Genomic DNA, 268,277 nt, shown 5'->3' on the forward strand with positions numbered 1-268,277 from the left:
TGAGGTGGGCTCTGAGGATGGGCTGACCCTGCCCTGCAGCTCACTTGGGGTGCTGGTCAAACATGATGGGCAGGAACTCATCCACAGGCAGCATTCGGCGCAGCGGCTGGGAGGCCAGCAGCTTGCGGGCACCCGCCAGGCTCAGGACGTATGCCAGTGTCCAGTAGGAGTAGCCGGCCACCACCAGGTGCGGCAGCCCCTCCACAACTGCCTCCTCCTCGGGGTTCACCTGCTTCCGGCCGAGGTAGCTGCAGGTGACACCAGGGGTCCCAGGGATCACTGTTGATGTCCCAGGGTCCTCCCTGTCCCCAACTCCATCTACAGAGCCAAGCCCAGGGCGGGGCGAGGGCTGGCCAGGGCTTCCTGCAGGAGAAGGCAGACCCCGGGAGGCCCACCCTTCTCCCTGGCCCCTGGGGCCCCGGGCTGCCTACATCAAGTCCCAAGGAAGTTTCTCCGCCTCCACCTCCTCCATCAGCTGCTCCAGCCGCCCCTTGAAATTGCTCTCAAAGCGTACATCGTCCTCAAATACCACGACCTGGGCCAGGCCCCGGGTGACGACCTGAGGCACAAGGTGGGGGTGGGAGGGTGGCTCTTTATACCTGGGCTGTCGTCCCCTCCCACCTGGCTGACACTGACAGACACTCCTGGCTTCAGTTACAGGCCAAGTGCTCAGCCCTGGCTACGTCGCTCAGCTGCTCCAAAGCCTGCTGGGGCTTCCCATGGCCTGGGGATTGAAACCCCAACACCTGGCTCTAGTATTCAAGGGCCTTCAGGCTCCCAGTCTTGCCCTCCAAGCAGATCAGGAGAGAAATCAGAACCCTTGCTGCAGTCCTGAGCACAGCCTCATCTCAGGGGCCACAGGGCTTGTCTCCAGGGACCCTCAGGAGGCAGGAGAGAGACGGAGACACCGGGAAGTGACCCCATGATAGTCCAAGGACACCCAGCCCGGACGTGGCCGAGCTGGGATCTGAGCCTGCATCTGATGTGTTACAGAGCCGGGCTCTTCATTTCCGCCTCCTGAGCCTCACTTCCACCTCCTCAAAGAAGTGAGGCTGGGCTGGGGTTGGGGAGAGACCCTAGCCCTCCAGGACCCTGAGAAAAAAATGCTTTCTGTAATTTTTGGAGGTATGAGAAGAGCATGAAATCAGCTCAATAAATGGTGACCCTTCGATCCATTCAGAGGCAGCATTCAGTTCAGAAAAATAGAAATAGCAACTCACACGCAACGTATTTCAGCAGCAGTAGAAAATGAAAACAAGGAAGGTGTCTGTGCTTCACTTTCTGGAGGGGGCGCCCCTCGGAGGTCCTGTCCCTGGTCCTCTCGGGCCAAGTCCAAGCAGTGACCTCTCCTGGGCACTCCCACCCCAGCCTCAGGCCGAGGCTGCCTGGCCAAGGGGTTTGGGCCTGCACTGCCTTCCTCTGCTGAGAAGGCTCCTCTCCCTGCCCGTTAACAGTGAGGCCCACGCCGACCCCACCGGAGGCCGGGAGGCCAGGCCTGTCCACACCCTCACACAGCCGGTACCTCCCCGGACCAGGGTAAACAGCTCTTTCTCCATTTGTGCGCCCTGCTCTGGTCCCTCTGCCTCAGGAGGGCGCGGCTGCATTCTTCGCGTTCGCCTCTGTGTTCCTGGAGCAGAGGCCGTCCCAGCACACAGCCGGCGCTCAGTGCATACCGCGGGCTCAGCACGGTAAGGCTCGTGCCCACAGGAGGCTGACAGCTGCCGCCCGGGTCTTCATGAGTATGCTCCGCCACCCACCAGTTACATGAGTGCTGGCATGGAGCCATGAGTGGGAGGGGGTGCCCTGCTTTCCCCAAGGGTGTAGGCCGAGGGGGCAGGGTCCTCACCTCCTCCCAGATGGAGTAGTGGCTGAGGAAGCAGCCCACCTCGCCCTTGGTCAGCGTGCGGCCCGAGTAGGGGTCCTGGTAGCCGGGAAGCAGGTCCACGCCGAGGGTCCTCATGACACTGCTATTGAGCATCCTGAGGGAGACGGTGTCACAGGATCAGGGGTGCCCGCCAGAGACCCACCCAGGGCCGCCTGCACTGGGCAAGTTGGGGACCGTCACACTGGAGTCTGGTTTGAAGGAGGTGGCGGTGGTGGTGGCTTAGTTGCTAAGTTATGTCCCACTCTTGGCGACCCCCTGGACTGTAGCTTGCCCAGGCTCCTCTGTCCATGGGATTTCCCAGGCAAGAATATGGAGTGGGTTGCCACTTCCTTCTCCAGGGGATCTTCCTGACCCAGGGATCGAACCCAAGACTCATGTACTGCAAGCGGTCTCCTGTATTGCAGGCGGATTCTTTATTGCTGAACTACCAGAGATTCCCAGTTGGGAGGGAGGAGGCCTGATTACTACCTCATGTGGTCTGAAGTCATCATGACTGGACCAGGGGGCTGGAGCTGCCTTGGGTGGGGTGGGTCATCCTAAGGGGAGCCGGGCAGTCTGAGGAGGAGACACCCAGGATGAAGGGCAGACACTTCTCAGGCAGGGGCCCAAGCAAAGGCTGGACATCCCGTGGTCCAGCAGACGAGCACATGCAGCCAGCAGCGGTGGACATGGAGGGCCGTGAGCGGCCTGCTCCCACACCCCACCCATCAGAGATCTAGGTTCAGGAGGGAAAGGAAGAGCCCTGATAATCAGAATGAAGACCCCATTAACCTCTGGGATACTTACAGTGTGTCAGGGCCTGGAGAAATCTTCACTAAACCCTTATAAGCCCCTAAGAGGAAGGCAGCTCCTCGCCATTTCCGCAGCAGGGCTGACAGATGGGAGGACTTGCCGGAGGCCACACAGCTGGTGACCAGGCCCAGGAGCTCCAGACCCCGGGCCTTAACCACTGCACCCTCCTCCCTCAGGTGGGCTGAGGAAAGGCCCCTGTCCTGTTCTGTCTGCCCTGGGCTCCCCGAGACACAATGACTCAGGCTCTCTTTGAATACTCCTTGGAACAGGAAACTCAACCCATCATCTGCTTTTCCCACCCCCAGGGAGCCCCGACGGGCCACCCTGGGCCCCCTGCACTGCACAGGGCCCTGTCCCCGTCCCGGAAGCCTCACCGGCCATCCACAGCGTCCACCACCCGCCCAGAGATCTCCATCTCCCAGAGTGAAGTCAGCATGCGCTCTCGGCGGTCGGGCCGGCGGGCCAGGCTGATGACAAACACCTGGAGGAGGCAGGGGGGCAGGAGGAGGCTGAGGGTGGAGGGGAGAGCCCGCCTCCTGACCCCAGTCCTGCAGGCCGGGAGGACTCACCTCATCAAACCCCATCTTGCTGGGCCTCTTTGGGGGCCGGGACACATGAGCCGAGGCCCACATCGGGGGCCCATCCACTGCAGAGGAAAGCCCACTGTCACGAGTCCCCACTGGCTAGAGTCAGTGGCACCCTGGCGTCCCAGGCCCCCCTCATTCCCGCCCCCTTGGCAGGATGCCCAGCAGATTACAGACTCCACCTGCCTCTGCTGTTCGGAGGGGCAGACTGAAGCTCAGCGGGGAAGGTGACTTGCCCGGAGTCAGGGAATGATTTGAAGGGGAAGTTGTGACACCAGCCCTGCCCGCTGCCCAGCCAGGTCCGGGGCCAAGGAGAAGGGGCCCGTGGGAGGGGCGGGGAGTGATGGGGAGGAGGGACAACACTGGCTGGCAGCCTCACCCAGCGCTTCCAGGATCAGGTGGATGAAGTTGACTCTCTCGTCCTCCAGCCCCTGGTGGGATTTCACGGGCACATTCAGGTACCCGTAACGCTGCTCGTTGCACACGTGGACTGCGACCCCTGCGGAGAGAGGCCGAGCGAGTGCTGGGCTGCAGGGCGGGGCTCTCGGAACCCAGACGGCAGGTGTGGGCCCCAGTCCTACCGGTACCCACCACAGGAGTCCTCTCTGGGACCCTGTGTCCCCATCTGTGGGGTTGGAGGGAGATAGGGCTTGGCTCAAACAACATCTTAGGGACCTTTCTGCCGGGATGGTATATGTTCATCCAACAGATGTCTCCAGGGCGCCAGCTGGGGGCAGGGGCGATGGTGGTGAGCAAGACAGACCATCCCTGCCCTCAGAGGATTAAAGTGAGGAAGAAGCAGGTCAAACTCCCATCTGGCTATGGGCACCCGATGCCATGGGGCCTTGCTCCACCCTCTAAATCTCGCCCGCCTCTACCCATCCCACTCACCCAATCCAGCACCATCACCTCTGGCCCAGATCCCTACACTTAACCCCTCCCCCTCTCCGGCCCCTGCCACGCTGTCCTGCACCTGGCAACCAGAGTGGTCTTTTTTTTAATTCCTTCAGTGTTTGTAATCTTTATTATAATCATTTATTTAGCCTTTGTGTTCTACAGACTGTGAATCCTCCGGGGCAGGTCAGTCGGTCAGTCAGTCTGTTCAGTTCAGTCGCTCAGTCGTGTCCAGCTCTTTGCAACCCCGTGGACTGCAGCACGCCAGGCCTCCCTGTCCATCCCGGAGCTTGCTCATAACACGGTGTCTGTTGAAAAGTCAACTCCAGGCCCAGCACTGAGTACACAGCCCGGCAGAGTGTAGGGGCTGGAAGCACGAATGATGGAGACAAAATCCCCGTTCGCAGGACTTCCTCGGTTGTCCAGTGGTTGGGAATCCACCCTCCGGTGCAGGGGATGCAGGTTTGATCCCTGGTTGGGGAACTAGATCCCAAATGCCGTGAGGCAACTAAGCCCATACGCTGCAACAAAAGATCCCGCAAGCCAAAACTAAGACCCAATGCAGCCAAAAAATAAATAAACATATGATGCTAAAAAAAAAAAAAAATTTGCATATCTGCATATAAATAAAAAACTTTACAAAATCATTCACTAAATTCCTTTGAACCACTGACAAGTACACAGCGGCTGACACTCAAGTAGAGGTGAACAAACAAAGTTGCTCAGTCGTGTCCAACTCTTTGCCACTCCAAGAGTCCATGGAATTCTGGAGTGAGCAGCCTTTCCCTTCTCCAGGGGATCTTCCCAACCCAGGGCTCGAACCCAGGTCTCCCACACTGCAGGCAGATTCTTTACCAGCTGAGCCCCAAGTAGAGGCAGGAATGAAGAAATAAGGAAACAGGGAGTTCCCTGGCGGCCTAGTGGTGAGGGTTCTGTGCTTTCACTGTCGTGGCCTGGGTTCAGTCCCTGGTTGAGGAAGTAAGATCTCACAAGAGCCGTCCAGTGTGGCAAGAAAAAGGAAAAAAAGAAAACATCCGTGCTGCTTCTCATTTTTCGTCCATGTATTTGTTTCACCTTCACTCACGTTTTGCACTTGGTAAGATCTTTTTTCTTCCTGCACGTTTGCACTGTAGACGTCACCTCTTGGTGCACAAAATGATGATGACACGCTTCTCCCTGGCCAGTCCTCACACACTGCTTGCCCAGGTGCAGCATTTCCTGACTGAATCGTCACTTCTGATTCACCTTGACCCTGAGCAAAGTTCCCCACCCACTGGACAGCCTTCATGTTCTCGCCACCCATGAGCGCACACCGTGAGCCACCTTCTCTGCCGCCTTCTCCAGGTTCTTATGCCAACAGCAGCATCTCCGTCTTGCTCTCAACTTCAGTTCTTCCCAGGACTGTGGTTTATCCGATCCAAACCCAAACATCCAAACATTTCTTTTCTTTTTTTTTTTTGGCCATGCTGCGTGGCTTGCGGGATCTTAATTCCCTGACCAGAGCCTGAACCTGTGCCCTCGACAGTGAAAGCATAGAGTCCTAACCACTGGACCACCAGGGAATTCCCCAAACCCAAACACTTCCTTGTAACTTTCATCTTAAAAATAACACCCACAGCAGAAGGATTCTTTTTTCAGTGTTCAAGTCCAATTGGATGATTCTCTGATGGCTGCCTGACACTCACAGGCTGATGGCCAGATGCTTGCCCATCAAGTCCCCACAAGCTGGCCCCTGCCCACCTTTCCTGCCTCAGCCTGCACTATGCCCCCTCTTTGTGCTCTAGCTGCCTGCCTTTTTATGTCCCGGGCCACCACAGGGCCTTTGCATCTGCTGGTCCCGTTGCTTGAAATGCTCCATCTTGCTCTGTTTGCCTTGTTAACGCCCGCCCATACTTCAGATCTCAGTCCCAGTGATTACATCCTCCAGGAAGCCTTCCTTGGAGACCAAGTCAACTCCAGTCTAAGCTCCCAGAATGCCTATGATCAAGAAGCTCTTCTTCCTGTCATTGTGATTGACACTGATTTGTGTGATCCTTTGGTTGACTGGACTGGAGGATCCAGGAAATCCAGGACCACCTGATTTTATCACCACTGTCTCCCTGGTGCCTGGCACCTGGTGCATGCGTGTTAAGTTGCTCAGTCGTGTCCGACTCTTTACACCCCTATGGAGTTTAGCCCACCAGGCTCTTCTGTCCTTGGGATTCTCCAGGCAAGAATATTGGAATGGGTGGCCATGCCCTCCTCCAGGGGATCTTCCCGACTCAGGGATCGAATCTGTGTCTCTTACGTCTCCTGCATTGGCAGGCGGGTTCTTTACCACTAGTGCCACCTGGGAAGCCCTTGGCACTGGTTGCTGCTGTTGCTAAGTCGCTTCAGTCGTGTCCGACTCTGTGCGAACCAACAGACGGCAGCCCACCAGGCTCCCCCGTCCCTGGGATTCTCCAGGCAAGAACACTGGAGTGGGTTGCCATTTCCTTCTCCAATGCATGTAAGTGAAAAGTGAAAGTGAAGTCGTTCAGTCGTGTCCGACCCTCCGCGATTCCATGGACTGCAGCCTTCTAGGCTCCTCCGTCCATGGGACTTTCCAGGCAAGAGTACTGGAGTGGGGTGCCATTGCCTTCTCCTGGCACTGGTAGGTGTCCCATGAATATTTGCCTAATGAAGGAATACATGCAAGTGCCATGGTGGGCACAGCCAGAAGGACATCTAACCTACTGGGGCAGTGGGCCCGAGAAAGCCTACGACCCGAAGGACAATTAGGAATTAGCAAGATGAACTGTGGAGTGGGGAAGGGCGTGCAGAGCAGAGGGAACAGCATGTGCAAAGGCCCAGAGACCTCGAAAAAAGGCTCAACAAAAGCTGACCTTACCAGCAGCCTGACAGGCGTAGGCAAAGACGATGATGTCGTCGAAGGGCCAGGTATAGTTGGGGTGAGGTGGGTAGAAGGCCAGCTGGGCCGTCCCCTCAGCCCGCAGGGATACCAGGAAGGTGGAGTGGACCATGGGGACGCGGAAGCAGCCCCGGCGCTGGCGGTTCTTGGTGGGAAAGTAGTCGGCAGTGCGGCGGTAGTAGCCCTGGGGAAGGCGTGGCCCCGCGCGGTGAGAGGGCATCCCCTCCATCCCCAGCACACCGCTCCCCAGCTGGGGCTTGCTACCCTCCACGTCCCTCCTCCCAGACCTCAAGCCTCCTGAGGCCTGGGTCCCCGGCCATACCTGGGGGGTGATTCCACACCAGAAATTGGAGTAGTAGGTCTGAGAGTCCAGCATCGGGGCCACCACGGGCAGCCCCGGCTCGATCAGAAGCCGCAGCGTCTGGTTGTTGGTCAGAATGTTGTCTGTGTCTGCAAACTGTGGGGAGGCGGATGTCACAGGCCTCATTCTTGTCTGGGCAGCAGCATCCCAAGGATTCACTGAGTGGGATCCCTCCAGATATCCAGGGACCCAGGATAACTCCCACAATCCAATGGGGTTCCCTCAGAGAGATCTAACCTATAAACCAAAAGATCTGTTTCTGGACCAAGGATCTAGTCTGGAGCACTGGCTCAGGGACTGGCTCCAGAGATTTTATGCCTGAGTTGCTGATCTAAGAACTTTATCTGAAGCCTTAGGAAGGAAATTCAAAGACCTACTCAGATCTCCTCTGAATAGGGGAAGCCTGGCGTGCTGCAGTCCATGGGGTCGCAAAGAGTCAGACATGACTTAGCCTTAGCAGACTGAACAACAACAACCCTGATCTTTGGTCCAGGGAACTAGGCTCAGATAATACTCTGGGCTCTACACTCTGAGACTGAGTTATACTCTATACTCTGGGATTGAGTCTCAGTGTACACCTTGAGCTCTGTCTGTCTCAGGGATCCAGGCTTAGTACAGAGTCTGAGCTCAAGCAAAGGGATCCCAGTTCAATACTTGATCTGGATTTTGATCCAGGTTGCTAGCTGAAGGGTCCAGGCTACAGATGGTTAAATTCTACCCAGATTTCTGTCAAAGACAGGTGCCACCACCTGTGGGGAGCCCGATTGTAGGCCAGGCTTTCTTACCAGGATATAGTCTGCCCCCCAGTCCCTGGCAAAGGTCAGGGCTTCCTGTTTCAGCTCCATCAGGAATTGATGCCTTTCTTTGGTCCAGTGCTTAGGGCCCTCTTCATCTGGGTAGGACCTGAGGTGGTAAAGAGATGAGATGTTCCATGGGGGAGGCGCGTGTAGTCAGAGCCCTGGCTTGGAGGCTGTGACTCGGAACTGTCCCTTTCCCTCTCTGGGCTGCACCTGTTGCCCATCTTCCCCAGAACCTTTGCCCTCAGGCCACACCTGGGCTCCCCCTCGGGCCTCCAGACCACAGCTGCATAGTCATCGCCCACAGCAGCCAGCCACTCCCGTAGCATCGCTGTAGTGTTGTCCACATTGTGGTCCATGGCACACCTGGGGACACAGAGGAAGAAGCGTGGGGGAGGGATAGCACAGCCACCAAAGGACCAAACCCTGAGGCAACCTTGACCCCGGAGCACCAACCCCTGCAGGACTGGCCTCTCCTGGAAGTGGAGGAGGTAGGTGTGCTACAGAGGAAGGTGGGCAGCCAGGTCCCAATCATAGGTCTGTGTTCCACTGTGTGACCCCAGGCAGGTCCAGACCCTCTCTGGGCTCACGTTCGCCCTCTGTAACTAAAAGCCATCCTGGCAAGCTCAGGGGCTGAGGTGACAGAACTCAAATGCATTTATTTTTTTGTACAGGCAACTAGGATTTATTGGTGGGCATGAGTAAGGAGGGGACAGTGCCAAGGCTCTCATGAGTGCAAGACCTGCCATTTGTCCAGAAGGAAGGATGTCTTTGACCCCAGAGCCATCGGGATGAGCTGTTTTTCTGCCACCATGTTTCCAAGTTCACCAGCCTTAAACTTAGTAAATCCCCACTTCTTGGAGATGTGGATCGACTGGCGGCCAGGAAACTTGAACTTGGCCCTACGGAGGGCCTCAGTCACATGTTCCTTGTTCAGAAGCTTGGTATGGACAGGCATTACGACTTGGCCAGTGTGGACCCTGGCCACTGTGTCCTGGGGCTTTTGGCCACACTTACCAGTCTGAAGCCTAGATTTGGGGACAGCTTGCCAGTCATGAATGTCCACTGGAAAGGGCTGTCTCCAGGGTTCCTTAAGGCAACCTGGATAGGCAACAGGCTGCACATGCTCCCCAGGAGGCTGTCTGCAGCCACTCAAATACATTTTGAAAGATGAGAAGAACCTCAACTTTGAGGAACACACCTGCCATATTCCCTGGTTTTCTTCCTTCCCTGCTGTGTGACCTCAGGTTAGTCCTCTCCCCTCTCTGAGTCAGGACTGGACAGAGGAGCTGCTGCTTCCCTCCACCAGGAAGTTGTAATAAGGACCAAACCACACTCTGAGCATCCCTGAGAAGACCTGATGGGCCTGAGCTCCAAGGTCACCTAGCACAGCCTCTCTGAAGGAGCTCTCATGACAGAGCTGGGCGAGGGGGCCTTAGCCAAGAGCCCAGGTTTTCGGTGATGCTGCCCCTTTAAGCCAAGTCTCCAGAACTGAAGACTAACTACGTGTCAAGTCTTTTGGGGGTGGGAACTGACTAAACTCCTGGACTGGCAATTGTGGGCGGCCTCCCCAGGCCACAACTCCACCCCCAGCCCAATTCTGGTGAGTTGGGGAGGGTAGTTTGGTCACTTCTCTCAGTTTATCCCCAGCCTCAGCTTGGGACTCCTCCCTGTTCTGGCTTCCACAGACTGTGGCCTCTAATTCCAGGGCCCTGTGGGGACACCTAGGGGGAGAGATGGCAGGAAGGGGCTTTGCCCTTGGCCAGCAGGACTCAGCCCCTCTTCTGAGAGAGGCTGGAACCAGCCTGGGGAAGGGGAAGCGGGTGTGACACTATCCCCCCAAAGAGCAGCATGGAGCCCAGGGCTGAGAGCACCCCTACGGGCTCCCCAGGAACTCCCAGGCCTGCTGAACTCTGCTACATAGGGCCCCAGGGGACGCCAGCTGCTCCTGTTGGCTCCACTCTGTCAGGCCAACCCCAGGTCCCAAGGCTTAAGTTTCAGCTCTGGTGGGCTGGAGCAAGAGGGGCTGGGCCCAACTTACACCTAGAGGAGGTCCTGAAGGAGGAGCAGAGGCCAGAATGAGGGATGGGGGTCCCTGTGCCAACCCAAGGCCTCCAAGGTCAGTCTGCAGGGCCAAGGGGACAAGGGGACCCGCCAGGGGGCTCGGGTTGCTGGAGGGCCTGTCTGCGAGGGGAGGGGCCTGTCTGGGTGGTGTCTGGGCAGGGAGCAGATGGGGCCAGCTGGAGCCCAGGCTGTCGGTGGTGGGGTTGGGGGGGTAGATGCCCAGTGGGTGCCAACGCCAGGGTCTATCTCACCAGAGGGCCAGCCTGGCCCTGGGGTAGTCCAGCCGCTCCAGCGCACCCAGGTAGTGAGGCAGTGAGTGCTCGGCATTGCGGGCCAAGATGGCAAGGACCACAGTGGGCAGCGGCGGCTCCGCGACTCCCGCAGCCTCGGGCCGCGGCCCCAGCAGGAGCAGCAGCTGGAGCAGCGGGGCGGCGGGGGCAGCGCGCATGGCGGGCGCTCGGGCGGCGGCGGCGGCGGCCCCCGGGGCTCCCGGCCGCGCCGAGGGGAGTGGGCGGTGCCGCTGGGCCCGGGGCGGGGCCCGGGGCGGGGCCTGGGCCCAGGGCGGGGCCGAGGCGGGCTAGGAGTGGCGTGGGGGGATGTACTACCCCCTCCCAAGAATGGGCTCCCACTCCCCTCCCCATCCCTATCCATAGATTCTCAGATGTCCTCTTCTCGGCCCGGGGCATCGCAGGACCAGGGCCCGGACACCCGCCCCAGACGCGATCCGGGAGCAGCCTCTTCCCAGCTGGAGAGTCGTGGGGCGACGGCTTCCGAGCCCTCCGTGGCGTCTCAGAATACTCGACTACGACTCCCCTCTGAGGCGTGCAATCCCCGGAATCCGGCTTCACGGATTCCTTCAACGCCCCTGAATCCGTACTGCCTGGCCATCCGTCCGACCCTCGGACCTGAGCTGCGTGCGGACCCGGCGACACCGCCACGGCCCTTTCCCGGGTTCCCGGGCTCCCGGCCCCTCGGCCGCCCCGCCCCCGGGCGCCCTCTAGCGGGTCCAGACAGAACTTCGCAGAGCCAGACCCGCGAAGGGGTGAGGGGAGGTGGGGTGGTCCCCCTGACCTGGGCGTGCCATCCTGCCGCGGTCCGAGCCTGGCGTCTCCCGCTCGTCATCGTCCTCGCCTCCGTCGCCAGCACCAGCACCGCTCCGGGCCTTTAGGAGAGCAAAGCCTGCTCTTAGACTGAGTGTAGAACAAGGGGCACCACACGGCCCCCTCACGGTGTCCCAGACCCCCCCTCCAAAGCAGGGTGACTCCGGTGTCTGGTCAGAGTCGGGGTCCTGAGGCCCCTGCTGAGTCTCCAGCCTCTCTTAGGGAAAAGGAGGGCCCTGGAGGCACCAGTGGTGGGGTCTAGCTCCTTTGCCACCGACCTCAGGCAGGTAGGTCACTTTTCTCCTGAGCCTCAGGGCCTCCTGCGTAGAATTGGGCTGTAATAGCGCCCATCTAGCAAGGATTCCTTGAGTGCGTGAATGCACTTTAATTCTATGCATGGAGCCTGGCAGGGGAGAAGAATTCCTGGGGCTGGAAGACAGGCTCTCCTTCCATTCAGCCCCTCACCCGGGTGGCCCCACGATGGAAGGCCTGTGGTCCCTTCCCCAAAACATCATGGGTAAATGAGTCCCTCCCCTTGCATGGTTGCTTCTTTCTATCCCCACCTGCAACTTGAGTGACTTCGAGGTGGCTTAGAAGTGAAGTGAAGTGGAAGTTGCTCAGTCGTGTCCGACTCTGCGACCCCATGGACTATACAGTCCATGGAATTCTGCAGGCCAGAATACTGGATGATGGAGGAGCTTGGTAGGCTGCAGTCCGTGGGGTTGCTAAGAGTTGGATACAACTGAGTGACTTCACTTTCACTTTTCACTTTCATGCATTGGAAAAGGAAATGGCAACCCACTCCAGTGTTCTTGCCTGGAGAATCCCAGAGACGGGGGAGCCTGGTGGGCTGCCGTCTATGGGGTCGCACAGAGTCAGACACGACTGAAGCGACTTAGCAGCAGCAGCAGCAGGCTTTCCCTTCTCCAGGGGAGCTTCCCAACCCAGGGGTCGAACCCAGGTCTCCCGCATTACCAGTAGATTCTTTACCAGCTGAGCCACAAGGGAAGCCCACTGCCAAACCGCGCTGCAAAGCGTGTGGAATCTTAGTTCCTCAGCCAGGGACTGAAACCATACCACCCCCTGCATTGGAAGCAAGTAGCCAACCACTGGACTGCCAGGGGAAGTCCCTAAGATACTCTCTTCTAAAGCAAAGCAGCGTCCCCTGCTTCACCCACCCCAGGGTTATCCCAGAGCTTCTGCCTATGCTATTAGTCACAGGGGCTTCCTGATTCTTCCCTCACCTCAAGTCGTCCTTCTTCTCCCAGTGCACTGACCCCTCCAAACTTCACCTCTCTTCCCAGTTTCCACAGTGGTCCAGCCAGTCACTAACTCCCTTGCCCCAGGTACCCCCCATCACTCCTCCCTGGAAAAACCCTATAGCCATCTTCCTTTGGGGGCACACTCCCGATCTCCACTCCCCACTGGCCTTGCACTGAGCCCAACAATTCAGTTTCCCTGGGCTCCTGCCCACCCTCCCCCTGCCGCACCAGTGGTATTTCACCAGCTTGATCTTCTGACGCCCTCACTCTCCTCTCCCTACCCCAGTGAAAATCTCCCTGCCCTTCTTGGAGAAAAGAGAAGCCATCACCTTGGACTTCATGGTGGTCCAGAGTTACCAGTCTGCCTTCCAATGCAGGGGACCTGGGCTTGATTCCTGGTGGGAGTCTAGGATCCCACGTGCCTCCAGGCAAAACTAGGTCTACAAAGAAAACTAGCCACAACAAAGAGCCTGCGTGTCTGTCGCAGCTAAGGCCCCAGGCAGCCAAATAAATATCTTTCAGAGAGTGAGGGGGGCCTCCCTGGTGGCTCAGTGGTAAAGAATCCTCCTGCCTATGCAGGAGACACAGGTTCGATCCCTGATCTGGGAAGATCCCACGTGCCACAGACCAACTAAGCCCTTGCGCCACAACTGTGGAGTCTGTGCTCCAGAGCCTGGGAGCAACAACTGCGGAGCCCACAAGCTGCAACTACCAAAGCCCACACGCGCTAGAGCCCGTGCTCCGCAACTAGAGAAGCCACTGCAATGAGAAGCCCGTACACCGCAACTAGAGAGGAGCCCCTGCTCACTGCAACGAGAGAAAAAGCCCACGTGGCAACAATGATCCAAAAAAAATAATAATAATAATAATTCTTTTTAAGTAAAAGAGAGAGAGAGAAACCATCACCTGTGAACTCTCATTTCCAGTTTCCAAACCTTCCACCCCCTGCCGCCAAACCAGTCTCTTCTCTCACCACCTGTTATCACGGAAGAGCACCCCTGTCTCAGAACCATCCTTGGACTCCAAAAAAAAGCCATCCCTTTGCCCTTCCTAGATTACCAACACTCCTCTCTTCTGGATCCTTCCTTCAACGTTCCAAAGGACTTAAAGCTCCCCCAACTTAAAATATGAATACAGTCAGCTGCCTGCTGGCCCCCAGTGGCAGCCCTATCTCTCTCCTTTCCTCCAAACCTCTGGAAAAGGGGGTGTGACCCATGCTTTGCTTCTGGTCTCACTTCTCCACCTTCATTCCCTGCTTGACACACACCAAGTCTTCTCCAGCCAAACTGCTGCTGCCAAGACCTGCATCCTCCTGGCCCCTCCCCCAGTGGAATTCCTCCTCATCCAAGAAGGCTCCCTCTGACGCCTGACCTCATACACCACTCCTTCTTTCTGCAAAACTGACATGTATCTCCCCTTCCTGCTGCTGCTGCTGCTGCTGCTGCTAAGTCGCTTCAGTCATGTCCGACTCTGTGTGACCCCATAGATGGCAGCCCACCAGGCTCCTCCATCCCTGGGATTCTCCAGGCAAGAACACTGGAGTGGGTTGCCATTTCCTTCTCCAATGCATGAAAGTGAAAAGTGAAAGTGAAGTCGCTCAGTCGTATCCAACTCTTAGCGACCCCACGGACTGCAGCCTACCAGGCTCCCACGTCCATGGGATTCTCCAGGCAAGAGTACTGGAGTCGGTTGCCATTGCCTTCTCCACTTCCTACCAGGACCCATCTGTCTAAAATAGAACTCCAGTCTTTCCTCCAAACCAGCTCCCACTCCAGTGGCCTCCCTCCAGCTTGGGGACATGATGATAAGTGCCTCTCTCTCCGCCCACTCCACACTCATCATGGCCAGACCACCTCAGTGTCTCCTGCACGCGGTCACTCCTGTGGCTCAGAGCATCAGCACCACTCCCCCAGGCCACTGCACCTCCCACTACTCACACCCCTACCCTAGGCCTTCTCCCTGGAAACCGTTCTGCACTGAGTGGTCCTTTCTTTTTCTTTTTTTTTAATTTGGCCACACCGCACAGCATGAGAGGCTTCCCTGGTGGCTTAGACAGTAAAGAATCTGCCTGCAATGCAGGAGAGCCAGGTTCAATCCCTGGGTCGGGAAGATCCCCTGGAGAAGGGAATGGCAACCCACTCCAGTATAATTGTCCAGTATAATCCCATAGACAGAGGAGCCTAGTGGGCACAGTCCATGGGGTCAAAAAGAGTCAGACACGACTGAGTGGCTTCACATGAGGGATCTTTGTTCCCCAACCAAGGATGGAACCTGGGCCCCTCGCTCTGCAGTGAAAGAGCCAAGTCCTAACCACTGGACCACCAGGGAATTCCCTCAGTGGTCCTTTCTAAACGGCATGATGTTACACCCACTGGGGGCGGCCAATGCCCTCAGCATAGAGCTCAGATTCCTCCAGGAACAAGGAGACCCTTCGTGGACTGCCTGATGCTTCTCCATCTTCCCTGACTTCCTTTCCCCTATCTCCTGCCCCAGCCAAACTGGACTATGTACAGGTTCCAGAACACTCCGTGCTTTAAGACCTTCCCATATTCTCTCTGCCTCTTTTTTAATTCCTCTGCTTGAACTGGTCTTTCTCTTTCTGGTCAACTCTTCCAAGCCCTCTGGAAAGCCTTTCCGGATGTCATGTTGGGGACCTACCGCTGCATTGCATCCTATATAGTCCCGTTTGCTCAGCAAATATTTACCGAGCACAAGTCATATGCAGGTAGAATTCTAGGTACTGGGGATACAGAGGTTCGGTCTCTGTTCCTAGGGTGCTCACATTCCAATGAGGGAAGACAGACAGGAAACAAGCAAACTGACAAATGAATAAATAACTTCAGAGAACAGTAAATGCTACGAACGAAGTAAAACAAGTTAACGAGAACAGACAGTATCCGAGGGTGGAGGCAACACTGAATAGACAGGTCAGTGAAGACGTGCTGGAGCATAAGGGGAGCCAGCCACGAGGAGATCTGGGAGAAGTTGTTGCATATGGACATGGGGCCAAGGCCCTGTGGTGGGAACAAGCCAGGAGGCCAGGGCAGTCGGTGCAAGGTGAGCAAGGGGAGTGTGGTAAGAGGTGAGGACCACTTAGGGTCTTAAAGCTATGGTGGGATTTTGGATTTTTTTTTTTAAGTGCAATAGGAAGACACTGGAGAGTGTAAGCAGAGGAGTAACATGGTTTGTCTTGAAAAGATCGCTTTGGCTGCAGCTCAGAGGGTGGACTCTGGGGGCAAAGATGGAAGCCCGGGAAAGCATGTTACCAGGAGAGCTGATGATGGGCAGGGCTGAGATGTATAAGTGATTAGATGTGAGAAATGGAGGGAGGAGTCAGGTGACTCACAGGGTGTGATGTGGGCTGGGACTGAATGAGGAAGATCTACGCAGGGGCAGTAGAATGTGAAACCAGGTTCTGCTCTGGACCTTGTTGTGAGCTGCCTTTTATCAGACCTGCAGGTGGAAAGATCACACGCCAGACCTGCCTGGCTGTGAGTGCTGAGGCAAGGACCCGTCTGCCTTCCTCACTACTTATCCCAGCCCTACAGCAGGGCTAGCCCAGCATTGGGTAGGCTCTCCATAGAAATATGATGTTACTGACTAGGGTGGGCTGATCAAGCGCCTGTACCCCTACTGACACTCATATATATATATATATATATTTTTTTTTTTTTTTGCCTTATAAAAATAGGATATACTCTGCAAAGGTAATATGACATCAAACTCAGAAACTCTAAAGCAGTGATTCTCCAAGCATGGTCCTTGGACCAGCCAGCATCAGCCTCGCCTGGAAACTGTTAGAAATGCAAATTTCTAGTTCCCTCCCCATACCTGTGGAGAAGGAAATGGCAACCCACTCCAGTACTCTTGCCTGGAAAATCCCATGGGCAGAGGAGCCGTGTAGGCTACAGTCCATGGGGTCGCAAAGAGTTGGACATGACTGAGCGACTTCACTTCACTTACTTCATACTTTATCACTGGAGAAGGAAATGGCAACCCACTCCAGTATTCTTGCCTGGAGAATCCCATGGACAGAGGAGCCTGGCGGGCCATGGTCCATGGGGTCACAGAGAGTCAGACACGACTGAAGTGACTGAACATGCATGCACGCCCCATACCTGGGCTTCCCTGGTAGCTCAGCAGTAAAGAATGCAGGAGACGCGGGAGATGCCAGTTCCATCCCTGGGTCGGGAAGAACCCCTTGAGGAGGAAATGGCAACCCAATCCAGTATTCTTGCAGGGAAAATCCCATGGACAGAGGAGCCTGGCGGGCTACTACAGTCCAAGGGGTCTCAGAGTTGGACATGACTGAGCAACTGAGCAGCAGCCGCACCTCTCCATACCCGCTGAATCAGAACCTCTGGGAGTTCAAGTTAAACAAACCAACAAGCCTTTCAGGTGATTTTGGTACCGACTCAAGACTGAAGCTGCTATTCTATGGGGCCTAAGGTCTCACTCTTGGAGTAATGCCTAGAAAAAAATGTTTGGGTCCATCTGGCTGAATAGGATCCAGACCACCCTGGACCAACATCTAGCTGGGCTCTAGATTCCTCCCCCCACCAGCACCTTCACCCCCATCCCTCAGTCATGGTAGTTCTGGCCAAAGCCAGGCGGTGGCGCCAGTGCCTCAGGCTCCGCTCTGGCTTCCAGAAATAGAGACCCTGGAAGGACTATCCCCCTCCCCAGCACCCTCTTCTTCCCTCTGGGAGCCTCAGCTCCAAGGTCTGCCCACTGGCAAAGGCTCTGCAGAGTGGCCTTCATCAGAGAGGGGGCTCTGAGGTTGGCACACCCAAGGTGAGGGCCAACCCCCTCTTCCTGGAGGTTAAGAGGGTGGGCAAGAGGAGACCCTTAGGTCAGAGAGAAATTAGGGGTCTCTGGCCTATGGGACTTGGGGGTCAGGAACCCTGGCAGGTGGCTGTGGTCTGGTGGACCCTGGCCACACCCCCATTAACCCTCTGCCTTCCTTGCCCAACCTACCGTGAGGTCTCAGGTGCCGTTTCCCTTCCAATGGGTGGGGACAGTCTAGAGGTACCCCAAGACCTTGACAGAGCCCCAGGGCTGGGGGTCTACACAGCCTGGCAGCCAAGTAGATGGGGAGGGGAAGCCCACGGCAGAGGGGGTGCACGGACGGAGCTCTTACCAGCTGCTAGCTTCACGTCTCCTGGGTTGGGGGCTCTCTGGGCCCCTGTCCTGCTTTGTGGCCAAGGGAGCCCAGGTTCCAAGCCGGAGGAGGGGCCCACACATGGCTCCTCGTCCTGGGATGCCGCTCGGCAGGTGGGGGTCCAGGAGCCCCCACCGGGCTCCCTCCCACCTCCGGTTCCAAGCTGGGTTCCAAGATGACCCAAGGCCGAGCGCAGTCTTGCCCCCATCTGCTCTGCTGCCCCTCATCCTTCCTATTTGAGGGGAGACTGAGACCCCCCTCAAATCCCAGCTGGAGTCACCACTCTGCTTAGACCTAGAATAGCTCCAGCCTTCGCTCTGGGAATCTGCCCTTCATCTCCAAGTGTCCCACCCAACGCCCACCCCACCCCAAAGGACCACCCTCTTGCTCTTGGCCAGGCCCTTGTCTCCCAGGAGCCCAGATGTGGAGCTGTCCTCTGAGGCTCTGCTCCGGTCTTCAGGAGGCTGGGGCCCAGCCAGCTGTTTTCCCCGGGCAGCCAGCTGTTTTGCCCATCATGAAGCCGCCCTGGCTCCTCTGCTAAGATCGTTGCCTGCTGCGTTGCTGTGGCTGGACTGCAGCGTGGCAGCCCCGCTGGGCCAGGGCCTGGGAGCTGTTAACTCCTCTGGGCCCAGGCAGCCCCTGCCCCTCCCAGCCTGATCCCTCTGGCCTTCTTCCGACCTGCAACCTGCAGCACTAGCCTGCTGCCACACTTCTAGAGACCCCTAAGCAGGCCAAGCATTACTGTCCCCACCCCGACTCAACAACTGGGAACCCATCCCGCAGCCCCTCCCATCAACAGTGCCTTGTCCTCAGGTGACCCCAGGTGAGAGGAGGGTTCAAAAGGATAAAAACGTTACCCCATTCAGAATAATAAGGGGAATAGCTCTCATTAACTGTGTGCTGTGTGTGCCAGGCATTGTGCTAAGTGCTCGAAATGCATCATCAAACTGAATTTTCACAACAACCCTATAAAGCAGGGAATACCTTCATTTTATAGATGAGAACACCAGGGCACGGCGAAGCCAAGTTACTAGCTCAAGCCCACACAGAACCGGGCTTTGAAACTCCAACCAGGCTGACTGCCTCTCTGGCTGGCCCTGGTGGGTTGCTGTTTAAGCTTCCCTGAGCGTCTCACCCAGGCTTTCTTTCTCTGGTCTAAACCTCAGTAGTGCCATCTGTGAAATGGGAAGCTGACGGGTGGAATCACACCACCACCGGCTCCGTGGGCTGAGTCGGGAGCCATGCCAGGCTCTGTGCTCAGCACCTTCCAAGTATTATTAGCGGATCATTCCTCTCGGTGGCAGCGGTCAGCCTGGGCTGAGATCCCAGCTTTCCTGCTTCCCGGCAGCCTGGGTTTGGGCAAGGGAGTTTACCTCTCAGAATCTCCGTATCCAAAGCTGGAAAATAAGAACAGTATCTACTGTTGATTTTTTGTGAAAAGGATGAGATAAAGCAGGTAAAGTGGTTTACAGACACAGAGTGGGTGGGAAATGTTACTCCTTCCTATTATGACTATAAACCACAACCCGGGGACTTGCCTGGCGGTTCAGTGGCTAAGGTTCCACTGTCTCAATGCAGGGGGCACAGGTTTGATCCCTGGGCAGAGGACTAGATCCCACATGCCGCAGCTAAGACCCAGAGCAGCCAAATAAACAAGTAAATAAGGGCTTTCCTGGTGGCTCAGTGGTAAAGGATCTGCCCTGCCAATACAGGAGACATGGGTTCAATCTCTGATCCGGGAAGACCCCACATGCCTTGGAGCAAGCAACAAAGCCCGTGCACCACAACTGCTGAGCCTGTGCGCCCTGGAGCCCGAGCGCCACGATAAGAAAAGCCACTGCGATGGGAAGTCCGCGCACCACAGCTAGACAGTAGCCCCTGCTTTCTGCAACTAGTCAAAAGTCTGCACAGCAACGAAGACCCAGCACAGCCAAAAGTAGATTAATTTTTTAAAAGTCAATAAATAAATACTAAAAAAAAAGAAGATAGGGAACTTCCCTGATGGTCCAGTGGCTAAGACTCCATGCTCCCAATGCAGGGGACCCAGGTTCGATCCCTGGTCAGGGAACTAGATCCCACATGCTGCTGCTGCTGCTGCTGCTGCTGCTAAGTCGCTTCAGTCGTGTCCGACTCTGTGCGACCCCATAGACAGCAGCCCACTATGGGATTCTCACATACTGCAACTAAAACCCAGCACAGTCAAATAAATAAATAAAAATAAATATTAAAAATAAATAAATAAACACAATCTGGAAGGATCTGAATGGTCCACCCACCATAGTGCACCCCCATGCCCAGCACGGAGCTGCCATGTTTGAGGGCTCTGTCGTTTCTTGTGAATGCGTGCACCCTGGTCCAGTGATACTCATACCCACCCGGGGAACAGCAGGCTTTGAGAGGGTGCACTGTTGTCCCCATTGCATAGATACGGGGGTAGATCAGTGGGAATCCCCAGGTGCCCGGCTCTGAACTCATCCTGAGGCCGGAACCTGGCCTGTCGGGAAGGGCAGGAGAGACCAGGGAACAGGGACAATCCCAGGGCCGAGACAGCCCAGAAGGTGACTGGGCCGTGGCTGGGTGGGATCCCAGGGTCTGGGAACGACCCCTCAGGATGCAGTGACCCGTGCTCTTCCCCTTTGTCCCCTCCCCCCTGCCCACCATGGGTCAGCTCCCTGGTCCCAGCCTAGACATCTGGAACTGGGACAGACAAAGGGCCGCAAGGAGGGACAATAACCTTCTGTCCATTTTCAGATGCCGGGCCGGGCCTGGCCAGGGCTGGGGGCCGGAGCCCCGGCAAGGCGGTGCCAGGCCCCCCGCGGGCAGCGGACAATGTTGGCAGTGATGGAGAGGAGGCATTTCAAAGCGTTTTGTTCCCGGTGACCCCCTCCCCCCAACATCTCGCCCCAGCTCAGGGTGAGGCCCCAGCCCCACCCCCAGCCACCCAGGCCCCTGCTCCGGGCGGCTTGGGGACCGGCCACATTCTTGACCTCAGGGGAAAAGTTTAGACTCTCTGCGCCCTGGGCAACAATAACAGTGTCACAGACCTGATTTAGGAGCAGCGCTTACCATCACAAAGCGGCAGACAAAGAGCCTGGTCTGAGAACGCGCCGGGCCTCTGCGCCTACTCCTCCAACCTCTGTTCACTCCTCTCCAAGGCTCTGCCTGGGCAGGACTGGGTACCAGGGCCTGACCCTGAGCATAGAAAGCCAGAGCAGGACTCAGGAGTGAAGGAAAAGGGATGGAGGATCCAACTGGGAATGAGGGAGCCTGAGAGCTTTCCTGAGAGTACCTCTCCTCTCTGGGCCTCAGTTTCTCTCTCTGTAACCAGGTGGCTAAACTATAAGGCTCAAAGTAAGAGGCTCTAATCCTGCAGACAGGGGAGGTCTCTTTGATGATGATCATGAAAAGGATTTCTCACTTCATTCTGGGCACTTCACAGAAGTCAGGCACTGAGATCACTGACTGACCCCTTGCTACCTTAAGCCACCACTTCTTTTTCTTTTTTAAATGATGGAGACCACGCAGCAGCATCCTCTGCCTCTTACTCTCCCAGAGGAAGAGGAGAATTATCAACAGCCAGTGGCAGTTGCAGAAACAACCCTCAGAGCAGGTTGCACACTCAGAGAGAATGGAGAGCCTCTTCCTTGGGGTTTCTGGTGTTCGACAGGGTCAGAGAAACTTCTCCAGTAATGAACTATAGTCAGGATTCCTGAAAGAATTTTTCATCCCCTTTGATCATTTAATCCTCACCAACCTCACAAAGCGGGTGTACCGTTAACCCTAGTTTGCAGTTGATAACTGAGGCTCAGAGAAGCTGAGTTGTTTGTCCCAGGCCACACAGCTTGGAGGTTACGGAGCCGAGATACAAGGCAAGGCTGGTTCCCCTCTGATTATAGATTCTACTGTGGAGGGAAGGAGAGAAGGACAACGAGAGGCAGCTGGACCCTGCTGAGTCCTGGGTGGGAGGGCCTCTCCTCCCAGCCAGAAGGCTATGAATAAATAAATGTCTGATTACCCCCAGGGGGAATTCCACCCTTGGAGCAGGTGCCTTTAAAAACTAGATTGATTCTTGTCTGTGAGCATAGGTTGGCTTGGCCAAACACCCAGATGCAGGGGATTGGACACAATGACCTCTAGTGGAGACCTCCTAGTAATTAGAGGCAGGATAGGGGGACATTTAAAGGCTTAGGATGCTGGAGCCAGCCTGTGAGTTCGAATCCCAGCTCCTAGCAGTGTGTGCACAGACAAGTGACTTCCACTTTCTGCGCCTTGGTTTTCCAGTCTGCAAAACTGCATCCACCTTCTAGGAGACCATTCAGCGAAGTACACGCAAGGCCTTGGAATGGCACCTGACTCAGTGAGGGCTGTCTGCTACACAGGGCAGGACACCTCAAGGTGGGCACTTTGGGGACCCTGTGGCAGGCAGGCAGCTGTTGGCCTCGCTTTCCAGGGAGTGGTTAGGCTTTGATTACAGCATGAGGCACTGTGGTTACACCCTGAGCCCTACGGAGGCCCTGTATTCTGGGCTCTGAAAAGCCGAGGCCAATCATGGCTTCCGAGGGGCCATCAGAAGAGACTGACTTCTCTGATGCCTGGGCAGGGGCTCTTGGGCCTGGGCACGGTGCCTGGAGAGAGGACAGAAAGCTAAGGGTGCCCTGGGAGGTGCTGTCTGCAGTCTGCCCTCCCACTGCTGTCCCTGAAAAATCCAGAGGGACCAAACCGTATGTGGAGGGGGACGGCCAGGGACCTGTGCATGGCCGGCATCCGCAGCACAAACGGTACGGCCCCTGGCGTCCTCAGGGGGCCTGGTGGGCTTGAGTTCCAACTCCACCACCAGGATGAGTTGCTACCCCTCTCTGAGCTCATCCCAAAGGTCATTTAGGATCCAGAGTGTTTAGAGGAGACCATCCCAGGAGCCTCTGTGATTCCACAGGTCTAATCAAAAAGTTGGCTTGGAATCCAAGAGTCCTGCTTGCCAGAGTCCAGCCCCTTCTGCCTCCCTTCATCTGCAAACTTCAGCTCCAGCTCCTCTAATCACCCTGTGGCTCCTCTCACCAAACCACCAGCGCCACGCGCACCGCAGACAGAGGGCGAGACAGCCCGACAGAAACTGGCGCGATTTCTGGGGATGCGTGGGGCTCCTGGGAGCCCCAACGAGGACAGCCTCCCACTCCCTCCCTGCCTGCTTGGGGGCGGGAGGAACACTCACCTGTGGGGCAGAGCGTCTGTCTTGGGGTCCCCTCGGCCCTGGAGGCGGGCGGCACTGCTGGAGCCGCCGTCTCTGGCACAAGGTGATTTCCCTACCCAGTTCCTGCTGCTGAGGAGGGCCGGTCAGGCAGGCCTTCAGGTGCCAGCCCGCCCTTCCTGGGCACAGATTTTCCTGGCATCTGCCGGGCAGGGAGGGCACTGGTTGAGGGGCTGGGCCATGGGGCTGGGCAGGACTGGGGCAAAGGTGTCTCCTAGGGGGCTTGTCTGCGGTCCCTGAACCCACTCCTTCTCTGGACACTGTGGGCCGGGGGTCCAGGAAGCCATGGGCCCTTGGGAACCCAGAGAGGGTGGATGGAGCAAGGCTGAGAGGAGCCCCAGGCCCTGCCCCATCTGCCCCCCACACCCCTCCATGCCCCCGCCCCAGCGGGCCAGCACGGGCTCAGGCTGAGGTGTTTGTTTTTCCTGTCTTCACACTGACTCCATTCAGAGCGGCCTTTCTCCACCCCCGGCCAGTGGCCAGGGAGCCAGGGCACCAGGGCACCAGGGAGAGAGATCACTGCCCCCACCCTCCTCTGTTTGCAACCCCCTCCTGCCATCTTCCCCTCGGGAATGCCAGCCTCCTCGAGGGCTTCCTGGTTTGGGGGGTACTGCAGAATTTGGGGGGGACTGGGGCAGGGGGGCCCACCCCAGAGAAGAGTAAAAGAGGGGAACCAAATGGAGCTGAGGCGGTGGGGAAGAGGGGTGTGACGTGAGGTCAGGAAAGAAGAGAAGAGGGACAGGGCTGTATGAGGGCCTGGCAGGGAGCAGGGCTCCTCACACAGGAGGCCGGGGCAGAGGTGGGTGGGGCGGGGAGGGCGCACAGAGCCAGAGCGATGGAGCAGGGGATGGGCACTGGAGGCGGGGAGCACCTTCACAGGCTGACGCAGGGCCGCACGCCTGGCCCTGGGCCCTCAAGGCTTGGGAGCTCCTGACTCCCACCTGAAGAGTAGCCTCTTCCTCATCCCTGGGCCCAGGGCCCCAGGCGGGGGGGCTGTGACCTGGTCTGGGGCCCCAGGGGAGGGAGAAGGGTGAAAAGTTTCCCCAAGTCAGAAGGCCACGGGGGAGGCTTCTCAGGGGGGGTCCCGCTCTTTGCTCCCTCTGACTGTCACGTTGGTACATAAAGGGGGTAGAAAGGTCAGATGCGGCCTTTCAGGCCCGTGGGAAAAACTCTGCCCATTTCCCTAATCCATATTTATTGGTGTGAGACACTGGGGTGGGAGGAAGCCCCCCGCCCCCACCCGCCGCCCCGGCCAGGCCAGGTTAGCACTAAGAACAGGCTCCATGTCACCCAAATCCTACTCTTTGTCTCCAGATTGGCTCCAGAGTCCTCCCCCTTCCCTCCTCCCCTTTGCTCCCCCCCACCCCCTTTGGGGTTGCCAAGCAACCGTGGAAGGGTAGCTGAGATATTTTCTTTATTACAAGCAAAGGCAAGACAGCATCATGGCCCCAGGAGGGGAGTAGGCTGGGGGCTGTGCTCTAGGGGGACCTCGCTACCTCAGTCTGCTCCTGGGTGTGGGCAGTGGGGAGACAGAGCCTCAGAGCCCAAGAGAAAGGGGAAGGCGGAAGCGAGTTGCGGTGACTAGGTGGACGGGGACACAAATGGGGACCCAGTCCACAGAATGCTGGAGAAGCGGTGGAGCCCGGTGGCCCAGGCCTGAGCCCTCGCCTGTAACCCACCGGCTCTGCGTCCTGGGCCAGGTCACTTCCCTTCTCTGGCCTAATTCTACCCCTTGATAAAATGAGAATAATAACGTGTATTATCTCATTTAATGCTCACATTAACCCCATAAGACCTTCATTCCCCTCCACCTTTTAACGGCTTAGGAACCTGAGGCTCAGAGAGAATGTGATGTGTTTCCCAGGGAAGTGGCAGAAAGTGAAGATTCCTGAGCCCCAACCGTTTTCTTAACACCAGCTTTATTGTGATGTAACCCACATACCATACAATTTGCCCATTTAAAAATGTACAACTTGGGGACTTCCCTGGTGGTCCAGGGATTAAGAATCCATCTTCCAATGCAGGGGATGTAGGTTCAATCCCTGGTCGGGGAACTAAGATCCCGCATGTCATGGGGCAACTGAGCCTGCACCCCAACTAGAGAGAAGCCCACACACCCCAACTAAAGAAGGCTGGGCGTGCTCTGATGAAAGATGCCGCATGCCACAACTAAGACCTGATACAGCCAAATAAATAAATAGTTTGAAAACACGAAATGTACAGTTTAATGGCTTTTAGTGTATTCAGAGTTGTGTGACCATCACCACAATCAACTTTCAAACCTTTACATCACCCCAAGAAAGAAACCCTGTACCCATTACTTTTCACTCCCTATTCCCCCCAACTTCTCTTCTCTCCATCCCTAGGTGACCACTTTTTGCTTTCTGTCTCTATGGATCTGCCTATTCTGAATATTTCCTTAAATGGAATCAGACAATACGTCTGAGTCCCAACTTTTAACTTCAGTGGCTCCAACATCACCGGGTGCTGGGGAAACAGGGGTGTCAGATGGTGGCCTGGCTAAGAACATGGCCTATGCTGACAGGCAGACTTGGTTCTAAAGCTGGGCTCTGCACCTGGGCGCAGCCACTTCCTTTGTCCGGTCCTTGGGTTCCTGGTGTGTACAATGGGAACACTAACAGTGTTCCTCACAAAGCCGGGAGCCTTGAGAAGTGCTTGGCCCAGGGGACTTCCCTGGTGGGCCAGTGGCTAAGAGTGCACTCCCACTGCAGGGCGCCTAGGTTCTATCCTTGGTCAGGGAACTAGATCCCGCAGGTGGCGACTAAGACCTGGTGCACCCAAATAAATAAATAAAAATAAATATTATTAAGAAGTGTTTAGCCCAGCACCTGGAACTTAATATATGGTTGTTTTGAACTAGATTACAATAACCTATACATCCGCCCCCCCCCCCATTAATATTTATCTCTTTACCCTGGCAATTAATATAAGCACCTTCTAAGAGTCAGGCATTCTTCTAGGAGTTGGAGACAGAGCAATGAACAGGACATGATCCCTGTCCACATAGGGTTTACTTTCTAGGGGAGAGACAAATTCGACAGTGGGTAAATAGCAGGCTTTCAGGGAAGGCTACATGTAATAAAGGGCTTCCCTGGTGGCTCAGTGGTAAAGAATCCACCTGCCAATGCAGGAGATGTGGGTTCGATCCCTGATCTGGGAAGGTCCCTTGGAGAAGGAACTGGCAAGCCACTCGAGTATTCTTGCCTGGGAAATCCCATGGGCAGAGGAGCCTGGCAGGCTGCAGTCCATGGGGTCGCATGGACTGCGTGACTGAAGGGCAACGACAACGTGTAATAAAGACAACAGCACAGCATGAGGGGATGAAGCAGGTTGGGGAGGTCGCTACTTCAGTGTGGAAGGTTTCTCTCTCCTGCCTCTGCTCGTTTCATGGAGAAGAATGTCTTTCATAAACTGCAATCTATTGCACAGGGTGGAGGGGCCCTGAGGGTGCCCTCTGAGTGGGGCCAGTGGCCGGGCTGTGTCATCTTCTGAGACTGGGGATGTGTCAGGTTGTCCATTCATTTCCAGTGCAGGCCACTCAGCCTGTCGCCATGTAAGAACACTGGCTGCTCTTAGAGAACTCTGCACGGATGGGGCAGTAGGAGCCCCGAGCCGGCAAGGGCCTGGGCTGGGGGGACTCACTGAGTCACCGCTGGGCTCTTTCCTCTCTCCCAGGCCACAGTGAAACCTGGACTGACAGGAGCATTCGGGGACAGGACTCCGGGGGTGGACATATCTGGAACAGGGATGCAGCCTGACTGACCTGTGGCCACAGCTGCTTCCTATGCACCTGTCGCCAAGCTCTGGTCCTGAGCCTGCCTCTGAAGCACAGAATCACAGCTGCAGTGTGAAGGAAGCCCCCTTGAATGAGCCCCCCGTGGCAGTGCCTCCAGCCCCACACTTAGAACCTCAGCTGAGTGGCTATATTATGCACCCACAGTGAATTCCTTATTCACTTTATCTTCCATTAACTGTCCCAATGTCTGTTTTCTCATCCATCTATCTGTCCGTCCATCCACCCATTCACTGAAGTACGACTCCTATAAAGCATGCACCCATTCATTCAACAATTCGATTACTTGAGCATATCCTTTGTGCCGGGCACAGTGTCTGGTCTAGTCTTTGGTCAGATGCCAGTCCTGGTAGGAAGGGCATGCCTAGCTGGCAGTGTGGGTGACTCTGCCACCTTCTTCCTGAGAGTTGGTCTTTCTTAATAAGGGAGAAGGGAGAGAGCAGAGACAGAAGATTTGCATGCACACTTGAGCCTGAATGTGAATGTGCACGTGTGTGTGTGTGTTGGAAGATAACGATAAAACCTGACTGCAAGCAAATGTAAGGTGTATACGGACTTTCTCAACACCATGACCATCTAACCATCTCTAGGGAAGCAGAACAGGCATGATGGCCCCATTTCACAGAGGCAGCAACTAAGGTTCGGGCTGTAGGAACTCACTTGCCTGGAGGCACAAGGCGATGCTGCCTCTCCCAAACACGGGCTCACCTCCTTCCTACTGGGAGAATGTTAGTCCTGTACGGTCGCAAAGGATTTTGCTAAAACTTCAGTTAAAGGGTTTTCCTGTGGCCCTCATCCTTTCACTGGGGCTGGTTCCTTTCTGTGTGCCTGTCTGTCTGTCCACTGGATGGAGATACTTCTGGACAGGTAATGTCAAACTCTGTTCATCTTCCCCTTCCCCCTCCTCCCAGGTACCGGCATACACATGGTACAGGTGCTCCCTAAATGTGACTCATTGCCAAGTAACCTGAGGTCACCCAGACTGCTGTTAAGAACTGCGGGTGGGGGGCGCAGGTGCTCTGCTTTGCCATCACCTAAGCCCAGCCCCCTCACCAGCTCTCACCTGCAAATCATCAGTAGCCTAACTGGTCTCCGTTGTAGGCCAGCTTGCCTCTATATTCCGCCCCCCTCCCCCTTACTTGCTACACTCCAGCGCCAGCAAACCTTTAAATATGTAAATCTGAACTTCTCAGACCTTCCAGGATCCCCACTGCGTTTAGGGTAAAATCACAGATCCTCCCAGCATCCTTCGGGGCCCTGTGGGGGTCAATCCTGGCTCTAACGCCACTTTCCCTTCGTGCTCCAGCCATGCCAGAGCTCTTTCCCTCCCAGAACTCCCCAAGTTCTTTTTTTGCCTGTTGGCTTTGGAGGTGCCCTTTCCTCCTCCTCAGCGCCCACCCGCCTTCACCTCGCCAGCCCCTCCTCTCCTCCGGACGGCTCTCCTTTCCTGGTGCTCTCCTCTGCTGGGCATCTCCTCCGGGGACGTCTGCCCACGGCTGAGTCCCCGCCTAGCACACAGTAGGCAGGCTATAAATATCTCTTCAGTGACTGGCGGGAGGACCCTTCAAGCCGCCTTCGTTTCCCTGAGGGTGACGGGAGCTGACCCTCCTCTGTCCGGGACTGACAGCTTTAAGTAGCTCTGACAGACACCCGTGTAGAGACTCCTCGCGCTCTCTCTGTCAAGGTTGTGTTTCTGCCAGGCTGGTCTGGGGCTGGGCCTGGATTATAATTTATAAACAGACACAGGGTGCCTCCTGGGTTTCACTTCTGAGTGTGCACTTACGCAAGTCCTCTCCGTATCTTCTGGGTATCCATATTTCACATCGAGGATGGGAATCTAGGGTGGGAGTTGGCTTCCAGCTCTGGCTCTGTCACCTGCCACTGGGGACTAGGGACTTAGCTAGCCACCAACCTCAGTTTCTTCATCTGTAATATGGGGCTGACAACAGTGCCTACTTCCCAGGGTCGCTGTGAGGAGTTAACAGGCTCCTACCTTTAAGGCGCTTAGTGCTCGGTACTTAAGGCACTTGTCACAGTTATTATTATCAGATGGAGCATTCCCAGGGAGTGAGTGAGGACATGGTGAGCAGGGCTCCCTCTCTATAAAACCTCAACTTCGAGTATTACTCATCAGAAGCCTTTTTTCTCAACTTCCGTAAGAAATTCCACGAAGTTCATGGGGTTCGTGTTGAAGTCAGCGATGGCTATTCAGTGATTGTCTGGGGACAGGGCACTGTCCTAGGCTCTCAACGCAAAAAGACAGGAAGACCTACTTCCTGATCCAGTGAAGAACACAGACGGACGGAGACTTGCAGTTGAGTGGTGGCCCACGGAGTGTGGGCAGAGGGGAGGATTTCAGCAGCGGGGGCGAGGCTGCTTTGGTGCCTGGGGAACCCTGGAGTACATGGAGAGCGGAAAGGGAAGAATGGCCAGGCGTGAGCTCTGCGGGTCAGGAACTGGGTCTATGTCCCCCTGTAGACTGAGAGCCTTCTCTGCATCAGACCTGGCTGGTCTGGGCTGGGGTGGGCGCATATCAGACCTAGACGGAGCCCCTGCCCTCCTGGACCAGAGTGGCTGTCCAGTGGAAAAGACAATGACCAGACAAGAATGAATAGATTCCACGCCCCTCTCACGCCCTTCTGCTCCCCCACCCCACCCCCACGTCCCTGGCAGAGCTGAGATATCCAGGAGCCCGCCAGGAGGTATCCTGGGAGTAAGCCCTTGTCCTTGGCTGGGGAGAGGGCAGTCTCCAGACCCCTAGTGGGGGTGTGGTCTCTGGAGATGGTATCTTCAGCGGGGGGTCTTGGGACTGCATCTCCCCTCCCTTATCCGACAGCACAGCCTTTTAAGGGGGTGACCCTCTGACCTCTATACTGTTTCCCCTCACCCTCCAGCTCCAAGCCCCTGGGGCAGGAGCTTAAGGCAGGAGGGGTCCTGAGGCCTCAGGTTTAATGCAGATGTGTTTGTGTGTGTGTGGTGGGGGTGTGGCGCAGGATTGAGCCTTCAAAGATTCTGGGGTCCCCTGGGCACTCTTGGGGATCTCAGTCAAGGTCAGGGGCCTAAGTTAGGTCCATGGGAGTGCAGGGCCGAGATGCGGGTGCCCGGCCCAGGAGGAGGGAGGGGGCGATGGGCAAAGGGTTCAGTCGAGGGAGCAGGCGGGGCACTGGGAGTCCAGGATGCAGGATGGGGGTGGGAGGGCGAGGGGTCCTGCCGGTGCGGGGAGGGGGGCGGCCCCCGGGGAGGGGCACGCTATGTCTTTAAGAGCTGCCTGAGCGCAGGTTGCAGCTGCCTGGCCAGCCCGAGAGACAGCGGAGATTCATTACCCGCCGACACAATGACCATTGATGGCCCCGTGGCGTTATTCAAATCCAGTACCAATTGCAGCCGAGCCCCTTTCTCCGCGCCAGGCCCGTATTGTTGGAGCGGCCCACTAAAAGCCCGCCCCGGCCCCGAGCCGCCAGAGGCGCCCGCTCGGGCTCAGCCCTGCGCCTCGCCAGCCCGCCGGCTCCCAGCCCGGCTCCCCGGGCGCTGCAGGTGACCCGGCGGCGCATTCCAGCGCTCCCCGCCGTCCCAGCCACTGCCGCCGCTGCCACCGCCGGCGCCCCGGCCGCGACTCAGCCACAGGGAGGGAGAGCGCCCGAGCCGGTGCGTGCGCGGGGCTGGGCGGGGGCGGGAGACCCACCGGTGCAGCAGCCCGGACCCCGGGTTCGGAAACGCGACCCCGCCTCGGGCCCCCGTTTTCCGGATTCCTAGCGAACCTGGGGAGCCCAGGCTGGGGGCGGGGAGAGGGGAGTCGGGGTTCCCCAGGCCTGACACAGGAGGCTCCCCCGACCTGGGGCGGCGCAGAGACCCAGCGCGGGCTACTCTAGGGACCCCGGGCCGCGATCGAAGGAGACGCACGCCGGGGGCGACGGGTATCCCCACGCAGGGTCGGGATCCGCGTGCTTGCTCGTCCACCTTACCGCGGGATGGGCCGCGACCGCCGAGCGTCTGCGAGGTCCGCGCAGCTCCGGAGATCTGGTCCGGTGCTTTACAGGAGCGAAGCGGAACCCCGCAGGAGACCGGGGCCCTGAACTCAGGAGCTTCGCCACTGATTGTCCAAACGCAATTCTTGTACGAGTCTGCGGCCAACCGAGAATTGTGGCTGGACATCTGTGGCTGAGCTCTGGAAGCGACAGGGGCGGGAGCCGCAGGGAACCGAGCTCTGCGCAGGCAAGACCCTTCGGGTGGCGGCTGGCTGGCCCCAGCGCGAGCATCGCGGCCCCGGCCGGGAGCGCAAAGGAGGGACGCCGGTCCCTGTCACCAGCGCCGCCATCCTCCTCTCTTCGTCGTCGTCGTCGTCCTCCTCCTCCTCTGCGGGTGACCAGTCCTGGCTGGCGGGGTCCTCCAGCCGATAGCGTCGTTTCCCCCCTTTTTCAAATTTCGGCCGGGAACGAAGCTGGCATGCCACGGCGGGGCCCAATTGTGGTCCGGAGAGCTCGTCCTCGGCCGGAGCCGCAGGAAGTCGGGGGCGAAAGGAGATGCCGGCGGACTGCGCTTGCTAACTCGTTTTGAATTGATTATAACCTAACCTCCCCTGCCAATACCTCCAAAACAAACCTAAATCGACCCCTAAATCTCCAATAAACCGACCCCTCCCGCCAGCTCCTCCAGACCGACCGATGGGCTGAGCTTCCTCCGGCTGCTGCTGGAGTCGGAGAAGCGTCCAGAACGATGCGCTCCAGCCGGGTAATTGCCTCGGCTTGGGAAACAACTTGGAAAACGAATCCTTTTCATTAAAGACAAATCTTCTGAGATAGTGGGGTTTATTTGTTTATTTCCTCAAAAGTGGGTTCAGGAGTTGCCTTGGCAGGGGGGCAGCTGGGTGGTGTTGGGTCTGAGCCCGGGTCATCCATCCCTGACCCTTAATGTGCTCAAGCTGGAAAATGACCCCAAATGCTGTGGAGTGTGGCCCTGGCGAGTTTCAGGGCACCTCTCCTAGCGTGGAGAACCTGCTTTCCCCAGCAGCGTGTCTTCCTGCCCTACTCCTCAGCAGTAATGCATTAATTGGGGTACTGGGGAGGAAGGGCTAGCCCGTTTCTACCCCTCCTCTCCCCAGTGCAAGCAGGAAAGGAATCCTCTTACCCAGTTTCCAGGACTTGGAATGCTGTGGGGGGTGGGGTAGGGAGTGGATAATGGGGGCACCGTAAAGCCCAGCGGGGCTGAAGTCCTCCCTTCCAGGTTACAAGAAGCCGGACAGGCTGATCCTTAAAGCGAGGCTGTCCCTTGCCCTGCTGCCTAACATGGAGACCCTGACCTCAGCACCTAGAACGGCTGGTCACGAAGCCTCTCTCTTGACAGGCACCTGCACCCACGCTGGCCTTCCCTTGCACCCATAACCTCAACATGGCTACCCCTACCCACCCACACACACACCTGGAGGGCCTTCCTCCACCTGCAGCAGCGCCGGCGAGAAGCTCACCAGCCAGGGGGGCATCTGTCCCCAAGGCCTTGAGAATGAGCACAGCCCTCAGCACTGCTAGGACAACTGTTCAGCACTTCCGTCTCACTGCAGAGTGGGAGCAGTTCCACCTTAAATTATTAACATTTAATGAAAAACAATGTTTGGGGCGGGATGATGTTAATGCCCTATTTTTTTTTTTTTTTTTTTTTGAGGTCTCCCTCCAGCAAACAAAGCTTTTTCTCCAGGTCTTGGGAAGTGGGGCTCAGCAGTCTTAACTATGCTTCCTCCATTCCGAGGCTGCTGGCTGCGGCTTGTGGGACAAAGCCTGGCCTCGGACATACGGGTAGGGAAGTGTCCTGGGACCCAGACTGGTCAGCACAGACTGGCCCTGCCACCCCTTCTCCAGATGGCCCAACCATATCATCCCTTCTCAGTGTCTGGATAGTCTGGGTTTCAACTCCTGCTCTTTTTTGGGTGAAGGGCAGTTCTGAAAGCCCTGGGGTGAGGACAGGGAGGGTGGGACCAGCGAAGTGACTGCCAGCTGGGGGAATGTGGGGTCCCACCGGTTTCGGTTTCTAAGGATGAAGTTCCAGGCAAGGCCAGTAAACAACTTAGTTTTTTATTTGCCCAAGGCCAGCTGTTGCAGGCATTGAGGCCCCTAGACTTCCAGAAGGGATGGGGGTGGGGGAGTCACCCTGCCTCCCAGGTGCTGCCTGCCCCATCCTGCTTCCTGCAGGAGATGGGAGAGTAGAGAAAGTGTGCCCTTGCACCATCAAATATCTCAATTGTGTGTGTGTGTGTCAGTCGCTCAGTCGTATCCGACTATTGCGACCCCATGGACTGTAGCTCACCAGGCTCCTCTGTCCAAGGGATTCTCCAGGCAAGAGTACTGGAGAGGGTTGCCATTTCCTTCTCCAGGGGATCTTCCAGACCCAGGGATCGAACCCACATTTCCTGCATTGCAGGTGGATTCTTTACTGTCTGAGCCACCAGGAAAGTCCCCTCAGTTTTCAGATATTATAAAAATTCCATTGTCGTTAGGGAGGAAACTGAGACACATTGACCCCCCACCCCAGGCCTCTATTTGCCAGTCCAAGGTCTAGCATACACCCTCCCGCTCTCCATCCCCAGTGGAATGAGCTGCACACAGGCAGCCTTTTGCCGTGTGTGGGGGGGAGGGTCTCAGGAGCCCATCTGGTGGCCTATGTTGGGGGAGGCTGGCCAGGGTCAAGGGCTGTGGGTGGGGAAGCAGGAGGAGGGGTGTGGTTGGAGGAGCAGCTGCTGTGTGTGTGCGTGGGGGGCAGTCGGCGCTGAATAGGGGACCCCAGCTGGGGTTTCCATAATGATATCAATGGGGGACAGGCAGAGCCCTCTGCTGTCCACATGGGGAAACTGAGGCGAAGGCTCCTCCTGTCTTTGAGAGGGGAGGGGTCTGCCATCAGCTAGTGAGGTTCATTCCTCTTCCCCAGGAAGGCACCGCAGCCCAGGAGCGGCAGTGCCTTGTCAGCAGTCACTCAGGGAGACACAGGAGGGACAGCAGCTGGGTCACCTGGCCGCACAGACCCCCTCCACTCCGGCCACGCGGAGGGGTACCCTCCCCCACCTCAGCTGCTGGGAGGAGGAGTGCCCGGCTCGGGCGGCTGCCTTCCCCTGCTCACGTGCCCGAGAAAGGCTCATTTTTAGCACCTGGCCTCTTTTCCCTGCCTGGAGGGAGCTCAAGGGACAGAGGAGGGAAGAAAGCAGCCAAGGGGGACAGGAAGATCTGGAAGTAGGGCCCCAGGGGATTGTCTGATTCTTCTGTTCTCCTGACCCCAAGGGGGTCCAGGCACGGAGAGGGGCCCTTAGCCGCCGTGCAGCGTGGAGATGAAGAGAACGCTGTCTTGGTCCTGAAGCTGGTAGTCCAGCTCACCCTGGTCCAGAAGAGAAATAAGAAGACCGTCAAGGGCACTTTTCCAGTTTCTCCCCAGGGTGTTGAGAGGGGAAGTGGGGCATGGGGGCTAGCTGCTTTGAGAGGGGGAGACAGAATCTACCAGAAAGAAGTGGGTACCCTATCCGCTAACTAGCAAACCTCCAGGATGGAGGGCAGCTCGCCACTTCCCCAGCAACCCACGCCTTCCTCACTCAGGGTGGGAAGCTTGAGGAGCCGCCGTCTGGACACCAGGTTTGGACAGAGGGTGACCCCGCCACTCTGGGCCTGATGCAAGGTCCAAGGCTTTCCTACCACAGCGGTGGGTTGGGGAGGGGTCGAGGGAGGGCTGCTCCCCGAGGTACTGACCAGCAGTTCCCAGTCGGCATTGTTAACCAGCACCAGAATCCCTGGCCGCCTGTGGGAAAGATGGTGGTGAGTAGCGGGGTGTGAATGGCAGGAGCTGGCAAGAGCAGGGGCAGAAGCTTAGATGTTTGGGCTGCAGAGTCTAAGGGGTGGAGGGGCGCCTTTGCTCTGGGGGGTTCCATCAGAGAACGCCCAGGGAGAGGAGGTGACAGGCCAGTCTGAGGGCCAGATGGAACACACGTGAGAACTCCACTGCCACCTCCCAGATCTGGGGCATTGCTTCGCTGAGCATCAGTTTCTTCATCTGAAAATAGGGTAAATCCTAAGTGTCTTCCTCACAAGCTCCCCGGGGAAGATGAAGTGGGATGTCACGTGGGAGCTGCCAGGGAACCACTGGCAGCAGCCTATCCTTCCAGGGGTCTAAGTTCACTGTCCCAGGCCTCCCGCATGTGCATCCTGGGGAGGAGGCCGTCTTGGCTGCTCTGAATCAGGGAAGTCTGCCAGTGGCCCCCGAGCCCCTGACAGCCTGAGAGCCACCCTCCCTGGAGTAAGGCAGGGTAGGCCGACATCTGGACAGGCACCTTACTTAACCTGGTTCCTGCTGGCAAGGACCCAAAGAGCACTGCTGTCCTTGGGGGTGGCCGCCACAGCTGCTGGACCACGACCTGGGCTCCAGGCCGGATGGCAGCCTGAGCCCTCAGGGCCTGCTGGTGAACCTATGCTTCCGCAGAGGAACAAGTGCCACAGGTGCCCTGCCCACTTCTGTGACGTATGAGGATGGCCCTGTTGTAAGGGTAAAGTGACTTCTTGGCACACGGAACCTGGATCCTTTCCCAGGAGGCTGAGCTGGGCCTGAGACAGACACAGAAGCTTTGGGCCAGGCGAGGGGTGTCCTCAAGTGAGCACAAACGTGCATGCGCGTGCACATGCGTGCAGTGACCCCTGTAACCCGAGACCTGTGTTGTACGGCCCGGAATCTATGAGGCACACTTCAGTTTAAATTACATTCAAGTAAACAGAACACTTGGTTCCTCAGTCACACTACCAACGTTTCGAGGTTTCAATATCCTCAACGCCTAGCAGCCACCACACTGGATAGCACAGAGAGAGAACATTTCCATCACTGGGAGGGCACTGTCTGTCCCAGGCTGTCAGAGGATGAGAGAGACCTTGGGGATCATCTTTTCTCAGTGCTGCCTGTACAGAGAGAACAGTTGAGCCCAGAGAAGGGAAGTCACTTGAGCAAGGTTCTTTGGCAAGTTTGTGGTATCCAGAAGGCAGGATCTAAGTTTTTGTGTGTTTTTTTTTGGTAAATTTACCAATCTCCTGACCTGGACTTTTGGGGGAAAAAAAAAACCCAACAGTCCAATGTAGTAACAAGAAACTGAAATAAACTTCCACAGAGTTGGGCAGCAGCAGCCCTTCCTTGGAGGGCTAAGAAGAGGATCAAGGGGAGAAGGCCTGGAGGAGGCGGAGTCTGAACCAGGGCTTCAGACCTCCTTCCCTCAGCCCGCCCTCCTTGGGGAAGGGGAGAAAGGGACTCACACACTGTCTCCTTGGATGAACAGCTCTGGCCGCTCTTTTAGCAAATTCTTCTTGATCCAGACAAGGAGGCTGCGGATATCCCCTGCAGAGGAAGGCACAGAACAAAACTAACGTCAAATTCAAGTGCTTCTGGCCCTGAGGGCCCTGCCCGGAGCAGGAGGACATGTACTTGGGGCTCAGAGGGCCTCTTTTAGACCTGGCTGCCATGGCGCCTGGACTTGTGGTTTCCAAGGTGAGGAAATGGACTTGGAGAGACCAGAGAGGTCTTCTCAGAGGCAGTGGCACCTGGCCTTGCTGAAAGCTGTAAGAAGAGGTAACGGGGACTCAAGGTGGATAGTGGTCGGAAGAGTCACGTCTGAAAGGGCAGACACAGACGTCCACTCACGAGGCCTAGGAGATTGTCTGACACTGCCAGGGGCAGGCTTCTCAGAGAGCCCCTCCACCTCTATCTCCCCAGCCAGTCCCAGATGGGGAGCATTCAGCTTTGCTCTGGGAAGGTCTGCATATATTTCCCTTTGTGAGGGAAGAAAAACAACTGCTGAGCCGATAACATCAGTTAATTTCCTCTGGCAGAAGGAGAAGGACCCTTCACCAGCCAGAGATGCTGACAAGTCACAGTCCCTCTGCTCCCCACTTTGCAGAGCCCTCTAGGCCAGGGGCGGCTACCAGGAGGAAGCGAGAGGCTAAGGGTCACCACAGCCTCTCCTGCTCGGCTGGACACTGAGACCTGCCTCTGTGTGATTCTGGGGCAGCCACCAAGCTCTGCACCTCATCTGGAGGCTAGAGGCCACATGTCCCCAGGGCCACCTCTCCTTTTCCGGGGGTCAGGTCCCACGTCACGCACACTATCACCCCTTCGAAGGCTATGGCTCTCAATGATCCACTCCTCAAGCAGAGCATCCCCGAGGCTGCAGGACTCTTCTCTCCCTGAGAGGACAACTAGTCTCTGGGAAGCCAGCAGGGGGCTGGAGGTTAGCCATGCCCCTCCTGAGTCAAAGTCTCAGAGGGGACTGCTGTCCTGGGCCCATGCCAAGACAAAGCTCAGGGGCTAAGCTGGAGAAGGGCCCACGAACTGCCTTGGTTTCCCTGACTGGAGGCAGACTCCTAGCATGCAGGCCAGGAAAAGGCTTCGGGTCAGGAAGGGGCCCGGCTCTCCCCAGGGTAGGCCCAGCGCGTGTCACCCACAGCACCAGCCTTGGGCAGGGTTTTAAGGCACTCTTACGGGCCTGCCTGCCACCCCCTCAGGAGGCAGGCAGGCTACACCCTGGATGGCCTGGCTCACTCTGCTCTGTGCCAGCTCCCCTGGATCGTCTGCCAGCAGAGCACAGGGCCATGGGCAGTGGCCACGGGCTAAGACTGCGCCTTTCCATTTTAATTCCTGCTTTTAAACAAAGCCGACTGGAATCCTCAGGGTCCCTGGAGCGGGCAGGGACGGGGTGTGTTGCCTCCAAGTAGCTGTAGTCCATTTCGACTCCTGGCTGGGTTCCTCCCCGAGGCCTGGGTTTCAGAGGTTTCCCCATGGCCTCCATCTTGGCACTGTCTGGTAGGCCGCCAGCCCATACATCTTGTGGCCGCTCGATAGAGCTGCCGGGGTCTGACACATCCGTCAGCCAGCCCCCGCGGGTGGGGCTCTGACTGTGTGCGTGGTGCTCAGAGGGCCTGGGCAGGGCCTGGCCTGAGGGCCACCAGCTGCACCTCCACAGCCCCCGCTGGCCTGTTCTGAACCAGGACTCCCTGGGTCACCGCCCTGGCTCCCTCTAAGGAAGGACCTGTGCTCTGCTCTCGTAGGCTGGGGGCGGCGGGGAGGACTAATGGTCATGTCGGGGTCATCCCAGTGACGGCAGCGTCATGGTGTCCCTGAGGGCTGGGCCGGGGGGCGTCTGCTGCGGGTGCTGGCTCATTTATCATGACGCTCCTCTTTGCTGAGGTCATCCCCTCCCTCCTCTGCACCCCCCAGGCCGGCTCACATTCTTGATAGCCTGTTACCATGGTGAGGCCACGGCATCACCATCCGTATTGTTCCCCCATGCCTGGATTTGGGGGTGGGGAGAGGTGGAACTCCCGACTCCCTTCGCAGGCAGCAAGGGCCACTTGGCCTGGCCTGAAACACACCCCCAGGGACATCTTGCTAGGCTTGCTGAGGCCCAGACAATATGCAAATAGCCTCCAAGCCAGATGGTCGGCTTCCAAAGGCGCCCAGGGGAGGAGGAAGGGTTAAGCAGAGTCAGGGGCTGGTGGTGGCTTGGGGATGGCTCTGGGAACCTCACTGTCACCTTCCCTCTCTGTGTCCTCCTGCCTTCCGTGGCTTCCCATGTTGGCTGCTCTCCGGCGATCTCAGGAAATCGCTCGGGAGACAAATATTTACTGAGCAGCTACTATGTGCCAGGTGCCACGGAGATGGCGGAGAACAAGCGGACACAGAGCCTGCCCGTGTGGAGCCACAGTCTGGCAGGGGAGGTGGACGGTACTTCATTAGTCGTGACAAATGCGCTCTCCTTTGTGTGGGAGCAGAACGAGTTTTTCTGAGGGTGTTCACATTGAAGCTGCGGCCCCAAGGATGAGTTGGGTGGGATGGGGGGAGCAAGCTAGGCAGAAGGAAGAACATATGGGAAGACCTGAGGCAGGCTGGAATTGGCAGGTTCAAGGTGATAGAACTGAGAAGGCCGGAAGGTCAGCACGAGATGCAGCCAGGGAGGCAGCCTTGGCTGGACTGCGCAGGGCATGCAGGGGCCTTGAAGAGGGGCTGCTGGGGAAGAGGGCCCCCTCCTTGGGAGCCTGAGCCCTAGCACACAGCACAGAACCTCACACACAAAACGCCCTGGACACGTTTACTGAGCACGTGGGTCTGAGTTTGACTGTGTCATTTCCTAGTTAAACGACCTTGGGTAAGGAGCTCTCTTCAGCTTCCTTCTTTGTAAAATGGCAATGGTAAAAATGCCGCTGAGGGGTGTTTTGAGGCTCAAATAAGATGATCCATGGAAAGCTCTTGGCACTATGCCTGGCATGGCCATGCTGTAATTCTTCCGTCAGCCAGAGGAAGAACCCTTCAGTTTCCCTTGCTGCCCCCTTTAGATGTTTAGACTCCTCAGAGGCTCCCTGGACAGCCCCAGTGGAAGGACTCATACGCTGAGGGCACGCGGCACCAGGGCAGGGAGATGAGCACAACCCCATGTCGGGTTTCCTGTGCAGGAGGCCTCGGGACCTGGCCTGCTCACTGCAGGAAGAGCAAGCGATGGGACGGGGCTGCTGCTCTCATGGCGGAGTGCTTATGAGTCTGGGTTCTGGAGCTGGAAGGCCCTGGGGTGTGTGCTAGGCGGCCCTGGGTAGAAGTCACTTCGCCTAAGTCTCAGCGCCATCCTTGGACAAGGGAGGGATAATAACCCAGGTCTTGATGCCAGCGGCAGGCCTAGCATGGTGTCAAACAGACAAGACGAATGTCAGTGATTCAGGATTCCTTATCCCGGGGGCTGCCAGAACCTTCCCCTAAAGGCCGCTGGGAAAGGGCACCATGCACACCCCTCTTAGACCTACAGAGGCTCCCACCAGAATCCCATGCCCCAGTGGATTTGTCCTTGTCTGGGGACAACGACCACCCACTGTGGCGCCCCCCACTCCCAGTGGTGTCAATAGAACTTCCGGTCTCATCTGATGTCTCACAGCCGACCCTCATCCAACCTCTTCTTGCAGGCATCCAAGGGGAGATTTTCTCCCAGCCCGAAATCCGGCTTCCGGTCCCTCCCACCCACAGAGCCTAGCTGGGCCCGGGGACCACCACGCCAACGGTGCAGACTCGGGAGAGCCGGTCCCCTATGTCTTCTCTCCCCCAGGTTAAGCTGCTCTGGTCCCCACCAAGTCCACCAGGCTCCAGGACAGGACTCTGGGAGTCCACCCCAGGCCTCAGCTGAAAGGGGAGTAGAAAGAGCTGGGATGGGGGGAGAAGAGAAGAGAGGGTAGAGGGAACATCAGAGGGTCTATTTACAAGTGAATGGAGGTAAGAATGGAGCAGTTTGTGGGCTAAACTGGCCTCAGAAGGAGGTTTACAGATGTGCGAGGGGACGCTCCTCATTGTTTAATTAAGCAGAAAGTGGATCTTTTCAAAAGCAATTTTGCACAGGGACTGGGAGGGGTGAGGGGGAGAGGAGGGTGGTGGGGAGGGGATCAGCAAACAGGCCCCAGAGCGGAGAAAGGAACAGCTGGCCCCAGAGAGGCTGTGAAATGCATGCTAAGCAGTTTAAAGCGCCTGGGAGCTCCCAAGCCACCCCTGCCTCCCGCGCCAGCCTCCCTTTAATACAAAGGCAGGGCTGAGAAGCAGGGAAAGGTGAGGCGGAGTCTCCTCCTGGGACCAGGGCAGGTAAGGCCCATGCTGGGACCATCAAGGTTCGGGATTTGCCCCAGGCCCCTGACCAAGCCTGGTCTTCGAGCCTTGAGTTGAAAGAATCCTTGATGCATTAAAAACCAGCTCCCAGTTGCCAGGCCCCAAAGCCAGTGGGTGCCTCCTAAACTCAGCCACTCAAGGCCTGTTCTGTGGAGCTGGCTGTTAAGAATCCTCACCTCCCTGCACAGGCAGCCGCTCACTGGATCAATGCACCCTGCTTCGCAGAACCATGTGCTTAGATCTGGAAGCAACTTTTCCAAACTGCAGGTGTCAAACTGATAACCGACTCGTGCGCGCTCGCACTCAGTTGTGTCCGACTCTGTGACCCTGTGGACGGCAGCCTGCCAGCCTCCTCTGTCCACGGGATTTCCCGGTAAGAATACTGGAGTAGGGTGCCATTTCCTTCTCCAGGGGATCTTCCCAAGCCAGGGACTGAACCCACGTCTCCTGCACTGGCGGGCAGATTTTTTATCAATGAGCCACCTGGGAAGCCCAATAATGAGCTCAAGACAGACTAAATCGAGTCCAACCTCCCGCTTTACAGGTGGGATAAGAGGCCTGCAGAAATAACTAATTTGCCAGCGCATGCTGCCAGGGTGCCTGTCTCGCCATCTCACCCTCTTTGGCCTTTCCCAGCCTCTCATTCCAAGTTGGCCGGGTTGGAAGCTCTCCACTGGCCCAGGACCCAGGGCCCTGGAGTCCCCTTGTTTGTGAGACTTGTCACAATCCATAATCTTATGGCCGCTGTTTTCTCTGCTGGAGTCTCCAAGACCTGCTTGGCCAAGTGGCAGCCCCTGGGCTGGGAAGGCTGCCAGAAGGCAGATCTGGGCATGGGCTCGGGGAGGAGTGAGGCTCTCCCCGTGGCACCAGGCCCCTGCCCTCCTGTTGGGCTCTGTGTGCCAGGGTGAGGCCTGGCAGCTGCCAACCAGCTCTGCCGCTGTGATGTGACCCACGCCTCTGCGCACAGCAGGGCCCAAGTGGGAGCCAGAGGTAGAGACCCATGGCCAAGGGCCCAGAACTAAGCACATGGGCCACTTCCGCTAGCCTCCCCTGCTTCCTTTATTTCATCCCAGAGAGGGGAGGAGAGCCCCTACCTGCCCCCGAGGCAGTGGATGAGGGACCCAAAACCTGGGTCTTAGGGACTTCCCTGGTGGTCCGCTGGTTTAAGACTCCATGTTTCCAATGGAGGGGCCTTGGGTTTGACCCTCGGTTGAGGAACTAGGATTCCACATGCCATGCAGTATGGCCAAAACATAAAAATAAAAACAAACCTGGGCCTCAGCCAGCTTCCCTGCTTGAGTAACTCTGGACAGGTCACTCTCTCTCTATGAAGTTTGGTTTCCTTGTCGATAGATAATATCTACCAGGGTCATTATGAAAACTGAGATCAGTAGCTGTTGGAGGCATCAAAGTGTGAAAACTGGAGAATATCCTGCAGGTCTGAGATGTGATGTGATTCGGGGAAGCTCTTGGGATAAATGGTGATGGGATAGTGGCACCCTGCAGGATGGGGTGACCCTAGCATCGGCTTCAACCCCAGCTCTGCCAATGACATAAGCACATGGTCGAGGGTAAGACCTTGGACATCTCTGAGTTTGGGTTTCCACTTTTTTTGGGGGGGAGGTTCCACTTTTTAAAGTGGAAGTAATGATAGTTACCACCTAAGAATCTGTGACAACCACTTGTACCACACACTGGGGTTCTGCCTACCCTGTCAAACTCAGCCTGTGCCGAGGACACTGGCCTTCCCTCAGGTCCTTGACCACCACAAGGCCTTCTGCCTGGGGGCTTCACAAGTGCCGTCCTCTCTACTTGGAATGGGCCCCACGCACCTCTGCTCTCCCTCCAATTTGTTAGGTTGGCTTCCTCCGGTTCCTCAGGGCTTTTGCCTCAAAGTCTTCTCTCCCTCTCTCTCTTTTAGTGCCGTGCAGCATGCGGGATCTCAGTTCCTGGACCAGGGACTGAACCTGGGCCGTGGCACTGAATGTTCCGATTCCTAACCACTAGGGCACCAGGGAATCCCCTCAAAGACACTGCTCTAAAGAGGCCTCCCTTGCCACCCTGGTGTCTCACTCAAAGCACCCTTTTGTTCTGATGCCAGTGATGACCACTCGTGCTGTTATACATCTGTGCCTTTACTTCTTCACTGCCTGGCTCCATTTCCGTTCCTCTGTTAGCTCCATTAGCGTAAGAACCATATCAGTTCTGCTTAAGATCAAGTTGGCACAAAGGAAAACACGTGTATGTGTGTGTGTGTGTGCGCGCACGCGCGTGTGAGAGAGTGTATGCGTGCGCTTAGTTGTGTCCAACTCTTTGTGAACCCCTGGACTGTCCAGGCTCCTCTGTCTACAAAATTTTCCGGGCAAGAATACTGGAGTGGGTTGTCATTTCCTACTCCAGGGCATCCCTGACCCAGGGATTGAACCCACATACCTTGCATCTCCTGCACTGGCAGGCAGATTCTTTACCACCACGCCAGCTGGGAAGCCTGGCACAAAGGAAAACGTGTGTGCATGTTCAAAAACACGGGTGCCAACCTCAGGAAAGAATAAAGTACTTTCTTCCACGACCGACACTTGGTGAGCGTTCAGTCAATGAATGAATGAAAAGGACTGGAATTATTAAACGTGGGCACCTTCATGCGGAGCAAAAGCAGGGGGAAACAAACCCTAACTTGTGATGTTTTAATAAGGTCCTGGATAAGTCTTTAAGGCTGCATCTTTGAGAGGCTTCTGACAGCCCCTTGTTTCCTCCCAAGGTTGCAGAGCCATCTGTCAAACTAAGAAACCATCACCTACATCATCTTGGATCTTCCCCCATCAGGGACACAATTCCACAGTCCTGACGTTTAACCTCAGCCTCATGCCCACACCCAGCTCCAGGGGGTAGCGCCCTGTACCCTAGCCTCTGAAGGTGGCAGAGAGACCCGCCCTATGCCACTGCCCTTCAACCCCAAGGGAGGGTCAGAGACAGCCTTGGTAGTGGGTGAATCTGGGCAATAACTGATACCTGGCAGATGCATGTCCAGTTCCAGAAGAATCCTGTCAAACCTCACTTGACTTTCTCTACTGCCCACCTCCAGGAACCTCATTCCCCTCGCTCCCCATACAACAGACTTCCTCTTCTTCCCAGAAGTATCTCAGCCCAAGGTGAGATGGGCTCCCACTCCTGAATGTTCTGCTCTTGCTAAGATCCATTGCTAGGGCTGCAAAGCCCCTCCACAGTGGCAGTGTCCAGCCCCTGCCTCTGGGCTATGCTGCTATTTAGCCAGCTGGACCTCTGGAAATCCTCCTCCCCCCTTTCCCCAGTCTGAAGGCAGGGTCTGTCTGCCAGTGCCTGGTACATAGTCTGCGGCATGGGAGGTGCTCAGGGTGTGTTTGCTAAAGAAAAGACAAACAGGTATCTGAATGAACCAATGGAAAAAACCCTCTGTCTCCCTTAGTTAACCTCTCCCCTCCAACCTCCTTGGCTAGACACTTTTCTCCTCATTGAAATTCATTTAAGTCCATCTGCATTGTTCCATTCTTGACAAAGGTTATCTCCTTTGTGAGGACATCCCTCTGCAGCCATCCAGTGATGGCAGAGATGCCTGGTACGGCTGGCTGACACCTTTTAGCAACCCTGACTGGGTTACCTGGATTACCATCTCCCCCTTTCACAGATAAGAACGCGGAAGCTCAGAAAGGTGAGGTGACCAGCCGAAGGTGCTAAGGGGATTCAAACTCAAGCCTGAATACAGAACCTGTGCTTGGAAGGACGCAGCGATGCCATCTCTTCCCTACAAAGCTGGCTGACTCTGGAAAGTATGGAGGAGACAACCAGTGATCTCTCTCCCTTCCTCCCCACGGCCCGGGAAATCCTACCCACTCTCACTTGACCAGGCTGAGTGACCTGTGGAGCAGCTGCTGCTCAATGGTGCTCAGAGAACCCGTACTCACAGGGTTCCTCCTGTCCAGGCAAGGTGACTTGATGCTTCTTCACACCATCGAACAGGAGCTCCGCACCGCCTCTGCAAAGGAGGGCCAGAGAAAGAGCCTCAGAGACCGAAAACTGAGGAGGCTGGCACCAGATGCCCAGGAAATTCAGAGACCAACGTTCAGGAACACCTTGGGTATCAGCCATCAATTCTCAAATGTGGCTTCTTGATGTGGTAAAGCAGGACAGAAATAATGTTTATTAACATTTAAGTACCCAAATTTTCAGACTCTGCTTTGACTTCTCTGAATCAAGAGGTAGCTTAGTATACAGGGGCAGAGCACAGGCCCTGAGGTGGAGACCAGGCCCCACCCGGGCCTGACTGGCGAGACCCTAGGCACGGGATGGCATCTTCTCAAGCCTCAATCTTTCCATCTGCAAACATGTTGAGGAGCTACCTCACAGCACACTGGAGACCCTGCGTATTTTCCTAGGGCCAGGTGACACTTTGAAATTCCCCTGCCTGTGCCTTGTCCCCACCCCTGCTGCTGGCCTGGTGGGCAAACCAAAGTGCTAGAGAGTGAGAGACCCCCACTGGACTTAGCAATAAGCTTGCCCTTTACAAAAACATTCGTCGTCTCATTTCACCTTCATGGAATCCTGGGGAAGGAAGGAGGGAGGCAGATATTATTAACTCTGACCAACAGAGAAGCAAGTTGGGGCCAGGAGAAGTTAAGTGACTTGTCCAAGGCCAGATAGGCAGTGGCTGAACTAGGATTTGAATTCTAACTGGTTTTTGGCAGGAACAACTGACTCCCCAGAAGGTCAGGAAGCCCCTTGAGGGCAGAATCTGGCTCACTTCTGGGTCCCAACACCTGGCAAAGGGAAGCCTGGGCCAGCAGAGAGGCTCCGCCAAGTGCAGGTGCCAGACTCCTGGTGCGGACACTCGGGCTCTCCCAGCGCCACGCTGCTCCTCCCCCAGCGTCTGGTCTCAGACCTCACGTGGACCTTAACTGGGAAGCCTTAACAGACTTGAGACGGGTGCGATGACTCCCACCCCACCACCCTTCCCCAGTGCCGGAGAACAGAGGTGTCCTGAGACGGTCCACTGGGAGGCAAAGGCAAGGCACGCATTGTCATGGGGGAAACATGGGGCGACTGTCATCCAAACAAGGTCACGCTTTGTTGATGCAGAAATGTGGAGGGGGAGAGGAGGCCCATCTGTGGCTGCGCGCAGGGCCATTTCAGCTGCAAGCCCATACAGAGCCTCCATTTATCCCCTTCCAAGAGCCCCACTCTCTCTTGGGTAGGGGCTGGCACATGCAGCAGCTGGGGTGGGGGAGGGCGACAAGCAAGGGGAGACAGGAGTTGGGGGGTCAGAGGAGTGGGAACTGGAAGCGCTGGCACCCAAGCAAACAACCCAGATTGGCCAAACCTGGTGGTGCCAGGCGCAAAGGCCAGTGCTGTTTTCCCTTCACAAGAGGATAAAGAACCAGTCTGGCTCAGCGACTGACCTGTCACTGCTGGGTTTGCCAGAGCCCAAGGGAGGGGCTGGCATTTCTGTGGTCAGAACACTTGGAGGGTAGGAAGGTGCACTCCCAGCCTCTGAAGTGACTCAGGGAGGCAAGAAGGGGACCAATTTGGTCCCAGAAGAAAACCAAAGCCAAACTCTCGTAGGTCCTACAGGATTTGCGACTCAAACGCAATTAAGGCATCACAACCCAAGATACCTCATCTTTCCTCCACTTCCCAGCTCTTGGTGGGAGGTGTCTGTTGGTACCAGTGAGTGGTACAGACACTCTTCAAATGGTCTTCACTTTTTGAAGTTTACCTTCATCTTTTTATCTGATATATTTTACTTTTGTTCATTTCTCCTCTACCTATGGGGATGCAAGTTCTGCCTAAAACAGGGCCTGGTACACAGCGAACACTCAAGAAATATTTGCTGAAATGAGTGAACATGCCCATTTCCCCACTTCTTCTCTCACCCTAATGGCATTCCCTTCCTTTGCCAATACCTCCTGGACTCAAGGAGGAGAAAAAGGGAAAAGGAAGTGGGACTCTCCTATGTGGGCTGCAGTGACACCACACACATCTGTACCACCTACACTGCATCCTCTGTGACCTGAGAAATGGCTCTGGCAGGACGAGGATGGCAGACCCGGTCAGTGATAGGCGGGAGAAAGGAAAGCGGCCTTCCAGGGTGTCTACGAGAACCAGTGGGGCTGCGGGGCCACGGCGGCTCACAGGAAAGAGGCAAAGGCCCAACCCTTTGGAATCTTCAAGGATCAGGGTGGCACTCAGGGACAAAAGGGAGAGCCTGATGGGCAAACCAGTTTCTCTGCAAATCTACTTAAGTTCAGGGTAAAGGGTGAAGGAAGTGGGCTAAGAGACAGAAAGTTAAAGAAAGGCCAAGGGGAGAAACAGGCACTGACAGAGACAAAGAGAGAAGGACTCTGGGTTTAGTCTATATGTTGGGCATTACTGCTTCCCAAGAAGCTGCAGTTCTCATGGGACCCTGTGGCAGTGGGTGGTGGGAACACGTCTTGCCTTGCTGGTGTTCACTATTGCTCTTGGGGTAAGGGAGACCGAGATGGTGGAGCCAGAAAACAGGAACTCCAGCAAGTCTGTAAGCCCTGGAGGGCAAGGACCGTGTCTTCCTCATATGACTTCCCCACTGCTGCCAGCACAGGACCTGGCAGACAGAAGGCATTTCTGAAGACAAATGCCACATCTGACTCAGTGAACATGAAAGGTAAATCGGCAGTGGGTGGTGGTGGTGGGTTAGTCACTAAGTCGTGTCTGACACTTTCCGACCCCATAGACCATAGCCCGCCAGGCTCCTATGTCCATGGGATTTCCCAGGCAAGAAATTCTGGAGTGGGTTGCCATTTCCTTCTCCAAGGGATCTTCCTGACCCAGGGATCGAAACTTCACAGGCGGATTCTTTACCACTGAGCCACCTGGAAAGCCCAAGCCAACTGTAGATAAGCCTCAACACTGGTAATCTGTAGCTTCTCTGCCTTCAGCTCTGCTGAGGCCTGTCAAAACAGCAGGGACCTCCTGGAACCTGCAGGCTATGGGGGATATAGCTGGGCAAAGGGTCAATAAAGTAAAATAGTCAGGTGGCCAGACTAGCACAGTTCTAATTGGATCCATGGTGCCAGACAATATCATCAATTAAAATGCAGTTAACATTCATGAGACTACCCCTTGTAAGGAACAGCAACGCTGAACACTGGAGGGCATGGACAAAGTTCTATTTATCTTTGTACCCTCTGTGCCTGGCTCGATGCCTGGCACATGGTAAGCACTCAATAAATGACTGGTGAATGGACTATGCAATGAAGGGAATCCATGAAAGAAACTGGGGGCATCCAATAGAAGGAAAGGCATTTATAGGCAGAGGTTTCCGATTTCCATCCCAGACTTTCCCTTTCACATAAGCCTTGGGTTGTTTATCTTCACACACAGACAAATCTAGTCCCAGCTTTTCCACCTGAGTCTAGAAATTATACCGTCCATCTCTTAAGATCTGTTTCTCTGCCTTCTCTCTAAGCTTTGCACTTTTTTTTCCCCCCCAGCTCTGAAATCACATGAAAAAACTTCTGTAAGAGGTAGAAGAGAATGCCTTGAGATTTCCTCCTTGGTCTGTGTTTCTTTGGTAATTAAGCGTGTGTTCCCCCATCCTGCACTTTTTATCTGGAGCATTCTGTAGTGGCAGAGAGGTAAAGAATCTACCTGCCAATGCAGGAGACCCAAGAGTCAGGTTCGATCCCTGGGTCAGGAAGATCGCCTTGAGAAGGACGTGGCAACCCAGTCCAGTATTCTTGCCTGGAAAATCCCATGGACAGACGAGTCTGGCGGGCTGCAGTCTATGTGGTCCCAAAGGGTCGGACACGATTGAGTGAGTAAGTACACGCACATGTACACGCACTAACCCTGTACTGTCAGGGTTAGTCTCCACTACTGTGCTACCTAGCCCCATATCCCCACCTGACTTAAGACCTGCAGAAGGCACTCAGTAAGTTTACTAAATGTACCGGAAAGGGTTCAGGTTTAACACCCTCAAATCTTCGGAAAGGTTGGTCTGTCTCGGTCCTAGGAGCTCAAATGCCAGACACACGGGCCCGCTCCAAAATGGAGCTGGCAAACAAGGCCGGAAGGCCTGCTAACAAGTCACACCTTTTGAGTCCCGTAGGGCGCAGGCATGGAGGAGTGCCAGAAGCATACCTACAACCCCCGGGTATGCGCATCTATTCCCGGACATACGGCCTCGTCGCCCAGGGAGACCGAACCTCAAGCTCTCCCAGGCGGATGGCGTAGCTCAGGGAAGTTGCCGGGGGCCTCGGCGATTCGGTGGTGACAGGCCCCAAGGCAGAGGGAGGGGAGTTCCGGGCCCGACGACTTCAATCCATCCCCACGGCGCCCCAGCTCTGTGACTCACCCGAATTCCACCTCCACTGACAAGGGCGCTGCCATGTTGAGGAAGCCGAGCTCACAGGAAACTCCCCTGAACTTCCGGCTCTACTGCCCCCTCCCCCCGTTTCCGGTTGCCGCGGACGGAAGAGGCGGGGCCGAGGAAACTCTCCTTCTCAGCTATTGGAGGAAGATTTGGAGCCGGAAGCTGAGGCCGGAGGACCGTAGGCCCTGTTAAGGGGCGTTTTGGTTGGTCATCCTGTTTCTTTTCGGGACGGCGCTTAAACAGCTAGGGCCGGAAGCGACTGACATCAGCCACAACTCGGCGGAGGAGAGACCTGGCATCTTTGCGCTGTGACCGTGAGCTACGTTCCGGTTTATCTTGCATTAGTTACCAAATTACCTTCTGTCAGCACACCGCTTGGACGAACCCGTCCACTTGTCTTGAATTATCAGTGGCATCCAAATAAGCTCTCTCTTGAGCCATCGACTCGCTATCCAACCCCCCTTTCGCCGTCGATTTAGATTTCATTCATTCAGCAGATGTTTTTTGCACGTCCTCCGTGTACCTGACATTTTGGTCGGTGCTAAAAGATGCCGGTGGTGAAAAGGATCGGCAAGGTTCCTGTCTTTAGGGCACTCACAGTCTCGTAGGGGAAACGAATCAAATAAACATACTAATAAGCGTAAAATCTCAAACTGAACAATGATCCGGCATCATAAGAACTTCAGAAAGAAAATGGGCTGCACTGGACTTGGGCTGAGCTCTAAAGCCTGAGTCGAGCTAAGTAGGTGGATATGCGGAGAGAAAATCTGCTAGGAGCATTCCAGCGAGAACGGAAAGTGCAAAGACTCTGGGTAGTAGGACATGCTGGAGCACCAAGAGAAGGTAGAAATTGGGGAGCAGAGGGCCTGATAGGACATGAGGCTAGACATGTAGGCAGGGGCCAAATCATGACTGTGAGCCAGGTAAGAATTTCAGTCTCTTATCCTAAGCAGTGGTAGGCCTTGGAAGGATTTTGGGGTGTGTGTGTGTGTGTGTGTGTGTGTGTGTGTGTGTGATTATTAGAACTGTGTTTTACAATATCCTTCCTGGGACTTCCCTGGCGGTCCAGTGGTTAAGATTCTGTGCTACCACTGCAGGGGGGCGCAGGAGTGGGCACAGGTTTCATCCTTGTTCAGAGAACAAAGATCCCCCATACTACGTGGGGTAGCCTAAATAAATAAATAAGTAAAACATTCTGCCTGGCTGCAGTGAGAACTGGAAGGAATAGGGAAGGAGATAGGGAGACTACTGGAACCTGTTACAAAAGCCCAGGGCAGCTAAACCACACTTCCAAAATTGAACTCATAGTTGGTAGCTTAAGGTAGTGTACCCTGGTGGTTAAGAGTGGATGTAAGGATGTGGTCACCGCTAAGGGCTCAGAGTTCAACTGCCAGCTTTACATCCATGTCCCACCACTTCCCATGTGCGTCTTTGGTTAAATCCTTTAACATCTGTGCCTCAGTTTCCTTGTCTGTGCAAATTAAGATAGTAGCAGCCCCATAGGGTTGTCGTCAGAACTAAACGAGTTCTTGGCACAGTGCCTCGTTTCCTAAAATAGGCTCCCCTGTGTTCCCCATATCAAGGATACCACTGCCATCCATGGAAACAGCTAAGCAAGAAACCTTGGGCATTGTTTTTAATTCTCTCCCATATCCAGGCAGTTACCACGTTTGGGTTCGTCTCCATGCTAAGCTGAGTTTGCAGCCACGTGTTCTTCTACCACCACCATCACCTCTCACCTGCACCTGCTTCTCTGGCCTGCCTGCCTCCCACCTCCCTGCTTCTGATCTGACTTCCTTACACAGTTCAACTCCACAGACAGCTGCGAGTGCCTTCAGTGTATCAGGCACTGTTCCAAAGCACTGGCAAAATGAGGAAAGCATCAGAAAAAGAAAACCCTGTGGCCAATGGGAAGAACCCACCTTCACTGTGCTGTGTGAAACTCAAGTTTCCTGTCTGTAAAGAAGGCTTTGGGACCAAACGATCTCTTAAAGGCCCTTTAAGTAAAAATGTTCTAGGAAATTCACTGATGATCCAGCGGTTAGGACTCAGTACTTTTGCTGCCAAGGGCCTGGGATTCAATTCCTGGTTGGGGAACTAAGGTCATACAAATATATATATGTATAGTAAGTGTTAGTAGCTCAGCTGTGTCTCAGTTGTGACCCCATGGAATGTAGCCCACCAAGCTCCTCTGTCCATGGAATTCTCCAGGCAAGAATACTGGAGTGGGTTGCCATTCCCTTTTCCAGGGGATCTTCCCTACTCAGGGATTGAACCCTGGTCTCCTGCATTGCAGGCAGATTCTTTACCACTGAGCCACTTCACACACACATACACACACACACATACACATATATATTCTAAGATATTTCATTGGCTCCTCCAAGGGCTGAGGTCTAGAAACCTTGCCTGATTCACCTTAGAGCCTTAGCTCATAGTAAGGAGCTTTATACATTGTAGGGGTTTGGTAAGTGCTTGCTGAATTAATGAATGAAGGAATAAGAGAACACATATCAATTCCCTTCTCAGTCTTTCACTGGCTTCTCTTTCCCAACAAGGTAAAGACCTCTGATTTGATGCCACCTTTAGTTAGGCCTTGTAGAGTTGAGTATTTTCTAACTCTGCAGACTGCTGCCTGCTGAGCTGGCATGGGAGAGCTAAGGAGCTTTTGAAAAGCTTCATTCATTTGACAAACATTCATTGAGCACGTATTAAGTGCCAGGCCCAGGGCTGGTGCTGGGAACACAAGAGCGGACTTTTTTAAAAAAACCAAGGGGTCCCTGCTTTCCTGGGGCTGATATTTTGGAAAAGACACATGTGAAAATGGACCACACAGTGCAATCAGTTGTTATGAAGGGGGAACGTGGGACCTGTGGGAGATGAAAGAAGATCCAGTCCAACCCCAGGGTCAGGCAAAGTTTCCCAAAGGAAGTCACATCTAAGCCCGAGTCCCAGGAAATTATGGGAGGTGGAGGTGGCAGGAGAGGACAGGACAGGGAGGGAGGCCAGAGGTGTTCCTTTTTCCCAGAGAAGTGGAAACCCTTCCCATATCACTTCTAGGTAAGTCAGCCCACTCTGAATGCCTGGCTCTCATACTTAGCAAGTGCTTCCTCCGACTCCAGCCTACCTAACTCAACCTCCTGTTGTGTGCACTCTTTGGGACCCTATAGACCCCTGCCAGGCTCCTCTATCCATGGGATTTCCTAGGCAAGAATACTGGAGTGGGTTGCCATTTCCTCCTTCAGGGGATCTTCCCAACCCAGAGAGCGAATCCCCATCTCTTGGGTGTCCTAAATTGGCAGGGGGGATTCTTCACCACCTGGAGGTAAATTCTTGTGCCGCCTGGGAAGCCCTCAGCCTCTTGTGCTCCTGTGACCTTAGTCCTGTCCTATGCTTTCTGACCCTGTGGACAGTAGCCTGCTAGGCTCCTCTGTCCATGGGATTTTACTGGAGTGGGGTGCCATTTCCTTCTTCAGGGGATCTTCCCAACCCAGGGCTCGAACCTGCATCTCCCACTTTGCAGGTGATTCTTTTTTTTTTTTTTTGGCAGGTGATTCTTTACTGCTGAGCTACTGGGGAAGCCTCAACCTCCTGAAGAGAAGTGAAGTGAAAGTTGCTCAGTCGTGTCTTTGCAACCCCATGGATTGTAGCCCGCCAGGCTCCTCCTCTGTCCCTGGGGATTCTCCAGGTAAGAATACTGGAGAATTCGTCTGCAGAGGGTCTTCCCGACCCAGGAATCGAACCGGGGTCTCCTGCACTGCAGGCGGATTCTTCACCAGCTGAGGTACCAGGGAAGCCCCTCTCAACCGCCTAAGCAATAGCAAAAACCATTTTTTAACGTATTCTTTCAATGAGTAATGACCCCCGACTCTGCACCTGCCAGGTGCTTCACACGCATGACCTGCTTGATTCCTCGCAGGGGCTGTTAGCCTCCATTTTCAAATGTAAAAACTGAGGCTCAGAACCGATGACTCGTTCATGGACCCCCACGTCAGCCCTTAACCCCAGGCTGTCGTGCCTTCGGGACCCCTGACCCTCACCGCGTCCTGTTGGGCTCAGCTCACCCAAATGCCTTCCTCTGGGACCCAGGCAGAAGAGGGGCGTGGACCCAACTCCTGTCCCTCCAGCAGGCCAGCCAGCCGGGCATTGGGCTGCATCCCTTCCGAAGCTCCGAAGGGAGACAAAGGCGGGGTCTGCGGGGGAGACAAGGGCGCGGGCGCCCCCCTGCCCGCTGCCCTTTGTCTCCCCGCCTGCTCCCCTCGTGCGCCCCGGAGGCTGGGAGGCGCCTCTCACAGGCTTCCTCCTCCCATTCTTGTGCTAATTGGGTGTCAAGCTGAGATCAGTGAGAAAGGAATCCGCCCTGGCTCGGGTTAAACTGCCGCCAAAGACGAGGGCTGAGCCCAGAATATCATTAGGCTGGGAGGAAGCGAGGGCCCCCCTCCTCCAGCAGAGGGGTTGGCCACGCATTCAGGCTCCTTTGAAAGTCGCTTGGTCGCCCCTTCCCTTACCGCCAGCGCCTCAATAGGCCCCTCGGCGGTATTTAACCTTCTTCCCAGGAATTGAAAGTGATATGCCAGCACTGGCCTAGGCAGCCACTTGCCTGTCCAAGGGCGGTAGGACCTCCGGGGATGCTCAAGGCAGGCCTCTGGCAGCCTCCCTGGGCTCAGATTGCAGATGGGAATACTGAGACTGGGCAGGGCGATGCCTCCCAGCGCTGTTATTCACAGGCCCTGTGGTCTGGAGAGATGGAGCTTCTCTGAGCCTCAGATTCCTCATCTGTGGAATGGGGATAAAATAGCTGCTTTGTGTTACGGATTTAATGATGATGATCAAGTGCCTGGTGTCGCATCCAGCACATAGGAAGCGCTCCATTCCTGGTGGCTGTTAGCAGGTCAAAGGAGTGTGTTTGGGCTTACAGAAGGATTTCCTAGCAGAGCTCGCAGTCCTCCAGGTGTGCAAGGAGTGCCTGCAGTGGATTCACTTTGCATACCCTGCCTGGAATCTTCCCCAGCCCCACCCCTGCAGCCCCACAGGCCTTCTTTCACCTGCGCTGCTCGCCCTTCACCTCCAGACCTTTCGCTGCCCCTTCTGCCTGGGCCGTTCTTCCCCCTCCTCTTCTTGAATGACTCTTCCTTGAAAAGCCTGTGGCCATGAAACACAACTTCCTCACCTCCTACCGCGGCCAAGACATGGGGTTAGGGTGCAGCTTAGCACATGCCCTTGGCTTCCTGACTGGCTGCCCCCTCTCCCCAGCCCCCAGACAGTGGGCTCCCCGAGGACAGATCTCACTGTGTACCCCCAACCCCGCCCCTGGCACAGAGGCCTTTTGAATCTGCTCCGCAGATGTGTGGACACAGTACTTTGTAAACTGTGTAGACCGCCAGGCTCCTTTGTCCATGGGAGTCTCCAGGAAAGAAGACTGGAGTGGGTTGCCATTTCCTTCTCCAGGGGATCTTCCTGACCCAGGGATTGAGCCTGTGTCTCGGGTGTCTCCTGCACGAGCAAGTGGATTCTTTACCAACTGTCACCAACTGGGAAGTCGAAGCGCCGTGTAAAGGTCAGGAAATGCCCAGTAAACAATAACTCTTGTGAATTAACCTCACAAACATGTATCCAGGCACCTGCTGCCGGCACGGGCGATGACTCAGCCACGGTCTGGAAGGCAGCCGGGCTCACCACTCTACTACCATGTGGTCCAGCCTTGGTTTGGGGTGAGCAGAGGCAGACGGGGGAGCTGCGAGGCCCAGGGGCCCCCCAGCCCCACCCCTTCTTGGAGGGGCTCGGGAAAGGGGGCTGGTGTGGAAGTGGGAAACTTAGGCCTAGGCTGGGATCTTAACACGGGAAACACATCCTCTTTTCCTTATCACTACCGTGTACCTCAAAGATAACAGCACCAGTTCCTGGGCTAGATCTGCAAGCACAATCTCATTACATGTCCACAGCTGTCCTGGGGCAGGGATTCCTGTTGTGTTTAGTCGCTCAGTCTTGTCCAACTGTTTGCAGCTTCATGGACTGTAGCCCACCAGGCTCCTCCATCCATGGGATTTCCCAGGCAAGAATACTGGAGTGGGTTGCCATTTCTTTTTCCAGGGGCTCTTCCTGACCCACGGATCTCACCCATGTCTCCTGCATTGGCAGGTGGGTTCTTAAACCATTGAGCCACCGGGGAAGCCCACCTAGACCATCATTTATAGGGGAGGACACTGAGGCTCAGCCTGGCAAATGGACTTGAGAGCAGGCCTGAGCAGGAGCTTTTGACCACCATTCCTCTATATTGGGTCTTGGTGACTGTGCTCAACCAAAGGGAAGGAACAGGCACCCCTGGGGGCTCCTTCCCATTGGAGAGCCCTCCCATTGGTGAAGGTTAAAGACACAGAGCTTCACCATCAGTCAAATCCAGCCCCTTGGAAGCCCAATCAAAGGCCCAACATGGAGTCCTCTGGGCTGGGTCCCTTGCCTGGGGGTCAAGTGGGGACTCTGTCCCTCCTTCCCGCTTTCCTTGCCTGAGCGCGAAGGGCTGGATCCGATTCTGCAGCACCCACGTGCCCTCTGCTGGTCTACTTGGGCACTGCACCCTTGCCTGCCACTCCCAAATCCCACCAGGTATCACCGCCCAAGGGCCAACTCCAGCTCTGCCGCCCCCTCACTTCCCCCAAGAGTGGCACCAGAACTCCACTGTCTTTCAAAGGTCACCCTCCAACCCCAGGAGGTACCCCAGACTTATCTTGGCCACCTATCACCCAGTCAGCTGCTGGCCTGGGGTGTGGCTCACTGTTGGCTCTACAAGCATGCATGGCATGGAAGCTGCTTTCTGCACCAAGGAGACAGCGGTAAGAGCATGGGGCTGGCATTGCAGTCCCCAGTACTCACTCTGTGACCCCAGTCAAGTGACGGATGGTGCTAAGGGTTAAATAGTGAAGATGAAGCCCTGGGGTGCGTGCCCTGTCTGCAGCCCTGGCTTGGGGTGAACGGTTTCCCCCTCCCCACCCCCCACCCCCACTTCCCACTGGGCTGAGCACTTCTAGCCTGGGTGTGACTCCAGGGATGGGCTCCAGGGGACAGCTGACCCTCCAGCGGCACTGCAGACTCACCAGCTCTGGGAAGATGGCTCCAGGAAGCCTTCCCAGACTCCACCCGGCTGGCCAGGCCACCCTGCTCTGTCCCCCTGAGAGCCCCCAACCCCTTGGGAAAGTGCAGCCCTGGCAGAAGAAACACCATGAGCAGGAGTGTGGATCTGGGACCCTGTGCTGGCCTAGGGCTTCCTCCTTCTGTGGCTCTGAATGGCCCGTTCCTCAGCCTGCCTCCCTTTGGCTCTCTGAACCCTCCTGATTCACAGAGGAGACATTTACTTGCCCAAGGCCACAAGCTCCTAAGTGACACCTTGCAGGGCTCAGGGGGGAACTGCCCCTCACCTGAGACGTGGGGACCATGGCATCTTACCTGCCATATCCCTTGGTCTAAATGAACGAAGGAATAGGGGAAGGATGAATGGGGCACGAGCTGGGGTCCCAGCAGGCTGGGGTGAGTGTGCACACAGGCTCGGGGAGGCAAGGTGGAGTTTATTCGCCCCTGAGTGCCCCACACCCCTTCTCCCCTCACAGCCAGGCCAAGAGGAGATGTGGACAGACTGGCAAAGACAGGCTGCCTGAGGGACAGCCAGGCAGCCACCCAGAGGGTGAGAGGGGTGCCCTGTCTAGGCTGCCTGCTGCAGGATGGTCCCGTTCTGCCTGGCAGGGCTGAGGGACACTCGCGTGGGCCCAGGGCCTGGATCCTCTTCAAACGCCCGATCACCGGCCCTCCCTGCCCACTGTGCTGGCTTCCTGAGTCTGGGGGCTTCTGCCCTGGTCCCATTTACAAGCTGCCTGTTCTCTGCAAAGTGCTTGGAGACCCTCTTATTTCCCCTTGTCCTGACCTGAGACATCACCCCTTGGGCCCAGTCTCAGTCTCAGCCTGAGGCCCAGAGACCCCTACTTGGCCTCGAAGACATAAAGTGGATCTCAAGCTTTCACAGAAAGCCTCAGGGCAGAGCAGGGAGGTGGCAGTGAGTCCCCTGGCAGTTTTGAGGGGTGGGGGTTGGCACCTCAGGGTGGGTGGTGCCAGACTCTGCTTGCTTTGGTCTGGCTTCGCCCAGGACCCCTCCGGGGTGGGAGCTGGGGCTCTAGATCCAGTATCCACTGGCCCTCAGAGGGACTTGGGGCCAGTCACAGCTTCTCCTGGCCCGCCTGGATGCGAGTGTAGGCCTCTTGGTCCAGTGGGACGTAGCGGCCCTTCCGGGCATCCAGGTAGAACAGCTGGTCTTTTACAACTGTTGGGTCAAAGCCCTCCTTCTGCAGTTCTGTCTTCTGTAGCTTGAATGTCCCTGAGGGAGGGAGAAGACAAGTGGGAGAGGGGTCAGAGGGTGTGGGGCAGGGGTCCGAGCTCCAGGAACCCACCCACCTGGGTTGAGGAGGGGCAGGGAGGAGGGCTGGAGGGAACACAGGTGAGGGGAATCGTGGGAGGAGGGACACAGCCCTTTACGGTCTGCAAAGGCTTCATCCTTTACAGTACGCACCGCTCCTCAGCAGCCCTGGCAAAGGGGAGGGGGCAGAGTTACCCACCCCTCTTTGCAAACAGGAAACTGAGGCCCAAAGAAGGGAAGCTATTTGTCCAGGGCCACGTGCTTGAGTGACAGCGGACTGAGGGCAGGACACAGGCCTTCCCTGAAGGCTCGTTTTAACCTGAGCACCCCCAAGGTACAGAAGTAATCTCAGGTAATCTGCACCTCAACCCCAGGGGCCAGGCATAACCATATCCTATGGATTCTGAGATGCACAAGATTTCAGCATGTCTGAAATAGTTCAATTACCATTTTCCCCCTTAATAAATTCTGTATCTTTCACTCAACGGTATTAGCCCCACTAGACAGACGAGAAGATTGAGGCTCAGAGAGGCACAGCTCTGGGCCAACGTTACACAGCTAGTAAGAATTTGAACTCAGGTATGATGGATACCAGAAATGCCTACAGCTTCCTGCCCTGGCTTCTCCTCTGTCATGTCCATCAGCCAATTCTCCCAGCAAGGGCTGGAGTCTTTCTCAACGCCTACTTGAATTTAGACTAGTTTTACAACTTACTCTGACTCAGAGAATGTGGCAGAAGCCACACTGTGGGCGGTCTGGGTGAGTCAAGGGGTGTTGAAGCTTCCATCCTTACCCGCTTGGGGGCGCCTGAGACCAGACTGACCTCTGAAGGATGGAAAGCCATGTGGAACAAAGGGGAACCATCCCAGCAAAGGCCACTTAGACAAGGTCTGTCTAGTCAAAGCTATGGTTTTTCCAGTAGTCATGTATGGATGTGAGAGTTGGACTATACAGAAAGCTGAGCACCGAAAAACTAATGCTTTTGAACTGTGATGTTGGAGAAGACTCTTGAGAGTCCCTTGGACTGCAAGGAGATTGAACTAGTCCATCCTAAAGGAAATCAGTCCTGAATATTCATTGGAAGGACTGATGCTGAAGCTGAAACTCCAATAAAAAGTTTGGCCACCTGATGTGAAGAACTGACTCCTTAGAAAAGACCCTGATGCTGGGAAAGATTGAACGTGGGAGGAGAAGGGGATGACAGAGGATGAGACGGTTGGATGGCATCACCGACTCAAAGGACATGAGTTTGAATAAACTCTGGGAGTTGGTGATGCACAGGGAGGCCTGGCGTGCTGCAGTCCATGGGGCTATAGAGAATTGGACACTACTGAGCGACTGAACTGAACTGAAGTGGGTAAGCACTGGCCACGTGTGGCTATGTAAATTTAAACAAAATTTAACATTCAGTTTCCCCATCACACTAGTTGCACTTCAAGTGCTCAATAGGTATTGGGGGCTGATGGCTGCCGTGTTGGAGAGCGTGGTCAGAGAATGCCACCATCACCGCAGACAGGTATGTGGACACCACTGCAGGGCCAACCAGCTGGGAGCCCCACATGAGGGAGGCCACCTCACACCCAATGGCACTATTTCTTTAAAAACTTTTAAAAAATTAGTTTTTTGGCCACACCCCAAGGCATGTGGGGCCTTAGTTCCCTGATCAGGGATCTAATCCTGTGTATGTGAACCCACACATCCCCTGCACTGCAAGATGGAGTCTTAACCACTGGATAGCTGGGGAAGCTGTCGATGGCACTATTTGATGCTAGGTGGGGCCAACAGAAGAACGCTCAGCTGAACATCACCCCAAATTGCCGACCCACAAATTGTGAGCAACTAAGACACCTGTCTGGACCCCTAAGTAAGCTTGGGGGCTGGCTGTTCTGCAGCAAAGCCTGTCTGAGGCCTAAGGTCCGACAGCCTCCCTGTCCCTCCGGGATGCAGAAGTCACAGCGGCCATCTGGTCCTTGGGGTGCTTGCTGTCTGTCTGGACCCACCGCTTACGCTGCTCTTCTCTCATCTCCCCGTCCCCCGGGGCCATCTGCAGCCCCTCGGACATTGGCGGGCTTTGCAGGACATGAGTCTGACTGGGTCACTACCCTGCTCCAACCCTCCTGTGGCTCCCTCGTGCCCTCCCATCCCACCACACGTTGCTGCCCACCCCTCACTGGCCCCAGCTTCGGGGGCCTCCTTTCAGTCCCCTAGCACTCAAGCACCTCCCTGCCTCAGGGACTCAGCACGGGCTGTTCCCACAGCCCAGGGGGCCTCCCGTCCCCACAGAGTTCTCTCTCTCACTAGGTCTCCCGCTGAACTGGAGCATCCTCAAGGGAGCCTTCCAGTCATCCCCAAGTCACGTTCCCTTTCCTATCAGTTTGACCTGCATTCCACTCTTTTATCTTAGCAATTGCTTATCCTGTGGCTGCCTCCTGCTCTGGAAACTCCCAGGAAGCACACAGGTCCTGCTGGAATTTGTCGCCTCTATCCCCAGGGCCCAAGCACAGTGCCTGGAGCAGACTACCACACTCAGTCAGTATTGGTTCCACTAGCAATGGACACACCATCTCTGGAGGCAGTGTCAGCTCACAGCTAGGTCATGTTGCCGACCACCCAGAGAGGCTACGGGGAAGGGCGAACAACAGCCAGCTGATCTCCCTAGAAGGACCCGGGAAGGGGCCTCGGCCGGCACCCACCCATGATTTGGAGCTGGGGGTCGGGGGACAGACCTGTCTTGTGCAGCTCAGGCAGGAAGCGCAGGAAGATGGGGCGGGCGTACAGCGGCAGCTCCTTCTGCAGGAGCTGGGCTAAGTGCTCCAGGTCACAGCTGCCGGAGGAGCTGGCCACAGCGGCCATGCCGGCCCGGCCCTCGGTCCCTGGGGAGGCGGCAGAGTGGACAGTGAGTGGCTGGCTGGCCACGGCCCTGCTGGCTGCTCCGCACACACGCCCGGCCCCTCCCACCTCTCGGGATACCTGGCACCTCGACGCCGTACACGGCCACGTCGGCCATGTCCAGCAGGCGGCTGAGCGTGCCCTCCACCTCGGTGGTGGACACGTTCTCGCCTTTCCAGCGGAACGTGTCCCCCGTGCGGTCGCGGAAATACACGTAGCCCAGCTCGTCCATCACTAGCACATCACCTAGAGAAAGGAGTTGTGTGAGGCGGGGGGTGGGGGGGCCCAGGGGCTTGGTTGGGGGGAGGTGTTGTCTGAGTGTGGGGCCCTGCAATCCCTTCCCCCCTCCCCAAGGGGCCGCAAAGGCCTCCGGAGGGGTGCCCACCCACCGCTGAGGTAGGCCTGGTCCCCCTTCTTGAAGACATCCCCGGCAATCTTCTTGTCGTTGGTGCCCTGGTTCAGGTAGCCATCGAAGCGCCGCAGGGGGTCTTCCTGGATGATGACGCCCACCAGCTGGCCCGGCTCACCTGCGGCCAGGGGAGGCGTGGTCAGGTCCTCCTGGGGTCTCCATACTAAAATACCCCCAGCAATGCCCCCTTTCTCCCCCAGCCCAGGAGCCCCGAGGGCTGGGAGCTTCTCAGTAACACTTGGTCACTGAACAAATGAAAAGGTGGTCAAGCTCAACGTGGACGGCCTAACTAAAGCCAGCACTCCCCAGGTCCCGCTCTGTTCAGAGGTCTGCATCCTGTACCACACCACCTCCTCAGGACAACCTGCAGGAGGGGACTCAGGCAGAGCTGGGGAGCTGTGGCGGGCGGGGCCCAGGGTCCACAGCACCAATATGCACGAATGGGCTGATGGGTGGATGGGATGGTGACTGAGTGGATGGATGGATCAAGAAATAAATGCCATGCAGCCCTAAGAGAAGAGCTGACATCTGGCCGCTGATCAGGACGGGGCTCCTCACTCACCCAGCCATCCCCGCCCTGTCACCTTCCTAAGCCAGCCCCTCCCACTCTGACCCCGAGTTGCAACCCTCGGGCAGACCTGGCTTGCAGGGAATGCAAAGGCCGTCAGGGCCCCGGATCAGCTCCATGGTGTCCTCGTTGACGCGAACCAGCCGGATGGGGTACACGAAGGACAGGATGCGGCTGTTGAAGCCACAGGCCCCCACCTGCGAAGGCCAAGCCTTGGGCCCGGGCTCTCCCACTACGGGCCTCAAACTGGACAGCCTGGGGGGCTGCGAGCGGGGCTCTGGCTCCTGCAACCGCACTCCATGCCGGAAGCCCGCCCTCCCCTCCACCTCCGTGTCTCCCGTGGGCCCGCTGGGTCCGCACTCTGGGCCGCACCTGGCCGTCGAAGTTGCCCAGGCTGCAGTTGCACTCCGTGGCCCCGTAGAACTCGGCCACCTGGGGGATGTGGAAGCGGCTACAGAAGTCGGTCCAGATGCACTGCCGGAGGCCATTGCCGAGTGCCATGCGCACCCGGTGCTGGCCCTCCGCCTCCCGGGGTGGCTGGTTCAGGAGGTAGCGGCACAGTTCGCCGATGTACTGCACGATCTGGGGGTGGGCCTGGCATGAGTCTGGGCCCTGGAGGCTGCCCTGCCTTCGATGCCCTCCCAAGCCCCCACCCCTCCTATCCCTGGGGCCAGCTGCGCGATCCCTTCCCTCTCTGGGCCTCAGTCTCCCCATCTGAGCAATGGGAGTGCTGCCCCAAGTAAACGGCTGGCTGCCTTCAGCTCAAAGACGGGCATCCCTGAATAGAGCTGGTGGGGGGCACGGGATGCTCCACTATTTCCCTTTTCACTCACCGTGCAATTGTACTTGATACAGTCGTCCCAGAAGCGGGAAGCCGAGAACTTCTTCCGGATCACCACAGTCATGCCGTGGATCAGGCACTGCCCTATCCCCACGATGTTTCCTGAAGGCAGAGGGGGGACCCGGGGGTCAGGGGGACAGAAGCCCTTTCTTTCTAGAGTTTCGTCTTTTTGTTTATTTTGGCCACCAAAGATGTCATTTTATTTTTTTAACTATTTATTTTGCACTGGGGTATAGCTGATTAACCAACAATGTTATGGTTTCAGGTGAAGAGTGAAGGGACTCAGCCATACATATATATGTAACCATTCTCCCCCAGACTCCCCTCCCATCCAGGCTGCCACGTAACACTGAGCAGAGTTCCCTGGGGCTATACAGTACTGAGTGAAGTACGTCAGACAAAGGAGAGATATCGTATACTCCAGAGCCTCCTCTTATATAGTCCAATCCCCTCAAAGACTCTCCCTTTCCCCTGTCCTGCCCTCCAACTCTAACTGGTCACATCTCTCCCCAGTCAGACACCTTCCATGGCTCCCCAGTGCCTATGGGTTCAAGTGCACATTATTCAGACAGTCCCCTGAAGCCTCTGGAGCTGGCCCCAAGCTCCTTTTCCCAAAGCTGTAACACTGCCATTCAGCCAGCTGGAACTGAGCTAGCCTGCCTGGCTTCACATCTGCCTGTATTGGGGGGTGCTTCCTCCAGGAAGCCTTCCTGGAGTTGGGCTCTTCCTTGAGTTGAACTCCTTGCTCCCTGCCCCTCTCCACACTCAATGCCCTTTCTTGCCTGAGAGTTCAGGGTAGGGTTCTCATCATTCAGCCTGCCCCCAACACACACTTAAACTCTAAGCACCTTTAAGGGCAGGAACTATATTTAGTCCATCTGTCTTTCTAGAAAGCCCCCAGACCAAGCAGCCAGGCTGTCCACACCCATGGAAATGGACTGAATGGTCAGACCAGCCCAGGTGCCCTGTGGGGCACCACCACACCCACCAATTATGCTGGTGTGCCCACTCTCATCAAGGTCAATGCCCACATCTGGATTTGAACCCAGATTTGACTCCAAAGCTTGTTCTGTTTCTACTGCAACATATAGCCTGCCAGGAAGGGTAGGGCTCTGAAGGCTCAGGGGTGGCTGGGTACCAAGGGGGCGGGCCCAGGCTACCTGCAGAGTGGTAGAGGGGGAGGCAGTCATAGACGATGTCGTCGGGCCGCATGCGGAAGCCGTAGTACACCAGGGCAGCCATCCGGTAATACCTGGGAAGGCAGAGGGCTGAGGGCTCCGTGGGCCCTTGGAAAGGCAGGAGAGGAGCCCCAGGCCCCACCTCCCCAGGTCTCCCCACCAGGGCACCGTCCCCTTACCTGCTGTGCACCACAATGGCAGCTTTGGGCAGCCCGGTGGTGCCTGACGTGTAGATGTAGAAGAGCTTATCTGAGGAAAACAGGTAGGAGCGGGTGTGAGAGGGGCCAGTGCAAGGCTGGGCACAGAGTCAGACATTGGTAGGTGTGTATCACTTAACACCCACTCCCGGCACACCTACTCCCCAGACATCACTACCTGCTCTAATACCTGCGCTGGCTCCTTCAACACACTCTTCTGAGCCCTCATTCTGTGCCAGGGCCAGGGTGACATCAGTGACTAATATGAGCACAGGCCTTGCCTAGAAGGGAGGGGCCCACCCAGTGGGACAGGAAGATGAGGCTATTGGAAATGCGAGCACTGCGTGTTGCAAGCACAGGGCCTGCCAAAGCCTGACGGCGGCACTGGACCCAGGCTCCAGGAAGGGGAGGTAGTTCCAGGGAGGGCTTTCTCAGAGGAGCTGATGCCTGCTATGTGGGAGGTATCAGCTGCAGACAGCGGGGCTCAGAGGCAGCTTCTGCACCAGCAACCCTGTCTTTATCCCCCGAGATCTGAGGACCAGGGACAGTCACGTCATGGTCTCTGTGTGAGGCTCAGTCCCACCAGGCTGGAGGTTCCAGGAGGTCAGGCATGCCACAGGGTGACGCCACGTGTTATGCAATAACTCGTGTTACAGGGTGACCACGGCATGTCAGCCCAAGGCTGGGCACTAGACTCAACCAGCCAGAGGCCCTGACCTCAAGGAGCTTACAAAAGCACCCAGCACACAAGAGCCACAGATGGCAGAGGTCAAATGGTAATGACCCCAGCTCTCCATGGGACCTTTTCCAGCCTTCAAGCGTAGGTTCAGTTGCCATCCCCAATTTCACGGCTCTGGGAACCAAGGCTCAGAGAGCAGCTCAGGTGTTCAGGGTCACACAAGGGAAGCAGTAGAGCTGGGACATGAACTTGGCCCAGGCTCTGAACCTCCTGGCCCCAGGCCATGCGCCAAGCAGTGAGGTCCACAAGGCAGGCTTGTGGAGCGGAGAAGAAGAGAGGCAAGAGGGTCCAGAAGGCTGCCTGGAGGAGGGGGCAGGGGGCAAGTAGCCCAGAGCAGGGGGAGGATCACAACAGGGGCCTGCCCTGGACGGGCGCTGGGTGACTATGAAAGGGGCTCGCCTAGGGCCTGAGCCCAGCCCACACTCGGACAAGGCAGGCTCCTGGGCTTCATGTGCTCCTGCATGCATCGGCCATCAGTGAAGGCTGTTCAAGAACTGCATGTTCAAGAAGTGCCTGCCACTTTCACACACGCCAGCTCACCCAGTCTTCGCAATAAAAGCTGGGGACTGTGGCTCATTTTCCCCGAATGGAAAAGGGATGTGACATGACTCATTCCAGGTCACGTGGCAAGTTTACAGAAGAATCCAGGCCCCGAGGCCCCCGCTCTGTCTCTTGGCCATCTTTGAACCCTTGTGTGGGGGTGAGGGGCTCACCTACAAAGCCCTTGTTGGGACGGCTGGGCTGGTGCTTGGGGGCATCTTCCAGGAGCGGGTCCAGGTGCTTCGTGCCGGCGGGCACCGTGCTGGGCTCCCAGGGACCGGAGCAGAAGAAGTTGAGCGAGGGGTTCAGGTTGGCATGGATCTCAAGGACAGCTGCAGGGGAAACAAGACAGATCTACAGGCAGGCCAGGGCACTCCTTCCTCCCCCGGCCCTGTATTCCGGGGACCTCTACTCGTGTCGGGGCTGAGCATGGTGTCAGGGGATGCTGGCTGGGTGTGGCAGAGAGGTGGGTGAAGCGCTTGGGACTTGTTATAAGGAGGATGCTGAGAGAAGCAAGGGCTCCCGCGAGCTGCTGGCTGATCATGTGGCAGGCTCTTTACATGTAGGCTCCTGCTCACACAACTCAGGAAACAGGTACCAGTAACAGCCCATCTTACAGATGGGAACACTGAGGCCCCAAGCACAGCAGGGAGTCACAGCTAGAATGTGCCAGATCTGGGGCTCAAAGCCAGCTCTACCTCACCTCAAGGTTTACACTTCTATCCACTGAATGATGCTAGTCTATGGGGGACTGGTTAGGAGGGAGGAGTCGGGGGGCGATCAGAGGCTGGCAGCCCTCCAGCCTCTTCAGAGGGTGGTGGCCTTCTCTCAGGCTCCCCTGTGCACTACAGATGTCCAGACACTCAGCGACCGGAGCACAGGCCGATCCTGGCCCACTCAGCCATACTTTCTCTTAACTTCTTCCAACCCTCTCACTCTCTCTCTGCTGCCTCCTTCCTCTCCTCGTTTCAGCATCTCCGTAACCTCTTCTGCCCATCAGCCCACAACATTAGCCCATTAGTTACAACAGCGTGGGGAGAGAGAATAGGCACACTGGGGTCAAGCCCAAGGTCAAATCTCGGTTCTGTCACCCACTTAACAGCTGTGTGGCTCTGGGTGAGTGCTTCGCGCCACTCTGAACCTCGGTCTCGTTCTCTGTAAAGCCAAGATGACACTCTCTGCTTTCACCAGGCTTTGTGAAGATTAGAGCTGCTTCTGTGAAGCACCGAGCTCAGCACATGGTCAGTGCCAGTGCGGAGGCCAATAAACATAAGCTCTGAGGCACAGCAAGGAGAGGCTTCTTGCTCCCATTTTACAGGGCAGGTAGATGAGGCCATGTATGGGTGTGAGAGCTGGACTATAAAGAAAGCTGAGCACCAAAGAACTGATGTTTTTGAACTGTGGTGTTAGAGAAGATTCTTGAGAGTCCCTTGGACTGCAAGGAGATCCAACCAGTCCATCCTAAAGGAAATCAATACTGAATAGTCATTGGAAGGACTGAAGCTGAAGCTGAAGCTCCAATACTTTGGCTACCTGATGCGAAGAACTGACTCACTGGAAAAGACCCTGATGCTGAGAAAGATGGAAGGCGGGAGGAGAAGGGGATGACAGAGGATGAGATGGTTGGATGGCATCACTGACTCGATGGACATGAGTTTGAGTAAGCTCTGGGACTTGGTGATGGACAGGGAGGCCTGGCATGCTGCAGTCCATGGGGTCACAAAGAGTCAGACAAGACTGACTGAGTGACTGAACTGATTGAGATGAAGCCAAGTGAGTCACAAGAATGGTTACCATCGTGTCTGAGGGCTCACCTAGCATCAGCTGCTTTGTTAATGCTTCACTCTATTAAGCACCTCCCTGAAAACGGTGCTGTGGTGAGGAGACTGCGGCAGAGGACTGCCATCTCCCTGGGTTTCCCGGCTCCCGGGTGTTGTGGGGGAAAAGCCCACACCGTCTGACTCTAGGGCTCATGCCCTTAACCTCTGAGCCACACAGCCTCCCCCAGGGGCTGGAGGTGGGTTGTGACAGTCCCGTGGGACTCCCTGCCTGTCCCTTGCCACTTTAGGGCTCACCTGGGGCCATCTCGCTGCCGAAGACGAGGGCCCGGGCCTGGGAGGAGGTCAGGCAGTGGAGCAATGCGTCCCGCCGGAGGTTGGTGTTGATGAGCGCTGCCTCCACGCCCAGCTTGGCCATGCCCAGCCACAGACCCACAAACTCATTGCGGTTCTCCATGAAGAGGGCGACCACATCGCCCGAGGCCAGGCCCTGCGCCTGCAGGAAGTTGGCCATGCTGTTTGAGTAGTTGTCCAGCTGCCGGAAGGTCCAGTGCGTGTCTGTGCCCTCGAAGATCAGGGCTGTCTTGTCCGGGTGGCGCTGGACTGTGGCGGCGAACAGGATGGGCACTGTGCGTCGCTCCCGTAGGTACCGTCGGACCTTGGCCTTCACCCTCAGGAGCACGGTGCCGCCGCTGGGGGAGGGGAGGAGGAGCAAGGGAGCCGTGACTGCCGGACTTAGGAGTAGGGGGTCCCAAGACCCTGGTTTGATCGCTTGCGACACCCCTTTCCCAGCACCCGTGTGCGGGGCAGCGTTACCTGAAGTGGCTCACTGATGATGCATGATAACACCGGGCACCCAGGTGATGATTTCCTCCCCACCCGGTACAGAGGAAGACACCAGTGCCCAGCACCTGCCCTGGGCTTCAAGGTGGGATGACGTGGCAGTGCTGACATTTGAACTTTAGTCCCCTCTGACTCCAGAGTTCAACCCCTATTGCCCTCTAAGCTCTGCTCGGAGTCTGCGGCTCTGTCATGGCCTTCCACGACTCCAGGGACCAAGCCAAAGTCCAAACTCCTCGTCTTGGACCTGGCACACCCCCGGATCATCCCTCTCCCCTCACCACTCTGGTAAAAAAGGACAAGCTTGCAATTTGTCCGGTCTCCCTCCCTGTGGGCCCGGCAAGGGTGGGGCTCTGTCCTGCCTCACCATCTTGCTCCTGGGCCCCGGTCGGTGCCAGGCAGGGCATTGATGTTCAACAAATGTTTGTGCAACAAGCTTTTGGCAACATCCCCCTACCTTGCCCTGCCACCTCGGACCCCTGAACTCTCCTGGCTCCCCAGCCTCTCCGCCTTTGCTGCTGCCATGCCCTCCGACTGGCATCCCCTGCTTCCACCTCCTGGATGTGACTCTCAAGCATACCTGCTTCTCCTCTCGGAGGCCTCCTCTGATTTCCCAGGGCCCAGGCCTGAAGCCGTCTCTCTGCTTCACGCCCCCACACCTCTGGGCTGCTACCATCCTTCCTGCGGTGGCCACTCAACACGTCCTTTTGCAATCAGCTCAGATTGACAAACACCGAGCTGCCTGTTCTGGGTGCGGGTCACACTGCTGGGACACTACCATGAGCAAGACAAGACTGCCAGGGGCTCTGCTCACAGGGTCCTGCTAGCCTTCGGGTTTTCTGTGTTCCCTGCCAGTCTTCCTGACCAGTCTGAGCCTGTCCCAGGTCCAGGACTGCCCTGTCCACTCAACCCCACACCCAGAGTCAGCCCAAGGTCTGGCGCAGAGCAGGTGGCAGGCAGGGTTTCTGGTACAGAATATCCTCCTTGTGGACCACACCTGCCCTTCTTTGTGGAGCAGGTTCTTTGTGGGCATGATTCAGGGTCTGCTCCAGAACCCGTGCCAGCTGGAGGACAGGGACTTCCCCATAGGATTCCTCTTCACCCTCTCACAAGCTACAGCATCTTCTCGGGACCCCTTACCAAGGTCTCCTCAACATGCCTGGTGTTCAGTGTATGGACCAGGACCTCAAGTCTGCTCCAGGCCAAGGGGCACCAGGTTAGGGATATTCCCTGGGAAGAGACTTTGACCGTAGCAATGGAGATACCACGTACTATTGCGAGGGGAAGGATGCGGAGCGAAGACTGCTCCTTTGGGGCCCAGGTGCTCTGTGCTGGTAAAGGCCATGTGGTCTGGTTTGGGGAAATTAAACCCAGAAGAGTGTAGGAGACCCAGGAAGGGCTGTTCCAAGTACTCACAAGATATCACGCCTGACAGTCTTGATAAAGATTCGGATGAAGCGCCAGCCGCCAGACCCCAGGTAGAGGAAGAACAGGGAGAGCCCCACTTGGGTCCAGGGCAGTTTCAGCACCAGCCAGGAGAACAGCAGCACCCCCAACAGAGACGCCCCAAGCAGCATCGTGGCCTGTGGGCACAAGGCGGTCAGTGGACCCAAGTGGCTGGGTCCCCTACCTCCTGGCCCGGGCAGCCAGGCCACTGTTGTCTCAGATGGTCACGTGTAGTGAGGTCAGATGGAGTAGGGTAGCTGAGGACTGGGTCCCATCCCAGGACAGTCTGGAAGGGTCAGGCTAGAGGCCTGGACTTGAGGTGAGGAGCTGGGTTGCGGGTCAGAGGCTGGTTCTAGCCTCCCAGTCCCACCTCTGCCTAGGACTCTCTGAATGATCTTGGACAAGTCCCTTTCCCACTTTAGTCCTTAGTCTTCCCCTCTGTGCAATGGGTGTAATGACCATTGGTCTCAGAGGACAGTCTACTAGCCTGACATCTAGGATCCCAACCAAAATGGCTTGGTATTGACTTAAGTACCTCTGGCTTGACTTCCCACTCGAAGACCTAGAGAGTTTCTGTGGATGATAAGGCCAAGCCACAACACCCAGAGAGGCAGCTTCTTGGGAAGGGGCCTTCCTCAGTCCCTGCCCTTAGGCCTGGGAGCACTATGCCTCTGCTGGCCCACAGGGGGCGATGGAGAAAACAGGTAAGAGCCTGGAGGTGCCAGAGAGGGGATCGCCCAGAGGAGAAAGGTATTGAGAGAAAGGAGGCCTTGAAGGCACCCCCACAAACATACTCAGCAAGCCACTCTGATGACTCTTCGGGACCTGGGGCTTAAGGGAAGAGGAACAGCTGGCAGGGCTGAGATTAGGGCTCTCGGACTCTATTCCTAGCACTTTTCAGACCTGCTCAAGGGACAGCAGACTGGGCTGTTTGCCTACAAGCTCACCTAATCCTGGTGAGGGGCTGAAGGTCACGGCAATGAGGTAGCCTGAGATTCTCCAAGCCAGGATGAAGACATGGTCTGGACCCTTAGACCATCTCCCCTCTCCTCCACACGAAAAGCAAAAACCAGGAGGAGGACTGCACCTGCGCCTCCAACTCCAATGCCAAAGGTTTCCAAGGTCCCCAGAACTGTGGTCTCCCAGAGTCCGTCAGGGCAGAAGGCAAGAACCCGTCCCGAAAGGCTGAGGGTTGTGGACGAGGAAGGAATGGGATGCCCAGATCGCCCGGGGCCGCGATCCCGGGTCACTACGGATCGCACCGGCCCCTAAAAAGCCGGGGTAACAGAGCGCCCGGCAAGGAGACAGAGCAGTAGGGCGCGCCCCGTTTCCCCTTCCCCCCCGTCCCCAGCCCAAGCCGGTACTGCCACCCCCCTCCCCCGGACTCGACCGGGCGCATTCTCTCGCCCGGAGACCCATTGTTCTGGCCCGTGCTTACCTGGCGTCAGCCCCCGCCGCGGGGCACCCTGTCCAGATGCGGCCCGCCGGCTGTAGCAGAGTAGGGAACGCGGCGCGCATCAGCCGCCCCTGGGTGCGCGGAGCAGGTTCTCAGCAGCGCTTTGCCGGCTTTGCGCCTCGGCTGGCCCGGGCCATTCGGCCGGCTCCGCCCGCCGCCCGGCCCCGCCCGCCCGCGGCGCTCCTCCCCCGCCCGCCTCCCGCCATCCAAACCGGCTGTGCCGGCCGGCAACACCTCCTCCGGCGCCTTGCCCACGAGCGAGCGAGCCGCAGAACCGGCCGGTGCCGCGCAGCCTCTGAGAGCCCGGCTCCGCCGGATTCAGCCCGCCCCCTACGCGCGCGACGGCCTCGGGCAGGGTGCCGCGCCGCACGCTGGGGATTGTAGTTCGCGCGCCGCGCGCCCCCGCCAGGCCGGGAGGAGACAGAAGGGCTCTTCTGGACCCCAACTCCCCCCAACTCGTGGGCGCCCGGACGAGCGGGGGGAAACACCCCCCACCCCCCCCCCCCCGCGCAACGCACCACTGGCGGAGATTCCGGGAATCCGCACCCAGACACTGACAAAGAGTTCGGCAAAGGCCCGGCGCCACACCTCGCAGGGCGCTAAAAGGGCGGGTTTTCAGGCAGAGGTATGCCGGCGCGGGGGAGGGCGAGCAACCGGCTCTGTGGCGCAATGGATAGCGCATTGGACTTCTAGCTGGCCTGGGTGTGGTTATTCAAAGGTTGTGGGTTCGAGTCCCACCAGAGTCGAATTTTGACGGCTCTTTCCTCACTTCCATTAGGATATTTTGTGGCCTCCAGTGCCATAAGAAGGAAGGACTGATGCTGAAGCTGAAAAACTCCAATACTTTGGCCATCTGATGCGAAGAAATGACTCATTTGAAAAGACCCTGATCCTGGGAAAGATTGAAGGCGGGAGGAGAAGGGGATGACAGAGGATGAGATTGTTGGATGGCATCACCAACTCGATGGACATGAGTTTCAGTAAACTCCGAGAGGTAGTGATGGCCAGGGAGGCCTGGCGTGCTGCCGTCCATGGGGTCGCAAAGAGTCGGACACGACTGAGCGATTGAAGTGGACTAAACTGAGTGCCATAAGGTTCAGAAAACCCCCCACGCTTCTGCAGACCTCAGGCTAGCGCCAGTGCTTCTGGGACGGTAATAAACTTGGCGCCCGGAGTGCTGTGTAGGAACCCTTTGCTGTCCTTGCTACCTGAAGCACTCAATATGCCAGCAAATTTGGAAAACTCAGCAGTGCCCGCAGAACTGGAGTTTTCATTCCAATCCCAAAGAAAGGTAATGCCAAAGAATGCTCAACTACTGCACAATTGCACCCATCTCACACGCTAGTAAAGTAATGCTCAAAATTCTCCAAGCCAGACTTCAGCAATGTGTACCGTGAACTTCCAGATGTTCAAGCTGGTTTTAGAAAAGGCAGAGGAACCAGAGATCAAATTGCCAACATCCGCTAGATCATGGAAAAAGGAAGAGAGTTCCAGAAAAACATCTATTTCTGCTTTATTGACTATGCCAAAGCCTTTGACTGTGTGGATCACAATAAACTGTGGAACATTCTGAAAGAGATGGGAATACAAGAGCACCTGACCTGCCTCTTGAGAAACTTGTATGCAGGTCAGGAAGCAACAGTTAGAACTGGATATGGAACAACAGACTGGTTCCAAATAGGAAAAGGAGTATGTCAAGGCTGTATATTGTCACCCTGCTTATTTAACTTCTATGCAGAGTATATCATGAGAAATGCTGGGCTGGAAGAAGCACAAGCTGGAATCAAGATTGCTGGGAGAAATATCAATAACCTCAGATATGCAGATGACACCACCCTTATGGCAGAAAGTGAAGAGGAACTCAAAAGCCTCTTGATGAAAATGAAAGAGGAAAGTGAAAAAGTTGGCTTAAAGCTCAACATTCAGAAAACTAAGATCATGGCATCTGGTCCCATCATTTCATGGGAAATAGATGGGGAAACAGTGTCAGACTTTACTTTTTTGGGTTCCAAAATCACTGCAGATGGTGACTGCAGCCATGAAATTAAAAGACGCTTACTCTTTGGAAGAAAAGTTATGACCAACCTAGATAGCATATTCAAAAGCAGAGACATTACTTTGCCAACAAAGGTCCGCCTAGTCAAGGCTATGGTTTTTCCAGTGGTCACGTATGGATGTGAGAGTTGGACTGTGAAGAAAGCTGAGCGCCAAAGAATTGATTCTTTTGAACTGTGGTGTTGGAGAAGACTCTTGAGAGTCCCTTGGACTGCAAGGAGATCCAACCAGTCCATTCTGAAGGAGATCAGCCCTGGGATTTCTTTGGAAGGAATGATGCTAAAGCTGAAACTCCAGTACTTTGGCCACCTCATGTGAAGAGTTGACTCATTGGAAAAGACTCTGATGCTGGGAGGGATTGTGGGCAGGAGGAGAAGGGGACGACAGAGGATGAGATGGCTGGATGCCATCACTGACTCGATGGACGTGAGTCTGCGTGGACTCCGGGAGTTGGTGATGGACAGGGAGGCCTGGTGTGCTGAGATTCATGGGGTCACAAAGAGTTGGACACGACTGAGTGACTGAACTGACTGAACTAACTACCTTGAAAGCAACCTGGCATACTTGGTAGTAAGTACAAAGGGCACGGACCTGGAGACCTCTATAAATCTTTGGCCCCTGAAGAGTATGACCACATTTGTCGTGGCACCTGCCCAGCCCTGGGCCCCCTGCCAACTTCCCTGCCCTGTGTCACTCTGGACCTCTCAAAACTGGGCTCCTTGATAATGAAACATGTTGGGCATCCACAATTGCCACTTGTCGTTAAATAGATCCCTTAATCCAGAGCGAGGTTCCAGAGGAAGGGGACACATGTATACCTATGGCTGATTCATGGTGATGTTTGTCAGAAATCAACACAATACTGTAAAGCAATTATCCTTCAATTAAAAATAACTAAAGTTTTTTTTTTTTAACTTAAAAAAGATAGATCCCTCCTTAATCCCTTAATTCAGTCCAAGTCCTTAAAAGTGAGGAGGGACAATTTTCAGAGCCTGTTTATAGAAACTAGAAATGAAATTTGGAAATGCAGTACTTGGATGCAATCTCAAAAATAACAGAATGATCTCTGTTCGTTTCTAAGGCAAACCATTCAATATCACAGTAATCCAAGTCTATGCCCCAATCAGTAAAGCTGAAGAAGCTGAAGTTGAACGGTTCTATGAAGACCTACAAGACCTTTTAGAACTAACACCCAAAAAAGATGTCCTTTTCATTATAGGGGACTGGAATGCAAAAGTAGGAAGTCAAGAAACACTTGGAGTAACAGGCAAATTTGGCCTTGGAATATGGAATGAAGCAGGGCAAAGACTAATAGAGTTTTGCCAAGAAAATGCACTGGTCATAACAAACACCCTCTTCCAACAACCCAAGAGAAGACTCTACACATGGACATCACCAGATGGTCAACACCGACATCAGATTGATTATATTCTTTGCAGCCAAAGATGGAGAAGCTCTTATACAGTTAGCAAAAATAAGACCAGGAGCTGACTGTGGCTCAGATCATGAACTCCTTATTGCCAAATTCAGGCTTAAATTGAAGAAAGTAGGGAAAACCACTAGACCATTCAGGAATGACCTAAATCAAATCCCTTATGATTATACAGTGGAAGTGAGAAATAGATTTAAGGGCCTAGATCTGATAGATAGAGTGCCTGATGAACTATGGACAGAGGTTGGTGACATTGTACAGGAGAGGGATCAAGACCATTCCCATGGAAAAGAAATGCAAAAATACAAAATGGCTGTCTGGGGAGGCCTGACAAATAGCTGTGAAAATAAAAGTCAAAAGCAAAGGAGAAAAGGAAAGATAAAAGCATCTGAATGCAGAGTTCCAAAGAATAGCAAGGAGAGATAAGACAGCCTTCTTTAGCGATCAATGCAAAGAAATAGAGGAAAACAACAGAATGGGAAAGACTAGAGATCTCTTCAAGAAAATTAGAGATACCAAGGGAACATTTCATGCAAAGTTGGGCTCGATAAAGGACAGAAATGGTATGGACCTAACAGAAGCAGAAGATATTAAGAAGAGGTGGCAAGAATACACAGAAGAACTGTACAAAAAAGATCTTCACGACCCAGGTAATCACGATGGTGTGATCACTGACCTAGAGCCAGACATCCTGGAATGTGAAGTCAAGTGGGCCTTAGAAAGCATCACTACGAACAAAGCTAGTGGAGGTGATGGAATTCCAGTTGAGCTATTCCAAATCCTGAAAGATGATGCTGTGAAAGTGCTGCACTCAATATACCAGCAAATTTGGAAAACTCAGCAGTGGCTACAGGACTGGAAAAGGTGAGTTTTCATTCCAATCCCAAAGAAAGGTAATGCCAAAGAATGCTCAAACTACTGCACAATTGCACTCATCTCACACGCTAGTAAAGTAATGCTCAAAATTCTACAAGCCAGGCTTCAGCAATATGTGAACTGTGAACTTCCTGATGTTCAAGCTGGTTTTAGAAAAGCCAGAGGAACCAGAGATCAAATTGCCAACATCCGCTGGATCATGGAAAAAGCAAGTGAGTTCCAGAAAAACATCTATTTCTGCTTTATTGACTATACCAAAGCCTTTGACTGTGTGGATCACAATAAACTGTGGAAAATTCTGAAAGAGATGGGAATACCAGACCACCTGATCTGCCTCTTGAAAAATTTGTATGCAGGTCAGGAAGCAACAATTAGAACTGGACATGGAACAACAGACTGGTTCCAAATAGGAAAAGGAGTATGTCAAGGCTGTATATTGTCACCCTGCTTATTTAACTTCTATGCAGAGTACATCATGAGAAACGCTGGACTGGAAGAAACACAAGCTGGAATCAAGATTGCTGGGAAAAATATCAATAACCTCAGATATGCAGATGACACCACCCTTATGGCAGAAAGTGAAGAGGAACTCAAAAGCCTCTTGATGAAAATGAAAGAGGAAAGTGAAGAAGTTGTCTTAAAGCTCAACATTCAGAAAAAGAAGATCATGGCATCTGGTCCCATCACTTCATGGGAAATAGATGCGGAAATAGTGGAAACAGTGTCACACTTTATTTTTTGGGGCTCCAAAATCACTGCAGATGGTGACTGCAGCCATGAAATTAAAAGACACTTACTCCTTGGAAGAAAAGTTATGACCAACCTACATAGCATATTAAAAAGCAGAGACATTACTTTGCCAACAAAGGTCCGCCTAGTCAAGGCTATGGTTTTTCCTGTGGTCATGTATGGATGTGAGAGTTGGACTGTGAAGAAGGCTAAGTGCCGAAGAATTGATGCTTTTGAACTGTGGTGTTGGAGAAGACTCTTGAAAGTCCCTTGGACTGCAAGGAGATCCAACCAGTCCATTCTGAAGGAGATCAGCCCTGGGATTTCTTTGGGAGGAATGATGCTAAAGCTGAAACTCCAGTACTTTGGCCACCTCATGCGAAGAGTTGACTCACTGGAAAAGACTCTGATGCTGGGAGGGATTGTGGGCAGGAGGAGAAGGGGACGACAGAGGATGAGATGCTGGATGGCATCACTGACGCGATGGACGTGAGTCTGCGTGGACTCCGGGAGTTGGTGATGGACAGGGAGGCCTGGTGTGCTGCGATTTATGGGGTCGCAAAGAGTTGGACACGACTGAGTGACTGAACTGAACTGAACTTCCTGGTAGGTTAGTGGCTAAGACTCCAAGCGCCTGATGTAGAGGGCCTGAGTTGGATTACTTGTCAGGGAACTAAAACCTGCATGCTAAAAGATCTTGCATGTTGCAAGGAATATCCTGCATGCTGTAACTGAGACCCAGCATAGCCAAGGTTTTTTTTTTTTTTAATGAAATTTTGGTCTGATAAGTACTTGGATCTATTTCTTTCAGAGTATAGGGTGCATCCTTTTGGGGGACCAAGGTATATAAAAGCACCACTTCCCCCTTGCGTATGACATTCGGGAGGCAGTGTGGTGCAGTGGTTATGGCCCTAGGCTTTGGCATCCAGCAGACCCGGGTCAGCTTCTCAGTTGAACGTTCAAAGTTTCCTTTTCTTATATGTAAAAATCAAGACATGCTAATAGTGTTCACTGCAGAGGGTTGGTTTGGAGCGTCACGGGGGGCATCTGAATTAGCAGTTGACATTTTTATTATTGTAACTTACAGGCTTGTTGACCACAAAGCACATACAAAACCTATACCTGAAGATTACCTCTAATTGTATCCACAGGTCTTAGCGAATAACAGAAGCTCAAATAAATGCTTCTTGAATGAATGACACAGAGAGTGAATTGGAGGCCCTGGCCCAGGGGCACTAGTGGTAAAGAACCAGCCTCCCAGCGCAGGTAGGCATGAGACAAGGCTGTCCCTCACCATGTGCTCACTGCACTTCAGTCAACACCCACCACACACACGTTACTGTGATGTAGCTTCTTTGCTTTCTGGTCAGACACACCTGAGTTGCCCTCCGGACCAGCTATTCCGCACGTGGTGAGGGACAACCTATTCAGAGAAGAAATAATCTCCGCGTACCCACCTCGGTGTGTCCAGCTAGGCTATAAGCCACTTTAGGGCAGACTGTCTTGTTCCTCTAGGTCCCCTGGCATCACCCCCCTCAGGCCAGGTACGGCTCTGGCTTCACCAATGTGTCCAGGGTGGAGGAGAGCAGGGGTGTTGGTCACCACCACCACCTCTTCCTCCAAATTCTCACTCGCCCACTTTGCATAGGACCTCAGGGGTTCATGTGGCAGTGATCATGTTTACACTTGTGGATCTGGGTGTGGATAAGGTTGTGGATAAGTCGTCTCTCCCCCTGGAGCCTCCCGTGTGTCCTTGTCAGTAGGATGGCACTAGAGTCCTCACGGTCTCTACCTATTTCCTGCCTCGGGCTGAGTGTGGATCCTGTGAGATGATGCATGCCAAACTCTCAGAACAGGCCTGGCATGTCCAAGGCCCTCAGCTGCCACCGCTGCTCAATTCCATGAGGCTGGAGTGTGGCTGTCTCAGTGACTAGGGAGCCCTGGTGTTAGGGGAGTGTAATTTCCTCGGTTCTGTCTTGTCACAACAAAAATTTGAAGCGACAGACGTTAAAGCCCTCGGCGCGTCACAGCTCTCGGACAGTGTTACAGCGCAGTTTTATTTAGAAAATGAAAATATATCCTTGAGGCATGAGGGCATGCTGACCCAAAAGACCCAAAGAGAAGAGAGAGAGAGCGTGTGCTGGAGAGAGACCCTCGGCCCTTTGGCTCCTCTTTTTATATGTTTTTTCCTCTCCCTGGTCCTGCCCTATGTAAATTGGCGAGCCAGAAGTGCTGTTTATTCTACTTGAGGTCCTCACCCTGGTCCTCAAACCTTCCTTAGTTCAATTTTCGCGGGCTCTTCCCTTTCTTGTCTTTTAGCCACCGCCATTCTGGACTCCTTTTTCCTAGTCTATCTACCTAATGCTGGCATTTGGCAAACACTTAGAAGGCCTTGATGACATGATTGAAGACTAGTGGGATTGTACACCAGGCTACATGAGGAGAAGAGGGCCACGTAGTGGGAGAAGTAACTGGAAAAACCCTGGTGTGCTAGGCTGAGGTGGTTACACTGGGGGCAGTGAAGAGCCACTCATGGTTTTTATTTTTTTAATATTTATTTATCTATTTAGACTGTGCCAGGACTTAGTGGCGACACACAGGATCTTTAGTTGTGGCACGTGGGATCTCGTTCCCTGACTGGGAATCGAATCCAGGTCCCCTGCATTTGGAGCACAGAGTCTTAACCAATGGACCACCAGGGAAGTTCTGGGGGGTTCTTAAGAAGGGCAAGCTGGATGCTGCGGTTTGAAAGACCTGCTGAACTGAGGCTGATCTCACAGCGGGCTCCTTTTCACTGACATGGCCCCCCATCTGCCCTGCGCTGGGGAACTAACATCAGCACTTAAATCTCCAGACTTAACAGAGATGGACGTCAGAACTCATGTGAAGGAATTAAACCTCCCATGGGGGCTGGAGTCCGAGGTCAGGAGCGGTGCCGAGACGAGCAACCCCATGTCGAAGGAGCAGCGGGTGCACGGGCGCAGGAGGGCCAAGAGGAGCTACTCCATGTTGAAGGTCAGGAGGGGTGGCCGTGAGGAGATACCCCTCATCCAAGGTAAGGAGCAGCGGCTGCACATTGCTGGAGCAGCCGTGAAGAGATACCCCATGTCCAAGGTAAGAGAAACCCAAGTAAGATGGTAGGTGTTGCGAGAGGGCATCAGAGGGCAGACACACTGAAACCATAATCACAGAAAACTAGTTAATCTGATCACATGGACCACAGTCTTGTCTAACTCAATGAAACTAAGCCATGCCCTGTGGGGCCACCCAAGACGGGCGGGTCATGGTGGAGAGGTCTGACAGAATGTCGTCCACTGGAGAAGGGAATGGCAAACCACTTCAGTATTCTTGCCTTGAGAACCCCATGAAGAGTATGAAAAGGCAAAATGATAGGACACTGGGAGAGGAACTCCTCGGGTCAGTAGGTGCCCAATATACTACAGATCAGTGGAGAAATAACTCCAGAAAGAATGAAGGGATGGAGCCAAAGCAAAAACAATACTGGCTTGTGGATGTGACTGGTGATAGAAGCAAGGTCCGATGCTGTGAAGAGCAATATTGCATAGGAACCTGGAATGTCAGGTCCGTGAATCAAGGCAAATTGGAAGTGGTCAAACAGGAGATGGCAAGAGTGAATGTCGACATTCTAGGAATCAGCAAACTAAAATGGACTGGAATGGGTGAATTTAACTCACATGATCATTATATTTACGACTGTGGGCAGGAATCCCTTAGAAGAAATGGAGTAGCCATCATGGTCAACAGAAGAGTCTGAAATGCAGTTCAGTTCAGTTCAGTCACTCAGTCGTGTCCGACTCTTTGTGACCCCATGAATCGCAGCACGCCAGGCCTCCCTGTCCATCACCAACTCCTGGAGTTCACTCAAACTCATGTCCAACGAGTCGGTGATGCCATCCAGCCATCTCACCCTCTGTCGTCCCCTTCTCCTCCTGCCCCCAATCCCTCCCAGCATCAGAGTCTTTTCCAATGAGTCAACTCTTCACATGAGGTGGCCAAAGTACTGGAGTTTCAGCTTTAGCATCATTCCTTCCAAAGAACACCCAGGGCTGATCTCCTTTAGAATGAACTGGTTGGATCTCCTTGCAGTCCAAGGGACTCTCAAGAGTCTTCTCCAACACCACAGTTCAAAAGCATCAATTCTTTGGCACTCAGCTTTCTTCACAGTCCAACTCTCACATCCATACATGACTACTGGAAAAACCATAGCCTTGACTAGACGGACCTTTGCTGGCAAAGTAATGTCTCTGCTTTTCAATATGCTATCTAGGTTGGTCATAACTTTTCTTCCAAGGAGTAAGCGTCTTTTAATTTCATGGCTGCAGTCACCATCTGCAGTGATTTTGGAGCCCCAAAATATAAAGTGTGACACTGTTTCCACTGTTTCTCCATCTATTTCCTATAAAGTAATGGGACCAGATGCCATGATCTTAGTTTTCTGAATGTTGAGCGTTAAGCCAACTTTTTCACTCTCCTCTTTCACTTGGATGCAATCTCAAAAACGACAGAATGATCTCTGTTTGTTTCCAAGGCAAACCATTCAATATCACGGTAATCCAAGCTTATGCCCCAACCAGTAATGCTGAAGAAGCTGAAGTTGAATGGTTCTATGAAGACCTACAGGACCTTTTAGAACTAACACCCCCAAAAGATGTCCTTTTCATTATAGGGGACTGGTAGGCAAAAGTAGGAAGTCAAAAAACACCTGGGGTAACAGGCAAATTTGGCCTTGGAATACGGAATGAAGCAGGGCAAAGGCTAATAGATTTTTACCAAGAAAACGCACTGGTCATAGCAAACACCCTCTTCCAACAACACAAGAGAAGACTCTACACATGGATATCACCAGATGGTCAACACCGAAATCAGATTGATTATATTCTTTGCAGCCAAAGATGGAGAAGCTCTATACAGTCAGCAAAACAAGACCGGAAGCTGATTGTGGCTCAAATCACGAACTCCTTATTGCCAAATTCAGACTTAAATTGTAGAAACAAATTTGGAAAACTCAGCAGTGGCCACAGGACTGGAAAAGGTCAGTTTTCATTCCAATCCCAAAGAAAGGCAATGCCAAAGAATGCTCAAACTACCGCACAATTGCACTCATCTCACACGCTAGTAAAGTAATGCTCAAAATTCTCCAAGCCACGCTTCAGCAATACGTGAACCGTCAACTTCCTGATGTTCAAGCTGGTTTTAGAAAAGGCAGAGGAACCAGAGATCAAATTGCCAACATCTGCTGGATCATGGAAAAAGCAAGTGAGTTCCAGAAAAACATCTATTTCTGCTTTATTGACTATGCCAAAGCCTTTGACTGTATGCATCACAATAAACTGTGGAAAATTCTGAAAGAGATGGGAATACCAGACCACCTGATTTGCCTCTTGAGAAATTTGTATGCAGGTCCAGAAGCAACAGTTAGAACTGGACATGGAACAACAGAATGGTTCCAAATAGGAAAAAGAGTATGTCAAGGCTGCATATTGTCACCCTGCTTATTTAACTTATATGCAGAGTATATCATGAGAAACGCTGAGCTGGAAGAAGCACAAGCTGGAATCAAGATAGCCGGGAGAAATATCAACAACCTCAGATATGCAGATGACACCACCCTTATGGCAGAAAGTGAAGAGGAACTCAAAAGCCTCTTGATGAAAATGAAAGTGGAGAGTGAAAAAGTTGTCTTAAAGCTCAACATTCAGAAAATGAAGATCATGGCATCTGGTCCCATCACTTCATGGGAAATAGATGGGGAAACAGTGGAAACAGTGTCAGACTTTATTTTTGGGGGCTCCAAAATCACTGCAGATGGTGACTGCAGCCATGAAATTAAACGACGCTTACTCCTTGGAAGAAAAGTTATGACCAACCTACATAGCATATTCAAAAGCAGAGACATTACTTTGCCAACAATAGTCCGTCTAGTCAAGGCTATGGTTTTTCCTGTGGTCATGTATGGATGTGAGAGTTGGACTGTGAAGAAGGCTGAGCGCCAAATAATTGATGCTTTTGAACTGTGGTATTGGAGAAGACCCTTCAGAGTCCCTTGGACTGCAAGGAGATCCAACCAGTCCATTCTGAAGGAGATCAGCCCTGGGTGTTCTTTGGAAGGAATGATGCTAAAGCTGAAACTCCAATACTTTGGCCACCTCATGGGAAGAGTTCACTCGTTGGAAAAGACTCTGATGCTCAAGTGATTGGGGGCAGGAGGAGAAGGGGACGACAGAGGATGAGGTGGCTGCATGGTATCACCGACTTGATGGACATGAGTTTCAGTGACCTCCGGGAGTTGGTGATGGCCATGGAGGCCTGGCGTGCTACGATTCATGGGGTCACAAAGAGTCGGATACGACTCAGCGATTGAACTGAACTGAACTGGGGACTGGAGTAGTTTGGCCTCTGCACAGCAGAGGTGCTTACCCCATAGATGTTCAGCTCTATTGGCATTAGGACCTTGTAGCTGTGTTAAGTCCTTCTACTCGGAGTGTGTGCAAAATACCTGTGGCTGGACTGTGGACACAGTGACTTTAGAGGAGGCATCGAAGAGCCTTCATGGGAAATAACAGCTTCCACATGGTAAATTCTTACTCTGTGCTAAAGCATTACCCTTGCACGATGGTCCTGTTGTGGGATAAGTCTGTATTCTCCCCATTTTACAGATGAGATAAACAGAGGCTCGAAGGGTGATGTGATTACTACAAGGGTGCAGGGCTGGTTGGTGACAGGGCCAGATCTGTCTTAAGAGCCTGTGCCCCCCAAACACAGATGGAGGGAAAGGGAGCTTCCCCCTTGGCTATTGGGAGAGGACGCAGGGCCTGCGCATCCCAGGACAGGCTCCATCACACCCCAGCTGTGTGACCCTAGTGCTCAGTTGCGTCCAGCTCTGTAGCCTGCCAGGCTCCTATGTCCATGGGATTTTCCAGGCAAGAATAGTGGAGTGGGTTGCCATTTCTTCCTCTAGGAGATCTTCCCAAGCCAGGGAGCAAACCTGGGTTTCTTAAGTCTCCTGCATTGGCAAGTGGATTCTTTACCACTGAGCCACCTGGGAAGCTTCAAATTTGAGAACAGTAAAACGTATATTTCTGCTTCATTTACTAACAAGGCTGTATATTGTCCTCCTGTTTATTTAACTTATATGCAGAGTACATCATTCAAAATGCTGGGCTGGATGAATCAGAAGCTGGAATCAAGATTGCTGGAAGAAATATAAACAACCTCAGATATGCAGATAACACCATCCTTATGGCAGAAAACGAAGAGGAACTAGAGCTTGTTGATGAGGGTCAAAGAGAAGAGCGAAAAAAGCTGGCTTAAAACTCAACATTCAAAAAACTAGGATCATGGCATCTGGTCCCATCACTTCTTAGCAAACAGTTGGGGGAAAAGTGGAAGCAATGAGATTTTATTTTCTGGGACTCACAAACCACTGTGGACAGTGACTAGAGCCATGAAATTAAAAGACACTTGCTCCTTGGAAGGAAAGGTTTGTCTATGACAAACCTAGACAGCATATTAAAAAGCAAAGATATCACTCTGCCAACAGAAGTCCTTATAGTCAAAACTATGGTTTTTCCAGTAGTCATGTATGGATGTGAGAGTTGGACCATAAAGAAGGCTGAGCGCCGAAGAGTGGATGCTTTTGAATTATGGTGCTGGCAAAGACTGTTGAGAGTCCCTTGGACAGAAAGGAGATCAAACCGGTCAATCCTAAGGGAAATCAACCCTGAATATTCATTGGAAGGACTGGTGCTAAAGCTGAAGCTCTAATACTTTGGCCACCTGATGCAAAGAGCCGACTCATTAGAAAAAGACCCTGATGCTGGGAAAGACTAATGGCAAAAGGAGAAGGGGGAAGTGGAGGATGAAACAGTTAGATAGCATCACTGACTCAATAGACATGAATTTGAGCAAACTCCTGGCCACAGTGAAGGACAGGGAAGCCTGGTGTTCTGCAGTCCATGGGGTCCCAAAGTGCTGGACACAACTTAGCAACTGAACAAGAGGTAAAATCCCATTGGCAAGTTATATCATTTCAAAAGCTTTACACACTCAAAATTTTGATAGTTACTGCCAAACTGCTGCTCAAAAAGATAACACTGATTATACTTCTAAGAAATTTCCATTATTTTACATTATAGGCAACTGAGAACATTTTTCACATTGGTTACTAATAAAAACATACAAATGAACCTCTTAGAAAATCTTCAAATCTCTCAGAAAAATAAAACACTCATAATCATGGAAAGTCTGTTGTGTGTGACCTTAGGGTACTCCCCAGACCTGAGACCCTCACTGCAAAATGCGGTTGTTGTGGGGACTGAATGAGATCTTGCCAGCGGGGTGCTCAGCACCATTACTCCAACCATGAAGCAGCAAGCCCCAACTGCCAGCCAGGCAGTGGTTCCCAACAGTGAAGAGAAAGGTCACTGCTCTCTGGGAGCACCCAGCTCTAACAAACGAGGTTATCCCCGGGTGTGGTGAGCACCATAAAGAAAATCCTTGATGAGAGGGCATGAGGACGAAGAGACGGTTTCAGACAAGGTGGTCTGGGAAGCCCCCTTGGAGGTGACGTTTGAGTACTGGTGTGAATGACAAGGAGCTGACCACATTACGACCTAGGACGTGGTGTTCTCAAAGGTAGGAAGACCACCACCGTGGTTTATTTGGACGAAGGAGGGAAGATTCCGGGTCTCCAGGGCTGCGGGAAGAGCTTAGGATGTTGCAGCTATTCCACTGTCATTTTCTTCCCACCGTGAGCTGGAGACCAGGCCCCCTCGCCAGCTCACCCTGGTGCCTGGGGGCCCAATCTCTTGAGGGTCGTGAAGGCCCGGGGTCACCAGGCACCAAGTGGCCGGAGCAGGTGAGCTCGCTAGCTGGGCAGAGACCATCTGAGGGTCTGCCCTTCCCCCACAACCATCAACTTTTCCAGACCTCAGGGTGGAGGTGCTCGGGGCCCGGGGAAGCAGCTGGCAGGTCTGGAAAGGTGGCCTGTACTGCGAAGATGGATGAGGTACAGGGAGCTCGCCCCGACCTGCTCCTCTGTGGATATTCAAAGCGCTCAGGACAAGGCTTCCCTCTTGAAAAGGCCATGGTTTCAATGTAGGCCTCCAGCCTCCCAAACCCTCCCTCCACCTCTGGGAGCGCTGGACTGGGTACATGATGGGTGTGAGGAAGGCTGAGGCACTGGGGTGGCTGTGCCAGCCAGGTCTCCGGACAGTCCCTGACTCCAGCCCTATCTCCACTCCTACTGCCTCGAAATACAGGTGATGGTACCACCTCTGTCCTTGCGTTGCTGGAGGTGTCGATGTGGTAACGCACTGAGGTACGGCCGTAAACCGCAGTCCTTATTATCCACAGGGAGGCTGCAGCACGGAACCAGCCAGGCTGTGTGGCCTGTGTTCTGCTTTCTCCGGACACCTCCTTGCTTACATCTGGGCCTTCCATCGCCCTACCCACACAATGAGGAGCTGGCCTCCAAAACTTCTAAAGACTCTGGGAGTCCTTCTGGCTGTAAATCCCAAGACAGGGCCGCCTACCCTTTTGACAATGCTCTTCACCCTGCCTGTCCACATTTCTTGGCTCTGACTTGAGGAAAATGCCTGGCTGCCTACTCCAAAGGGAGCCTGCAGTCTCACAGCTGCCTCCTCCCACTGCGAACACAGCAAGAACAGCTCCTGCTTGGGCCCCTTCTCTGGGCATCACCTCATGAACCCCCAGAGCAGCCCTGGGAGGTGAGGGCCACTTCAATCCCTTCTACTGATGATGCAACAGGTCCACAGAGCGGAAGGGATCGGCCCTAAGTCCCTCTGCTAGAAGGTGGAGGAGGAGTGGGGAATTTGAATCCCAGAGGAGCAGAGAAAAGCAGCAGAAGCTCTGGCTGGAGGGAGTGTCTGCCCTCAGTGCTCAAAGGTCCAAGCCTGCCAGGGTCATGGGCAGCACCAGGAAGAGATGGTAGAAGCAGACACGGGACCTGATGGGAGCCTTTATTCAGACAGCAGAGACCCGCCTCCCCCTCTGCCTCCCTCTTCCTCAGGCCTTGGGAATAAAAGGTAGCCCTTCCCCCTGTGAAGACTCCCCCAGGCTGGCACCCAGAGAATGCTGGCAGGCAGGGAGGGGTCGGGCACATGGGTTGTGGACTTGAGCAATCCCTGAGCACTCGAGGTTCACTTCTGGCTCCCCAGGAGCTCCACTGGCTGCTCCCTCTGATAAATTATGATGAGTGACGTCCAAGGGTCAGAGTTCACAGGGGAACCTGGGTGCTGGCACAGATGTGCTCCACCCCCGGAGGAAGCGGGGGGTGGGGCGGGGCCTCAGGCGCTCAGGGTCTACACCAGGCCCTCCACACACAGGGGTGGCTCCGTGATGCCCAGCTCCTGCCGCAGAGCCTGCAGGGGCTGTTCCCAGCGCCGCTCGTAGTACACGTTGAGGACACACGGGGCTCTGCGGCCATTCTCAACTGCCCATGGGATCAGCTCCGAGATCAGCAATTGTAGGCTCCTGTGGGGCCGCAGAGGAGAGAGAAGACAGAGGACCCGGGGTCCTGAGCGCGGGGCACGCCACCTGCCCTGAGCTGACGGACGTGTCCTCAGTTAATCCGCACAGACAAGAGGAGGCAATTCCCAGCCCCACTTTTCAGATGAGGAAGCAGAAGCTCAGTGAGGTAAAAGCCCTGTGCTCAAAGCCACACATTTTGAACACACCAAAGCCCAGCTTTAAATCGAGGGCTCCCCCACCTCCAGAAACTAATGCCAGACTGCATCCCCAGGAACCCACACCCCCCACGCACCGCCCCCCACCCCCGGCCCCAGGTTTCCTGACCCGGCTGTTCTCACTTGATAACTGGGGCCTGGCCTGAGAAACGACCTCAAGTTCTATGAAGCGTCCAAGCTTCACGAAGCCTCATCCTGGAGCCCCTGCACTGGGCCACGTTCACACTCTGCCCCAGCCCTCCCATCCTGGCTTCCTGAGATCCACTGGGGCTGCTCAGAAAGGCTGTGGGCTCTTCCCATTTCCTGGAGCCCTGCACCTTCCCCCGACCCCTCAGCACTTGAGAACTTACTGGGCGCTGAGTCGGATCGGTCCAAAGAGTGCACTCAGGACGCACATGGGCAGGCCGGTCTGGACAGCCTCAAACCATTTCACCACGATCTCCCCTGGCAGGCAGGGTGGGGAAGTGAGTGAGAAGTGAGGACGGGCCGGGGGAGGAGAGGCCAGTGATGCTCAGGACATGGTGAGGCGTCTGCTCCACTCCGATCTCTACCGAGGGGGTCAGCAGTGCCCAGTCCCGGCCTGTGCTGGTCCTTGGGGCACTTGGCTTGGGGTAGGGGGAAGAGGGTACAAGAAAGAGCAGGAGGAGGCAAGGGCTGGAAAGGAAGCTTGGGGTCAGGGTGCGGGACTCCAAAAGCCAGGCTGAGGAGTCCAGGCCTCCGGGAATAGCTGAGGGTTTCAGAGCGTGGGGAGCCCAGGTGTCTGGACACTGCCACGTCAGTGTAGGAGCTGTCAGAGGCACTGGGGCAGAGGATGGGGATGTGTGGCCCAGATACACCATGATGTTTGGGTAAAGTGAAAAATGAGGCACCAGGTCAGCTAACTGGTGAGCAGCTGAAACAGGTGTGCCCTGACCTGGCCTTGCAGATAGACTGGGAGACAGGCTGAATGGAGGGCCCGGCCCCACCCAGGCCCCTCACTGGGTATGCTCCGCCCCACCCCCACTCTGGAAGCATCCAGGGGCTGCCGGTTGGCCAGCACTCACCCAGGATGTTGGTGGGCATGCCCAGCAGGGTGTGGAGCATGTCATGGATCTCCCGGTACCGCTGGATCACGTATGCTAGCTCCTCATCGTCCACGAAGCGGGTGGGTGCGCGGGTGTCTGGGGAGACCCTCTGATGATCATGAAAGTGAAATTGCTCAGTCGTGTCCGACTCTTTACGACCCCATGGCCTGTAGCCTGCCAGGCTTCTTCATCCATGGGATTTTCCAGGCCAAGAATACTGGAGTGGGTTGCCATTTCCTTCTCCAGGGGAATCTTTCAGACCTAGGGATCGAACCCGGGTCTCCTGCATTGCAGGCAGATTCTTTACATTCTGAGCCACTGGGGAAGCCCCCTGACAACCATGAGCCCTCCCTAGACCCCTTCCTCGTGGTTCCCGGGGTCCAATTTTCCAGCCTCTCCTCGACTCTCAACCACGCCACCAAATTCACACCCCACCAGAACTATCTCCGGAGTTGAGGTCTGTCTGCACCTGCTGACAGGGGAGTCTGCAGGCAGGGAATATAGGGGGTGCCCCCTTGGTCTACCTCAACTCACACAGAATGTACAGCCCCTGCTGATCTCAGAAACCCCTGGTGGGGAGAGGGAAGCAGGAGGTGTTTTCTGATATACAGAGTTTCAGTTTTTACAAGATGAAAAAGCTCCGGTGATTGGTTTCACAACAGTGTGACTATACTTAACACACTACTGAACTGCCCATTGAGAGATGATTAAGGTAGTAAATCTTATGGTGGTGGTGTTTTTTTTGAACCACAACTGGAAATAAAATGAAGGGGGGAAGCAAAGAAGCACCCAAGGCCCCCACTTCTTCAGATGAGCTGCTCCCAGCCTAGGGTGCTCTTTCACCTTGACAATTCCTACCTGTCCTTTACAACCTGGCTTAAGTGTCCCTTCTGCAGGAGGCTACCCCTGACCTTCAGACAGATCAGGTCCACGTTATGGTCTCTTAGAGCGCCCGGTCCTTTTTTGTGGCGTCTGACATGACTGTGTCGTGCTGTTTGGTGTACGTGATCGTTAATGTCTCTCGTTCACACCAGCACTGTCGGGTACAGCAGCCAATCATGGCAGCCACCAAGGCTTAAGGTGACAAGTGCCAACTGAGATGCGCTGCATGTGTGAAATACACACTGGAGCTCCAAGACTCGGCATGACAAGAATAATGTGAAATTTCATAATTTTATAGTATCGATTACATACAGAAATGGTATTTTAGCACACGAAAACAAGATATGTTATTAAAAGTAATTCTACCTGTTTCTATTTTGTTTATCTGATGGCAGCAGATTCTAAATTCCCTTTATAGTGTGCATGCTATCTCCGTAAACAGTGCTGCAGCAGCTGGTCATCAGCCCAGGACAGGGCTCTCTTGTTCTGTCTCCAAGGCCTGGGAATCAACCTCCTGTAAATGCAGGAGTAAAAGGCCAGCCCCAGGCACTTTCTGACCCCAGGCAGGGATACCAGCTGTCCTTCTGTTTCCGCCCACTGCCTCTTCGAGTTCTCAGCCGCACCATGCAGAGTAGGTATTCCTAGTTTCAGAGCATGAGCTCAGCCTGTCCAGAGGTCAAGGGATTTGGTGTCTTTATTTTGGGGGCTACTAGCCCAATGCCACGGTCTGTGTTTGTGACTTCATTGGGTCCCTGGTTCTAATTTCTTCTATAGAGTTCTGTCTGCTGTGTGAAGCTGAAGCTGGTCAGTGACGGCTGACACCTACTATGTTTCAGCACTGTATGAAGTCCTCTGTACATACCGTCATGCCACGTCCTGAGGCCACCTGGGAGGAGATATTGCTATCAGCCTCAGATACAGATAAGAAAAAAAGGAGAGATAAAGTAACTTTGTCAGAGATCACACAGCTAATCAAGTGGCTGAGTCAGGATTCCGAACACAGCCTGCTGGATTCTAAAGCCTTAACAGCCATTATTAATCAGCCATATAAGTGCCCTGGAAGTTAAACATGAGGTTTCCTCACCTCAGATAAAAGAGTCTGAGGCTCAGAGGTCAAGTGATTTGCCCAGAGCTTTAAAGATGGAAAGAAAGGCTAGCAGTCAGTCTCAGGGAAGGTGGCCTGACCTTGACCTTTGATCTAAACCTCCACTGAGACAAAGGTGTTCCCTTACATTTTGTGGGCTGCCAGGTGTCTATACTCTAGAAGTGTCACAATCTCCAGGGCTGTTACTTAAGGCTGTGGCTGAGCAAGCTGCCCAGGGAGGCCTTGGCAGTCCCATCCCCTCTACAACAACAGGACAAAAGGCTCTGGGGGACTTCAGAAGGAGAATATCCTTTTCTAGGTGGTACCTGGAGCAGGTCACCCTGGTGGAGTTCCCACTGATGAAATAAACTTGCATCTTGGTGAAATTTCTGGGCGATGGTATAATATGGGGCGTGGGCAACAGGGAGCAGTACAGCAGAGGATAGGAAGATGATTATTTTCTCAGGGACAAAATCTAAAGCAGACTTCTCAACCATCTACCCGGGGATAGCTGCAGTGCCTGGAGCCATTTAAGGCTGTCACAACTTAGTGGGGCCAGTGCTACTGGAATCTAGCACGTAGAGGCCAGGGATGTTTCCTACAATGCACAGCGCTGCCCTACAACAAACAATTCTCCAGCCCCAAAGTCAACAATGGCAAGGTTGAGAAACCCAGCTCGAGAGCAATCTTTGCTCACTCTTTCACCTCCTCCAGCCTGGTTGGCTCCTGCAGCTGGACTGGATGGCGACCTGACAGAGGTACTGTGATGGGAAGTGGATGTGCTGGGGGCAGGGAAGGGTAGGAACGGGGACTCTGCCCTGCTGTATCCTAAGGTCCTTTTATAAAGCAGATCATGTTACTACCTGGCTCGAAACTTCAATGGCTTCCTATTGCTTCTATTACAAAATACAGACTTTGTCTCTAAGCAGATAGGGTAAGGGGCCCATGGAGAAAGAGAACCAGGCATGACATTCTTGACTTAAAGAGAACTAGGCATGACATACTTCTCACTAGAGAAGCCATTTTGGCCTAAGTCAACTTGGGATCTAAGCCTGGACACAATGCTTGCCCTTCAAAATGTCTCAGTAATTAATGATCTTAAAGGAATAAAGGGATGCAGGAACAGAGGAAAAGCAGTCAAGAAACAATGAAAGAGAAGTGAAAGTGTTAGTTGCTCAGTCATGTCTGACCCTTTTGACCCCACGGACTGTAGCTCCCTAGGCTGGGGAGGCCTTACAAATAGCTGTGAAAAGAAGAGAAGCGAAAAGCAAATAAGAAAAGGAAAGATATAAACATCTGAATGCAGAGTTCCAAAGAATAGCAAGAAGAGATAAGAAAGCCTTCTTCAGCAACTAATGCAAAGAAATAGAGGAAAACAACAGAATGGGAAAGACTAGAGATCTCTTCAAGAAAATCAGAGATACCAAAGGAACATTTCATGCAAAGATGGGCTTGATAAAGGACAGAAATGGTATGGACCTAACAGAAGCAGAAGATATTAAGAAGAGATGGCAAGAATACACAGAAGAACTGTACAAAAGAGATCTTCACGACCAAGACAATCACGATGGTGTGATCACTCACCTAGAGCCACACATCCTGGAATGTGAAGTCAAGTGGGCCTTAGAAAGCATCACTACGAACAAAGCCAGTGGAGGTGACAGAATTCCAGTTGAGCTATTCCAAATCCTGAAAGATGATGCTGTGAAAGTGCTGCACTCAACATACCAGCAAATTTGGAAAACTCAGCAGTGGCCACAGGACTGGAAAAGGTGAGTTTTCATTCCAATCCCAAAGAAAGACAATGCCAAAGAATGCTCAAACTACCGCACAGTTGCACTGATCTCACACGCTAGTAAAGTAATGCTCAAAATTCTGCAAGCCAGGCTTCAGCAATATGTGAACTGTGAACTTCCTGATGTTCAAGCTGGTTTTAGAAAAGGCAGAGGAACCAGAGATCAAATTGCCAACATCTGCTGGATCATGGAAAAACCAAGAGAGTTCCAGAAAAACATCTATTTCTGCTTAATTGACTATGCCAAAGCTTTTGACTGTGGATCACAATAAACTGTGGAAAATTCTGAAAGAGATGGGAATACCAGACCACCTGATCTGCCTCTTGAGAAATTTGTATGCAGGTCAGGAAGCAACAGTTAGAACTGGACATGGAACAACAGACTGGTTCCAAATAGGAAAAGGAGTATGTCAAGGCTGTATATTGTCACCCTGCTTATTTAACTTCTATGCAGAGTACATCATGAGAAACGCTGGACTGGAAGAAACACAAGCTGGAATCAAGATTGCCGGGAGAAATATCAATAACCTCAGATATGCAGATGACACCACCCTTATGGTAGAAAGTGAAGAGGAACTAAAAAGCCTCTTGATGAAAGTGAAAGAGGAGAGTGAAAAAGTTGGCTTAAAGCTCAACATTCAGAAAATGAAGATCATGGCATCTGGTCCCATCACTTCATGGGAAATAGATGGGGAAATAGTGGAAACAGTGACAGAGTTTATTTTTGGGGGTTCCAAAATCACTGCAGATGGTGACTGCAGCCATGAAATTAAGACACTTACTCTTTGGAAGAAAAGTTATGACCAACCTAGACAGCATATTAAAAAGCAGAGACATTACTTTGCTAACAAAGGTTCGTCTAGTCAAGGCTATGGTTTTTCCTGTGGTCATGTATGGATGTGAGAGTTGGACTGTGAAGAAAGCTGAGCGCCGAAGGATTGATGCTTTTGAACTGTGGTGTTGGAGAAGACTCTTGAGAGTCCCTTGGACTGCAAGGAGATCCAACCAGTCCATTCTGAAGGAGATCAGCCCTGGGTGTTCTTTGGAAGGAATGATGCTAAAGCTGAAACTCCAGTACTTTGGCCACCTCATTCGAAGAGTTGACTCATTGGAAAAGACTCTGATGCTGGGAGGGATTGGGAGCAAGAGGAGAAGGGGACAACAGAGGATGAGAGGGGACAACAGAGTATGAGATGGCTGGATGGCATCCCTGACTCGATGGACGTGAGTCTCAGTGAACTCTGGGAGTTGGTGATGGACAGGGAGGCCTGGCGTGCTGCGATTCATGGGGTTGCAAAGAGTCGGACACGACTGAGAGACTGATCTGATCTGAGGCTCCTCTGTCCATGGGATTCTCCAGGCAAGAATACTGGAGTAGGTTGCCATTTCTTCTCCAGGGGATCTTCCCAACCCAGGGATTGAATCTGGCTTTCCTGCACTGTAGGCAGACTCCTTACTGTCTGAGCCATCAGGAGATAACAGTTCAATGAGAAAAGAGTCCCAGTTCCGCCTCAAAGAATATACATTAACAATCTGATATGTATCTTTACACGTTCTATAGAAACTAAGGCCTCCACCCAGGTGGAGGGTGGTATCTACATGCTAAGATCCCAGACTAGTTAAAACCTAAGATATGATGATGTTGACCTTCTCTGACTCTCCTGATATCAATCAACTAAGACTTGGACCCTGTTGACCTTTGCCCCAATTCTATGCTGAATTCTCTGCTCAAGATCTGATAGACTGCCTGAAGAACTATGGACACAGGTTCGTGACACTGTACAGGGGGCAGTGATCAAAACAATCCCAAGGAAAAGAAATGCAAAAAGGCAAAATGATTGTCTGAGGAGGCCTTACAAATAACTGAGAAAAGAGAGGTGATAGTCAAAGGGGAAAAGGAGAGATATACACACTTGAATGCAGAGTTCCACCACTTGAATGCAGAGTTCCAAAAAATAACGAGGAGAGAGAATCACTTCCTCAGTGATCAATGCAAAGAAATAGAGGAAACAATAGAATGGGAAAGACTAAAGAGATCTCGTCAAGAAAATTAGAGATACCAAGGGAACATTTCATGCAAAGATGGGCTCGATAAAGGACAGAAACAGTATGGAACTAAAAGAAGTAGAAGATATCAAGAAGAGGTGGCAAGAATACACAGAATTATACAAAAAAATCTTAATGACCCAGATAACTACAATGGTGTGATCACTCACCTAGAGCCAGACTCCTAGAATGAGAAGTCAAGTGGGCCTTAGGAAGCATCACTATGAACAAAGCTAGTGGACGTGATGGAATTCCAGCTGAGCTATTTCAAATCCTGAAAGATGATGCTGTGAAAGTGCTGCACTCAATATGCCAGCAAATTTGGAAAACTCAGCAGTGGCCACAGGACTAGAAAAGGTCAGTTTTCATTCCAACCCCAAAGAAAGGCAATGCCAAAGGATGTTCAAACTACTGCACAATTGCACTCATTTCACACGCTAGCAAAGTAATGCTCAAAATTCTCCAAGCTAGGCTTCAACAGTATGTGAACTGAAAACTTCCAGATGTTCAAGCTGGATTTAGAAAAAGCAGAGGAACCAGAGATCAAATTGGCAACATTGGTTGGATCACAGAAAAAGCAAAAGAATTCCAGAAAAATATCTACTTCTGCTTCATTGACTGTGCTAAAGCCTTTGACTGTGTAGATCACAACAAACGAAAATTCTTCAAGAGATAGGAATACCAGACCAGCTTACCTGCCTCTTGACCTCTATATGCAGATCAAGAAAGGACAGTTAGAACTGGACATGGAACAACAAAATTGGGAAAGGAGTATGTCAAGGCTGTATATTGTCACCCTGCTTATTTAACTGATATGCAGAGTTCAGTTCAGTTGCTCATTCATGTTCGACTCTGTGACCCCAAGGACTGCAGCATGCCAGTCTTCCCTGTCCATCACCAACTCCCAGAGTTTGCAAGAGTATACGCAGAGTACATCATGTGAAATGCCAGGCTGGATGAAGCAGAAGCTGGAATCAAGATTGCCAGGAGAAATATCAATAATCTCAGATATGCAGATGATATCACCATTATGGCAGAAAGTGAAGAGGAACTAAAGAGCCTCTTGGTGAAGGTGAAAGAGGAGAGTGAAAAAGCTGGCTTAAAATTCGACATTCAGAAAATGAAGATCATGGCATCTGGTCCCATCACCTCAAGGCAAATAGATGGGGAAACAATGGAAAAAGTGAGACTTTTATTTTCTTGGGCTCCAAAATCACTGCAGATGGTGACTGCAGCCATGAAATTAAAAGATGGTTACTCCTTGGAAGAAAAGCTATGATAAACCTAGACAGCATACTTTAAAGCAGAGACATTACTTTGCCAACAAAGGTCCATCTAGTCAAAGCTATGGTTCTTCCAGTGATTATGCATGTGAGAGTTGAACCATAAAGAAAGCTGAGCGCCGAAGAATTTATGATTTTGAACCGTGGTGTTGGAGAAGACTCTTGAGAGTCCCTTAGACTGCAAGGAGATCAAACCAGTCAATCCTCAAAGAAATCTGTCCTAAATATTCATTGGAAGGACTGATGCTGAAGCTGAAGCTCCAATCCTTTGGCCACCTGGTGCAAGGAGCTGACTCATTAGAAAAGACCCTGGTGCTGGGAATGATTGAAGGCAGGAGGAGAAAGGGATGACAGAGGAGGAGATGGTTGGATGGCATCACTAACTCAGTAAACATGAGTTTAAGCAAGCTCTAGGAGTTGGTGATGGACAGGGAAGCCTGGCGTGCTGCAGTCCATGGAGTCGCAAAGAGTCGGACACAACTGAGCGACTGAACTGAACTGGGCTGTAACCCACCAGGCTCCTCTGTCTATGGAATTCTGAACTACAACAAGCCCCTTCATGAATATGAATATACTGTTAGCTTAAAGTTTCCCCAGTTTTGCTGTTAACAGACAATGTTTTGGGAAAGATCCCTGGTCTTCTCCATGCATGCATGCATGCATGCATGCTGAGTCGCTTCAGTCGTGTCCGATTCTGTGTGACCCCATGGACAGCAGCCCACCAGCTCCTCTGTTCAAGGGATTCTTTTTTTTTTTAATCATTTATTTATTTTAATTTGGCTGCACTGGGTCTTAGTTGCTGCATGTGGGATCTAGCTCCTTGTCCAGGGATCGAACCCAGGCCCCCTGCATTGGGAGCGCAGAGTCTTAGCCACTGGACCACCAGGGAAGTCCCTGTCCAAGGGATTCTCTAGGCAAGAATACTGGAGTGGGTTGCCATTGCCTTCTCCGATACACACTGCAAGTAACAAATCCTTCCTTCTCCTGATCTTTGGTTTGGTTGTATCTTCAGGCTCAACACCCACCAAGAAATGGCTTTGGGGGTAACCCAGTTTCGGGGTAATACTTCCTGTGGTGTGCAGGGCCTGGCTGAGCTAGGCCGACCTCCCAGCTCACTGGGGGCCTCCCCACAACTCATTCCTGTGAAGCTATACTGGCCACGTGGATCAGTTTTCCTTTTCCTAAACACACATAGCCTGGCACTCGCGAGCTCCTCCGCTCAGAATGCTCTTCCCCAGTTCTCCTCCGAACTGACTCCTCCTCAGCCTCCTGGAAATCTCCACCCCTTCCCCAAAATGGTTGCAATAATCCTCCCATTCATTAGCCTATGAAATTACCCAGCCCATGAAAGAACGAAGTCTGCCACATTTAGAGGCCACCACTCTCGCCTTCTGCGGTGGCTCACACTCTGTGAAGTGAGTTTCTCTCTGAATAAATCCACTTCTTACCACTTTGCCTCTCAATTGTCTGTGATGAGACATCAAGAACCTGAGCTTCACAACTGTGGGTTTTGGCTGGGTTCAAGTCCTAGCCTGAGTGCTTCCCTGGTGGCTCAGAGGTTAAAGTGTCCACCTGCAATGCGGGAGACCTGGGTTTGATCCCTGGGTCGGGAAGATCCCCTGGAGAAGGAAATGGCACCCCACTCCAGCATTCTTGCCCGGAGAATCCCATGGACAGAGGAGCCTGGTGGGCTACAGTCCACGGGGTCGTAAAGAGTCGGACACGGCTGAGCAACTTCACTTTCTTTCACTTCCTAGTCTGAGGTACACGGTGTTTCGGCAGGGACTCCTATGACCACCCTGTGGGAAGGGGCCACCAGCCACCCCGACCCCACCTTTGCCCTCTATCGGGTTGACTGGCGTCCTCACAGCAGCACCTACGAGAACAGAAGCCCCAAAGGACAGGTGCTTTCCTGGTTTGATTCACTGTGTCCCAGCTGCTGAGGACACTGGTGTGATTTTTCTTCTTTTGGCTGCACTGTGAGGCATGCAGGATCTTAGTTCCCTAACTGGGCACTGAACTGGAAGGCAGCCACTGGAAGGCAGCCACTGGACCACGGGAAAAGTCCCATCTGGTATGTTTTAAGTACTAAATAAATATTTTGCCTGAATTTTCATATTAAAGTTTTCTTCTTTTACTGCTTTATGGTCTACCCGTCCCCCACTAGAATATTAGTTCCATGAGGGCAAGACCTTGTCTAAGTTGCCACACTTGGATCAGTGGATGGCGCATGACTGATTCTGAAGAAATGAATGAGTTCCTCAGTAGTTGGGGGTCCTGACGCCCTAGTCTGTGTCCTCTCTGGCTGGGGTTGGAGAGTGTCACAACTTGTCACACCCAAGGGGCACACTGTCTCTACAACAGGGGACACGATGTGATAGTTAAGAGCATAATCCTGATTTGAATATTGCCTCCGTTAATACTGGCCTGTGAAATCAGCAAGTTGCTTAACCTCTCTGAGCCTTAGTTTCCTCATCTTGGCAGAGTTGTTGGGGTGGAATTCAGTGAGATCACATGTGAACCCGCCATGGGGCACTCAGTAGAGGTTAGTAAGTGCAGGGCAGTGTAATTGCTTGGAGCGACGTTCCTGGCCCACGTGCCTGTACCACAGAAAATGCCAATGCCTTGGCACGAGAGACTGCAAGGCAGTGCTGCCCATGGTGGAAGCACAGGCCCCTCGTTCCTCAGGACATTACTCATGTGCCATTCATCTGCCCTCCCTGGTGACTGCCAAACGCACAGAAGCTGGAGACTCACATTCACATCCAGGAAATGGAGATATGCGCAGCCAAAGGAGCCCTCGGGCAGACTCCGGAGCTTGCCCATGTCGAGGGTGGACAGCGAGATCCGGGGACGCTCCCTGTGAAGCAGAAGGCAGGACTCAGATACTGGGAAGGCACCAGCAAAGGCAGGTGAAAGGTCCAGCTAGATTAAGGGTGTGAGAGGTGAAGGGGCAGAGGGCAGCAACGGGGTCAAGTCCTAATGCAGCCTCTACTACTGGCCAGGCCAGTGGCAGGGACTGAAGAGACTACCACAAGCTAAGGCTGTGGTTCCTGCCTTAGGTAAATAGGCCTCAGACGTGATCTGGGTATTCACACAGGGCACTGCAGGGGTGCAGGTTACAGGCAGCATATGCTATGGGACATTAGTGAACGCACAAGAGCCCTGTTGTTGGAACAGGGCTGAGGCCACCATACTGCACTGTCCAGAGGTCATCAGAGTTGTCTATGTGAATGACATCCATGGAGTTGGGCAGTGCCCAGCCTGTGCAACCATCCATGGCCATGGTATCAAGAAGAGTTCCCTAGAGGAACACCATGTGATTCCAGAGAAATCAGAATCCCCAAAGAATGCCCTCAATCCCCCAGGCAGAGCTGGGACCTACTGCAGGATCTGGGCACCCTCTGGATCCCTCTTCATCTGGTCCCTGAGGACCTTCAGGGTACGGCGTCCTGTGGTCTCTCCCAGAACTGCAACCATGTCTGAAAGGAAAAAAAATGGGGACAAATGGAGGCTATGATCTTAGGTAAATTATCTGACCTGGTCTAAACCTTAATTTCATATATGATAAGAGTATCTAGCTCTTAGTTATGAAGATTCAAGTTAAACAGTGAATCACCTGACACCCAGTAAAGCTCAGTACGGCTACAGTTATTACTGTTATCAGTCTAATGGGGTGAGGTGGCTCTGGCTAGCACCATGTTCCAAAGAGTTAATAAATCACTTTCACATCCATCATCAGGACAGAATGTCACGTCTCTGTGGATGGATAGACTCTGGTATCAGACAGTGCTCGGTTCAAGCCCCATTTTGATCGCAATGTAGGTGACTGTGTGAAAACTGCTTCACGTTTCCAATCTTCAGGATCCTAATATGTGAAGTGCACGTAATACCTTTCTTTTACGGTTAATGTTAAAAGTCAAGAAGGTTGCACATATAGAACACTTAACACAGTGAGCAAGTAAAATAAGGACTCAGTGAGCAGTCAGCATTATCATTTTTACTGGAAAGAATAACAGTGCTTTCAGGTCTAAGAATTCTAGAGGGCATGAGAAAAACACTGTAGGATCCCAAAGTGTCCCATTAAAACATCCAGCAAACATTTATCGAGCATTTATTATGTGCCATGCATGATCCCAAATGCTAACAGGATGTTATCATTTGATGGATGCTCATAAATTATCTAGTCCAGAGGTTCTGTGTGTCTGGGTAACAGAATCTCCCAGGAAGCAGTTTAAAAAGGCAGAAGCTCAGATTCCACTTTCTTTCTATCCTCCCCTACCCACTCCTGGCAGATTCCAATTGTGTAAATTTAGGGTGGGACCCTGGCATCTACATTTTTATGAATGTTTCGGATGATTATAACTTGCAGCCAGGTTTGGGTACCCTGGCCTAGTCTAATCTACAGTTAACCAAGCAAACGCGGAGGCTTTGACAATGGCTGACAATGGCCTGGCTTTCAAGGCAAGGGCACACCGGGCCCCGGACCCCCGCTGTTGTTCAGTCACTCAGTCCTGTCCGACTCTTAGCGACCTCATGGACTGCAACAGGCCAGCCTTCCCTGTCCTTCACTATCTCCTGCAGTTTGCTCAAACTCATGTCCATTGAGTCGGTGATGCCATCCAACGATCTCATCCTCTGTGCCCCGCTTCTCCTCCTGCCTTCAATCTTTCCAGCATCGGGGTCTTTTCCAATGAGTTGGCTCTTCGCATCAGGTGGCCAAAGCATTGGAGCTTCAGCATCACTCCGGATCCCTAGTTGCCCCAGTAAAGCGCCTACAGCGCAGGCTGCCTTACCGTGGCGATAGGGATCGTACAGCGCCATCCCGGCAGAGCCGGCGGCCAGCAGCACCTTCTGCAGCACGGAGGTGGGGATGTGTTCGGGGTAGAGCAGGCCGGTGCCATGGCTCACGGCTCTGAAGGGAACACCTGCGGGGCAAGAAAACAGCCGCGCGGTCAAAAGAGCGGAGCGGGGCAAGTCCCCGGCCCTCCTTCCCGCGCCCCTGCCGCTTGCCTGCAGGAGGGCCGGGACCGCCCCGGAAGGCGCAGAGCGGGCGCAGGACCCCGCGCAGCAGCGTCGCCATGGCAGTGGGGACCGTCAGACGTCCTGGGGGTGGGGGTGGGGGAAGGAGCGGGGCAAGGCCGACTCCACCCCCACACCCCGCTCTCAAACTTCTCTGGCGACGGCGCGCCGGAGAAGTCAAAAGGACTCGAGCCCTACTGCGCTGAGTGGGGAGGGCCTTTTGGGCGGGAAAAATAGCACGGACAGAAAAAGTCTCTCGCTGAGCATGAGAAAACCTAGGCAACCCCTTTGTCACCTACACCCATGGATATAAAATCCTCCTCATTTCACCTCACCTCCAAGAGAGGTCTCCAAGTAAGCCTCGCCACGTTTGGGGTTCAGCACCGGACCCTACGTCCTTCTCCGTCGCACGTTTTCCCCCCGAGGATAATAAGAATCGAACCTCTTCCGGCCGTGAAACATGGCGACGCCCATTGGTAATAGCACATTTGGGGGCGGGACCATACAGCACTTCCGTCCGCTTTCAGCTGTTCTGCGAGCTCGGGTCCCGCGGGCTTCAGGTATGGGGTCCGCCGGCCTGGCTCGGCTGCAGGGGCTCTTCTCAGTCTACAAGCCCCCCGGGCTAAAATGGAAGCATCTACGGGATACCGTGGAGCTGCAGCTTCTGAAAGGTGAGTGCCTCGAGCCAGACCCAGGATCCCGCTCCCGTTCCCCAGGAGTCCATCTCAGTTTCTGATCCTTGTTGCAAAATAAGATCGTGTGACCCAGTCGTCTGGGCAGAGCCATTTCCTAATTGTCTCTTCGGTTCACAGTACCTCGCTTTCTCCCGTGTTCAGATGGGTAAAGAGATTCAGTACTGTCCGTGGTCATAAGTAATTAATAAGTGGTGAAGTCGAGAAAGCTGAGGGCCAAAGAATGGATGCTTTTGAACTGTGGTGTTGGAGAAAACTCTTGAGAGTCCCTTGGACTGCAAGGAGATCCAACCAGTCCATTCTGAAGGAGATCAGCCCTGGGATTTCTTTGGAAGGAATGATGCTAAAGCTGAAACTCCAGTACTTTGGCCACCTCATGCCAAGAGTTGACTCATTGGAAAAGACTCTGATGCTGGGAGGGATTGAGGGCAGGAGGAGAAGGGGACGACACAGGATGATATGGCTGGATGGCATCACCGACTCGATGGTCGGGAGTTTGAATGAAACCCGGGAGTTGGTGATGGACAGGGAGGCCTGGCGTGCTGCAGTTCATGGGGTCACAAAGAGTCGGACACGACTGAGTGACTGAACTGAACTGAAAGTCAAGATTTGAACCCAAGTCTGTTTCTTAACTTCTGCTCTTCTCTGCACCGTGGGCTTTCAGCTGTCTTCTACAACAGAGTCGATGAGATGTTCTTTATGTGTATTCAGGTCTCAATGCTGGGAAGCCTCCTGCCCCTAAACAGCGTGTTCGCTTCCTGTTGGGACCCGTGGAAGGCAGCGAAGAGAAGGAGCTGACCCTCACAGCCACCCGTGTGCCCACACTCATCGACCATCCGCTGGGTAACGCACATTCGGGAAAGGGGCTGGGTGTCGCTTCCCCGGGAAATCCCTGCCCAAAGTCAGTGTGTCCCAGCCAGACTCCTCCTGTCCCAGACCAATGTAGGACCACAGTGGCAATGAAGTATTTGACCAGAGATTGGCAGAATTTCCTGGAAAGGGCTAGATAGTCAATATTTTAGGCTTTGCAGGTTTCTGTCGTTGTAGTGCAGAAGCAGCTATCGACAGTGTGTAATGAGCCTGGCTGTGTTCCAGTAACACTTTACCTGTGGATTTGTTGTTGTTTAGTCACTAAGTTGTGTTCTGTAAGTTTGATTCATTTGGGACCTTGTGGATTGTAGCCTGCCAGGCTCCTCTGTTCATAGGATTTCCCAGGCAAGAATCCTGGAATGCGTTGCCATATCCTTCTCAAGGGGATTGAACCCGCATCTCCTGCATTGGCCGGATTCTTTACCACTGAGCCACCAGGGAAACCAGGCATCACTGACTGAATGGACATGAGTTAGAGTAAACTCCGGGAGTTGGCGATGGACAGGGAGGCCTGGCGTGCTGGAGTCCATGGGGTCGCAAAGAGTTGGACACGACTGAGCGACTGAACTGAACTGACTGTGGAAGCCCCTTACTTGTGGATACTGACATTTGAATTTCATGTATTTTTCATATATCATGAAATAGTATTCTTTTCATTTTTTTAAAACCACTTATCATTTTAATTTGTGGGCCGTAAAAAAGCAAAACTTGAGGATTTGACCTGTGGACTGTAGTTTGCTGACCCCTTTATTATTCTGGGATTCCAGGTAAAAGTTGAGACCCTCAGGTAGAAGTCTTAAGGACAGAATTTGGAGCTCCTGTGAAAGAGTGACTTAAAAATTTTTTTTTTATTTTATTGAAGTATATTTGATTTACAATATTGTGTCAATTTGTGCTGTACAGCAAAGTGAACCAGTCCATTCTAAAGGAGATCAGCCCTGGGTGTTCTTTGGAAGGAATGATGCTAAAGCTGAAACTCCAGTACTTTGGCCACCTCATGCGAAGAGTTGACTCATTGGAAAAGACTCTGATGCTGGGAGGGATTGGGAGCAAGAGGAGAAGGGGATGACAGAGGATGAGATGGCTGGATGGCATCACTGACTCGATGGACGTGAGTCTCAGTGAACTCCGGGAGTTGGTGATGGACAGGGAGGCCTGGCGTGCTGCGATTCATGGGGTTGCAAAGAGTTGGACATGACTGAGCGACTGATCTCATCTGATCTGATGTATACATTCTATTTCACATTCTTTTCCATTATGGTTTATCACAGTATATTTATCCTTTCTACGTGTATGTGTGTGTGCGTGTGTGTGTGTGTGTGTGCACGCGCGCTCAGTCGCTCAGTTGTGTCCCACTCTTTGCAACCCCGTGGACTGTAGCCAGGCTTCTCTGTCCATGGAATTTTCCAGGCAAGAATACTGGACTGGGCTGCCATTTCCTTCTCCAGGGGGTCTTCCGGATGCTGGGATCAAGTGTGAATCTCTTGTGTCTCCTGCATTGGCAGGTGGATTCTTTCCCACTGTGCCACCTGGGAAGCCCATTTTATATAAAATAGTTTGCATCTGCTAATCCCAAACTCGCAATTCATCATTCCCCTACTTCCCTTCCCCTTTGACAACCACAAATCTGTTCTCTATGTCTGTGAAGAGTGACATTTTATAGTCAATGAAGCTAACCAACGGTGAAACTAGTTCCGATAATGAGCCCCCATTATTAGATATAATTAAAGTATATGTTTGGGAGGCTATAGGAAGGCTAAGGAGCTTAGAGGCCAGGAACCTCTAAAACTGCTTGGACAGAAATATTCAGTGAGTCAACAGTATTCAGTTCAGTTGCTCAGTCGTGCCCAACTCTTTGCGACCCCACAGACTGTAGCAGGTCAGGCTTCCCTGTCCATCACCAACTCCCAGAGCTTTTTCAAACTCATGTCCATCCAGTCGGTGATGCCACCCAACCATCTCATCCTCTGTCATCCCCTTCTCCTCCTGCCTTCAATCTTACCCAGCATCAGGGTTTTTTCTAGTGAGTCAGTCCTTCGCATCAGGTAGCCAAAGTATTGGAGTTTCAGCTTCATCATCAGTCCATCTAATGAATATTCAGGACTGATTTCCTTTAGGACTCATTGGTTTGATCTCCTTGCAGTCCAAAGGACTTTCAAGAGTCTTTTCAAACACCATAGTTCAAAAGCATCAATCTTTGGCACTCAGCTTTCTTTAAAGTCCAACTCTCCCATCCATACATAACTACTGGAAAAACCATAGCTTTGACTAAAGGGACCTTTGTTGGCAAAGTAATGTCTCTGCTTTTTAATATGCTGTCTAGGTTGGTCATAGCTTTTCTTCCAACGAGCAAGCATCTTTTAATTTCATGGCTGCAGTCACCATCTGCAGTGATTTTGGAGCTCAAGAAAATAAAGTCTCTTACCATTTCCATTGTTTCCCCATCTATTTGCCATGAAGTGGTGGGACTAGATGCCATGATCTTAGTGTTCTGAATGTTGAGTTTTAAGCCAACTTTTTCACTCACCTCTTTCACTTTCATCAAGAAGCTCTTTAATTCTTCTCTGCTTTCTGCCATGGGGATGGTGTCATCTGCATATCTGAGGTTATTGATATTTCTCTTGGCAGTCTTGATTCCAGCTTGTGATTCATCCAGCCCGGCATTTCACATGATGTACTCTGCATATAAATTAAATAAGCAGGGTTACAATATACAGCCTTAATGTACTCCTTTCCCAATTTGGAACCAGTCTGTTGTTCCATGTCAAGTTCTAACTGTTGCTTCTTGACCTACGTACAGGTTTCTCAGGAGGTAGGTAAGGTGGTCTGGTATTCTCATCTCTAAGAATTTCCCACCATTTCCAAAACCCCTTGGACAGAAATATTCAATGAGTCCACAGTATAACAACAGCAATAGGAAGTATGATGTGTTGAGGGCCTACTCTGTACTAAGTACTATGTTAGGCTTTTCCCAAGTACCATCTCACTGAATCCTGTGAAGTGGGTCCTAGTCCCATTTCACAAATGATAAGATGGAAGTTCAGTGTTGGCTAATGTTAAATCATGTAGCCTGGATTCATTAGGCTCTTAACTACCCCGTACTGTTACCCTAGGTTCCTCTTGATCTTAAATGTAAAAGCTTCTAGCTCATTCCTGCATTCTTTTTTTTTTTTTTGGACATCTTTCCTGAAGTATAATTTATGTACAAAAACCTGTACATAATTATATCAGTTTGATGAGTCATTCATTCTTTTGGGAAATGGGTTATTTCCTGAGCAGTCAGTGAGTTCTGGGCTCTGTGAACACACAGACTCAGGAATTCGCAGCCTCCATTTTCTCACTGGGAGACTGTCCAGAACCTGCCTTCCACAGGAGCTGGATAGGGAACCCCCCAGTCTTAATTCCAGTGTTCTGCCCAGTGCACTCAAAGCCCTTCATTGAGGGAATGGTGACAGGCAGACTTAACAGGCCTTTTGGGTTGCCTTTTCTCTGGGCCCCGGAAACTGATGAATGGTTTGGGACCCCAGGTTCCTTGGTGGGGAAGCCTGAAAGTCCAGCTTGATGCTGGTTTGGGCTCCATGAGGCAACATTCTAGGAATGAGATTGCCATGTGGGCCTAAAGCCATCCTGGAGGCTGGGTTCATTGGATAAAGACCTCATTTGTTTCTTTCCAGTTCGTGGACTCGCATTCACCAGCCTGAAGGTTGGCGTGGGACACCGGCTGGATTCCCAGGCGTCTGGGGTGCTTGGTAGGTGGTATGGTGAGCCTGGGGTGCAGTGATAGAGGCCTGGGGAGTTCTGAGGAGCCCAGTCCACTTCTCAACTGACTGCCACTTCCCACTCCTGCCTTCCTCCCCTGATCCCTCCCAAGTCTGATGTCTAGGAAGAAACTGGTGGGAAGAGGGATGTCCTGATCGTCCACCCTTATCAAGTGACCCTTGCCTGTGACATGTGGTTTGAAACCCTTTGTACACATGAATCACCATAACAGTGTTGTTTGGTAGATACCGTACGGTTTTAGGAAGAAAAGTTAGCCTCGAGGAGCACAGATGATTTGTCTTGGGTCATGTAGCGAGTGAGTCCCTGGACCAGAGAGGGAAAGCCTCTTGCTTGTGTGGGGTAGCCAAGTGCCTGACCCTGGCCCCGCTGGCAGAGCTCTAGATGTCGCTGGGCACACAAAGCCCTGAGTCATGAGCCATCTGTGTCCCCAGGGTCAGGCGGTGGCCACGTTCTCCATGCACAATAGTCACAGCAACTTGTCCTACTTCCTGGGACACAGGCGGGTGGACATGATCTCATGTACCCCTCCCGGGGTAGCCTCTCCAGGAGTGAATGGAGGGTCATTCTTTCCTTCAGCCAGAGGGAGAAACAGACCCGAGGAAAGGCAGGGAGTGGCCACAATGCCCCTGCTTATTGGGTCTGTCCTTTGTGCTCACCGCTTCCTTCCTGCTCATTGCCTCCGTCATCACAACACCCACAGGGATCAGACAGTAATTTTATCCCCATTTTGCTGATGCGGAGCCTGAGACCCCAGGACGTTAAAGGACATGCTGAGAACCATCCCCAGATGGGAGTATAGGTCTGTGTGACTGGGCTGGTGGTCTCTTACTTTTGAGTGTCAGGATCCCCAGGGAGCTTGCTAAGGATCCTAGCCCTCCACCCCCACTCCCACTTTGAGTCAGTCAGTATATGTGGCTGGGACCCAGAAATCTGCCTTTTCACACACGTGTCCAGAGGCTACCTTGCTTCCAGTAGAAGATGCTCTCCTTGCCCCCTGGCTGCCACACCCATCAGCAGTGGGAGTGTTCCGCTAGACGGGGTGGGGGTTGGAGAGCCCAGGGGAACCGGAAGGGGGAGCCCAGTGTAAGATCAGGCTGGGGTACCTTTCAGTGCTCGGCGTGGGACACGGACGCAGGCTCCTCACTGACATGTACAACGCTCACCTCACCAAGGTATGGGGGCTGGGAACCACCTGCTTATCCCTCCGCCCTTTCCCTGGGGGTCACTGGTAGGATTCTGAAGCGGAGAGGATTCCACAAGGGATACCCCGGACATCAGACGGCATTTTGGGGCAGGGCAAGTCTTGTGCTAGGGGAAGCTGTAACAACAGCATCATCGTGACAGCTGGCGTTGTCCCACGCTGACTGTTCTGTGCCTAGCCGTGTTTGGACCCCGTCATGGATGCCTTACAGCATCCCCATGAGATGGGATCTACTGTTAACCCATTTTACAGATGAAAGAATGAGGCCCCAAAGAGGAGATGACACTTGTTCTGGTTCACACAGCCTTTATTTCTTAAATTTTTTTGGCCACACCACTGGGCTTGCAGGATCTTAGTTCCTCAACCAGGGATTGAACCCTTGGCCCCAGCGGTGAAAGTGCAGAGTCCTACCCATTGGACTGCCAGGGAATTTCCTCACACGGCCTCTAAGGAGGCAGAGCTGGGATTTGAACCTGGGTCTGTCTGACCCCAGAGCCTGATCTTGATACCACTGCATTCTCTCCGCAATGCTGAGAAGTGGATACCACCGTCTTGGCGTCAGGGAGCTTGCATCCCTGCTGAGCCGTGGGGTCTGGCTTCACGAGTGTGTGCAGAGATACCACATTAGGAGACCCAGGGTGTGCGTGGTTAAGAGCAGAGACTGTGGAGTCGAGTGGCTTCACTGTAAGACTCCAGCCTGTAGCACTGTTGGAGCCAGCTCCGTGTCCTGGGCTGGATTACTTAACATCTATGTGCGTCCATTTCCTCATCTTTGAAATGGGAGTGAAAACAGTACCTCCTCCGCGGGCTTACTGTGAAGATTAAATCAGTGGCAGTGTGGAACGGGCTCAGCACAGCCACTCGCACGTGGTGGGTGCTCAGTCGATGTCCCCGCTGTCACCCTCACTGTCGTTGTCGTTACTCTTACCTGAGGCAGAGGCAGGGAGCTACACAGATCGTATTTGGAGGGAAGAGAGAAGCCGACAGTTGCCGGGGAGGGGCCTGGGAGGCTCCAGTGTCAGGTTGGATGGAAGTGGAGAGGCATGGAGGCTGGGGGTGGTCACAGGGTGGCTCTGGGCGCCCTGTGCAGGCTGCCAATGCTGCTTGCTGTCACAGGAAAGTCTGGTGCCCTTGCCCAGGAGGCAGCTGGGCAGGGGCTGAGCGCCCGAGCTCCCCGAGCGCCCCCCACCCCCAGCCTCAGTCTAGTACCCTGGGGGCCTGAGCTGCTGGACCACACCTCCTTCCTCTGTGCAGGGCTTAGAACATGCCTTGCCTCCCCATCCTCCAGGACTACACCGTGCGCGGCCTCCTGGGCAAAGCCACAGATGACTTCTGTGAGGACGGGCGGCTGGTGGAGAAGACGACGTACGGTAAGAGCCCAAGGGAGTCCTGGGCGGGGGGCAGGAAGAGTGGGTGCTCCCGCCCTTTCACTTGCTTTCTTTATGCTTTACCCCGATGTGGGCCGTGAGGGTCCCTGTCAAACACTCGCAGACACACCAAGCCAGCGCTGGCTCCTGGGGGTGTGGACACATGATTCTGTTTTCCGAGAATGCCCTGTCCTCCCCACGCTTTCTCACCTGGCTTAAATGTCACCTCCCCAGGGAAGCTTCTCCAGCCCCCAGGCTCGGACCAGGTATACTGTCAGAAGTCATCGGCTAAAAAAAAAAAAAAAAAAGAAGTCATCAGCTGACGATCAGTGGTTTTAATGTCTGTCTCCCACCAGGATGTCACCCACGAGAGCAGGATAGTGTAGTTCCACTCCCGTGGTCCCCCATGGCACTGGGCCTGGGATGTGGGAAGCGCTGGATGGATCAGTGAATGGGTGATGGATGGATGGATGGGTAGATGGATAGGTGGCTTGTTTTTCATTTCTTGCTCTCCCCATGTTCTAAACTGTCCTGTAGGATCTGTTGCATTTGCTTGTTTGACACGTTTCTGAGCATCAACATGCGCCAGTCATTGTGGGGCGCACATATGGTGAATCAGATGGGGTCCCCAGTATCAGTGATCTCACAGTCTAGCAAGGAGAGCAGACACACCGCTACGTCTTCTGGAGAAGATTAAAAACACGGCAAAGCAATGCTACGTGTTTGTACTTGTAGGTGTGTGTCAACTACCAACAAAATGTTCTGAAGACAGCTACCAGGTTGACGCTTTTGGGAGAGTGGAAGCTGGAATTTGGAGGAGGGGAGGTGTTTGTTGGTATTGGTCTGAATTTCTGGAAGAAGATTCTTAAGTCATTAAAAACTATTGTAAAAACCCAGGAAAACTAAGTGCCAGGAAAGAGAAGCAGGTAGAGAGTGTCAGGAGCCAGGAGGAGGAAGCTGTTAGCTTCCAGATAAGACAACAGCACGAATGAAACCAGACAGGAGGGATGAGAGGTCCATGCCCTCCCCAGCTGGCCAGCCTTTAGTCCCTACACCTGCTCCCAGAGCTCTGGCCAGTGGAGTCAGAAGTTGGCGCCTGTCCCAGCTGGCCCACAGGCTCGGCCCCACGCGGGTTTGAGCATCCCCAGGCTTTGGTGCTGCCTTCCCCAGAATCCCTCGGTGGGACCAGTATGCAGAGACTCTCCCACTTGTTGCCAACCCACTTCTGTGTTTGGACAGGTGGCACCCTCCCTCCAGGGATGCCTGGCATGAAAAACCCTGGACTGGGGCTCAGGGGGCCTGGCTTAGAAGAGCAGGCAAGTCATATCATACTATGAGCCTCATTTCCAGAAGAAAGTGGGATTTTTTTTTTTTTTGGTTGGTTGGTTTTTTTGGGGTGAGAGGAGGGTGTGGTTTTTTTTCCCCCCAAGCCACATGGCATGTCGGATCTTAGCTCCCTGACCAGGGATCAAACCCATGCCCCCTGCATTGGGAGAGCAGAGTCTTAATGACTAGACCAATCAGGGAAGTCCCAAGAGCAAAACGTTCTTAACCTGGAGCCTGTGAATCCCTTGAATTTGTCTTCCAGACGTTGAGTTCATGTGTATATTTCTAAGAAGAGTGTCCAGAGCTTTCATAAGATTCTCAAAGGACTCTTCAACCCCCCTACATGGGAACCCTGGGACCTAAGGATGCGTGGGACCCCCTCTCAGTTCCAAGGACGGGGCTGATTTGTGGGAAGGAAATTTCTAGTTTGCTGTCTCAGTGGGCACCTGTGTGCTTACCACTGCCTGGCTTTTCCAGACCACGTGACCAGAGAGAAGTTGGACCGTATCCTGGCTGTGATCCAAGGTTCCCATCAGAAGGCTCTGGTGACGTAAGAGAGGCCTGGCCCACACCTCCCTGCAAGCGGGACCTCAAGGAATAGCTGGGTGGTGGTTCAGTGGCTAAGCCGTGTCCAACTCCTCATGACTCCATGGACTGCAGCACGCCAGGCTTCCCTGTCCTTCAGCATCTCCCCGAGTTTGCTCAAACTCATGTCCATTGAGTCAGTGATGCCATCCAAACGTCTCATCCTCTGTTGCCCCCCTCTCCTCCTGCCTTCAGTCTTTCCCAGCATCAGGGTCTTTTCCAGTGAGTTGGCTCTTGGCATCAGGTGGCCAAAGCATTGGAGCTTCGGCTTCAGCATCAGTCCTCCCAACAAATATTCAGGGTTGATTTCCTTTAGGAAGTGCTGTGGGGGGTGGGCGGGGATGGGGGTAGGGCAGTGCTCGAAGGGTAAGAAGTTAACCCTACAGGACTCTTGTAGGCTCTGCCTCCCTGGGGCAGATTCCATGGATCTTCCTTTCTGAGCCCCAAACGAGGCACAAGCGCCCACTCCTTTCAGGGCGAGCAGAAATGTTTCCTTGTGCCAGGGCATGGGCCAGCCCCTGGAGAGATCAAGGGGAACAAGAGACCCTGGTTGGGCTCGTAGGGAATATATGAGCTAACAGAGAAGAAAGCCAGGCGACCACAGCATCTCAGCAGAGTCAGGTGGAAGTAGTCAGTGCAGGTACAACTGAACGGGGGTAGAGCCTGCGGGTCAGGATTGGAGGGCACCGGAAGAGGCTGCTGTGAAGGTGGCTAGAGGAACTGAGAAGGTGGGAAGCGAATGAAGAGCTTCAGGAAAGGCATGAGTGGGGCAGGGCTGGGGTAGGCGGTCAGCTGCCTGATCTGGCCCCTCCTGATCCCCAGGTACTCCAACCTTGACCTACAGACCCAGGAGGCCTATGAGATGGCCGTTAGCGGCGTGATCCGGCCCATGAACAAGTCCCCGATGCTGATCACCGGCATCCGATGCCTCCAGTTTGCGCCTCCGGAATTCCTCTTAGGTAAGTTGCTCCAGGAAGTTGGGGCAGCACCACGGGGCTCCCGAGTTCATGCAGTCACTGTGGGAGACCCTTGCGGAGGCCAGCGTGTGTGAGCGCTGATCTCAGCTGGTCAAGGCAGCAGGGGCCCGCTTCCTTCCCAGCCTGAAGCTGGACTTGGCTAATCGCACAGCTCACAGAGCAGATAGATGTCTCCTGCCAAGTCCCCCTTTGAAGCCAGACCTTAACAAGCAGAGGTTATATGTAGTGGCTCCTCTCCAGAGCCGCCCAGTGTCTCAGGTCACTGTGGGGCATCAGACACCACTTTCCCCTCCGCCCTGATCCCACCCAGCTCAGCACCTGCTCCATCACCACTTCTTTCTTTCTTGTGTTAACAAGGGCTCCTTTCTTGAGTGCTGACCAAGACTCTCCTGATGCTTAATGTGTTATAGAAATGATTCCTAACAACCACCTTTTTTTTTTTTGGCTTCACCATGTGGCTTACCAGATCTTAGTTCACTGACCAGGGATTGAACCCGTGCTCCTTGCAGTGGAAGCATGGTGTCCTAACTACTGGACCACAGGGAAAGTCCCAACCTGGGGGTTCCTCTGAAAAGGCAGATTCTGATTGAACAGGTCTGGATGGGGCCTGAGACTCTGCCTGTCTTAACAGACTTTCAGGGCCTGCCCTGAGCTACACTTGGAGGAGGAAGGGGTCTGGCTAAGGTTATCACACAGCCAGGAGGGCTCCCGGGGTGTGGACCTAGATCGGTGTCATCAGAGGCTGTGCTCCTGACCGCCACCTTGCTGTGTGTCCCTGGCAGAGGTGCAGTGCATGCATGAGACACAGAAGCAGCTGCGAAGGCTGGTGCACGAAATCGGCCTGGAGCTGAAGAGCACCGCTGTCTGTGCCCAGGTGCGGCGGACACGGGACGGCTTTTTCACCCTGGATGATGCCCTCCTGAGGACCCAGTGGGACCTACCGAACATCCAGGATGCCATCCAGGCTGCAGCACCCCGGGTGGCAGCAGAGCTGGAGAAGAGCTTGAGGCCTTGGCTGGGCACCCAGGAGCCCCCTGGTCCAGGCCAGCCCTGGGACTCCAAGAGGCCATGCTCTGCCTTGGGGCCAGAGAGCCACGTGGGGCATTGACAGGCCAGCAGCTGGCGGAACAGTGGATGTCTAAAAATAAGAGCTGGTGGAACAGTGGGTGTCTAAAAATAAGAATTGTTCATGGCTGGAACTGCTAACTGCAGAACATGAGAGCAGGAGGGGCTTTTTTGCACATGACAGAAAGCCTGAAGCTGTAAGAGAAACCATTAACAGGAAGTTCCCTAGTCAGGGAACTAAGATCCTGCAAGCCGTGTAGTGTTGCCAAAGGAAAAAAAAAGATCAACAGACTTAGCCCAGTTAAAAACTCTGTACAGAGGAAAAGACGCTAAATGAATGACAGATAAAAAATAGTTGTTATAAGTTTAAGCAATAATATTTATAATATATAAAGAGTTCTTACAAAACAATAAGAAAAGCATGACAAGAAAGTTGATCAAATGACGTGAATTGTGTGTTTATATTGAAAAAGCAATCCAGATGGCAAGTAAACCTGAAATGATGTTCAGACTCTAATGATGAAAGACATTCAGATGAAAATGAGATGACTTTTCCTTGCCTTTCAAATAAACTAAGAAAAAGATAACATCCATTATCGGGGAGGATGTGAGAAGATGGGCGATTTATACACTTGGTGCCAAGTTGCTTCAGTCATATCTGACTCTGTGACCCACAGACTGTAGCCCGCTAGGCTATCTCTGTCCATTGGATTCTTCAGGCAAGAAAATGAGTGGGTTGCCATTTCCTTCTCCAGGGGATCTTCCCAAGCCAGGGATCAAACTAGCGTCTCCTGTGTTGGAAGGCAGATTCTTACCACCAGAGCCATCTGGGAATATGCTTGCTAGGAATACACAACTGTGTAACCTTTCAGGAGTAATTCGATGGTATGTATCAGCATTTAAAATACTCCTGCCCTGGGACTTCCTTGGTGGTCTGGTGGTTAAGAATCCGCCTACCAGTGCGTGGGACGTGGATTTGATCCCTGCTCTGTGAACTAAGATACCACATGCCCCTGGGTAGCTAAGCCCCACAGTGACTGATTCCTTGAGCTTGTGCTTCATAACAAGAGAGGGATCAAACTTGGACCCCCTCTGTTGGAAGTACAGAGTCTTAACCACTGGACTGCCAGGGAAGTCCTGGAAGGAAATCATTCTTAACCGAATGAAAACAAGTATTCTGTGGTCCCAGGGATTAGGACTTTGACATGTAAATTTTGGGGGGACATGACTTGACTCATAACAGGTGGTTAGATACTCACCTGGGCTGGCCCAGTGCTTCTCAGAGCCCTGCTGTCCTGTAACCAGAAAACTCCCCCTGAGGTCAGGGGAGGCCCCTTCTTCCCCTCCACTACCCCTGTTATCACCACAGCAGTGGCTGACTGGGGCACGTGTTATGCTGTGGTTAATAAACATTACCCAAGAATTTCTCCATGGGAGCGCTGGGGACCAGGGCTGTTCAAAACTTTCCTCGCTGCCAGCCCAGGGAAGCAGTGAGGGCGCAGGGCGCAGAGTGGCTCCCTGGGGCATAGACTGTAGCTGACCCCTCCAGGGCCTCTTCCATGGGACCCTGGACCATGGAAGAGGAGCTGGGATGTGGATTTGATCCATGCTCTGTGAACTAAGATACCACGTGCCCCAGGGTAACTAACCAAGCAGCTCCTCTTCCATGGTCCAAATAAGAATTTAAGTTTTGACTGAACTGTATATAAGAAGTGTATCTGGGGACTTCCCTGGTGATCCAGTGACTAAGATTCCACACTCCCAATGCAGGGACCCCAGGTTCTATCCCTAGTCAGGGAACTAGATCCCACATTCCACAACTAAAAGTTGGCACACTGTAGCTAGAAGTTTCCCTGTGCTGTAACTAAGACTGGTGCAGCCAGGTAAAAAATTATTACTTAAAGGAATGGAGACAGTGACAGACTTTTTATTCTTGGGCTCCAAAATCACTGCAGATAGTGACTGCAGCCATGAAATTAAAAGACACTTTCTCCTTGAAAGAAAAACTATGACCAACCCAGACAGCATATTAAAAAGCAGAGACATTACTTTGCCAACAAAGGTCCATCTAGTCAAACCTATGGTTTTTCCAGTAGTCATGTATGGATGTGAGAGTTGGACTATAAATAAAGCTGAGCCCTGAAGCATTGATGCTTTCGAACTGTGGCATTAAAGAAGACTCTTGAGAGTCCCTTGGACTGCAAGGAGATCCAACCAGTCCATCCTAAAGGAAATCAGTCCTGAATGTTCATTGGAAGGACTGATGCTGAAGCTGAAAGTCCCAATACTTTGGCCACCTGATGCAAAGAACTGACATATTTGAAAAGACCCTGATGCTGGGAAAGATTGAGGGCAGGAGGAGAAGGGGATGACAGAGGATGAGATGGTTGTGTGGCATCACCGACTTGATGGACATGAGTTTGAGCAAGCTCTGGGAGTTGGTCATGGACAGGGAAGCCTGGTATGCTACAGTTCATGGGGTTGTAAAGAGACACGACTGAGCAACTGAACTGAAGTGATTGTTTTCTGGTGTGCTGAGTCTTCATTGCTACGCACAGGCTTTCTTTAGTTGCGCTGCGCCGGGGCTGCTCTTCATTGCGGTGCACCACTTCTCATGCGGCAGCTTCTGTTGCGGAACGCAGGCTCTAAGTGCATGGACTTTAGTAGTTGTGGCTGTCAGGACTTAGAGCTTGGGGGCTTCAGCAGTTGCGGTGCAGAGGCTTAGTGCCCCATGGCGTGTGGAATCTTCCTGGACCAGGGATCAAACCTGTGTCCCCTGTAGTGGCAGGCAGATTCTTCACCACTGGACCACCAGGGAAGTCCAGAGACTATAGTAATCCCTGTTTTACAGATGAGGAAACTGAGGCATGAAGGGGACAAATAACAAGCCAAAGGATACCTGACAAGGGAGTCCCGAGCCCAAGACCACATCTGTGCTGTTCGGAGTCAGCGTTGCTGACCGCCACACCATCCTGCCTCTTCTCGAGCTCTTGCTGCTTTTGTGGGGTTGTTTACTAACCAAGTCCCAGGCCTGGCACATGGTAGGTGCTTAGGCACTTTTTGTTTAAGGAACTGAGTGCCTGGGCTTCCCTGGTGGCTCAGTGGTAAGGACTCTGCCTGCCAATGCAGGTGTCATGGGTTCGATCCCTGGCCTGGGAGGATCCCATATGCTTCAGAGCAACTAAGCCCATGTACCACAATTCCTGAGCCCACACGCTGCAGCTACTGAAGCCCGGGTGCCCTAGGGCCTGTCCTCTACAGTAAGAGAAGCCACCGCAACAAGAAGCCTAGACTCACCACAACTGGAGACTAGCAGCCCTCGCTGTAACTAGAGAGAAATCTGTGCAGCCACGAAGACCCAGCGTAGCCACAGGGAAAAAACAAATGGAGTATCTATTGTGATACTGTGATGTAAAAAGAAGTATGTTTTTGGGTCTTCCTCCCTAGCTCCCAGCCAGAGCTCCTAAAACCCTTGTAATTTCCTAAGCGATAAAGGTGAAAAGAACATCTTGAATATCTTCTGTTGTATGTTTTATGCCCAGTTCCTGAAGGAGCTCCAGAAGGTGAAAGTGGCAAGCACCTTTTCTTATGATAAGCCCTTCAGGACGTCCCTAGTGCATCGGCCACTACAGAATCTGCCTGCAGTGCAGGAGACCTGAGTTTGATCCCTGGGTTGGGAAGATCCTCTGGAAAAGGGAAAGGCTACCCCCTCCGGTGTTCTTGCCTGGAGAATCCCAGGGATGGGGGAGCGTGGTGGGCTGCCGTCTATGGGGTCGCACAGAGTCGGACATGACTGAAACGACTTAGTAACAGCAGCAGCAGCACCCACTCCAGAATTCTGTCCTGGAGAATTCCATGGACTGTATAGTCCATGGGGTCCCAAAGAGTCAGACACGACTGACTTTCACTTTCCAGTGGTTAAGACTCTGCTTCCAGTGCAAGGGACTCTGGTTCGATCCCTGGTCCAAGAACTAAGAATCCTGCTTGCCTTGGGACAACTAAGTCTATGCGCCACAACTAGAGAGAAGCCCTCAGGCCGCAACAAAGAGCCAGAGAACTAAGACCCAACACAGCCAAATAAATAAAAACAAGCCCCTTTCAGCCACACCCACCTACTTAATAGAAGCGCCATAAAAAACCCAAAGGATGGGGTTTTGAGAGCTGAGTTAGCCAACACATCTGGGTGCTGGGGAAGGGGAGCAGCTGGAGAGGGCTTGGAAACCCAGCACGCCTCCCACATGGCTTGCTTGCCCTGCGGACCTCCACCGTTTGGTCCTTCCTGAGTTGTATTCTCTGTAATAAACTAGTGAACATAAGTGTTTCTCTGAGATGTGTGAGCTGTTTGAGCGAACTTTCAAACTTAAGGAGGGGGTCATGAGAATCCCCAGCTTCAGTCAGCAGCGCGTGTAGGTGACAACCTAGGACGTGTCATCAGTATCCGGAGTGGGGGCAGTCTGCTGGGACTGCGCCCTTGACCTGCATGGTGTGAGTGAACTCCAGGCAGGCCGTGTCAGAACTGAGTTCTATTGTAAGTCACCCAGTCCTGTCCATCAGGAATTACGGAATTGCTTGGTATGGAAAAGCCTCCACATTTGGTGTCAGAAGTACTGTGTACAGAAAGGAAACAGGAGTTTTCACTTGTATATGTGCTCAGTGTATACGTATTACCTGAATAAATAACTGAAGTGGTTACTTTTGTGTTTTCTTTGGCTGTGCAACATGAGAGACCTTAGTTCCCCAACCAGGGATAGAACCCATGCCCCCTGCCTTGGGAGCACAAAGTCTCAACCGCTAGACTGCCAGGGAAGTCCCTCAAGTGATTAATTTTGTAACAAAGTGGGATTACAGTATACACAGTTATCACAATTGGCTTCTTTTATCCAGCAGTAGAGTGTGGCCCTTTCTGGGCCCTCCCTGTTGGCTCTGGGTAAAGAACCCGCCTGCCAGTGCAGGAGACACGGGTTCAATCCCTGGGTTGGGAAGATCCCCTAGAGAAGGAAATGGCAGCCCACTCCAGCATTCTTGCCTGGAGAATCCCGTGGACAGAGGAGCCTGGTGGGCTGCCGTCTATGGGGTTGTTTAGTTGCTCAGTCCAGACACAAATGAGTGACTAAGCAATGACAACATGGGCCTCTCCCTATCTGTCCATCAGGTACAAATGTTCCTTCCTCCAGACTCCGTGGGGGTGCCCAGAGACACAGGGAGGAAAGCCCTGTCCCCTCCCCTCCTCTTGGGCTGTTCCTTCCCATTGTACAAACTGTGACTCCAGGATGTGGCAACTTTCCCAAAGGCCTGGGTTCATCCAGTTTGGTAACAGTGCTCAGCTGCTCAGTCGTATCTGACTCTGTGACCCCATGGACTGTAACCCGCCAGGCTCCTCTGTCCATGGGATTCTCCAGGCAAGAATACTGCAAAGGGTTACCATCTCCTCCAGGGGATCTTCCTAACTCCAGGATTGAACCCTTGTCTCCTGCTTGGCACGCAGATTCTTTACCACTGCACCAGCTGGTCTGTGGTTTATTCAACATTTACTCAATAAATGTTCATTAGATGCCTACATATTATTGGCCACATGCTGGTATGGGCACCAGGAGTATATCAGTAAACAAGACAGCCTAAATGCTAAGTGGGGAAAGGGAAGTTGGTGATGTTAACTAGGGCTGCCTGAGCAGTCTTTTGAATAAAATGCTGAACAGGGTGAGCCACTGACTCAGGAAATAACCTGGAAGTTGTTCAGTCATTAAGTCGTGTCTGACTCTTTGTGACTCTATGGACTGCAGCATGCCAGGCTTCCCTGTCCTTCACTATCTCCTGGAGCTTGCTCAAACTTGTGTTCAGTGAGTTGGTGATGCCATCCTACCGTCTCATCCTCTGTTGCCCCCTTCTCTTGCCCTCAATCTTTCCCAGCATCAGGGTCTTTCCCAGTGAGTTGGCTTATCACATCAGATGGCCAAAGTATTGGAGCTTCAGCTTCAGCATCAGTCCTTCCAATCAATATTCAGGGTTGATTTCCTTTAGGCTTGACTGGTTGGGTCTCTTTGCAGTCCAAGGGACTCTCAAGAGTCTTCTCCAACACCACAGTTCAAAAGCATCAATTCTTTGGTGCTCAGCCTTCTTCACAGTCCAACTCTCACATCCATACATGACTACTGGAAAAACCATAGTTTTGACTATATGGACCTTTGTCTGCAAAGTGATGTTTCTGCTTTTTAATATACTGTCTAGGTTTTTCATAATTTTTCTTCCAAGGAGCAAGCGTCTTTTATTTCCAAGGCTGCATTTACCATCCTCAGTGATTTTGAAGCCCAAGAAGAGAAAATCTGCCACTGTTTTCACTTTTTCCCCATCTATTTGCCATGAAGTGATGGGACTGGATGCCGTGATATTAGTTTTTTGAATGTTGAGTTTTAAATCAGCTTTTTCAATCTTGTCTTTCACCCTCATCAGCCAAGAAAACTGCCAGTGCAGTTCAAATGGTGTGTGATACATTTGGGGCCCACAGTGGCCCAGGTGGAAACGCAGTGCCCACTGATAGCTTGCTATTGCTGCTAAGTCACTTCAGTCGTGTCTGACTCTGTGCGACCCCATAGACGGCAGCCCACCAGGCTCCCCCGTCCCTGGGATTCTCCAGGCAAGAACACTGGAGTGGGTTGCCATTTCCTTCTCCAACGCATGAAAGTGAAAAGTGAAAGTGAAGTCGCTCAGTCGTATCCGACTCTTAGCGACCCCATGGACTGCAGCCTACCAGGCTCCTTCCTCCATCCATGGGATTTTCTACTGGAGTGGGGTGCCATTGCCTTCTCTGACTAATTCTTATTGACAGCTTGACAGCCTGTCAATAAGAATCACCTTGGGTCCTTTACACTCAAGGTGAATGTTCCAACGTTCCACATTCTCAGCAACTGGGGCCTTGGATCCTTTGTATCAGAATTGCCTCTGAGTCAGAAACTGCTGTGGGGCCAGGATGGAAGATCTGAACCTGGGTTCCATGTGACTTATTTAACCTCACAGGGATAAGAGTCAGCACAACCAGTGTTTGTTCCTTCAAAGAGGCCCCAGTGCGGGGGGCATTTCCTCTGGCATTTACACCAGTGACTTCTACAGATGGGAAGAACTAGCTGGCCGCTCTATTATATTCTTAATGGCTGGACTGATACCATCACTATAATTTGTTTCCAGGGCGCAGTGCCCAGCCCAGGGCCTGGGCAGGTTTGGCATCAGCAGACCAGTGAACCTGAAGGAACAATGATGGCATCACTTCCTAGGGGCTTCTGGTATGCTGGGCTCTGTGCTAAGACCCTTACAGGGACTGTCTCACATGGTATGGAAGTTACTGTGATTACCTCCACTTCGCAGGTGAGGAAAGCTGCCAGGGAGGGAGTGACCTCCTGCCTAGCAGAGCATCTGTCTCTCAGTAGGACCCTGCCGCTCCCCACCCCCATTTCTGAGCAGATAGTTACTCAAGACATCAGTTTAGCCTGCATGCCTCCTGCATCTCTGTGTTGTATTCCATGCAGATGGAAATTAAAAGAAAGCCAAAGTACCAATACTTACATCAGACAAAATAGACTTTAAAATAAAGACTGTTACAAGAGACAAAGACCACCACATAATGATCCAGGGATCCATCCCAGAAGAAGATATGACGACTGTAAATAAATAGGCACCCAACAGAGGAGCACCTCAGTACATAAGGCAATAGAAGGATTTGGTGGGCAGAGAGAACCTGGAGTCACGGCAAATATTCAGGCAATGTGTAGCCCCAGTCTGCCAGGAAAACCACCCCAAGTCCCTTATTTTCCTCAGTCGCTGTCTCTAACCTTCGAGCGCTTAACAACGTTGCTAAATTGTACCAACAATGTAAGCAACGGGAGATCTGGGAATTGGGCTTTAAATTTTAAGTTCCGTGATTGAGTTTCTTTTTTCAAGACATAGACTGTTTTGAAGACAAAGAAAGTGCCAGATCGTCCTTACCATGCTCAGAGTGGGCTCTCCAGAACATCAGTGTCACTGACAAACCCGCTGGCCTCCATGCTGGCCAGTCGCCAGTTGAGGTAATGGCCACTAGGGTGCAATGGGGAGGAGGGGGTGCAGCCTTAGACCTTGGTGGTGGAGGGGCCTCGGTGCGAACCCCAACTTGCCCTGTTTACTGACTGGGTGATTTGATCTCTGTGACACCTGCTACAGCACAGATGAACCCTAAAGACATAATGCTAATGATGGCTATCATTATATTATAAGTGAAATAAACCCATCACAAGAAGACAGATACTGTTGGATTCCATTTATATGAGTTACTTAAAGCAGACATTCAAAGGGCCAGAAGATAGAATGGTGGTTGCCAGGGGCTGGGAAGTGGGGAGTTCATGTTTCATGTGTATAGAATTTCAGTTTTGCAAGATAGAAAGAGCTATAGAGAGGGACTTCCCGGGTGGTCCAGTGGCTAAGCCTGTATGCTCCCAGTGCAGGGGGTCTGGGTTCAATCCCTGGTCAGGGAACTAGATCCCATATGTCGAAACGAAAAATCAATCCTGTGTGCTGCAATTAAGATCCGGTGCAGTCACATAAAAATTTTTTTTAAAAAGTTATAGAGATAGTTCCTGGTTTGATCCTGGGTTTTGGCACCAACACACACACACACACACACACACACACACACACACACAGCAACAGCAACAAAAACAAACAAACTATAGAACTAGAAAGTAGTGGCATTTGCATAACAGTGTGAATGTGTTGGGTTGCATTGGATTTCCAGAATGGAAAAACCTGAACAAACTTTTTGGCCAGCCCAATACTTAATGCCACTAGATTGTACACTTAATGATGGTTAAAATGGTTAATTTTATAAGTACCTTATGTATATTTTACCCCCCAGTTTTCATTCCAATCCCAAAAGAAGGGCAATGCCAAAGAATGTTCAAACTACTGCGCAATTGCACTCATTTCACACACTAGCAAGGCAATGCTCAAAATCCTTCAAGCTAGGCTTCAACAGTATATTAACAGAGAATTTCCAGGTGTACAAGCTGGATTTAGAAAAGGCAGAGGAACCAGAGATCAAACTGCCACCATCGGCTGGATCATAGTAAAGGCAAGAGACTTTTGCTTATCCAGAAAAACATCTACTTCTGCTTCACTGAGTATGCTAAACCCTTTGACTGTGTATTAGTAGTGAAAGTTGCTCAGTCATGTCCGACACTTTGCGACCCCATGGACTATACAGCACATGGAATGCTCCAGGCTAGAATACTGGAGTGGGTAGCCTTTCCCTTCTCCAGGGGAAGCTCACAGCAAACTGTGGAGAATTCTTAAAGAGATGGGAATACCAGACCACCTTACCAGCCTCCTGAGAAACCTGTATGCAGGGCAAAAAGCAACAGTTAGAACCAGACATGGAACAACAGACTGGTTCAAAATTGGGAAAGGAGTACATCAAGTTTATATTTTGTTACACTGGTTATTTAACTTATATGTAGAGTACATCATGCGAAATGCTGGGCTGGATGAATCGCAAGCTGGAATCAAGATTGCTGGGAGAAATATCAAAAACCTCAGATATGCATATGATTCTACCCTAATGGCAGAAAGTGAAGAGGAACTAAAGAACTGCTTGATGAAGGTGAAAGAGGAGAGTGAAAAACCTGGCTTAAAACTCCACATTCAAAAAACTAAGATCATGGCATGCAGTCCCATCACTTCATGGCCAATAGATGGGGGGAAAATGAAAACAGTGGCAGATTTTATTTTCTTGGGTTCTAAAATCACTGTGGACAGTGAATGCATATTCATTCAATGTTACTTGTTGAATGAATAAACATCAATATCCAGGTAACTGCAGTTTTCAAGATATGAGTTTTTTTACATTTCCCAGCTCACTCCCCCCTGCCCCCCACTATTGTACCAAGAATGTTAGCTCATTAAGGCCCCACTTTGAACTATAAGGACCTTACTTTCCCCGAGGAGCCAGGAACATGCCTAGCACACACAAATGTATCATTGTAAGAATGAGCTGACATTTGCCTATTTCATTATGGTCATTAAACCAGCTTTTGTATCTGTGATCACTTGTGAAGTGGCCACAGCAGGTATTATTTTACCTACTTTATAGATGTAGAAACTGAGGCCTGGGGTGTTCAGCCACTGGCCCAGCCTCCCACATCTGTCTATACGTGCCATGGCCTGCTGAGCATTAGCTCTATTTGGCCACAGAATAAAAACAAATAAAACCCGGTTTCCACCACTGTATCATCACCTGATTTCTCTGCAATATCCTGTCCGACCCTGACTGATCCCCCTGCTTTGAACACTTCAGCAGGAGGCATGGGACTCATCTGGAGGTGGGCTGGTTAGGCAGAGGGACCGATATTAGTCACTCCAAGAAGTTCCCCTCTGGGTGAAACTTGGCTCACCATGCAGTGAGGGCGGTGGAGGTTGACTAAGAGAGGCAAGCATCAGGTGGGTGGTCAGGTGTGATGGTTGGGTGATGGGCTATCCCAGGGCCTTCTAGCCTCCTCAGGGGTCTGCAAAGCAGCCCATGATCAAATTGACCCCTGCTGCCCAGCTTTCTTTTCGCTGACCCCAACCCTATCAGTACTTCCTGATCCCCTAGCAAATCAGAAGCCAGAAGAGCCCTAAGATGGCAAAACAGGCCGCCGAGTTCCTCCCAGGTAAACCAGCTGGGCAGGTCTGCTGGTGCCAGGGTGAAGGGTGGAGCTGCAGGTCAGCTCCAGCCCAGGAGCAGAGCTAACTAATGTTGGGCCTCTGGGGAGAAGCCAGATACAGTCTCACCTGGTTTTGATCCAGGGCTGGCTCTTAAGGTCCAGTGGCTCTCTAGATGAGTTGGAAGATGGCCAGTTTGGAGGTAGCATTTGATGGACATCATTGCTGGTGGTTAGAAGCAACTTGTCAACTATCCAAGAACACTAACCGGGGAGCTCAGATATCAGAAACACTTTGGGAGCTTGTTAAAAAAAATACAGCCCTGTTCCAGGCCTGCCAAAGTGCAATCCCTGAGGAGGGGTTAGAGACCCAAATCTTTTTCTTTAAAATCCCTCTCAGGTAATTGTGACACTCAGAGGTTTGGAAATTATTGTTGTTCAGTTGCTAAGTTGTGTCCCATTACTTGCGACCCCATGGACTGCAGCATGACAGGCCTCGCTGTCCCTCACCATCTCCCAGAGTTAGCCCAAGTTCACCTCCACTGAATTGGTGATGCTATCCAACCATCTCACCCTGTGTTGCCCTCTTCTGCCTTCAATCTTTCCTAGCATCAAGGTCTTTTCCAATGTGTTGGCAGTTTACATCAGGTGGCCAAACTACTGGAGCGTCAGCTTTAGTATCAGTCCTCCCAGTGAGCATTCAGGGTTGATTTCCTTTAGGATTGACTGGTTTGGGGCTTCCCTGGTGGCTTAGCAGTAAAGAATCTGCCTGCCAACTCAGGAGACAAGAGTTCAATCCCTGAGACAGAAAGATCTCACATGCCACGGAGCAACTAAGCCTGTGTGCCACAACTGTTTAGCCTGTGCCCTAGAGCCCAAGAAGTGCAACTATCAAGCCCATGGGCTGCAACTGCTGAAGCCTGCATGCTGTAGAACCTGTGCTCTGCAAAAAGAGAATCAACTGCAATAAGAAGCCTGTGCACCGCAACGAGAGAGTAGCTCACCACAACCAAAGAAGAGCTGGCGTAGTAACGATGACCCAGCACGGCCAAAAATAACAAAGAAATGATTAAAAAAAAAAAAAAAGATTGGTTGGATCTCCTTGTAGTCCAAGGGACTCTCAGGAGTCTTCTCCAGCACCAGAGTTCGAGGGCATCAATTCTTCCGCGCTCAGCTTTCTTTATAGTTCAGCTCTCACATCCATACGTGACCACTGGAAAAACCATAGCTTTGACGAGATGGACCGTTGTTGGCAAAGTGATGTCTTTGCTTTTTAACACCCTGTCTAGGTTTGTCATAGCTTTTCTGCCAAGAAACAATCGTCTTCTAATTTCATGACTGTGGTCACCATCCGCAGTGCAGTGATTTTAGAGCCCAAGAAGAGGAAATCTGTCACTGCTTCCACCTCTTCCCCTTCTCTGGGAAAGGAGCAAAACCTCCTACTCAGAGGAATCAGGACAGAGGGGCCAACACCAAACTCAAGGCTGAGTGAGGCTGTTCATTTTTGGTCACTGGCCTGGCCTCTAGGTCAGATCTTTGGTCAGATATGTGCGTGTGTGCTGAGTTGCTTCAGTTGTGTCCGACTTTTTACAACCCTGTGGACTGTAGCCCACCAGGCTCCTCTGTCCATGGGATTCTGTAGGCAAGAAGAATGGAGTGGGTTGCCATGCCCTCCTCCAGGGGATCTTCCTGACCCAGGGATTGAACTCATGTCTCTTAAGTCTCCTGCATTGGCAGGGAGGTTCTTTTCCACAAGTGCGACCTGGGAAGCACTTGGGCAGGTATAACCTTTTCTTTTTTTTTTTTTTTAATATTTATTTATTTATGGCCATGCTGGGTCTATGTCGCTTTGCACAGTCTTTAGTTTTGGCACGAGGGCTTCTCATTGCGGTGGCTTCTTTTGCTGCGGAGCACAGGCTCTAGGCACACAGGTTTCGGTGTGTGACTCGCAGGCCCTAGAGCTCAGGCTTAGTAGTTGTGGCTCAGGGATCAAACCCGTGTGTCCTCCTTTGGCAGGTGGATTCTTATTCACTGCGCCAGCAGGGAAGTCCCAGGTACAACTTTTAAGAAGCGCAGCAGAGATCTGTGGCTAAGACCTTGGGCTTAAAGGCTCAGAGTTCTGGATTCAAGTTCTGACTCCTTCTGTTAATGCGTGACCTTTGGTGAGACTCAGCTGGGAGGCAGGACAGCCCACCATCGGCTAGGCTTTGGAGCCAGACAGTTTGGTTGCTTCTTGGGTCTGTGACCTTGAGCAAGTTGCTCCACCCCCTGGAGCCTCAGTTTGGAAATGGGGACACTTGCCTCCTGGCAGTCTGGTGGGGAGGTGCTGGAGACAAGTTCTTATCTCCCAGCTGATCCAAAGGGTTTCAGAAGTGTTAGGTTGTTACTGCTGTCAACCCTGCTCTGGGGAAACCTTCAGCTTCTGACTGGTTTGGGTGGTGGTTGTCACCTTTCCCCTGATTGGCTACCCACATGCCTGACGGTAACCAGCGCTTTCATCACACTGGCTCCAAGCATCAAGCCTGGGGCCCCACAGGCTCCATTCTCCCATAGAGGAGGGCCCCAATCTGGCCTTCCTCCCCTCCCCAAAGTGTCCTACTGTTTGGTGACACTGCATTGGTGAGGTCAGGCTGCCTGGAAATGACTCCTTTCAGCCCTCAGGGATGAAAATACAGATTGCCCTTTGTTAGTGTTTTGAACTCCAGTGGACATGTCAAATGACAAATGTTTTGGGGTAAGGTTTACACTGGAGATGATCAAACAACATTTCCACACTCACAGCGTCAATTGTCCTTTGCAGCCTATTCCCTAGCACCATCTGGGCACGTCCTGAACAATGGCACCCGTCACTGTCCGCATTCCACCACCAGTTGGCTCCCTACTGCCTGGGATGACAGTTGGGATCACTTCAGACTCGGGGCGGGGGGGTGCTGCCACAGAGAACCCCCTCTTCTCTGTGGGGCACTCTGAGGATCTGCGGCCAGTGGCTTGGTAGGACCTTCCCAGCCAGGGCCCTTCTAGAGGCAGCATCCCTGGCAGTTGGGCATATCTCTGAGTAGACACTGCCCCCTTGAGGCCTCTTCCCACCATGACACCTGGGAGTGCTGACCTCACACAAAGGGACCTGGGTTATACTTTCCAAGCCAAGGGTGCCTTTAAAATTGGCCCCAAATGCAGAAGTCTCTGGAGGACTGGCAGTGTAGTCCTTCTCAACTGGGGAACTTGGAACCTACCTTAGTGCCTTATATTGCCTTCCGGAAGAAATACAACTCAGGGCATCAGAAAACAGGCACACAGGACTTCCCTGGTGATCCAGTGGTTGAGAATCCTCCTGCTAACTCAGGGGACACGGGTTCGATCCTTCACCCAGGAAGATCCCACAAGCCCTGGGGAAACAGCCCGTGTACTGCAACTACTGAGCCCATGTGCCTAGAGCCCGTGCTCTGCAACAAGAGAAGCCACCGCGACGCGAAGCCCAGCCACTGCAACTGGAGAAAACCCATGGGCAGCAACAAAGACCCAGTGCAGCCAAAGACAAACAAACAAAATACAGTCTTAAAAAAAAAAAAAGAAAACAAACACATAATTGTTAGAGATCTATAATTTGCAAAGAGACAGGGGGAATTCCCTGGTTGTCCAGTGGTTAGGGCTTTGCGTGCTCACTGCCCAGGGGCCCAGGGTTCATCCCTGGCTGGGAAATTAGGATCCCACAAGCTAGTTGACGAAGACATAAACAAAAGAAAATACGACAAAATGTGAAAAGGCAGGCGTTTTAGTAGACTAGGGAGAAGTGTCCTTACTTTCTAGTAAGTTTTGAAATTGAAGATAAGGTTCAGTTCAGTTCAGTTCAGTCACTCAGTCGTGTCCGACTCTTTGCAACCCCATGAATTGCAGCATGCCAGGCCTCCCTGTCCATCACCAACTCCCGGAGTTCACCCAGACTCACGTCCATCGAGTCGGTGATGCCATCCAGCCATCTCATCCTCTGTCGTCCCCTTCTCCTCCTGCCCCCAATCCCTCCCAGCATCAGAGTCTTTTGTCCAATGAGTCAACTCTTCGAATGAGGTGGCCAAAGTACTGGAGTTTCAGCTTTAGCATTATTCCTTCCAAAGAAATCCCAGGGCTGATCTCCTTCAGAATGGACTAGTTGGATCTCCTTGCAGTCCAAGGGACTCTCAAGAGTCTTCTCCAACACCACAGTTCAAAAGCATCAATCCTTCGGCGCTCAGCTTTCTTCACAGTCCAACTCTCACATCCATACATGACCACTGGAAAAACCACAGCAGTGACTAGACGGACCTTTGTTGGCAAAGTAATGTCTCTGCTTTTGAATATGCTGTGTAGGTTGGTCATAACTTTTCTTCCAAGGAGTAAGCATCTTTTAATTTCATGGCTGAAGCCACCATCTGCAGTGATTTTGGAGCCCCAAAAAATAAAGTCTGACACTGTTTCCACTGTTTCCCCATCTATTTGCCATGAAGTGATGGGACCAGATGCCATGATCTTTGTTTTCTGAATGTTGAGCTTTAAGCCAACTTTTTCACTCTCCACTTTTACTTTCATCAAGAGGCTTTTTAGTTCCTCTTCACTTTCTGCCATAAGGGTGGTGTCATCTGCATATCTGAGGTTATTGATATTTCTCCCGGCAATCTTGATTCCAGCTTGTGCTTCTTCCAGCCCAGCGTTTCTCATGATGTACTCTGCATATAAGTTAGATAAGCAGGGTGACAATATACAGGCTTGACGTACTCCTTAGAGTTAAGCAAAATGACTAGTATAAAGGAAAGAGGTAAAGATATCTTGTTATAAGATTTGAAATTAGATACCAAAATGAGGTGAGAGAAATAAAAGGATCAATTAACTACAGAAAGGTCAACATGAGCTAGACTAAGAACTTAGCAAGGGAGAAGTGGTGAAGGTGTGGAGACATGGTCCTGTAACTGCTGTACTGGTGACAGTGTAACAACTTTGCATGCTGTATGTGGCACTTGGGATCTTTAGCTGAGGCAATCGAACTCTTAGTTGCCACATGTGGGATCTAGTTCTCCAAGCAGGGATCAAAGCCGGGTCCCCTGCATTGGGACCACAGAGTCTTAGCCACTGGACCAGCAGGGAAGTCCCTGTCAGTGCTTCTTCCTTCCTGCTGGCAGATAAGCGCTGTGTGGCAGAGACCCAGGTCCTTTGTGTTCAGACAGAGGCAAGACAAGCCAACTGTCTGCAGTCTGCAACAGGACCAGAGTGTGGGCCTGGGTCATGCCGTCCTCTGAGCAGGACAAGTTGCTGTCCAGCATTAAAGGGGAGCTGGACTCACGTTCCCAGGCTCTGGGTCCTAGGCAGTTGCTCATTAAATCCCTGAAGCAATCTTTGGAGGTAGTACTTGTGGCTCCAACAGCAGCAGCTGCTGCTAAGTCACTTCAGTCATGTCCGACTCTGTGCAACGCCATAGACTGCAGCCCACCAGGCTCCCCCTTCCCTGGGATTCTCCAGGCAAGAACACTGGAGTGGGCTAGTCCCCATCAAATATCTGGGTGCTCAGCTTCATTTCCCAGGTGCCTTCAGTCAGTTTAGACCACATAGCTAGCTCTGGAACATTTGTCTGTGAGCAAAAGTGACGTCTGCCCATTTGGGAGTGAGTCAGTTCAGAGCTGATGTGTCTTCTCCATCTCTTTTACCCCCACTGTGGATTCCAGCAGTGAAGCTCTGAAATGTAGGAGGGCTATCAGACACTCATCAGACTTTGTGAGACAAAGGAACCTTGATCACATTCAGCCAAGGAGTCTGGTGGCTCAGATAGTAAAGAATCTGCCTGCAATGCAGGAGACCCAGGTTCAATCCCTGGGTCAGGAAGATCCCCTTGGAGAAGGGAATGGCTATCCTCTCCAGTATTCTTGTCTGGAGAATCTCACTGACAGAGAAGCCTGGGAGGCTAGCCCATGGGGTCGCAGAGTCGGACACGACTGAATGACTAAAAGGAGGTCTGACTGTTAAGCCAGCTGAGGCAAATTGCCTTGATGCGTACAATACTATTATCATTTCTACTTATGGAGGCCAAGCTAGCTGCCTGTGGTCACACCGCTTGTAAGTGGGCAGAGCTGGAATTCAAACCCAGACCTGACTTGCATGGCTGGTTTTTATTGATAGAGACTATACTTACCTCATGACAGCCTGTCCCTAAGCACTGCTATTGCATCTGAAATCTTGAGAATGTTCAGCATGGACCGGGCAGAGGGGCAGTGGGAATAGCCAGGGTAACTAGTTAATAGTGAGATCCTGCTATTCTTGTTTGCACTGAGCAGTCACAACACTCAGGCTGCACTTCTGCCAGTTGATGGCTGTTCATGGTGAGCATCGCGCAATGAAGAAACGACCACGGCTCACCCACGCTTGGCAGAGGGTTTCAACTGGGGACTGGAACCCCAATTCTGTGGATTAGGGACGAAGTCCTCCAAATGTTGCTATTTCACTCTCAGCTCTTACCTGCTCATTTCCCAGCTCACAAAGGCAGAGTTGCACACTAGAAACTTCAGAGTTAAGACTTGGGCTCAAATCCCTGTGGCCACTTACTGGGTGTCTAACTTTAGGCAAGTCACTGTGCCTTTCTGAGTCTCAATTTCCTCATCTGTGAAATGGGGATAGTAATACTAATTCCTCTTAGGATGGATTGAAGCACTGGAGGTAATGGATATAAAGCACTTAGCACAGTCCCTGGCATGTGGAAATCTGTTACCACATAGGGCGGGCTCTCTTTTTCCAGGTTAGGATCAGGGGGCTATCAGAAGAGAGGGAATCAGCATAGAGATTTGAACCAAAATCACTCATGTTTATTTATAAACAGGATACACATACACAGGTATCATTAGAATGTTTCAGGAACCTTGGAGCTGTTTCGGCTCCTCCTGACTCGGCTTGGGCTCTCTAGAAAAAGGGCTGTTGATGTTTTCTTGCTGGAAAGCCTGTGGGTTCGCTGGTTGGGCTTTCACTGCTTCTTATGTCCACATCTGCCTGTCCCAGTGGGCCGTGGACAAAGGGCTGTGAGCTCAGTCATTCATGTCTAGGCCAAATTCTGGATACAACTCCTTGGTGGTGACACCTCGGATCACAGCTGGAAGGAAGGAAGGATGTCCAGTGAGCGAAGTGGGAGGGAGAATGGCCAAAGCCCTGGCCCACCCAGGACCTCCTCCTGGACTTTGTTCCTGCTCCCCTTGTTGGCCACATAATCTTCCTGCCATTCCTTCCAGGCTCCTCCACTGTGGGCCCTGTCCACTCACTCCAAACTGGACTCACTGAACCCTCACCCACTTGGCAGAGGAGGCAAAGCTCCCCAAGAACCCTTTCTCCACACAGAGCAACAAGAGTCACCAGCTGCAAATGTAAATCTACACTGACACTGTGCCTGTGACTAGCTGCAAACCCTGCCCATGTGCATGTCTGACCACTGTGTTTTTTTTAATGTGGACCAGGTGCCACCAGTGGTAAAGTGCACTTGCCAACGCAGGAGATGTAAGAGATATGGGTTCGATCTCCAGTATTCTTGCTTGGAGAATCCCATGGACAGAGGAACCCAGAGGGCTTAGTTACGAAGAGTCTGACGTGATTGAAGCAACTTAGCAGAGCACACAGCACATTTTACAAGTCTTTATTGAATTTGTTACAATATCGCTTCTGTTTTATGACCTGGAGGCATGTGGGATCTTAACTCCCCGGCCAGGGATCGAACCCGCACCCCCTGCATGGGAAGGTGAAGTCCTAACTGCTGGACCGCCAGGGAAGTCTCTGCCCTTGCCATTTGGTGATACCATTCCTCCCGCTTCCTCAAAGACTCGTCTCTCCTCCCATGGAAAGGGGTCTGTCTCCTGAGAGGCCTGCCCTGACCACTTTCTTTCATCCCCACCTACCACCCTGTGAACACTTGAGTATTTTCCATCTCTGACCTTTGTTTCCTTCATGGCACTTCACGCATTTTATAATTCATTGATTTGTGTTTGTTTAGTTCGTGACTATTCCCCTTCCCAACTCCAACATCAAAACATAGTCACGTGAGAACAGAGACATTCAGATGTCTGGTTCACCAAAGTGTCCCCATATCCAGTGGAGTAGCACAGAGCAGGTCCTCAGGAAATACTCACTGAATGAATGAAACACGGTAGGCTGCCTGCTTCAGGTCCTATGACCCAGAGGGACAGGTCTCAAGTTGGGTTCTGTCTACCGAGAGCTTACTCCCCTTGGCCTCTAGGCTACAGTCCCCTCGCATTCCTTTCTTCTTTTTTTTATATTTGGCTGCTCCAGGTCTTACTTGCAGCACATGGGATCTTTAGTTGCAAACTCTTAGTTGCGGCATGTGGGATCTGGTTCTCTGACCAGGGATCGAACCTGGTCCCCCTGCACTGGGAGTGTGGACTCTTAGCCACTGGACCACCAGGGAAGTCCCCACATTCCATTCTTCTTGGGCCCAGGTCATCCTCCTCTCTTCACTTCTTTTTCCCTCTTTCCGTTTTCTCCCTCCCCTCCTGTGGGACCCATTCCCCAGTGAAATACGGAGAAGCCCTTCCTGCTGTGGAATCTCAGATGTTGACGGGGAATTCTGCGACGAGTGCTACCAATGAGGCAGCCGGTGGGCAGACAGCCCGGCTCTGAGCACTGTCCCAGATGGTCACTGGCAGTCAAACATCAGCGTGTCCGACAATGGAAGCCAGGTGATGGGCCGAGGCCACGTACACATTTCCTTACCTCCAGGTGCCTGTGCCCTGGCTCAGATCTCCGGATAGTGGGTACTGTGCTCAAAGAAGAACAAAATACCCCTTTGAGCCAAGAGTCACCCTTGTACTTTCGCCTCTGTACCATGCCAGCCACTTGAGGCAAGGCTGGGGTCTCCATTGGTCTGAGTAGACTCTGGGGCACTAGGAACCCTAGTCCTCAGGCAGGCGGGCGAGTCCCAGATTCCAACCTGCCTGCAGCTCCAAAGCAGCCTCTACATGAGGGGAAGAACCCCAGGGACTCAATGAGAGCCGTACAGCTGCTCTGCTAGGAAGGGCAGGGGCGTTCGGGGAGCACGGCAGCTGAGAACACTGCGGGTGGGGGTGGGGCGAGGGATGGTAAGTCAGAAGACCCAGGGTCAAAATCCCACCAGCCTGGCCCGTGGGGACTCTCTCACCTAGTCTTCCCAGCAGCATCTGGGCCGCATCCTTGATGTCATTATACTCGTGGAGCTGGGAGATGTGGTCCTCCAGTTCATCTACACTGTAGCCTCTGGGGTGGGAAATGGGGAGAGAGAGAGAGAATCGTTAAGAAAGCTGATAAAGCCCCCAGCTTCAGAGGTAATAAGGCCCTTACTCACTAAGGGCCTACTGGGTGCTCAGCACTGGGAACACAGCAATGCCAAGACAGACCCCGCCCTCGTGAAGCTTAAGGTACGGCAGGGGATCTGCCCACTGTCTCACTCCTGGCAAATTCTCCCTGTATCCTTAGGGAGGGGTCTCCAGGCACTACTGGTACTATGTAACCCTGGTCAGAGCTGAGGGATTCACAGATGGGCACATGAGTGGTTAGTCAAATCCCCTCAGGCGTAACACGGCTATTCAAAGGTTCCTTGGTCTGTGCTCTGTGGCTGGAGCAAGAAGCGTGGGAAAACCCAGGAGGTATGGAAGAGCCAGTGTCCCCTTGGCACTGAAAACCCACTTTCAGAGGGAGGGCAGGGCCCACGTGTGGACAGAAGCAGAGGCAGAGACCGTGGGTTCCAGACAGAGAGTGGGAGACCCATAGCTTTTCAGCTCCCAGTTCCCCTGGTCCTCCCAAGCCTGACCACGCCTTACCTGAGGCAGCTGCTGAGGCTGCTGGATGCCAATGGCACAGTCCTGTTTTTATGCTAAGGTAGGTTTCAGTTACTATTGCTGTTGTTCAGTCGCTAAGTCCTGTTGGACTCTTTGAGACCCCATGGACTGCAGCAAGCCAGGCTTCCCTGTCCTTCACCATCTCCCTGAGTTTGCTCAGACTTATGTCCGTATCGAGTCACTGATACTATCTAATCATCTCATCCTCTGCCACCCACTTACCATCAGGAAGCTTGCACAAGCCTCTTTCCTCATCCATGAGTTACTGGGCACTAGTTAAAAGTTTTCTAGAGCTTCCCGGGTGGTCCAGTGATTAGGACTCAGTGCTTTCACTGCTATGGCCTGGGTTTAAACCCTGGTAAGATCCCACAAGCCACATGGTATGATCCCCGCCCCCACACACACACACACACACAAGTTATTCTAAGCACACTGAGGAACCCAACCAGACTTACTCTGATAATAGTTGGGAGATCTCCTTGTCCAACATGTCCTTCTTCTCCTTGAGTTTCTGAATGTCAAGCTGTAGAGAATCCTCACTGGTCCTGTCAGCCTGGCCAGGTTTGGGAGATGGCCGCTGAGTGGCACAAAAAGTCAGAAGCTAGACTAACCAATTATCTACAATTCAGAACCTCCACATTGTCCCCCCAAAAGCCACTCCCTGTTTCAGTGTGGTAACAGACAACCTCTACCCAGAATAAGACTACATTTTCCAGCTTCCCTTGGAATTAGATGTGGTCCTATAACTAAGTTCTGGCAAGTGGAACTTAATCAGAAATAGTGGATTCTATGTCTGGGAACTGTCCTTCCGGGGAGAGGATACACCTTTCTGTGGCCCTCTTCCTTCCTGCTAGTGGAGGGACGATGGAGTTGAACAGTGTCTTGGATGATAGAGGCATGGGTCCCCGATGACTGTTTTAGCCACCACTATTCAGGGTTTCCTTTCACTTTCAGCCAAACCCAACTTTAACTAAAGGGCTCATCCTGGTTCCCAATCTGACCCTAGCGCATCCACTTCAGGTCTACCTCTTGGATTCTCCTCTCCAGTCTACGATTATAACCTCACTGGGGGATTTCCCTGGTGGGCCAGTGGCTAAGACTCCATGCTCCCAACACAAGGAACCCAGGTTTGATCCCTGGTCATGGAATTAGAACCCATATGCTGTAACTAAGACCTGGTGCAGCCAAATAAATAAATATTCAAAAAAAATCTACTTGGGTAACAAAATGCTTCCTTGGGGCTACAGTTCATCTTTGTCCTTTCTGCATCTAAAAGCTGCGAAGGCAGTGCCTGACATGCTGCCAATCTTCAGGATATGTTGGTTGGGGCCACATTGGGGTTTTTAACCAGTCAACAAATCATAAGTAAGTACTAGCTGCCAGGCACTGCCTAAGGCTGCAGGGGTTTAGCAATGGAGAAGACGTCAAGCCCGGCCCCCTGCCTTCATGGAACATAGAGCCTAGTCCCAGACATACAACACCCAAAATGATGCTCTTCCTCCAGATATTTCCATGGAAAGCTGGACTCACCAGTCACACTTCATCAAAAAGACCTTCCCTGACCACCCCATCTAACCACCTCACACACTACCCCTTGTCCTGATGTTTTCTAACATCTATCACCACCTGGCACGTTGTACATTTCATTAATAATATTATTTTCACTGATGGCCTTATACCACTGGAGGGTGAACACCATGAGGGCAGGGACTCTGTTTTTTCACAGCTGATGGCCTTGTGTCTACAATAGGACCCAGCACATAAGTAAGTTGCTTCAGTAGTGTCAGACTCTGTGACCCCATGGACTGTAGCCCGCCAGGCTCCTCTGTCCATGGAATTCTCCAGGCAAGAATACTGGAGTGGAAGAAAAAAAAAAAAAAAGAATACTGGAGTGGGTAGCCATTCCTTTCTCCAGGGGATCTTCCCAACCCAGGAATCGAACCTGGGTCTCCTGCATTGCAAGTGGATTCCTTACTGTCTAAGCCACCAGGGAAGCCCAGACCTGGCACATAGAAAGCACTATTTCAAATGAATTCATCAAATGAATGAAGGAAGGAAAAACAACCAATCAACTAACCAGCCGTCTGGAAAGTGTTTTGAAGTTGAAGTACCGTGTGCTAAGGGGGCACCTAACAGAGCAAGTGGCCTGAGCCTGAAGTGGAGCTGTGACTCCTCCAAGGAAGCTCAACTTTAAAGGCCGAGGAGGCATCAGTTTGGCAAAAAGCTGGAAAAAAGTATTCCACACAAGGGACAGCATATGCAAGTGCTGTAGGGCAGGAGAGAGCACCTGTGTTTGAGGGAATGAGAGTGGTTTCCATGTAGGTGGAATGGGTGAGGGAAGGAGGGTGGTGTGAAAAGCACAAAACCAACCAACCACTTGTGGCGATGTCAGGGAGGAGGAGAGACAGAGCCCCTTTGTAGGGTCTGGGGTAACACTGACAAAGGACAGGAACGCTGTTTCTTCTCTGAAGCCTGGCGGGCAGGAGGAAAAGATGATGCGGAAGGACAGAGAAATGACCTGGAGTTTCTCTGTGGAATAAGGTCAGCTGGGGGGAAGACCCTGAAGAGGGCTGGTGGGTGGGTCAGCCGCTGTTAGGGAAGGAGGGAAGGGCTGGGAGCAGCATACAGGGTGGAGGGCAGGGAGGGGGCACAGGTATACTCACAGGGGATCGGAAGGCCCCGCCGCAACTTTTGGAAAGTCCTGGTTGAATCCTGAAGAGGAAGCCGAGGGAAAAAGTCTGATTGGACCTAGAGGCCGCCTGGGGAGGAAAGGGGTACTGTCGGGGTGTGGAGAGGAGGAACAGCTATGAACCGGGACTGGATCCGGTTGGGAAGGGGACAGAGAATGGTTCTGGGATCAGGGTAGGGATTCTCGGAAAAGGGGGGGTTTCTGACAGGGAGGAGTGTTGGAGGAGTGGATGGCGGGGCGGGGGGCGCGTCTCTGGAGGTATCTGAGGAAAGTCTGAGGCAGAGCTACAGGGGCGTCACGAAAAGGGACTGGGAAAAGATGTGCTTTTCCCCTGCTATCAGCTCCTCGCCCACCTCCTCAGCCCTGGCGTCCGGGGCCCCCGACTCGGGGGGCGCTGCAGAGAAGGAGGGTCCAGGGCGAGGACGGAAAAGAGCCTCCTCAGGTCTGCCAGGTACTTGGAATCCTGTGACGGAGACTAAGAACGTCACAAAGCGTAGCTACGCACGCACTTGGCGAGAGCCGGCTCAGTCCTCTCCGCCGCGGTGGGCAGGACAGAGGCCGCTTACTCTGCGGCTGCGCCTTTAGCGTTTTTTGTGACTCCACCCTCTCTTTCGGGCTAGGCGGCGGCTTTAGCCGTGCGTCTCCGCCCCGTATCTTTTCCACTATCCAATGGGGCTAGAGAATTGAGGCCACCCCCATACACCGCGGCCTCCTAGTACCGCCCCTGTACCGCCTTCTCTTGGCTGAGTGGCACCGCGGCGCGGTGGCTGCCGGAAGCGATTCCGCAGAGGTTGACGGGATCGTGCTGATGTGGCCCCCCCTTCCCCCGCCCCGTCCCGGGATGTCGGAAGAAACCCGACAGAGCAAATTGGCTGCGGCCAAGAAAAAGGTAAAAATGTGCGGGCTCGCGGCTCCCTGACCCCTCCGAAGGCCGGGCCATGGCCAGAGTTTCTGTGCTGCCTCCAAGGCACACGGGGTGAGCCCCTCGGCGCCCCTTGGCGCCCCCCCCCCCAACCAACAAAGTCTTCGCAGCCAGTCCCGCCCCCCCCACCCCTCCACCCCCCGGCTGCCCAGTCTCCGCCGCCTTCACTCGTCACCCCCAGGTGACTTTGGACCGGTGACCCCCGTGGCTTCCCACACCAGGCTTGGCCTTCGTCTCCTGTCGCCCAGAACCGGACCTCCGCAGCTCCCTGGTCTCCCTAACTCCCTGAGTCCGAAAACCTTGGTCCTGGCCTTTGCATTTTCCCCCCACCAACCGCCCCCTCCCCTCAACGCGGAGCGGCTACTCGGGCGTTGCTAGGGATGAGTGCCATGTGGCTACGTCATAATGCCCCTCGGAACTGTCATTAATGCCTAGAAAACTCGGTGTTAAATTTTACCACCCAGTTCCCACTGTTTTCACATCCTTTCCAGTGTCTCTGGGTCGTGGCAGCAGCTTGAAAAAGGGGACTCGGGGGGCTATGGGACCTAGGTTTCAGAGGGACCTGGGTTTCAGGCTCCCTCACCTCTAGACTTGTTCCCCCATCGTTTGATGCTGATAGTGTAAAAAGCCTACATTTCCCCCAGTGATCTCCAAACATTGACAGTATCTCTGGGTGACCATGGGAGGTGTTTGGTTTAGTTTGGTTTTCTCCCAGGTCTCTCTATCCAGAGAGACTTTCACATTTTTAATCGGAAGTTTCTACTTCACATTGTAATTTTCTGTGATTCTGAGACCAGAGGGCCGGTCACTCAGCATTTAGTGCTCCTCTGAGGAGCACATCCAGGGAAACTGAACTTCACAACTGGGAATCTTTCACAAGTCATCACCTCAACGTGGGGCAGCCCAAGTGCCACAGGATAAATATGGGACTGATGGGTCAGTTTTGCTTGATTTTCTTGGGAGAGAAAAAGCCTTTTATACTCAATATACTTAGGGATGACATTTGCATAGATCGGGATGATTATAATGGACTTCTCTCTGAAATGTGTTTGGGTTGTCCTCTTTCTGTTACGTTCCCAGATTCACTAGGGGTGTGTGTCTTCTCTACCTTCTGCCATTAGGATACATTGATGTAAAATTTTGAGACGTACTGGTCTGAAGCTCTAATAGAGATGGAGGAAGGGACCCTGATGCCTGATTAAATGTTTACTTTTCCTCTTCTGCTGCTGATTTTGCCCCCTAGCAGCTGCGGATTGATGTTGTAATCCAGAACTCAGTCAGAAGGCTGAATTTAATTTCCGTTGTTGCCTTTTATTGCCACCTTTTGCTCCTAGCCATGATATCAGTCCATTTCAAGTCATTGAGGATGACAGCCCTTGGAGGGTTGTTGTGGCGTTAAATCAGAAGGCGAAGAGTATTTTGTAAACTTTGAAAGTAGGATGTGGATCCAAGGGGCGTATAGTTCTCATGAGCCTCACTGCTTTTCCTTTTTACAGTTAAGGGAGTATCAGCAGAAGAACAGCCCTGGTGTTCCTGCAGGAGCTAAGAAAAAAAGAAAGATCAAGAATGGCAGTAGCCCTGAGACAACCACTTCTGGTGATTGTCCGTCACCTGAGGATGTGAGTCTTGCCTGACCGCCTTCCGGGGATGAGGCACTCACGGGGCAACAGTAGAGGGTAGTGGTTAAGATTGTGGAAGAAATGTCAGATATTGGCTAAGAAGTTTGGGTTTGAATTCTCCCTCTCCCTCTGCAAGGGATATGGTTTTGGGCAAATTGTTTAAGCTCGTTGGATCTGTGTCTCCACATTAGTAAAATTGGGGTAATACTGTCTTACACCAAGGAAGTTGAAATGAGATTGTCGTCGTTTTTATAATAATCCCCTAAAATAGAGCCTGGTGGAGAGTAAACTTTCAATAAAGCGTAGTTGCTAGTTGTCTTAACTGCTCTGGTGATCTTCCCCGGCCTCATGGGGAAAGCCAGGCAGTGAAAACAGCTGCTTGCCCTCAGACTTTCCATTTAGAGGCCCCAGTAGAGCCCCAGAGTGTGTTGAGGAGAGGGCCTCAGGCACTTGGATTAGGAGACCATCTGAGTTTTAAAACCATCTTTGCCACCAGCTTGCTGGGTGGCCCTGGGAAAATCACTTCCTCCCCTGGGCCTCAGTTTCCTCATCTGTAAAATGATACTGGTGGATCAGATTATTGTCTTTCAAGCTTATTTTTCAGCTGTAGCCCCTCTCCCCCAACTTTGTTCAAATGAACCCTTTTTCTGAAGTCTGGTTTTTAAGAGTCTAGGCCTGATGGTCTAAGAAGCTTTTAAGAGCTGCATTGTTCATCTGAGGAGCTATGTGACTGCATGGTTCAGGGGACTTTTCCATCTGTTTGTTTCCCTTGATTTCTGCCTTTGGCAAGGCAGCAAGTGGCTACTTGGAAAAATGACCCAGGCGGGTATTGATCCCTTTTGACCCCTTTCTCTCTTCTCCGGCATTCCATTGCCCCAACCCAGTGTCTTCCTTCCTTCCTTGACTCTCTTGCCTCTCTAAGCCACTTTTCTCTTTCTCCCCTGCCCTTGTTTTTCCCCTTTCGCCTCCTGTAGATTCAGGACATTCTGGAGGTGCTGGTGTCCGACCTTAACCGCTCCAATGGGGTAGCGATCCCCCCATTGGACAAGTGGAAGGTGAGGCAGTGCCAAGACCCCCTCTCTGGCTTGCTCCCTCCCAGCTCTGCATGCCCTGAGGCGTCTTTGTTGTGGGGGAGACTTTGTCTCTGGCTTATTTTATGTTGCTGTCATTAACCCTCGGCCTGTTCATGTCTGCTTTTTCACCTGCTTGGTTGATTGGGTTCTTCCCCTTGCCTCCCCCCCACCCTGCCCCCACCATCTTTTATCATCTTGGAGAAGGTGAGATGCTCCTTGGAGGTTAAAGGTAACTTGGGAATAGTTTCTGGAGCAGGTGTGTGGGATTAGGGCTCTTTGAGCCTTCAGTTTGAACGCCCGGTGGTGGTCTCAGACTAGGAGAGGTTAAATAAAACCATACCTTCAAGTCTTGCCCCCTGGGCATCTGTCCCCAAAAGACCAGTAGACCACAAAGCAGTTTGTGATTTTTTTTTTTTTAGTTCCTCAGTTCCTTTTGGTTTGGCAGTAGGGAATGTAGGGTTAAGAGAAAAGGAGCTTACTTTATAATAGTTACAAGGATTGAGGTTATTTTTTCAATGGAACTCACTGTAAGGGATATGAGGTTCATCAAACACATGAGTGATCAAGACATTCTGCCCCTGTTCTCTTTTAAGAATCCACTGGACACAACTGTATTCAGTGGGCCATTGAAAGCAGACAGCTAGTGCTAGGTGCTGGAGAAGACAGGTGAAAGAAGCAAGCCAGGACGTGGGGGCATTCCAAATGCTCAGCGGGGGCAGAGGTTCATTCTAAATGGATTCCAGGCTGGAGAGGGTGGCAGCTGGTTTGAGGATTAGAAGTGGGGAGCATTCATCCATATTGCAAGTAGGGGACCCAGGCAGAGGGTGTGGTCACAGGTAACCGCCAGGACTATGAGCTCACAGAGTACTTTCGGGAAAGAACGGGAGCCTGGGATGCACGTGGACTAGGAGATGACCTCCTCCAGACATGATGTTGGCACTTCCTCCTTAATTAACTTCCTCAGGGAACATCTCCCAGGCCAGAGGAGTAGGACTGGAAGGGGGCCAGGTCCTGCTGGAGGTGGGCAGGGGGAGAGGGGTGGGGCCAGGGCCCTGGTGGCTGGGGTGAGAGAGTCTTCAGTCATCAGGCCTGCTCACACCCAGTCACTCAGGTCTGTCCAGGTGCTGTGACTCACCCTGTTGGCTCTCAGAGGAGACGCTGGGCGGCCTGGGGAGGGAACATGGGCCTCCAGGAGTCCCGAAGCCCTGGCCTGCATCTGTCTGTCCTGGAAATGAAGACCCATAACCCCATGTTCCCTTCGTGTTTTATTTGTCATTTTTTTTTTTTTTTGCTGCACTGCACAGCTTGTGGGATCTTAGTTCCCAACCAGGGATTATTAAACCCATGTCCTTTGCAGTGGAGGCATGGAGTCTTAGCCACTGGACCACCAGGGAAGTTCCCTTTCTTGTTGTTTTAAAATCCTCTCTTATATCAGTAACTGTTTCCCACTTAAGTTTTCTACTCTAGTAAAAAAAAAAACAAAAAACACTAGGCCTGTGATTACAGTATCCTAGGCAGAGTTGATGACATTTCCAGAAATGAGGAATAATGGATAGAAAAAAGTGTTTTTTTTTCTTTTTTAATGGAATAGGACATTTGAGGGGAGTGGACAATGTGTTTTGAAATTCCATACTTAGTTTTATGATTCAAAATTATGAAATAACTTGGTTGTTCACTGAATTGTCATATTTTGTATATTTCAGTCTTCAGACAAGTCCTTTTTTCCCCTTCTGAGCTCTCTTGTTTCTAATGCTAGGGATCCCTGGGTGCCAAGATGCCAGGAGGGGCCCAGGGCTCCCCAGGGCCCATGGCTAAGAGTGTGCTCCCCCCACCCCTGAAGTCTCACACCTCGCCAGCTGCCGAACCCCTACTCTTACCCATTAGATTCAGGAGTACAGGTTGGCAAGGCAACACCAGGTTCTGGGGTCAGAGGTTGCAGTGTGGACAGTTACCATGCCGACAGTTTGATTCTTCTTCAACTCCCCAGGCTCTGTGGTGCTTGCTCTAAGGCGGACAGTAGATTTGAGTTTTCAGAGGCCAGGGCTGCGGCGTCCAGAGAGTAGGCTGCCTTTTCCCTCAGGAGAGGTGCAGCCTCTCCCTTCCAGATCCACCTTGGCTGCCTGGCGCTCTTCCCTGGTCAAGCTTCAGCTGGTCAGTCTTCTTCAGTCTCACCTGTTGAACGTTAGCTCTCAGGAGCCAGCAGCTTGGACTCAGTGTCAGTCAGGCCTGAGCCTGGAGAGAGGCCGAGTGGGGCTCTGGTCAAGCAGGTGGATCCACCTGGGTGGGGGAAGAGGGGACTTCTCTGTGGCCCCTGGTCCTCAAACCCACGATTCTTCTCTCGGAGGCCAAGAGTAGATGTCTTCTCTCTGGTTTTCAGCTGTTCTCGGTTGGGTAGGTGTTTAGGAGCTAGGAGCTTGGGGTGGGGTAGTGGCCAGTTTTCTTTCCACCTCCAGGAGCAGGAGGAGCCTTCTTGTTTGGCGGCTTCTTTCCCAAAAAAGGCATGACTCGAGGACACGCCCAGTGGTTGGGAGGAGGGATGGAAGGGAGAGCAAGAAGGAGGAGGCAGATGCTCTCTTCCTTTATCACTGCCACGTTCTGCCCAGCAGGGTCCCTGGGGAGGGTCACTCTGGCACAGACTGACCCTCTGGAAAAGCAGTGTCTGCCTCTCCCTGACCCGGCACACGTTCCTCTTACCTGCTGCGGCTGCCACAGGGCAGCCTGGCACTGCCTCTGACTGAGCTCCACAGAGGATGACACCCCATGTTCAGGAAGCAGGCCTCACGGCCCTCGCCCTGAGCCTTGGTCCAGGAGGCGGCAGAATGGCCCGAGTTCTAGGCGAGCCGTAGCCACACCCCTGCGTGGCTCCCAGCACGTGTGACTGTCACGACTGCACAACACCGGTCCTGCCCGCTCTGCACCCCTGCACTCATGACAGCGAGGCGCTCTTTGCCCTGCATGGCCCCCTAACCCCCTGCTCTGTTCTGTGACAGGCGCCCAAAGACCGCGCCGCTCCTGTTACACCGTCTGCTGATGACACCGTGTCACCTGGCGGTGTCCCTTCCCCCAGTGCTAGTCCCCCCCGTGTCACTAGCATGGCATCAACTCAGGTTTGTGCCTCTTCCCCCTTGGCCAGCTCTGTGTTTGCCCCCCTCCTATTTCCCGGAGGACTGGACCTCCTGCGGAACCTCGTCCTTTTTTTCCAGGTATCTTGGCTCTGTGAGCCAGGTGCCCTTCCTGAGGACTGGGATGGGGGAGCCCAAAACCAGACTCCCCTTAAGCTTCAGGGAGATGGAAGGTGGTTGGAATGAGCTTGGTGCCTGTGGGTGGTTCTTACTAAAAATTGAATGACCAATTCCTGTGTTTCTTCCCAAACAGAACCATGATGCCGACAACGGTTCTGGTCCCATTGACGAAAGCACGTGAGTGTCTCCCACGAGGGCAGCAGTCCCTAGGCCACTGCCCCATGACCCCCTCTTTCCCATCGAGCCTCCTGCACCCCTGACTGCTGTGTTCATCCCCAGATCCTTTTCATCCACCGAGGGCCTGCGACAGCTGTCTCAGCAGCTCAACGGTCTTGTGTCCGAGGTACCCCGAAAACTGGAGCTCGGCATGGGTTAGAGTAGGAGGGAAAATATGCTAGAAAGAAACTGAGGCAGAGACTCCCCAAAGGAAGGGAAGATCCTGGGACCAGGCAGCTTGGCTGGATAATGTTTAGCTGATCATTACTTCTCTGAGTCTCCTCTTTGAAGCCATGCAAATGAAGGGGTTGGATGATGAGATTGGTTACATCGTTTGATCCTGCAGATAAGAGCTCTTTGGGAGGGGAGGAACAAGGGGGAACTAAGAACCAGGAGAAACTGGCACAGGGAGGGATTAAGGGGCAGGAGGCAAGTTAGGTGGAAGAGGAAATGTTGCCAGTTGATGGGGAAGGCAAGGTGCTGGAGGAGGTCAGAGAACATCTCCATGTGAGCCCTTTCGTCTCTCCTAGTCTTCATCTTACATCAATGGGGAGGGCCTAGCATCTCCTGCTAATATAAAGAATCTGGAGGTAAGTGGGCCTACAAGGTGGCCCAGTGACCCTGCAGGCCAGCCCTGCCCCCTGCCTCCTCCCATGGCGGGGGCTGGGTGCCCCACCCAGCTGAGACAGCCCAGACACCCCCCAACCCTAATGATTGCTCTCTCTACCTCTCCCCCACCCCTCCTCCACCTCCTCCTCCTCCTCTCTGCATGCGCCTCAGAGCCGGTACCAAGAACTATCAGTAGCCCTGGACTCCAGCAATCTAACAAACAAACAACTCAGTAGCAAGATAGAGGAATTGGTAAGAGTCCGGTGTTGTCCCCTGATCCATGCTGCCAATATGGGGCTCCGGTCTCACCCTGGGGCTCTTGAAGAAAGGGGCTGGGGATCCCTGGTGCCAAGGGAGAAGGGGGTGCTGGGGGGCCTAGGTCTCAGCTGGAGGGACCCCGGAGCATGGCATGCAGCATGGCTCTCTCTGTGGCTGCCCTCTTTGCCTACTCTGTTCTCCAGACACCTCTGCTCGAGTCCTCCCCACCTTGCCATGGGTCTGTTGCCTGTAGGGGAGGCACTAGCTTGACTGATGTGTTCCAGCCCTGACCCAGCCCCTGATTTGTTCCCACTTTGACCTTGGACAAGTCACCTCTCCTCCTTGGCCTTTAGTTTCCTGAGGAGGTAGAATCAGAGGGTGTCCAAGGTCCCTTTTAAGCTCAAAAAAAGATTTCAGGGTCCTTTTCATTCATGTCGTATCGGTGTTAAGAACAGAACCTGGCCAGTGGTGTGTTTGCTCAGCAAACATTCCTTGAATGCGAGCTGGCAGAGGGTGGTCTTCACCTTCTCAGACTCCATCTCTAGAGGTTTATGTCATTGTCCCTTCAAGGGAATCAGATCCAGACTCTTGCTGCTGTAGCCATGAGCAAAACCTGCCAAGGCTCAAAGTCTCTTAGCTTGAGAAGCATTCGTTCATTCATGTCCCCGTGAACCCTCCCTTTCTAACCCCTTCCTGGCCCCTGCCTGTGGCCCCTCCTCCTTGGTCTGAGGATCATGGGGGAGGAGGACAACCTCAGTCACCTTCCTTTGCCTCTCCCCGCAGAAACAAGAGAACCAGGAAACTTTGGATCAGCTGGAAAAAGTAATGCGATTTCTTTGTTTCTTCCATGGCTAATGGGGCTTCCCTGGTGGCTCAGTGGTAAAGAATCCATCTGTCAATGCAGGAGATGAGGATTCAATCCCTGGGTCAGGAAGATCCCCTGGAGAAGGAGATGGCAACCCACTCCAGTGTTCTTGTCTGGGAAATCCCATGGACAGAGGAAGCCTTTTGGGCTGTAGTCCATGGGGTCGCAAAAGAGTCAGACATGACTTAGCGACTAAACAATCCATGGCTGATGGGTTTGGGGGAGGATTCAGATGTAGAGGACCATTCTCCTCTTGGCTGCTTACAGCCTGGAGGAATAGGTGGCTTCCCTCTTTCCCTCCTTGCCCGTCTTCCACTCCCTGGGTGCCGATTATCTGTTCTCATTGGTGGGCCTGTCCTGGGCCTGTGGTGGCATCCCCGGGCGGGGCACATGTCCTTTTCTCGTTCACTTTTGCCTCCTCCCAGTAAGAGTTGTTTCTTCTCTCTTTCTGCAGGAAAAGAAGGAATTTGAGCAGAAGCTTGCAAAGGAGCAAGGGGCTCTGAGAGAACAGCTCCAGGTGAGTGGACTCTTCCAGGGTCCCTTGCGGCCCCCAGGAAACATTGCTTTTGCACATTCTCAGCACTCATTTGGCCTTTCTCCCAAAGGTCCACATTCAGACTATCGGAATTTTGGTGTCAGAGAAGACGGAGTTACAGACAGCTCTGGCTCACACCCAGCAGGCAGCCAGGCAGAAAGCAGGTGGGAATCTAGGCACCCTTTTACCCCTGGGCTGGCTAGGCCTTTGGTGGGATTCCTCCTCTGGACTTCCCCTCTCTGCTGTCATTTTAGGGGAGTCAGAGGATCTTGCTAACCGCCTGCAGTCTTCCAGGCAGCGCGTAGGAGAGCTGGAGCGGACGCTGTCTGCAGTCTCCACGCAGCAGAAGCAGGCCGACAGGGTGAGCCCGGCAGCCTGCCCATCCCCTGGAGGTCATGTGGAAGGGTTGTGAGCCTAACGGTCTCTGCGGCAGCATGGACTGACTGGCTGCCCACACGGCAGCACTGTCCGTTTCTTGCTGCCTTAGAGTTGTGTGGTTGTGAAATGCGATCTGGACACGAGTTGGTTGCCGTGGGCGAGTTGTGGCGAGGGGTGGGGGAGTGCCACCTAGAGCGAGCACTAGATGAGCCCAGAGCCTGAGTGCCAGCCAGCCCTGCCTTTAACTGCATGGGCTCTGGCTCAGGTGCTGGGTGTTCAGGCTGTGAAGGTTCAGATCAGTATTTTTAGTCCATGACCACACTAAAAAGGGAGAAGTACATGTGTGTAATATATATGACATGTTGGAAAGGACTCATATAAAACCCAAGGACGGAACTTCCCTCGTGGTCCAGAGGCTACGACTGTGCTCCCAGTGCAGGGGGGGAACTAGATCCCACATGCTGCAACTAAGACCCAGCGCAGCCAAAGAAAGAAATATTTTTAGAAAGCCCAAGGGAGAGGAACAGGGTGCTTAGAGACCCGTCACTTTTGTACCTTCTGAGTTTGGGGTTATGTGAGCGTCCCATCCATTCAAAAAATGAACAAAAGATTACAGTGCAATTTAATCCATCCCTCGTAGTCATTCCCCAACCCCAGGGCAGAAAACAAGGTTGAAGAATCCCAGGTCTAAGTGATTTTAGGCGAGCTCCTTAACCTCTAATATTCTGCATTCACCGATAAAATGGAGATAGTAGCTGCCTTCCACGGTGATTGTGAGTTGGAAATGGGAATGTTGGCTAAGAAAGTGTTCAGAAAAGGTTCAGATGTGATGCTGCTAACAGTGAGAACGGTGGCCAGCCCAGAGTCAGACTGCCCCACCTGTCTCTTCCAACCTTCCCGAGTTCTTACTAAAACCACAGGAGAGCATGAGCTTGGATGTGCTTTGAAAAAACGTAAAGCCTCACACCAGGTGAGGATGTGTTGCTGGGAGTCGTTCTGCTGCTGTTGTTGGTCTGCATTTTCCGCCTGCCTTCTCCTGACCTCGCCTTTCTGTGTTCGCAGTACAACAAAGAATTGACCAGAGAGCGAGATGCCCTCAAGCTGGAATTATACAAGAACAAGTAGGATGGGGAGTGATGGGGGGGACTGGGAAGTAGGGGAGATCCAAGGGAGTGGGGTGAGAAAGAGGGTACATGTTTGGACGTGTGCAGAGCCAGGCTGTCAGTCAGCCATGCCCCTAACCCCTGCTATGGCCTCAGGCAGCTTGTGTCTTCTCTCTGGGCTGCCACTTGAGACTTCTGGTGCTGGGGTCCCTTCCAAAGTGACTTTTATGGCAGGAGTAGTGGGTGGATCATGGGAGCATTCCTCTCTGTTCAGTACTCACACCTCCCTCCGTCACCTCTGGCCACAGTAAGAACAACGAGGACCTGAAGCAGCATAACTCAGAGCTGGAGGAGAAGCTGCGGCTACTGGTGATAGAGAAGTCAGCCATGAAGCTGGGCATTGAGGAGCTACAGAAGAAGCTGGAGATGTCGGAGCTGCTGCTGCAGCAGGTAGGGCTGAAGCCCTGGGGTGTGCGAGACCCACCTGGCAGGGCCAGGGCCTCTCGGGGTCATTGTGGTGCCCTCCGACCAGGAACCAGAAAGTGTGGATCCTTGTTCTGGTTCTGCCATAGACTTCTCTAGAGACAAGAGAAAGAGTGGGACCTTGCCCAGATCTCAGGAATCTGATATGGCTTATTTGTTTATATATATATATTTTTAAAGCATCCTAATTGAAAACCGTTGTTTTATGGATGATATTGGGTTGGCCAAAAAGGTCCTTCGAGTTTTTCCATAACATTGCATGGAAAAACCTGAACAAACTTTTTGACCAAACCAATAGTTGTAAGGCCAGCCCATGAGTTTCTGCTTCCTTCCTCTTGAATGCCAAGCCTCCAGGTAGACAGAGTGCCCAGGTCAGTTTCTTCTTCATTGTTTTGGCATGCCCAGCAAATTTCTGCCTTCCTGCCACCTGTAAGGGTATGACACGTTCATATATTGGAGTACTATGTAACCATTATAAAAACTTAAAGTTATCTTGTTTTCAGCAAAGTGAAATTAAGTTGCAGAACCATATATGATACTATCCCTGGCACTGTGCATCAATGAAGCATGTTTGCATACCTGTGGAAAAGGGTCAAGAAGGATACACACTAGATTGGGGAGGCTGGGAGAACTTTGAACACTTACTATCAGAATTGTTTACATTGAGTATTTAGTGAAAATAAAGCTATTTTTTAGTGAAAATAAAGTAGACATGGTACTAACAATATTAAGGATAACCCTGAGTTGTATGTTGACCTTTTGGGGGTGGGCGTTGTGTGGATCAGCCTGGGCCCCCCAATCTAACTTTGTTTTTCACCATCCAGTTTTCTAGTCAACCTGCCCCTGATAGCAGCCAGCAGTTACAGCAGGCCCTGGAGGAGAGGGCACAGCTGGAGACCCACATGGAGCAGGTGAGGCTTTACACACAGAGGGGTACAGGAGTCCCCAGATGACCATGAGTAGGTGAGGCCCCCCCTGGGACAGCCCCTGCTAACTTCTGCACCCCTCTTGCAGCTGAAGGATTCGCTGAGGCAGCTGCAGGCAGAGAGAGACCAGTATGTGACAAATCTGAAGGAGGAGAATGCCATATGGCAGCAGAAGATGCAGCAGGTGTTGGAACAGGTGAGGTGTGACCTTCAATCCCCCCCGCCCCCCCACCTTGGATAGGTCACTTGGTCTTCCTGGGCATCGTGTCATTTGCTGTGCATAGCTGGAGGTGGACGTGTGTATCTGGAGGCGGGGGTGGACAGGGCTACGGTCAGCCAGCCCTTACTTGACCTCTCCTTCCATGTGCGCCCCCACCCCCATCTTGGTGCTTTGAGCAGATGAGCAAGTTGAAGGAAGAAAAGGAGCGCAGCGTGTGTCAGGCTCAGGAGCTGGAGACCAGCTTGGCTGAACTGAGGAACCAGATTGGTGAGCTGGGCCCCAGGGACCTGAGGATGGAGGCCAGCGTTGGGGCTGGTGAGGGTGGCCGAGATTGGATGTGGGTGGATGGAAGGGCATCATGGCCCAGGGAAAGAGATCCATACCAGCAGTTGGCAAGGCTTGCAACTTCTCTGAGCCTCAGTGTCCCCATCTGCAAAAAAAGGGGTGAAGTGTGCCCACTGTGGTCTGAAGCATAAAGAGCTCTGAACGTGTCTTGAAAGATTGAGCCAGGAAGCCAAGACTGGGGGCAAGGAGGCCGAGTTAGGAGCTGTGGACCCCGAAGAGGGTGCTTTGGACGCGGCCCAGCCAAGAGACCCTGATGGTGTGCTCCCTTCCTCAGCTGCGCCCCCGCCCCAGGAGCCCCCGGCAGGGCCCTCAGAGGCAGAACAGCGGCTTCAGGCGGAGACTGAGCGGCTCCAGAAGGAACTAGAGAGCCTGGCTGGGCAGCTGCAGGCGCAGGTGAAGGATAACGAAAGTCTGAGTCACCTGAATCAGGAGCAGGAGCAGCGGCTGCTGGAGCTGGAGCGGGAGGCCGAGTGCTGGGGGGAGCAGGCGGAGGAGCGCAAGCAGATTCTGGAGACCATGCAGAGCGACCGCACCACCATCAGCCGTGCGCTGTCCCAGAACCGCGAGCTCAAGGAGCAGCTGGCCGAGCTGCAGAACGGATTCGTCAGGCTGGTGCGCAGCCCCGCCTGCCCAGCCCTCTCTCCTCCCTGGCCAAGCCCTTTGGGGGTGGGGTGAGACACTTAACCCCTCTGGTGGCCTTGGTTTTCCCACCTGTAAAATGGGTGATATGGACCTTTCATGACTGGTGCCCACAAAGGCACCCTGGGAGCCAGAAAGCCCCGCTTGGAGGGACGTGGGAGGGTATGAAGGTGGGTGATCTTTCCTACCTGGCTCCACACTTACCTGAGCTCTGTGAGCTCCACACTTCCACTTCCCCCGTGGACAGATTCTGGAGTCTCCAGCTGCGTAGGGTGGCCACTCACTGCCCTTCTCTCTGTGCAGTCCAATGAGAACATGGAGGTTACCAGTGCGCTACAGTCCGAGCAGCACATCAAGAAGGAGTTGGCCAAGAAGCTGGGCCAGCTGCAGGAGAAGCTGGGGGAGCTGAAGGAGACGGTAACCCCTGCCCCCAAAGGAAGGGCTAGGAGACAGGCACCCCTCCAGACAGGTGGGTGGGGGGCAGCCAGAACAGGTGACCCTGGGGTCCTTCAGAGCCTGTGACTGATTACCCCCTGGCCTCTGACTTTCAGAGTTGGGTAGCCCTATGCCGTAGGTCCTTGTCCCTGCTAGAGGCATCAAGCCCCTAATTAGAGAAAAGAGACATACGGTGGCTAGCTCCTTGGGTTCAGCCCTGGATTCCAACCTCGCATCTCTAAGGCTCAGTTTCCTTATATTAAAAGGAAGTTAGTATTTTTCTCCTAGAAGCATTGGGGGATTAAAGGAGAATCCTGCAGGGAAAGCCGCAGGCATTCAAGTGTGCACCTCACAGCTGTTGGCTGGAAAAGCTGTTCTGCTTTTCCACTCATCCACAGCCTCGAGTTAAGATAGAAAGAAGCTTGCTATGAGGGGTGAGGCTCGGTGAAGGCGGCACGGGGCTCTGGGCAAGGAAGCCGGGGCACAGGCAGCCGGCAAAGCCCTGCACAGTGTCTGTCTCCGACCGAGGGGTCTGTGCCCGGCCTCCCCGGCCCAGGGGCTCAGACTGTGGAAGCAAGCCACCCCCCGCCCTCACCCCCCGGGGTCTGCCCGCAGGTGGAGGTGAAGGGCCAGGAGGTTCAAGATCTGCAGCAGCAGCGGGACGAGTACCTGAACCACCTGCAGTATTACGTGGCCGCCTACCAGCTGCACATGGCCGCCTGCCAGCAGCTGGCCTCGGATAAGGAGGCGCTGCACAAGCAGGTGCTGCTGCAGACCCAGCTCATGGACCGGCTGCAGCACGAGGAGGTCCAGGGCAAGGTGGCGATGGAGGCGGCCCGCCAGGAGTTACAGGAGACCCAGGTGAGGGCGTCGGAGCACTGGGCCCCTGAGGGAAGGCCTGTGGCCTGTGTCCCTCCTCACTCTCTTCCCTGGCCCCTTAGGAGCGCCTGGAAGCTGCCAACCAGCAGAACCAGCAGCTTCAGGCCCAGCTGACCCTCATGGCTGTGCCTGGGGAAGGTCAGTGGGGAGGCCTGGAGGGAGGACACCGGCCTGAGGAGCAGGGGGACGTCTGGCAGCATGGCACCGAGTGGTTGTTCATTCCTGAGTTACATGAGGCCACGGGGACTGCGGGTCCCCTTCCCCCCGGCCACTGGCTGGCCCAGGGCTGCAGAGTGAGGTTGGGGGCAGATCTGGGCTCCGAGCTTTCTTCCAGGCCTGCTCCGCCTCCGTGATTGGGGGGCCTGAAGACCCCCTATCTGTCCCCAACAGGAGATGGACTGGAGAGTGAGGAGCAGGATGAGGAGGCTCCGAGGCCTAAGCTGAGCGTGCCGGAGGAGCTGGAGAGCCGAGAGGCCCTGGTGAGGGCCTGTCTCACTCCCCCCACCGCCACCCCACCCCAGCCCCAACGGTTCCTCTCAGACACCCTTTGCGGTTTCCTCCCTCCATCTCTGGTCATCCCCCAACCTCCCCTGGGAGCCATGGTCAGCCAGCGTGTCATTCTCCAACCACAGGCGTGCACCCCGAGACCCTGAGAAGGGGCGTGTCTCTTTGCCTGCCTGCCCACCCCTCTCTGGTCCTGCGTGTCTGCCAAAAAAGCATGTGTGCCCTCTCCCCCGCAGGTGGAATTTTTCCACTCGGCCTTGGCCAGTGCTGAGGATGAGCAGGCCCGGCTACGCAGGCAGCTGAAGGAGCAGAAGCTACACTGCCAGCGCCTCTGTCACCTGGCGGCCACAGCCCAGGATGGGGTGGAAAAAGAAGCCCCCGCCCCCAGGACTGGGGGAGACAGTGTGCCCGCGGAGGCCCACCAGGCCCTCCAGGTGGCCATGGACAAGCTGCAGGTGCGTGAGTTGCCCCCCAGTGGGGTCCAGGAAGGGTGGGGGGCCCTGTGGGCAGGTCGCTGCTGAGCCCTGACCCTGCCCTTCTGGCCTCAGGGCCGCTTTACAGAGCTCATGCAGGAGAAGGTGGATCTGAAGGAGCGGGTGGAGGAGCTGGAGCATCGCTGTATACAGCTGTCTGGAGAGACGGACACTATTGGTGAGTGGGGAGGCCGGGCCCGGGGTGGGGGCGGGGGGCTGGATGCGGGCAGTGCCACATCGCATCTGAGCCCGTCTGCCCTCCTCGCCTCCCGCAGGAGAGTATATCGCCCTCTATCAGAGTCAGAGGGCGGTGCTGAAGGCCCGGCATCAGGAGAAGGAGGAATACATTAGCCGGCTGGCTCAGGACAAGGAGGAGATGAAGGTAGGGGTCCTTCTGCCTGTCTCTGCAGGCCAGGGTGGGGTGCGGCAGGGCTGCTGAGTATCTCTCCCTCCAGGTGAAGCTGTTGGAGCTCCAGGAACTGGTTTTATGCCTGGTGGGTGAACGAAATGAATGGTATGGCAAATTCCTGGCTGCCCAGAACCCTGCTGGTGAGCCCACTACAGCGCCCCACACCTGCCAGGAGCCCAGCACTGCTGACAGTGAGGGTGGTGAGTAGCACCCTTGGGGGAGTGGTGGGCAGGCAGGGGCGAGCTGGTACACCACTCTAAGCTCTGCCGCCCTCTCTCCCCAAAGGTCTCCAAGAGGTGAGCCTCGCCGACACTGTGGAGCCCCAGCAGGGGACCCTGCCGGGCCAGACCACCCCTGAGAACCCCACCGCGCAACAGATCATGCAGCTGCTGCGTGAGATCCAAAACCCCCAAGAGCACCCAGGCTTGGGCAGCAACCCTTGCATCCCCTTCTTCTACCGAGCTGATGACAATGACGAAGTGAAGATCATGGTGATCTAGTGGCCTGACACTGGCAGGCAGAGACCACAGCCGTGGGGCCCGGGGGCTTTGCCCCCACCTGTCCCTGCCTCCCCGTCCCTCCTTCCTGGCCCCCCCTCATCCCTAGACTAGCACGCTGAAACCCTTGAAGAAAGGGGTATAAGCCCCCCATCCAATGAGGGGAGACAAACAGGTGCAGACCCCTTGCCATCTTGGCCAGGGCTGTGTCTTGATATCTGGACTGTTACTAGTTCCAGAGAAACAAAGAGCCAGAGGCTCAGTTAAAGGCAGTTTATTTAAGAGGCGGGCCTTCTTGGGGAGCAGGGGCTCCCTGGTGGCCTCCTCACCCCTACCAAGCAGTCCTTTCAGAGGGGCTCATCCATCCTCTATTCAGAGGCACTTTGGGGCCAAGTGCCCCCTCCTTGCCCAGCTTGACAACTGGGCAGCACTCTCACAGGCCTTGGGACAGTTGGGCAAATTGAGGCTAGGCAAGGACATAAGCTGGTGGCGGAGTGGGCTCCCTCCCCAGTGTTTATACTGTAACTGTGTAACATTTTGTATATTCTGGAGGTAGGGCAGCACCCCCGTATCTCAGCAGAGGTTGGAGCTGGTGAATGGGGAGGAACTTCTATTAAATATTTGGGGCTGGGGAAACTTATTTATTAATAGTATAGGGTAGAGAGAGAAGGTGGAGGCGGGGACGGGTTTGTGCCCGGGTGATTCGACTCCTGTTTCGTTTCACTTTTTATTTCTGAATAAATGAATTTAGCCATACTGCTTGTCCTGGTGTGTGCCTTTTTTATGTCACTGGGCCCTGGGGTCTGTGCCATGAGCACTGAACAGGGAGCAGGTCCTGCCAACAGAGGGCAGGCTTCTGGTTGTGCCCACCTCCAGGGTGTCTGGGCACGTCCAGCGGGGCTGAGATCTTTTGAGGCCTGTCACCCACTGCCGCCTGGTGAAGCCTGGGGGACCCCAGGGGGACTCCCAAGGGGCTCTCAGGGGCCGTCCTGCCTTAATAGCGGAGTGACTCAGAAGCTGGATCTGATCTCAGGGAGGGGAAGCAGAGTGCCACAGCACCAAGTGCTGACTTCTGGCTCAAGTGTTGTCCATTCCATCACCCTGTCCCTCCACAGTGCCTGGCTGGCCCGTGCCTCTCCTCCCGGGCCCCCTGGTGGCCAGAGCAGGGTTCGCAGGATCAGCTGACTCCAGGTGCTTTCCCAGTAGGCCTCGGAAAGGATGGGGCTTTCCCTGCCCCCAACATCTTAAAGCATCGTATCAATAGCTGGGCCCCTCAATCCCTCACCCCAATGTTGAAACCTTTACCTCCCCCCAAGCACCACAGCGAACACAAGGCTGCAGAGGACACGCTGTTCCCCATCGTCCAGAAATGGGTTTTATTCTCAGCTGAGAGACAGCAAGACTGGTAGCAGTCAGAGAACCATACAGCTGCCAGCACGGTACCCCCACGCTCGAGGAGGGGGTTGGGATGGGAGGATGGCAGAGGGGGGCTGGCTGCCCACAGGCTGGGCATGACACTGGGGCTCATTGGAGGTGGCACGCTTTGGAGGGGGATGTCAGGGTGACAGGTGTTCCCTTGTAGTTGGGCTGCAAGACTCCTCAAGGACAGCACGGTGATTGATTCCCGACACCAGAGGCGAGGCTTGGCCATAGATATGTTTGTATATATATATATATGAGTATTTATAGATATTTATAGAACAGGGCAGGAGCAAGACCACAGAGGGGCACAAAATTTCACCAACGTCACGCCTGGATGTGTCAGCTCACCACTACAACAGACTAAGTCACAGGTGGAGGGGAGGCTCTGGGGTTGGGTAGCCACTGTCAAGTCACAGAACAGCCGTCCGGGCAGGCTTGGAAAGGGAAGTCTCCGAGGAATAGGAGGGATCTGGTTAGAGGTCGAAGGGGGGCCTGGGGCTCTCAGGACGGGATGGACTTGCCTGACCCGATCGGCTGGCAGTTGGAGAGAAAGCAAAGAGAGAACGGGAGAGAGAAAAGCAGGAGAGAGCTGGTAAGGCAAAGGCAGCCAAGCCCGGAGGTGGCGGGGGGAGATGAGGGCATGGGCAAGGGTTCTGGAAGAGAGGAAAGAGACGAGAGAGGGAAGGTGGAAGGGAAGAAACGAGATGGGCAGGGGCCAGAGCTTCATGGGGGCCTGGGGTAAGGCTGGGGGCAGCCCCCACCCCACCACTCACGCTATTCTCTCACACACCACCAGGCAGTGCACCCATAGCTCCAGACACGTGCTTGGCCCCCTCTGACATCCCTCTTCTCTGGGCTCCTCCCCCATGTCTTTCAACTCACTGGCCTGGGGCCATCCCTAGCCTCAGAGCGTGTGGGACCCTGAGCCCCACGCAACAGCCCCCAGGCCTGATGGAGAAAGACAGGAAAAAAAAGAACACTGTTTGAACCAGGAGGCTAAAGCTAACAGCATGGCTGGAGGGAGCACTAGAGGCCCCTCTGGGTGGGCAGAAAGCCCGCGAGTCCCCCGAAGGGGCCCTGGGGAGGCAGGGAGGGCAGGCGGCCGGATGCCAGTGGCCACAGGCTTATAAGTCTAAGAGGGGAGCCTCGGCTGGTCGGGGGACCGCAGGTCGTGTAGGTGAGGCTGGGCCCTTCCTGCTGGGGAAAAGCAGAAGAGCGAGAGTCAGCGCAGGTGCAGAGCAGCAGGTGGTTCGCTGGGCGAGTTTGGGGGGGGGGCCAGCCGGGGCAGAACTTGGAGAAGCCGACTCGCCCAAGTCCGCAGACACTGTCACCCCTGTGGCCGAAATGGGTAGGTCACCTCTAGGAGCAACAGGTCCAGGTTGGGGGGAGCCTGCGGGCTACCTAGCATGCTCCACCTGGGGCCGAGGAGGACGCTGGAGTGATGAGACCACGGAGGCCAGGGAAGGGGCTGTGAGACCTGCCTGGCCTGTGAGGTGTGCTCTGGGCTGACAGTGTGGATGGGACACCTGGGCCCTCCAAAAGCATTCGACCGTCAGAGCCTTCACCCCCAACTGCTGCTCGGCTGCTGGCATGCTTGAGGAGGTGGGACTTGGACCGCCCCTGCCCTGAAGCTCTTCGGGTCTGAAGAGCTCCCAGGCTGGGATCCGGCTGCCCGTCTTGGCAGCAGGGCTCACTCAGGTCGGGGAAGGAGTGTGGCACCCCAGGGTGAGGTTCCAAGGCCTCTCTGCCGCCTGAGTCCAGCCCTACACACCACCCTCGCCAAGCTCCCTGCTCCTGACACCGTGAACTATGAGCTCTGAGCTCTTTGTGACGGCTCCAGAGGGCACCCCGGGGGGCTGCCAGCTTGGGTGTGGAGCCTGACCCGGGACCTCCCCAGGCTCTTGCCAAGGAGCTCGTGGGCGGCGGCACTGAGTCCCGAGGCTCGCTGAGAAGGGAGGTGAGAGAGCCAGCTGGCAGCGAGGACAGGAAGAGGAAAGAGTAAGTCTGGAGCTGCGGAAGGGAGACGGAGGAGGGTGGGGGGGGGTCCTGCCTCTGAGGTCCCAGGTGCGCCCTGCAGTGCGGAGCTGGTGCGGCAGGGGGCAGACACACCGTTCATGCAGCAGGCGGAGAGGCCTGTACCTACCGTGGCTGACGCTCCTCAGGGGTCACTGATAGTGATTCTGAAAGACAGCACGAAATCAACATGGCAGTTCACACGCACAGACGGGGCGGGGCCTGGGGCTGGGGGACACACATACGCACACGCCCGGGCGTGCACACACATGCGGTGAGGCCCCACGGCCCCGCATGCACACGCTGACACACATGCCCACAAACAACACGCATACACCGCCCTCCCCCCACCAAGGCCCAGCAATCTTGCTGGCTGGCGGCACGTGCAGCGTGGATCTGGGGCATGCAGCCATTGGGCACACTGAAGCACACGCGGGGCTGCGGTCACAACACAGAAGCTTGCTCGCCTGCCCGCACACAGGAGGCAATTTGCACCAGCTCCCTGCATACTCGTGCCTGGCGTGCTCAGAGGGCCACCTGCATTGCTCCAGAGGGGACAGGCCTTGCTTTCTTAGGGTCCAGCTCTCACATCTCCACCCAAGAGCCTTATGTGGCTCCCTACTGCCCACGGCATTGAGTCCCAACAAGACAACTTCAGCGGACTTTGAAGTTTCTCCAACCTGCTCCACCCCACCCAGAGCAATCTTTTTCGATTCTTCCTCATTTTATCTGCACTCTGCTCTGGCCAGCAGCTCTTAATGCATTCCACACTAAATCTTTGCCCACCTGCTGCTCCTTATCCCAAAGCCCTCCCGGCTCCTCACCACCTGAACCTTATCTCAATCAGCCCTGGGATCTCACTGAAGTCAAGCTGCCTTGAAGCTCCCCAGATTGCTCTCTCCCTGAGGCCATGACTTCCCATGTGTCAGTCAGATCAGAGTTGTAGCAGGTACCAAATATTACAGCTCTCATGTCACACCTCAGCACAGGCCTGGGCATCTCAAATACCCTTAGGGATCTGAACTCAGGTTGGAAGTTGGCAGAGAGTTTCTATGGCCACTTTTCCAGTTAATGTGGTATCTCTATCTATAGTCACTGTCTCCCCTGATCCCGACTCCAACCCTGGGAAGGAAGAATGTTAAATATCATTTCGTAGAAGGGAAACTGAGGCCCTGGAAGGGAAAGCGACTTGCCTAAAGGCCTACTCCAGTCCAGTGTCCCTGAACACCACCATGCTGCCTGCTTTAACCCCTCCACCTTGGCCCTCAGGTCATCACAGAGCAAGCCCCATCTCTGCTCCATTTTAGATCCATGGATGTTAGACCCATGGCCCTCCTCTCCAGCCATCTGGAAACATAAATGGATGCTATTGGTCTGATGAGTTCTTCCTCAGAGAACATGGCCAGTGGAGACAGGGCAGACTGAGTTAGACACCAGAGTGACCTTCCTTGAAAGAAGGTCATGGGTCAAGAAGGCAAAAGCAAGGGATGACACAGAATCCTTTTCCCTGGAAATTTCTGGGAATTGGCAGCCTTTACCCACTCCTGCTCTGACACCCACCACCTTGGTCCAGGCTGGGTGGGGCCAGAGGCAAGGGGAAGGAAGAAAACCATCAGGCTCCCATGGTTCCCAGACCCCTTTCCCAGCTGCTCCATGCCCTACCACATGCCTGGGTGCCATTCTCTCACTCTCGCACCCGTGTGCACGCCCACACATACATATCCCACACCTTGCTGGTCACACAGTCACAACCTGGCCTCTTTTCCTGTGGGACAGAGGCCGGACAACCTCGAGGACAGGTCCAAAGGTTCAGGACTGGGGAAGTGGGGGCACTAGGATAGCCCTGAGTATAAGTGAACAAAATCTACCCATCCAGATAGGATTTGGGTTCAGATCCTCAGACCTGAGGTAGGCTCCCTAGGGGCGGGGAGACAGCAGTAAAGGATGGAATGGAGATCGAAGGACAGCGGCTAGAAAGGAAAGAAGGGATGCAGTGTGGGGGAGAGAGAGAGTGAAAAAGGAGGGAAGCGCCATGCAAGTGCTGGAAAGAAGAGGGCAGGTGGGATGAGCCCCACGGCCCCCTTCCCAGAAATGGCCACCTGCGGGACTCAGCGCTCCCTGGGGGCAGGCTCCGCCAGCCCTTGGCCACACCCCCGGTGGCTATGGCACCCACGGTCCGAGTGACTTGGGACGGAGAGGCCCGGCTCTGGCGACCAGGCCGATGCTCCAGGATCCGGCCCCACCTCCCTCCCGGCCTCGCCCGCCCGGCGATCTCTGCCACCGCTTTCAGCCCCTACTCACCTGGGGACCCCGGGCGGGGCGCGGTTGGGGCGCGAGGGCACCTGGGGGGGAGGACCGAAGGGGTCAGGGGAAGCCCCCGGCCTGGAGGGCACGGGGGGCGCTCCCCCCAGGGCGGACCCAGCAGGCGGAGGCCCAGGAGCAGGGCCCCGCGACCCGGGCCGGGCTGGGGGCACGGCAGGGGCTCGGCGCTGCGGCGTGGGGCTGGACGTGGGTGACCTGCGGGCGACAGAAACAGAAGGACAAGCAGGGGAGAGATGAGCTGCTCTGCCCCACACCGAGGCCCCGCCCCCAGGCTGGTGCCGGCCACGCCCATGCGCGCAAGCCCCCGCCCTTCTCTTGCCTGGGTTCACTCGGGTGTTTAAGCCCGCCCCCGCTCGGAGGCTCCAACTTCCCTGCTCCACCCCGCCCGGCAGCCAGCGTTCCACGGCAAGCCCCGCCCCGCGACAAGCCCCGCCCTCTCTAAGCTCCGCCCCTCGCTCCAGGTGGGAGCCGCCCCGGTGACGCGGGCGCGCCACTGCCCGGTCCCGGCCCTCCTCCCGCGGGCCCCGGGCTGGGGGGCTTTGGGGCCGTGGGAGCCGGCCCTGATACCTGCGTCCGGTCGGTACGCTCTGCACCTGCAGCCAGGAGTCGTCCACAGGCGGGGGCATGGGCGTGCTGACGGTGGTCGTGTTGATGTCGCCGATGATGCTGAGCGCCTCTTTCAGTGCGTGGTACATGCGCAGCATCTCGTCACGCCGCTGTGCCTGCTCGGCCGACTCCTCCATCAGTGTGTTCTGGTCCCCGCACGAATACAGGTTGGCCAGCAGCTCCGAGAAGATGAATTCCTTGGTCTGCGAGTGGGCAAAGAGAGGAGAGGCTTGGACCCGGAGGCCTGTACCAACCAATTTGCCCTCCCCTCCCCGGCCCTTCTAGGAATCGGAGCTCGGGTATGGGGCTCTGCCACTGCCTAAACTTAGAGATCTCCCGTGCTTCCCCCACTCCCCCACTTGCCCTTTATCTCAGATGATCCAGAGAAGAAAAGTGAACTGTTCAGGTCATAGATCTAGGAGGGACACCCAAGGGCTATTAATATCACGCATCAGGAATGATTACTCCGCTTTATTCAGCCTCAGTTTCCACATCTGTAAAATGAGGTGAATGAGTACTAAGTTGCTTCAGTCGTGTCTGACTTTTGGCGACCCCATGGACTGTAGCCCACCAGGTTCTTTTGTCCATGGGATTCTCCCGGCAAGAATACTGGAGTGGATTGCCATGTCCTCCTCCAGGGGGATCAAACCTGCGTCTCTTATGTCTCCTACATTGGCAGGCAGGTTCTTTACCACTAATGCCACCCGGGAAGCCCCAAATGGGTAGTTACACCCTTTCCAAAGACTTGTATGTTCCACTGGACCAAAATAAGGAAGATGACAGTTTAAAATGTTCTGAGCCCTTGAGTACCAGGTGTGAATGTGGGCCAGGACTGGGTGAAATGCCAGTCTCTGTGTTTAGGAGGTGGGTTAACGTTCTTAAAAATCCCTCATTGTTACCTGGTCCAGGCTCTGGAATATTTGTGGAGAGAATATTTGTGGAGGTTTTTTATGCCATTGGCTTGTGTCTCATTTATTCGTTATTTAAATATGCGTTGAGCACCTAGCACATGCTGGGCACCGTGTTGTTAGGCACTCAATACTCATTTAATTCTCAATTCTATTATTATCCATATTTTACAAATAAGGAAACATAGGCTCAGAGAGGGTAGTTGTTTGCTTAGAATCACACAGGGAATTTGTGGCAAACCCAAGATTTCAACTCAGTTCTAATTCCCCTAGGGCCATGCTTTTTCATTAAGCTACAGGTGGAAGTGGTTCTGGGGGGTATGTATTTCAAAACATGGTCTGGGAGTTCTCAAAAGATGCAGATTCTGAGCCCTTTCTGGAAAAATTTAAGCATGTCTGGAACAATTTGGTTGTGTGAATCTACAGAGTAATATGTGAAGCTCACAGGACGTTTCTATCTGACAGCTCTGGCATGGACCCCTGCCTCCCTCCCGATTCAGTCCCACGTGGCTGGCCTGTGTCTACCTGAGGCCAAGCCAGCCACCCACTTCCCGGGTCCTACTGCCCCCCACATGGTGGTGAACCCACATTGTTGATCATGAGATGCATGATCGTCTTGGGCATGAGGTCCCGGACAGTTTTGTTGACGATGGCCATGTATGAATCCACCAAGTTCCGGATGGTCTCCACCTGCCGCTCCAGCTGTGGGTCCATGGAGTGCATGAAGCTGTCCGAGCCGTTCTCCTCCGTCTCACTGGCCTGCAATTAAGAACAGAGGGCATCAGGGTGGCTGGGCCCTCAAAGCCAGGTTCGAGGCATCCCCAGGGTCCCAGCCCCTTCAAGGATGGCTAGAATGCTGGAGCACAGAGAGATGCAGCTGGCCTATATACAAAGACACCAGCTCCCCCATAGCTCTGGGTCTCTGGGCACGAGTGCCCACCCTAGTACCTCTCAGGACCCCAGGCCCTCATTCAGTCTCGTCTTGGCTCTGACTCTAGTACCTAGAATTTGCCTTACTTTTCCAGTCCGTAAATTAGGAAAAGGACATCTCCAAGGTCCCTTTGGATTCTAAAGACCTGACCAGATCTGGCCCTAGGCTAGAGATGCCTGGCAGAGGGTGAGGGAGGGGCACACTCACTTTCTCTTTGTCCTGGGAGGCCCACACCAAAGCCACAGAGGTCACCACATCAGCATTGCCACCACCGCCACCGCCACCAGTGAGCATAGCCGAAGCAGACACACATGGAGAGGAAAGAGGAGGGACTGAGTAAGCAATCTGGGCACTGCACCCCAATTCGAAGGCAACTCTCAACTTTGTCATAGTGAAAGAGGGGAGAAAAGTGAGGGCAGTCACAAGGAACCACCATTATATGAAAGGCATACAGGAAATGCCATCTGCAGCAGAAAAAGGGTCATGTAAAATGGCATTGGAGAAGGATGGGAGGAAGGCTTAACTGATCCCACCCTGGGGCAGGTAGGGGGAGGATTCCTGCTATTTCTGAGCCCAATATCTTGAAAATATGGCACGACCTGGCATCACTGAGGGTGGCTCCACCACAGGACCCCTTATTTAAGCAGCTTGCCCCTCCTTTACTTCCCCTGCCACTCACCCCAACACGCTCAGGGTACACGCCAGCCCTTAGAAAGGAGGCCTTCCAGCTATCCACCTCCTCCTGTGTCTCGCAGGCCAGCTCCAGCTGCCGATAATCCTTGTAGACATTCCTGCAAGGTGGGGCCGGTGGTGAGGGGAGACAGGGCAAAGCCCTTTCACCTTGGTAGTTAAGGGCACGCGTGGACAGGGGTCATCATGCCTGCAGGGCCAGTCCTGGCTTTCTTATTTCCCAGCTGTGGCAAGTCCCTTCCTCTCTCCCAGCCTCAGTTTTCTCATCTGGAAGATGGGTTAATAATAACAATTCCTGGGACTTCCTTGGTGGTCCAGTGGTTAAGACTCCATGCTCCCAATACAAGGGCCCCAAGTTCAATCCCTGGTCAGGAAACTACATCCCACATGCTGCAACTAGAGAACTTGTGTGCCACAAGATCAAAGATCTTGTGTGTTGCAACTAAGACCCAGCACAGCCAAATAAATTAATAAAAAGTTAAAAATAGTAACAAGTCCTGCCTTTTAGGGTCATTGTGAGAATTCAGTGAAATAAGCAGTAAAATACTCTATTAGAAAGGGACTGAGCCCTCATCAAAGGGGCACCCATGACAGTGCAGTCCTTGGTTTAGATAGCAAGCCCCATTGCCCCCTCCCTGGCTTTCTCCTCTTGGCAGCTGTATTGAACCCACATCTCTGAATGGGAGAAAGGCCCCTAGAGTCAGCCCTGGGTTGGGAGGTGAGAGGCCTGGTACTGCCAGTATCTTACCCAGGGCAGTTACTAACCAAGTGCTTGCAGAAGGGGAGGAAGGAGGGAAGGAGAGACAGAGGGGGAGAGGGAGGGAGGTCAGGTGGGAAGGAGAAAGGAAATGGGGGTGGGGAGCACAGACCAGGAATGAGATCTTGACATGAGTCTAGCACAGAGGAGAAACTCAACAAATGTTTGTCAAATGAATGACTTGTTGGGGGGCTCAGGGCAGGTCCCTCTCCCTTCTGGATCTGTGGGCCCCATGGGGGAAGGTGGGCACCTCTGCTCCGTGTTGAAGAGGGCAAAGATGTGCTTGCTGGACATGAAGCCCTTCTCCACGTCCCGCAACTTCAGGTTATCCACGGACAGCATGTACTTCTTCTCTTTCTCCTGAGGGAGAGCAAGGAGTGATGGTGAGGTTGGCGCTGTTCTCTGCCCCCCCTCACTCCGTAAGGATGCTCTGCGTTGGGGCGAGGGGTTGGGGTGGGCACCTGGGACTAGGGACCACCAGCCCCCTAGAACTGTGCAGGCTCTATCTGGTAAAAGCCTGGCCCCAGAGCTCTGGGCCTGCCGGACACCTTGGCTCAAGCCCTTCCCACCACCTCCGCATCCGTGCCAGAGCTCAAGAGCCCGGGGTAGTGAGGCTGAGCTTGGCTCCCACATCCAGCCCCAAGCAAGCCCTGGATACAAGCCAGGCCAGCCCCAGCCAGGGACCGCCACACTCAGCCTCTCTCGCCCCCGGCCTGGCCAGTGGGGCCTGCGTTGGATAAGCCTCTGACTTCATTTCCTGACTGGAGAGACAGGGAAAGAGGGGGGGGCCACCAGGGCCTGGTGTCTTCAAAGGGCTGGCTCAGCAGCCCCCCCACAGCCGCCCATGTGTTAGCAATCAGACAGACACACAGCACAAGCCTAGAAGTGGTGAGTGTGTGCAATGTGTGGGGTTGTGTTTGTGCAAATCCATGCCCGCCAGAGCACGTGCTCTCTCACCATTGTCCCTGTGCCCGTGTGTCCTTGTGTGTGCATGAGGGTGCCTGAGGAGGTGCCAGTCCGACCATGTGGGTGAGTATGTTTGTATGTGTGCACAGTTTTTTTGGTGTGCACGGCAGTTATAAATATCTGTGTGTTTGCACAAATGTGCCTCTGGGACATGTACATATCGTTTACATAATGGGCTGAACCTGGTTTATCTGTATCGTCTAGGAGGAGATATGCTTATCTGTGGGTGGCATGCGGGTGCCAGGCCTATGTGCACATGTGTCTGTAGGCTGCTCTGTCCTACAGACAGAAGGGAGGAGCTCTGGAGTCTGCAGAGGAGGTACCCGGGGATGGGGCTCTGGGAGGAGGGGAAGGGTGTCTGCTGCCTGTACCCCATTAGCCCACCCGACTCCTCTGGGCCCATGCCCCCGGGTGGGGCGAGGTGTCTGTGTGGGTTTGGAGGACTCCGGGCCTCGCCCAGGATCTTGGGCGGCGGGGTGGGGTAGGGGAGCTGGGTTTAAGAGGACCCTGCTCCCGGTCCTGGTGTCATCCTACCCACCTCCCTCTGCCTGCCCCCACCCACCACCCACCCGCCTGGACCGACCAGCCACATAAAGCCCTCTTTATGCCAGGCGGGTGGCCGGGAGCCCCGGAGGGCGGCTGGGGGAGGAGAGGAGGAAGTCACACACACGGCCAGGGAACATCTGGAAGCATTCGAGGGAGGCCCTGCCGCCACCCGCCCTGGGGTTGGATCCAGTGAGGAGCAGCCTCCTCCTTCCCGCAGGCCGGCCCCCTCCCCAGGCCCCTCCTTCCCAGCCACAGCTCCCGCTCGCCCCTGCCACGTCAAAAGAGGCAGAAGGGGAGTCGGAGCAGAGAGGGGACCCCGGACCGGTTGGGCTGGGCTGGGGGGCCTTGCATCTCCGGGACACGGGGCCGAACTCACACCCGACGGACAGACACTGCTGCCTGGATGGATCGTGGGACCCCCTCCACTCCGTCTACCCAGTGTTTAGACTATCTGTTCAGGACTCCCAAATTGTACAGTAGTCTGCACATTGGTTAGGCTGGGCTGGGTTAGACCCTCGGCGCCGCCGCTGGAGACCTGGACCGACCCCCGGCCGCCATCCCACAACCGGAGCCTGGAGCCGGGGCAGGGGGCTTGGGGGGCACAGGGTGGAGGCTGGGAGGAGGCACCGAGGGAGGCGGGGCGGGGGGGGTGCCACGCTGCTGTGGGATGGGGTGGGGGTGGTGATGGGTGGCGGAGGGAGACTGAGAAGATGGGGGGTCAGTGAGGGCTGGGCTGTGGGCGACCGCCTGTCTGCCCAGAGGGTCATCCAAGTCCTGAAGAGCAGACGGCTGGTGGCTGGGTGGAGAAGGGGGACAGATCAGCCTCCCCCCAGTCCGGACCACCTCCGTGACCCCAGCAGTTTTAGTGCAAAAAAAAAAAAATCCACTCACATCCAACACACACAGGCACCCTCACCTCAGCACCAACACCCCACCCCCAACTCAGAAACATACATTCCTGCATTCAAGTTTTAAATTGCACATCCAATGTCCCACACACATACAAGTGTACACATACACAAGCTCCCACAGACACACACTCATATCCACTCACAACGGAACTCTGGTCCTCTCCCATCCTTACATCCCCAGTACATACGATACATATTCTCAAACGTGCCACACGCACGTCTTTGCTCCTGGCGCCCACTCGCCGCACATACACACCGGCATTTACACACTGAGCACGGGCACACGTGGTCTGCCCCCAAATGCACACGCAGACCCTCACATACCAAACACACCCTGATGCTTATAACCCAGACGCTCTCCTGTCAAACACCCACACGCCGCGTCCACCAGGCTCCCACCTCCCGGCATTCTCTGCCCACCCCCTCCCACCCCCACAGACAGGCCAGCATCACATGTGACTCAACTCAGATGTACACACAAAGCTCCCAAAAGACACCCCGCCACGTACACATGTACAAGGACGGGGTGGGGGGGCCCTCTCAGATACACTTCTTTCTCCCCCACAGTGTAGACAGTCGCTGGCCCTCAGCCCCAGCTCACAATGTCCCCCGGCCCTGTGTAAGGAACTGCAGCATAGGGGCACCAGTTGTGGGGGCCAGCAGTCGGCACCCCCCCATCCACGGCACACGTCTAGGGAGCCTCCCTGGGAGGCAGAGCAGGAAGCGACCCCCACCCGACCCCCCCCCCCCGCATGCCCCGCCACCTCACGCTCCATCCCTTCAAGGGGCCCCGGGCTCTGGGAGAGGCCAGGGTTGGGGTAATGAGGTCCAGATGGCTTGGCGCCCCTGCCAGTGACGACAGAGGGGGCCCGCCCAAGGTGGGGAGGGGGGCCCTACCTCGGGCAACTCAGAGGGTGCCAGGGATCACCGAGAGGGGCTTGGAGACCAAAATCGCAGGCCACCACCCCAAGCTCTGCTCCCCGCTGTCCTTCAACAGCCCCCTCAGGAAGAAGAGGGTCCCCTCCCCCACTCCTTGGCCAGCTGGAGTTCATTACCACAAGCCATCCCCCCACCCCCCTCCCCACTCCATCCCAGCCTTCCCTGCTCTCTTTGGTCACCTCTGGAATCCAGATGTGGAAGCCAAATAGACTGGTTCTTAAAGGAGACCAACAGCAGGGGAGGAGGTGGCAGGGGGGTCTATGCCTGGCGGGCAGGGAGAGGTTCGGTGTGGCGCCTCTGTGGGCCCCATTGGTCTTAGACCCTCCGGCTGGAGGCACCCTGGGCATCTTGCTTGGACTGCGGGGCCTGGGGGACTGGGGTGCAGGGGTTAACACTGTGTCTGGCAGCTGGACTGTGTGTGTCATGGGCCTGTGGGGGCCACAGAGGAGCAGGCACGCCCTGGAGCAAGAAAACAGGAAGGCTGCGGGCCTGGTGGGGTCAGAGAGGGACGCTCAGCATCCCTGCCTACCCTCTCCAGGGCGCTCAGCCCCCAAGCTCCCCCATCCGGCCAAGCCATCTTCCCCATCCTGCCTGGATGAGCCCCCAGAACTGCCTGCTTATGGTCCTTACTTCCCAGCTTCACTCAAAGCTCTTTGATGGGATTTTTAAATACCCCTGTTGGGAGACTTCCCTGGTGGTCCAGTGGTTAAGAATCCGCCTTCCAAGGCAGGGAACATGGGTTTGATCTCTGGTCAGGGAACTAAGATTCCACATGCCCTGGGGCAACTAAGTCCTTGCACTGCAACTAAGTACTGGACCCAGCCAAAAATAAGTCAATCAGTCGTGAAATAGATACCAAATACTCCTATTTGGTGGTCCAGTCCACTCCAAGCCTGTGGTAGGATCTAAACCTGACTCTGGCCACCAGACAAATCCCTTGATGACAAGTGTCCCTTTACTTACCTCGTCATCCTTGTACCAGGACAGATTCTCGGCAGTCAGCACAAACCAATACTCCTTGGAGCCTCCCTTCATGATGCCGATGTTGTTGATGGTCAGCCAGCCCTTCCGGATGACCTGAAAGGTGGTGTGGTGGGGGGACAGGAAGTCACTGGACATAGGCCAGGATTCCCCATGGAAGATAGGTAGGCAAAAAGAGACACTCAAAAGGCCACCCCTCTCTCAGCTCTTGGAGGCCTGGCTGGTCAGGGACGGTAGGGGCCAGATCTACCCTGGTTTGAACCACAAGTGAACAGAGTGGAAGACAGAGGTCAGTTCAGGATAAAGAGCCTCTGTCAGTTGGAGCCATCTGAGTAGGCAACTGGTGGCCTTGGGAGGGGATGAGCTCCCCAGCACTAAAAAGTGTGCAAGCTGAGTTTAGGTGGCTGACTGGGCAACATGAGCCAAAGTATATCTTCTCAGCTTAAGAGTCAGCTTATTCAAAGACTTGTCTCAGGGACTTTGCACATGCTGATGTTGACTCTGCCTAGAAAGCACTTCCCCCTGTTTGTCTGACAAATCTGACTCCATCCTCAGGGTATAGGCTCAGAAGTCACATTCTCAGACAGGCTCTCCCTGGCTCCCAGGATAATCAGAACCCATATTATAATCTTTCATCATTCCCTGAAGTTTTCTTCTATGATGATGACTGGGATTTTGAATGTGTGTGTGTGTGTGATTATTAGTTCATGTCGTCTGCCTTGCTAAACTGTGAACTCTCTCCTCTACTGGTGTATCCTAGTACTTGTCAGTGTGCTCCGCAGACAGTAAGTGATCAATAAATATTTGTGGCATGAATACACAAAGGCTGCCACAGTGGGATTCTAAGAGTTTTTGTCTCCAGGTCCCAGACGGGGGGTGGTGGTGGTAGAGTGGGAGGCGGGAGTGGGGGGTTGCTGAGCACAAATTGTCTAGACTCCTCTTCCCCGGGGAAACCCAGAGTAATGGGCAAAGGTCTCTTTTCACAGCAGGAAACAGCTGGCCCTGGGACCGTCCTGAGCCATCAACACAGATCTGGGCCTGTGGATTCTGGTTCAAGGGCAGGGCCATCGACTAGACCCTGGTGGCGGGCCAGACTGAGGGGATGAGGGAGCTGCTTCCACTCCCTCCCCCAAGCCCTGGCCTCCCTGGCTTCTCCCCTGAGAAGACAGAGGAGACTTAGGCTAGCAGGAAAGCCCTCTGGGGTCAAGCCTGCTTGACCCTCTGGCTTCCCTGAGAAGCCTGAGAACCCAAGTCACACAGCAGATCACAGCTAATAGCTGCCTTAGCGGTTAACAGGGACAAAGAGCCAGGTGCCTCCGTGAGCCCTCTCCCAGCCTGTGCCATCTGGAGAGGACCCCCTTGGCATCTTGTCACTGTCTTTGGAATTGAGTCCAAATGCTGTACCCTGGCTCTCCATCTCCAGCATCTGACCAGCAGACCTCTCTGCCCTGCTCCCGCCTTGACTCCCAGCCTTTGTGCTCCCTCGGCCACCGCAGCTCTGCCCTCCTCCCTGCTCATTCAAAACCCCTTTCCAGAGCCTGGGCACCGGGAACCTCCTGTTCCCCCTGGGGCCTGACTGCAAGCCCAGCCTACAAGGGGCAGGACTAGAGTCTGACTCCTGTCTAGGGGCCAGCACAGTGTAGGTCCCAGTGAGTGTGTGCTGAATCAAATTGCCCTGGGATATTGCATTCATGAACTCCTTCCTTCTAATGAGCACCTATTGGGTGCCAGGCACTGCGCTGGGGGCCAAGGATTTACTGGTAAACAAGACAGACCCAGCCCTTCCCCTTAGAGGGCTCAAGAGGGAAGTGATATGATGTCAGTGAGCACACAAGCATCTAGATTATCACAAAGACACTATGGCCTCTAGAAAAGCTCGGACTCTATGGCTTGGGGTACAACTGGGGCTGAGAAGTGATGTTTCAGCAGAGATCTGAAGAACAGAGCAGGTGAGGAGGCCCCGGTTTCTTGACATTTCATTCATCTCTTTCCTCAACTCTCTGGTAGGGATGCCAGCTTAAAAACATTCTCTCTCATCCATCCATCCATCCATCCATCCATCTGACAGATATTAAAGAGCTCCTACTCAATGCCAGGTCTCTGCCAAACATTTTGGCCCACTCCAGCCCATGTGGTCTCCCTCTGGATGAAGGAGATGCTTAGCTCATGCACACCAAAGGACAGATTGGTAGGACTCTGTGTGTGGCTAAGCCTTGCCTCTGGCCTGAGTGCTTGTGTGGACACCCATGTGTTGCTGTGTGCAAGCAGCTCAAACCAAAAGGTGTCCTCTTGACCCCTGAGCATCCCCGCTACAAATGGGTCCCCTCCTCCCCCTCACTATACAAACCAAGAGCCCCAGTCCTGGTACTCACCAGAATCTCATCCTGCAAAGAGGTAACCATAGCAACCACGAGAAGCATTGGGAGAGAGGAGAGAGGGTTACTGAGGCAGAGTGGGAGGCTTGTGGCTGGCATCTGATAGGCTCCCTGGCCCCTGTGGGACCCTTCCCCTCGGGGGAGGGGGCTCTCAGAGCTTGGCGTCCATCCGGCACCCTCCATCCCTCCGGCTAGGGCACTGGAGTTCACTCACCTGGTTCCCTGAAGCCTTCTTCTTGTTCATCTGGTTGCTTCTCTGCTGAGCACTAGTGAGGAGAGAAGGAAGAGTCCCAGAACCTCTCTCCAGAGGTCCAGCTTCATTGCTACTGTTCAGTGGGCACCAGACCCAGAGGCTTGCCCCAGCAGGCCTGGGCCCTACACACACACACACACACACACACATAGTCACACAAACTGTCACCTTCTCTGACCAAGGAGCACTCACTTGGCAAAGCCTATGAAGTCCTCATGGTTGGTATTCATGTAAGCCAGCTCAATATCGATGAGGAGCATGACCTTCAAGGATACACAGGTCAGCAGGCAAATGGAAAAGATACCATAGAGTTTTAAAATGCATGAACATCTGGGAGAAGCACACTTGCAGCATATATAGAATCCATAAGAAATAAATCTATAAACCATAATAAACAAAGATATCCATAATAGTATCCATAATAAATAAAGAGTTCCTAGAAATCAATAAACGGAAGACAAGAAACACAAACCAAAATAGTCAAAGAACCTGAATGGGTAATCCATAGAAGAAATGCAGATAACCAATAAGGATATGTAAAAAATGCTCCCTCTTGTTCACAAAGAAATGTAAATTAAAATGGGACCCTTTTTGACCTTTCAAATTAATAATAAATATTGGGACCAATGTGGGCACAGTTGTAGGAAGACATACCATAGATGGAAGTATAAACATGTATCATCTTCTTGGAGGGCAGTTTGGCAATATATGACAACATTAAAATGCATATACTTGGGACTTCCCCAATGGTCTAGTGGTTAAGAATCTACCTTCCAATGCAGGGGATGTGGGTTTGATCCCTGGTCAGGGAACTAAGATCCCACATGCTGTGGGGCAACTAAAGCCTGTGTGTCTTAACTACTGTGCCCATGCGCCGTAGAGCTCATGCTCAACAAGGGAAGCCCGTGCATGCCACGACGAAGATCCAGCACAGCCAAAACTGAAACTGAAAAAAGTGGGTGGCTGAGGACAGCACCATTGTGGAGAAGGAGTGTATAAGGATGAGGCTGGGGACTGGGAGCCAGAAGTGGGTACAGACGGAAGGATGACAGGGAGATGGACAAGGAAAAAGGACTCACCTGTGAGCTCTGTGAGAGCTGTAAGGGGGCCTGCTTACTTCTGTTCCTCTCAACCCAGAGGAGCACTCAGTGGACATGCCTCTTACTGAATGAATGAATGAGTATTTGATAGATGACTACATAAAAGGAAGGGAGGGTGCCTAGGAGGGGGTGTATGGTGACCCAGAGAAACAGGAAATAGAGAGAGAGGCCCAAATAGGGGTGACCAGAGTATAGAAAGTTGAGAAGCAGATGGTAGGATTGTAAAATGGAACAGCTTCTGTAGAAAACTCTATGGCAGATCCTCAAAAAATTAAACATAGAAGTACCATATGATCCAGTGATTCCATTTCTGGGAATACACTCCAAAGAACTGAAAGCAAGGTCTCAAAGAGATATTTGTGCACCCATGTTCATAGCAGCATTATTCACAATAGCCCAAAGGTGGGGGGAAAAAACCCAACTCAAATGGATACGCAAAATGTGGTCTACCCAAACAATGGAATATGATTCAGCCTTAAAAAGGAGAGTTATCCTGACACGTGCTACAACATGGATGAACCTTGAGAACATTACGCTGAGTGAAGCAAGCCAGACACACAATTACAGTTGTTGTTTGCTTCCATTTATACGAGGTACCGAGACTTGTCAAATTCATAGAAACAGAAAGGAGAATGGTGGTTGCCAGGGGCTGGGAAGAGGATGGGATGGGAGTCATTGTGTTTTGTGTTTTTTTTTTGCTGTGCCATGCAGCATGCAGGATCTTGGTTTCCCAACTGGGAATCAAACCTGAGCCCCCTGCATTGGGAGCGCAGAGTCTACACCACTGGACTGCCAGGGACTGTTTAAGGTGGAGGCGGGCAGAGTTTCATTTTAGGAAGATGAAAAAGTTCTGGACATGGATGGTGGTGATGGTTGCAATCTGAATGTCCTTAAGACCACTGAACTGCACGATTTGAAGTGGGTAAAACAGTGAAATGTATGTTATGTGTATTTTTTTCTCACAATAAAACAGGGTAAGAGAGACGCATAAAGTTAATATGGGGAGAGAACGTATACGAGAGACTGAGACAGAAGAGACTAACGGGGAAGAAGGAGGTGAGCCCAGGGGCAGGAGTTCAAGGCCAGGGAAGAGTGGGCAGTGCCAAGTGGGCTCACCTGCTCCTTGGTGCGACCCTCGCGCTCCCGGATGTGGGTGGTCACAATGCGCTCCATCTCCTCCCGCAGCCGGGGGTACTGCTGGAGCTGAGAAAGGGTGGCAGGGGAGAGAGCCAGGTACACAGGGGGCACAGGCAGGGGGCACCCAAAGCCCACCAGAATCCAGGGTGGGGTGGGAGGGACACACCAAATGCCCAAGACTTGGGGGCCCAGGAAGCTGACGGCACCAAGCCACGGCCACCCCTTTCCCTCAGTCGTGGGAGCCAAATGGCAATTCAAGGGCCTTCCCGGGTCTGGGCCCTCTTTACTAGCCTACCTGGGCAACTTCATGGGGGCTGGTAGTTCCCATGCGCACAAGTGCTTGGGAATCAGCCTGCTCCTCGGCAGCCATCTTGCTGGCAGCCATCTTGGAAACAGACCTATTCGATTGAGGCCTTTGTTTGGGGGCACAGTTAGCTCCCCAAACGTTCACTCATCCTCAGGGCTACGCTTTGCCTTTTCAAAGGCTTGCAGACACGCTCAAGTGGGGAACCAGGCAGGTAACAGCCTGCAGATTACTGTCCGGGGAGAATCTGGGGAGGGCAGGGCCCAAGGTGCCAGCTGGCCTCCTGAGTCAGGCTGGGGACAGGCAATGCTCCTTGTAAGAGCTGGGGGAGGGGAGGTAGGGGAAAACCAACAGTCACACAAGGGCCATGCAGGAGGCACAGGCATGCTTGGGGGGTGGGGCGGCATGCGGAGTTGGGGGGGAAGGCAGCAGCATGAGCAGTACCCTGCGGGGGGCCTGGTTGGGCCCCAGGCCTTCATGGTAGAATCCACCCAACTCTTCTTCCCTTTGCATGCCTTGGCCTGGCACTACCACCCCCCAGACACATTTGCCTGGCTCCAAGCTGGCTGGCCAGCCTGCCTGTGTCTGCCCCACTCCTTTGGGGTAGAAGTTCAGCAGCACCCCTCTTCCGCTCCTAGTTTTTAATCAACTGAGGCTAAAGGGGAAGTTGTTCCAAATCCTTGGCCTATGAACTCTGTCCCCAGCTCAGCCAGGCTCTGGACAAAACCCAGATGGACTCCCCCTTCAAGATTCTGTTGAAATGTCACCTCTTCCAGAAAGTCCACCATGATAACCTCTATGTCCCCTCCCCCACCCCCTGCAACACACACCCTCTTCCCTCACCAAACTGGACTGTAATTGCCCTGAAGGCAGAGGCAGGGTTGGGCACACCACGGTGCTCAAAGAGGGCAATGTTGAAGGAATGAGTGAATGAATGAAGGATGGATGTCTCTGCCCTCCTTGCCAAGGTGAGCAGACATGGGCTCCTTTGCCCTGTGGCTCATGAACCAGCAACTCCTCAGAAAGGGGGACTCGCTGCACTGCTGAGGACAGGAGTCTACTCCCAGGGACCTGCTCCTCTGCTGGGCGGGGCTCAGGCCGGGCAAAACTAGACCCACACCTTGTCCCTCTTCCTATGCCTGGCTCAGGTCTCTCAGGCGGATCCCCCTCTGTGGGAAGAGAGTTGAAGGTTAGTGTGCCTGGGTCACAAGTAGGGATTCTGAGGGCAAGAAGGAGGCCAAGGAGATGGGGTGAGGTCTTCCGGAGAGGCAGGAGGGTGGGGAAGAAAGCAGCGTCCTGGGTGTCAGCCCAGGAGAAGCAGCCTTGAGAGGTGCCACATCCTCCCAACCATCCCATGACTGTGCCAAGGGTGTGGCTTATGTGGCCAAGCTCAGGGGACCTGGGAGAGAGGCAGCCTGAGACCAGGGGCTTAAAAACAAATGCTGGCTGGAGGGGTCCGGTGGACCCTGCTGCCCCACAAAGCTCGAGGATGCGCTGTCACTCCTTTTCGAGACTGAGTCACGGCCACCAGAAAAGCCTCCTCTGAGATGGTCCCAAGTGCTTCCTCCCAGGGTGGGGTTGGGGTAGGGGCAGGGAGGGAGGAGGAGGAGCAGTTTGCCAAAGAGCATGACCAGTTCTCCCACTAACCTCCTGGACGCTACAGTGGTCAAGTTTTCCACGTGTCACAAGTGACAGGGCAGCCTCAGCCCCTTTGAGCAGTTCTGTTCCCTTTGAGCATCTTTTTCCATTCTGGCTGCCTTTGCGCATTTCCAGGACTTTCAGCCAGTTTTTAAAATGGATCTTTTCTCTCTCAGTTCCTGGCTAAGTGGGGCAGTCAGCCTGGAGCCCACTGTTTAGGAGTCAGGAACGCAGGCCGTGGAGCCACATGGCTCTGGGTTCAAAGCCAGCCCCCTGCCCTGCTGACTGTCCTTGGGGAAGTGATTGGACCCTTCTGAGCCTCAGTTTTTCCATGTGTGAAATGGGGTAATAATAGCACCTTCCCTCTTGGCATTGTTGAGAGGACTGAGCAGCACATCCTGTGCTGGACAGTAAACTCCAGATTTCATCCAGAGATGAAAACGCTTAGCCCAGCAGGGCTAGGAATAATTAGCAGAAGGGTGTTGCTAAATTTGGAAGACTTAGGGAGGAAAAAAAAAGATGAAGATGGGTGAATTTCACTATGTAAACCAAAAAACTACTATGCATTAAATCAATCAAAGGGCATTTTTAAAAATAAATAATTTACAAGCTTTCCTCTCTAAAGTCTTTGTTGATCAGTTGTCTACTTACAAAAACTTACCAACTCACTATAAGAAATCTGAATATGACTGAAGTTTGTGAAGTAGAAACAGAAAAATTCCTATGTTCTTTGCCTTCTCAAAATAATGGTTAATAACTATGCCTTTAGAACTTGATAATTTATGTAGGTTATTATATTGTATTTTACTTTTTGTATATTTATCATTTAAATATATTTCTTTCCCCCTAAATTCTATATATTATTTTCTGAAACCTGCTTTTCCCCCCATAGTACATTGTGGAAGGACATATGAATGGAAATAAATATCCCTTGCCCGTTTAACAACTAGTCTTTCATTGTATAATACTATAATCAATATCCTCTTGATGGACATCTGGGTTGTTTCCAACATATTACAATTTACCCTAATTACTACTTTTTTGGAATGCAATTCAGCAGTGTTTCACAATTTCTATATCTAGTAGTCAGTCTTCAAGGAATCTGTCCTAAGGAAATAATCCTAGAGAAAGAAAATTAAAACTACTTATACACAAAGATATTCATTGCCAGGGTATTTATAATATTGAAAGACAGGAAACAATTTCAGCATTCATCAATAGGAAAATGGTTAAATAAACCATGACAGTAATAAATCAATTCAATAGAATATTATGCAATCATTAGAAATGCTCACATTGACTTTGTAATAACACCCACCAAAATGTTGGGAGAAAAAGCAGGATACTAATATATTCACAGTGTGAGTACCTAATAATGTACATAAGTCTATGTATAGAAAAAATAGTTTGGAAGAATAAATTGGTTAAAACTTTTTGGAGGGCAAATCTTGCAGAAGTTACCAAAAGTGTGAATGCTTACATCCATTGCTAGCTAGTTCTATACTAGAAATTTGCTATAAAGAAACAACAGGATAAATGTGCAAATACATTTATAAAGCTATTCACTGCAGAACTGTTTGTAAAACGAAAAACAAAAAATTGAGACAACCTAAGTGTCTGTCAATAGGATATTGAATATGTAAATCATGTCATATTTCTACAGTGGAATACAGTACAGTTGTTCAAGGGCATAGTCTTTATGTAGCTACTGCAAGGATTTCAGTTCATACTATTCAGTAAAAACGAAGAGCCCATGGATCAGTGTGGTCAGTGTGATCTCTGGTTAAAACTGGTGAATATGTGTAATTAGTTAAGGAAGGAGTGCTGCCAGCAGCTATCTCCAGGGCTGTGGGGTTATAGGGACTTTTGCATTCTCTGTGCAGTTTGAGTATTTTGGTAACAGTCATGTATGATCAGAATGAAATCAGTACTGCTAATTTCATTCTTTTTAAAGGACCATGTGTGTGGCAGCCTGGATGCGAGGGGAGTTTATATATGTAGTTTATATGTGTACGGCTGAGTTGCTGTGCTGCACACCTGAAGCTCTTGCAACACTGTGAATTGGCTATACTCCAATATAAAAGTAAAAAGTTGAAAGAATAAATAAACTAGTTAAGTCTAAATAAATAAAAGAGGAGTGTATTTACAGAAAGTGTATGAAAGTCTCAGTGTGGTTCTCTTGAAAGGGAGGGTTGTTGCCTCCTTTTTATTCTTAGGGGTTTTCCGTATTTTATCTATTTGAGAATGTATCACTTTCACTAGGAAAAACCAAAATGAAAAAAAAAATTAGATATTGTCTTGTTTTGTAAAGAGATTTGAGGCAGCTTGAAATAAATGCATGGGACTTCCCTGGTGGTCTAATGGTTAAGACTCCATGCCTCCACGGCAGGGGGCTTCGGTTGGATCCCTGTTTGGGGAACTAAGATCTCACATGCATGGTGCAGCCAAAAATTAAAAAAAAAAAAAACTCAGTATTTTTTAGTTTAACAAAAGTTAAGATCATATCGCTTAGTAGTCATGATGTTGTGGGACCATGATTTAGATATCATGATATATACTCTACAATAGAGAATCCAGCTCAGATTTGATTCCACCTGGATCAGGCACTGAGTGGACGCTAATTTGCTTAATCCATTCCCATCTGGCACAAAAGTGAGCAAAAGTGAGACAGGACTGTGAAAGGGGCGCACAGGACTAATTGTGTACGAGCCACAAAAACTGTGATACCTTACTTGAGACATGAAGTTAAGGCAAAAATTCCCCCACCTCCCAGCATAGGAGCTTTCTCAAACACAAGCAAGGCTGGACTCATGCAGGCCTCTGGGAAGGACTGCTTTAGATGATCTGGTGAAAAATCCCCCAAATGCCCTGAAGTAGACAAACAGGAAAAAGGCATCTGAAAGATCAGAGACTACTCAAAAGAGGCTGACCCTGGCAAACGTGTATGGATTGCAATCAAGGGAGTAATCCAATATGCCTTTAGGCAAATTAGTGTTGGGACTGGGATGGCTCCCCTGGCCCAGGAGGCCCTGATCCAAGACCTCTTCCCCTGGTCTCCGTAAACCTGAATCCCATTCTGCTGTTCTTTTCTGAGATTCGGTTTTGTCATCTGTAAAATGGGGATAAGACTATCCACTGCTTGGGGTTGTTCGAAGGATGAGGTTAGATAACAAGGGCAGGCACTTAGCCTAGTGCTTAGCACACAGTAGGTGCTCAATAAACAGCATCCAGCTCCTTATTATCATTGTTGTCAAAGGCACCACCGAGGGTGCTTGGGTGAGAGCAGTCTGCTAGGCGGAGGTGGGGACCTGAAGGGATTATGAGGACTGTAGACCCAGGGTTAGAAGCTGGCACCAGATCTCAGAGCCAGGAGCCATCCGGGCTGGCCTGGGTCCACCTGAGTGCTGAGAGGTCGCCAGGCTTGCTCAGCAGCTGGTTGCGGCCCACCACAGGAGGCCCTGGCCGTGAGGAAGCCATGGCCAGGCCCAGCCCCTCCCAGGCGGCCATCATACCTTTTCACTACACTTTCTGATGGTGGCCGTGAGCTCACTGACTACCATATCCACACACTTGATACTGGGCTCTTTAAGCTTCTGCACCTGCTTTTTCACTGTGGCTTCAAAAGCGAGGTCAGGTGTGAAGAGGCCCGTCCTGCACCCGGGAGGAGGAGGGGGGCAGGACGGGGTGCAGCCAGGGGTGGGAGGGCGAGGAGGTGGAGGGGAGTGAAGGCCAAGCGGAGCCAGGGTGCAGGGTGGAGGATGGCAGGGGCACGAGGGAAGAGAGAGAGACACCAACACAGAGAAAGAGAGAGAGGAGAGAAGACAATGTGAGCGCTGGGCCTGGCCCTCCTGTTACCACCCAGACTGGCACCTCCCGGGTGTTGCCAAGCGCCGCACCTCCCCCTCCAGGGCTCTGAGGGCATGGGAGGGGTCTGAGGGACCAAGCCCCGGCACCATCCAAGGGCCCTTACTGAGTTCATATTCTTTCCCAGGGCTTGGCTCCGCGACTCTTCAGCTACCCTGAAGCCTGCCCCCTCTCTCTTTTCCAGCGCTGTCTTTGTCACAGCCCGGGGTCCTGCTGAGGAGCTGACCCAGGCCCGGACTCCACTCACCTCCATTCTGGTCAATGCTAGGTTTCCCAGAACCTCCTGTATTTGCTTCGTCCCGCCTCCAAAGCCCAGCACCATTCCCTATTTGCCAAGGTCGTGGCAGCCCGCTGCCCAGGCGGTGCACTGCACAACTCCAGGGGGCTCCATTTACTAGACTGTGGGGTAGAGGACGCCTCCCAGAGTTGTGTGTAGCTGCCTGGTCTCCATTCTCTATTTCCTGCTCTACTCCGGCCCTTCCCTTTCTCCTCAAGGGGCATCCTGTGCCTCTCCTCCAGTGGAGTCTGGAGGAGCTCAGTTTGGAAAGACAGAGAAGAGGAAAGACAGAAAAGAGTGAAGATGGTGATAGAGAGGGGCCAGGACAGCTGTGGGGAGGGGAGAGGAAGGGAGGCTAGGGGGTAGAGTCCAAAGCCTTGGCTCGGAGTTATAGCTCTGCCACCTCTGAGCTCACATGACCTTGGGCAAGTCACTTGATCTCCCGAGCCTCAGTCTTCCTGCTGTGAAATGGGTACCATCTTCCCTGCCCTGCCCTGCCCTCCTTGAGTGGTTCTGTGAGGCAGATGGAGGAGGATTCTGTCCCTGGAAGTCTAGATGTGGATGGAAGGGACAGGGAAGGTCCTGAGTGAGGGTCCTGAGTGAGGGTGGGGGTGAGATGGGGAAGATGAAGGACGGTAGGGAGTTGGGGTACCTGCTTGACCTGGGTCCTCTGGATCCCTCTGGCTGTCCAGGCCCCTTGGGCGGCACCCAAGAAGGTCCTGTACCTCTTCTGTCTCCAGGGCCAAGACTTCCCTGAGACCCCTCCCTGGAGACCCCAAAGATGACTCCACCTCTGGGAGCAGGAAGGGGACTGAGTCCCTTCTTCTCCCTGAGCTGGGGGAGCTCTTGGTGGGCTCTCGGAGCAAATAACCACTGCCATATCTGTCTTTCCAATGTCTAATCCCTTGGTCCCCCCAGCCTGGGGGCCAGGGCTGGTTGAAGCCCCCTCAGAGAGTCCCGCTCTCCTGGACTGCGGTGGCCTGCCTCCCCCGCCCCGCTGAGGTCTGTACATGCTACTAGGGGGCAGTGGGGTGGGGTGGGGAAGGAGCGCCTGGCAGCAGAGCAGGGCGGGGCAGAGGTGGGAGGGGCTGGCCGGGCGCCAGTTACCTTCTTGGTGCACTGTCTAACGGTGCTGATTAGCTCCGAGATAACCATGTCCACACACTTGAGACAAGGTTCTCGGATCTTCTTCACCTGCTTTTTCACAATGGTCTCAAAGGCCATGTCTGGGGTAAAGAGCCCGGTTCTGAATGCCCGGAGCAGGAGAAGGGCACAGTGTCACAGGCCAGCTCCTGCCAGGAGTACCAGGCCAGGGCCCCATCCCGACCCCCTGAGCTCTGCCCTCGGGGTCCTCCCACTACCCCTCTCTGGGCTTCAGTGTTCCCATCTGTAAAATGGGCAGGAGGGACTCTAATGAAGGTCTTTCAATTGATGCTTTTCAGGGTAAGGTCTGCTTATAGTTGGTGCATATGTCCTGTTTTGTCTTCAGATTCTGTTCCTACAAAAGGTTCTGTGGCTAGAAATGGTTTGAAAACTGCTGAACTGGGTTGTCTCTGAGAGCCTTACTGGGAAGAAAGCATTTTATTTTAAGACTAGGAGAGAGATTTTTTTTTTTCCTGTGCCTTAGCCAATGCAGTCTGTAAATTCATGCCAAACCTTGGAATGGAACCTGCATTAAAGCAGTGACATTTTGGTCTGGTTCACTGCCTAGGCACATAGCGGGTGTTTTAAATTTTCTTGTTGAAGGACCAGTGTAGCTCTGGATCCCTGGAGCAGAGGCTAAGATTTTAAGGACTGGTCTATTTCCCAGTCTTCCTTCCTGCTCCACTGGCCTTGGTGTTGACTGGAAGGAGGGAAGTGGGGCGGAATGGGGCCAACTTTGGGCTAACAGGATCATGGGAGGGTCTGGAGGGTTGAGAGGCCTCATTCCATCACAAAAGGTTCACAGACCAACACGTGGTAGCCTATCTCAGGCCCTACCCATTGGTTTGGGCAACTTTGTGCTGGAGACGACTGATGGGAGCTGTCTCACCTTGGGGATGGGCAGGGGACCCAAGCCCAGAGGGTGCTGCCCCTGCCACCTGTACCTTGGGCTGTACCCAACTAGTCTAGCCGCCAAGCCTTGTGCCCAGGAACAGGCAAAGGCAGGCAGCAGGCGGCAGGTATTGGGGTAGCCCGGGTCTCCTATCCAGTGCCCCTCGCCAGAGCCTGTCCAAGTTGGAAGCCGGAAAGTCGGGGTTGAGGAGACTGAGCACTAGGGCTCTTCATCCTTCCCGAGGGGAGCTCACTCCATCACTCCCTCTACCTCTGCGCTAGACCCTTTCTGCCTTCCAGGGTTCGGCTTCCCTCCCCAGTCCCCATACGTGCCTAATGCCATGGATATTCTTGATGGCATAGCTGATCTCCCTTCGGAGTTCCTTCTCGTCAAACTCCATCTGTGTAGGAGACCAAGAGATGGCTGGTCAGGGCCTCTGTTTGTACTTGGGAGGTCAGGACAGGCTCCACCCCACTCCCAGGACTGGCACCAGGGCCTCTAGTTAAGTCAACCAACATACGTGTGAGAGAGTTCTAGGTAGGTGAGTGGGTGGGAGGGAGGTGAACCCTCCTGCCCCAGGGTGGGGGGCTGCCTACCTTGACCAACTCGAAAGGGAAGCGCTCATGGAAGATCCGGTTGATGCGGGCGCCCCCTGACAGTTCATAGGTGTCAATCTGGTCCCCTGAGCCTTCAATGCGCTTCTCAAAGTCTACAGCGAACTGCTGGACCATCCTGGGGAGAGTGGTGTCACCTGAGGGGGCAGCAGCAACCCAGTGCAGGGAGCCCAGGGAGAGACCCGGTGGTGCTGAAAGGCTGCAGGAGGGGCAGCTCCTCAATGGGGAGTCAGGGGTTGGGGAGGGCCTCACTGCAGCAGAGCCTTGGTCTTGCGTGCTGGGTCATCAGGGCGGAAGTTTTTGTACTCCTCCACCTCCTTCTCGATGGACAGCAGCTGGCTCTGGAGTTTGTTTCGCAGCCCTGGCAGCGTGTCCCGGATGTGGTTTGTCAGTTGCTGGGGGTAGGGGTGAGGAAAGCATGAAGACCATGGTCACAGAGACCCAGAAAGCCCACAGGACCAGGTAGGGACCAGGATGTCTGGGGCCCGTGTGGACGTGGTGAGGTGCAGAGCCACAGCCCTGCCCACCACTGCCCTGCCCACCGGAATGAAAGCTGCCTGGCACACAGTAGGTGCTCACAGAGGTGTTTTAATTGAACTAATGAGTCAGTAATGCCATTTTTAATAGAAGCCAGAAATTTAGATTTTTATTGGAAATCACCTGGTTTTGATTAATTCAATAGTGTTAGACACCACAAGAACCAGATGAAATAAATCAGGGGCAGTGATGACTGGAAGACTGCCCCCTTGTGCCCTCTAGGTTTAAGGCCTCCCTTAAGGTAATTCTCAAGTTCTGGGACTCTGGTTAGGTCACCCCACACAGTATCTCCCTGAAATGCACAATGACTGTAAGAAATGAGTCTTATCACAATTTTACAGATGTAGAAATAGAAGCTCAGAGAGCTGGAAAGTCTTGGTGGGTGAGGCGAAGCTGAGATTAGAAACAAGGTGTATGGCCTCCAGGGACCCCAACTTTGCCCCACGTCACACTGCCTCCCTACTGTCAACACACACACACACACACACACACCTCAGTGATTCTGGAAGCCTCATTCCAGGCATAGAAATATCCAAGGAGTCCCCTGGGATCACCTGTCCCCAGATCAGCCTCTCCCCATTTCAGAAGGTACAAAGGTCTTCAGCCAAGTACGCTCCAGTCCTAGCCCCTAAGCCCAAGCCCTCGTCAATGACACCCTCCATCCTGGCAGGGTGCCAGGGCTCCCTTCCTGGCCCCAGGAAAGGGGCAACGAAGCTCGGGTGCTACCTCACTGTGGGACAGTGGGCAACCCTCCCAAAATACACTTCAATGACTCTGTTCTCAGGCTGGTTTCCCAGACTTCATCCTGGCCTGAGCCCCTACCTGGTTGAGGACCTTCTGCAGGTAGGGCGTGCCCATGCGGTCAGCCAAGTGGCGGTAGGAAGGGTGGGAGAGGAAGAACTTGCGTTCAGCAGCCAAGGCAGCTGTGATATCTTTCTTACCATCGATGTCCTTCTGGCTTCGGTTCACGACTCCAATGTAGCCTGTGGGTGGGGTGGAGGTCAAGGGGCATTCAGTCTTGCAGGGAGTGAGGGGCTGGAGGTGAAAGGGAAGGGCTATCACGTGGGTCAGGGGCATGGCCTACCTACCTCTGCGCAGCGGGAGCAGCTTGTTCTCCAAAACATCGCGGGCATCTGTGCCCTCGTCCATCAGATCCAGCTTAGTGATGACCCCGATGGTTCGCTGACCTGGTGGGGAGGATGTGGCAGGAGAGGGCTGTCTACATCTGCACTCGCCCTCATACAGAAGACCCCAGGCACTCCCGATCCCACCACACTCCCGCTATCTCCCAGCCCTCTCCCTCCTTCACTCACTGCCTGCCTGTGCTCCGCCCCCATTCATTCTCCACGGTGGCCCAAACGACTTTTAAGGGCATAAATATGATCCCACTGCTATTCGCTTAGACCCTCCGGTGGCTCCCCCTTACCCTGTGAATAGACCCCCGGGGCCCTGCCTGTCGGCCGCCTGTGGGAACCTACCCTGGGGGTCCACCTCCTTGGCGACCTTGAGGGCATCAGAGTTGGCCAGGTCAGAGTTGGCCGGGGACACGGCCAAGATGAGGCAGTTCTCCTTGGTGACGAACTGCATAAGCATGTCCCGGATCTGGAACTCGATGTCAGGAGGTTGGTCCCCCACCGGGACCTTGGTCATTCCAGGCAAGTCCACTAGGGTCAGGTTCAGCACTGGACAGGGCGGCGAGAGGGCGGGCTCAAGGCGAGGGGCGTGGCCGTAGGCGGGGGGATTAAGGAACAGGGCCGGGTTTAGAGAGGACGTGTTTGGGGGCGTGGCCGTAGGTGGGTGGGGTTAGGGAAACGCGGAGGGCTAGAACGGAGACCCGTTAGAGGCGTGGCCAGAGGTGGGCGGAGCCACGGCTCGGTTCGGGGGCCAGAATACGACCTGCCGAGGAGTGAAGCCCGTGAGGCATCGGCTAAGGGGCGGGGCCAAGGAGACGGTTTCCTAAGGGGCGGGACTCGGCGAGGGAGCTGAGAGGCCGGGGGCGGGGCCAGGGTCAGATCTCACCGTGCGGCGAGTAAACGCGGAGGTTGATGGGCACTGGAGAGATGCCCTTGTTAGTGCCGGTCACCCGGTCGGTCTCAGCCTCAATCTCCAGGCGCACCTCTTCGAAGTCAGTGAATTTCTTCCCCTTGCAGTGCAGAAACTCGGCATATTCTGCCCCAGAAGGAGCCGGGCGCGGGGGAGAAAGCATCATAACCAAAGCTTTCCTGGGTCTCATCTCCCACTGGGAAAAGACCCCTCACGTACACACACACACACACACACACACACACACACACACAAAACACTGCCTTATTCTTGCTCCCCCGACAACAAGGCCTCCTCTCCGTCAGGCATTTTTATCCCTGCTGTTCAGATGAGGAATGAGGTCCAAAGAGGGGAAGCCCATACCTGTAGTAGCATTGACCAGCTGCAGGACCAGGGGGCGTCGCGTGACAATGCCAGAACCTCGGGGCAAGAAGTCCCTGCAGTGAATTGAGGGTGAGAGGAGAGTCAAGGTCTGAGGAGGCTCCCTGTGTCCCAGGGACGCCTGTCCTGCCACCGGGGGCCTCAAAGCTCCCCGGAAGTGCCTCACCACACCTCAGCCCAAGGGATTCATGAAGGGGAGAGGGCAGCTGAGAAAGGTGGAAAAGACCACCCTCAAGTCCTCTGGGTCACAGAATTTGTGAGTCTGAACTGACCCTCAGACCTCTCTCAGTCTGCCCTGTGTTGGTTCTGAGCCAACAGGAAGTCCCTGCCCCAACTCAATCACTGCCATTCAACTCAGGAGAAACTGAGGCATGAGGTGCCCCACCCCAATGCCCAAATGTCCGGTGGCCACAGAGTGGGTGCCAAGGAAATGGAGCTGCACTTCGTCCCCTCCTTTCCGCTGTGGGGAAAGGCAGGATCTCACTTCCCCTTTTCTGGCCCCATCTGGCTGGGGTTGAGGATGAGGGGGATGAGGGAAAGGAGGAAACAAGGAAAAGGACTCATGCTTCTTAAGTGCCTACCACATGCCAGGCTCTTTGTGGGCAATATTTCATGGACTCTACACAATAGCCTCACTAGGAAGACAGTATTATTATCCCCATTTTACAGATGAGGAAACTGAGGCTCAGAGATATTCATGTTGCCCAGCCTGTATCTACTAGACCCTGCAGTAGATCTGTTTGACCCTCTGGTGAAGGCTTTCTGCCCATCATCTCCCAGCAGACCCAGATCCCTTTGAATGACTGGACTGAGGGGGTCTCAAAGTCACTTCCTGCCTGTAGACCTGATGTCTATTCCTCAGACATCTGCTATGTCAATTTCAGCCTCAGCAGTCCTTCTGGCTAACTCTTCAGGGTGCCACTTCTCTCTGTCCTGTCAGCTCTTTTCATCACTCCACCTGTTTACCCACAGCCCCACCCAAGCCAGCACAAGGGTGATGTGGAGGCCTCTTCAGGGATCAGGCTACTGGGATTAGAAACAGGGGATTGCCAGGATTCAGGAAAGAGGGGAGCTAAGGGGCCACAGAGATCTCCTTCATGGTGAGGCACATGAAGGCCCAGGGAGGGGAAAGCATACACTCAAGATACTATAGGGCTGGGACAGAGCCAGAACAGAAACCTGGATGCCCTACCCGGAGCCCAGAGCCTGACCTGGACTCACAAAGCTTTCTGTGCCTCAGGTTAAGGGCAGAGTGTCCCCGGAACAACAGAATCAGCCCAGGCTTCTGGGTTCAAGGCCTCATCTGGGGGCCCTGGGGAGGGCTCTTCCATTCTCTGTCCTCACCCTGCCCCACCTCTGGGGAGAGCAGAGACTAATGAGGAGGAGTCAGCCACTTTGTGGGGAAGGAGCATGATAAATCCTGCATTTATCCATCATTTCTAGGTGCCAGGCAAATGCTTTTCATTTGCGCAAGACTGTGAGGTTCAGAAGGGCAGGGCTCGCACTTTTCCATTACAAGAGGTGCTTAATAAATGGGCACTGAGGGAGCGCGGGTTCAGTTCCTTGTCAGGGAACAGAGAGCTCACATGCCGTGTGGCATGGCCAGAAAATTACATTAAAAAAATGGGCGCTGAGGACTTCCCTGGTGGTACAGTGGATAAGAAGCCGTCTATCAATGCAGGCAGGAGATACAGGTTTGATCTCTGGTCAGGGAAGATTCCACATGCCACAGAGCAACTAAGCCAGTGCGCTACAACTACTGAAGCCTGTGCGTCTAGAGCCCGTGCTCCGCAACAAGAGAAGCCACCGCAGTGAGAAGCCTGAGCGCTGCTACGAAGAGTAGGCCCTGATCACTGCAGCTAGAGAAAGCCCGCGGGCAGCAGTGAAAACCCAATGGAACCAAAAATAAATAATAAAAGTGAACTGAATCCCCAAGTCCTCAAAAAGTGCTCTCATATGGAGAAGATAACTTTACGGATGAGGTAACCAAGGCCTCAGAGAGGTGAAATGACTCATTCAAAGTCACCCAGTCAGGAATGGCAGAGCCGGGGAATCAAACCCACTGCTGTCGGACCCCAGAGCCTGGGAACATCAAACTCTGCTGCCCTCTAAACCTGAGGAGCCAGACTTGGCTTTTTATGTAATTCAATTAAATTCAGTGTAGAACATATTTGGGAGCAGCTGCTCTGTGCCAGGCCCTGTGCTGGGCCCGGGGGATGGGAGGTGATGAGTCAGACGGTTCCCACCTCAAGGCACTCACAGCGTGGTGGGAGAGACAGACAAGTAAACAGATAATGTGATGCAGTGTGACATGTGCTGGAATGGAGGTGCACCAGGCAGCACAGAGGGGGCGGTGGTTAACTGGGGGGGGGAGGGACTTCCTGTCTCTGTCTTTACCCCTTACTCGTTGACTTCTTTGCAAGGGTGACCCTCTAGTACTTGGGACCCGCCCCCCAGGACTAGAGAGATAGGGCATCTCAGCTCACAGAGGCTGGGGAGGATATGGGGACCTGGGGTCTACCTTCTTCCCCACCTTCTCCTCACCCAGCAATACCATGGCAACAGTGGTTGCCATGGAAACTGCAGGCAGGGCTGGAAAGGATGGGACTCCCCACAGAGAGCCCCTCCCCAGGCAGAGACATGAACCTTCCCTGGAGCTCTAGCCTGAGAGCACCACCCCCCCTCACCCCTTTCCTGCACAGATGGACCCACTTGGCCCTGGCAGGCCTGAGGGGTGGAGGTCCCTGAGGTGCCACATAGAGGGTGTGGGGAACCCAGAGCCCAGCTGGAGGGGTGATCAGGGGTCTGGGCCAGCCTGCTCCGAGTTGCTGCCTCCCAGGGCTACTTAAAGGACAAGCAGCTTATGGGAAGCAGAGATTAGAGCACAGAGCATGTGTGGGAGCAGTGCCTACTCAGACCCAGATTTCCCAGGCTGGGGTGGGGATGGGTGCCCAGGTGGCGAGGGGCCCCATCTTGGCCCTGGCCCAGGCTCTCAGAATTCCCTGGGTGGCTTGTTCAAATGCACATTCCTCAGACAGGCTGGGTTAGAATCTTCAGGGTTGGGGGGCGCAGGGGAGGGGAGGAGGGCATCTGGATTCTAAACACAATCCCCATGTTCCCATCAAGTTTAAGGCTCCTGGCTTGGTGACGAGGAACCAGCGCCAGGCAGAGGCCCTGGGTTCGAGTCCTGACTTGGCCATTCCCCAGCCTGGTGCCCCTGGGCAAGTTGCTTCACCCTCAGGGCCTCAGGGTCCTCAGTTGTAAACCACATGATCTAAAGGAGGCATCATAAATGACCACACATGGCTGCACAATGATTCCTAGAGCCTTAGCCCATGCCTGGAACACAGTGGGCACTCAGCAGCTGGAGGGGGCTGCCAAGGAGAGCCTCCTGTCCTCAGCCCCCCTCCTTCGGAGAATCCTCCCAAAATTCAGCAAGGAATCCAAGATCCTGAAGAACCGTCTGCCTCACCTCCTCCAGGCACTGAATTGGATCTCAGGATCCTGACCACATAATGTTGGCTGGAAACGATGGACCTCAAGGAAGAGGAGTTTTCAGAGAACATCTCATTCCCTGTCATTGTCCAGGGGGTAGGACGGAGGCCCAGAGACGGGCAGGGAGCTATGAGGCCGCACAGCAATGGAAGGGATGGCTGAGATGGGCCCAGGACCCGGAAGCCTGCTTCTCAGCTAGGCTCATGCCTGGACAGGCAGTGATGAGCACAGCTGTTCCCACATCCAGACTCAGTGCCTCACTGGCCTCTGGATTCTCACGCTGGGCACAGGATTCTCATGCTGGGCACAGGATGGGCTATCGTAGGGGCTCAGGCAACCCTGGAAGGAGCAAGCATGGCTGAGCAACTCCACAGCTTCCTCCTTTCACCTGGACAGACTGCCCCATACCCTCAGTTAAAGTGCCCCCTGGGGACTTCCTGGTGGTCCAGTGGTAGGGGGCCTGGGTTCGATCCTTGATCAGGATCCTACATGCCACAACTAAACGATGACCCCCTTGTGCTGCAACTAAGACCTGGTGCAGAAAAATAAATAAATATTAAAAAAATAATAAGGTGTCCCCTGGCGCCTTCGCACTGGAGATTTGGGCCTGATCTGGTCTCCCGCCAGAGCCACCTCTGCACCTCCCACTAAGCTCCTGGTTTGCCCAAGAGAGGACAGAACAGGTGCTCAGAGAAAAGTGTGCCAGGCCCACCAGCCTCGACTGACGTGTGGGAGGGGTGGATGGGGACATGCCAGCTCCTCCCACTCATTTTGGACAGATGGTGGTTTCCTGGGGAGGCCTTGCCTTGCCATCTGCAGAGGTACCTTCAAACCTGAAGCACAGGGGGGATGAAATAAACACATCTCACCACCTCCAGGCACCACATACGGCCTATCTGAACTGGCACTGTCACCCCAGAGGGGCCTGGAGGAATTATACCCAGAGCTGCCACTCCTAGTCTGACAACTGCTCTGGGACCCTGGTTCCCAAGTCCTGCTGAGCTCAAATACCACCAGAAAGTAGCATGCTTGGGCTGGCGTGCGCCCAGCGGTGGTCATCCTTGTAAGTCTCTTGTTTCCTGGACTCTGATGTCAGACAGGCCCGGCATTGGATGTCTGAGCTGTGTGACTATGGATAAATCATCAGACGTCTCTGAATCTCAGTTTCCTTATCAGCAAAATGGGTTTCTGCGAGGCCTATATAACTTAATGTCTGTACTCAGGCATGGTAGCAATGACGAGAAATAAAAGTTGAGGGAGCTGAGCACACAGCCTGGGTTCCCAGGACCATGTCATCAATTGATGCTGCAGGGAGGGAGCTGGAAGATAGGTTTCCTGGGGGCTGGCCAGAAGAGTGGGTGGAGGCCAGAATATTTCCAGCCCAATCTTGCCTTGGAAGTGGAAGGGAAGGGGCCCAACAGACTGTGAGGTGCCTTCTGAAGCAGGGAGCCAGGGTGGAGGCGAGGGAGTGGGTGGGCCAAGAAATACAGTGGGGAGGAGGTGAGACTGCCCCCAGGCAACAAGTCCCTCTCTGTTCCTGCCGCCCCAGGAGGCCCTGGGCTGGCCCATGTCACACAGCCCATGAATTTCCAGCTGAGGTTTAAAGATTTCAGGGCAGCCCTGGCCTTAGCTTCCCCTGGTATTCTAATGTCCTGAGAGCAGGGCCTGGGTTGGCCCTCTTTACCACGGTATTCCCAGCACCCAGCTCAGAGCCTGGCACGGAGCAGGCGTTCGGGACACCCTTGTCGGCCAAAAGACTGATTGGAAGGAGTTTCTCCATTTTTCCCATCACCGCCCTCATTGTACAGATGTGGAAACAGGCATAAGAAAGAGGGTCGCCCAAGCTCACAATGCGAGTTGGTGACAGGGTAAGACTGCTGCCCTGGGCCCTGGATTCCAAGCCTGGCACTCTCCCCACAACAACCATTCTTCAATATTAAAGAAAACATGCCATCTTGCTTTTCACCTTATCCTTCCATCCCTCCTACCATTCTTCTTTGCCTCTTTCCTTCCTCCCTCCCTGTCTTCCTCCCCCCTCCCTCCCTTTCTTTCAAGTGTTGATGACTTTATACTTTCAAAACGGAAACGATTTCTTCTGCTCCTGCTTTAAAAAAATCATATGCTCTCTCATTAAATTTTTTTTCAGAAAATACATAAGATGTTGAAAAAATAAAAAGCCACCATCACCCCCAACACCTGGGCCTCAGCATTGTAAACATTTTTATCACTTATAAGAACAGTCATGGCAAACCCTGATGGATTGTTGATTGCTGGCCAAGGATGCTTCCGGGGGCTCTGAAATCTGCATCGTCACGAGGTTTCTTTCGGGGGTGATGGAAGTGGTCTAAAATTGGATTGTGATGATGGTTACACAAATATGCTAAAAATCGTTGAAGTGTGCACTAAAGATGGGCGAATCTTACAGCATGTAAATTCTACCTTAATAAAGTTGTTTAAGAAACCTGCAGCCTCTTGATTGATGCTCAAACGGCTGTGTGAGGTTGGCATGGCCAGTTTTCCCAACTTGAAGGGGAATAAGCAGGCTCAGAGAGACAAAGTCAGGTGCCCCTCATGGACCCGGGCTCTGAGCCACACTTGGGTAGCAGCTCTGTCTAACAGTTCAGCATGGACTTTTCCCAAGTCGCTCAATATGGAGTTACTTCTGGATCCTCATTTCTTTCATTTATTTCTCTGTGCTGGGTCTTTGTTGCAGCATGCAAACTCTTAGTTGTGGCATGTGGGATATAGTCCCCTGACCAGGGATCAAACCCGAGTCGCCTGCATTGGGAGCACAGAGTCTTAGCCACTGGACCACCAGGGAAGTCCCTGGCTTGTTATTTCTTACCACAAACAGCCTGAGGTGAAGGAATCTCAGCTCCACTAAATGATCTCCCTGCTCTGAACCTCAGTTTCCCCATCCATGAAATGGGACACAATACAGCAGCTCCCTCCTATGGCCAATGAGGGGATGTCTCGAGACCCTGACTGTAGAAGGATCTAACTAGCAGACTGCCCATTGGTGCTGTCGTGAGTCACCTGAGTGCCCATCCTGGGCTTGGTGCCTACGTGTGCCAGGGAGCATTGCATTCACCTGCTGAGATGTTTCTCCTCTTCTGGGCTGGTGGCCTCATTTCCCTGTGCTAAGATTGGGGACAAAAGAGTGGCACAGTGATAAACAGGTAAAACGTTCATAATAACCTTGGTTGGATCTCCTCTGCCAGGAGCTCTCAGCCCAAGGTCAAGGGCCTCTTTCTTCCTCTGTGGTCCCTCATTCTGGGAGAAAACTGAGTCCTGCCCCACACGCCAAGGTCACGGGTTCGAGGGTGGTCAGGGAAGGCATCCTAGAGGAGGTGTTGGCTGATGTGAGATCTGGAGGTTGAGCCAGTGAAGGAAGAAGACAGAGGTGGGGTGAGGCACCTTCCTGGCAGAGAGAATAGGAGAGTGAGGGAGAGGGACAGCCCATTTCCGCATGAGCTGTAAGATACTTAGGTGGCCCCCAGAGGGGAAGCCCAGCTGGGTACGGCCAGCCTCAGGGGCCCAGCTCAGGAGATAAGGCCCTGCTTGGAGGGCAGGGAGCTAAGAAGGGCTTCAAGCAGAGGCATTGGATTGGGAAGCCCTAGAAAGTTCTGAGCTGCCCGACGGAGAATAGCAAGAGAGGAGTCTGTCCTGGGTGTTGGGTAGGACAAAGGTGATGATGGCCCAGGCACAGAAGGGATGGACTCGGGCAACACCCGCAGGGTCTGTAGGCCGCACTGGATGGGGAGGATGCGAGAGGAGCTGGGACCCGACCCTGGGCCTCCGGCTGGGGCACTGGGAGGGCGACAGAGGATGAGCTGGTTGGATGGCATCACCGATTCAACGGACACGAGCTTGGGCAAACTCTGGGAGATGGTGAGGGACAGGGAGGCCTGATGTGCTGTGGTCTGTGGGCTTGCAAAGAGTCAGACACGACTTGGTGACTGAACAACAACATAGGAATTCCAAGTTGCTAGAGCTGACTGCTGCAAACGGTTGGTACTCCTTAGCCAGAGTTCAGTCCAGGAAGGGGGCAAGAGTGCCCGAGAGACAGCCAGGAGAGCAGAGGAGGAGAAGCCGAGGTGTATGGAGAGGCACGCACGGGGGTTGGGGTGAAGAGGGTGGACATTCACATGGAGACAGAAGACCCATGCTGGTTCCTGTCCTGCCTCCGATGCACCGCTGTGTGACTTCAGGCAGGTCCCTTACCCTCTCTGTGCCATTTCACCACTTGAAAACTGGGGATGATGCTCCTCCTGCTAAGAGGTTGCTGGTTCCAAGAAGACGATAAGCAGCACTGCCCTTGGGCCTGGGGGCTCGGGGCCCTGAGCTTGGGCCCCATCCTTGCTGGGATCTCTGGCCTCACCTTCCCATGAAGCAAGGGGTTCCTGGGGACGGAGGGAAGGTGCCCAGCTGGAGCCTGTACACCCCTCCTTGTCATTGTTGTTTTGGTTGCTCAGTCAAGCCTGACTCTTTGCGACCCCATGGACTGTGGCCCACCAGGCTCTCTGTCTATAGGATTTCCCAGGCAAGAATGCTGGAGTGGGTTGCCATTTCCTCCTTCAGGGGATCTTCCTGACCCAGGGATCAAACCCGGATCTCCTGCACTGGCAGGTGGATTCTCTGCCACTGAGCCACCAGGGAGGCTCCTGTGCAGCCCTCCTAGGCCACACTTAAGTGCCCTGGAACTTTCTCTCAGTCTCAAGTGTACCTCTAGGTTCTTTCCCACCTGCGGGCTGCCCTCAGTGCGAGGAGGCAACCTCGAGGCTAAGGCTGATAGAGCTGGAAGATGAGGGCAGCCCAGGGAGTCCCTACCCCATCTCAGAACTGAGGAGTCTGAAATTCTAAATTCCACACCATCCTGCCAGGTTGCTTTGAAGGTGTGTTTGTCAAGGTGGGAGGGCAGAACACACTGTAGTTAGCAATTCCTTAGCTTGATTTATAACGGGAATATTTAGACATACGGCACATGGGCTCCACTTCTGCCTCCTGTTCCAGGCCTGGTAGCACTGCCTCAGTGACTGGCAGCCTCTGCTCCCACCTGACCCCTCCGCACTGGCCTGCCTGTGTCCCCTCCCTGTTTCTGACCCTCCGACCCCAGCCAAGGCAGGGAAACTCGATTCTCCTGACGCCGGGATCAGATGCTGTCTGCCAGAGTCACCTTTCATTCCCAGTTCCTTGGGGCCACTGGGTGGGGCAGGGGGTTGGAGAAGATGTCCTCTGGCAGGGATGGGCACACAGGTCTGGCTGAGGGCATGTGCCAGGAGCATGCTCTGGGCAGGGAGGGGCACAGCATCATGGGCTCTCTGGGTCGGGGTGTCTGAAGGGCCCAAAGCGCCTCCCAGACCAGCCTGATCTCATTGCGATCTCTGTTCCTCACTGCCCTTCTCTCCTCCGGGTTCCACCTCTGGCTTTCCTCAGGGGGGACCCTGCTCCTGGAGTGGTTCACTCTTTTGCCTGACCAAGTCCTATTTTCGCTCAGGTGCAGACCTAACTGCTCAGATGCCTTCTCTGGCCCCCTGACGACTCCTGCTCCCTACAACATCAGGCTCCTGGTACCCTTCTTCAAACCCACAACATAAGAGCTGTTTGTGTAATGCAGCCTCTGTCTGTCCCGCTCAGCTGTGAGTCCCCCGAGGACAGGGATGGGTCTGGCTTGTTCACAGCTCTATCCTCAGGGCCTGGCGCACTGCAAGTGCCAAGGAGATGTCAGTTCCCTCCGCCCCTCTACTTGCGATGTCTCAATTATGTCTTAATCCTCTTTGGCCTCAGTCTCCGAATCTGGGAAATGCGATGTAGCCTGACGTGTTCAGAGGAAGAGACAGATTCTAGTAGTGGAGAATGGTCTGTCCCCCATGGCAGGGGCTGGGGCTGACCAAGAGAAGGGCTCTCAGAGGCCAGAGACTGGCACAAGGTCTGTGCTGGGACCAGAATGCAGACACGGGGGATTGACAGGAGGCAGGGGGCCTGAGCAAAAGGCTTCCCAGCTGGCTCAGGGGTAAAGAATCTGCCTGCCAACACAGGAGCCATAGGAGATGCTGGTTCGATCCCCGGGTTGGGAAGATCCCCAGGCTGCAGTCAGTCCATGGGGTTGCAAAAAGTTAGACACGACTCAGTGACTGACCAACAACTCAGTAAGCCTGAGCTGGGGTAGGCAGAGTCAGCAGAGGAAACCAAAACCCTATCCCCCAGGCTGCCCTTTGGACTCTGGGCAGAGGCTCACTCACCAGGCTCCCTGCCCCACCTGCATCCTTGCCTCTCCTCCCAGCTGGTATCTATGCCCAGGCAGGAACAGAATGAGCACGTCCTCTGGGCCAGACCTGACCCTGAGTGCTTTACGGGCATGATGTCAACACTCGCCACAGTCCCGTGATGGAGGTGCTATTATTATCCCCATTTTACAGATGAGGAAATAGCAGCTGGGCAGGGTTTAAAAAACATGCCCAAGTTTGCCCAGAGTGTAAGTACCAGAGCTAAGCTGCAAACCCAGGTCTGATTCCAGAGCCTGAGCACTCAGCCCCTCTGTCACACTCCTGCTGGCCCTGGCCTGCCCGGGGGGCCAAACAGGAGGGAAGATGGGCAGTGCCCGATAGTCAGCATGCCTGGGCCTCAGAGTGAGTGAGGCCAGGGGTGCTGGAGCCTGGAAGCCTATCCCAGGACACCTGACTTGGTGCCGGATGGGTATAGTGGGGAAGGGGCACGCAGCTGGGGGCAGATGAAGGGAAACCTGGGGCCCCAGACATCTGCTCACAAAGTGCTGGGGTGTCCGGGGGCCCACGCACACTCCACTGTCTGCACTCACCACCGAGATGATCTCATCTATGCTCACGACTTGACATCCCATCTCTTCCAAATTTATATTTCCAGCCTGCCTTCCCTCTGAGCTTCCGACTTGCATCACCACACTGCCCACCTGACATCTCAGACTCAATGAGTTCAAAACCAAACTCCTGATCTTATCCTCCGACCCCCAGCCTGCTCCTCCCAGACTCCGTTAATGGTACCAATGCCCACCAGGGTCGAGGTGCTAAAGTCATCCTGGATTCTTCTTTCCTTACCTTCTACATCTCATCCCCCAGCAGGTTTTGTGGGACCATCCTCCAAAATACATCCTGAACTCCACCGTTCTCCCCTTCTCTCTGCTAACGCCCTGGTCCAGACCCTCTTTGCCCAGCGCAGCAGCCTCTGCTCCTGTTTCCTGTCCCCCTTCCCAAGTCACACACATGCTGGAAGCAGCTCAAGTCATTCCACTACTTATGAGCTTCTGATAATAATGAAAACAAACGTAGTTCCTCAGCTTAATCTGAGGCCCCTGCCTACCTCTCCCATGCTGTGTTCACTTTGCTCACCAAACACCAGCCACAGTGCTTCCTTTCTGTTCTTCAGATACCAAATTCGTTACTGCCCCAGGGCTTTTGCATGTGCTGTTCCATCAGCCTAGAATGCTTCTCCCCAAATAGTCACATGACTTCTTGTCCCTCAGTTCTCATCTCAGATGCCACGGATTCCCAGACACCTTCTCTGACCTCCCTGTGGAAAGTGGCCCTTTTCACTCCTAGCGTTGACTATGGCCCCCAGTTTTCTTCTTCACGTACATCTGCTGGATGGCTGAACGAATCAACCTCAGTCTTCCTTTCTGTAAAAGGGAGACAAAGAAAAAGCATAGACCCAGAGCAGCCCTGCCAGGGTCCTGGGCAGCTGCCTGGGCCACCGCCACTGCAGAGATGACAACAGGGCCCTCTTGGGTGCCCGGAAGCCTGGAGCAGCCTCTGCTTCCTCTGATATATTTTCCACTTCCTCTCCATGGGGGGTTGACTCCCGGGAAACCCCAGGAGATAGGGCGGCTGTTACCATGCACACGGGTCTGGGGACCTGGTCCAGGGTGGAGAGGTGGGGATCCATGGCGAGGCAGACTGTGGGGACCCCAGTGGACCTGTGTCCCACTCCAGTCCTGGTCTCCTCACTAGCTTTCATGAGAATCAATTGATGCATTCCCGTGCATGCCACTGCATGCCGGGCCCCTACTCTGCCCCAGACCTGCAGTATCCTCCCTGAGTATCCTCCCACGGGGCCGCAGTCAAAGGCTATTGGATTGTGGAGGGCAACGAGAGGGTCCAAGCCTCTGGGGGCAGAGTCTGAATCTCACTTGACCCCTCAACAAGCTAACAGTTGCAGAAGTCAGCTGTGGCTGGCCTGCTGTGCTGTCTACCCCAGGTACCTCTCTCGGTTGGATGGTGGACTCCGAGAGGGCAGTGGCTAGGTCTCCTGGCCCACACAGGCCCCAAACCTAACTGAACATCAATATCTCCCTTCCATGTGTCTATAAAAGGGGGCTTTTACACTCGTGAACTTGCTGGAGCCCCATACCCATGTCTCAGGAAGGCAGAGCAGCAGCTGGCAGTAGGCCCATTCCTCAGATGGGGAAAGTGGGGGCCCATGCAGCTGCACGTCCCTGTGTTCAGTGCTGAGTTGGGCTCTTAGAGGTGGTGCGGGCCCCAGATTGGAGCCTGACAGACACGGTCCTTCTTGGCCCTGTGACCTTGGACAGGGTCTCTAACCTCAGTGCCTCAGTTTCCTCCCCTGCAGGGTGGTCATCACAGTACCCGCCTCAAGGGGCTCTTGTGACCTGTCCCATATAGCCTGGCAGGAGGCACAGGGGAAGGGCCCGGCAGACGGTGGCTGAGGTCAGCTGCCCTCTGGTGCCCCCTGCCCAGAGCACGCAGCAGGCACGGAGCATGTGTGAGTAGAGGGGGGAAAGGCAGGCCTGTGGTTTGTACCCTGAAAAGTGCAGGATGTCCACGACTGTCATCTAAAGCATGATGGGCTCAGGGGCTGTATTACCTCCAGGGTCCTCCCACCCCCCTCGCTCTGACTGTCAGGCCATAGGGACAGGGACCATCTCTGTGTCTCTTGTCTGCATCTCTGCAGCTCTGGGGGGAGGTGGGGTCACATGAGCAGGAAAGAGGTTCTCTGGAAGCCCTTCCCTGGGAGACAGACGGCGCCCCCCCTGCTGATCAGATGGGCCCAGCCGCCCCCACAGTGGCTCTCCCACGTCCCACAGATACATCGTTCAGTGCAGTATCCTTCTCTCTCACCCCTGAGGCTGACACTGGGCCTTCCCAGGTCATTTGAGGCGCGGGGACAACCATCCAGTCTAATCGCCCATATTAGAGATGGGGAAACTGAGGCTCAGAGAGGGCAGTGACTCGCTGGAGATTTCACAGCAGAAATGGCTTGGGACCCGGGATGTCTCAGCCCAGAACTGCCATCCCTGGGATGGGGGGAGGAGGAAGCCCTCTCTGCCTGCCTCCCTCTCTGGCACAGGTCATCCGCTTCTTTACCCATGAAGGTCATTGGAAGAAAGCTAGGGTTTCTGAAGGAGGTGAGGAAGGCAGATGACAGAGTGGGGAGGTCAGCGGCAATTCTCTTGCCTCCTCCCTCAGTCTGCCCAGCCCCCCCAACTCCGCCTCCAGCCCCCCCGGGAGAGCGCCGGCCTCTCTCTCCTTCTCAGCCCCCGGAAAGCCCATCTCTGTCTCCCCTTCTTGGGGAGAGCCTGGGGGGTGGTCACGACCCTGCCTGCCTCCCTAAACCCAGGGCTCTTTGTCTTGGTGGTGGCCCCTGACTCCTTGCCACCTGGCCCTCCCGGCGCCTTGTGGGATCCGAGGCAGGAGGGGGATTAGGTCGTGCAAATGGCTCCCCCCACCCCTCCCAGCCAGCCCGCCTCCCTCCCTGTCTTAGTCATCTCTATACTCCACCGCTTTCTCCCTCCATTCCAATCCCTCTGCCAGGCCACGGGGAGGACGACACTGACAGGCGCCCCCCCCCTCCCCCCCAACTCAGGGGCGGCGGCAGGGCAAGGGGCCGGCGGCTCGGGGAAGGCTCAGAGGCGCTGGCTCCCCCCACCCCTCTTCCTCATCCTGCAGTCGCGCCTCCCCCCTCTTCCGCGCTGCGCACGGATGGCGGCCGGAGCCGCAGAGGTGTGTGTGACGGGGGAGACTGTATCTGGTCCCCGATGCTCAAGGGGCCATGTCCTCTCCCAGGGGCGACGGGAGGGGTGTCCCCCCACCGCAGTCCAGGAATCCCCACGAGAGGAGGGGGAGCTGTCCACAGAGCCTGGGGGCACAGGCCCAGGGGTGCTGCCCGCTTCAAGAGACCCCCCCAGAACCGAGGGGAATCATGCAGGCCCCTCGGTACCCATGAGGGGTTCGGGGTGGGGGAGCAGCCCTTTGCCCGAGTCTGCTGTCTTCCTAAAGGATGGAGCAGAGGAGAGGGGCGTGAGCCCGCGGCCGCAGGCTTGACGTTTGCGGCCCAGCGTGGGTGAGGGGGGTGGAGGGCGCTGCGCCCCCGAAGGGCTCTCGTCGCGGGGGAGGGCCGCCTCCTCCTTCTGGCTGGAGGTGGGGGCGGGGGGGGCCGAGCTGTCCGCCGTGCAGCGCCAGGGGCTCCGAGGTCCCGGCGCCGTCGGGGCCGGGTCCCGAGACCCGGAGGACCCGGGCGCGAGGAGTCCGCGTTCCAGGGGCGCGCCGCTTCCTACCTGCCTACGAAATTCTCGAGCACCGAGCTCTTGCCGGCGCTCTGGCCGCCCACCACGGCGATCTGCGGCAGGTCGAGGTCTGCGTTCTGGCCGATGGCGGAGAAGGCATCCTGCAGCCGGTTGACCAGCGGGATGAGATCCTCCATGCCACGGTTGCCCATGGCTGCGGCTGGCCCAGCAGGCTGCGATCCGGCCGCCGCTTGGGCTCCCGGCTTCGGCTCCGCGGATGCAGCAGCGCGCTCCGACGCTTTTCTGCGCCGCGGGTCCCCCCGCCCCTCGGGGATCGGAGCGCCGCGCTGCGCCGGGGTGCCGCGAGGGGGCGCCCGCAGCGCAGCGGGTAGGCAGCCGTGCGCAGGCGCCGCCCGTGGCACTATGGGGACTGTAGTTTTCAACTTCTGCGGCTTTTGGGGGCGCTCGAGCCGTGTCTGGGGGAGGCACAGATGCTGCATCGCACGTTATCTTTCCTGGAAACGGGCAAGGTCTCCTAGGTGCCCTTAGTACCAGACCCCTTGGAGAGTAGTCGTGGCTGCCTCACTCCCTCTTACAGATGGGGAAACTGAGGCTTGAAGGCACGGCCTCCTCCAAGGTCATAGTCTTCTGACCTTCAGTTTCACTCGGCTTCATTGCCTTCTACTTTAGGTTGTAACACTAATTTATCTCCTGCATTTCTCTTCCCGCCTTTGGGCCTCAATCTCCCTGTTTCTAGAAGGAAAAGATATAGAGCATTAATTTAACAAATATTTACTGAACACGTACTGTAAGCCATATCCTGTTCTAGGCGTTAGAGATATAGCAGTAAACAAGACAGACCAGGTCTCTACCCTCATAGATCTTACAGTGGAGACAGACAGTAAATGAATAAACAGATAAAGGAAACAGTACAAGTGAAGATAGTGTATACTAATGACACGAGAAATAAACAGCATATGAAGAGTTCTCTTTAGCCTGGCAGGTTAGGAGGGTTCTCTGTGGAGGTGACAGTTGAGAAGAGACCTGAATGATGAGAAGTAGCTGCTGCTGCTGCTGCTAAGTCATTTCAATCGTGTCCGACTCTGTGCGACCCCATAGACAGCAGCCCACCAGGAGAATCCACTGTCCCTGGGATTCTCCAGGCAAGAACACTGGAGTGGGTTGCCAGTTCCTTCTCCAATGCATGAAAGTTAAAAGTGAAAGTGAAGTTGCTCAGTCGTGTCCGACTCTTAGCGACCCCGTGGACTGCAGCCTACCAGGCACCTCCGTCCATGGGATTTTCCAGGCAAGAGTACTGGAGTGGGTTGCCATTGCCTTCTCCGAAAAGCAGCTAGCCAGGCCAAATGAACAGCAGGTACAAAGGCCCTGACACTTGGAAGGGTCTTCTTGGGACAGTTGGAACGTCTTGTCCTGGTAAGTGAAGTCTTCTCCCCAAACCATCAGGGTGGTGGTAAAACAGTAGGGCTCGAATCCAGGACTCTTGAAACCCTACCCTATTTATTTTTTTCACATAGAAAGACCATGGGACCCCAAGCCAAGTTGTCCACCTCTGCATTTAAGGAACCTAACTGGGACTTCCCACAAGGAGACTAGGGAAGAGAGAACAGAGAACAGAGAGAGAACCCTGGAGAACAGAGGAGCCTGGAGAGCTACAGTCCATGAGGTTGCAAAGAGTTGGACATGACTTCGAGACTGAGCAACAGCAGCAGCCCTGTTCTACTGGGGGTCAGTAGGTCACCATCTGTGAACAGAGTCGGGGCCACTGCTGGGAGATCAGTAGTCTGTAAATTGGAGACTGTGGTTCATTCACTCATTTAAGACATATTTATTAAGCCAGGAACTTTGCTAGACCTCAGAGATAAAGCAGGGAGCAAAATGGATGAAGCCTTTACCTTCATGTGGCTTATAGTCTAGTAGAAAAAGAAGGACAAAGTACAAATGAGCCAATGAATATGACTGTCAGATAGTCATGAGTACTTTGGAAAACAAGAAAGCTGGAGAAGCTGGAGGTGGGGGCTGTGTTGCTGTTTTGCATATAGTGGTTGGAGGAGGATTCTGGGAAGGTAAAAATTTGAGCAGACCTGAAGGAAGTACGGGAGTAACCCATGTGGACATCTGGGGAACATCTGGGCAGAGAGGAAAAAGCGGATCCCATTCCAAGAGCCTGACCTGGGTCTTAGATGAGCTGTGTGATCCAGGTTCCTCCGTATCTTTGAGCCTCAGTGATCTAATCTGGGTAATGGGGATAATGATAGACTGGAATGCCCGTGAAGGGCATGGCCCCGGCCTGAGGCTCAGGCTACCCTTATTAAACCACTGCTTTGAGAATGCTGATGATCACAACCTTCCAGAGAGCTGGATGTGGATGTGGAACTGCACATCCTGTGTGGCTGCTCCCAGCCAGCCCGTTGTTATGCTCTGAGAACCAGAGAGGGCAGAGATGAAGCCTGGATTGGTGCCATTCATTTATTTAGAGGGTGCCAGTTACACTCTGCCTAGAGGGGCGCCATTGTGGCTGGTTTGTTTTTCCTAATTACAGTAGAGAAACATATTGTATTAATCAGAATTTACACAGTATTTGAAAACTTCTGATCATCCTTCCACCCAGAGATAACCACTATTTAGAGTTTATTCTCTGGTTTATCCCATGTATATTCATTTTGTTTTTTACAGAAATGGGATCATACTATAAATCCTGTCTTGCTGAATCACCCATGCCAGACGAGCAGCCTGGGTATCACCCTGAGTTGGTCAGAAATACACAATCTCATGCTTCACTCATGACCTGCTAGATCACAACCTGCATTTAACAAGAATCAAGAGCCCCGGAGATTCCTGTGCACAGGAATCTCATCAGAGCTGGAGAAGCTCTAATATATATTATTATATGCAACTTGTTTTTTTTTAGCAACAGTAAGTCTTTGAGGTCTCTCAGTGTAAGAACAGATTGGTCAAGTTCCTTGTTCGCAAATGCATAATTTCCCGCTGTTTGGTAGTGCTTTGGTTTTGTTCTCGGGTTCGGTGAAAATGATTGTGCCAGGCTTGAAGAATGGATGGATAAAATGCCACTTGGGGGTGTGTGTGTGGAGAAGGGTTGATGTTCTGGGCAGAGAAATCAGCATAAGCAAAGGCATGGAATCAGAAAGGAAATGAACCTGATATCTACATATCTCATTCCCATGGGGCTTCCCAGGTGGCTCAGTGGTAAGGAAACCTCCTGCCAATGCAGAAGATGCAGGAGACAAAGGTTCAATCCCTGGGTCAGAAGATGCCCTGGAGGAGGAAATGGCAACCCACTCCAGGATTCTTGCCTGGGAAATCCCATGGACAGAGGAACCTGACAGAGCTACAGTCCATGAGGTCAGAAAGAGTCGGACATGACAGCGACTGAGAGCACGCACACACACACACACACACACACACACACACACACACACACACTCATTCCCACAGGGCTTGGTGAGGACCAAAGGAGGGATGCTGCAGATGGTTCTCCCAGGTGCTGAGAAGCTGGGAGTCCCGAAGGCCAATGAGTTAAATGAGAGAAGTGGCTTTGACCCTCTATTTTGAGCCCTAATGAGGGAGAATTCTCTCTGGAGCCCTTGAAGCTGTAACCACCACTGTACCGGCAGATCAGCAACAGGAACACTCATTGGACATTTCTCCCTGGGCCAGATTACTGGGCTGAGAGAGTCAACCCTCAGGACGGGGGAGGAGTTCCTATTAGTTCTCCTTGACAGATGAAGCAACTGAGGCGCAAAGAAGAATGTGGCTGAGGGCACAAAGCCAGAAAATGATGGGGTGAAGATGTGAATGGAGCTTGGTGAGACTCTGGGCTTCCATGTTTATAGCCTATACTGCACCAGCTGTTGTAATCTGCATGCTTTTAATGCACATGAAATGAAATGCTAGTCCCTTCTGATGGGGTTTTTGTTGGGCATACAGCAGGTGCTCAATAAATGCTGACTGTATTGAATTTCTCAGTGGCTTTATTATGCAGCACTTGAGCCAAGCCATTATATTTAGTCATGACGTCTGCTCAGAGTCTGGCCCTTTGGATTCATTCATTCTTCAACAGGCTTTTAAGAAAAATGTTTACTTATGTATTTGGCTGTGCCAGGTCTCAGCTGTGGCACGTGGGGTCTTCAATCTTCGTTGCAGGTGTGATCTTTTTTTTCAGTTGCTGCATTCAGGATCTTTAGTTGTGGCATGTGGGATCTAGTTCCCTGACCAGGGATCAAGGCTGGGCCCCCTGCATTGGGAGCTTGGAGTCTTAGCCACTGGACCACCAGGGAAGTCCCTCTTCAACAGGTATTGATCAGGTACTTCATGCCAGGCCTCAAACAAGACATAAGGGGATGAAGAGGTTAGCAAGATGCAGAAGTTGAACCCTCCTAGAATGTGGATCACAGGGGAGAGAAAGACAAGAAAGTAGTCCAGGTGGATGAAGCCAAGACACCTGGCTGTGTCAGGCAAGGTCACTGTGGAAGCCAGCTGGGCCAGGCTGGGGCTCCACATAGTGCCTTTCTCCGTGTGGCTGGGGGCTGGGCACCAAGATTTCCCAGGGGCTTTGGGGCACCAGTGGTCCAGGCATCTGTGCTTGCACTGCCTCATCTTACAATGAGGAGCTCCCCATAAGTCTGGAACAAGGCACATACTCTTGTGTACTGAGGATCAAGGGTACAGTTCCGTTGCTAGACTGCCCGGTGTTCAAATCCCACCCCAACCACTATCTAACCCAGTGACCTTGGACAAGTCATTTCACCTACCTGGACCTCAGTTTCTGCATCTGCAAAAAGGGGATAAGACTATTAACGATCTCATAGGGTTATATGAGGAGGATTCAATGATGTAATAATTCAGAGAAAATATGAGAACAGTGCCTGAAACAGTGAATAATTAGAGCCACGATTACTGTGATTATAATCATCATTACCACTGTACTGTCTAAAGAAACTTCAACCTCATGAAGGTAGCAAAGGATGTCACCTCTTTTTTTTTTTAATTTATTTTATTCATTTAGCAGTGCCGGGCCTTAGTTGTGGTATGAGAGATCTTTAGTTTCGGCATATGAATTCTGAATTGCAGCATGTGGGGTCTAGTTCCCTGAGCAGGGATCGAACCTGGGCTCCCTGCATTGGGAATGTGGAGTCTTAACCACTTGGCCAACAGGGAAGTCCTGGGCTGTCACCTCTTGGTGGGAAGGTTAAAGGATTGTAGACACGCCAGGATTTGTCCAGGAGAGACAGAGCTAGGTCTGGAGGCATGGATTGGGGGCCAACTCTATCCCTGGATGGCTCAGTTTGTGAGAATCTCAGGCCCCAGTGAGCCCTAGAGTCCAGTTATTCCCCATGTGGACAGAGAGCTTTGAGGATATATCTGACAATCAAGAAAGGCCTCTTGGGCTTCCTTGGTGGCTCAGTGGTAAAGAATCCACCTGCTAGGGCAGGAGACATGGGTTCGATCCCTGATCTGGGAAGATCCCACATGCTGCAGAGCAACTAAGCCAGTGCACTCAACTGTTGAGCTTGTGCTCTAGAGCCGGGGAGCCACAGCTACTGAAGCCCACGCGCCCTAGAATGTGTGCTCTACAAAAAGAGAAGTCACTGCAAGGAGAAGCCCGAGCAGCACAACGAGAGAGGAGCCCCAGCGTGCTGCAACTTCAGAAAAGCCTGCACAGAAACAAAGACTCAGAATAGCCAAAAGTAAATACATAAAAATTTTTAAAAGGAGTTAAAAAAAAAAGAAAGGCCTCCTGAGAAGGTGATGTTTGAATGGAGCAGTGAAGACTGGACAGGAATCAGCCTGGTGATGAGTGAGAGGAGAGGGGAGATTGTGAGGGAGATTTGGTTCCTCTGGGGACAGAAGGTTGCCCCTGTGGCTGAAGCTGGTAAGCGGGGGGTGGGGGCTGGGTGAGCCTGTTACACACAAGTCAGTCCTGTCCAGCAGAGATGGCCACACTCAGATCCCAAGTAGGGAGGGGCCCTGCCCTAGGTCACTCTGAAGGGTAGGGGCAGCAACAAGGGGCTGCCCACCCTGCCGCTCCCCACCTCTGTTCTCTGCTCCCCTCAGCTCACTTAGTAGTAGGTAAAGGCACAAATGGATGAAAGCTTCTTGCCTGAAGAGTCCCATGGACAGAGGAGCCTGGCAGGCTAGAGTCCATGGGGTGACAGGAGTCAGACACGACTTAGCGACTACACCACCACCGTAATAATACTATATGATATCATCGTGAGAAGAGACAGATTCCTGGAGCAAATAGGTCTGGACATGGCGCCACCTGAGTACAAGCCTATTTCATGGTGAAGGTGCATCTCCACGTGGAGGCGAGAATGGGGCCTCCAGGTGATGCCACATCCTCAGGCCTCATTTGGGATGCAGAGATGAGGCCTCTCTTCTCCCTCTGAACATACCTCATTGGGGGGCTTTGCTTGCAAGGGGTTGATTTAAAGGAATTAACACGAGGGACTTCCCTGGCAGTACACTGGTTAAGAATCGGTGCTTCCACTGGAGAGGGTCTGGGAACTTAGATCCCACACGCCCCGAGGTTCAGCAAAAAAAAAAAAAAAGCAATTAACATGAGTCTAGCCCCAAACAGTGTCCTCAGAGCATTCTCTGATCTCCAGGGAGGCAGCGCAAGGTCACATACATTCCAAAAAATGTTCACATCCTCCTCATGAAAAAGTCATCCAAACGGATCATAGCAAATTATTTTTAAAAAGGAAAGTGAATCTCCGCCCCCATGAACCCACTACACACATTTATTCTTTCCAAAAACTGGGATCATAATGTGTATGCAGATTTGTAACCTGCTGAGTTCACTTCATACCATATCCTTTGAAGACATAATTTCTAAAGTTCAGTTCAGTTCAGTCGCTCAGTCGTGTCCAACTCTTTGTGACCCCATGAATCGCAGCCCGCCAGGCCTCCCTGTTCATCACCAACTCCCGGAGTTCACCCAGACTCACGTCCATTGAGTCAGTGATGCCATCCAGCCATCTCATCCTCTGGAGTCCCCTTCTCCTCCTGCCCCCAATCCCTCCCAGCATCAGAGTCTTTTCCAATGAGTCAGCTCTTCGTATGAGGTGGCCAAAGTACTGGAGTTTCAGCTTCAGCATCATTCCCTCCAAAGAAATCCCAGGGCTGATCTCCTTCAGAATGGACTGGTTGGATCTCCTTGCAGTCCAAGGGACTCTCAAGAGTCTTCTCCAACACCACAGTTCAAAACCATCAATTCTTCAGCACTCAGCCTTCTTCACAGTCCAACTCTCACATCCATACATGACCACAGGAAAAACCATGGCTTGACTAGATGGACGTTTGTGGCAAAGTAATGTCTCTGCTTTTTTTTTTTTTTTTCATTCTATTTTTAATGGAATAAATTGGCATGAAAAGGTAGGAAAACCAATTACATTTATGGTTTTAAAGTGAAAGTGAAGTCGCTCAGTCGTGCCCAACTCTTTGCGACCCCATGGATAGTAGCCTGCACCAAGCTCCTCCACCCATGGGATTTTCAAGGCAAGAGTACTGGAGTGGGTTGCCATTTCCTTCTCCATGTCTCTGCTTTTGAATATGCTATCTAGGTTGGTCATAACTTTCCTTCCAAGGAGTAAGCATCTTTTAATTTCATGGCTGCAATCACCATCTGCAGTGATTTTGGAGCCCCCAAAAATAAAGTCTGACACTGTTTCCACTGTTTCCCCATCTATTTCCCATGAAGTGATGGGACCAGATGCCATGATCTTTGTTTTCTGAATGTTGAGCTTTAAGCTAACTTTTTCACTCTCCACTTTCACTTTCATCAAGAGGCTTTTTAGTTCCTCTTCACTTTCTGCCATAAGGGTGGTGTCATCTGCATATATGAGGTTATTGATATTTCTCCCGGCTATCTTGATTCCAGCTTGTGTTTCTTCCAGCTCAGCGTTTCTCATGATGTACTCTGCATAGAAGTTAAATAAGCAGGGTGACAATATACAGCCTTGACGTACTCCTTTTCCTATTTGGAACCAGTCTGTTGTTCCATGTCCAGTTCTAACTGTTGCTTCCTGGCCTGCATATAGATTTCTCAAGAGGCAGATCAGGTGGTCTGCTATTCCCATCTCTTTCAGAATTTTCCACAGTTGATTGTGATCCACACAGTCAAAGGCTTTGGCATAGTCAATAAAGGAGAAATAGATGTTTTTCTGGAACTCTCTTGCTTTTTCCATGATCCAGCAGATGTTGGCAATTTGATCTCTGGTTCCTCTGCCTTTTCTAAAACCAGCTTGAACATCAGGAAGTTCATGGTTCACATATCGCTGAAGCCTGGCTTGGAGAATTTTGAGCATTACTTTACTAGCATGTGAGATGAGTGCAATTGTGCGGTAGTTTGAGCATTCTTTGGCATTGCCTTTCTTTGGGATTGGAATGAAAACTGACCTTTTCCAGTCTTGTGGCCACTGCTGAGTTTTCCAAATTTGCTGGCATATTGAGTGCAGCACTTTCACAGCATCATCTTTCAGGATTTGAAATAGCAATTTCTGAAGGCTGTGTGCTATTCCTTAAGAGGCAGACACCGTGATTTATTTAGCTATTCTCCAAAGTTGATTATTTCCCCGACCACTATTATAGATGTTTCTGTGCACCTGCTGGCTTTTAAAAAGACTTGTTTCTGATTATTTTCTTGGGCTAGATTCCTACAAGTGGAGTTACCAGGTCAAGGGGCAGAACATGTTCAAGAGTCTTGATAGAGAATTTACAGATTACTTTCCAGAAAGATGAAGCAACACAAGAAACCAGTGCTGGCGCCCCTATTTTCACCAACATGAGCATGAGTTTCAGGTTTATATATATATTTTTTGAACTGTGGTGTTGGAGAAGACTCTTAAGAGTCCGTTGGACAGCAAGGAGATCCAACCAGTCCATCCTAAAGGAAATCAGTCCTGAATATTCATTGGAAGGACTGATGCTGAAGCTGAAACTCCAGTCCTTTGGCCACCTGATGCGAAGAACTGACTCATTTGAAAAGACCCTGATGCTGGGAAAGATTGAAGGCAGGAGGAGAAGAGGACAACAGAGGATGAGATGGTTGGATGGCATCACCGACTCAATGGACATGATTCTGAGTAAACTCTAGGAGTTGGTGATGGACAGGGAGGCCTGGCCATGCTGCAGTCTATGGGGTCGCAAAGAGTCAGACAGGACTGAGCAACTGAACTAAACCATATATATTTTTTTACTTTGGCAATTTGCTAAGCTCGCCCTGTGCGAGATGCCAGTGCGAAACATTATGTAATATCATACAGACACACACACACCCCGGGAGGGGCCGCTCATTTTACAGACGAAGAAACAGGCTTAGAGAGGACTCCCGCATCTGCCAGGGTCGCCTAGCCAGGAGGCAGAGGAGCCCCAGTTCAATCCCGGCTAGCGCCGAGATCTGCTTGGTTGGAAGCCCTGGGGAATCTCGAGCCGTGTCCGAATCTGGGCGGATGTGATGCTGTCACACAATACGCTGTCGCTTCCTGCCCTTCAGGTATAAAACCGGGCTCTGCTTCAAAGTCCGAAGCGCCCGGGCCGCCCTTCCACCCGTAGGCGGGACATCCCCTTTAGTCCCACCCACGTCCAGCCCCGTTGGCGCCTAAATCCAGGCCGAGTTTAGGCACCTGTGCTGCCGCCCCAGGGGCCGTAGTAGCGCGGGTCCCTAGCTTTAGGGCAGCGCTGGCCACGTGATTGCGATGCCTGGTTGCCCCTCCGGTCTCCCCTGGGCCAACCTCGGGCCTGCAGTCCCTTGCCCCACCGCGTGCGCCGCGGGGCACACTGTCGGCGCCGGATACAAAGCGAGCGAGTTGCCTAGGGCTGTTACAGCGGTGGTCGGCTTTGCACTACGGAAAAGAGAAAAAGGATCCCTCCCGAGTAACCGCACACTGTGACCCAGTGTGGGGACCGAGGAGCGAGGCACCGGGACACCCGACAGAGGCGAAATTAAAGGGTCTTTGAGAGTAGGACGATGAGCGCCGTTTTTTTAATCTTTGAACTCTGCCCTCCTCCCCGGCTCCGCGGCCAAACCCGAGAAAAAAAAAAAAAACACTTTCAAACCGAGCCCCCACCCGCACCCCTCGCCGGCCCCACCACCCTTGCTAGGGCAAATTCTTGTGCGGGGCGTCCCCTCGCTGGGTCTCGGTCCCCGAATGTACAGCGGATGGCTCCTCACCCCCTCCCACCCCCAGCCCCACGCGGGACCCCCGGGATCGCGGGACAGTGGGGTCTTCGGGGAGGTCGGTTGGGGACAGTGCTCCTCAAAGCCCCCCGCCAAGTCCCCGCCAGACGACAGACCCCCTTCTGGGCGACAGACGGACCTGGGGCTCAGAGCCCTCCCTTCCTGATGCGGAGGTTGCGGGGCGGAGGGTCTGCTCGGTGCCCGGTGCCGGCTCGCAGCCGGGAACCACTCCCGCCGCCGGCCGCGTTGCCGGGTGAGCCGTCTCCCCCCTCCCCCAATCCCCACCGCGCACCGCCGTCCCCGCAGCGTGACCTGGACCTCCCGTCCTCCAGGGGGCGCTGCCCTGGCCCGGCCCGCAGACCGACCCTCCGAGTGGATAGGCCGGGGCGGAGCCGCGGGAAGACACGGGGACCCGCGGAGCCGCGAGCCGGAGCTGCCCGGTCCGGCCCGGCCCACCCCGCCCTGCCGGTGAGGGCTACGAGACGGCAGAGCGGGTGAGGGGAGGTGGCAGTGAGGTTCCCGGGGCGGGGACGAAGTGCGCGAGTCCGGGCACTGTTCGGGGGGACGGCCGAGGACCCAGGGGCCACTCGGATGGAGACTGAGGGCTTCATGGGCAGGTGGGGACGCCGCATTTGGATGTGATGCTGGATCTGTCGGTAGAGGAAGAGGCTGGTAGAATGGGGTCGGGGGCGGCGGTTGGGTTAGAGTGGAGGGAAGCCTTCCTCCTACTTTGTTCGCGTAAGTCAGTCAAAGGTGGCAGCAGGGTGGGGGTGGGGTGATGTTATTGACGGAACGCGCGCACCCGGGACGGGGTGGGAGCATTAGAGGGGTGTGAATGGCCGGGGCTTGGCTTGTTCTGCACGTGATTGGCCTAAAGAAAGGCCGAAGGGTGGGGTGGGAGGTGTATCAGTGTCAGGCACCGCTCCTGGAGGCACCGGAGTGGAGAGTGGAGAGACGGAGGGCGGGATTGGGCGTTTGGAGGAGGAACTGTTGGGAAGATTTGGAGGCAGTTGGCGGGAGGGTGGTTAAACCTCGCGGCTGGTGGGATTGGAGGAGTACTGAAGGGACGGAGCGCACGCGTGGCGCGCTCTGGGCCTAACCGGGAGGGTAGCCGTGTAGCTCAGTCTGCAGCGCGCGAGGGCCGCGGGCTGGGACTGGGCGACCGGGATCCATCGACCTGACTCCCTCCCTTCTCGCAGCCACCATGTTCAACCAGCAGCAGCAGTTCCAGCAGCTCCAGCAGCAGCAGCTTCAACAGCAGCAGTTGCTGCAGCTTCAGCAGCTGCTCCAGCAGTCCCCACCGCAGGCCCCACTGCCCATGACCGTCAGCAGGTGAGCTCCCCACTGGAGGGCTGGGTGACTCTGGCCCGTGCCTTAGAGTCGCCCCCTTTCCAGACCTTTGGCCCAGGGGCAGCCCTGTCTGAGCCCTGGAGGTCATCAGTTCCCAACCCAAGGAGATTCTCTGCAGTAGAGAGGGGCAGAGAATGGAGGGGAGGGGGGTCAGAGAAGAGGGAGGGTCTGCCTCTCCCCATGACCCTCTGACCCCCGCTCTCAACACACAGGGGTCTCCCCCAGCAGCAGCCACAGCAGCAGCTCCTGACTCTCCAGGGGACCAGCCCCACCTCCCTCCTCAATGGCTCTGTGCTGCAGAGAGCTTTGCTTCTGCAGCAGTTACAAGGTATGGCTGCGGGCTCACTGAATCTCATCCAAGCCACACAGCAACTCCGAGAGGGAGCTACTGTCAATATCCCAGTTTACAGATGAGGGCACTGAGGCTCTGGGAGGTGGAAGTCCCTAGGTTGCTCAGCTGAATGCAGGTCTGTCTGATCACAGAGGAGTGCCCTTGGCCGTGGTGCTAGCTCTGTGGGCGCTACTCAGCACATATTTTGCTGACATTGAGAGATTAGATGATATGATGGATGGAAAGATCTATTTTGACCACCCTCCTTTGCATCCTGTTTGACAGATGAGGACACTGAGGTCCAGAGAAGGGAAGTCATTCTCCCTGGGTCACACAGTATCAGCAATGGCTGAGCTAGATGGAGGCCTGGGCCTCCTGACCCCTGGATCTCTGAGTAGGTGTCTCTAGCCCTCTGCATTAAGCCTGTGCCCTCACCCGGGTTTCTCCACGTGGAGAGTAGTTTTTCAGCTTTTCTTTCCATGATGCTGCTCCCAATACTTCAGCCACTGTGGGAGGAGGCAGGGGTCCAGAGACATGGAGCCAGCTCTTCTTCAGACCTAGCCCCTCCCACAGGGTAGCTGTGACATGCTGACTGGTCCTTCAGGGCTGAGCACTATGCTGAGCCCCTTACAAATCCAGTTTCTTGACTCTGCTGACAACCCTAAGGGGAGATACACTCATGGCCCCATTTTACAGATGAAGAAACTGAGGCCCAGGTGTTGATTAGAGGTCTTACTACAGAGCTTTGTTCTGAGACACCGGGCTATCCTGCCTCCCAGCAGGGTATGCAGCCAGGTCAGAAGATGTGATATTGTCACTCTTCAGCCCTCCCGTTGCCACATGGGTGTGGATGATCCTAGGAGCCGGCTTATACATTATAGAGGGATGGATAGAGAGATAAGACCACATACGGAAACCCACAATGTTTACATTTTTTTTCCACTCTTTTCTTTCTCATTTTAAAAGTCACACTTCAAAGAGCAAAAGAAATATTTTAAAAAGAGGACAAGAAAATCCAAATCATATGTAGACTCACTTCTAAAGAAAAAGAATACCCATTAAAGTGTTGGTATATTTCCTCCCATTTTTTTTCTCGCACAGAATTGGGGCTTTATATATGACTGTGATTACTGATATACATGAAAAGCTGTATTTTGTTTGTTTTTCACTGAGCAGAATGGCTTGTTCATTTACCATATGATTTGACAGTTCTATAAAGATTATTTTTAACAGCTGTTTAATATTCCTCTGGAGGTGTGTGCCCTTATGTCCCTAAACTTTCTCAGCTGTTTCCTTCTTCTACTTCTTTTCTTTCTCTTTTTTGCTGCTTTAAATAATGGGGTGAATATCATGTTTGAGAATATTTTCTTAGAATGGATTCCCAAAAGTAGAATGACTGGGTCAGGGAGGATGGGTGTTTTATGGTTCTTGATAAGTATTGCCAAATTGCTTTCTCAAAGGACTGGACCAATTTGCAATGCCACCAGCCACGTATGACAGTGCCAGTTTCACCATGCCCACGGCAACACTGGGTATTATACTCTTTTCTAATATATATGTGTATATACATCTAGTCTAATTGCTTGGCAAAAAAGCTATATCACTAACGCTTTAGTTTACATTTCTTGGAGTGCTTTTAGTCACATTTCTTAGTGCGCTTGAACATTTCTCTGTGTCTGCTGAACGTTTGTAATTCATGTTGTGACTTGTCCATGTTCTTTGTCCATTTCTCTTTTAGAGTGTGCCATCTTTTATCTCACTGTTTAAGAGCTGGCTGGCGTTCTCTCTGCACATACGTGTATATGTTTTTAAGTTAATGATCACAAAATGCTTAGTAAATACCAGGCACACTTGTATATTTCACTGAATCCTCATAAAACATTGAGTCAAGCACTATTACTATACCCATTTTATAGATGAGGGAACTGAGGCTAAGACAGGGAAACTTATTTGCTCAGGGTCACAGAACTTGTACTGTGGAACCTGCATTTGAACCATTTCTCCCAGCACATCTGACCCATACATGCCTGTAACCCCTGGGTTTCCCATCCCAGCACTGGGGCAAGGATTTAAACTGTCCTTTATTGGATCAGATACTTCCCCAGTGCTCTGAATCAGATGAAGTGCCTGCCCTTAAGGAGTTCCCAGGGTGGTTAAGTGGTGGACAGTGGGAAGTGGACAAGGAAATTGTGCAGCTGGCCTGGGAACAGGGAAGCTGGGTTTCTAGGGACAGAGAGAGGGTCTGAGAAGCCCTCTCAAAGGAGAATCACCTAAAGGGAGGAATGAAGGATGACTGGTTATGCAGAGGCAGAACACACCAAGCAGAAGAAAGAGCATGTGCAAAGGCCCAGAGGCAGGCAGACCCAGGCTTGTTTGAGGCAGACCCATGCATGGGAGCGTGTGGATGGAGCACAGTAGGTGTGTGTGAGAGAACTGCAAGAGAGGGGGTCAAGGGGAGTAGGGCTGGACCTTGCAGAGTGAGGAGTGGGCTTCCTTCCTGAGCATCAGGAAGCTATGGATGGGTTCAGCAGAGGGAGGGGCAAAGTCAGAATGTGATTTTTAGAAGGATCACAGTACAGAGACTGTGGCTGAAATTCACACGTGGGATGAAGCGGCTTTGGAAGGAGGAGGGGCGATAGGAGTGGAGATCCGAAGGGGAGTCAGGCTAGAGGAGGGTAAGGGTCAGGGTTAAGAGAAATGATGTTGGCTCATATGGGGGAGGGTAAAGAGAGAGGGGAGTCGGGAGGACCCCCAGAGTCCCACCTGGGAGCCAGTGAGTGGACAGCAGTGCCGCTCCCAAAGATCCTGGACAAGCCACTCCTTCACTTTGTGTCTGTTTATCATCAGTAGAGAGGATAATAATTACCCTGAAGGTGGCTGGGTGGTGTGACTAAGGCTGTTTTTAGCAAGTGCCCAGTCACCAAAAGACATTTCCTTTTTTAAAAAATATTTATTTATGTATTTGACAGCACCAGGTCTTAGCTGTGGTCTGTGGGATCTAGTTCCCTGACCAGGGATGGAACCCAGGCCCCCTGCATTGGGAACGTGGAGTCTTAACCCCTGGACTTCCAGGGAGGTCCCCAGGAGACTTTTGATGAGGGGTAGCTGGTGTTGGTAGGAGAGTTATCTTGTTATTCCAGAGACCAATCATCTTGCTGGTTCTCCCTTTGGCTCCTGTGCTGAATCTTTTATATACCTGAAAGTGTACCCTAAAGCATGCATGGGGGTGAGCAGAGTTTCTGGGGGTGCCCAAGCCACTGACTAGGGAGGCATTTGAGGAGGGAAAAGGGCCCCTTCCCTCACAAGCTGGAGAAGAAAACCAGCCTGAAAGCCCCCTCCCACCAGTGCTTCAGGTGGGACTGGGCCTTCAGTTCTCATCTCTTCCCCTCTGGCTGCCCTTGGGTGTGAACAGTCCCCTTTGAAGTTATCCGTGATGCCCCCATAATGCTTGGGGGCACTGACCCCTGACCCTAACCTTTACCACCCGACCACAGTTGTAACCCCCCTTCTGCTCTCTTTTCACCCACAGGTAACCTCCGTGGCTACAACCTGGCCACCCCCAACCTGACACCCCCCAGCCTCACACCTCCACAGCTGGCCACCCCAAATCTCCAGCAATTCTTTCCTCAGGCCACTCGGCAGTCCCTGCTGGGTCCTCCTCCCGTCGGGGTCCCCATCAACCCCTCCCAGCTCAACCTTTCAGGGCGAACCCCCCAGAAACAGACTCGGACCTCCTCCTCTACGACCCCCAATCGCAAGGTGAGTGGTGTCTGGGTGCAGAGCAGGTGTGGATGGGAGAGGACACATCTGGGGACCCACCAGCAGTACCCCCTCCAGCTCACACTGGCCTTGGGGCTGATCATAGCCCTCTCTGTGCCTCAGTTTCCTTATCAGTAAAATGATAGGAGAGAGAGTTAGACTTGTCTAGTGTTTCTAAAACTTTAAATATTTCTGAACCCCAAAGTGATTTTTGCTATATCCGAACACCACTCAAACTATTTATTCCCTTTTTATTTACCATTTCTATTATTTACTAATACTATTTGCTAACAATTCTCTCTTTTTGAAAAGACTGAGGTGTAATTGACATATAATACTGTATTCATTGTAGGTATATTTTACCAACTTTCTTTAAATCAGCACTGCCCAGTGGAAATTAAATGTGAGCCACACAGGTAATTTAAAAATTTCTGTATCCTGCATCGAACCTGGACTGGCGATTTGTTTCTTATATGATATTATATATGTTTCAAAAGTAATTAGCTCCAGTTAATATAAATAAATTTAAATTTAAAAAAAAATTAAAAAAGTAAAAATTTCTGGTAATCACAGTAACAAAGTAAAAAGAAACAGGCAAAATTAATTTTACTCACATATTGTATTTAACCTAATATATTAAAAATGATCATTTCAACATGTAATCGATATAAAAAATGAACAAGGTATTTTATATTCTTTTGAGATTATTTTTTTAATACTAATTCTTTAAAACTGGTATATATTTTATGCTTACATCTCGACTCAGCTTGCCGCAATTCCAGTGCTTGAAAGTCAGGCACATGTGCCTGCTGGCTACTGTCTGGGGTAGTATAGCTTTAAATGAACACTGCTTTTCTGTTACATTTATTTAAAAAAGAAACAATCACTATCTGAAAATTTTTTTAAAAAAAGCAACACAGTAACAGTAACTCTGAATAAATCCCCAAGCATAGAAGTAAAAGAAAAGTGACTGGGGTAAAACAATGTTATAAAATCCTAAACTCTACCCGGTTGCCGGAGAAGGCAATGGCAACCCACTCCAGTACTCTTGCCTGGAAAATCCCATGGATGGAGGAGCCTGGTAGGCTGCAGTCCGTGGGGTTGCGAAGAGTCGGACACGACTGAGTGACTTCACTTTCACTTGGCACTTTCATGCATTGGAGAAGGAACTGGCAACCCACTCCAGTGTTCTTGCCTGGAGAATCCCAGGGACGGGAGCCTGGTGGGCTGCCGTCTATGGGGTCGCACAGAGTCGGACATGACTGAAGTGACTTAGCAGCAGCAGCAACCCTGTTGCCAGCTGAAGTTTCTGAACCTTTAGTGAGCTCTCCCTGACTTGAGCAGGAAGAACCAGGGAGGTTTTCAAAGGAAATAATATACTCCCTATGTCTGTCCTGTCCCCGGATGTCCAGACAGCTCCTCACACACACCACATTCCTGAGAGTACCCCAATTGGGAGAGGGGGCAGCACCCACCTTTTCTGGCTCTGACACCACCCACATCCAGAGGTGAGGCATTTCCCTCCAGAGAGGGGTCACAGCCTTTGACCTTCCAGTTGAGCCTGTCCTAACATGGCCCTCTCTAGTGTTTACCTTCTTGCCCCGTTTTACATATGGGAAGACAGAGGCTCAGAAAGGAGGGTGGAGATTGTCCTGGGCTGCAGAGCTGTCCAGGCAGACCAAGAGTCCGGCCCTCCTGACTCTCAGACCAGTGCCTGTGTCATGCAGGGTGAGCTGGGTAGTTTCCGAAGGGCATGGAGCCCTGAAGTGGTGCATGTTTCCACTCACTGCTGGTCCCTTGGGCTTAGTAGGAGAGAGGGAAGCGGCAGGTGGACCCCTGGGGCTCCCTGGGGTACCCTGGAGCCATCCGGAACCATGTTCACTTAGCAGATGTCTGTTAAGGCCTGGCAGAGGACTCTCTGGGGCAAGAAGGCATCTGGCCCGGCTCTCCTGGAGATCCTGGGCTGGGAGGAGGTTGGTAGTGATGACAGGACCTCAATATACATAATTCTCCAGCTGATGAATGATGGCCGTGGGAAATTCCACAAAAAGGAAGTCCAAGGCCCCGGGGAGCCTGTACTGTGGGTTAGGAGGGCTTCCTGCAAGAAGCGCCTTTGAGGCCCTGGGAGAAGATCCAGGGCTTTGGGGAGCCAGAGAGGCCACCGTGGACACAGAGAGGAGAGGGGGCATGAGAGCTGAGGCTGGAGGAACAGGCCTGAGGTAGGGGCCAGACTGTGCAGGGGCCTGGGGAGGGGAGTTAGTTTCAGGCTTGGGGTAAGGAAGGAATAGTCCAGGGCTATGGGAAGTCATGGCAGGATCTCAGCCTGAAAGAGACAAGAGGCATGATCAGGTCTGCATTTGAGAAGGGTCCTTCTGGCTGCTTCGTGAAGAAGGTAAGGAATCAGGGGGCAGCATCATGGACCTGGAGGAAGTATTGCGTCGCCCAAACCTGCATTTACTTAACAGGCTGGCAGCTAGATGGAACTCCTGGACGTGATTCCCGGGGTGTTGAGGGTCTTCCCTTGGCAGCTCTGGGGCCAGGCTCCTTCATCCCCTGGAGCCTACATGTTGGAGCTGCTCTTGAGCAAGGGGGTATTTACAGGGGTGGGTGGCAGATATCAGAAATGGTTTCTGAAAGGAAGTAGGATTCTTCTTCTCAGACGACGCCTGTGGAGGACAAATCGGACCCCCCAGAGGGGTCTGAAGAAGCCGCAGAGCCCCGAACAGAAACACCCGAAGGTGAGGGAGAGAGGGAAGCTGCTGGTCCTTTGGAGGGATGTGGGTTGGGGGGAGGTGGGTGCGGGGAGCAGCCATGGAGGCAGATCTGGGAGGCAGGGCTCTTATAGGGGGCGGGGGGAATTGTGAGCCCAGGCCCCACCTCCTGGAACTGGGAGCTCATACGTGCTCCACCTGGCATGGCAGTCTTTCACCTGCCCTCCATCCCAGACCAAGAACCTCCCCAGTGCCCAGATGACATCGCTAAGGAGAAATGCACTCAAGCACTTGAGCCTGAGTCTTGTGAAGCCTCTGAGCCGCCAGCTAAAAAGTCAAAGAGGTAACTGAGGCTGAAAACCTGCCTGGTACCCAGGTGTTCTCTACCCTCATTCCTGCAAAGGCAAAGGGTAGGGGTAGGTGGGGTGAGATCCTTCAAGGGAACAAGGCAAGGACCTTGGTTTCTGGCGTCGGGGGAGGTCAAACCTAATTTTGCATCTTGCCTGGGAAGGCCCTTGGCCAAATGGACTCTGGCTTCTTCACTGTGACTGGGCCACGGTGAGGTGAGGGGGCCATTGTGGAGGGGTGAAAATGTGTACTTGGAACCTCAGAGCATGGCCAGAGGGTAGGCAGGCTTCCAGGGCCTTGAATACATACTAGCAAGCTGTGGGAGGTGGGAGCAAGTGATCAGTTTGCTTAGAGGAAGCTGGGACCTGGAGAGTCTAAGGGGCTTGCTTGTACATGCAGAGCCAGGACTGGAGCCTAGGTCAGGGCCTTTCTTGGGAGCCCCTGGGGCCAGTTGGCAGACATGAATATGATCTTCTGACCCTTCGCAGCTCAGAGGAGCCCACAGAGAAGGGGCCCCCAGGGAAGCTGCAGGCAGAGGTCCGGCTGCAGACCCGGATGATGGCACCCAAGCAGACACAGACACCCGAGCTGCTGCCTGAGCCCCTGGAAGCCCACGTGCAGCCACGATTTCAGCCCCGGGTCCTGCAGATCACAGCCCAGGTGCAGCCACAGACCCAGCCACAGACGCTCCCTGTAAATGCCCAGGTGCAGCCAAAGCTACAGAAGCAGGCACAGACGCAGACCTCTCCAGAGCACTCAGCACTGCAGCAGGTGCAGCGGCAGCCGCAGGAGGAGGCAGAGCCATGGCGACAGGCGCAGCCGCCGCCCCCCAGGCACGTGCAGCCGCTGCTACAGAAGCAGGCACAGACGCAGACGTGCCCACAGGTCCAGGCGGAAGCACAGCCGAGGCTCCAGCCGCCGGAGCAGCCACCGAAGCAACCTCTGGTTCAGTTACCAGTGCAGCCACTGGAACCGGCCCAGGGACGGCCTCAGACTCAGCCACAGGTGTCAGTGCCAGCGTCAGAGAAAGCCCCAGTTCTGGTTCGCTCTGCAGCGCTGGAAAGATTGCCTGATACAGTAGAAGCTAGAGCAGGTAAGTGAGCAGTGACTCCCAGCCGGCCCGGTGATGGGACTTGCTCTGCTGGGACCCTGCTCCTCCCCCAGCACTGTCCAGCCCTGACTGGGTGCCGCCTGGTACTGAGGGTTGGGCTTGGATCCAGGGTTCTGGTCCATGTGCAGTGGAGGCTTCAAGGTCCTGGCCGTGGGCAGAGAAAGTGGCTCTCAGGCCCACATCCCTCAGGGCCCCGGTGGGAGATGGACTGTGGGAAATGGAGCACGCCTCTGTCATTTCAGGCCCAGAGGAGGCCCCACCAGAGCCAGGGGGCGCCCAGGCCAGCGTGGAGGAGAGCCAGGAGGAGCTGACCGGTGGCCTGGATGTGGCAGAATGTGAAAAAAGAGCGAGAGAGATGCTGGGGGTGGGTAGAGATGCTGATGAGGACTGCACTGTGTGCCCAGTGGTGGGATGGCCTCCTTCTGCCCCAGCCATGCCCCCCCTTCCCGGGACCCCTGATGTTTCCCCTCCTGTGAAATGTGACGGCAGCCCTCCTCCTGGGTTTGCGGGCAGACCAGATTGGGTTTGACAGTGTTCCTCAGCTCTCATATGGGCCTTTATGTGCCTTTGCTCTGACAGTCTGGAGGCACTTTTGGTGATAAGGGTCCCTTCCAGCTTGCTCACCCCAAAACTAGAGCCCCCACATGAGTTACATTGCTCCAGTGGAGAGAGCGTGGTGTGGAAGCCTCCGTCTGGGGCCTGGGGCCCAGTCCTGCCTTCCACTTTGTGCTGTGTGCTAAGTCGCTTCAGTCCTGTCCAACTCTTTGCGACCGTATGGGCCATAGCCCACCAGGCTCCTCTGTCCATAGGATTCCCCAGACAAGAATGCTGGAGTGGGTGGCCGTGCCCTCCTCCAGGGGATCTTGACGCAGGGACTGAACCTGCATCTCTCGTGTCTCCTGCATTGGCAAGCGGGTTCTTTACCACTGGCGCCACCTGGGGAGCCTTACCGAATAACTGTGGCCAAGCCCCTTCCTTGCCTTGCGTCTTCGTTTCTCCATCTGTCACAGGAGGCAGGGAGAACTGAGGGGGACCTGGGTTTTTGAATACTGACTGCGGTGCTGCCTGGCTGAGCGAGCCTGGGTGATCACCTAACGGCTCAGAGCCTCAGTTCTCCCACCTGTAAAATGGGCTATCGGGAGGGCTCCTAGAAGTTTAGCACAGGGCTGACTCACCATAAGCGCCCAGCTGGTGGTAGCTCTGCTCCTGCTCCCCGTGCAGGTGTGGGGGGCTGGGGGATCCCTGAAGGTCACCATCCTGCAGAGCAGCGACAGCCGGGCCTTTAGCACCGTACCCCTCACACCCGGTCCCCGGGCCAGCGAGTCTACCTCTGCCACCCCTGCGGCGGCCAGCACACCCTCTAAGCAGGCCCTTCAGTTCTTCTGCTACATCTGCAAGGCCGGCTGCAGGAGCCAGCAGGTACCCTCCGGTGGGGGGGGTGGGAGATCTCGTGGGCGGGTGGAGGGTTTGGGGGCTGTATGTGATGCCCAGCCTGCCTTTCCCAGGGCTGCCTCTGTGTCCACTTGGGCCCCCAAGCCCCACCTCCGGCAGCTGTACCTTAGATCACAAAACATCTCCGGACCAGCCCAGGGGGCAGGGTTTCAGAGCTGGGTGGACCTGGTGCAAATCAGCCCTGACTGACTATGTGGGTTTTGGAAAGTGAATTCCACCTTCCAAACTGAGGCATTGGTGCCTCGGTTTCTGCATGCATCAGAAGAAACATTTAGAACCCACCTCTAGAAAAAGAAAAACTGCCTCCCAGAGGGGTTCTGGGGATTCAGCAACTTGACATTGAAGTCATGAGTCGCTGGGCTAGCGCAGATCGAGTGCAGCCTTAGTAACAGCATCACACTGGTGCGATTACTGTCACTATTGTTAGTGCTGCCCCTCTGTGCCTGGCCTGAGCAGAGCCACGGGGACCTGGAATTTGATCACACTGCTCCTCACCTCGGAGGTGCTCATGGTCTCCAGCGGGAGCAGAGGCTCTGGCTGGCATGTGCTCACTCTGGGCCCCGTTTACCATCCTTCTCTGGCCCATACAGGGTCATGAGAGAGAAGTCCTCCCGGCAGCAGTGGGGTGGCCAGGAAGCCCAGGTTGGAGGCCTCCTCTAGCCCCAGTGTTCAGGGGCTCACTCCTCACGCCCCTTTCTCGCTCCCGCCTGCTGCAGGAGTTCCAGGAACACATGTCGGGAGCCCAGCACCAGCAGCGGCTCGGCGAGATCCAGCACATGAGCCAAGCCTTCCTGCTGTCCCTGCTGCCTGTGCCCCGGGACGTCCTGGAGAGAGAGGACGAGTGAGTGGGGGGGTCTCAGAGGCTCGGGATGGTGCAGGGGAGGTGGTCTCACAAGCCAGCCCAGGCATAGGGGACCCCTGATCTACCATCCACAAGGTCTTAAGGCATTAAGATCGCCCTCTCCCAAATACTTCTTCACTAACTGTGTGGCCTGGGCCCTCAGTTTTCCTTATCTGTAAAATGGCCTGGTGAGGGGTGTAAGGCAGGAACTCATGAACTAGACAGCCTCTATGTTTTTAAAGAAAATTTGTATTTATTTATTTATGGCTGTGCTAGGTCTTTGTTGCTGCGTGCAGGCTTCCTCTAATTGCAGCAAGTGGGGCTACTCTCTGGTTGTGGAGTACGGGCTTCTCGTTGCAGTGGCTTCTTAAACAGCAGGGCACAGATTCCCTAGAGCATGCCAGCTTCAGTAGTTGTGGCTCGTGGGCTTGGTTGTCCCATGGCCCGTGGGATCTTAGTTCCTGGATCAGAGGTTGAACCTGTGTCCCCTGCATTGGCAGGTGGATTCTTAACCCCTGGGCCAGCAGGGCAGCCCCTAGACAGTCTCTTAAGGCTCCATCCAGGCAGGAACAGTTTGACCCCCTATGTGGGAGGGAATTGGGTTGTGGCACAGACCCCCCACTCCCCTGGCATATGTGCTGCCTCCGACCACAGGGCCTGATGGTCAAGTGGGACCTGCTCATCTCATGGGCTGAGATTAGAACGTCCCTGGGTTTTCTCCTTTCTTAGTCATGGGGGCTTGCTCCATTAGAAATGTCAGCCCTCCAGAGTCTGGGACTGGCTCTTGGGATGCTCAGTGGGCAACCACTGAGGCCTGCAGGAGCTGGGAGGCCTCAGCAGTGAGAGAAACAGGATGACATTGGCTCAGTCCATCCTAGGGGACGTGGGCTCTGTCTCACCAAACAGCTACCACTCAGCTCCAGATTTCCTGGTTTCTCAGAAGCATCTAGAAACCGATTTGTATGTGAATCTCCCAATTTCATGATGTTAATAGCTAGTTCAGAGTTAAAACCAGAACAGCAGACTTCCCTGGTGGTCCAGTGGATAAGATTTCACCTCCCAATGCAGAGGGTGTGGGTTCAATCCCCGGTTGGGGAACTAAGATCCAATGTGCCTTGAGGCCAAAAAACCAAAACATAAAACAGAAGTATTGTAACAAATTTAACAAAGACTTTAGAAAAATGATTCACACCCCCCCCAAAAAAAAATCTTAAAAAAATAAGAAATGAGTCCTGTGGAGGCCAAATCAGATCCTTTCCCTGGTCGGATAGGCCCTGAGTCAGTGGTCAGGGGCTCCGCCATGAGGATTTACAGAGAGTCACAGCTTGCAGCTCCCTGGGTGGGGTGAGGGGACAGGAAGGGCCCTTGGGTGGCCTCTGCTTGCATTCCCTGAGTGACGGGGAGCTCTCTCTAAAGGCTGCGTCTCTGTTAGCTGGTCTCAGTTCGAGCGGAACTTCCCTGTGGCTTTGTGGGATGTTCTCCACCCTTAAGCCTCCCCTGGCTTGCTGACCTAGGAGTTACACTTGGGCCAAATTAGCATAAAGCCAGGAGAAAGGTGACACAGAGATGTTCCTTGCAGAGTTCATGCAGTGGTGAAAACATTTACTTGGAAATGATCTAAAATATCCCAAACTATGGACTTAGATCAGTTCTTCCACTTGGTAGGAGAACTAATAATATATAGGACAACGGCAGGGAATTGCTGACAATGTGGAAACACATGCATGATGCAATGTCAGGACCAAACAGGATCCAAAATTGCATTTGCAGAATGAGTTTGACTATATAAAAATAGATCTTGCGACAGAATGCAGAGCTGTAGCCCAAGCTGTAAACAAGCTTCAGGTGGAGAAGATTCGCTACACTGCGTCCTGACACTGCTGGATCCTGACTCAGCCCCACCCAGAATGCGGCAGTCCTTCCTTTGGGCTGTCTGTCCTTCCCTCACAGTCAGAAGCTCTGAACCGATCCCCTGCCAGACCCCAGGGATGCCGGGGTGCTGTGAGGGCAGAGAGGGAATCAGGTCCTCTCAATCCACTGTGCACAGTGCTATGGCAGTGGGACTTTGGGGGTCCCAGAGCGGGGCCTGACTTAACAGGCATGGAGACAGGTCCTGGAATTGGGGAAGGGCTCAGACAAGCTCTGGGAAAGACAGGGCATCCAAACTGAAGGATAAAGAGTTCTCAAGGCCAGATATTTTCAGCTCTGTCACCTGTCCTGGTGGCCTCCTGGTGTCCCCAGTGCTTCTAAATCTCATCCCTCCCACCGAGTCTTCTCTCTTATTCTTAAGCATTCTTCTAGACGAACCCTAGAATCCCATTTGTTAAGGTTCCAAAAAAAACCGATTCTGTTGGACTTGTATTCCATTTATGGAGCATCCGGAAGAGCGGCTGTCTTTCCAACAAGAATGCGGTGTCACACATACTTGTTTTGATTGTCATCAGAGAGCCTCCACCCAGGCGCTGGTGCAACACCTGCCAGCTCTACTACATGGGGGACCTGATCCAGCACCGCAGGACGCAGGACCACAAGGTACCAGGGCGCCCCCGCCGCTGGCTGTAAAGGCACCGCGTGTGTGGTCTCCAGGCCCAGGGCTGGGGAGGAGGGAGCCCAGGTTGGAAGCAGAAAGTAAACATCAGTCTTTGTCCCTGCATGGCTGTAGCTCGTGATGAGTCAGTCATGTTTCCTCTCTGGGCTTCAGTTTCCCATCTGTCCAGTGTGGGCGAGGCACCATCTCACCCCGCATTCAGCCTCGGGGCTCATGGGGTCCTCTGGCGCCTGCCCTGTCTGTCTTCTGACTGTCCTGTCTCTCTGTTGCCATCCGCCATCCCGTCTTGTGTTTGCCCGTGTTCTGTGGAGCACAGTCTGCTGATTGCAGAGTGGCCTGACTCTAACCCTAACCCTGAGACTGGAGGTAGCACACCTGAGGCCTGCAGGTGGGGGGTGGCGTCTTGCTGGGCCCTGCCCGCTGCACCTGGGAACACTGGCCGCCCCCACTGCCCACTGGGCCTGCCTTCCATTCCTCAGTTCGCCAAACAATCCCTGCGACCTTTCTGCACCATTTGCAACCGCTACTTCAAGACCCCCCGCAAGTTTGTGGAGCACGTGAAGTCCCAGGGCCATAAGGACAAAGCCAATGAGGTAACCCCAGCTCCCTCAGAGGACAGGGGCCCAGAGCGGTATAGAGCCTTGGGCAGGGCCACACAGCAGTTGAGGTGTATCCCAGTCCAAATACATAGCAGGGCTGGAGGGACTGGAGCTCTCTGGGGTGTGAGGTGCTTGGGGTGTCACATTGTGGCTGCCCAGAGCTGACCTGAGCCCTTACCCTCCCCGGGAAGCTGAAGACACTGGAGAAGGATATAGCCGGCCAAGACGAGGACCACTTCATCACGGTGGATGCTGTGGGCTGCTTTGAGGGCGATGAAGAAGAGGAGGAGGATGACGAGGAGGAAGAAGAGATCGAGGCTGAGGAGGAATTCTGCAAGCAGGTGCTTGGGGAAAGAGGGCATGGAAAGGAGGCTGGAGGCTGGACTCCCAGACCAGGAGAGACCTCCCCCCACCTCCCAGGGGCCAGGAGACGCTGTGCTGGCATTTGCAAGCACAAAGACATGCCTCAATCTAGTATTATTAGGAACCGTTTTCAACATGACAGTGTGTAAATATGCATCATGACGACGGTAGGGTGGCAGGTGAAATACGCAAGGTCTTGAAAGCCTGCTTGAAATTTTTTCTTGTGTTGCGGAAGAGAAAGGCGTCCTAGGCCAAGAGAATAGCATCGCAGAGACATGGAGAGGGGAGCTACGTGGTACATATGGGAAAGTCCGTGAAAGGTGATGATGGTGATGATGATGGTGGCGAGAGCAGTCAACTTTATTTTTTTTTAAAGTACTTATTATCAAGTTCTTTACAGAGAAAGCTTGCCAGATTGCCCAATTTTTTAAATAATTTTATTTATTTGTTAATGTTTGCCTGTTCTGGGTCTGCATTGCTGCACGGGCTTTCTCTAGTTGTGGCGAGTGGCGGTTCCTCTCTAGTTGGGTGCACAGGCATCTCACCGGAGTGGCTTCTCTAGTTGCAGAGCACAGGCTCTAGAGCGCTAGGGCTTCAGTAGTTGTGGCACGCGGGCTTAGTTGCTCCTCGGCATGTGGGATCTTCCTGGACTGGGGATTTTTTATCACTGAGCTACTAGGGAAGCTCTCAACATTTTTTTTTTTGCCATGCCACATGGCTTGTGGGATCTCAGTTCCCTGACCAGGGATTGAACCTGAGCCATGGGAGTGAATGCCTGGAATTCCAACTTCTAGGGTACCAGGGAACTCCCGCAGTCAACATTTGTTGAGTGCTTACTATATGCTAGGCGTGTAACCAGGCACTTTCTTGGCAGAGTCTCACCCATTTGGATGCGAGGAAGCGAGACTCCACAGCCTGTGCTTAGAATACATCAGCTCTGCTGTCTCCCATGAGTGAGGAGCTGGAGGAGCTTTTCAGTTTAACAGGTGTTTCTGGAGCACCTGTTCTGGGCCAGGCCCTGGTCCTGGATACCAGGAATACCCAGGACCAAGGCCTGGCCCCTGTCCTCATAGAGCTTTCCAGTCACAGTCCAGGGCGGTGAGGGGGCAGCCAAAGAGGGCATGCACAGAGGGGCTGTGGATGGAGGGTTGCAGGCGTGGCCTCCAGGCCTAAACAAATTGGGGGTGATGCCAGCTTTGCTGCTCAGAAATCAGTAGTGGCATGACCTTGGGCGAACCCGTTGGTTTCTCTAAGCCTCCGTTTTCTCTGCTTAGAAGTAATAGTCCCAGCTCAGACTGTAAGGAAGGGCCACAGCCTTGGGGGTGGTCATCATTTTTAGAGGCTGTATTTGTTTGCCTGGTAAGTGGTGGAGGGCACTGCTAGGCATGGCCTTGTCTGGAAGGGGCTCATGTCGAGCAGGTGACCACCCCGCCCAAGACTGTGGTCTCTGCAGCCTCTAGGAGCTGGCAGGGGTTCATGGTAAAGGCTAACCACGGCTTGGGGCTCACCAGGGTTCACCACCCTACTCCTCCATCAACCAGCTGGGTGACCCTGGGCAAGTGAGTTAATGAGCCTGGGCCTTAGTTTCCTCATATGTGAAATGGGTGAACCATAGAAAGTTGTTACGAGGATTCGATGAAATGCCACGTGTGATGTGTTGGGCATGGATTATGGCCACTGTAGGAACAGGAGGGCTTCCCGGAGAAGGGGACAGATTGAGCTGCACCTGGAAAATATAGATTGGGAAGGGCACTCTGTGGGACAGGCCCAGCACGGGCAAAGGCCTAGAGGATGCCACCCACAGCCTCCTCCTGGAAATCAAGGGGCTGGCACTGAAGAGCATGGGTGGGTCCAGGCCCCGCCTGTGTTTAGGAGGAAACTAAGGGAAGCCAGAACCAACCGGGGCCGACACTGGTGTGTTTCCAGATGAGATCCAGAGACATATCCATAGAGGAGTGGAAAGGCTCAGAGACCTACAGCCCCAACACCGCATACGGTAAGACCCCAGCCCTGATGCCACCTGCAGGAGCGGCGGGCCTCGGGTCCCAGTCACAGCGTCCTGGCCAGGTAGCCTGGCCCCTCGTCCTAGTCTCTTTGCCCACCTGGAGGGTATTAGGGGAGGCTAGGCCCCTAGGTTGGGGGGAGGCACCAGTCTGGCGTGGGGATGTGAGCGCTTAGACCCTGCTGTCCTTCAGGGGTGGACTTCCTGGTGCCCGTGATGGGCTATGTCTGCCGCATCTGCCACAAGTTCTACCACAGCAACTCGGGGGCGCAGCTCTCCCACTGCAAGTCCTTGGCCCACTTTGAGAACCTGCAGGTGAGTCCAGCTTCCCGCCCCGCTCCGCCCTGCCCAGGGAGGTCAGACTGTCCGAGCTGATGGGAAGAGCCGGTGGCCACCTCCCTTCTAGGCTTGGCCTTAGCCCCTGGGCACAGCCCCCAACGAGAGGCTCTACCCACAAAGGGAATCCAAACCAGGTTGGGGCCAAGGTCTTTTTGCAATTGTTCTGGAGTGGGTGGTGCTGAGGGATTAGCACTAGAGGTCCACCCAGAGAGGCTGAGCACGTCACACAGGATCACACCGCATGTCCAACGTTGTCTCAGCGGGGCCAGGGAAGCAGCCTGTGGCCAGGAGCACGCCAGGTGGGGAGGAAGCCCGGACCTCACCTGCACTCTCTGTGTCTAGAAATACAAGAAGGCCAAGAAACCCAGCCCCACCACCAGGCCCTTGAGCCGCCGGTGTGCCATCAACGCCCGGAACGCCCTGACCGCTCTGTTCACCGCTGGCGGCCGTGCACCCAGCCAGCCCAGCACCCAGGACACAGCCAAAACCCCCAGCAAGGTGATGCCCACACCCCCTCGGCCCCCACTGCCCCGGCGCTCCAGACGCCTCAGAACCTGATGGAGGAAGCACCCCATGCCCGCCCCATCTCAGTCCCAATCGGCTAAGCTTTTTAGGAGTCTGTGTGGAGACTTTGATATGGTCGGTATTTTTACTGAAAATCCAATAAAGGAAGGAGTTTGGCCTGTATAGTCTCCACCAGCATTTCTGTCTGCATGGATAGGGGCAGGGGGGCCCTCAGCCGGCTCCCAGCTGGCGCCCAGCCTCTGCAGGTAGTGAGGAGGAACAACTGGAAATCTGAAGACAGGGTCCCTCACCAGGGACTCTGGGAGTATGAGGTATTTCACCTCCTGAGCCTCAGTTTCCCTCTTAAGCATGTACCCAACCTTGGAAAGTACTACCTTCAAGTAAGATCTCATTTAATCTTCACAGTGTCCCCAGGAGGGAAGTCTTGTTGTTATACCCAATTTACAGATGAAGAAACTGAGGCCTAGCAAGGTCCAGTGCCTGCAGAAAAGGTCATACATCTGGTGACAGGCCAGGATTTGATCCCAAGCCTGAGCTCTGGACCCCCCATCCTGGCCTCTCTCCAGCTGGACCTTACCAAAGTTGGTGTGGGAGTGGGGGGGTCCTCACTGCTCAGGCCCTCTGGCTCCAAGTTCATGTTCATTAGTGGAGGCCCCACCCTTCTTGTCAGGAGACCTTATGATGAATCATCAGTGAGTGGGGCCCTGGCTGAGCAAGCTCTTTAGTTCTACTTCCCCATCTGGAAGGACCCTTAGAGACAGACAACCAGACCAGCCCTGTGACTGGCCAGATGGGGAGACTGAGGACCAAGACTGAGGATCAACAGCCAGAGGGCAGAACCCAAGGCTGCACAGCATGTCTTGGTGAAAGGCCCTAGAGCCCAGAGAAGCTGAGCACATCACCCAGGGTCGCACAGCATGGCCAATGCTATCTCAGCTGGCCTGGGGAAGCAACCTCTGGCCAGGAGCATATCCAGTTGGGAGGAAGCCCTGACTTCACCTGCACCTCTGTGCCCAGAAATACAAGAAGGCCAAGAACCCCAGCCCCATGTGATCAATGCCTCCACTGCCCTGTTCACCTCTGGCAGCCACTGGGGTGCTCATCCCAGGATACAGAAGAGAGAGGAGGCGCAGTTGTGTTGGAGACCCGTTTAATGTGGACACTCATGGCCTGGGCAGAGTGGGGAGTGTCCAGGAGTTGGACAGGCAGGCATGGTGGGTGAGCCACTGGCCCACACCTGGCTCCAGGAGGGGATGCTGGGAGGTGGGGGCTGGCCTAGGCACACCAAAGGAAGTACCAGAAAGGTGGCCTAGGCAGGCAGAACCCCCAGGAGATCTGTCAGCCAGCCCTTAAGAAAGTATCTAAGCCAGGTGGTGAGTGTTCAGGCCAGAGCCTGAACCAGCAAGGCAGGGTTGGGGCCTGGCGGGGGGCTCCCAGAGCCTAGGGGCTGGCATCGCTGGGGGTCTCCCCAAGCTGCTGCTGGAACTCAAGGCGTGTCTGCCGGTTGGATTCAAGCAGTTCCTGGAGGCGGGCATGGAGGTGGTCATTTTTCTCCTCCAGGTGGTCCAGACAGGAGTTGATCTGGTCCAACATGGAGTTGATGGCAGCGTATTCTGGAAGAAAGGGGAAAGACAGTCAAGGTCCCATGTTTCCTCAGGGCTCCCAGGCACCCTCCTCACCACCACTATGTGCCAGCCTGTCTCTAAAAGGGCTTCGAGCAAGTCCCTACTCCTTCTTGAGCCTCACTGTCACCATCTGGAAAATGGGTGTATATCAAAAGAAGAAAGGCATTGGAGAAATAGTTTAGTGTGCCATCTTTTTCTAGGGTTAGGGTGGTCATAGGGAGGTCAGGCAGACAGTGCAGCCTGGGCAGTCCTGCCAGATGCCAAGTCTCTCTACTTCCTGCATCAACTGCCTAGAGGCCAGAGCCCATGTGCCTGAGTCGGGCAATCCAGGCCTCTGTCCCCAGGCAGACCCTACTCTCTAGCCCTGCTTGGCTCCCCTGCCCTCAGAACAGGGCTCCTGGCAGACTCCCAGGCCCTGCTCCCTTCTCTCACACCTGCCTTTGCCCACCTCAGGCCCCTTGAACCTGCTGTGGCCTCTGCCTGGAGTGTGCTGTGTCCTCCTCTGTCTGTCTTCCCTCCTCTTCTCCTGGAGGAGCCCCACCCATGCTTCAAGTGTCAGCGTGGATGTGACCCCAGCCTGGGTCAGGCCTCTATTCCTGACCCCTTGCTCTCACAGCTCCATGGCCTTCACCTCCAGCTCGACTGCTGTGATCAGGTGCTGGTCTGTCTCCTCCAGCCTGTAGTGAGAGCTCCGTGAGAGGGGGCTTGTGTCCACTGCCGTCCCCCAGTGCCCTCACTGTCACACGGTGAGCATTTGTTGAATGAATGGATGAATGAGTGGAGCCTGACTTTTCAGCCTTCTGCCTTTTCTCAACTGACCCTGCCACCCTGAATGCTTCAACCACAACAGCCATTCAAGGACCAGCTCCAAATGCCTCTTCTTCCAAGAAGCCTTCCCTGGTCTCCATCAGAAACCATCACTCTCTCCTCCACTGACCCGTCTGATCTGCCTCTCTCAGCAACACAGTGTCTCTTAGGAGCCAAGGTCTGGGCCTGTGCCCACTGCGGGACCCAGTTCTGAGCCAGCCCATGACTCAGATACACCCAGATGCCAGCTTGGGACAAAGGGGAAGTGGCTGGCGGGGTGTGGGAATGGCCAGTGTCAGAAAAGTGTCTGGGATAAGGGTGCAAAGGTGTCTGCCTTCTGGGGGAAGGGTACCCATTGCTCAGTTGTCCTAACTCACAGAGGACAGAGTCCTGGAAAGCCTCTGTTGGATCTTAGAGTCCAGCTCCCTTGTGGTACAAATGGGGAAACTGAGGTCCAAGAAGGAAGAGACCTGCCTAGGGTCCTGCAGCTGGTTGGTGGTGCTAGCGGAGCAGGGGCCCTTGGGTTTCAGTCCCAGTTCCTCTCCATCCCGGCAAGTTACTGCACTTTTCTGGGAAAAGGGGACAAAGTGGGTTATTGTGAGACATCAAATACATATATCAAGAACTCAGGGTCTGGCCACAGCAAGCACTTAGTAGATGGTCACTATTAGCAACATTTCATATTCTGGTTAAGAGACCCAAGTGGAGAGGAGGCTGGGGAGGAGGGTGTCTCCACTCCTGGGGCTGGGCTTTGTCTGAGTCAAGTGTCAAGGGTACCTCTCAGTTCCAAGTCTTTGCCTTCCTTCCATTGAGGACACCCTCCTCCTCTATGTCCTAAATCCTGTCAATCTGCCAACTTCCACTCAACATGACTCCCGGGAGGTCCTTCCGGATGCCCCATCACAGCTCCCAGCACCTCACCTGGCTGCTCTTCACCAGCAGTGGCCGGGGGGAACCTGGCAGCCCACAGCTCACCCCATTCACTCTACCTCTTTATTAATAAAAATGTAGATCTTGAGTGAGGAAGTATTCTAAAACTATTGTGGTCTTGATGGATGGGTGCACAACTCTGTGAATATCCTAAAACCCACTGAATTGTACAATTTAAATGAGTTAATTGTATAGTGTGTGAATTACCGCTCAATAAAGCTGTTACCCAAAACAAAGCCAAAAGCAGAGTCTATACTTACCCCGCATTTACTAAGTCCTGACCTCTAAGTTAACACGCTCATCTTTATTACACTAAAGGGACTAACCATTTACAGAACACTTGCATGCTTGGAGCCTACTATTCATTCGTTTTCTCATTTAACCCTCATACATCTCAATGTGGGGGGACACTAAACCATTCTTATTTTACAGATGGGGAAACTGAGTCTCCAGAAGGTGAGAAGGGAGCCGATCTTTCTCTCTCCCCAGCCTCCTACCTCCACCCCCACTCCTTCCCCCGCGCAGTGCTGTGCAGGCAACAGGATGCTGGGTAAGCAAGTCACAGTTGCCAGGGCTCCAGACCACTACCAGCAAAGGTGGCTGGGGATGCTGACTCAGCAGGGCGGCACGCCCACCCTGATAGCCTCCCGTGCTAACCCAGGAGGGTCCACACCCAGCTCAGCGCCCTTAGGAGTCCCCATCTCCACAGGGGCTGAAAGAGGTGGCTGAAGCAGGTCCTAATCCACCCCCTCCCCCCAAAGCGAGTGATCCCTGAAGCAGCCTCAGTTTCCTCATCTGTAAAACAGGCTCGGCTGACCACAGTTCTCCAGGGCTGCGGTTTCCAGGGGCCAGCTCGCAGGTGCTCGCCCCGAATTTCAGGAAAGCGCCTGCAGCTCCGGACCCTCCCTGGGGCGGGGGATGGGAGGGCTCTGCAGTTTCTTCCCGGCCCCGATTCCCCCTCCCAGAAGGACACCCTCGAGAAAGCAAACGTAGCTTCAGCAGCTCCCCCCACGCCACCCTACCCTACCCCGAGTCACCTGCTTCCCCGAAGCCGTCTTCCTCGCCTTCCGCGCCCGCCTCCACCGGCGTGCCCAGGTCCCCGTTGGGGCCCGACATTGCGGGCTCGGGCGCCGCAAGGGCCGCGCGAAGATGGAACGCGGCGACGGTCTCGCGGACAGCCGGCGCGGGGCGGAAGGCGGAGGCGGTGAATGGAACTCCGAGCCGGAAGGGCGGAACGCCGCCGCAGAACGCGCCGGGGCGGCCGGGACCCGCCCCCAAGGCGGAGCCCGGAGGCTGGAGCTCCGCCTCCACGGTGCCCTGCCCCCAGAACCCCGCCCCCGGCCGAGCGCAAGGCTCCGCCCCCACAGAGCCCCGCCCACACTCTGCCTCACAGTCGAGCTCCGCCCACTTTGGCCGGTTTCCCAAGGCTCGCCCGTGTCCTGGCGGCCAAGTTGGACCATCCTGGGTGACCCCCAGAGAAACAGGCGGTGGAAGCTCGGCCTTCACCTCGGGCGAGCGACCTGGCACGAGGGCAGGGCAGCTGGGACCCCTATTCTTCCCTAGCTAGCCGGCGCCACCCCGTGGGCGAAATCGGAGACGCGTTTCTAAGGCCCCAATGTATAGAGCCTATAATTTTTGCAGTAGTCATGTATGGATGTGAGAGTTGAACCATAAAGAAGGTTGAGCGCCGAAGAATTGATGCTTTCGAACTGTGGTGTTGGAGAAGACTTGACAGTCCCTTGGACAGCAAGGAGATCAAACCAGTCACTCCTAAAGGAAATCAACCTTGAATATTCATTGGAAGGACTGATGCTGAAGCCGAAATTCCAATACTTGGGCCACCTGATGCAAAGAGCCGGCTCACTGGAAAATACTCTAATGCTGGGAAAGATTGAAAGCAGGAGGAGAAGGGGAAGACAGAAGACGAGATGGTTGGACAGTGTCACCGACTTGATCAATATGAGTTTGAGCAAGCTCCAGGAAATGGTGAAGGACAGGGAAGCCTGGCACGCTGCAGTCCATGGGGTTGCAAAGAGTTGGACACGACTGAGCGCCTGGACAACAACAACAATGTATAGGGACGATATCCATTCACAGCCTCCTTGAGAGTCATGGTCAGCGGAGTGCAGCTTGTGGCTGTCAGTCAAGGAAGCCATCGAGGTAAGCTCTGCCCAGCTGCCATGATACCTTACCCTTTTACCAGCTTGGAAAGGGAGCCCTGCCCCAAACCATCCAGCCAGAAATTCTCTCTCCTGAGCTGGCCCCACCGGTGTGATCCTGGCCAAGGACACAGCTGAGTCAGGCTCATATCCAGGGGAGAGGGGCTGACTTACTGGGACTCCTGTCACTGTAGCTGCTCTGAGGCCTGGTTCTGGTCTCACACTGGTAGTTCCTGCCAGAAGGCCATCCTTCAGGTGGGGGTCAGGCCCAGGTGTGTTCCCTGATGATGACAACGAGGAGGGATCCTCTCTGTCCCGGAAGCTGCCTTGCTGTTTCTCCTGAGGAACGTGGAAGATGCAGTCATGTCCTGCAGTCAGCACCACCACTGACTTGCACGATGGCAGCCCCACCTTCTCCCTGAACCAGGTGGAGTGGAGGCCAGGCCCATGCTGAACCAGGTGGGAAGAATTGTAGTGAACAATCCCTCACCCGGGTCAGCTCACCCTCCTTGACTATAAGGGGTGGGTATCCCTCCTCTTATTCCCCTGCCTGCCAGGCCTCCACTTACTCCCCACCACCTGTGGCTGGCCACACTCCCCAGCCCTCTCTTAAGGTACTGTGCCCATGGATGGAGCAGGTGGCAGGTAGCACCTGGGCACCTCTTCCACTGGAGAGGGAAGAGTCTTGGCTTTGGAAGGGTGCTGGGAGTGTGCCTGGGGAACTGGGCACTCAGATGGGTGGACATGTGCCATCAGGTGTCCCCAAACAAGCTCCATGCATGAGCGTTCCCATCCACCTGCCATGTCTGTATGGTGTGTATCCCTACATGCGTTGGCATGTTTCTGGGAACCTGTATGTCTCTCTGAAGGTCTGCTGCTCATTGTGCCTGGGTATCCTTGTGTTTCACCCCTTGTCTGTGGACTCACACATAGAGTGGGCCCCTGTGATCCCAGGTATGATTTCACATCTGGGAGAAAACATGTGCCTGCGTTTTCCTTTGGGCGTCCTGTGCTTGTAAGGATACATGTGTTTGGATTGCATCAGCATGTCCACATATGTGATCTGTGTTTCTGCCGTGTCTCTGCACACTTGTGTGCCACACACAGATGCAGGTGTTTCTGTACCCATCAGAGGACACAGGGCTCTTCTGTCTTAGTGAAATACCATGGTCGCTGGGAGGGTGTCTCACCAGTCAACCAAAGGCAGGTGCCCAGCCCTCCTTTCTCAGCCTTGCTCACGCCTCTGCCAGGCATTCAACCCCCTCTTTCCAGGGAGACAACCCAGCCCCAGAGAATACTCTCCCCAACCCCAGGACTCCCATCCGTCAGGGGAACCAGGCAGGGGAGGCCCTTGGCTTGTCCTCTTAGAAGCTGGACTCCATGGAGAACGGGGCATGGCCCCCACCATAGTATTCAAGGAGCGGCCTTTCTTTTGGACCTGAGTGTATGCCTGGGGCCTGGGGCTAGAGATCTGGGAAGAGGGAGGCAGGTGGGAGGAAAGGAGAGGAGAGCCCAGCCAAAGCCTCACCCCCAGGCAACTGAGTGAGGGTGGGAGGATGGGGAGCTGGGTAGTGCAGGTGATGAAGCCCAGTACCTGGCAGGCCCCTTCTCTACTCCCAGAAGCCAAAGCGAACCCGGACCCTGCCCACGCCACTCCTGTGGTCAAGGTCCACAAACCAGACCACAGGACAATGCAGCCACTACCCCAGCCAGCCCCGATCAGAAGTGGGGGCCTGTCTCTAGGGTCCCCGTTCATCTCTCACTCCCCATCTCACAAAGTCTGTCATCATTCTGTCCCCAGGCCAGTGTGGCAGGCTGAATAACAGTCCCCAAAGACAACTGGGTCCTAGTCCTTGGACCTCTAGAGTCCCTTAAACAGCACGGAGATCAAATCAGTCAATCCTAAAGGAAATCAACCCTGAATATTCATTGGAAGGACTGATGCTGAAACTGAAGCTCCAATGCTTTGGCCACCTGATACAAAGTGCCAACTCATTAGAAAACACCCTGATGAAGGGGCCTTTGCAGAGGTGATGACCTTAAGAATTTGAGAAAGAGCTTATCCAGGATTATCACAGTTTGAAAAGGTGACTGGGTGGGTGTGCAAGTCTGAGGGTGGAGAAGCCTGGGTTTCTTCAGAAGCCCACCTCTCCAGCCTCTGATCTTGCAACTGGAAGAAGAGGCAGGGAGGGGATTCCTGATGCCAATAAGGAGGAGTTCCAGCTCCGGCTTGTGGGTGAACAAGGGCTTGTCAGGCCCAGCCAAGTGGTGGGTGCAGGCCTGGAGCCCTTGAGTCTTTAGAATCTGGATTCCTGGTGGCGTATTCGCCTCCCTGTCATCCCCAGCTCTGCCCCTGGTGGTCTGGAGGTCATTATGGAAGGGAGGTGTGGGTGAGGACAGGACGCTGAATGGGCTCAGCATGGTCACAGCCACCCACCAGTAGGAGCCAGAGAGTGATCCCTGGGCCAACCAGGGGCAGGGAAGTTTGGTTATCAGAGGGGCAGGGGACCATGCCTGGAGACCTTCCTTCCCCTGGCACAGCCTCAGGCTGGACGTGCCTCTGCCCCACCGACTGTGCACCCCTCCTGGCCTAGCTGCCATCTTCCAGCATCCACAGGGGTCCTGAGGAAGTTGGGGGTGACAGCACCTCAGCCCTTGCAGCCCCCCTCCAGCTCCCCAGCCCTGGCTGAGCCTCTGCGGTGATGCCTATTGCAGGTGGCCAAATGTGGAAATGAGCTGTGGCCCCTTCAGTGTTTCTGCTGGGCCAGTCACTCCTTGAAGTCAGGGTCACGTGAGACCTGCTGCTGGCCTGGGGTGGGGGACGAGGAATGGTCCAGCCAAAGCTGGCCATGGGCCCTGGGGCCGCCGTCTCTTGTGAGGACCCCAGGGGCTCCGGGAGCCATGCCAATGTGAGCCCACCCTTTGCCTGTCCTCCTCCCAATGGCCCAGGAATCCAGGAACACAGAGTCAAGCAGGACAGACTGGGGGCAGGGCATGTATTTATTTAGCAGGCAAGGCAGGGCTGCATCTTCGGGGCTGCAGGACCCAGAGAAGGGTCTCTGGGCTCTCTCCTATCACTGGTGTCCAGGCTGGTGCGGGGGTTAACTGGGTGCTGTGCCGGGCAAAGGCTGGCGTGAGGTGGGTGGGAGAAAAGAGAGACAGGAGGCACCTGAGAGGGAGATGGGAAAGTAGAGACAGCAACTGTCCTGGGTGGGGGGCGCAGAGGTAGTTTGAGACCCCGGACCCACTGCACCCCCCTGGCTCCCATCCGCCCCCCCTCCCCAGCCATACTCACTGCAGGCTCACTGGTCATCGATGCACCGGTCTGTGGGGGAGAGAGTCTGTCAGAATGTGCAGGGGTGTGTGTGTATGTGTGTGTGTGTGACTTCTGCCCACTGGGATGCCTGCCCTGCCCCTGGGCACCCCAGGCCCCAGCCTGGCCCAGCAACTGCAGATCTGGGGGTTCCCTTCAGGGATGGGAGCAGGGGTTTGGGAGGAAGGCCTGAGGATGAGCAGCTCGGGGGGACCCCGTTCTCCAGAGCAGGCCAGCGAGGCCCTGCCACACATCCGCTCGGGCACCAGGCCACCACCTGTTTACCTGCTGAGCCACGGCAGTCTCCCAGCTCTGGGGGGCTGCTGGCTCCCTGGGTGGCCGGCTGGAGCCCCCTGCCCAGGCCAGGCCGCCTGAAGACAAGGCCGCCTTTCAAGTCAGTGGTGAGCAGGCCTCAAGGGAGGAGGAAAGGGGCCCCAGACAAGAGGGAGGGAGAAGGAAGTGGCCAGATGGTGAGGGCCTGGGTTGTAGGGGGAAGGGGCCCTGGGGCTGAGAGACTGGGAAAATTTGGACCTGGGCCTGAAATCCTCATCTGTCAAGGAGGAACACTTGGGGCCCAGATCCCTGGGTGCCCCACAGATGCCTGGGTTGGGGTAGGGTCTTCCTGACCCGGAGTGTCTCCCAGGGAGGGGCTTCAGTGACTGAGCAGAGGGCCAGGCCCCTCCTCCGCCCCCCTTTCCCCGGCAGGTGGGGGGACAGCAGCAGGCCTGGACAGTCCGCACTGGCCATTACCAATCGGGACAGTGAAGACGATGTGGTCATCGGTGAGGCCCAGGGACTTGGCGAAGTTGATGAAGTTTTCCCTCACTTCAGGGGTCAGCTCCTTGGTCCTCCCTGTGGTCAAGGTGGCCAGCGAGTGGCCAGCAAACACTCTATAAACATTGCTGAACGTATGAACAAGGCCTCTGACCCCTTCCTCATGGAGGGTCTGCAGAAGGGCCTCCCTCCCTGGACCCCCACAGAGGCTTGGAGCTGAACTGTAAAGGACCTCTCCTGAACCAGAGAGGACCTGGGGGGCTGGGTGGGGGTGGGTCCCCGGGGTCACAAGGGAAGGACCCACCGTAAAGGGTGATCTTGAAGTACGTCTTTTTCCTTTGAACCTTCTTGAAGTACACTATGGCAAACTGGTTGTAGTCGGTGTTCACCACCCGCACGGTGTAGCTCCTTATCCCCCGGTAGCCTGCGGGGAAGATGGGAAGGACAGGGAGGGGTCAGCCCGCCGTGGGAGGAGGGAGCTGCTTTGTTCCCTACCTGTGTACAGGGGCTCTCCACGTCGAACAGCATCTGTGTGGAGGGGCGGGGAGGTCTGTGCCCCTTCTAGGAGGACCCTGCCCCCCCACCTCCTGGAAGCCCAACCCCAGGGCCCACCTTCCTCAGGACTCACTCTTAATATTGCCCAGGGTGAACTGGCCAGGCTGGGAGCTTGGGACAAAAGTTCTGATCCAGTAGTCACAGAGGTCATCCCTGTGGGCGAGAGATGGGTAAGTGAGGGCAGAGGGGACAGGGGCTTGCACTCCTGGGGCTGGACATGGTGGGGGCCAGGGCTGCAGCTCAAGGAGCTGGGATTCTGACACCCCTGGTCTGGCCCAGCCCAAGACAGCCCATCCCCCACCACAGCAGGAGGTCCCCTCCCCACCAGCTCAGATGGGCCTCTGAGCCTACCCATGTGTGTCCCTGCCTGGTCTGCCCTGGGCCACCTGACCCTGCTCAGGTCCTCCCTTTAGCACCCACTGCCCTTTCCTCTTCAGGGCTGTCTCTCCTTGGTGGTCTTCCCTACCCCCACCCCATTCCTCAGGCATTTATCCCCTACTCCTATCTTCCCTCTGCTGCTTCCCTGTCTGTAACCTCTCCTGGGGGACTCACCCTCCAAGATTCCAGTCTGTTCCATGCCAAGGACTCCTCTAGCTCCTGGATCAACCCTGACCTGAGTTCCACCCTCTCCCCTGGTATTCCAGGGCATATCTCCCCAAACCCATTCTCCCTCTGCTTCTTGCTGCACACATGCTCCAGCCTTAGTCTCCCTGGGTGCCAGAGGGGCTGGGTGTTCCTTGGCAGCCACCTTTTCTCTCTCCACCACACCCAGAGGGACCCTGCTCAGACCCACTCCTCCCCAGATCACTTCTGCGCTGGTGTCTGAGGACCTGGCAGTGTGTGGGCTGCCCCCGCTGCCAAGCCATTCATCAGCTCCTGCTGGGTAGCTGGATGATGACTTGCTGCTTCCTGAAAGAGTGCTTCCCTCTGACTCAGAGTCCACCAGCCCTTGCTATGGATGCTCTGTGCCTCCTTCCAAGGCGGAGTGGCTCCTTCAAGGCCCAGTTCTGGAGGCTACCTCCCTGTAAACCCTCGATGAAGACTTGGGTAGGTCTCCAGGCTGGATTCAGGGACCCTCTTCTCCATCCAGGAGACCCCTTCTCTCTGTGTCTTGTTTCCTGATGCCTGTGTCCATGTCTATTTGCACTGAAATGACCGATAAATGTTGATCGGATGAAGGAAGAGGGCTTCCCTGGTGGCTCAGCGGTAAAGAATCCACCTGCCAAAGCAGGAGATGCGGGTTTGATCCCTGGACTGGGAAGATCCCCTGAAGAAGGACGTGGCAACCCACTCCAGTATTCTTGCCTGGATAATCTCATGGACAGAGGAGCCTGGAGGGCTACAGTTCAAGGGGTCGCAAAGAGCCAGGCACTACGTAGCGACTAAATAACAATAATGCAGGAAGAAATGAACAAATATTAATATCTGAATCCACTGCTGCGCAGAAGGATGAGTGACTGCCTCTCCTCTGGTCAGCCCTTGACTGTGACATGAATCTGCCTCTAGACACTCAAGCAGCCCCTCGAGTCTCCCCCACTTTCCCCAAGGACGTGGCAGCTCTCACTTTAACAGGATGGAGGTGACGTTGTAGCTGCCGTCTTCCTTCAGCTCGTAGTTGGAGCTGTACATCTTAAGCGGGTCTTGCTCTTCCTTCTTAATTGCATTCCCTGCCACGCCTACAGTGTACCACTTCCCCTGGAACTGTAATAGGGGGGCTGTAATAGGCAGAACCCACAAACCACCCTAGGGCCCCTCTACAGCACTGTCCCTGCAGGCACCCCTGGCAGCTTGCCCCCGAGCCAGGAGCCCCTCTCACTGAGCAGCAGGCCTGGGACTGGGCATTCAGTTCCTGGATTGGTGAAGCCAGTGGGAGCTAGGGGAGGCCAGGCCAGGAAGGAGCCCTGAGGATGGTAGGGATGGGGTGTCCTCCCTGGGCCTCAGTTTCCTCCTCATGCAGAGGACTGAAGGTGTTCCCGTCATCCACTCACTACAGAGATGATGGGAGAGAGTGTGGACCTAGAGAAGGTCTGTCCAGGTGATCTTCTTGCCAGCAAGGTCAGGGTCAATGTGGGGCCATGGAGCCTGGCTTCCATCAGAGGGCCAGAGGGCAGGCTGAGCTGAATGAAGCCTGGGCATCCTGCCCTTGCAGGTTTGCTAAGACCCTTCACCTCCCATCCCCTCTGCTCACACGCTTCCCTGCCCGCCCCCTGCTGCTGTCCCTCCGGGGCCCTTACCTGGTCAGCCTGGAAATTGGGCTGCAGCGGGATCTTGGACAGAGGTGGGGCCCGCAGCAGTCTGGAGGAGGAACTCCGGGCCTGGGTGTGCAGGGCCCCCAGCAGGGTGAAACCCAGCCACAGGAGACCTACAGACATGGTTTCAGGGCAGAGGAGGCTGGCGGTCCAGGCAGCAGCTAAAGGAGGAAGCGAGTGAGCAGGCTCCCTGGGGGGACCCTATTTATGGCCCACCTGACCCGTGGCCCACCCCAGGGTGGAGTGATTCAAATTTTGCCAAATCCCGGAAGGGTGAGGCAACTGCCAGCACTCCTGCTGAAACACCTGGCAAGATTTCTGCCCCTTTCCCCGCTGGTCAGGATTGGGCAAGACCAGGGGCAGAAGGCCAGGGGGTGGGGAGGGGACCTTCCCCGGAGCTCCGCAACTTCTGGCAGGGACAAGGGCTCCCTCCACACCCGCTCTGTGCCCCTTCCCTTCACTCTGCTTGGCTCTGTCCATGGTTGGTGGTCCCTGATCCAGATGAGCTGTCATCTCTGGCTTCCAGAAGGCCCAGCTCAGCCCTAGCCCAAGTTGGGGTATGTGTGATGAGACTCCTGCTTCCAACCCCCCAGTGAAAATAGAGAATTACTCACCCTCGTAGCCCATGTAGTCAATTAGGCCTGGTTCTCAGAAGGGACAAGGAAGAGTGGGGCAGCTGAGAGAATTCTGACCAGGAAGGACAGAGTGTGCGGTGTGAGCCCTGAGCTCTTGGAGCCCAGATCCTGCCCCCTGACCCCCCACCCAGGGAGCCCCACACCAGGCCAGAGGCTGAAGGACACGCATCTTCCTCGAGTCGGCCCTTCCTCTCCTCCAGCCCCTAAAGGACTTGGCCCCTGCTGTGGGTCCAGTAGATGAGACCCCCAAGCTGGACACCAGAGCCCCACGTGTGGATGCTCAGCAAAGCAGAGCGTGGATGGTACAGTCCAGGCACCATGCTGCTGGGGGTGGGGACAGCACAGGGCGAGTTTCTGCACTGAGTATGGGGGCAGGGGGCTAGGGCCTGAGGGCAGGCTATCCACTGGGCTGCTCCGGACACCAAGTGCTTTGAGTCACAGGGAGTGCAAGGACTTGGTCTTGTCTTTTTATTTTTTTTAAGATTTTTTTTTTTAAGGTGGACCATTTTTAGTCTTTAAAGTCTGTACTGTAACAAACAGTCACTTGTTACAATACTGCTTCTGGTTTATGTTTTGACTTTTTGGCTGAGAGAGGCATGCGGCACGTGGGATTCTAGCTCTCCAACCAGGGATCGAACCCCCACCCTCTGCCTTAGAAGGTGAAGATTTTTTTTGTTCATTTTGGCCACACTGGGTCTTCTTGCTGCTCAGGGACTTTCTCTAGTTGTAGTTAGCGGGGGCTTCTCTTTAGCTCTTTCTGTCACAGTGGCTTTCCTTGTTGCAGAGTGTGGGCTCACAGGCTTCAGAGAGCAGGCTCAGTAGTTGTGGCGCTTCAGCTTGGTTTGGTTGCCCTGTGGCATGTGGGATCTTCCCGGACCAGGGATGGGACCTGTGTTGTCCCCTGCCTTGGCAGGCAGATTCTTAACCATGGGACCACTGAGGAGTCCTGGAAGGTGAAGTCTTAACCATTGGACCACCAGGGAAATCCCCTCAGTCTTCTCTTTGAGAGGTCATTGAAGCCATGTGCAGTCTCTGGCCTGGGACCCCAGAAATATCCCTGCCATGGCTGATCCCAGCTTTGTCCTTAGAGGGAGGCAGTTTCCTTCCTGGGGGCCTGGCCGTCCTCGGGAGGCAGTGGCGAGTCCCAGCCCCTGGGCAGTCACCCAAATTGCTCACCGTGAGGGCCAAGGCTGTCTGGAGGCCTGATCTGTGGCTGAAACTGAGGGTCCACTGGCCCCAAATGAGACTGACAGGGGCCTCATTGACTCTTCCCACCTGCTGCTTGGGCACCAGCGCCCCCGACCTCAGCTTTGGGGTGCCAGGCCCCGAAGGAAGAGGCTTTGGAGGGGTCCTGAGCTGGTGGGTGGCTTGTATCTTCCTGAGGCAGAGAGGCCCCCACAGGACCCCTGCCCCTCAGGCCCTGCCCTGTCCGGTGGTGAAAGCACAGGAAGCAGAGATGAGCAAAGCTTCTTCAGGATGTTACCACCAAGCCCGCCCGCGCCCTCCGGAGGCACCAGAGGCCATCCCACCCTTTTCATCCCTGCTCGAAGCCCCAGGGCCTCCACCGCTGCTGCTCTCTTTGACCTTAAAAGGAATCCTCGAGTCTGTGGTTGGTCAGTTGCTAAGTCTTGTCCAACTCTTTGCAATCCCAGGGACTGCGGCACGTCAGGTTCCTCCGGCCTCCCTGTCTCGTGGAGTGTCCTTAAATTCATGTCCATTGAGTCGTGGTGACTGCTAGATGCTGGGGAGGCTGATGGATGGAGCACCAAAGAATTTGAGTAGGAGAGGGGCAGTGCCTTGGATTACCAAGGAGCCACTGCAAGGAATATTCTAGATTCTAAAAACTCAGGTCACTCTTAAAAAAAAGGGAGTGGGTCCTAAGAAAAAACTAACCGAATGAGACAGAAGGAGGGGTGACCTGTTCTCTTCATTGTTTTAAGATTTCCCATTGATGTTGATAACCAATAAATGAGAAGACCTGATCTGATTGAGTAATCTCCAAAAAAAAAAAAAAAGTCAGAGTGAGGGAATTCCCTGCTGGTCCAGTGGTTAAGACTGGGTGCTTTCTGGGTGCTGCAGGTCTGGGTTCAATCCCTGGTCTGGGAACTAAGATCCTGCAAGCCTGGCAGCATGGAGAAAAATGAAAAATAAATAAAAGTGAAGGTGGCCAGTGCTCCCTGGGTATAAATTGGGGAGGGGGTTTGGGCCAGGTCTGCCGCATGTGAAAACCAGGACCAGCTGCAGGAGTGGGGACAGGCCAGTTGCCCAGCTCAGGGGCCCCTGTTTGAATCCTGACTCCTCCAGGCACTTGCAAATCTCTGTCCACTTACCCTGACACCATCAGTTTCCCTCTCTGGAAAGAGAGCTTCCCAGCAGATCCTGTGAAGTCACGTGGCCGGTGCACATATACGGGGTCACCTCTGAGTTTCTGACCAAACCCTCGTGGGGCCCATCTCTCTGTGCTGGCTACAGGCCTTTTCCAGACCCGCTGGCCTTCTCTGTCTCCCTGTCCTTATTTCTGTGTGGTCTCTCTTATTACTGTGTGTCAGCCTTTGCTGACACCTGGTGATGGCCATCTCATTACCCCTCATCACCTGGCTGCCACTGCCTTCTCCCCTGGCCCAGCCCTGGAGGTTGGCCTGGTCCAGGAGCCAGGGGAAAGGTAAAGTGGGTGAGGCTTGTCCAGAGTCTCAGCAGTGTGCCACAGTGCCAGCCATACCTCGTGGGGGGCCTAAGGATGGTCGTGGCCTTGACCAGAGCAGAGGTCAGGCCAATCCAAGCCAACAGGAGGTGGGTTTGGGGCTGTGTGGAGCTGAGGGGGTGCAGGGGATCAGCCAGGATGCTTGCTGCAGTTTGACTCAGCAAGGGAAGGGTCCTGCGGGCTGGGCTGGGGATAAAGGTCCTGCCCACCCTATTCGGAGTCCAGCTGGGCTTTGGGGACGGGTCAGCTCAACATGCACACCGCCTCACATGAGCTGCAGGTGCTAGGAGGGTTGGGTGAGGATCGTGGTGTAAACCTGCTGTTTAGACTTGGACCCTGGAGGCCTCGTTCCTCACGCAGCCCCCTCCCTCTGAGCCTGGGGCTGGCCAAGGAGGGCACTCGCATGTCCACATTGCCCAGAGCCGGGAGCAGTTCTTGAACTCCAGGGCTTCAGAAAGTTCTGCACTGCATGCCTGGCCCCGTGTGGGCACCCCAGGTGCTTGCTTGACTTCCCTTGGCCCCTGTTTTGATTTCCCCCGTGGCTCCCAGGCTGGTCCTACAGGGCCACCCTTGCTGGCTTTCCCCACCGTCTCTCTAGGAGCTGCAGACGTCCTGAGTGAGGCCATGACCAGCACACAGGAGTCTCGGGGCCAAGCCCCTCTTGGGAGAAGCTAGGGCTGGACCTGCTCTCTGGACCTGGACCAGGGCTGGATCTCTTCAGCAAAGGCAGGAACTTAAAAACCACCCACACCTGGCTCTCTGTGGCAAGAGGCCAGGAGAACCGTGGCTGCTCTGAATTTGTTCTGGCGAGCGGCTCTCCCCTCTACATGCCCCAGGGAGAAGCTCCCGGGGGCTGCTGGTGGCCTGACCTTCCAAGGAGCAACCCAGTCTAATCCAATCAGGAAGTCAGTCAAATGCTCTCTGACAGGTTTTGCATCTCAGGAATCCAGTCTAACCCCTTGGACTCGTTTCTGGAAGCTTGGGAGCCCGTGTTCAATCCAATCTGGGATGTCTGGGGCAAAAACAGCCCTCTCTCCCCGACTTGAAGGGCTGAGCGGTAGGACCCCGGGCAGGGGCACGAGGCTCCTGAGAGCAGGGCCACACCTGGGAGCAGCTTGCAGGCATGATGCCCCCAGGAGGCCAGTCGTGGGGGGCAGGAACTCTTGGGGTCCATCAATACCCTCCTTGGCCACTGCGGGTCCAAGACGGAGAAAGGGCTGTTTAACGTGAGGGGCCTGCTCCTCCTGGGACTTGACTGGAGTCTCGAGATTCCAGAAGCAGCTTTCCAACCCCCATAGCTCATCTCTCAGCCAGGGCTCACTAGAGGATCTCCTGGTTCCTGCCCTCTCCACCTGCCAGAGATCCTACCTGTGGCAAAGCTCAGAAAGGCAGCCCATACTGACACCCCCCCACCATACGCCCCCAGATTCTTCCCTCTGGGGAAGGCCGTGGGGTCTACTGAGCAGCAGTGAGGTCTGGGCCCAGGCCTTCTGCTTCTGGTCCTCAGGCGCCTGGCCCACGCATGCGCCTTAGATGGGTGGTCTTGCTCTTCAGTGCAGGGCCTGGACTCTCATTCGGGCAAGAGGGACTACGATGACCACTAGGGGGCCAGTGGACTAGAGGCCACCGCTCTGAGCTTCCCTGGTGGCTCAGTGGTAAAGAATCCGCCTGCAATGCAGGAGATGTGGGTTCAATCCCTGGGTCGGGAAGATACCCTGGAGGAGGGCATGGCAACCCACTCCAGTATTCTTGCCTGGGGAATCTCCATGGACAGAGGAGCCTGGTGGGCTGCAGTCCATGGGGTAGCAAAGAGTCAGACACGACTGAGTGACTGAGCACACACAGACACTCGCAGGGGACTGGTAGACTAAGCCACTGCTCCGAGCAGGATCTGCAGGAAGCAGCAAGCATCCCACAGGTGGTGGGTGGATTCTGGGCTCCCATGGAGCTGGGCAGGGGCACCTCTATTCATAGGCCTGGCTTGATCCTGACAGCGGACAAGATCCCCAGCTCAGGACCCCTCCAGCCATGAGCAAGACTGAGTGAGGACAAGGTCAGGCTCCAAAGGGGCGGCGTGTCCACTCTTGTAAGGACCAGTGGACAGTGGGGTGAGGGGCCAGGGAGGATGGTACAGGGAGCGGAGGAGAATAAAACCCTGAGAACACCCATTAAGGCCTTGGCCTGGCCACTGCCCCTCTGTAGTCTGATTCTCAGGGAGACCAGGTAGGGATCTGGGAGAGGTGTGAATTTCTGGGGACCTCAGCTGGAGGGAGGACCCCACCCTTCCCCCTTCTCATGAGTCTCAGAATCATCTCAGGAGTGGGAACCCTCCATAGAGGCATGCTGGGCAGGCAGAGGATGCAGGGCACAGGTGTGGGTACTCCCTCTGGGCACAGAGTCCCTCAAGCCTCAGATGGATACTAGCCTCCCCAGGGTCAGTGCAGCCTAACTGCCCTCCTAGGAGCCAGCCTGGGTCTGTCAGGATTGAGTGAACTATGACTCCTTGATCTCTATCCACACCCCTGGGAACCCCTGTCCTGAGACACTGTTATGAACTGAATGTTCATGTCCCCCCTGAAATTCATGTTGAAATCCTAATGCCCAGTACGATGGTATTAGGAGGGAACACCATTGGGAAGTGATTAGATCATGAGGGTGGAGCCCTCATGAAAGGGATTAGTGCCCTTATAAGAGACCCCAGAGAACTCCATTGCCTCTTCCACCGTGTGCAGACCCAGGGAGAAGATGGCCATCTGCAAACCAGGAAATGGGTGGAAACGGGCCCTCATCAGATACCAAATGGGCCCTCATTAGATACCAAATCTGCTACTCCCATGATCTTGGACTTCCCAGACTCCAGAACCATAAGAATTAAATTTCTATTATTTTGAAGGCACATAGTCTATGGTATTCTGTTACAGGCTGATTCAGCCTCCTGTCCACACCGCTGGGTCTCCCTGTCCTGGGCCCCCTTTCCCCTACATCAGGCGTCTCCTGCCCAGACACACCCTGGGCATTCTCTCCAGAGCAAGGCTTCCTGATAGTGAATTTCATACTTTCAGCATCTTCTGCAATCTGGATAGGCTGCATACATGTGTGATTAATCACTCAGTCATGTCTGACTCTCTGTGCGACCCAATGGACGGTAGCCTGCCAGGTTCCTCTGTCCATGGGATCTCCCAGGGAAGAGTACTGGTTCAATTCAGTCACTCAGTCATGTCTGGCTCTTTGCGACCCCATGGACTGCAGCACACCAGGTCTCCCTGTCTATCACCAACTCCCGGAGTTTACCCAAACTCATCTCCATTGAGTTGGTGATGCCACCCAACCATCTCATCCTCTGTCATCCCCTTCTCCTCCTGCCTTCAATCTTTCCCAGCATCGGGGTCTTTTCCAATGAGTCAGCTCTTCACATCAGGTGGCCAAAGTGTTGGAATTTCAGCTTCAACATCAGTCCTTCCAATGAACACTCAGGACTGATCTCCTTTAGGTTGGACTGGTTGGATCTCTTTGAAGTTCAAGGGACTCTCAAGAGTCTTCTCCAATACCACAGTTCAAAAGCATCAATTCTTTGGCGCTCAGCTTTCTTTATAGTCCAACTGTCACATCCACACATGAGTACCAGAAAAACCATAGCCTTGACTAGATGGACCTTTTTTGGCAAAGTAATGTCTCTGCTTTTGAATATGCTATCTAGGTTGGTCATAGCTTTTCTTCCAAGAAGCAAGCATCTTTTCATTTCATGGCTGCAGTTACCATCTGCAGTGATTTTGGAGCCCCCGAAAATAAAGTCTGACACTGTTTCCACTGTTTCCCCATCTATTTGCCATGAAGTGATGGGACCAGATCCATGATCTTCGTTTTCTGAATGTTGAGCTTTAAGCCAACTTTTTCACTCTCCTCTTTCACTTTCACCAAGAGGCTCTTTAGTTCTTCTTCACTTTCTGCCATAAGGGTGGTGTCATCTGCATATCTGAGGTTATTGATATTTCTCCTGGCAATCTTGATTCCAGCTTGTGCTTCATCCAGCCCAGCATTTCTGATGATGTATTCTGCATATAAGTTAAATAAGCAGGGTGACAATATATAGCCTTGACGTACTCCTTTCCTGATTTGGAACCAGTCTGTTGTTCCATGTCCAGTTCTAACTGTTGCTTCCTGACCTGCTTACAGATTTCTCAAGAGGCAGGTCAAGAGTACTGGAGTGGTTGCCATTTCCTTCTCCAGGGGATCTTCCTGACCCAGGGATCAAACTCCGGTCTGCTGCATTGGCAGGAGGATTTACAGTCTCAGCCACCAGAGAAGCCCCTAGATAGGCTGAGAATTTCTCAAATCATTGCGTTACTACAACAAACAATCATTTATTGGCTTAAAACAACACATTCCGAAGGCCAGAAGCCCCAAATCAGAGGTTCACTGTGCTGACTCTAAGGTGTGGGCAGCCACACGCCCTCGGGAGTCTCCAGGGGACTGGTCCTTGCCTCTCCAGCGCTCACGCATGGGTGGCCTCACTACTCCAGTATCTGCTTGTCTTCTCATCGCCTTCTCCTTTGTGCATAATCTCCCTCTGTTTTTTTTTTTTTAACAAAACACTTTATTGCTAAAAAAAAAAAAAAAGAATACTATTATCTAAGTCTTCAGTGAGTCATAATGTTTTTGCTGTTGAAAGATTTGAAATATTTCAAAAATTACCAAAACCTGACGGAGACATGACGTAAGCAAATGCTGTTGGAAAAACACCTACAGGCTCGCTTGATGTAGGGTTGCCAGAAGCCTTTGTAAAAAAATAAAGGTAAATGCACTATGCCTGTTATTACTTTTTAAGCGAGGCCTTCCCTCCGGCAACCTATTTAAATTGCAACCACACTTGTTCCCCACCCAGCAAGCACTGTATCCCCTCTTTCTTTGTCGCCCTTTTATTGTTTATCATCTATCTCTGTCCAGAAGAAGGTAAACCCCAGGAGGGCGGGGATTGTTGGCTATTTGGTTTTTCACGGCTCTATCCAGAGCCCTGTTAACAGTGCCTAAACGTAATGTTGGCACTCAAAAATGGCTGTTGTCCTTGGCGGTCCAGTGGCTAAGACTGTGTTCCCAGTGTAGCGGGGCCGGGTTCTATCCCTGGTCAGGGAACTAGATCCCACACGCCGCAACTAAGAGTTCAAATGCCAGAATTGTTAATAAGAGATCCCTCATGCTGTAATGAAGGTCGAAGATCTCACGTACCATAACTAAAGGCCTGGTGCAGCCAAATAAATAATTTTATTTATTTTTAGGTTGCACTGGGTCTTCACTGCTGCATGAAGGGGCCAATCTCTGGTTGTGGTGCCCGTGCGTAGCTGCCCTGAGGCATGTGGAATCTTCCCAGACCAGGGATGGAACCGGTGTCCCCTGCATTGACAGGTGAATTCTTAACCACCCAGGAAGTCCAATAAATACATTTTTTAAATGGCCGTTGAATGAATGGAGATGTGTATACCTAGGACCCTCTGGATGCTGCAGCCCTCAACGTGGTACTGCCTCCGAGTCATATTCTGTATTTTAAAACCCTTGAACCTGCAACAGATATTGCAGTCACCGTCTGTTGTTTGTTTGTTCAGTCACCAAGTCGTGTCCGACTCTTCAAGACCCCATGGACCGAAGCAGTCCAGGCTTCCATGTCCCTCACCATCTCCCGGAGTTTACCCAAGCTCGTGTCCTGTCTATAGGAGGACCTCTGGGAGATGCTAGTCCTGTGCTACCTGGGCATGACATCCTGTAACATAACCATCCTGTACTTACCTTAAAAACAGTTACGGGACTTCCTTGGTGGTCCACTGCTCAGGACTCTGTGTTTCCACTGCAGGGGGCACAGGGTCAGTTCACAGTCTGGGAACTAAGATCCACCTGCCATGTGGCACAGCCAAAAAAAACAAAACAAAACACTGTCCTCATTCACTAAAGGGATCAAATCAGAATGCATCTGTTGAGTGGAAGACGGGACTGCTCACACAGTTGCCAAATAAAATATGAGATGCACTGAATGCCTAATTAAATTTTGATTCCGGATAAACAACAAGTAATTTCTTAGTATAAGTACAACCCATGCAGTTATTAAGTGGGTGTCTTGTGTTTTTATTTGCTAAACGTGGCAATGCTATACTGGTGACCGTCTTGTCCGAAAAGTTCTAGATTGGCTTCTCATGGCCTTTCTACAAGTTATTATCCTCGGGGAAGGCGATGGCAGCCCACTCCAGTGCTCCTGCCTGGAAAATCCCACGGACGGAGGAGCCTGGTGGGCTGAAGTCCATGGGGTCGAGAAGAGTCGGGCACAACTGAACGCCTTCACTTTCACTTTTCATGTTCATGCATTGGAGAAGGAAATGGCAACCCACTCCAGTGTTCTTGCCTGGAAAATCCCACGGATGGAGGAACCTGGTGGGCTGCCGTCTATGGGGTCGCACAGAGTCGGACACGACTGAAGCAACTTAGCAGCAGCAGAAATGGAGGCAGGGAAAGAGGAGGAGACGGCCAAGAGAAATCAGCGAGAATGCGACTCATTCTCATGGCCTCTGCTCATCTTATGAGACCACTCATGATGACATTTGGGCTTCCCTCATAGCTCAGTTGGTAAAGAATCTCCCTGCAGTGCAGGAGAGCTGGGTTTGATTCCTGGGTCAGGAAGATCCCCTGGAGAAGGAAATGGCAACCCACTCCAGTGTTCTTGCCTGGGAAATCCCATGGACAGAGCAGCCTGGTAGGCTACAGTCCATGGGGTCACAAGAGTTGGACACGACTTACCAACTAAACCACCACCACCACCACCACCATGATGACATTTAGGGCCCCCTGGATAATTTGAAAAACTTTCATATCAAATCCCATTTAATTAAAAATTTTGAATTGCAACATTCACTTTATTGAGGTGGTCTGGGAAAACCCCAATTTATTTAGAAAGCAAAGAAGTAAGCAAAGATGGAAAGAAGGAAGAGGCTGATCACCAGGTTAGGACACCTGTCTTCTACTATTCAAATATTGGTGAATTGTGAAAATAATTTTATTCTTTTAGAAATCTGAAAACAGAATGCAATTGATCATATTATGAATCAGGAATTAGGATATTGTCAATCTGCATGAAAGCAAAAAAACAAACAAACAAATAAAACTGGGCCATACCAAGCAAAAAATAGCTTGTTTTGTTTGTTTTTGAAGAGAGTAACACATTTTATTTATAAACTGTAACAATCAGACATTGCTGCTACTGCTAATTTGCTTCAGTCGTGTCCGACTCTGTGCAACCCCATAGAGGCAGCCCACCAGGCTCCCCCGTCCCTGGGATTCTCTAGGCAAGAACATTGGACTGGGGTGCCATTTCCTTCTCCAATGCATGAAAGTAAAAAGTGAAAGTGAAGTCGCTCAGTCGTGTCCAACTGTTAGCGACCCCATGGACTGCAGCCTACCAGGCTCCTCCGTCCATGGGATTTTCCAGGCAAGAATACTGGAGTGGGTTGCCATTGCCTTCTCCTACTAGATAAAAATTTTTAAGTAGTAATAAAAAAAAAAATATTTAACTTAGTCACATCTGCAAAGCCTTTTTTCCAAATAAAGTTACATTTACATTTGCAGGAATTTAGACATAAATATCTTTGCTGGGGCGGGGGGGTTGGGTGGGTAGTTTTAAGCCTATCAGAGTCCCATGATCCATATAGATCTCTTTTCCCCACAACTCAGTCCTCTGTCCTGAGCCATCCACACCCCAGACTTGCTCACAAAGAGACTTGGGTTCATCTCAGGCCCTGGCAGCCTAGTCTGTGTAGCTGCAGCTGGACTGCTGAGGAGCTCCAGGACTCAGCTCTGTCCAGGCAGGGTTCCTGGATGCACCGGCAGGTGCTGTGGACCTGTGGCTGCAGCTTGGAAGCCCTGCCCTTCTGCCACTGTCTGCGCCTCCTTCTGCCTCCCGATGTTCCCTTTCCTGCATGGCTGAGAGTTCTCACAGGCCCCTGGGGCACACCAAGTGTTTCCTCCCAGTGTGTGCTGTATTAGGGGAGGTAGGATAGGCTCCTCTGCAGATGACCTTAAAGTCCCCCCTTTCCCGATCAGACCCCTCCCATTTTTATCTATGAACTATCCCTCCCAGGGGCAGGGAGGGGAAGGGGCTGTTTCCACCAGCTCCTGCCCAGTGAGGGCTATTTTGGAGAATCACTGGAGAAGGTGCAGGGCCAATTTCTGATCTTGGAGCTTGTGGATTGGAGTTGGACTACTGCCACGAAAAGTCAAAAGGCAAGGATGGACAGGATCAGACTCTGCTGGAGAGCAGAGAAGGGGAGGCTATTGAGATGAGGCTACTGCTCCGAAGGGCAGGCAGGGAGGGGTGCCTGGTTCTCCTGTGGCCCGAGTGGACGTTGGGGTGTGCACCTTGGGGGAGGGTCCATTTAAAAAGCAAACCTGGTGAACAGCAATCTGGACACGGTGAAGGGCCCTCACTGCCAGACAACCAGATCTAGCGTGAAATAGACTCTTAATGCCCTGCTGGGCTCACAAAAAACAAGGAACATTCATGGCCTTAAGGATGTGTTTTAGAATAATTAGAAAGGCCCCAACATCATGAGCAAATTGTCCAGAATAAAAATGTATGAAAGAAACCACGTAATAAATCCAAAGAAAACAGAAGGAAGGAGAAAGTAAAGTTAAGGGAAGAAGTTAATAAAATATAAAGATACAATAGGAATATCAAAGCTAAAAAGTTGATTCTTGGAAAAGACTAATAACGGACTTCCCTGGCTAAGACTGCACTTCTACTGCAGGAGGTGTGGGTTTGATCCCTGGCTGGGGGGGTAAGATTCCACATGCCTCACGGCATGGCCAAAAAACAGGAAAAAGACTAATAACATAGAAATTTAGAAAAATTTCTCAAGACAGAAAGATATAAGGCACAGATAAACAGAAATAAAAGAAGGATATAACTATAGATTCTATACAAATTATAAAAGAACAGGCAAATGCTACAGATAATGAAATGGGAAATTTCCCACTAAATTGTAACTTACCAAAATGGATTCAAGAAGAAGAAAATCTGAGTTGCCCTATAGCCATCACAGAAATCAAATCAATCATTAACAGATCTTCCCACAAATATCAGACAAGCAATATAAACTATGTATGTTCAAAGTGCCCAATTTGACAAGTTTTTAAAAATAAAGTTTTAAAGAAGTTTGGTTTACAGAAAAATTGTAAAGAGTTCTCATATATCCTGCACCTAGTTTTCCGTATTATTAAACTCTTATATTGATATGATACATTTGTTACAGTTAACAAACCACCAATTATACATTATTAACTGAAGTTCATGCTTTATTCAGACTTCCCTTGGTTTGTTCATAATGCCCTTTTTCCTATTTCAGGATCCCATAGTACATTTAGTTGTTATGACTCCTTAGGTTTCTTTCTGCTCTGACACTCTCTCAGATTTCCCTTGGTCTTGATGACCTTGACAGGTTGGAGGAGCACTGCTCAGGTAGTGTTGAATGTCCTTCCACTGGGATTTCTCATGTGTTATCCTCATGGTTAGATCGAGTTTAGGGGAGGAAGAGCAGAGAGGTCAAGTGCCATTTTTGCATCACATTCTATCAAGGGTACATACAATCAACATGATCACCTTTGATGCTGACCTTGGTCACCTGGCTGGGGGTGAGTGTCAGGCTTCTCTTCTGCAGCTGCCCTTCATGCCCCTTCCCACACCGTCCTAATGGGAAGGAGTCAACCCACACAGCCCGCGCCTAAGGAGGGCGGAGTTTTTCTCCACCTTCTTGAGGGCAGGATGTCTACACAAATTATTTGGAATTCTGCACAAGGGATTTTTCTCTTCTCCTCTATTTATTAATTCAATCATTTATTTATATCAGAATGGATTCATGGATATTTATTTAATATTTTGGGTTATAATCCAATACTACTTAATTTTGTTAATCAAATTGTTCCAACTTTGGCCATTGGGAGCTCTGAAGTCCTCCTGCCATACCCCGTTCATTGTGGTTTTTGAGCAGTTTGTTAAGTTATGATATATATATATATAAATACCCCATGGAACCACTGCGGAGGGCATGGCAACCCTCTCCAGTATTCTTGCCTAGAGAATCCCATGGACAGAGGAGCCTGGTGGGCTACAGTCCATGGGGTCACAAAGAATTAGACACGACTGAAGCGACTGAGCATGCATGGAACCACCACCACCAACAGTGAACATATTCGTCACCCCCCAAAGATTCCTCATGCTCTTTCCCTCCTGCCTTTCATCACACACTCCATACACCACCCCCAGGAAGCCCTCAATATGTTTTCTGTCACCAGAGATTAGCTGGCATTTTCTAGTTGTATATAAAAGTGGAATCAAACAGCACATATACCCTATTGCCTGGCCTCTTTCATTCAGCATAATTATTTTCAAATTCATCTCTTTCCTAGGTTTTGGGGGAGATGAAGGGGCAGTGGGACACATGGGTAGAACCCACTGGGGTGGCAGAGAAGGGTAACTGGCAGGGTCAGAGGAGGTGGCAGAGCAGGGGCTTGGCAGTCGTGGGGGGTGAAGAGGTTGGCAGGACTCTTGCATCTTCCCTTGATAGATGATAGAGGCAGGAACAGAAGAGGAGAAAATGGTTAGGTGGGAGAGATAGCCAGTTGGGTGCTTGTGCCAGGATGAAGGTGGGGTTCCTGGGGGACATCCTGGCTGTCCCAGAAGCAGGGACAGGATAGGACTGCCCTGAAACCCCAGGCTGGGCATTCACGACACAGATGGTAACAGAAACCAGGGAAGCAAAGAAGTGGCCGAGTCCATATGCCTGGGACCTAGAGAAGCCAGCACAGAACCCTGAAGAACCAAACTCTTGGGGGAGGGTGCTGCAGAAGACAGGGTGAAGAAAAACAAAAAGGGGTGGGGTCTCAGACCCACAGAGGGGCATGTGTCCGTCCAGAAGACTGGTCACTAGGGCCAGATACCAATGTGCCGGGAGCCACCACGGGAGATCCCACCCATGACAAGGTCATGTGGAAGAGATCTGATGAACAAGGCCGATCAGAACTCAAGGGACCCCCTGAATCTGCTCGAGCATCTACCCCAAAACCAAAATCTGTCTGTCTTACTATTTTGTGCCTTTCACCAACTCTTCTGACATTAACAGGGGGCAATCCCCGACCACCTTTCTCTGGAAAAAGTCAACTTAGGGGTTTAGTTAATAAGTCTCCTGGACATGAAAGGAATATTTCTATCTTAACCCCTCTGTTGGCATTCTAGCTTGCCTGACAGGTTTATCCATACTCTTGCAATTAACACACAAGATTGTTCACAACTCCCCAACCTTGAAAGGCATGGGAAGCCAAAACATTCTAAAAGTCCTAATGAGCATAGAGTCCTTTAAGGGATGAAAAATTATGAGAACAGATAGTACTGGTAAAGGGCTTCATTATTGGGCCAGTGCTTGCTGCCAAGTTCCCATATCCCTTATCCACTGTGCATCTGGGAGTGCATTGGTTAACATAGTTGGAATGTAAGAAAAACAAGCAGCAGCCTTGGAATTAACCACATCAGACCTTTGAGCTAATTGGTTCTTTCTTTGTTGTGATCCACTGCACCTTTGCTCTGTGAGAATGTAACTCTGTTTAGTACTTTCTGAGGCTGGGAGAAATAAAGAAAAAACACTTCAAAGGAAAATAAGTTTTCTGGCTGAGCAGCCTTTATCAAAAAAGGGTCATAAAATGTTCACAGGCCTCCAAGGCCAGAAGATAATGTACACAACATTGTTTATGGGAAAGGTATGCAGAAAAAATCCTGGTTTCGATAAAGACAAAACAGATGTAATGTTTGGGCTGACTCTGTATGACTTTGCATCTTTCATTTCCCTCTATGTACAAGTCAAGGTATAAAAGTTCCTTTTGAAAATAAAGTTATGGGCCTCACTCACCAAAGCTTGGTCTCCCCTTGTCGTTCTTTTTTTCCTTTTCTCTCTTTTTCTCTCTCTGTTCTTCTTTCAGGATAACTCCTTGGAACACAGTAGCTTTATTGGCTTTCTGTGTTAATCAAGGAAGATCAAGCCTCTGATCTCTCCGCTTTGCTATCCTTATTGCCTAAGCTGTCATCCTGAGGGTACCCCTGATTCCTGCTGGGGCAGGACCCTGGTACCAATGGGAGGTCATGAAGGCTGGATCCTGGAATGGGGCTCCTGGACTGGCAGGATCTGGGCTCTGCCTGAACAGAGGCTCTGTCTTGTCTGCATGAGAGGCCTGGGTCTTGGCTACCTGTCCCCAGATGTTCCACAGCAACAAGGAAGAGTATGGCCATCCCTGGGACTTGCTCAGACTTGGGCTTAGGGATCCATCCAAGTAAGTGACAGAGAGGAAGCTTTTGGCTGGAATGAGGTAAGGAAGAGGCAGTGTAGGGACCCAGGGCAGACAGCACTGGAAGACGGGCCATGAGATGTGGGTCTGCCCTTACGTCCTGCCCAATCTTGGCCAAGAGAACAAAGGGAGAATTTGCCAAGTATTTTGGTGGAGGACTGGGTTATTGGGTTTCCTTCTTATATTTGGCAAAGGTGGAACAAACTGCCAGGTGGGCAAAAAATGCTGCTACTGCTAAGTCACTTCAGTCGTGTCCGACTCTGTGCGACCCCAAAGACGGCAGCCCACCAGGCTCCCCTGTCCCTGGGATTCTCCAGGCAAGAACACTGGAGTGGGTTGCCATTTCCTTCTCCAATGCATGAAAGTGAAAAGTGAAAGGGAAGTCGCTCAGTCGTGTCTGACTCTTAGCGACCCCATGGACTGCAGCCTTCCAGGCTCCTCCGTCCGTGGGATTTTCCAGGCAAGAGTACTGGAGTGGGTTGCCATTGCCAGGGGTCTCTAAAACACTGGCCTCTCAAGCTTCCAGACTCTTCCCATTCATTTCCCCATTCATTTCCCCATCTCAATGCAGGAGACACTAACCATTATCCTTATTTTACAGATGGGGGAACTGAGACTCCAGAAGGTGAGAAGGGAGCTGATAGTTCTCTCTCCTGACCCTCCCTCCTTCCTTTCCCCTGCAGTGCTGTGCAGGCAACAGGATGCTTTGTAAGCAAGCACGGCGACTGTCGCACAGAAAGGCCGGCACGGGGCAGAAGGTGGGGGCTGTGGACCGAACGCTGGACCGGAGGGGCGGGACGCCGTAGAGGGGCCCCCGGCCCCACCCCCACACGCTGGCAGACTCTGCCCCGGGTCGCCACCCCACTCAGGGCTTTACCCAGTGAGCAGAGCTCTCTGTGCAAGCCCGGCCTTCAACTCCGCCTTGCCCCGCCCACAAGCAGTTCAAGCCCCGCCCACTCATCGAGTCCCGCCCCTTTCCCGGTCCCCGGGAGGGGCCAGCCCTGGGCTGCCTGCTGAGAAGCCTAGCCGGTGGAGGCTTCAGCCCTCAGCTTGGGTGAAAGAGCCCGACAGAGGGGCGGGACAGCTTGGAACCCCCCATTCCGCCCCATCTTGCCCTTGGGGACCTGGGCAAATCGGCGACTCAGCACCTCCGGCTGGGCGAAATCCGAGACACTGGGTTTCTAAGGCCCCACCTGTGTAGGGAAAATTTTATGGTTCGGGTCACAGAAGAAACAGTGCATGGGCGCGGGAGGGCAGAAAAAAATCCTAGAGGCGGGGGAGGGGATGGTGCGGAAATTCCGAGTCAAGGGAGTTCACCTACTACTTGTCGGGCTGGGCAGTTTCTGCGGCTCTCAGAGACCGGATGCCATGACGCTTTCCCTGATACTGTGAAAGGTTCAGTCTCTTTCGATTGGGTGCCTGTTATGGGTGACACTAAGGGCCACATATTAAAAAGCAGAGACATTACTTTGCCAACAAAAGTCCGTCTAGTCAAAGCTATGGTTTTCCCAGTAGTCACGTATGGATGTGACAGTTGGACTATAAAGGAAGCTAACCGCCGAAGAATTGATGCTTTTGAACTGTGGTGTTGGAGAAGACTCTTGAGAGTCCCTTGAACTGCAAGGAGATCCAACCAGTCCATCCTAAAGGAAATCAGTCCTGAATATTTATTGGAAGGACTGATGGTGAAGCTGAAGCTCCAATACTTTGGTCCCCTGATGCGAAGAGCTGACTCATTTGAAAAGACCCTGATGCTGGGAAAGATTGAAGGTGGGAGGAGAAGGGGACGACAGAGGATGAGACGGTTGGATGGCATCACCGACTCAATGGAGATGAGTTTGAGTAAACTCCGGGAGTTGGCGATGGACAGGGAAGCCTGGCGTGCCGCAGTCCATGGGGTTGCAGAGTCGGACGCGACTGAACTGAACTGAGGGCTACATGGCGAGCTGCATGCCTGAGTTCCTGCATTCGGCTCCGGGTCACCACCGAGACCAGTTACGTCTACACTCTAGAAGCCGGAGGCAGTTAGCAGACATCCTCAGGTGTTTCTTCAGCTCTGATGGGTGTTTTAAAAGTTGGGCGCCGGGGACTCAAGCTCAGTCCCACGAGGGCTGCCCCCGCCCCGCTCGGCGTCACCGTCACCCCTGGCAACCGGCTGGCCCCGCCCCTTCAAGGGGAGCCAGAGCCAAGGCAGTCTTTGTTTCTCGCGCCCTTCCGCGGCGCCGGCGGAGCAAACATGGCCCACGCTGTACGGGCTCTGTGGCCCCACGGGCGCGCTCTGGCCTGGAGGCTGGGCGATCGGCCGGCGCTGGGACTCCACGCGCAGAGCCGGGCCGGCTTCACCGGGGCAGCGGGAGGCTCGGGCCCCGCCGCTACGGCCCGCAAGGGGGGTCCACGGCTCCTGGGGGCGGCGGCGCTGGCCCTGGGTGGCGCCCTGGGACTATACCACACGGCGCGGTGGCACCTGCGCGCCCAGGACCTCCGCGCAGAGCGCTCGGCCACACAGGTAAGCCCGAGGTAAGGGCTTGGGTAGCAAGTCGCACAGGTAAGGACCGAGCCTCGGGTAGGGGCCCTGGGGTGAGCGCGGAACCTCGGGACTTCTGGGAACCGGCGGCGTCAGAAATCACCTCCTCTGTCGCCTCTTGACCTTGAGCGAGTGACCTGGTTTTAAGCCCTCCAGCCCTCAATGTCCTCATCTGTGAAATGGAGGCTTAATGATGCCGCTAACTGGAACTGCCTCTGTTTTAAAGTCGTTTTACAAACGTGTTTTAAGACTTTTTAATGGGAAGATTTGGAAATCACTGAAAAGGGAAAGTCTCTTGCACGGTTTATCACTTTCCAAACATTTTCCGCCTCCCTACCCCTGTCTCCAAATCCTGAGATTGTGTATTTATTAGTATTATTAGTGTTCTATTTTTACGAAACTGATGCTGGTAGATTCCAGGCCCTGAGACAAGGAACAAGGGTATGTCCCCCCAGGCAAGGAGCTGATCCAGCTGCCCTTTGCTATGCTTTGTGCACAGTGCCAGCCCCCGCCCCCACCACACATCCACAGGCGCCTCTTTCCTGAACCCCTGGGAACAGGATTGGGTAGACGGGGAGTGGAGTTCTCTGTGTCTCCCTGCCCACCCACCTCCATGGCCCAGCCTCAGTCTCCCATCTCTGAACAATGCGGCAGGGGGACCACAGCTGTGACTTTCAAACGTGAGTATGCGGCAAGCTCACCTGGGGCTCTCCTGCTCTATGAAGGCCAGGGGCCCAGATACCACCCTCTCCTGTTGGGCCTTTGTACATGAGTTTGTGCAAACTCTGGGAGATAGTGAAGGACTGGGAAGCCCAGCATGCTGCAATCCATGGGGTCGCGAAGAGTCTGACACGACTGAGCGACTGAACGACCACCACCACCACTCGGAAACGCTGGGCTCTAACCCCCTCATCCAGATATGCCTTGGGTCGAGGGAGTAGGGATGGGCACTTCCGAGTTGAAACAGTTGCATCTGGGGGCACACACCTGCCGTGTCTGACATTCCCCTGGGACCGGAAGGAGCAGAGCGATGTCTGTCTAGCATTGGACAAAGATGAGAAGATCCCTCCTACACAGAACAGACTTTCTGCCGGGAGACCCCCCTGGATGGGCTTGAGCCTGAACTGTCTGCTGCAAGACCCTTCCCCACCTCCCTGCCACCCATCCCCCATTCCTCCCGAAGTTCTCAGAGACCCTGGAAAACTCCCCTGGGAAAGGTTTGCTTGGGGGCGGGGCCTGGGCACCCAGCTTCAGAAGTTCCTTCTCTGCTCCTTGTCCAGCTCTCCCTGTCCAGCCGCCTGCAGCTGACGCTGTACCAGTACAAAACGTGTCCGTTCTGCAGCAAGGTCCGCGCCTTCCTCGACTTCCACGCCCTGCCCTACCAGGTGGTGGAGGTGAACCCTGTGCGCCGGGCCGAGATCAAGTTCTCCTCCTACAGGAAGGTGCCCATCGTTATGGCCCAGGAAGGAGAGAGTTTGGTGAGCCTTGGGGAGCTGCCCCCTTCCCCAGTGTCCTGGGTTGTCCTGGAACACCCCTGAGTCGGGCCCTGCTCTGCAGCCCCGGGAGGAATGTGGGCTCTTTGAATTTCCGCTGAGGATTATAAACCAGTGAGTCTAAGGGAGGCAGAGTGCCACAGAGCTTCAGTGGGTTCTGAAGTCTGGGTGGACTGGATTCAAGGAGGGGCTCTGCCACTCCCTGGCTGTGTGACTTAGGACCAGTCACTTAGCCTCTCTGACTTGGCTTCATTGATCAACAGAGAACCGTACCCTCCGGGGTGTAGGACTTGGCTCCTAGTCTGTAGCTTCTGAGTCTACCCAGCCCCTCAGAGCCCAGGGGGTCACGTGGGTGAGGGCAGGGCTCAGACCCTGGGTCCTTCCCACCTCCTCCTGTCCATTAGCCACACTTGGGTCTCCCTTACACAGGACAGGCTTCCCTGATAGTGGGGATTGCGACCTGGGGGGAGGTAGAACTCAGTGAGCATCAGTTTTCAGGGCAAACCCCCAGGGACAGGGACACAACACCCAGGATCCCCCTGACCAGTTCCTGCAGAATGTCTCGGTATCAGGATTGTAGAAGAGCCCCTGGTGATCTGGCCAGTGGCCAGTCAGCCAGTCCCCACCGCCCCTCCCAGCCCTGATCTAAACCATTCTCTTCTCCAGCAACAACTGAACGACTCCTCTGTCATCATCAGCGCTCTCAAGACCTATCTGGTGTCAGGGTAAGGAGCCCCTGCAGCCAAGGCTGGCACCGTGTCTCATGGCCTCTCCTGTCTCAGGGAGGCCTCCCCTGGGCTCCTCCATGGGAGTGGGGGTGGGGCTGCAGCTTAGATTTCCAGAATGGGTTGTGGGTGTCACTCTGAGATCCCCCCTTCCTCTCCTACGCACATCTCCCTCTGTCCGGGAGGTGCTTCCGGAGTCTGCCCCAAATCCCTCTTGCTGCAGGATCTCCTGTGTCACCCACAAGAGAGTGGGAAGCTTCTGCGGGTGGACTCAGGTCAGGGAGGTATTATTCATCCAGAGGAGGTGAGGGCTTAGGCTCCATGAGGAAGAGGGAGTCGGGGTAAAACTCTGGATGTCTCCCAAAGGCAACCCCTGGCAGACATCATCACCTACTATCCACCCATGAAGGCGGTGAATGACCAGGGCAAGGAGGTGACCGAATTCTGCAACAAGTACTGGCTCATGCTGGATGAGAAGGAAGCCCAGCGGATGTATGGGGGGAAGGAGGCCAGGACGTGAGTGGGGCCGGGGCTGGCCCTGGGGATGTGGGGAGGGGGTGGTCTCCCCTCCGAGGGGACCAGGCTGAGCAAGATGCTGTAAGCCATGAGGGCTGGGGCTGGGCCACAGGTAGGACTGAGTCCCCTTGTGCCTCCCCCCACCCTGGGCGCTCGTACAGGAAACCCACCAAGCCCGCCCTCTGCCCCCCTTGCCTGCAGGGAGGAGAGGAGATGCTGGCTCAGGAAGCCCACCTGGCCTGCCCTCTGTCCCCCTCGCCCGCAGGGAGGAGATGAAGTGGCGGCAGTGGGCGGACGACTGGTTGGTACACCTCATCTCCCCCAACGTGTACCGCACGCCGGCCGAGGCCTTGGCCTCCTTTGACTACATTGTCAAGGAGGGCAATTTCGGGACTGTGGAGGGCGCCATGGCCAAGTACATGGGTGCAGCTGCCATGTACTTCATCAGCAAGCGGCTCAAACGCAGGTGATGGTGCATGCGTGAGTGTGTGGGTGGGTACGTGTGTGTGCACCTGGGGGCTTCCCATCTCCCAGCATTAGCCCATCTGAGACTCAAACCCCAAAACTCCTGATTGCCTCCCCCACCCCAGGAGAAGCAGGGCTGGCCTTGGAGTCCAGTTCTGGGTCCCTGTCTTGTACCTTCCTTTGTCCCCCTCGCCTGCCCCAAGAGCTGCGCTGGTCCCCAGGCCTTCCCGTGGTCCCCACCCATGCCAGGGTTCGGAATCCCCCTGATGGACTTCTTCTCCATCCCTGCCCAGGCACCACCTCCGGGATGACGTGCGGGAGGATCTCTACGAGGCTGCCAACAAGTGGGTGGCAGCTGTGGGCAAAGACCGGCCCTTCATGGGGGGCCAGAAGCCGAACCTGGCAGATCTGGTGAGTGTGGTGGTGGCAGGGGGTGCACATATTGGAGGGTCTCTCCTTGGGGGCCCAGGCTGGGAAAACCCAGGTGTGGGCAATACCTGCATTCACAGCTCCTCCATCCCAGGGGCACCTGGCTCTACTGATTGTCAAGGGCCTAAGGAAAACGAGTGCCCCAGGCTTCTACCTAGCAAAAAGTACTGCGACAGGGTCTTGTTAGCCTGACTTCAGTGCCAATCCTTGAAGCAGTTCTGCCAGGGTAGAATATGCGGCTTGCAAGGTTCAGGTCTTGGAGTAGGTGATGGGGTCCCCTCTTCTAAAATCTCAGGAACTGAGGGTGGGGGAAGGGCATTTTCTCAAAGGAAACTCTGAATCGGGGCGGGGGGGCGTGGTTTGTTGCCCAGAAAAGGGGATGTAGGTGCAGGACAGGCAAAACCTGCAACCAGCCCACACACTTCATTCAAAGCCCCACGTGCAAAGCTGGCCCATTAGTGGGTGTTTCGCTAATCCTGCTGACTACGCCAATTGTATCGCTGATCCTGTTCGTGACGCCAGTTGTCTTGCTGTTCACACTGCACTGTTTGCTGAACCCAGGGGAGACAAGGCACGAGCTGAGAGGCTGGAAGAAAGCTCAGGGAGCCGTAGGGACTACAGACAAGTTTATTCTCTCCTGGCTGGCACAGCAGCCATAGCCGCAGACATAACGTAAGCTCACATAACACAGCACAACCTCTGGGGCGTTCCAGGTGGAGCTTACATATGCTTATAGAACAAAAGTAGCCCGTGGCCCAGCGAGTACCTCGTGAGGCTCACGCGCAGTGCTGTAAGTGTTCTCGGCCATTACATCTTGATTATTCACAAAACATGGGGCGAAGGCGAGAGGGCGTGGGGCGAGAGAGCCTGACCACCCGTCTTGGCTAATTTGCTGTTTCCCTAGAGTAAGTCATGGGGCTCTCAGAGAGGGGAGGTGATGGGCTGGTGTTGACACCCCTCTGTACCCACCCCCAGGCAGTCTACGGCGTGCTGCGTGTGATGGAGGGTCTAGAGGCCTTCGACGACCTCATGCGTCACACTCACATCCAGCCCTGGTACCTGCGGGTGGAGAAGGCCATCGCCGAGGCCCCCCAGTGAGCTGAGCCTCGTGATCCCTGCCAGGGGGCGGGGGCGGAAACAGCAGAAGATGCCGGCTGTGAAGGACCAGGGCCGCTGGGGCAGCACTTGGCGACGCTGAGACGCTGTGCAGTGGGGGACAGGATCATTCGGCCTCTTGTGCACCCCACCCTGGCAGACCCCTCGCCTCTAACACTGGACGTCTGCTGCGGCCCTGGGGGACAAAGCCCAGACTTGGTTTCCATCCACAGGGCATGGAAGGCTACCTCCCTCCACACCAGCCCCAGGGGATGACCCTCCCCGACTCCCGCCTGGGCCTCCCTACTCTCAGCCTTCTCTGGGGCTCTCGAGGCTGCCCTGTCTGTGCTGTGTGGTGGGAGTCAGGTCGGGCTTCTGCCCTGAGCAAGGGAAGCAGGGACCCTTTGGTTTTGGGAGACCCTGTCCTCGGCTCCCTCTGGGTCCTGCTGTTCCCAGGTACCCCACCCCCACACTGGGACTGTATATCATATTTGCAATAAAGAAAAGGTTTGCGGCTCCCCGCGTGGTGGCACTGTAGTGGAAGTCAGTGCAGGTTAGGGAAGGCCACCCTGGCCGTTAATACTGTTTGTTCAGGGCTTAGCGAGGGTCAGGCCTGGGTGAGAGGCTCAGTGGGCTTTGTGTCCTGGAATCCCTGGGTTCGTGGCCACGGAATGCTCAGCAGGGAGGTGCAGAGATGGCCTGGGGCATGGGTCCAGTTTTGCTCCCCACTGACTGTGGGACTCTGGGCAGGGCAGCAGCACCCCTCTCTGAGCCTGAGCCTCTCCCTCTGTCAAGGGGGCTCAAGGATGGCCCCACCTCCAGGGACAGTTGTAACGGCTCAACCGCAAGATACAGGTCTGTGTGTAGAAGGATGCCCGGCTTAGCGGGGGCTGGAGTTGTTCCAGTCCTGATCTACAGACCAGGAGACCAGGGATCAGAGGACACGGGGCCTTCCGAGGCCCTCCGGCCATGGATGGCCACCCAGGGCTTCAGTCCCAGGCTTGGGACTTCACGAGATGGACGGTAGGACAGGAGTCTATAGAGAGAAGCAGCTCTGGGAACAAGGAGGGGCTGTGGGGTCCCTGCTTTCCTGGTTTCAGCAGATGATGGGCACTCTGGTCCGCCGAGGTTGCCCTCCAGAGGCTGGACAGCCAGCCAGTGAGCTGATCACTATGTGCTGTGCCCTCCCTGTTGGGGAGTGACGGGCCAACTCCCTCAGATCCACCCAGGAGAGTTTAACCTTTTTCTTTAATTTTTTTTAAAACAGAAATAATTCATGGTCTTTGTATTAGCACATGTTCAAATAAGGTTGGTGATGGACAGGGAGGCCTAGCATGCTGCAGTCCATGGGGTCGCAAAGAGTCAGACAAGACTGAGTGACTGAACTGAACAGATAAGGCAGCACCGACCATAAGCCCTCCGGAGGCAGACAGTGCCATATGGGGAGGCAGCAGCCTCAGCTTCTGCAGGGCTGTCCGCCACCTGCTTGGTTTGGTTCCCGTTGTGAGCATCTGCCCTCGTCACCCTGTCACATTGGCTGGGTCTTCGTGTCTGCAGAGTGCTCCTGTGGGAGGAAGGAGGGAAGCTGAGGCCTGACATCATACCACACGTCTGAGGGATGAGGAGCCGTGGAAGCCGCCTCTGAGGGGCCAACAGGTGTTCGGGTCTCCAGTCACTGCTGCCGGGATGCTGTTCCCCCTTCACTGATAAGCTTTTAAGTCCCCAAGGGGCCTGTGATGGCCGTAGAGCCTCCCGCAGCAGGGCAGGAACTAGGCCAGGAGCTGCATGATGTGCTGGGGGAGGCCTTCCTATATCCCTTCCCCTCCCTGCTTTCCTTCTCTTCACAGACGGCCTTTTCCACATCACCCGCCCGGAGTTACTTGGTACTTTTCCAGCTGTTCAAGGAGGCTGGCTGGCCTTTCTCTGTCTCAATCCCAGAATCCTCAAAGGGAGTATTGGATGTGACCCGCTTGGGATAAGGCGGCCACCTTCAGTCCATGATACTGTGGCCCGGGGAGGGTCTCACGTCTCACAACCCCACCCTGTGCTCCGTACCTTTTCTGCTCCTCCTGCTGAATCCGGTGATTGGGTGTCCCAGCCTTGGCTTCCTCGGGAGGCCTGGCCTAGTTAAGGAGACCCCGTGGTGCAGGCCAGACCCCAGCTGCTCATTGCCACACCTCTCCTCGTGTTCGCAGAGATGTTTTCTTTTGACTTTGTGTTTCTCAGAGGAAGATACGGTTAACGACAGAGCAGCCATCCTGGGGATAGGGGCCTGACCCCAGTGAGGAGTGAGCTTGCTGCAGGCAGAGAGGAGCCTGTCCATACCTCCTAACCTCACCCACCTCCACTAAATGGTCACCTTGATGAAAAGTCCAAGTCCTTGGACTTTTAGAACCGCTAGTTAGAAGTTCCCTGTGACAGGGACTTCCCTGTGACAGGGACTTCCCTGTGACAGGGACTTCCCTGTGACAGGGACTTCCCTGTGACAGGGGCTGGATAATGGCCAGTCAGCGCAAGGCCACCAATGCAAGGGGCCCCGAGTCCTGCTTCTGTCAGAGTATTCTCCCGAGGTGACAACCTTGCCTCAGTCACCTTTTCCCATAATTGCCAGAGGGCGGTAAGAGGATGCAAAGCCCAGAGGAGCAGGTCACAAGGCCTGGTGCTGCCACCTTGTGGCCAATCCTGGAATCGCATCTTTGGGCCATCTTCCTTCTCCAAGGGCTCTTACTTGCCCATCTGGAAAATGGGCTTCCTGGGTAGCTCAAATGGTAAAGAATCTGCCTGCAATGCAGGAGACCTGGGTTTGACCCCTGGGTCGGGAAGATTCCCTGAAGAAGGGCGTGGCAACTCACTCCAGTATTCTTGCTGGGAGAATTCCATGGACAGAGGAGCCTGATGGGCTGCAGTCCACGGGGTCACAAAGGGTCAGACAGGATTGAGCGACTAACACAACACAACAAAAATGGGGTTAACATGCAAGGGTCTGAAGATGAGTGGGTAGGGAGAGTCACGCGTCTCAGGGGAAAGAACTGCAAGCCCGGAACCCTTGCCCCATTTTGATCAAGCTCAGGTCGTGGCGAGTGCCCTGTGGCGGTAGTGGCAGCAGCGGGTTTGAGGTGGGAACTCTGTGACCTTGGGCAAGCCCTTGGAGGTCAATTACCCTTCATGAGGTTGCTGTAATCAGGGATGGGAAGGTTGCACAAAGTTGATGTGCACTGTTGATGGGTGAGGGGTGTTTTTCTGCAGCCGGTGAGGTACTGTTTCTTCTCAGAACACACTCCAGCTCTGTTTCCATCTGGGCTCCTGCAGTTCACAGCCGAGAGCTACTGTTTCCAGACAAGAGCTCCAGGAAGTAAGAAGGGGAGAGTCCTGAGACTGTGCAGATCAGGAGGGCTCCCAGGGGAGAGCGAGCCACAGCAGAGGCTTTAAGGATTAGGATTCTGGGTTGCTTTTTTTGTTAGATGGTTAAATTTTAAAATTTCATTTTTGTTATACAAATAATTGTGTATTGGGCATAAACAGATCTTGCAGAGAAGCAAAAAGATGATACCAATTATTTATAGACCCATCACTGAGATTTAAAATTTTTAAAAACAATTTAAAAATTCAGGGTGCTTCCTTGGTGGTCCAGTGGCTAAGACTCCTCACTCCCAATTAAGGAGGCCCAAGGTCAGTCCCTGGTCAGGGAGCTAGATCCCACATGCTGCAACCAAGAGTTCAAAGATCCTGCATGCCACAGTGAGGATCCTGTGTGCTGTAACTAAAACACAGCAAAGCCAAATAAATACATATTTAAAAAACAAATGCAATAAGAAAAACTTAAAAACATGTTTTTTGGAGAATAGCCTTCTAGTTATCTTTTTGTAGGCTGCATTTAGTGTGTGTATATATATAGAGAGAGACATATAAAATATCTTACATTTTTACATATAATTTATATTTTACATATAAGTATTTATATGTATCCAACATATAAATGTTGGAGAAGATTCGTGAGAATCCCTTTGACTGCAAGGAGATCAAACCAGTCAATCCTAAAGGAAATCAAGCCTGAATATTCATTGGAAGGACTGATGCTGACGCTGAAACTCCAATACTTCGACCACATGATGTGAAGGGTCAACTCATTAGAAAAGACCCTGATGCTGGGAAGGACTGAAGTCAGGAAGAGAAGGGGACGACAGAGATGAGATGGTTGGATGCCATCATTGACTCAGTGGACCTGAGTTTGCATAAGCTCCGGGAGATGGTGAAGGACAGGAAAGCCTGGTGTGTTGCAGTCAATAGGGTCTCAGAGTTGGACACGACTGAGCGACTGAGCAACAACAACAAATGTATCCCACAGTTGGTAGCGGTTTAGTTGCTCAGTCTTGTCTGACTCTTGTGACCCCATAGACTATAGCCCGCCAGGCTCCTCTGTCCATGGGATTCTCCAGGCAATAATACTGGAGTGGGCTGCCATGTCCTTCTCCAGGGGATCTTCCCAACCCAGGAATCAAACCTGGGTCTCCTGCCTTGCAGGATTTCTTTACTGAGCTACAAGGGAAAACCCTCCAACAGTTAAATGGGGCCTATTTTGTGGCAAGCACTGTTTTAAGCACTTTACACAGCCTTTCAATATCCCTCTGAGGTAAGTACAAGTATTCCCATTTTACAGATGAAGAAACTGAGGCATCAGATTACGTGAATTGCTTGGTGTCACACAGTAAATAGCACAGGAAGGATTTGAACCTAGATTTCCAGGACCCAGAAACAGTGACCTTAATCAGAATATTATGATATTCCTCTCTCTAGAAATATTTTTTTAAATAAAAATTCAGATCACAATGTATTCCAGATCAGCAAGCACTCTCCCTCACTGTTTCTAGTGACTGCTCTGCTGTATGCCACTGCTGCCGAATTTTTATTTAACCAGTTGGATGGGAAGGATTTGGACGGGCAGAAGTGTCTTAACAGAGAACAGGGCTGATACTGGAGCGGGGGATGGGGTGGTGGGCTAAATAATGACCCCCAAATATATCCAGGACCTAATCCCTGGAAGCTGGGAGCATTACCTTATGTGGCAAAAAGACTCTGTTGATGTGATTAAATTAATGATTTTGAGATGGAGAGATTTTTCCTGGATTATCCAGCTGGGCCCTAAATGTAATCACAGTCTGCTTATCAGATGGAGGCAGAGGGAGCTTTGACTGAAGAGATGTGAGAACAGAACTGAGAGGCTGGAATGACGCCAGGAGGAGGTCACAAGCCAAGGAGAGCAGCCGGTCTCCAGAGGCCGGAAGAGGCAAGAGATGAATTCTCCCTGAGAGCCTCCGGAAGGAAGCAGCCCTGTGGGACACCTAGATTTCAGTCCATTGAGATAGATTTTGGACTTCCGGCTTCTAGGTCTATTGGGAATAAATACGTGCCGTTTTAAGATGCCGCTTTGTAACAGCCGTCTTTGTTGTTACTCAGTCGCTGTGTCCAACACTCTGCACCCCACAGCCTGCAGCACACCAAGCTCCTCTGTCCTTTAGAATCTTCCAGAGTTTGCTTAAACTCATGTCCATCGAGTTGGTGATGCCATCTAACCATCTCATCCTCTGCCTCCCCCTTCTCCTTTTGCCTTCAATCTTTCCCAGCATCAGGGTCTTTTCCAGTGAGTCGGCTCTTTGCATCAGGTGGCCCAAATATTGGAGCCTCAGCATCAGTCCTTCCAGTGAATATTCAGAGTTGATTCCCTCTAGGATTGAGTGGTTTGATCTCCTTGCAGTCCAGGGGACTCTCAAGAGTCTTCTCCAGCACCACAATTGGAAAGCATTAATTTTTTGACACTCAGCTTTCTTTAAGGTCTAACTCTCACATCTGTACATGACTACTGGAAAAACCATAGTATCGACTATATGGACCTTTGTTAGCAAAATGATGTTTCTGCTTTTGAATATGCTGTCTAGATTTGTCATAGCTTTTCTTCCAAGGAGGAAGTGTCTTATTAATTTCCTGGCTGCACTCACTGTCTGCAGTGATTTTGGAACCTAGGAAAATAAAATCTGTCATTAGGACACTAATACAAGCAGTACAGTCAGGGAACTACAGTATAGTCAGGGAAGAGAACCAGTCATAGGGAGCCAAGCGCCAGAGGCAAGTCCTGCCTCTGTGTCAGTGTATTCTCAATAAGCTGTATTCCCAGCAATCAATAAATGGACACACGTAAAAAAAAAAAATGCAGGGCAGGGGTTGGGCTCTTTGATGCAGTCAGGGGCCCCCAGCAAACTGGCGGGTGTGGGTGGAGGCAGCTCAGGGCCTTCACAGCTGCTGTGGAGAGAGAGTCGTTCCTCCTGGGCCACAGGGACCGTGCGGAGTGGTGATGGCAAAAGGCCCAGAGAGACCATTCCTTTGTACTCCCCATCCCCCTTCTCTGGCGCCAACCTCTGTGTTATGGAAACTGAGATTTGGAGAGGCCTGGGGGCCTGGGGCAGCCCTCTGGCCCACCTCTGGCCTCAGTCTCCTCACTCCTGGTTCCTCCCTGCCCTCCTGCATCACTGCCCTCCCACTGGCCTTCTTCCCACCCAGCACTGGCAGCCTCTCCAGCCCCTCTGACGGGGCCTCGCTGGTCCGCTCCTGCTTGCTCGCTGGCCCTGGGCGGCAGAGACCAAGGTCCATGCTTGGGCAGTGGGGCCCGGCGTGCAGGCTGCTGCTCCTCTCACCCTTCCCCTACATTCCAGTCCGCTGGGACTGCTGAGAGGGGGCCTGTGGGCAGCCTGGCCGCGAACCAAGGTGAGAACCGGGCTTGGGGCTTCCGAGTCAGCAAAGCTGCTTTGAATCTTGGTTCAGCCTATGCCCTTTAAAAAGAAAAAGAATATATGTGTGTTTTAGCTGAGTCGTGGTTTGCAGGATCTTTGTTTCCCGACCAGGGACTGAACCCTGGGCCCTCCAAATTGAGAGTGCAGAGCCCTAACCCCTGGGCCACCAGGGAATTCCTAACATTTGCCCTTTGGATGAATCTGGCGTTCCTCCTGGCCCTGAGCTGTAAGGCAAATACCGTGCCCATCTTCCTCATGAGGAAACTGAGGCTCAGAGAGGCATGAGACTTGCCTAAGATCACACTGCCAGGTGCCAGGATTCAAGCACAGCCCTGCCTCACTTTCCCCCAGCTCTCTGGGGCCTCCTGGCTGGGAGAGCGGCCAGGGACCAGTTTGTCACCTGCCTGAGGTCAGGCGAGGAGCCCCTGCCCCTCAGTGAAGTTCTCCGCAGGTGGGTCGTGGTGTGGGTCCAAGGCTGCCAGGCCAGGTGTGGGGGCAGGGCCAGCCGTATCCTCACCCCCAAGCACACAGCCAGAGTGGGTCACTCTGATCTGCTTCAAGGTCTTGTCACCTGTTCCCAGGGAGGCCCTGGGCAAGCCCCTGCCCCTTCCGGGGTCTTAGTTTCCACCTCTGTAAAATGGGGACATGGCGGCCCCTTCCGGGGTCTTAGTTTCCACCTCTGTGAAATGGGGACATGGCGGCCCCTTCCGGGGTCTTAGTTTCCACCTCTGTAAAATGGAGACATGGCGGCAGCAGCCCTGGTCCCGTGTGCACAGAGCTGCAGCTCAGCGATGGCACTCCCGGGACTGAGATGAAAGCGTCTCGCTCCAGGAAGGAAGCGCACAGCACATGGGCCAGGTCTCCCCACCCTCCCACCCCACCCCCTAAAGCCAGAGATACCAGGCCTCCTCAGTGGGGGCGGGGGGTGGGGGCGGGGAGGCAGGGGAGGAGTGGAATGAAAAAGCATTTAGGGGAAATTACTCTGTGTTTGGAATCCAGGATGGGGCCAGGGTACTGCAAGTGTTTAAGGACCGGCCATTTCCGTTTCCTGTCTCGTTTCAACTTCCCAACAGCCCTCCCAAGGCGCGTCTGGAGGTCGGAAGTCTGGAGTGTGTCTCACTGGGCTGAAGTCAAGGTCGTCCTCAAGGCAGCGTTCCTTCTGGAGGTTTTCTGGGAGACTCGACCTTGCCTTTTCCAGTTTCTAGAGGCCACAGGAGTCTTTAACTCGGGGCTCCTTCCTCCATCTTCAAAGCAAGCGGCTCCGGCTGAGTCCTTTGTCCAGTCTCCCTGGCTCTCTCCCTACCTTCCTCTCCCACAAGAAGCATCTTGTGATCCTGGGTCCACCTGGATAATCCAGGCTACTCTCTCTCCCTGTTTGAAGGTCAACTGATTGGCAAACTTAATTCCATCTGTTACCTTAATTAGCCTTTGTTTGCCTTGCCACCTAATGCACTGGTTCTGGGGATTAGGACATGCATGTCTTTGGGAGGGGATGTAATTCTGCTTCCCACATGACAGGACGCGTGCATGGATTTTATCCAATGACGAACTACTCGTTAGGCCTGTAGTGGGTGCAGGGCATGTACTGGGAACAGCATATGAGAAAGTCGATCCTCTAGTTGGTCGTGAGAAGTACAAGGGAGAGAAACAAACGGGGTGGTGAATGAACTGGGCTGTGGAGGGAACAGGGCTGCCCCTGTAAGATGGCCAGGGAAAGCCTCCGTAAGAAGGTGACATGTGATTAAAGACTGGATGGAGGAGACTCCCCTGGTCCAGGGGCTGAGACTGTGCTCTCAAAGCAAGGGCACTGGGTTCGATTCCAGGTCAGGGAACTAGCTCTCCCATGCTGCAACTAAAAGATCCTGCGTGCTGCAACTAAGACCAGGGGCAGCCAACTAAATAATAAGATTGGAAGGAGGGGATTAGGAACAAAGGCGGTAACCACAGAAAGGTTGGCTTGGTGACCAATATTGTCACCCGCCTCCCAAAGCGAACTTCTGTGCTGGAGGAGCCGCTCTCCCAGTGAGTGGGACCGAGCACCTGGGAACGTGGGACCCGGCCACCGTCCCAAGGAGAAGCCCGGATGGGGCGGCTGGGGGTACCCAGTGGTTGGGAAACGGGTTTATGCCCGTTGCCCTGGTAACAAGGTGACGCAAATGGCGTGTTACTTTCCTAGCTGTAACAAACCACCCTGAACTTGGATGGCGGAAAACAATGGAATGGAATTCTCTCAGTGCGGGAGGCCAGAAGCCAGAAACCCTGGTGTCAGCGGTTTGGCTCCTTCTGGAGGG

At 53.7% G+C, this 268,277-nt stretch overlaps 12 protein-coding genes, 7 long non-coding RNA genes, 3 other non-coding genes and 1 pseudogene across 143 annotated transcripts in view; 13 read left to right on the forward strand and 10 right to left on the reverse strand.

Moving 5' to 3' along the window:
• Positions 1-20,977, reverse strand: part of CERCAM (cerebral endothelial cell adhesion molecule) — a 22,346-nt gene extending 1,369 nt beyond the window's left edge. Inside the window, exons 1-12 of one of the 2 annotated variants that reach the window (XM_086324831.1) lie at positions 20,857-20,977; positions 11,339-11,429; positions 8,459-8,569; positions 8,192-8,309; positions 7,368-7,502; positions 7,025-7,229; positions 3,641-3,760; positions 3,247-3,323; positions 3,052-3,158; positions 1,847-1,979; positions 432-559; positions 45-248 (exon numbers count right to left, since the gene is read on the reverse strand). In XM_086324831.1, coding sequence (XP_086180957.1) covers positions 45-248; positions 432-559; positions 1,847-1,979; positions 3,052-3,158; positions 3,247-3,323; positions 3,641-3,760; positions 7,025-7,229; positions 7,368-7,502; positions 8,192-8,309; positions 8,459-8,562 — 1,331 coding nt within the window. In that variant the 5' untranslated portion in view covers positions 8,563-8,569; positions 11,339-11,429; positions 20,857-20,977. Of the gene's footprint in view, positions 1-44; positions 249-431; positions 560-1,846; positions 1,980-3,051; positions 3,159-3,246; positions 3,324-3,640; positions 3,761-7,024; positions 7,230-7,367; positions 7,503-8,191; positions 8,310-8,458; positions 8,570-10,518; positions 10,768-11,338; positions 11,430-20,856 lie in introns of those variants that run through there. The other variant, XM_086324830.1, reaches the window with a different exon arrangement.
• On the reverse strand, positions 9,277-9,371 carry LOC147362459 (small nucleolar RNA SNORA70; annotated as a pseudogene).
• TRNAW-CCA (transfer RNA tryptophan (anticodon CCA)) lies at positions 19,786-19,858 on the forward strand. Its single transcript has one exon. It is a non-coding gene; the product is annotated as a tRNA-Trp (tRNA).
• Positions 20,978-21,306: 329 nt separating the features above from the next.
• LOC147362461 (small nucleolar RNA U3) lies at positions 21,307-21,515 on the reverse strand. The gene has a single exon (XR_015137477.1). It is a non-coding gene; the product is annotated as a small nucleolar RNA U3 (small nucleolar RNA).
• Positions 21,516-32,890: 11,375 nt separating this feature from the next.
• On the reverse strand, positions 32,891-48,899 carry URM1 (ubiquitin related modifier 1). 6 transcript variants are annotated; one of them, XM_086324837.1, is made up of 5 exons: positions 48,847-48,899; positions 44,423-44,493; positions 36,110-36,191; positions 34,568-34,616; positions 32,891-34,202 (listed from the first exon to the last, which is right to left on the reverse strand). In XM_086324837.1, the coding sequence occupies exons 1-5, from the start codon at positions 48,879-48,881 to the stop codon at positions 34,134-34,136; spliced, it is 306 nt and encodes a 101-aa protein (XP_086180963.1). In that variant the 5' UTR covers positions 48,882-48,899; the 3' UTR covers positions 32,891-34,133. The 6 variants fall into 6 exon arrangements, with proteins under 6 accessions (XP_086180963.1, XP_086180964.1, XP_086180962.1 ...); XM_086324838.1 differs by having other exon boundaries at positions 48,633-48,899; XM_086324836.1 differs by having other exon boundaries at positions 48,585-48,899.
• Positions 48,890-58,392, forward strand: LOC147362463 (uncharacterized). Of its 14 annotated transcripts, none has more exons than XR_015136255.1 (7): positions 49,029-49,787; positions 50,522-51,924; positions 52,415-52,552; positions 54,313-54,421; positions 54,868-55,002; positions 55,468-55,694; positions 56,466-58,392. It is a non-coding gene; the product is annotated as an uncharacterized LOC147362463 (long non-coding RNA). The 14 variants fall into 14 exon arrangements; XR_015136257.1 differs by having other exon boundaries at positions 55,553-55,694; XR_015136258.1 differs by having other exon boundaries at positions 54,955-55,002.
• Positions 56,407-70,734, reverse strand: SLC27A4 (solute carrier family 27 member 4). Of its 4 annotated transcripts, none has more exons than XM_086324828.1 (13): positions 70,662-70,734; positions 68,658-68,824; positions 66,699-67,093; positions 64,797-64,955; positions 63,327-63,396; positions 63,130-63,221; positions 61,962-62,071; positions 61,501-61,710; positions 61,199-61,325; positions 60,541-60,678; positions 60,233-60,397; positions 59,989-60,135; positions 56,407-57,223 (listed from the first exon to the last, which is right to left on the reverse strand). In XM_086324828.1, the coding sequence occupies exons 2-13, from the start codon at positions 68,816-68,818 to the stop codon at positions 57,066-57,068; spliced, it is 1,932 nt and encodes a 643-aa protein (XP_086180954.1). In that variant the 5' UTR covers positions 68,819-68,824; positions 70,662-70,734; the 3' UTR covers positions 56,407-57,065. The 4 variants fall into 4 exon arrangements, with proteins under 4 accessions (XP_086180954.1, XP_086180952.1, XP_086180955.1 ...); XM_086324826.1 differs by lacking the exon at positions 70,662-70,734 and adding an exon at positions 70,126-70,448; XM_086324829.1 differs by lacking the exon at positions 70,662-70,734 and adding an exon at positions 70,126-70,303 and having other exon boundaries at positions 61,501-61,560.
• Positions 70,514-73,989, forward strand: LOC147362465 (uncharacterized). Its single transcript, XR_015136270.1, has 2 exons — positions 70,514-70,768; positions 70,922-73,989. It is a non-coding gene; the product is annotated as an uncharacterized LOC147362465 (long non-coding RNA).
• TRNAR-UCU (transfer RNA arginine (anticodon UCU)) lies at positions 70,799-70,889 on the forward strand. Its single transcript is given in 2 exon segments — positions 70,799-70,835; positions 70,854-70,889. It is a non-coding gene; the product is annotated as a tRNA-Arg (tRNA).
• A 1,716-nt stretch (positions 73,990-75,705) lies between the features above and the next one.
• Positions 75,706-78,219, forward strand: LOC147362467 (uncharacterized). The gene is made up of 3 exons (XR_015136269.1): positions 75,706-75,841; positions 76,387-76,501; positions 78,090-78,219. It is a non-coding gene; the product is annotated as an uncharacterized LOC147362467 (long non-coding RNA).
• Positions 78,220-80,509: 2,290 nt separating this feature from the next.
• LOC147362468 (uncharacterized) lies at positions 80,510-83,498 on the forward strand. Its single transcript, XR_015136287.1, has 2 exons — positions 80,510-81,829; positions 82,395-83,498. It is a non-coding gene; the product is annotated as an uncharacterized LOC147362468 (long non-coding RNA).
• A 1,724-nt stretch (positions 83,499-85,222) lies between these two features.
• On the reverse strand, positions 85,223-99,609 carry COQ4 (coenzyme Q4). 8 transcript variants are annotated; one of them, XR_015136284.1, is made up of 8 exons: positions 99,474-99,609; positions 98,913-99,044; positions 97,502-97,598; positions 96,874-96,976; positions 88,771-88,794; positions 87,006-87,135; positions 86,313-86,616; positions 85,223-85,750 (listed from the first exon to the last, which is right to left on the reverse strand). XR_015136284.1 is itself a non-coding variant. In XM_086324950.1 (8 exons), exons 2-8 carry the CDS (start codon positions 98,938-98,940, stop codon positions 85,579-85,581), a joined length of 648 nt encoding a protein of 215 aa, XP_086181076.1. In that variant the 5' UTR covers positions 98,941-99,044; positions 99,474-99,609; the 3' UTR covers positions 85,223-85,578. The 8 variants fall into 8 exon arrangements, 4 of the variants coding, with proteins under 4 accessions (XP_086181076.1, XP_086181073.1, XP_086181077.1 ...); XR_015136282.1 differs by lacking the exon at positions 99,474-99,609 and adding an exon at positions 99,130-99,230; XM_086324950.1 differs by having other exon boundaries at positions 86,313-86,406.
• On the forward strand, positions 99,599-119,268 carry TRUB2 (TruB pseudouridine synthase family member 2). Of its 5 annotated transcripts, none has more exons than XR_015136280.1 (9): positions 99,599-99,809; positions 100,542-100,673; positions 104,375-104,449; positions 105,591-105,652; positions 106,970-107,051; positions 108,852-108,924; positions 109,782-109,918; positions 110,719-111,886; positions 113,853-115,693. XR_015136280.1 is itself a non-coding variant. In XM_086324940.1 (9 exons), exons 1-8 carry the CDS (start codon positions 99,599-99,601, stop codon positions 118,231-118,233), a joined length of 825 nt encoding a protein of 274 aa, XP_086181066.1. In that variant the 3' UTR covers positions 118,234-118,275; positions 118,931-119,268. The 5 variants fall into 5 exon arrangements, 4 of the variants coding, with proteins under 4 accessions (XP_086181066.1, XP_086181065.1, XP_086181064.1 ...); XM_086324940.1 differs by lacking the exons at positions 110,719-111,886; positions 113,853-115,693 and adding exons at positions 118,181-118,275; positions 118,931-119,268; XM_086324939.1 differs by lacking the exons at positions 110,719-111,886; positions 113,853-115,693 and adding an exon at positions 118,181-119,268.
• Positions 119,269-128,461: 9,193 nt separating this feature from the next.
• On the reverse strand, positions 128,462-134,877 carry SWI5 (SWI5 homologous recombination repair protein). The gene is made up of 6 exons (XM_086328353.1): positions 134,872-134,877; positions 134,532-134,675; positions 134,153-134,248; positions 131,945-132,066; positions 130,814-130,908; positions 128,462-128,764 (listed from the first exon to the last, which is right to left on the reverse strand). Exons 1-6 carry the CDS (start codon positions 134,875-134,877, stop codon positions 128,700-128,702), a joined length of 528 nt encoding a protein of 175 aa, XP_086184479.1. The 3' UTR covers positions 128,462-128,699.
• A 79-nt stretch (positions 134,878-134,956) lies between these two features.
• On the forward strand, positions 134,957-151,564 carry GOLGA2 (golgin A2). 14 transcript variants are annotated; one of them, XM_086324841.1, is made up of 27 exons: positions 135,007-135,067; positions 136,597-136,719; positions 137,694-137,774; positions 140,783-140,899; positions 141,168-141,211; positions 141,314-141,377; positions 141,781-141,840; positions 142,031-142,111; positions 142,901-142,939; positions 143,437-143,499; positions 143,588-143,681; positions 143,772-143,878; positions 144,958-145,016; positions 145,307-145,448; positions 146,306-146,392; positions 146,496-146,603; positions 146,807-146,894; positions 147,247-147,584; positions 147,915-148,028; positions 148,662-148,907; positions 148,988-149,063; positions 149,316-149,404; positions 149,666-149,884; positions 149,978-150,080; positions 150,178-150,284; positions 150,358-150,511; positions 150,597-151,564. In XM_086324841.1, exons 1-27 carry the CDS (start codon positions 135,020-135,022, stop codon positions 150,809-150,811), a joined length of 3,066 nt encoding a protein of 1,021 aa, XP_086180967.1. In that variant the 5' UTR covers positions 135,007-135,019; the 3' UTR covers positions 150,812-151,564. The 14 variants fall into 14 exon arrangements, with proteins under 14 accessions (XP_086180966.1, XP_086180978.1, XP_086180979.1 ...); XM_086324840.1 differs by having other exon boundaries at positions 134,957-135,067; positions 143,588-143,878; XM_086324842.1 differs by lacking the exon at positions 142,901-142,939.
• A 596-nt stretch (positions 151,565-152,160) lies between these two features.
• DNM1 (dynamin 1) lies at positions 152,161-195,684 on the reverse strand. Of its 18 annotated transcripts, none has more exons than XR_015136273.1 (23): positions 195,400-195,684; positions 181,341-181,414; positions 180,954-181,103; positions 180,413-180,616; positions 180,023-180,121; positions 179,757-179,917; positions 178,650-178,792; positions 178,380-178,515; positions 178,116-178,183; positions 176,856-176,994; positions 169,645-169,731; positions 167,621-167,691; positions 167,390-167,441; positions 167,173-167,184; positions 164,783-164,896; positions 160,708-160,817; positions 159,690-159,801; positions 159,218-159,229; positions 158,668-158,838; positions 157,159-157,374; positions 156,545-156,760; positions 154,374-154,410; positions 152,161-153,424 (listed from the first exon to the last, which is right to left on the reverse strand). XR_015136273.1 is itself a non-coding variant. In XM_086324865.1 (23 exons), exons 1-22 carry the CDS (start codon positions 195,558-195,560, stop codon positions 154,389-154,391), a joined length of 2,556 nt encoding a protein of 851 aa, XP_086180991.1. In that variant the 5' UTR covers positions 195,561-195,684; the 3' UTR covers positions 152,161-153,427; positions 154,374-154,388. The 18 variants fall into 18 exon arrangements, 14 of the variants coding, with proteins under 14 accessions (XP_086180991.1, XP_086180992.1, XP_086180990.1 ...); XR_015136271.1 differs by having other exon boundaries at positions 152,161-153,427; XM_086324865.1 differs by lacking the exon at positions 176,856-176,994 and adding an exon at positions 175,120-175,258 and having other exon boundaries at positions 152,161-153,427; positions 157,133-157,374.
• Positions 195,685-196,876: 1,192 nt separating this feature from the next.
• On the forward strand, positions 196,877-199,345 carry LOC147362474 (uncharacterized). The gene is made up of 2 exons (XR_015136289.1): positions 196,877-197,094; positions 198,043-199,345. It is a non-coding gene; the product is annotated as an uncharacterized LOC147362474 (long non-coding RNA).
• Positions 199,346-205,950: 6,605 nt separating this feature from the next.
• CIZ1 (CDKN1A interacting zinc finger protein 1) lies at positions 205,951-224,008 on the forward strand. 50 transcript variants are annotated; one of them, XR_015136277.1, is made up of 17 exons: positions 205,951-206,035; positions 206,767-206,899; positions 207,130-207,245; positions 208,709-208,780; positions 210,778-211,007; positions 213,667-213,745; positions 213,953-214,061; positions 214,555-215,159; positions 215,420-215,541; positions 216,399-216,596; positions 217,346-217,470; positions 219,915-220,002; positions 220,335-220,611; positions 220,809-220,958; positions 222,907-222,976; positions 223,176-223,297; positions 223,664-224,008. XR_015136277.1 is itself a non-coding variant. In XM_086324873.1 (17 exons), the coding sequence occupies exons 2-17, from the start codon at positions 206,772-206,774 to the stop codon at positions 223,877-223,879; spliced, it is 2,583 nt and encodes an 860-aa protein (XP_086180999.1). In that variant the 5' UTR covers positions 205,951-206,184; positions 206,767-206,771; the 3' UTR covers positions 223,880-224,008. The 50 variants fall into 50 exon arrangements, 49 of the variants coding, with proteins under 49 accessions (XP_086180999.1, XP_086181012.1, XP_086181005.1 ...); XM_086324873.1 differs by having other exon boundaries at positions 205,951-206,184; positions 213,652-213,745; positions 213,929-214,061; positions 220,498-220,611; XM_086324886.1 differs by having other exon boundaries at positions 205,951-206,184; positions 213,652-213,745; positions 213,929-214,061; positions 216,441-216,596; positions 220,498-220,611.
• Positions 224,009-224,979: 971 nt separating this feature from the next.
• On the reverse strand, positions 224,980-231,071 carry BBLN (bublin coiled coil protein). 4 transcript variants are annotated; one of them, XM_086324945.1, is made up of 3 exons: positions 228,246-231,071; positions 226,753-226,847; positions 224,980-225,459 (listed from the first exon to the last, which is right to left on the reverse strand). In XM_086324945.1, the coding sequence occupies exons 1-3, from the start codon at positions 228,666-228,668 to the stop codon at positions 225,390-225,392; spliced, it is 588 nt and encodes a 195-aa protein (XP_086181071.1). In that variant the 5' UTR covers positions 228,669-231,071; the 3' UTR covers positions 224,980-225,389. The 4 variants fall into 4 exon arrangements, with proteins under 4 accessions (XP_086181071.1, XP_086181070.1, XP_086181069.1 ...); XM_086324944.1 differs by having other exon boundaries at positions 226,749-226,847; XM_086324943.1 differs by having other exon boundaries at positions 226,656-226,847.
• LOC147362477 (uncharacterized) lies at positions 225,459-227,444 on the forward strand. The gene is made up of 2 exons (XR_015136286.1): positions 225,459-226,217; positions 226,322-227,444. It is a non-coding gene; the product is annotated as an uncharacterized LOC147362477 (long non-coding RNA).
• Positions 231,072-232,349: 1,278 nt separating the features above from the next.
• On the reverse strand, positions 232,350-237,320 carry LCN2 (lipocalin 2). 3 transcript variants are annotated; one of them, XM_086324953.1, is made up of 8 exons: positions 236,873-237,320; positions 236,244-236,419; positions 235,574-235,710; positions 234,083-234,162; positions 233,759-233,878; positions 233,431-233,532; positions 232,663-232,692; positions 232,350-232,495 (listed from the first exon to the last, which is right to left on the reverse strand). In XM_086324953.1, exons 1-7 carry the CDS (start codon positions 236,883-236,885, stop codon positions 232,670-232,672), a joined length of 651 nt encoding a protein of 216 aa, XP_086181079.1. In that variant the 5' UTR covers positions 236,886-237,320; the 3' UTR covers positions 232,350-232,495; positions 232,663-232,669. The 3 variants fall into 3 exon arrangements, with proteins under 3 accessions (XP_086181079.1, XP_086181078.1, XP_086181080.1); XM_086324952.1 differs by having other exon boundaries at positions 232,350-232,536; XM_086324954.1 differs by lacking the exon at positions 236,873-237,320 and having other exon boundaries at positions 236,244-236,530.
• Positions 237,321-251,823: 14,503 nt separating this feature from the next.
• On the forward strand, positions 251,824-252,724 carry LOC147362479 (uncharacterized). The gene is made up of 2 exons (XR_015136288.1): positions 251,824-251,942; positions 252,641-252,724. It is a non-coding gene; the product is annotated as an uncharacterized LOC147362479 (long non-coding RNA).
• Positions 252,725-253,143: 419 nt separating this feature from the next.
• Positions 253,144-259,722, forward strand: PTGES2 (prostaglandin E synthase 2). Of its 5 annotated transcripts, none has more exons than XR_015136279.1 (8): positions 253,144-254,463; positions 254,981-255,161; positions 255,762-255,959; positions 256,641-256,699; positions 257,066-257,215; positions 257,417-257,681; positions 257,974-258,091; positions 259,085-259,722. XR_015136279.1 is itself a non-coding variant. In XM_086324935.1 (8 exons), the coding sequence occupies exons 3-8, from the start codon at positions 255,936-255,938 to the stop codon at positions 259,205-259,207; spliced, it is 675 nt and encodes a 224-aa protein (XP_086181061.1). In that variant the 5' UTR covers positions 254,185-254,463; positions 254,981-255,161; positions 255,762-255,935; the 3' UTR covers positions 259,208-259,722. The 5 variants fall into 5 exon arrangements, 3 of the variants coding, with proteins under 3 accessions (XP_086181060.1, XP_086181061.1, XP_086181062.1); XM_086324935.1 differs by having other exon boundaries at positions 254,185-254,463; positions 257,481-257,681; XM_086324936.1 differs by having other exon boundaries at positions 254,185-254,463; positions 255,013-255,161; positions 257,481-257,681.
• Positions 259,723-268,277: the final 8,555 nt, after the last annotated feature.

Source organism: Bos grunniens, chromosome 11, assembly GCF_055505025.1.
Source record: "Bos grunniens cultivar Pamir isolate PY7600 chromosome 11, Bosgru_T2T1.0, whole genome shotgun sequence".
Lineage (NCBI taxonomy): Eukaryota > Metazoa > Chordata > Mammalia > Artiodactyla > Bovidae > Bos > Bos grunniens.

Coding starts and splice junctions, on each gene's coding strand:
- DNM1 (XM_086324855.1), bottom strand. CDS start 195,560: ATGGGCAACCGTGGCATGGAGGATCTCATCCCGCTGGTCAACCGGCTG. Junction 181,415..195,399: donor CTCGAGAATTTCGTAGGCAG/GTAGGAAGCGGC, acceptor AATTCACTGCAG/GGACTTCTTGCCCCGAGGTT. Junction 180,122..180,412: donor CAAGGAGGTGGACCCCCAGG/GTAGGTTCCCAC, acceptor CCTCCCCACCAG/GTCAGCGAACCATCGGGGTC.
- BBLN (XM_086324943.1), bottom strand. CDS start 228,668: ATGGTCCAACTTGGCCGCCAGGACACGGGCGAGCCTTGGGAAACCGGC. Junction 226,848..228,245: donor AGACGGCTTCGGGGAAGCAG/GTGACTCGGGGT, acceptor CCCTTTTCCCAG/AAAAGTGCAGTAACTTGCCG. Junction 225,460..226,655: donor TTTCCAGGACTCTGTCCTCT/GTGAGTTAGGAC, acceptor CCTTTCTTCCAG/AATACGCTGCCATCAACTCC.
- COQ4 (XM_086324947.1), bottom strand. CDS start 99,199: ATGGCGACGCTGCTGCGCGGGGTCCTGCGCCCGCTCTGCGCCTTCCGG. Junction 97,599..98,912: donor GTACGATCCCTATCGCCACG/GTAAGGCAGCCT, acceptor TTTTCCTTTCAG/ACATGGTTGCAGTTCTGGGA. Junction 85,751..86,312: donor CCGATCCGACTCAGCGCCCA/GTAAGTTCTCAA, acceptor GCGGCCCCACAG/GAGCCTACAATTGCTGATCT.
- CIZ1 (XM_086324873.1), top strand. CDS start 206,772: ATGTTCAACCAGCAGCAGCAGTTCCAGCAGCTCCAGCAGCAGCAGCTT. Junction 215,160..215,419: donor TACAGTAGAAGCTAGAGCAG/GTAAGTGAGCAG, acceptor CTGTCATTTCAG/GCCCAGAGGAGGCCCCACCA. Junction 215,542..216,398: donor GAGCGAGAGAGATGCTGGGG/GTGGGTAGAGAT, acceptor CTCCCCGTGCAG/GTGTGGGGGGCTGGGGGATC.
- URM1 (XM_086324833.1), bottom strand. CDS start 48,655: ATGCGCATACCCGGGGGTTGTAGGTATGCTTCTGGCACTCCTCCATGC. Junction 44,494..48,584: donor CGCCCTACGGGACTCAAAAG/GTGTGACTTGTT, acceptor CCTCCTTTGCAG/AGGCGGTGCGGAGCTCCTGT. Junction 34,203..36,109: donor TTCATCCAAGGAGACAGTGT/GTGAGTCCCTTT, acceptor CTTCTGGACCAG/GGTGAGCTGGACTACCAGCT.
- PTGES2 (XM_086324934.1), top strand. CDS start 254,017: ATGGGTGTTTTAAAAGTTGGGCGCCGGGGACTCAAGCTCAGTCCCACG. Junction 257,216..257,480: donor GGGGGGAAGGAGGCCAGGAC/GTGAGTGGGGCC, acceptor CCTCGCCCGCAG/GGAGGAGATGAAGTGGCGGC. Junction 258,092..259,084: donor AGCCGAACCTGGCAGATCTG/GTGAGTGTGGTG, acceptor ACCCACCCCCAG/GCAGTCTACGGCGTGCTGCG.
- SWI5 (XM_086328353.1), bottom strand. Junction 132,067..134,152: donor GCGGGGCCTTCCGATCCCCT/GTGAGTATACCT, acceptor TGTGCCACTCAG/CGGCCATCTCCCAAACCTGG. Junction 130,909..131,944: donor ATCTCCCAACTATTATCAGA/GTAAGTCTGGTT, acceptor TTCCCACCCCAG/AGGCTACAGTGTAGATGAAC.
- LCN2 (XM_086324953.1), bottom strand. Junction 235,711..236,243: donor CCAATTTCCAGGCTGACCAG/GTAAGGGCCCCG, acceptor CCCCTATTACAG/TTCCAGGGGAAGTGGTACAC. Junction 233,533..233,758: donor CTTCAAGATCACCCTTTACG/GTGGGTCCTTCC, acceptor CCTTGACCACAG/GGAGGACCAAGGAGCTGACC.
- TRUB2 (XM_086324938.1), top strand. CDS start 99,599: ATGGCGACGCCCATTGGTAATAGCACATTTGGGGGCGGGACCATACAG. Junction 99,810..100,541: donor GGAGCTGCAGCTTCTGAAAG/GTGAGTGCCTCG, acceptor ATGTGTATTCAG/GTCTCAATGCTGGGAAGCCT. Junction 109,919..110,718: donor GCCTCCGGAATTCCTCTTAG/GTAAGTTGCTCC, acceptor TGTCCCTGGCAG/AGGTGCAGTGCATGCATGAG.
- GOLGA2 (XM_086324840.1), top strand. CDS start 134,987: ATGTGGCCCCCCCTTCCCCCGCCCCGTCCCGGGATGTCGGAAGAAACC. Junction 141,378..141,780: donor TCAACGGTCTTGTGTCCGAG/GTACCCCGAAAA, acceptor CGTCTCTCCTAG/TCTTCATCTTACATCAATGG. Junction 150,081..150,177: donor TGGAGAGACGGACACTATTG/GTGAGTGGGGAG, acceptor CGCCTCCCGCAG/GAGAGTATATCGCCCTCTAT.
- SLC27A4 (XM_086324828.1), bottom strand. CDS start 68,818: ATGCTGCTTGGGGCGTCTCTGTTGGGGGTGCTGCTGTTCTCCTGGCTG. Junction 61,711..61,961: donor GTATCAAGTACAATTGCACG/GTGAGTGAAAAG, acceptor GCCCACCCCCAG/ATCGTGCAGTACATCGGCGA. Junction 57,224..59,988: donor GCCTGAGCTGCACAAGACAG/GTCTGTCCCCCG, acceptor TCCCTCCCTCAG/GGACATTCAAGCTACAGAAG.